This window comes from Phyllostomus hastatus, unplaced genomic scaffold (genome assembly GCF_019186645.2).
Source record: "Phyllostomus hastatus isolate PE091 unplaced genomic scaffold, TTU_PhHast_1.1 phas_scaffold_216, whole genome shotgun sequence".
Classification (NCBI taxonomy): Eukaryota; Metazoa; Chordata; class Mammalia; order Chiroptera; family Phyllostomidae; genus Phyllostomus; species Phyllostomus hastatus.
The window spans coordinates 8,646,913-8,931,498 of NW_025334018.1; the positions used below are offsets into that span (position 1 = coordinate 8,646,913).

At 40.4% G+C, this 284,586-nt stretch overlaps 3 protein-coding genes and 1 pseudogene across 3 annotated transcripts; 3 read left to right on the forward strand and 1 right to left on the reverse strand.

Annotated features, from left to right (window-relative positions):
• Positions 1-62,554: 62,554 nt before the first annotated feature.
• On the forward strand, positions 62,555-221,508 carry NOTCH2 (notch receptor 2). The gene is made up of 34 exons (XM_045817339.1): positions 62,555-62,923; positions 106,997-107,078; positions 132,296-132,555; positions 135,532-135,867; positions 145,480-145,602; positions 162,405-162,638; positions 163,926-164,081; positions 164,526-164,714; positions 165,663-165,776; positions 166,581-166,694; positions 168,329-168,562; positions 172,393-172,503; positions 184,841-185,033; positions 186,306-186,451; positions 188,443-188,556; positions 190,962-191,081; positions 191,481-191,633; positions 194,528-194,756; positions 195,537-195,738; positions 197,125-197,278; positions 199,097-199,281; positions 200,894-201,026; positions 203,562-203,798; positions 206,236-206,348; positions 207,313-207,815; positions 209,161-209,508; positions 210,077-210,219; positions 210,411-210,621; positions 211,055-211,151; positions 213,124-213,289; positions 213,912-214,213; positions 214,938-215,085; positions 215,905-216,002; positions 216,929-221,508. Exons 1-34 carry the CDS (start codon positions 62,851-62,853, stop codon positions 218,315-218,317), a joined length of 7,410 nt encoding a protein of 2,469 aa, XP_045673295.1. The 5' UTR covers positions 62,555-62,850; the 3' UTR covers positions 218,318-221,508.
• LOC123804844 lies at positions 154,661-155,001 on the reverse strand (annotated as a pseudogene).
• Positions 221,509-237,828: 16,320 nt separating the features above from the next.
• ADAM30 (ADAM metallopeptidase domain 30) lies at positions 237,829-240,159 on the forward strand. Its single transcript, XM_045816973.1, has one exon. The coding sequence runs from the start codon at positions 237,829-237,831 to the stop codon at positions 240,157-240,159; it is 2,331 nt and encodes a 776-aa protein (XP_045672929.1).
• Positions 240,160-258,293: 18,134 nt separating this feature from the next.
• Positions 258,294-274,122, forward strand: REG4 (regenerating family member 4). Its single transcript, XM_045816784.1, has 6 exons — positions 258,294-258,430; positions 264,037-264,210; positions 267,112-267,209; positions 269,780-269,917; positions 271,905-272,010; positions 273,933-274,122. Exons 2-6 carry the CDS (start codon positions 264,144-264,146, stop codon positions 274,010-274,012), a joined length of 489 nt encoding a protein of 162 aa, XP_045672740.1. The 5' UTR covers positions 258,294-258,430; positions 264,037-264,143; the 3' UTR covers positions 274,013-274,122.
• The last annotated feature ends 10,464 nt before the right edge of the window (positions 274,123-284,586 follow it).

The following is a 284,586-nucleotide window of genomic DNA, read 5'->3' on the forward strand; positions in this document are numbered from 1 at the left end:
GGTGTATAACATAGCAATTAGCCATTTATATAACTTATGAAGTGATCAGCCAATAAGTCTAGTAGGCATCTGGCCATCCGAAGTTATTACAATATTATCGACCATGTTCCCTATGCTGTACTGTACATCCTCATGACTGTTTTTATAACTGGCAGTTTGTACTTCTTAATCCCTTTCACCTTTACAGAATTTTGATTAACCTTATCTATGATTGAAATCACATTTAGGTCAGTGGTCCAATCAAGACACCGTGGTCTACTACTTTTTAATTGCAGGCAAAACATCCATGGGAATGGGGCCTCTTTGAGAGCTAACTCCGTCCTACATTCCCCTGCTGTCTTCAGTCTCTAGCCACTGGCTTCTTCTCCCCAGCCTAGAAAATGCTCAATAAAACCCCCACCTAAGATAAAAATAAACAAGAAATTCTCCCTTTAGCTGTCAACCCAACTTTCTCTTTTCCTTCATCACAATACTTCTAAAAAGAATACATGCTAACTTCCTTCTTTTCCTTCACTTCCTCACCACATGCTGCTTCTTCACCCTGTGCAATGTAGTTTCCTCTCTGACCTGCTAGCTCATAGGTCAAAGGGCTTTTACTTGCTAAATCCCTTGGTCCTGTTTAGCCCTCATCCTCCACAACCTAAGTCTTTGACTTTTAAAACCTCTCTGAAGGTCTGTCTCTCTGAATTCCCCCCATTCCCCCTATTCCTTGCCCCCACTACAGTCCAGCCACACTCATGTGTCTTTCAGTTCCTCTAATGCACCCAGCTTTTGTTGCCTTAGGCCCTGTTCCCCCTACCTGGGACCCCCTTCCCCATCCCTCCAACCGGCTATTTCCAACTTGACTTTCAGGTTACGGTTAGTTTACTATCACTTCCTCAGAGTGCCCTCCCTAACTGCCTCCTCCCCTCCCTACCCCCATAAAACGAAAACCCCCCACTTTCCATCTTAGGAAAGTAGTTTTTTCCTTCAAATTACTTATACAGTTTATAATTATGGACTTTAGTTGCTTAAACATCTGCCTTTCCAGGGTGTAAGTTCCATGAGGAGAGGAACCTTGTTGGTTTCCTTTAGCACCATGTATTTAGAATTCAGCACAGTTCCAGGAACAGTAGATACCAAATATTTGTTGAATGAATGAAGTGCTTTCTTCATGCCAGGCACTACAGTAAGTACTTTACATGTATCACCTCATTTTTATTTTCGCAGCCACTCTATGAAAAGGTACTATTATCAGGGGAAGAAATTGAAGCTTAGAGAGACTGAATAGTAATGCCCAAGCCCTCGCCAAAAAAAAAAAAAAAAATGAGTGGGAGAGTTAGGATATGAAAATATATTTCTTTGAGTCTCTGTAGGACTTCTTAATTATCATATTATAGTGCTTCACAGCTGACAAATCTTCAATATTCGCCTTCCAAAACTTCCCTCACACTTATCCCCTCATGTCTGTCTGTGTGGTTTCTCCTGCATCTTCCTTCCAGGATCTCTTCCAAGCTAAACAATGGTACGTGGGTGGGGGCCTGGTCACGAAGGAGACTAGGAGGTCCTGGCAGCTTTCCTTTGCTAACACATGTTTCTGAGAAGTCCTCAGAAAGCCTGCGAGGTAGACAACCATGACAACCATCAACATTCTGACAGCGTTCCTGCCCTTCCTATGTGCTCTGCTCATTGCCTGCCTCTCCCCACACACACATCACTTTGGGTGGCTCCTCACTGGGGTGCCCCACTCAGGCCTTCTCTCCCCACCCACAGATGCCCTCAGCACACTCCAGATCCTTTTCCTGACAAAAATATACCTGTCCTGGAAAATGTCCACTACAAAATGGTAAGTGAAGAACAAAAGGTAAGATGAAATATTGTATCAATATTTGCTATGGGGTGAATTGTGCCTCCCCCCATCCCAATTCATATGTTGAAGTCCTAACCTCCAGCACCTCAGAAGGTGCCCTTATTTGAACATACGGTTATCATAAGTGTGATTATTCAAGTTAAGATGAGGTCATACTGAAGTAGGGTGGGTCCCTAATGCAATATGACTGTTGTTTTTATAGAAAGAATCCATATGGAGAGACAGACACGCACAGAGCATGAAGATGAAGACACGGATTGGAATGACACAGAAGTCAAGGAGAAACAAAGATGGCCAGCAAACCAGCAGAAGCAGGGGAGAGGCGTGGAGCGTTGTCTCCCTCACAGACTCAGAAAGACCAGCCCCGCTAATACCTTGCTCTCAGACTTCCAACCTCTAGAACCGTGAGACAATACCTTCTCTTATTTAAGCCACTCAGTTTGTGGTAGGCAGCCCTACTGAACTAAAGAAATAGTATAATCCAAACCCATTTATGTTATGGATTACCCTCCTCTCTCTCTGTCTCTTGCTGTCTCCCTCTCACACACACACAATGAAAAGGAGATACAGCTTATAAATAAGTAGTTCTTTTGGGAGAGTGGATGATTGGTGATGTTGCTTTGTACATTTTTTCTGCACTTCTGGGTATTTTCTGAATTCTCTCACATCTCTACAATATTGTGTATTATTACATAGACAAATCCTGGGCTCCAGGGTCCTCATCTGTAATTTTAGAAGATCCATACCAGTTGTTCAGCATTCTTGCAAGGATTAAAGTGCCTGGCACACAGTAGGTCAGTTGGCGTCCCTAGAGTCAGAAGAGCAGCTCCAAAGAAGTCAAGCAAAGCATTCATCATTCAGGGGTTGCTCAGCTCTTAAACGAAGGCTTCACCATGGCTGCCAAGCACGGCTGAGGCTGCTGCACAGCACTGGCCTCTGTGTGTGGCAGGGCTGAAGGTGGAGAGTGAAATGGCATAAGGGAGCTGGCTAGACATGTTGGGGTTGGGAGGGTCAACAAAGAAAAGCAAGAGATGTTGGATTCAAAGGTTGATTAGAGGAAGACTGGTTGAAGGATGACAACTTAATCCATTTGGGACAGTATGTCTTAGTTTGGGGTGGCTGTCTGGTGGAGCAGCTGAAAAGGTAAGAGGGACCAAGATAAAACACAGTCAGGAAGTGAACAATTCCCTCTAGTATGAAGAATGACCACCCTCCTCATTTCTTGTCTGAAAGCCCTCTGGAAATGGAGTGAGCAACTTAACTTACTTCTAACTTTCACAGCCCACGGGAAGATGTTCTTTCCCAGGGAGGGGCATTTTCCAAACATCCCTCCCCACCTTTTTCTTGGCCATATCTGGGATAAGATGTTCTTTTCTGGAGACTGTTTAGGTAGATGCAACCCAAACATTTAGCCTTGCCTCTGCCTTATCTCAACAGGGAGGGTTGTCTTGAATCTTGATTTTAGCCATTTGTGACTTCAGATTAATCTTTGGTTTTCAAAAATTAGGGGCTGTTTTGCTTTTTTGTATTCAGCTATATCTTCTCTATTCCTATCCTAAATCCTAGCAATTTAGGGAAGATTTAGGTCCCCCCAAATGCCAGTCACAATCTATTCTTTTATTGGAGGTCACTGATGGACTTGCCCAATCCCCTTGCCAAAACATAATTTCCCCTTTCCTTTTATATCTGTAAGATTATGTGGCAACATGAGAAAACATTTAAAATATAATATGAAATAGTGAAAAGAAGAGAATATAAAAGTTGCATGTAAATTATGATTCTGGCTATGTAAAAACAAATAAACAAAAATTGCACACACACATACATACAGCCCAGAAGAAAACAAATTACATAATTAATAATGGTTATGTTAGAAAACTAGGATTGTGGATTTTTTTTCTTATTATCTATTTCCCTAAAATTTTTTATTATAATGGAAAAATAATTTTATAATGAAGAAACAGGCTTACTAAGATAAGGTATGAGGCAGAATGAATAACAAAGTTTGATAAAATAAATACAACAGGAAAACTAGTTGTAGATAAGGTTTTCTGGAAGTAAACATACATGGTTCTCAGCTCAGTGTGTGTGTGAGAGAGAATTATGACCACAGAATTGTTATGGAAGGCATTTAACCCCTTGTCACCCAGCGTACTCTGAGCATGACCAAGAAGAAGAACAGCACAGGACTTCAAACCTGTTGAGCATTTGAGAAGAGCTGAGGATGGGAGCAGCTAGGAGTCCAGGCACATTAGAGGTTTGGGGGCTGTGGAGAGACTGTGTAGATGTTTCTAAATCTGGGGGTTTCCGGGAAGTGTTTCAAGCATGACAGGCTGAGGCTCTGATACTGTTTCTTTTTAGAAGTCCTGTTGAGAGGAGTATCTTTCACCTCTCACTAAGTTAACTGTGCTCCTTGGAACCATGGACATCTTTCTGCTGTAGCAGCAGTAGGATCAAAGCACGTGTTTAGAAAGAGAAGTGAAAAACACCAGATGTGAGCAAAACCACAAGGGGAATTTCAGACAGGCAGCATGCACCAGATTACCCAATTTGGAATGTGGCCCAGGCCCCAGGACAGGCTGACCCTCCAAGGATCGGGCTGGAGGGATGGAGGTTATTGATCCTGATTTAAGCCAAATGCCACTAACTTGACCTATGACCTTGCTCAAACCATTGACCTCCTCTAAGCCACTTTCACTGTCTGTAAAGTGGAAGGACTAGCTTATTTCCTCTGAGGAATATAATGGAAACCATGCTAAATACTAGAGGTAAGAATGAGGTGTGATCTGGAAGATTGATGGTAAATTGTGTTTGAATATATAAACACCCACAACATGTACACATTTTCAAAGTGTAGATACAAGTATTTTGTGGGAAGGATATGTGTGAAAAAAACAAAACAAAACAACCCAGGACTTAAAGACTGTGTCACACAAATCATAAAGTAAATCAGCTCACAGTGTAAATAACCTACATGTTGACAGTTGAAGGGGATGTAACAGGATATGTTTTTTCTGTCACCCACAGCTCTTTCGGTCTCCTGGGGACACCCCAGATCTAGACTAAAGCATACTACCTAGTACATAGATAGTGCTGAATAAGCGTTAGTACACAATAGAGCTCACACTTCCAATTCCAGCTTTCTTTACCACATAGTTGTATGTGGCCTTGGGTAGATTACTCCATACTTTTGTGCCTCAGTTTCCCATTCTGTAAAGTGGGATTGGTATGAATATCTACCTCATAGACTTGTTGTGAAGATTATATAGAGTAGTATACGTAAAGAGCTTAGAAGAGTGCTGGGTGGATAATATTAATTATTGTTATCTTCCTAAACCGTCCATGAGGACTTTAAAGCTCTCTGCATTTCTTTCTTTTGTCTGTTTTCTCATCCATACGTTTCCCACATTGGTGCTCCATTTGAGATGATTTCCTGTCTGTCTTATTCAGTTATGTAGGACACTGCTCCCTCCAGACTTTAAACAAGCCCTACTCACCCCACACCAAACCCATTAATATATTCCTATTCATCCCAACTTGGAGTCAAAGTTGAGCCCACAACCACACATCTATGAAGCATCACTCAATTCACTGTCCTCTCACTGCTGGGATGCTTACATAATGAGATGCCCTCTTAACCAGAGGAGGTGTCCCACTAAAGATTAAAAAGTATGTTTTTCTCCTCTTTCGTAGAAGTTGTTGGTGATGGCAGTCACAGTGTGGAGTCAGGAATAGCCTCGGAATCACTGGGCATGGCAGTCTTTAGGAGGGTAGACAGAGCAAGGAGAGGAGTCATGGCTGTAGTGAAACCCCACCCCCCACCCCTTCGGAGAGACGTTGTCATTGGAGAGGAAGGGGGTTGCAGTACTGGGTTCAGGAGGGAAGACACTGGAATTCATCCTCGGGCGCATGTGCCCAGGAAGTGGCTATGTATAAGAATAGGAGAAAAGGAAAAATAATCTGGCCAGTGAGAACTGTGATATTTGGGACTATTAGGAAATTATGGGAGCAAAACTGAATGGAATGTTGGGGACTACTTTCCCTCAAGTGCCAGTAGGAATGGACTCGCTTTGGCACCCATGGAGCAGCAGAGAGAGGACTCGCACTGCAACCCTTCCCTGGACAGCTTGTGTTGCTGTGCCGCCAGCACGAGCATGCTTCTCCCCAGGAGCAGCCTTGTCTTCCAGCGCTGCCAAGTGTGCTCGTGATCGTTGCTGTCGTCCTTACACTGCCACCATCACATCATTCACCTTCTTTATCCTTCCAACATATCTTCTAGAATGTTTTCACTACACAATCATTGGAATCCCTGAAGATGCTTCAATTCCATAGAAATGGTTGAGCCCCTGTTGTACAGGGCTAAATCCTGGGGAACTCAAAGATGATTTAAAAATATGGTCACCACTCTCAGGTGGATTTAAATGATTTAAATTGGTAGCTTACACTTAATCCAGTGATGGCCTAGGTTCAACTAATCATCTTCTCTATTGGTCTTCCTCATCCTGTTTGTTTATTTACTACATTTATTGAGCACCTACTATGTGTTAGGCACTGCGACAGCTCTAGGATGCAACAACAAAATAAAACAAACATCATCTTTACCTTAGACAGCATAACTACAATGTGAAGGAACTAGGGTCCATGATATACCTGGTTGACGACCAAAGGTAACGTTTAGTATTCCTGTCTTTCCTTCTGGAGAGTGGGGTGCACTCCACTCTACCTGCCCCTTCCAGCCATCATGCAGTGAAGTTACAGTTGAGGCATGTTAAGTTCTTATTTAAGTCCAACTTAAGAGGCATCTGAGAATAAGAGGTGGAGAGGACAAATCTTCATTACAAGAGTGAGTAGCTGAAAACTCCATGTTCTGTGCTCCTCACCAATATTCTCATCTATCCACTATCCAGGAATCAAATACCCTTCATACTAGGGCACTGTGTGGATTGGAATCCCTTAAATATATAAATGTGAAATATTTTTGGTTTGTTATGGAACAGTTTTAATTAATTGAAGGTAAATTCAATTACACAAATATTAAGCTTCCAAAGAAAGATAAGGGAAGGGCTTCCAAGGAAATATTTTTCTTATTGGAAATGCATTTAAGATGAAGGTAGGTATCAAATTTCAATTGATGGTGATGAAACTACTTCTTATAATATTATGGTGTATCATTGACATAAGGTGCTACCCAACAAGGGATGTAGTAAACCTCTTCACAGCCTCTGCACACTCAGGATAAGAGCCTAAGCCATGGAGGAATGACACACTGTAACAAACTCAGCCAACTATTGATTAACTGCATTCACAGAATAGTATATTAGTAGAGTAGGAAGGAATGTTATAGATTATATTGGATTACTAGTACAAAATAAAATTTTGATTCAGCCCTTACTGGTGTGGCTCACTGGATTGAGTGCCATCCTGCAAACCAAAGCATTGCTGGTTTTACTCCCAGTCAGGGCACATGCCTGGGTTGCAACCCCGGTCCCCAGTTGGGAGCATACAAGAAGCAACCACACATTGATGTTTCTCTCCCCCTCTTTTTCCCTCCCTTCCTCTCTGTCTAAAAATAAATAAATAGATAAATAAATAAATAAATAAATAAAATCTTTAAAACAAATTTGGAATCAGATAGCCCCAGGTTCAAATTTCAGCTCAGGTTCCTCTCTGTCACCTGGGCCTGGGGCAATTGACTTAGCTTCTCTGTCCCCCCAGTTTTTTTCTCATTTGTATAAATACAGATTTTAAAAGACTACAGTGATATAACTGAAGGCACATGGCATAAAGCAGGCAGTCGGTGAATACTTTTTTCATATGACAGATAAGGAGCCAAAGCCTGAGGAACTGATTGAACTTGTCTGAGTGCCCACAAGGAACCAATGTCACACCTGGGCTGAAGCCCCTGGCTTCCTGACCTGTAGTCCAGCTGTCTTTCTATTATTTTCCTAACAGGAATTAAGCAAAGATAATTGAAAATACACTTCTCTCTGGTGTTCTAAAGCTTCAGAGGGACAAATAAAAAGAGAGGAGGAGGCTGATGTGGGGAGAGAGGTGAGGAAAGCAGATTTACTTCCCTGGTTTTGCATTACTTTCCGGAGTTTACATTGCATGAGCACACACCCACTAATGGTGGAGGAAAGTGGCAAAGCGTAGCCAAGTGGGACTAAAGATTGTGTAACTTCAATCCACAAAGTAAATAATCTACATGTCCACAGTTGAAGGGTGTTTGACAGGGTGTCTTCTTTTTTCTCACACATAGCTTATTAGGTCTCCTCAGGCCACCCCAGATCTAGACTAATTTTCCAGAAGGTCCTACATAAACATTTGCTTCAGAGCTCTGAGCTTGCTAATGTGTGGATTTGGCAGAGAAGTGCAAATTAAAGAGGTAATGTGTGAAAAATCACTTGTAACCTGAAAATTATTTCAGTGTGGGTTGGGTGCTCCACACGGTTGAGTAGAAAGAGCTCTGGGCCCGAGACAGAATGCCTGGCTGCATCCCCTGGCGCTGCCTGTAAATTAGCTGAGAGAAACCCAGAAGAGGGAGGTGTCTTCTCTGGGCATCTGTGTTGTCACTTGTAAAATACCATCAAGTAGTCATGTGCTAAACATAGAACATAAAACACTCGCCACATTTTATTTTCCTTTGCCCTTACAAGAGCTCCTCGAGGTAGATAGTAGTTTTCCCATATTAGAGGTGAAAAAACAGAGGCGTAGAGATACTGTGACTTGCCCAATATCATTCAGCTAGTAAGTAGCAGAATTTGCTGGAAATGGGATTTGAACCCAGAATGTGCTCTAACCTCTAAGATTGACTACCTCTACTGTGATAGGGGAAATAGGTATTAAAACTGAAAGCACTTTAAAGGAGTTTAAACAAATGTGTGCTACAATCATTTACTGGGGGTATAATCCCTAGGAGGTGTCTGCATTCAGGTGATTTTCAGCTCATTGACTTTCTTATTCATTGCTTATCATTCGATCTGTGAGCCTCAAACCGGTTATCCTCTTTCACCTCCTTTGTTTTTGGTGTCACTTCTCCCTCATTGGCTGCTTTTAGAAGGAACCAGCACCACTCCCTGCCAAGGTGAGGGAGTGTAAGTATAGGAGCCATTCTCACACACACATACCCACACACATGAACACACATGCACACACACACACATTCCTATTAGTTCACTATCTGCATTTTCAGAAATTGACAATTTAAGAATCTGTCATTATTGTCAGTGCATATATCATATACAAATAATTTCCCAGAATTGGGGTTTACAGTGAAAAAGTGCTGTGATTCAGTGGAGAAACTGGAGAGACGTGTACTACGGAGAATATGGAGACACTTAGACCCTTCTGGCTTCATCCCCAACCTTGAATTCTGCTGTAAACTTATGAATTTCTCCCAGCTCATTCAGCCTCCTGAAAGGCCCTTACCCGTGGTGGGCAGTAAGTTTGCTATGACCTCTGTTTCTTCAGGAGCTTATTCTGAGCTTTCACTCTGCTATCTGGGTGTGTGCTCCTGGCAGTAGTGGTCACCAGATGGTAAACTTCAGGGGTCGGGGTCACATCTGTGGAATTCTCCCTTCAGTAATTCAGTCCTACATCCAATTAGCTCTTTGGTGATGACCACATTCTTCATTCTTGCGCCTGCTTTTTGCTTGGCTTGTTTGGGAGGCAGACACAAAAGATTTCGAGCCTCATTTAATTATGCACAGTCCAGAATTGTTGTAGCATTCAATAAATGAATTTAGTCATTACATATGCACTTGTTGAACACTCCAGTAACATTATTTCATTTTTGCATCAACCCTTAATAATGACAAAGTATGTCTGTGATTGTGTCACACTCAGACACCCAAGAATCCTTTGAGAGGGGTAGAAAGGGATAAAAATATTACCTACTTCATGATGTTTGTGAGGATTAAATGCAATGAACTACAATAAGCACTAAGCACTGGGGGATGGCACAGAGTAAACATTATTAAATATTGCTATTAGTCCATTACTAGACCATATTACTAATGAGAAACCACAGCTCAGATAAGCTAAGTCACTGGCTCAGGTTGTATAGTTAGTGGTAGAATTTGGGTAAGAATCAAAGTCTCCAGACTTCAAGCTCCTAAAATACTATCTGTTGAGATTGGAGTTGTAGATGGAAAAAAGCAGAGCCTCAAAGAAAGAGCATACCTGACAGGTTTCATGGTGGGTGAGCAAGCAGAAGTGTGTAGAGACGAGGCACAGCTCAAGGGGGTGGGTGTGGCCCAGGTCATGCACCACAAGCCACTATGCTATTCATTTCGGATTCTGCTAAGGCTCTGTCTTCCCTCAGCAACTTCATGTACATTGCCCCCTGCACCTTCCCACCTCTCCCAACACTTCACCTAACATGTCTTCAAAGAGGTTGTCCTGAGCCCGGCCTGGGTTTGCACGTACCAATATAAGTACCCCAAGCATCTTGTTTTGGAGAATACTTGTCCAATATTTGTCTTCCCGGCTAGACTGCAAACAATGAGAAGTCATCAAGTTTATCTGGCCTCCTGGTTGCAGTATCTCTGGCACCCTTATGGCCTCTGGCCCATTTGTTAAGTGCAGAGCAAGAAAAAAGAGGGAAGACATGGACATAAAGTGCTTTACCATTTTGCCTAAGAGTCTGTCTGAGAGGTGCTATTGGAATTGTGAGGAAATGTAGAGGACTCCAGCACATGGGAAAAATGCAGAGAAGCCAATCACTGTGAAGAATAGCCTAAGTGTTCATCCTCAGGAGCCGTGGCTGGGCCAAGCCTTCTGCAGACAAAAGAAGGGGGGTTGGGAAGGAGCCATTTCTGCCAGACTGCCTCTTGTTTGCTGTCTTTTGCTAGAAAGAGGCTGGACCTCCCTGCTCTTCACAGATGACTAACCAGGAAGCAGTCTACAGAACACAGTGATAAACGGCTGAGGGACGAGGCTAAGAAGGAGTTTCCATTAGGGTGATAGATTTCTGAGTCTGTCGTGTTGACAGCAAAGGTGGCGGGACTTTTGGCAGGAAGCATCCACCTCCGGCGGGAATCAAAAGTGTGCCAGGAGGTAGAGCAACATTGGCACCCCAGAGCCCTAGCTCTTTTCCCTTGCACCCTCAGTGGCCACTGGTGTCTGGATGACTCTTGAGCCTTCTTCTAGGTCAGGGCTGCCAGAGGAAGGAGGTGAGGTTGGAGCTTCAGCAGGGGCCATTTCATTTATGTTCCCAGCCCCTGGCCTTGGGAAGCCCCAAGTTCCCACAGTCACTGAGGCAGGAAGGTCACCACGGACACCTCATCTGTCTGGGTGGCTGACTAACTACAGATAAGCAGCAGCTGCTGCCTCCATGTTGGGGTCACCTCCCAGATCGTCCAGCCTGTGCCCGTGTGCGCACGTGAGGCCTCATGAATAATGTGACCAAGGGAAGAAGAGGTCTTAGGCACGCCTACCCAGCAAAGCTGCGAGAGCAGTACTTTCGGAGCTTATATTTGTTGAGAGCTCTGCTGCACTTTTTTCACATCCCTCTGACCACCAACCATGAAGAACACAGAGCAGGTGTTTTTGTGTCCATTTTGCAGATGAGTAAACAGCCTCAGGATCTGCGAGTGACTGGCCCAATTTCTCACAACTAGTCAGTAGTAAAGGCTGTTTTCTATCTCTGTTCAGTGGGTCTTTCCATTACTCCATGCAGACAACTGGCCAAGTGGACAAGTTCCAGTTTTTTCCCCTGAAAGAGAACTCTTCCTCCCAGGTTTAGGCTGTCTTCACCCAGTCTGGGGTGTGGTGAGAAACGCTTCAGTCCTGGAGTTTGAATGGTGATTCTTCTTCTTGCTGGCCAAGTAATTTAGCAGCTGTGTGATTTGGACTGGATTTCCCTAAATATTTGCTTCCATATATATAAAATGGAGATGACATTGTTTAAGTTGCAGGGTTGTTGTCAAGGTTAAGAATAAGAGTAAACATCTATTGACTGTTTTTCCATACCCTAGGCTCAGTTCTAAACATCTTAGCACCACTGACTCCTTGAATTCTCACAAGTCTATGTTATTTCATATATGCTATGCTATTTCCTTTTATAGATGAGGATGCAAAGGCAGAGAGGTAAAGAAACTTACCCCAGGTCACACAGCAAACAATTAGCAGAGCCAGCATCTAACCCAACCTGTCTGACAACAAAGCCAAATGCTTAATCTCCATATTCTACTTACTATGCAAATTATGTTTGCATAAGAGATCCTCATGTTCCATAAGAGATCCTCAATCAACAGTTATTACTAGGAATGGGGACAGAGTTGGCTTGATTATAGACAAAGTGAAGAGCTAACTATCTGAACTGAGATAAACCAAAAGGCCTGTCCACTCAAAATTATCTTGAGTTTCATGTCTCCCATGGTTTCTCATCTCCCACAACTAGAGGGCAAGAAGACGCCTTCAGGGACATTTGGCAAAAATGTCTGGAGACGTTTTTTGGTTGTCACAAGTATGGGAGTGTTACTGGCATCTAATGGGTAAGGCCAGAGATGCTGCTAAACATCCTACAAAGCACAAGGCAGTTCCCATGAAAAAGAATTATCTAGCCTTACATGTCCATATGCTAGGTTCAGAAATTGCTTTAGTATTAAGTATTGAGTATTTAGCATTGAGTCAAGAATATTTTAGGCTCTTGGAGAGCCTTGTAAATACATGGATCTGCAAAGTAATGTGCTGTTTAACCTCTATTGATTTTAACACAGTTCAGTATACGTGATCATTTGTTACCACCTATTGTTATTGTTACTGTTGTTGCCAAGCAAAGAAATGTGCCCTAGAAATGATCAGACTGATTTGGGCCTTGTGGTGGAGTTAGAAAATTGAAGCTGTTTTTCTTTCACATTATGTTACCACCCCTCAGATTGCTGACATTTCTTCCAATATGTTGATGTAGGTCATAAATAAATTCACAGCAATGCCATTTCCTTTCAGCATGCAACTCTATGAATCATTGGTATCTCTCAGTCTGGTCAGCTTCTGCTCAGAACTGCTCATAACTGGTTAGATATGCTCACATTCAAATGTCAAATATGCTCACATTCCATTGGCCAATGCAAGTTGATTGCAAAGATGATATCAATGGGGCAGAGATGTAGGTATATTTCTCCCAAAGGCCCCATATGCAAGGGCAGTGAGTATTCCTAATCAATAATGTAATCTACCACAGTAGTTTATCTTTGCCTCCAAAGTTATCAACTTCATCAGAGCCAGGGCCTTGACCTTGAATCACTACCTTGTCAAGAGATTTTTATCAATAAACAGGGGAAAAACATAAAGTGAAAGAGTTGAAAAGGCAAAACCATCACATTGTAATGATTGTTTTGCTGAAGAGCAGAGGCAGATACCAAGTGTGTAGGAAAAGGCAGAGTCAAGGAGACTTCTAGGACTCTAGCTTGGGTGACTGATGAATGATAGTACCAAGAATTGAGGTAGAGAATAAAGGAGAGGAGGTTGAGAATGAGAAAGGACCAGTTTTATTTTTGACCCAATGAACATGAGCTGTCTTTGGAACATCCATGTAGAAATATACAGTAGACAGATGCATATATGAGTATGGTTCCCAAGCAAGTTATGAGCTAGAAACAAAGAGATTCATCAGCATATAACAAGTAATAAATAATAGCATTATGATTACGTTTATTGAGCACTTACTATGTCAGGCATTCTGCAAAGCAATTTACATATATTGTTTAATGCTCATAACAGTCCTACAAGCTACTTGGTCTTATTTATCCTCATTGTGTAGATACGGCTATGAAATCTAAAGAAGCTTAAAACAAAAAAAACTTCACCCAAGTCTCACTGAAAATTACAAAAAGACCCAAGTTCTTTGCCTCCACAACCCACATTTCAATCAAACATGCTCTTATTTGGAATCATGACAGCAAAAGAGAACATCCAGGCACCATGGAAAGAGAGAGCAGGTAAAAGCAGGGGGTCAAGGGCAGAACCCTGAGGAATATAAATATATAAGAATCAGGAAGATGAAGAGCCCTTGGAGAAGACAGAAAAAGAGTGGTTAGGAGAAAGCCAGAAGAGTACAAAGCCTCAGAAGCCAAGTGTGCAGAGAGTAACAACAAACAGAGAGTGTCTAACAGAGTCAGAGACAGCAGAATACTGCTGTCTCAAAGAGCAGGGCTGGGAAGTGTCCATTTGTGTTGACAGGTAGGCCTAGTCCCTGACAATTCCTCTAACCTCACAGAAGCATCTGTAACCAGCCATGTTCCCCACTCAGAACCCCAGCGGTAAGAAATGAACCACAGATGGCTAGTCAAGTGCTGACTTGGGAAACATTGACCTGTTGCTGGTTCATTTTCATTGAACTCTGCCTCTTGAGGCCATCTTCATGTTTTGACCTGGTTAGGTAGGTCTTTGTGACCTGGCTTTTGGACTCTACTTGTGTGTGCATGTCTGAGGTTCTGGACTGCTCTCTCAGCTTAGGAAACCCAGTCTTACACCACATCCCTACTGTTTGGTTACCACCTCCTCCTACTTGAGGGAGTGAGGTCAGACACTGTCCCTCAGTCCACAAGACTGTGTCTCCTGCTAATTCTCAGCAACTCAGCTTTCAGAAGGGAAATAAAGAGTGTGGTTTCAAATGGTGGCTGCTGTATCTACTCTGTAGATGTGGCAAATTACTGACAATGGGCTTCTGGCTTTGAGGTCACAAGTTGCTGTTCAGACTTTGCCAAACCTTGCAATGCCTGTGGCCAGAGCAGGATCTCTGTCTTCAGATGGCCCTCCCAGTGGCCATGCTTCTTAATCCAGCCAGCTTAAGCAGTTTATGGAGATATAAGATTTATATTTGGGGATAAGAAGACACTTACGAAGTGGAAACTGTCATATATGGAAAAATAAGAATACTATTGTCCAACTACAGCCTGGAAGGCCACACTGTGGACACCACTGGGACCTTCTTATAGCCACAACTAACTGGCAAGAGCCTTTGATGTCCCTAGAGTAGCCAACTACAGCGTTAGAGTAGGTAAGCATCCAGACCTGCTTCACTCCCAGTGACATGAACTGAACTCTAAGGTGAGGGCATCAGAATCCTCCAGCATCTTTGCTGTTTGCATTCAGCTGGAGGCTGCACATATCTATCACCCTTCCATGATGACACCCCACCCAGCGAGGGTTACCAGATCCATTAAATAAATACACAGGAAAACCCAGTTAAGTTTGAATTTCAGCTAAATAACAAATACTTTTTTAGTATAAGTATGTGCCACACAACATTTGGGATACACTTACACTAAAAAATTTTTCAATGTTCATCTAAAATTCAAATTCAACTAGGTGGCCTGTATTATATCTGGCAACCCCCTTAACCTGAGATAGGAATTCATAGACCTTGGGATCCACTGGGCCTCCGCTTCTCTCAAAAATGCACTGGGACACTTTGTGAAGGAGAAAAGCCAAGAACTTGGGCCTCTGCTAGGACTCCTGGAGTCCTGATCTGTCTGGTCCCCTCATGGTCCTCCTGGGCCAGCTCTGGGTATACATGAAATTAGACCTTCTCAGTTCCTATAACCTTGTTTTCCTTTCATTAGCTGCATTTGGAAGATAAAGAGTAAAAGATCACTTTCTAGAAGTGCCTAGATAATTTTTAGAGACCACGATGCCCTTGTCCTGTTTTTTTTTGCTTCTTGTTTTTTTTTATTTTTTTTTATTTTTAATCATTGTTCAAGTACAGTTTTCTCCCTTTTACTCCCACTCCAGCCCACCCACCCAACCCTCCCCACTTCCCTCCCATTACCACCCTCCCCCTAGTTTTTGTCCATGTGTCCTTTAAATTTGTTCTTGTAAACCTTCCCATTCTTCCCTGAAATTCCCTCTTCTCTCCCCTCTGGTCACTGTCAGCCTGTACTCTATTTCAGTGTCTCTGGTTATATTTTGCTTGTTTTTTTTTGTTTTGTTGTTTATGTTCCTGTTAAAGGTGAGATCATATGGTATTTGTCTTTCACTGCCTGGCTTATTTCTCTTAGCATAATGCTTTCCAGTTCCATCCAAGCTGTTGTAAAGGGTAGGAGCTCCTTCTTTCTTTCTGCTGCATAGAATTCCATTGTGTAAATGTACCACAGTTTTTTGATCCATTCATTTACTGATGGGCTTCTAGGTTGCTTCCAGCACTTAGCTATTGTAAGTTGTGCTGCTATGAACAGCACATAGCTGCTATGTGCTGCTATGAACATTGGGGTGCAAAGGTTCTTTTGTATTGGTGTTTTAGTGTTCTTAGGATATAGTCCCAGCAGCGGAATTGCTGGGTCAAAAGGCAGATCCAGTTTTAGTTTTCTGAGGAAGTTCCATACTGTTTTCCATAGTGGTTGTACCAGTTTGCAGTCCCACCAACAGTGCACTAGGGTTCCCTTTTCTCCACAAGCTCTCCAACACTTGTTTGTTGCTTTGTTTATGATGGCCATTTTGACTGGTGTGAAGTGGTATCTCATTGTGGTTTTAATTTGCATCTCTCTGATAACTAGCGATATTGAACACCGTTTCATGTGTCTTTGGATCCTCTGTATGTCCTCCTTGGAGAAGTGTCTTTTCAAGTCCTTTGCCCACTTTTTAATTGGGTTGCTTGTCTTCTTAGAGTCATGTAAGTTCTTTATATATTTTGGAGATTAAACCCTTGTCTGAGGTATCATTGGCAAATATGTTTTCCCATACAGTTGGTTCTCTTTATATTTTGATACTCTTTTCTTTAGCTGTGCAGAAGCTTTTTCTTTTGATGAGGTCCCATTTGTTTATTCTTTCCTTTATGTCCCTTGCTCTAGGGGACATGTCAGTAAAAAAGTTTCTGCATGAAATATCTGAGATTTTCCTACCTACGTTCTCCTCTAGGACTTTAATGGTGTCACATTTTATATTTAAGTCTTTTATCCACCTTGAATTTATTTTTGTGTATGGTGTAAGTTGGTGCTCTAATTTCATTTTTTTTGCACGTAGCTGTCCAGTTCTCCCCCCACTGTTTGTTGAAGAGGCTATTTTTACTTCATTTTATGTTGCTGGGGGGTTTTTTGCTTCTTTAACCATGTCCTAATATACCTTTAAATATCTCCACACATACTTTGTCCAACTATGCTTCAGGTTATCCTCTAATCCAACAGTCCTGGGTTTCCTGAAGCATAAGTACCTCCAACACAGTCTCCAGAAATGTGTGGCATTTTTGGACCAAGTTCATTGTAGCTGGGTGTCCATAATTCTGGACTGAGAGACCCCATGATCACTTGAGGACACCTAGACATTCCAACATATGCTTGATAGCAATTTGTTATTTTCTGTGGAACTGACCCAGTAATGACCTCCTGACCTCCTAAAAAAGAGAAGGAAGTTGGCTTGATGTGCTGAGGTTGACACCATTTTTCAAGCTACTCAAGACTCCCTTCATTTCTGCTCCATTATAGCATTAGCAGGAACTTACTGCGTGCCAGGCACTCTTTTAAGGGCTTTGTCTATATAACAAATTGAATGCTCGTAATAATACTATGAGATATATGCTGTTATTCTCACTGTTTCATAGATGAGGAAACAGAGAGATAAAGTAATTCCTCTAAATTCACACAGGTGGAAAAGCTTGCTAAGATATACAAGCTGAGAATTGGATGTGGGCAGTCCAGCTCCAGAGTATGTCCTATTAACCTGTTTGCCAACTCTAGGCAGCCTGCACCAAATTAGGTTCAACCCTACATTGTTGGGACTGGTGCTAGCAACACTGGAGGGACCACCCTGACCAAGGAGATCTGCCCTGTCCTCTATTACCCCTATTTAGGAAGGAGAATGGATTGCTGTCAGGATGTCTTCAAGTCCTGGAGAGCCTAAGGCCTGATGGTGAGCTCAGTCTGCAGTGGCCTAGAGCAGCCAGAAAAAACCTGAAAGCTCAACTCATGCTATGAGGTGGCTCACCTGATCTCATTTGCCTCAGTGCCCCATCAGCTACACACCTGGCAGCAGGATCACAGAGCAATGGCCTAGATTGTAAGCCTGGGTACCAGGGGCAGTGGAGAGATTCTTCCCCAGGAGACTTTGACTTGAATACTGTAGTCATCTTCGAGACATCTATATGTGGGCTTCATCCAGATCCAGGATCTCTTGCAAGCAACTCAGAAGGGTGTAAAATACCAGGAAAGCCTTTCTATGAGTAGGGTGGTGGACATCCCACCAGATACAGCATCACCTCAGCCAGTTTTCTGTTCTGCTGCCAAAACACCGTCTGTGACCCTCTTGTAAGTGTTTTGGTACACTCTCATGACACTAGGACCTCAAGCAAAGATGACCTGGGCTTCCTGAAGAGCAGCTATGACTCCTGATCAGCATACACCTTGAGCACTGCATCTATGGGACTTCTGTCTCTGTCTGCCTTCTTGCCCAGTCATGACTGTCCTGGTAGTGACAGCTTCATAAAGATGGCATGCTTCCCTCCCTGCTTCTCTCCTCTATCTATTCCAGTCACTTGCACCCTAATGGATAAATGAGAGTTCCTATTTCCATGGTCTGTCAAAGCACTGCTTTCCAACCAGAGCCTTTGGACCTATCAAGTCCACATCTACCTGCTCACCAGCTCTGGATGGGTGATGAGGGTAGTGCTTAAGGAATACCTGCATTCTTTTACCTCTCCCACACAGCTGGCCTTTCTAGCTAGTGTTGCTGCCATAGACTTTGCTTTCAGAATTTATGTTTCCCATCTTCCAGAACTGCTTTCTTTGCAACAATGGGTCATTTTTTCATCCTTACATTTTCTTGCACCACTTCTTCCCGGCATTATTGATACTTTTGCAGCTAGGTAGTACTTGGGAAGATATGCACCAACTTGAAGGAATTTTGATGAATGTATCTGGTATAGAGAGAAGGTTTGAGTTCACAATGCCATCTAATTGTCCCCCTAGCACAATCAAATATGAAAGCTAGAGGATTGTTGATAATTATACCCCCAGCAACAACAGCTATCATTTATTAGGCACTTGCTATGTGCTAAATGCTTTGCATATATTTTCTCACTTAATCTTACAACAGTGCAATAGGGATACTATTTTACCTTCACATTGTAGCTGAGAAAACTGATTCACCAAAGATCAATAATGAGCAAATAGTAGAGTCAAATTTTGAACCTCAGTTAATTTAAAGCCTGGGCATCCAGCCACTCTACTGCCAGTGTCATACATCAGCTAACTTCCTCTATGTCCAATCTTTTAGCTTTTTCAATCACCACTCCAGTGATGAGTGGGGATAAACACAAATTGTGTTCCCAAGAGAGAGCCGACTCATTATGACACAATGGCTGACCTCACCAATGGGACTATGGGAAGGAGTAAAGTCATATTCTAATTTGAGCCTTTGAAACCAAGACCCTACCCAAATGAACTAGGAATTTGTTATAACTACTTTCCTGTTTTGTTCAGTGATGGATTTCAAACACCTACAAACATGCCTCACTCATTAACAAACATTACCCCAACAAACATTAGCAAGGGAGCCCAGGAAGGTGGGTTTGGCCTGATAAAGAGACAGGAACTATAGCAAATCTGGATGACAGGAAAGTTGCTTTTAGTAGATCCAGATGGCAGAATATTTGTAACAGTGGTATACCATTTCTTAGCTACTCTTTGCAGGTTTGCTTTTTCCAATCCTATTTCCACTAACAAATTCTGTTTACTCTTCATGTATTTTGTCTTCTACATAATTGCTTATTTGTAAATTCTGCTTTCTTATCATACTGCTCTGCTTCCACATGGCTTTAGTTTGTATAACCATGGTGCTCCATGGCCCCTACTCCATTGTACAGCACCTTTTCAACTTTAAATTTTCATGGCAAACTACCTTACTATCTCTATGTCTCTCAGTTCAAATCCCAGAGGAGTGAATCTCATTGACCCCATCTTTTAAATCTGATGGAACCTATCTTTTCCATTTATGCCCTGGTTTTTGGAGGGGCAGCCTTCATGCCAAAGGCCAATCCCTGGTCCAATCAGGAGCCATCCCTGGGTAACGAACAACCTACCTCTGCTTCTCAGAACAGGGGGCTGTGGGTGGGGCAGTTTCATCTTGAAGAGGAAGTTGGGTGTGGCAGGCACTTTGTTGACATATCCAGTATAGGAGTGCTCCTGGGAGCCCATCGCTCATCTCTGAAAAGTGACTTTATAGGTTAGGACTTTTCATCAGACAGCCCCAGGAGAGCCCAGCCAAATGCAGCTGGTAACTTGCTGAGTTTGGAATTCCTCTTGGCCTGCCATCTCCTTGTAGTCTTCCTTCTGGGACTACCTTGAATTGTAAGCTCATGACCTGTTTGAAGTTGGCTTGTTTCTGGATTTCCTCTTCTACTTAGGTGAGTTGACTTCTGATTAGACTGCTTGACTTTTGGACAAGGTGAGTGTTTAGATTCAGCTTTGGTCTTGGATCATGCTTTTAGCTTGGATGAAATGGCCTCCCTTCTTGCCTCCTTGCTTCCTTGCTTCTACTCAATTTACTCTGCTCCAAGTTATCACTTACCTGAGGGTACCTTCCCTTCCCAGACCACCAACATATTCCTGAGGGAATGACATAAGAAATAGTTGGTGACTTCAGTGAGAGCAATTTTAGAGGGATGGTTGGGGCAGAAACCAGATAGAAGCAAGCTGAGGAAGTGGAAAGAGTGAGTATAAGACTACTCTTCTGAGAAGTTTAGATGAAAAGAAGGGGAAGAAAACAGCTACATGTAAAGAGTTGTTTTATTTTTTATTTTAAGAATTTGCTTCTGATTATATGACACATAACTCTTGAAAAATAAAAAAATTAAAGAATTCATAATTTCCCATAATTCAATTACTCATATAATGATGATAGTTGCTAATTTTTGAGCACCTACTCCATAGAAGAATCATGGTGGTCACTTTATAAATAGTGTTACTAGTCACTGTATAAGACAAAGGCCAAGATGAGCCAGAATTAAGACAGATATGTCTGTGACGCAGAACAAGACAATGTCCCTTCCCCTCAAGCAATGATTGACATCTCTTGATTTGCAAGGGGGCTGAGAAGTTTGCCTGAGGGAAACACAAATCCTAGTTTCAGTAGGGTTTTAGTCATGGGTAGATACATCTGGGGAGAGTTATAGAGGTAGGCAGTTTGCTGGTAGGTATAGTGGGACCCCCAGGGAGTACACAACTTGTTGAGGAAGAAGTCTGAGATGGTAAGCTGGACTTTAGTCCTGGAAGGCCATGGCCAGTCTGGCTGTCATGGGTCAGGGCCTTACTCAGCTTCCCTGTATGTGTTTTCCTGGAAGAAGACAAAGAAGAGCCTCTGTGTAATAGAAAGAACCATTTCATGAAGCTCTGCAATGCCCTAGGGCCTGTTGGTGGGTGGGTAACTGGGTGTAGCACCCAGAAAGAGAATTATGCCTTCCATACTTTGAAATAAGATGCTGACAGATATCACAGGAACTATTCAGCTCTAAATTTCCCACAAAACTGGCACCACAGGGCCAGCTGTGGTGGTAGAAAGAGTTTTCATCTAACTTGTAGCAAGGTAATGGTAGATGACATGAGTTCAGTAATACTTTACCTTGAGTATTAATGCTGAAAAAAAAAAATGGACTCTCTTACTTCCTCTTTTTCAAAAGCATTGTTGACTAGGGGAAAAATACAGGACTCTAAACGAGGCACGGGTGTGGGCTTCTAGCTCACTGTGGTGCCGTCAGAGCCAGCATCACGTGTCCAGCTGAGCTAACTGTAACCATGAATGATGGTATAGCTGATTTAAGAACACAGATAAGGTTTTCCTACTGGTGTCTCTGCTCAAACAATACCTTTTCCATAAGACCATCCTGTATAGCATAAAACTGAACACTCTCCCTTCCTTATCCCCAACTTTCTTTCCATAGCACCTTTCGGCATAAGGGCTGTGTCCAGGTCTTTGTGTTTATTGTTGTGTCCACAGAGCCCAGATCAGTGACTGGCACAGAGTATTCAATATTCATTGAGGTCATTCTTTTTGTTGGTTTCTCAAAATATTTGGGAAAGGATGAGAACAACTAATATTTTAAATTAGCATCTTGATGTATAGCCTGGGGGAATCTAGGACATTTGTTAAATTTATCATAACCCTACAAGGCATGTGCTATAATATGCCTATTAGACAGATGAGGAAACTAGGGATTAGAGCAAAAGCAACTTGTTTTAGGCCCCATAGGGCTGGGGCCAGTGTGAACTGGTGTAAGAAGTAAGAAGGCCCTATAGGAGGTATTGCTATAACTGAAGTAAGGGCTAATAAAGCCTTGATTGGTGTGGTAGAAATGGGAACAGAAAGAAAGAAATGGAAAGGAAAGGAACTGTGAAGATTGATTGAAATATGGGAGACAGAATTCAACACGCTGCTAGAAGTAGCCTATAAAAGTCAAATGAAGAGAGGTGGATTTCTTCTAAGAAGGAGGTAACTTCAATTTCTTTCAGAAAGAGAAGATTGGATGGTTGAAAGCCAATAACAAAATAGACCAAGTAAATTCAAGTCTCTGGAGCACTGAGAAAAGCTGTGGTAAAAATACATTAATGTACATTACATACTTGGATTTTAATTGCAAAACAGATGAGAGTAAAATACCTTTGGCAAAAAGAGTCAAAGGTGAGTCATAAGATAGAGAAGATTCTGATGGGAGTGTCCAAGGAATGAATAAGAAAGCAGTGCAAAGCCTTGGGGAGAGGGGATTCTCATATTAGGATTCAGGGTTGTTAATCATGAAGTTACTGGGCAATATAAGAAACCCTGGAAATACTGGCTGGCATAGCTCAGTGGATTGAGCATGGGCTGTGAACCAAAGTGTCGCAGGTTCGATTCCCAGTCAGGGTACATGCCTGGGTTGCAGGCCATGACCCCCAGCAACCACACATTGATGTTTCTCTCTCTCTCTTTCTCCCTCCATTCCCTCTTTAAAAATAAAAATAAATAAAATCTTAAAAAAAAAGAAAATCAGTAAAAAAAGAGGATGTTAAAAAAAAAAGAAACCCTGGAAATGGGCCTTGGCTTAGCAAAAAGGAACTATTGGATCCAAGTAAGAAGGTCTGGCCCACTCGACTTTCCATCTCACTCCAGCTCATCAGCTGGTGTTGCAAACTATCCTGTGACCTTCCCAGAGGTTCTGAAAAGGAAACCAGGTGCAGATGACTGGTTCAGAAGGGCCATCTGGGATGCTCAGCCATACACGGTGAAAGGCAGGTAGGGAAATTGAAGATTAATGCATGTAAGAAGTTTCAAGAGGCTAAACCCATCCCAAGTCACATCAGATACTGTCTATAGGGGTGGCAGCCTATTTGTTTATTGGATCAATATTTACTGAGTATTCTTTATAGGCCAGGCCCTGTGCCAGCACTGGGCTAAGTGCTGTAAATTGAGCTCTGAATAAATTATTTCCTAATTTTTCCACTTTCTTCTGGAGAAAGAATTGGAATGGCATCTGGCTCTCACTGGCACAGAGATTGACCAGAGCTAGGTCTGCAAGAGGCAGACATCAGCTTGGGCAGAGAAATCAGGTTGGGGACAGCATAGCTTGGCTGATACAATACTTATATTGTAACTGAAATTTGTGTTTATTTTCTATGCTCAGCTTGGTATTATTTGTTTATATTTGATAAACAAATGAACTATTTTATATTTTCTTATATGTAACTTCTAGGTATACAGTTTTGATATTTGGGGGAAGGGCTTTTGATTTCCAGTTTTAACAGCAACAGCACGCCTACATTCCTGGGCTTGACAATCATCTAAAACAAGTATACTTCAAATCACTCAGTAGAAGCAGCAGCAAATCAGGGAGAGCGTAGGATCCATCACCTCTTTATTACATGACTAAACCATGAATCACAGTGGGGAAACCCCAGCAAGGTGTAAGTGTTTTAAATCACTACAAGAGCAGAGATTAGTGTACAGATACTCTGGAGAGATGATTCCTAACCGTAACTCTTTGAGACACAACATTTGGTAACCACTTAACTCACAAGGGCAACATGGTAATGAACTTCACGTAGGGTGTGTGCCCTATTTCACTCAGCTTGCAAACAGGCCTACATGATCACTCCTGTTCTCCCAGGCAAGGGAATTTGTCTTAATTAACCAAAGAGAATTGAAGAAGCACAGATGGTATCATCAACAGCCCTAGGCCCTTGACTTATTACACAGAATGGAGATGAGTATTCAAACAATTATTTGCCACTGAGGAATGTGTTTTCCTTAGTAACAATGTTGTACATGATTGTAAGATCACTGTAGTTGTCTGTTTAACTCTGAAACACATATGTGGTTGACACCTACACAGAATCTAGCCCAGTGACTTTACTCTAACTGGAACTCAAAATACATTAATTGAGAAAAATGTTATACCAGTAGAAAAAGGGAAAATAATAGGGGAATAAATAAGAGGAAGAGCCAAAATAAAAGTTCATTTTTTAACTGTATTTAATTTTGGCTATATGTTTATGGGTATAGATTCTAGCTGAAAAGATTTCAATTTCTCCTCTAATGTAAACAAGAATTCTAGGAGACAGAAGATTTTAGGACCCACTTCTTAAAGTTTCTAGATCTGTGGTCTATATTATTTCAGCCTAAGTCCTATGCCCCATTAAAAATTGAAACCATTCTTTGCAAGGCAGAATTTTAATCAGTGTAATTCAATCTTAATGTTGATTAAGTGCTTACTCTGTGCCAGGCACTTTTCTAGTCATTTCACATATATTAACTCATTCAAACTTCACAAAACTCTGAGGTAAGTATTATTGTTTGTATCTTACAAATGAAGTCATTGAGGTACAGAGAGTAAGTAACTTGTTCAAGATCTCATGACTAGAAAGTGATCATCAGGATACACAGCAGACAACGTGGCTCCCGGACCATACTAGCAGTCACCATTTTGCATTGGCTTTGCAGACTTAGTGATCCCAGTACATATCTCCAAGGAAAGGGTTTGTGAAAACAACCCTTAGATGTTTAAACATTTCGTATTTGTTTATTACCCATTGAAATTTGTTAACTTTATTTCTAGAACACAGTGACAAGCTTATTTATAAAATCATCTTTTTCTGCCCTCTTTTTCACAAGGGGTAGTAGTAACCTTTAAAGAAACAAAGTAAGTGTAGAGTTACTTTGGTGAGGACAAATGGTGTAGAGCAATTCTTACGTAAGCTGGGCTGGCCTCCCAGGACCTGCCTTTAAGAGGTATCCCCTGTCAGCAGTGAAAGCAACCTACATACTAACGGAATTAATTTTCAATCAGATCATAATGTTTGTTTGTTTATTTATATGCATTAAAATCTTCCTAGATAGCAAAAGGTAGATTTCATTTTTCTTTCTTTTTTCTACTTTATGCAAAGTTTAATATTCTAATTCCATACATTTTATTTTCTTCAGCTTGAATTAAAATGCTTGAATTTGTCCTGGCTGGTGTGGCTTAGTGGATTGACTGTTGTCCTGTGAACCAAAGGGCTGCAGGTTTGATTTCCAGGTAGGTCACATGCTGGGGTTGCAGGCCAGGTCCTGTCCCCCGTTGGGGGCATGTGAGAGGCAACCAACTGATGTTTCTCTCACACATGGATGTGTCTCTCCCTCTCTTTCTCTTTTCCTCCCCCTCTCTAAAAATAAATTAAAAGAATAAAATAAACTGCATTATCTGATAAAACAGTAAAGTGGGCTAGGAGTATGAAGATCACATGCTTAGTTCCCCTTTTTTCTAACAAGATGTGAATTCTTCATTTATAAAACAAAGTGAAGATCTAAAATGCATATTCTGAAAATATGGCATTGTGATTCCTTTATAGTATATTAGAATGCTATATAAATACTCAGAGCAACAATTATATAATTTTTCATATAACCCCTGTTTAACCAATGATTTATTTGACTGCCTTAGAAAAGTATAAATGGAAACCCAGATCCTAAATCTTATAACCAAATGAGCTTCTCCATATTTATTTATTCAATTTCATTTAATTTGATGGCAGAAGATCTTAATGAAATTGTATTTATTTATTTTTTTAATTACAGTTTATATTCAATATTATTTGGTATCAGTTTCAGGCATATAGTATAGTAGTTAGACAAGCATATACTTTACAAAGTGGTTCCCCCATATTTCTAGTACCCACCTGGCACTGTCCACAGTTATGGTGACATTACTGACTATATTAACTGTGCTATACTTTACATCCCCATGACTGTTGTGTGAATACCAATTTATACTCCTTAATTCCTTCAACTTTTCCACCCAGCTTCCCACTCTGCCTCACCTCTGGCAACCATCAGTCTGATCTCTATCTATGAGTCTGTTTCAATTGTGTCGTTCATTTATTTTGCTCTTTAGAGTTCACATATGAGTGAAATCATATGGTATTTGTCTTTCTCTGTCTAATTTATTTCACTTAGCATAATAACCTCTAGGTTCATCCATGCTGTTGCAAATGGTAAGATATCATTTTTATGACTGAGTAACATTCCATTGTATATATGTATCACAGCTTTTTTATCTGCTTATCTCTTGATGGGCCCTTGGGTTGCTTCCCTATCTAGGCTATGGGCTATTATAAATAATGTTTCAATGAACATAGGAGTGCATATATTCTTTCAAATTAATGTTTTGGGTTTCCTCAAATATATACCCAGAAGTGGAATTGCTAGGTCACAAGGTTGTTTTATTTTTTATTGTTTGAGGAAACTCCATACTGTTTTCCATAATGGCTGTACCAATCTGTATTCCCACCCACAGTGCACAAGAGTTCCCTTTCTCCACATCCTTGCCAACATTTGTTGTTGACTTATTTATGATAGCTATTCTGATATTCTGACAGGTGTGAGGTGATATTTATTAAGGTTTTAATTTGTGTTTTTCTGATGTTTAGTGACATTTTCATATGTCTATTGGCCATCTGTCCTCTCTGGAAAAAGGTCTGTGCAGGTCCTCTGCCCATTTTTTAATGGGATTTTGTGGTGTTGAGTTATATGAGTTCTTCATAGATTTTGGATATTAACCCTTTACTGGATGTATCATTGATGAATAACTTCCCCATATAGTAAGTTGCCTTTTAATTTTTTTAGTAATATGTTTTATATATTTTTAAAAGATTTTATTTATTTATTTTTAGACAGAGGGGAAAGGATGGAGAAAGAGAGGGAGAGAAACATCAATGTGTGGTTGCCTCTCGCATGCGCCACACTGGGGACCTGGCCCGAAATCCAGGCATGTGCCCTGACTGGGAATTGAACGCTTTGGTTCACAGCCTGCACTCAGTCCACAGAGCTACACTAGCCAAGGTTGTCTTTTCATTTTTTTTCATGGTTTTCTTTGCTGTGCAAAAACTTTCTAGTTTGATGTAGTCTCATTTTTAAATTTTTTTCTATTATCCTTGCCCTAAGAGATATATCAGAAAAAAATATTGCTAAGAGCAATGTCAGAGATTTTGATGCCTGTTTTCTTCTAGGAGTTTTATGGCTATGAGACTTACATTCAAGTCTGTAATCCATTTTGAGTTTATTCTTGGGTATGGTATAAGAAGGTAGTTTACTTTCATTTTTTTGCACATCTGTCCAAAATCTGTCCAATTTTCCCAATACCACTTATTGAACAGATTGTCTTTACTCCATTGTATGTTCTTGCCTCCTTGGTCACATATTAACAGACTATAAGGGCGTGGGTTTATTTCCAGGCTCTCCATTTTCTTCCATTGCTCTGTGTCTGTTTTTATTCCAACAGCATGCTGTTTTGATTACTATAACCTTGTAAAATAGTTTGATATCAGGTAGCATGGTACTTCTGACTTTGTTTTTCTCTCTCAAGACTGCTGTGGCTATTTTGAGTTCTTTCATATTTCCATATATATATTTGGAGTATTCGTTCTAATTTTATGAAAAATGTCATTGGTATTTTGACAAGAATTGTGTTGAATCTATAGATTGCTTTGGGTAGTATGAACTTTTTAAGTTCAGGGCAGTTCCCAACAGTTTACCACATTATTTGACTTGCAGATATCATACCAAACTTTCATCTCTGGAATAAATCCAACTTGATCATGGTGTATGATCTTTTTAATGTATTGTTGAATTCAATTTGTAATATTTTGTTCAGGATTTTTGCATCTATGTTCATGAGGGATATTGGCCTATAGTTTTATTCTTTAGTAATATCTTTGTGTGGTTTTGGAATCAGCATAATGGTAGATTTGAAAAATGAGCTTGGGAGACTTCCCTTCTCTCAAATATTTTGGAATAGTTTGAGAAGATAGGTTTAGTTCTTCTTTGAATGGTAAAATTCACCCATGAAGTCATCTGGTCCAGGACTTTTGTTTGTTGGAAGTTTTTGGATTAATGACTCAATTTTGTTCATGGTAATTATTCTGTTCTGATTTTCTTTTTTTCTTTTTTCTTGATTTAGTCTGGAAAGATTGTATGTATCTAGGAATTGGTTCATTTCTTCGAGATTGTCCAATTTGTTGGCATGTAATTATTCAGTGTTTTCTTATAATCCTTTGCATTTCAGTAGTGTCAGTTGTCACTTTTCCTTTTTTCATTTCTGATTTTATTTAATTGGGGCCTCTGTCTTTTTTCTTGATAAGTCTGGCTAAAATTTTATCAATCTTGTTTATCTTTTTTTTTAAGATTTTATTTATTTATTTTTAGAGAGGGAAGGGAGGGAGATAGAGAGAGAGAAATACCAATGTGCGGTTGCTGGGGGTTATGGCCTGCATCCAAGGCATGTACCCTGGCTGGGAATTGAACATGCAACACTTTGGTTTGCAGCCCGTGCTCAATCCACTAGGCTATGCCAGCCAGGGCTTGTTTATCTGTTTAAAAATCTTTTTTGAAAATGATATTTATTGATTTTAGAGAGAGAGAGGAAGGGAGACATAAGGGGGAGAGAAGGAAAGAGAGAGGAGAGAATGAGAAAGAGAGAGAGAGAGAGAGAGAGACATCAATTTATTGTTCCATTTATTTATGCATTCGTTGGTTGCTCCTTGTGTGTGCCCTGACCAGAGATCAAACCTGCAACCTTGGCATACTGTGACAACACTCTAAACAACTGAGCTACCCAGCTAGGGCCTTGTCTATCTTTTCTAAAAACCAGCTCTTGGTTTCTTTGATCCGTTGTATTTTTTTTAGACTTTATTTTGTTTATTTTTACTCTGATCTTTATTATTTCCTTCCTTCTACTCATTTGGTGCTTTGTTTTTCTTTTTCTAGTTCTTTAGGTGTAAGTTTAGATTGTTTATTTGAGCTTTCTCCTGTTCCTTGAGGTAGGCCTGTACTGCTATGAATTTCCCTCTTAGGACCACTTTTTCTGTGTCCTATAGATTTTGAATTGTGTTTTTATTTTCATTTGTCTCAAGGTATCTTTTGATTTTTCTCCATCTCATTGTTATCCCATACATTGTTTAATAGCATGTTATTTAGCCTACATGTATCTATGTGTTTTTCATTTTTTTCTTGTAATTGACTTCTTTTAATGACATGTTTCATATCATTGTGGCTGTAGAAGATGCTTCATATGACATAAATCTTCTTAAATTTATTGAGACTTATTTGTGACCTATTCTGGAAAATATTCCATGTGCACTTGAAAGGAATGTATATTCTGCAGTTTGGGGGTGAAATGCTCTAAAAATATCAGTTAAATCCATCTAGTCTAATGTGTCATTTAAGGCCTCTGCTTTCTTGTTGATTTTATGTTTGGAAGAGCTACCCATTTATATTAATCAGGTGTTAAAGTCCCCTATATTGACTGTATCTCCCTTTATGTCCATCAATATTTACTTTATATATTTAGGTATTCCTATGTTGGGAGTATAAATGTTCACAATGGTTATATCCTCTTGCTGGATTGATTTCTTTATCTTTATGTTATGTCTTTTTTGTGTGTCATACTATATTTTAACATCTATTTTGTCTTATATAAGTATTGATACTATAGCTTTTTTATTTTCTTTTGCATGAAATATCTTTTTCCATCTCTTTACTTTCAGTCTGCATGTGTCTTTTGATCTGAAGTCAGTCTTTTGTAGACAGCATATATAGGGTCTTTTTTTTCTTTTTCATTCAGCTATCCTTTTAATTGGAGCATTTAAGCCATTTACATGTAAAGTGATAGGCACTGTTATTTCTAATTTATACTTACATTTATATTTATATTTGTTTCTTTTTTGCCCTTCTTTCCTAAGGAAGTCCCTTTAATATTTCTTTTATATTATTGGTTTAGTGGTGGTGATCTTCTTTAGGTTGTGTGTGTGTGTGTGTGTGTGTGTGCGCGCGCACGCGTGTGTGTTTCCCCTCAGAAGCTCTTTATCTGTCCTTCCATTTGAAATGACAGCCTTGTTGGATAGACTATTTTTGTTGCTTTCCATCACTTTGAATATTTTGTGCCAGTCCCTTCTGGCCTGAAATATTTCTATTGAGAAATGAGCTGACAGTCTTATAGGAGCTCCCTGGTGAGTAACTGTCTTTTTTATTTTTTGCTGCTTTTAAGATTTTCTGTTTGTTTCTAATCTTTGACATTTTAATTATGATGTGTCTTGGTGTGGGCCTCTTTGGATTCATATTGTTGGGACCATCTTGTTGGGACTCTCTGTGCCTCCTGGACTTCTGTGCCTTTTTCCTTCACTGGGTAAGGGAAGTTTTCTGTCATTATTTCTTCAAATAGGTTCTCTTTCTTCTTCTTCTGGTACTCCTGAAATGGAGATGTTGTTATTCTTCTTGTTGTTCCAAAGGTGCCTTAAAATCTCATTTTTTAAAATTCATTTTTGTTTTTGCTGCCCTGAATGGGTTCTTTCTGCTACCTTGTCTTCCAAATTGCTAATTCAATTCCTCCTTCATTTAGTTTGTTTTTGATTCCTTTTAGTGTATTCTTCATTTTAAGTATAATAATCATTTCTTACTGGCTCTTTTTAGTAATTTATATGTACTTTTTAATGCTTACTATCTCTTTGTTGAGGTTCTCACTAAGTTTCTTTAGCTCATAACCATTGTTTTTTAACTCTATATGGTGGATTGCTTGCCTCCATTTACTGAGTTCTTTTTTCTGAGCATTTTCCCAATTCTCTTATTTGGAGAATGTTTCTTTGTCTCCCCATTTTGGCTGTCTTAGTTTTTTTCTATACATTAGGCACATCTGATATGTCTCCAAGTCTTGGTATGGTGACCTCGTGTAGTAAAAGTCCTATGGGGCTCAGTGGTGCAGACTCTCTGATTATTTGAGCTAGATGATCTACAAATGTCCCTTATGTGGGTTTTGTGAGCCTTTGCTGTTGGCCCATCTGTGGGTGATTTTTGCTCTCAGGCTGGCTGACTGTGAGGATTGATCCCAACCACAGTGTATGAGCTGTTGTGCAGGAGCTGACCCCTAAAAGTAGAATTTGTCCCAGTAGGTTCTGATGCCTACCAAGATCTCTCTTTGGGTTTGCTACTTGTGGTGTTAATCAGGTTGTGCTCTTGTGGATGGAAGCCAGCCACTGGGTTTATTTGTTCTGGTGCCTCTAGAGGGATTCCAGTGCATCAATGCCAGATGCTGCCTATGTTAGGCCTTGTGATACCTGTTAGGAGGTACAAAGCAATCCTCAGTTGGTGGCTGCCTGTTCTGGGCCTAGAGGAACCAAGCTGTCTACTTTGGCAGGTTTCCACCAGACTGAGCTTGGGGCATGTCAGCAAAATGCCCAAAACACCCTGAGATTTTGTTCTACCTGCTAGCTGCCTATTGAACTCAGCCACTGAAAGAGCCTCTGGTTGTACATGAAATGTATGAGGCAGGTTCTGAGTCACCAGGTAAGGGTGTGTGGTGTTCACCAGGTTGATACAGATTCAAACTTGGCACCAGATCTTGGTCTGAGGTAACTTAGCAAAAGTCTCAGGGTACACCAAGGCCAGCCATCACCTGCCTGGGGCCTGTGGATTTTTGCAGTGGGGTGGGGTCTTAGGGAGTTGTACAGGTGGACCCAGTAGAGTTCATCAGGTTAAAAGAGATTAAGATTTGGCCCTGTGGAGGGAGGGCTCTACACAGGAATGACGGCACTGCTTGGGGCACACAGGGAAATGTAGCCCTCACCCAAAAGTCACCAACTCATTCTCTTTCTGTATGTTTCTAATACTTCTGGAGTTTGCCTAGGCCTCCCTGAGAGCCTTCCAAGAAAGTCTGCAACATGGGCCCAGGCTGGCTGCAGGTAGCTGATTCTCCCACAGGGCGTGTGCTTGGCAGGGTGGGGTGATAGGGTGCCAGGAGGGTGGGGCTATTGCATTCCTCCAGGGCGATGCCATATGGAGGCGAGTGCTTGACCCAGGATGGATGGCATCTGTGGGTGGCATGGGAGAGACACTCAGCACAGGGACATTGGTGGCTGTCCCTCCAGCTCTCTCCCCAAAGCCACATAACCCAATCTCTCCTTGTATGACTGCAGACCTCTCTGAGTCTCCATCCCTTCACTAGAGTCCAGGGTGAGTCCCTATGAACTAGATTTCATGTGCTGGTCCTTTAACAGGGCACCTGGACTTTTAGCAATCTCCCATCTCACCCTGGGGGATAAAATCCCCGGATTTTTAGAACCAGATGTTACATGGGCTCCTCTTCCTGGCGCTGGTGCTGGGAGCTGGGGAACCCAGCATGAAGTTGAGACCCCTTGATTGCTCTTCAGGGGGCACCTTTGCAGCCAAGATATCCCTCCAATTCTCACCTACAACATGTGGGTGCAGGGTAAGCCCTTGTCACATCTGTGCCCTTCTTACCAATCTTGGCATGGCTTCTTCTGTAAATCCTTGGTTATAAGACTTCTGTTCAGTTAGTCTTCAGTTGCTTATTCAGGTTGATTGGTCTACAACTAAGTTGTAATTCTGATTTGGTTTTGGGAGGAGGTGAGTGTAACTTCCACATGATCTCCCACCATATTGGATCCCTCCTAAATCTTTTTCACTTTTCTCATCTGCTGTTTTCTAAAGTTAGTATACAGTTCCCTCTCATTTCTCCCAGGTTTGATATAAGGCTAGCCTTTTCATATTTGATAACCTTAGGGAAAAATCAGCAAAAAGAAGTGGATAGGAAAGCATTTAGACTTACTATGTACTAATTTGTGATATTTTAGTATTTCAGTAACTCTTATCACGTATTTTCTCCAGGTTCTACTAGGTCTAGGATGGGGGAGAGAAACTTACCTGGAGTGACAACATTTCTCCTTCCCATAATTATTTCTTGCATAGGATATTTAATTTTTTTTCTATAATCATCTCATTTTGGAGATAAAGGACAAGGAAGTACATCATTTTTATGGGAATTTTCCTCTAGAACATTATTTTGACTTTCTTCATGAGATAAAAGAGATGCTAACATTATATTCTGCTTCAGTTTCAAATGGTGTATTTTGGTTCAAAATTTGCTGTGAATTTTAGAACTTTGTATTGTGTCATAGTGGCCTAGCCAGTGTGTTTTTATTCCTAAGGACTATTAATCTTATACCCCTAAATATATTTCAGATGCAATTCAACAAATGAAAATGAGATTCTGTTAGTGGGTTTAGGGGTAAATAAGCCAATGAGAATAAGCCCCTTAAGAATAACAGCCTCAGGGAGATGGACCAGTCTGGGACAGTCCTGTCTCTTCTCTAGTACAGGAGCATTGTCAGAAGGCCAAGCCTCTCTCTGGAGGTGAAACTGCTACACTATACATCTTGTTTGTTTAGATGACATTGTGAGACCCCAATCTACCCTGTTAGTTCATTCTCTGAGAACAAGCCAAGCAACTGAAAAAGGAATACGTGCTCAGCTAAGTCAAAGCCCAAGGGGATACTAGCATCACAGGTTTCACCTGCCCACCTAGAGCATGAGTGTGTGAGAGAGAATAAGGGAAAGGTGGTGCCACCACTATCTTTTTTTGTGTGTCCACCAAACTACTAAACAACCCTCTTTTCCTCTTCTAAAGTCTTGTTTTAAAGAAGGTACAGCTCGGTTGAATCACTTCCAAGTTACTGTAGCTGATTTAGAGACCACTCTTTGAAGTTATGCCCTGGCACAAATTTATAAGCTATGTCTTACAGTAAAAATGAACCCACAGACATTGTTTAGTGTGAGAATATGGTCAAAGGAAGAATAGATAGTATATTAAGAAATTAGAGAATTTATATATTTGAGCTAAATACTAGATAATGAATGTTATTTCTTAGGAAAAGTCTAATATATTAAAGTTTTAAATAAAATCTCTAATAAATTAGATTTAAAGAGTTATATTCCAATACTAGAAAAAGGTGATGGTAGAAGAATATATGGAAGAAGCTTTTAATTAAAAAAATTAATTTAATTTATTTTTTTTAATTAAAAAAAATAGGAAGTCTAGAAAGCAACCAATCCAGGTTGTAATACGGGAAGGGAAGGCTCCAGGGAGATCTCCTGGGTAAAAAAATACCAAAACTAATGTACTTAATTATGTGAAAAATAGAATCGAGAGGCATATTACAGAGCTACTAAAGTATTTAGAATTAATGATTGCATACATTAAGAAAAAAATTAAAGGGTCAATTAATAACTCCAGGGATATTTTAAAACTTTGAATAAAAAAAGAGCATATTTATGCTATTTTATTCAGCTCAGAAAAAATTCACATAGTCATAATTATGTAAATTCTAAATGTTGACTTACTCAAAAATTATGATATAACTTAGGAAGAAAGGGAATTACTATTAGATTTCTACAACTATGTTCATGAGTTATTTACCTTAATAAAATTTTAAAAAGAAAACACTCTGGATAAAAGATAGTAAAATCGTATCAGCAAAAAGATGTTTTACAAGAGAGTTAGTTGAAAGCTGTAGTCTCGGCATGATAAAGATCAAATAGAATAAAAGCTAAGATGGTTTTTGCTTTGCTTTTTTATTTTTATTTTTTCAGGAGAAATTGGCTCTGTTCCTAGAAATCCTGAATTTTAAATTCTGGTAATCAGGCCAGTGTTCCACTAATGAAGAAGAAATGTGAGAGCATATTCTACTATGTCAAAGATATGTAAGAATTATAGAAAGGACATGGAGAAGTTGATGGAGTTCTGTGTATTCTGCTGAGCTAATAAAGAGGACTAATTTAAGGGGGATAAAACTCAAGTTTCTCTCAAGCTTCTAATGTTTTCAAAATGTATTTGTCATATCACTTAAAGGCTTATAATAATAATAATCTAAGTTCTGTTTATTTTTCTCAAAAAAGGAATAAATATTTGAGGAGACAATTCTGTACCCCTCGAGCAGGAAGAAGCCGTCCTTTTACTGGGTGAATGATTTAACCAGAATCATTGCTCACTATTCAGGGAATGGTTTATATAACCTTTGGGTCAACTTGTGCTTCATAGTGCACTAAGCTTTTGATACTCACCTCTATAATCCAGAGACAGATTTGTTATTTGTAATACAGATATTGACTGCAAACTTTCAAAACAGGAACCTCCCTTATCAGATTACAGAATGTTAGGGCAAAAGAGAACTGACAGATGATCTTGACTAAGCTGCCATTTTATGGACAAAGAAACTGAAGCACAGAGACTTGCTGATGTCTCACCAAGCTGGGACAGAAGGTGGCCTAGAGCTCAGCTCCTGACTCTCAGATCCACGTGCCATCACTAATGTCATGTAGCTTCTCTCTCAATTTTTGGTGAATGAATGTGTTAAGCACTGAGAAGGTAAAAATGAGACATAATACTTGACATCAAGGAGCTCAAAATCTAATAGGGAGAACAGATATATAGACACCCTCTCCAAACCATTATATTGAATTCTGCACACTGTTGCTAGAATGATCCCCCTAAAAATAGAAACTAGAACATTTTATCTGTTCCTGCCTAAAAGCCTACAGTGGCTTCTCATTCTTGTCAGGTAAATCCCCCTCCTTGTTTTCTGACCTCTTGATGTTGATGTTGAAGATCAGCCATAGAAAATCATTTGCTTTTCCCTAAATGTGACATGCTGTTCTATCCTGCAGCACCTATTGCACTTTACAACACTGATCTAAACAATACATAAATGTATTTGCTGTTTACACATATGTATTTCTCTGCTAATTAAAGGTAGGCTCCTTGATGGCAGGGCCATCTTGTTTGTATCCCTAGAACATAGCTGAGTATCTGGTTCATAAAAACTCCATGGAATGAACTGCCCATAGAGGTCCTTACAAAGAGCTGTGGCAATGCAGTGGAAGGAGCCCTGACCTGTACTTGGAGGAGCTGCCCCAAGAGATAAAGTATGTGGGTCACACCTTAAATGATCAGTAGCCCATCAAGGCAGAGGGTGGGTGTTGGTTCACATCTGGTGTCAAGAATAGAATGCACACAGGTGCAGATGCCTGAGAAATGGTAGAAATGGTGGCATGCTTGAGAAATGTTAAGGAAACCTGAGAGGATGGACTGTGGTATAATTGTTAAAGTAGAAGTATCTATAAAAGATAGTCAAGGCCAGTGTGTAAGATTTCTGGTAATTCATGCTAAGAAAGGAGGTTTTTGTTTTTGTTTTTTTCCTCATCCAAGGACACCTTTTAATTGCTTTTAGAGAGAGAGGAAGGGAGAGAAAGAAACAACAATGTGAGAAATCTCATATGTGCCTGGACTGAGGATTGAACCTACAACCTAGGTATGTGCCCCAACCAGGAACTGAATCCTCATCCCTTTGGGGTATGGGATGACGCTCCAACTAACTGAGCCACACTGGCCAGGACAAGAAAGTAGTTCTGATTGTATTACAAGAAGCTAGTAAAAGAGTCGTGAAGGTCAGTATTCCAGACTATGAAAAATTGGATGTGCCTGCCAAGAGATAGGACAATGCAGCAACTGAGCAGAGGCTGCTCTAGAGAGGGCTGGGACTGGCAGTTCTGAGTATGGTGTGACAGTGCTGATCTGAGGGTTCAGAGAACTGAGAATGGTTCTAGTGTGAAGTGATGGGAACCAGCAGCAAGGCAGTGGAGATGGAGAAAAAGAATGATTGGAGAAATACAACAGTGGTGGAGTAATGAGTAGTGACTGGTTAGAGATGAGGAGTGAGGGAGAGAGAGGAGTAAAGAGTGATTCCAGCCCTGGCCAGGTGGCTCAGTTAGTTGGAGCATCATCCCATACCCCAAAGGGATGAGGATTCAGTTCCTGGTTGGGGCACATACCCAGGTTGGGGGTTCAATCCTCGGTCAGGGCACAAACAGGAGGCAACTGGTCAATGTTTCTCACATTGATCTCTCTCTCTCTCCCTTCCTCTCTCTCTCTAAAACCAATAAACATATCCTCAGATGAGGATTAAAAAAAATAAAAAGAATGATTCCAAGCATTTATCCATGCTTGGATAAATGAATGGCAGTGTCCTGATATGGAATGTAGGAAGAAGAGGTTGTTGAAAAATAACATTAAATTGAATTTTGATGCTCGTGAGATACACACATGAAGGTATTGAGAAAGCAGCTGGAACTATGTGTCTCATACCCAGGAAAAAGTGTAGGTTGTGAGTTTACCTACCTTGTAACGGAGTTCCTAGGAGAGGATGAGAGCACCTGGAGCTCATGGGAGTGAGAGAAGAAGCTCTTGGACAAGGCCCTTGGAAATGGAGGAGAGAGAGTAACACAGCCAAGACTAAATTGGAGTAGACAAGTAAAGAAGTAGGAACAGATCCAGCATGGAGTCATGGAAGCCACAGAAAAAGAGAGTTTATTCCACAGGGAAGAAAGAGTTAGTGGTGTTCAAACCAGAGAAAGAATAAGGATGGTGACGACGGGAAACAAAGGTCCTGGAAGAGCTGTAATATAAGGCCACAGACATGCTTGGTGGGGGCTGGAGGAAGTCCAGCATAAGCCAGCCCCAGGGTTGAGCCAGTGAATCAGAAACAAAAGGCTCCTATTTCCTAGTCCCACCCAGTTCGTAGGCTCAAGGTTGAATTAGACTATGATTTATGCTAAAATGGCTTGTCTATTTAGGGCTAGTGAAATTGAGGTGGTTGGACTATTCTGGCAAGAACTTGATAAAGAATTTAGGGGCTTTCCCATTAATTTTATTCTTCATTTGTATGAGTTGGGACTGGATTAAGGAGGTGGCTGACTAAAGAAGAGAAAAACATAAAAGGGAAGGGAAAATAAGTATTTGCTCTTTAAAAAGGTAATGTGCCAAACAGCAGTTCTAGAACTTTTACCCTCCTGTCTCCACAAAGACTAGGGTCTTTTTATAGGAAAACTGTAAGATAACATGATGAACATAAGCTTCAGTGGGCTAGCAAAAAAAATGTAATCACCATATAATTTGTTTCAGATTCCTCAAAACAGTTTTAGTAAGGGACTTAGTAAGTATGGAGATTCAAAGTGTAGACTGTGGACAGTGTTGAAATTAAGAGTACATAAATGGAGAGGAAACACTTGAAAATTGTCAGAGCAAATTAAGAATGCCACGACATACAAGCACTTACTTCATCAGTGGACTCATTGTGAGCAAGGTATGGGTGAGTTTGGGTGTTGTTAAATTCACATAGGGATTCACATGGAGCATGACCTGGGCCCTCGTCATGTGCAAGAAGAACAGGTGTCAGACCCTAGCAGGTTGGAAATTAAAAAACAAATAACAAAACTAAACAACAAACCCACAGATGTTTTGAGGAGCACTGCTTTTAGGTCACAACTCATAAGTTAAACTTCTTATAGTTACCTTGGGACAAGGTAGTTGACAGAGACATTGAGCATGTACTAAAAAATTTAGACATAAAGTGGAAGGAAATTGGAAGTAATTGTAGAAGATGTAAATTAGTGTTGGAAATTTCCAAAATTACCTCCTGAAAAGACTTTCTAGATTAAATGCAAGATAGTTTATTTTTTATATTGTTTTGTTCATTACAATATCCTGCAGGTCTGTAATAGTACTTGGTACATGGTAGGCACTAAATAAATATCTGTTGAATATTTAATTAGTTGTTCTAACTACAATGTAGAGAATAAATTGAGTGGGGAAAAGGCAAGCATTAGAAAAAACAGTTAGGAGAACTTGAAGACATTCTAACTATAGGCTGATGGGACTAGTCAGCCTAGTGAACACTAAAATAAAGAAGATCTAAGAAATACTGAGAGAAATCTCTAGTTTTCCCCATCTCAGTAGGCAGCGTGTCTATCCATTAGGGTCCAGTTTAGAAATCTGGGGTCGTCCTTGACTTTTCCTGTTGTCTTTGCACCCAGTATTCTGGCACTCTTTGAGTCTTGAACAAGACTTCTCCTACTCACTCGACTTTAGTTCAGGCTGTAGCTCCTGTGCCAGCACTTTCACAATGGCTTCCTAAAAGTCTCCCTGACAGACTTTTCCCTGTTAGCCTTTCTTTCAAAATTGAAAATCTGATATTTTTGCTCTGTTGTTTAAAACCATTAAGTGGCTCCCAATTTACCTTCTAAGCTTAAGCAACACCCGAATCCTGTAGTAGCACAGTCCCTTTCAAGGCCATATATCATCTGGTACTTGCCTCACACTCTCCAGCCTTTTCTTCTGCTCCTTACCCGGTGATCCTTGAACCTCAGCAACGTGAAGCTACCTGTAACCCTTGCCCTGAGGGTGTGCATGCTAGTTTGTGTTTCTGGGCTGATGCTATTCCTTTTGTCTGGACTGCCCTCCACCCCCATGCCCTGCCTACTGCTGCATCTATATTCATTTCCTATTGCTGCTGCAACAATTTATCACACACTTAGTGGCTCAAAAATCACATGAACTTATTATCCTCTTACCTTTTTGGAAATCAGAAGTCTGAAATGAGTCTTTTGGAGCTAAAACCAAGTTGTTCACAGGGCTGCATACCTTTACGAGGCTCTAGGAGAGAATCTGTTCTTTGCCTTTTCCAGTCTCTAGAAGCTACCCATATTTTTGGGCTATGGCCACATCATTCCCACCTCTGCTTCCATTGTTGCATCTCCTTTGGCTCTGACACTCCTGCCTGCCTTTCTTATAAGATCTGTGTGATTACATCAGGCCCACCTGGATGACCTATAATCTTTCCCTCTTTCCTGAATGCAATCATGTCTGCAGAGTTCCTGTTGCCACATAAGGCAACATACTCCCCGGGTTAGGAGATGGACATCTTTAGAGAGCCATTATCCTGCCCGCCACACCATACAATGCCCACCAATTTCTTAAAGCTCAGCTCAGTAGCATTTTTCCCTGAATCACCATCTGTTAATCGTTCCACACAGAACCAGTCACTCTCTATTTTGTGTCATATACATGCTGCCATCACTGCATAGATTAGCTTGTATTGCATACCTGAAATTTTTATCTCTCTGCTATACTCTGGGGTCTTGAGGGGGAAGCTTATTTCTCTTTGTATTCCCAGCACCTAGTGCAGTACATGACATGTAGTAAAATGAACAAAATTTATTTTTAGAAAATGAATGTGCCAGGCACTGTGATGAGCCATTTTCATGAGACCTAGAGATGTGGATTTAAATGGTGACCGAAGCTAGTGTGTCCTGACTCTCCAGGGTCATCCCCTAGCACTCCCACCTCCACCCTTCCAGCCTCGTTCTCACATCTACCATCCCTTGAGTCACAAAGACTTTCTGACCCTTCTTTTCCTTGCCTTTCCCATCATCATCTCTCTAACTTCATTGTTCTTCCTCCAACTTTTCTGTTTTGTGAATCTCTATTCATTCTTCAAGGCATAAATACATTTTTTTCTTTTGCAATGCCTTTTATAATCTCCTCAAGAGAGAATTAATCACTTCCTCATTTGGTTTGCCAAGACACATTTTTATACATATCTGTTACATATCTCACATTGTGTTTTGCTTGGTAATGTATAAATCCATTCTTCCACAAGAGTGTCCAAGAACTATATCTTGTTTATAACAGTGCTAGACATATAGCAAGTGATCAATAATATTAAATTAAACTGAGCATGTGCATGCATGAGCATGGAGGGCCATAGGAAGGAATCAAAGATAAAGGATGCCCTTGATAAAAGCTAAGTAGGAAAGAGGAGATGGACATGATACTCAGAGTGTCAAGAGACTCAAGGAAGTGGGGTGTGATGAAGAGCAGAATGAGAGTGGCTGGCTCCTAATAAAGAGGAGAGCACGAGCAGCAGCACCGAAGGCCACTGAGGTGCTGCCCTGGGAAATCAATGAGAAAGGCCATTGGAAGATCCTAATGGTTTTACGAAGCATAGTTTTTAGACTGCTCAGTCAGGGCCCTGGATCTGCTCTATTTTTAGGTTGGGTGAGAAAGGATAATAGAGAAAATAAATGACCTGAGGAAGAGGAAAACCAGATTTCTTATTCCATCCACCTGTTTGAATGCCTGAGGCCATGACACCACAGAACAGCTTCAGGTGGGGCTGGAAGCCTGGGTTCTTTCATCTGTGATAGAAGGTTCAAAGCATGGGGTGATGTGGGTAGTTCTCTGGAAACACAGGAACCAACTTGACGTGTTCCCTTATACTAATCAGATGTTTTCATCAATGGGCAGTCAGCGTAGTTGTCTAGGGGCCCATTCTTAGGATCAAAAGTGAAATGGCTAATCTGGCTTCAGCTCTGAGAGCAATTTCTCTTCCATGGAACTTTCTGGGTATTGGGCTCTCTCTGTATAAGGCATTCTCTGACCCAGTAGAGCAATATTCTCCACACCTCTGCTTGCCTTGAACTTTGCTCTCCTTTCTTCCACCAAAACTACCTTCAGCTGCATTCTCCAACCTATATGTTGCTTAGCTAACCTCTATGGCCAGCTGTCTGGATTTTTTCCCAAATTGATTTCATCTAGCATCTAGTTCTGTGATCTGCTTCTGTTGTGTCTACTCTGGTCTGATAGGTCATGCATTCTCAATGGGAGTGAGAATGGTTTTTGGCAGGATAAAAACCAACTTAATTTTTAAATGTATCCTGTAGATATAGTACCTAAATTGATATAATAATATAATTGTGGTATTAAAATATTATGGGGAACAATTTAAAAATGTCTAAAAAGGCTACTTAGGAGGGCAATATGGTGAGGGGGGAGGTTGAGAAACACTGTGATGGGACCAAAATTTGAGTTACAAGAGGAACATTAGAAGAGTGGATGGTGAGGAAATGGAGGTAGCCAGGGTCAGTTACTTGCCTGAGAAGTAGATTAGGGAGAAGGTTCCATTCTGGCAAACAAATTTTGAGTGTTTATTATGTGCCATGAACTGTGTGAAACCCTTTTGCATTTGTTAGCAGAAAACTTCTCCTTATTTTAATCTCAATGTGCACATTCCTTTTAGGAACAACAGCGACAGTTGCCCTTGAGGTATTAGCCTACCTATCTCCCCTCCGCTTCAGCGGTTTTTATGCTAATCATGCGCTTGGAGGCAACTCCTCATTCACATTTTGCAATATAACAAAATGAAACACACAGCCCAGCTTGTGTTTGTAGAAGTTCCTTTCATGGCAGCCTTTCAAGGGGTTGGGCAATTTAAAAGATGCAATTGTAATCATGACTAACTCATTAAGATGCTTCAGGGAAACCTGAATATCTTTAACCTACTTCTGAAAAGAGAGGCAAGGAAAATACAAGAGTGAGAATAATCCAAGGAAAACAATTTCAACTCTTTGAACAATAGACAGACTCCAGAACCTCCTGAGCTTGAGAGAGGGCAGGACAAGAAAAAGTCTTCCTTAGAGGAAACCTGGCAATCACTTTTGTCTGCTTGTTCTTCTAGAGCATGACCTTTATTTGGTTGTTTGTTTTGACTTTTAAAATGCTCCTCTTTGTTCTCTCATGGCATTCATTAAGTATTTACCAGTAAGTCTTCATATTTATACTATTCAGATCGTCTATGCCACGTATTCATCTCCTGTTATTGACTCCTGAGCTTTCCTTCTGTCCTGCTTTCCTACCTCGTCATGAGTGCTGAAGCAGAGATGATGTTGTTGGGGTGGAAAACTGAGGGGAGAAGATGGATGAGCCACAATGTCCACTTTGAATCTATAGCCAACTCTTGGCAGCTTATCCGTGGTAAATCTTGTTTTCAGCCTCTTGTTGACTTTATCACCCACTCTGTGTGCTTAACTCTCTGATGGATGTTATCATTAGCTCTGTTTATTCATGATGCCAAGAGCACCAGTTGAACAAGGAACTATTCAGGAAACTCTACTCTTTAAGGGTCAAGTTGACCAGAAAAAAAAGAAACATTATTGTTTTGTTAAAATTGGCTTCGTTTTAGAAATAATCATTTACATTTAGTCAAACTAGTTGTGTGTACAATCACAGTCCTGTTCCTTCTTCTTATCATACTTTGCACTCCAGAAGGATGAGAAGACATAAAGGGAAGGTTTTATTTTATTCTATTCTTTTATTCCTCACCCAAGGACATGTTTACTGATTTTGAGAGAGAGAGAGAGGGATCTCAATGTGAGAGAGAAACGTTGATCAGTTGCCTCCTGTATGCACACTGCCCATGGATTGAACATGCAATATAGGTGTGTGCCCTGACCAGAGATGGAACCCTAAACCCTTTGATGTACAGGATGATACTCCAACAAACTGAGCCACCTGGCCAGGGCAAAGGGGAGATTTTAAAACACAGTTTTAGTATATGTGCTGCTGAAGTGAGCACTAAAACACAGTTTTAAAACCCAAGTGCCCATCAGCAGATGAGTGAATAAAAAAGCTGTGGTACCTTTACACAATGGAATACTACTTTGCTGTAAAAAAAAAAAAAAGAAGAGACTCTTACCCTTGTGACAGCATGTACGGACCTAGAGAACATTATGCTAAGTAAAATAAGCCAGTCAAAGATAAGTATCATATAATTTTATGCATTTTTGGAATCTAATGAAAAAAAATGAACTAACAAGCAAAATAGAGACAGACTCATAGAGAATAGGCTGACAGCTGTCGGAGGTGGGCTGGGTGGGGGAGTGGAGGGATTGAGAAAAAAGAAAAAACTCATGGATGTGGACAACAGTGTGGTGATTGCTTGGGGGAGGAAGTGGGGAGAGGTAGAGGAAGGTATAAGAGGGATAAATGGTGATGGACAGAGACTTGACTTGGGGTGGTAAACACGTAATGCAGTGTACAGATAATGTGCTGTAGGATTGTGCACCTGACATCTGCATAATTTTGTTAACCAGTGTCACCCCTATAAATTCAAGAAAAAGGAAAAACAAAACAACAACAAAAAACATGGCTTCGAGTAGGAGTTTGAACCACAGGTAAATGTGTGACCTTAGGGGATAGGGAAACATCTCTGCTTAGGTACATGCAACTGAGAGGATCCACTGACTAGAGGAGAATAGCAACAAGGGACACTGGTGGGTAATTAGGCAGCTTTTCCAGTTCTGGATCATTTTCACATTGTGACCTCAATATATTTTTGTAAGTTTTACAAATTCTTGGAGTATCAGACATACCCACTCAAACAATTCTTTCAATAAAATGAATATTTCTAGGTTGGCCTTGAAATCAGGACACCTTAAGCCCTATAGTGACATTGGTTGACTATAACTTCCACCCTTTTTAGTCCTCCAAGGTGTTATGAATAATGAAAAACATACAGGCTTTGGAATTATTACAACATGGGTTCAAATCCTACCCCTACCACACTTTTTAGTTTGTTGACCTTGGAAAATTCATTTAACTTCTTTGGAGCCTCTCCATTTATCTGTTAAATGGAGGTAAAATTATCTTCCTTGCAGGAATGTTGTAAGGAGCTAATGAGATCATGTATGGAAGCATTTAGTACACAGTAGTCACTAAATAAATAGCTGCTTTCATAGGAATACATGCACAGATGTAGGAAAAGGCTAGGTGACAAAAGGCATGGCTGTCTGAGCTCATTAGCTGCTAGATGCTTTCTTGGCCACATAGAAATTCAGGCGTCTTTTATTTCTGCAGGATCTGGTCACCACAGAAATCAGAATGTAAAAGCAGGAGGAAGACAAAGGGAGAGGGAGAGAGGGAGGGAGAGGGAGAGGATGAGCATGAATAAGGAGGCTGGAAAGGTTCTGTTCTCCCCAGAGGCGGAGAGTGTGTGGTGTTCCTTTAGCAGTAGGACAGAAAGAAGAGGCGAATGGCTGCCTGCTGGCAGCGTGCTCACCAAGCCAAGCAGCCAAAGCACTTCCTGCTTAGTCTGCACAGATGTTGCTCCTTGGCTCTGGATAAGTCCCCCAGAGAGAGGTTTGTCAAAAACAAGAAAGGCAGCTGCATAACTGCCTTGTCCATGGAGCTGACAAACCAGTATGTCATCAAAGAAAGAGGGAGTCATGGGAAACAAAGGCCTGTGGTTCATCCTCTCAGTTAGGGAGTCAGGTAGGTGTGAGGTGGCATCTTTGCTCTTGCTCATTAATGAAGTTTTTCCTTGCATTCTCCTCCCCCCCTTTGCCTGCCTGCCCACTGCTGTGTTCCACTGGGTAGGCAGCCAGTAGTTACTCAAGTCATTAATTATGTATTGCGTGTGTACCCAACATTCATTCAACATACCTACATTGAATATCTTCTATGAGAACAACAAAAATAATAAAATAGATGGGTTGTAAAGTACAGCATAGAGAATATAGTCAATATTATAATAACTATGTACAGTGTCAAGGTCATTAGACTTATTGTGATCATTTCATAAGGTATATAGTTGTCTCACCATTATCACACCATTGTCACACCTGATACTAATATAATATTGTATGTCAACTATAGTTTTAAAGTAAATTAAAAAATATTAAGAATCAGACTGTGCACACAAGTAGGTCTCAGTACAGTAGTCACATGTTCAACTAGTTGTTAAATGGCATATACCACATGCAGGAACCAACTGTAGAGAGGCTCAGGGAAAGGCACAACCAAACTGAGGGAAGCTTCACAAAGGAGATGACCTTTGATCTAGGCCTTGAGCTAGAATCTGACAGGTCATGGAGAAGATGGGGTAGAGGAGGGGCAGGAGTAAGAGCATGCCAGGAAAAAAAAGTACATATGCAGAGATGAAGAGTGTGTGAACTCACAGCATATCTAGGAACTGGCTGGTAGGTAGATGTGCCTGGAACATAGACTCTGCAATAGGGAGCAGCAGCAGGAGAGAGGTAAATGTGGCCAGAATGCCAGTTTGTTTTTTTTCCAAGCCTGTGGAATTTAGGTTCTACCCAGAGGGATTGGGGAGCCACTGGTAGGTTTTAAGTATAAAGTGGTAGGGTTATACTTGTATTTCAGACAATCTTGTGGCCTTCCGTGTAGTGAATGGATTGAAAGAAGGTGAGACCAGAAACTGGAAGATCAGTTAACAAGTCATCAATTGTATCAAAATGCTGCCAGCTGGTCCAGGAGGATGAGGACTGAGGAGTTTATTGGATTTGGCAGTTGAAGATCTTTGGTGACATCTAAAAGTAATTTTACTAGAATAATTCAAGCAGAAGCCAGGTTGCTAAGCCAGTGGTTCTCAAAGTGTGGTCCCCAAAGCTACAGCATTGGTATTACTTGGGAACTTGCTAGAAATGCAAATTACCCAGCCTCACCCTAGACCCCACTCCAAAGCTTTGGAGTGGAATCCAGAGATTTGTATTTTTATATGCTCTTTGGGTGATGCTGATGCATGTTAAAGTTTGAGAACCATGACCTAAACAAATCTAACTCAACTCTTACAGTATCAGAGCTGCCTGATATTCCCTAAGTAATCGTTAATATTATGATTTCTCAGACCTCTGCATAAGATATTTCCTCTGTCAGTCATGTGCTCTCCCCCACTCAATATATATAGTCTCTACCTGGCAAAATTGAATTTATAGTTTGAGGCCTAACTCCTGTCACTCCCACAGAAGTTTTTCCAGTGGCATCTGCAGACAGCCCTTCAAGGGATACTTTTACACATATTTCTATTATGGCATTTGTTTTATTGTGTGTTGTGTTTTTTTGTTTATTTATATTGATCTCTCCACTAGCTAGAAACTCCTTAGGAGTAGGGAGTGCCTGGTTCATATCTATTTCCCCATTGTTTTCACATAGTAGACACTCAATAAATGTAGGGAAAGGAAGCTATCATGGGTTGAGGAGGCAAGAACAGCAGGAGATAAACTACATTTTAAGAAGTCTGGGAGTGAAAAGAAATAGAAATTTGACTGAGACAAATTTCATATGTGTGGTGTGTAATGCATTAAGGCTGAAATTAAATTGTTGGCTGAGGGGATTAAATCAGTAAAGAGATGAATGATGATGACAGTGGGGGCAAAAGGATAATGAATGGCAAAATGGTCTTGTACAAGTTAGAAGTGAGTGAAATCAGTAGCAAAACAGAAGGATTAGCACTGGAATGAAGGAAAGATTTTTCTCTGAGATACAAGGATAGGAGCGAAGATGGGTGCATGAGAGATAAATTGTGAGGCTGAGAGGGAGGGGTTGAGGAAGTTTTTAGATGGCCTCCCACTGTAGAATTGGGAAGGTAAGGGAAGGTTTTACAGGGCAGGTGATATTTGAACTAGGAGATGTCTTTATTGAAGTGGGAAGTGAAGCCTGTTGCTGTGAAGGAAACAGGGAACAGAAAGAGGGAAAGAGGCCCCAGAAGAATGATAAAGTTTTACAAATGCCATGGAGGTAAGTGGGAGGGGATGGTAGGTGAGCTTCAAGAGCAACAGCAGGGGGTTCTTTGGGGCTGATCCATTTCAGTTGCTGAAGGGCCCACCCATTCACCCCACCAGACTTTGGTAATATAAGCAGTATGGGAGGATTGTCTGCAGGGGCTGTCTCAGCAGTAAGCTAGATAACTCTGGACACAGAGCCCAATACTAATATAGAAAGCGTTCTAGCTCTATTTGTCATCAGTGCTGAAACAAAATGCAGAAACTAACTGTGTTGCATATGACCACTATGTAGCAACAATGGAAAAGATTTATGATATATGATTAGCTGATAAAGCAGGACAAACACTGCATATATATCTGCATTATAACTATTTGAAATGTGCATATGAAGGAATAACTAAATAAAATACTCCCAAATGCTATCAGTGGTAGTATTATAGGTGATTTTATTTTAATTTTTAAATAACTTTTTTTTGTTTATAATTGAAACAAAGAAATGGCAATAAATAGAATTTGTTCTTTCCTTACTGGCTTTGTTTTTGATTAGGTACACTAAGAAGAGAGTATTTCAAAACAAAATTATAGTGTGGAATGAACCTGAAAAATGATCTAACTTTCTTTCATCTGAGGGGCAGAAGTAGGGACATGACATCCTGGGAGGCTGACAAGCAAGAGACTGGGTATCACACTGTAGGGGAGCACAAAGGACATATGTGATCAAGCCTTTGTTTGTCTCAAGAAACTTTGGAGACTGGGTTAACAATAAGTGATTACAGGACAACTTATTCTGTGCTCAAGTGGGTCTCTGAGGCAGAGGCAGGTGGGGCGGATACATACCATTCAGAGGTCAATTGTGTGCCACTGGAGGTAGTCAGATGGACCTGGACTGTGCCACTGTTTACAGCTGTGTGCTTTTGGGCAACTTCTCAGGTTTCACTTTGTGAAGCAGGAATAACAATATCTACTCATAAACTGGTTGGAGCTTTACAAACAATAAAGTAGGTGAAGTGCTTAATTCAGTACCCAACACACAGTAAGCATTCCATAAATGTTTACTGCCATGATTATTATTAATGTGATTATTGTTATTATTATGCACAAATATTGATTATGCAGGGACCTGATTTGGACTGGGGGCATTTTGAATTCTTTGGTGTGAATTCAAGGAAGTGTCTGATGATACTGAGTACAGGTCTCTCTCAGCGCTAGAACAATGCTATGGGTTCACCGCAGGCCTTCAGGAGGGAAGAAGGAGATGTGCAAGGAGGAACTCCATGTTGGTTCTTCTTTTGCTAGTGTTTGTGCTGCTTCCCCACTTCTAAACAGGTGCATATTACTTCAGAGCACCCTTTCACCTTCCTCTCCCGCTCTCCTGTTCTGGTTTTCTGTCTTCAACTCTTTTTACTTCCCTTTTCTCCTCAAAACCCCAAGTGGTGGAAGGGTAAGAAACTATACTACCTTTGACATGTTCCAAATTTGCCTTTTTGAAACTTGAAGGTTGTCTCCTAATTCTAGGTATTTACATAAGTCTGTCTGTGTTCATACTATCCATTCCTTCACTTACTTAAAAAATAATTGTATTCTCCCACTTATTAACCTCCTGCCAGAACCAAACAGGAAATACAACTAAATTAAAGAATAATCACCCTGAATCACCAACTAAAGTCCAGCTGAAAAGGAGTCTTATAACTAAGAATTTGTAAAAGAAGCCACCTCAAGACTGGTAGAAGGGACAGAGACACAGAAAGGGCTGGCCCCTCTCCCACAGACAGTGGCTGAGGTTCCAGAGGGATACCTCAGCTGTTGGGGTTTCCACCCTGAGAAGCACAGGGCATGAACCCCAGGCTGGGCTCCCCAGTCCAGAGTGTAAGAGCTAGGAAGAAGAGACCACATAACATTTGGCTATAAAAAGCAGCAAGGTTTCTGTTTCTGAGGGGAGAGAAAATCTTCTGGAGACATAGGAACCCTCTTAAAGGGCCAACACACAAAATTTCATTCACAGCCACTCACCTGGGCTCTGGTGGAGGGAGGGTAGTGAGGATTGGAGTCTCCTGGGAAGAGTGCGGGGTTTGGGGCTCTAGGAAGTAAGCTGGGGGGAGGGCCACTGGGGATCCTGATGCTGACTTAATTCTCTGGTGCCATTGTCGCAGTTGTCATCTTTCTTGGTCAGGATACTTCCCTTCTAGCAGCATCAGCCTGAGGGAAAGCAATTATCCCACCCTCTGGAATCCCTTTGGCTCCATCCTGCAGATTTTAAGCCCTGCTGAAAAGATACCTGCATAGGCCAGGGTGAAGAAGTCTGGACAGACTCAGGGGGTGTCAGTGACTGACTCTGGGGTGGGGCTATTATCCCACTTTCCTGTGAACCTGACTGGCACTTTCCCCCATGGGAGAGCCAACACAACCACCTTCCTGGCTTCTGGTAGACCCAACCTCTGGGATCCAGAGGCCCCGCCCACCTGACCACTAGGGGCTCTGCCAGGTGAAGGTCAGGGCAAAATCCAGGATAGACTCAGTCATGTGGTTCTGGGATAAGGATCAGACCCACTACCTTCCCTGAAGCCTGAACTGCACCTCTCCCTCATGTGATATCCACTAACCCCATCCTGTTGAGTCCATCAAAGACTCTTTCAAGTGACTGAGCCTGAAAAGCAGCTGGCAGGCAGAGGCAGGCAAAGGCAGATTTTTGAGTGCCTTGGGATGTCTGATAACCTGCTCTTGGACCCAGTGCCAGTAAAAACCAGCCTTGGAGTACAGCCTGGTCATACCTGTATGCAGCCACAATCTGTGGATTGCTTGTAGCTTCAACAGATTGCCAAGGGACAGGCACAAATAGTATCTGACATTGGCCTGTACCACAGATCCTCCCAAAAGACCCAGAACCAACACATCAAGTGGCCAGCTTCAAACAACACTGGCGCAGGACCCAATAAGCTTCACAAACAGCATATCCAAAGGGAGATTCTAGCAGGTAGTGAACTCTCCTGAGGAAAAGTCTGCTTTTTTTCTCTTTTCTATTTCTTTATTCCTTTCTTCTTTTTCTTTATTTTGTATTTTGTCTATTAGTATTAGTATTAGTATTTTATTTTTTATTTGCTTTTGATTAGCACCTGCACCGCAGCTCACATGCTATGGTTTGCACTGAGCCTCACAGTCAGCCAGCCTGAGGGTTGATCACACACACAAATGGGACAACAGCAATCAAAACTCAATTACAACAGGAGGGCCTACAAAACCCATATAAGAGACATTCCTAAACGCCCAGCTCAGGAGATCAAGAAGACTGCACCACTGGGTCTCACAGGACACCTACTACATAAGGCCACCCCACAAAGACTGGGAGTCATAGCAGACCTATCTAATACATAGAAACAAACACCAAGAGGCAGCCAAAATGGAGAGACACAGAAATGGGCCCCAAATGAAAGAATAGAAAGAATTTCTAGAAAAGGAGCTAAATGAAATGGAGGCTAGCAATTTATCAGATACAGAATTTAAAGTAATAGTAATAAGGATACTCAAGAAACTTAGTGAGAACTACAAAAATGTGAAAGAGGATATAAAAGCCATGAAAAATAACCAGTCAGAAATGAAAAATACCATAGCTGACATCAAGAATACACTGGAAGGAGTAAGAAATAAGTTAGATGAAGCACAGGATTGAATCATTGACTTGGAAGGGAAGGCAGGAAAACAAACCCCATAAGAGCAATAAAAAGAAAAAGAATGAAAAAGAATAAGGATAGTTTAAGGAAACTTTGGGCCAACATGAAACATAAAAACATCCACATCATAGGGGTACTAAGAGGAGGAGAGAGAGAGCAAGAGATTGAGAACCTGTTTGAAGAAATAATTACAGAAAACTTCCCTAACTTGGTGAAGGGAAAAAAAAAAACCCACAACAATCCAGGAAGCACAGAGAATCTCAAACAAGATCAACCCAAAGAGGCCAACAGCAAGACACATCATAATTAAACTGGCAAAGGTTAAAGACAAAGAGAGAATATTAAAAGCAGAAAAAGTATAGCAGTTAATTACCTACAAGGGAGCTCTCATAGACTATCAGCTGATTTCTCAACAGAAACATTTCAGGCCAGAAGGAATTGGCATGAAATATTCAAAGTGATGAAAGGCAAGGGCATACAACCAAGTCTACTTTACTGAGCAAGGCTATCATTTAAAATTGAGGAAGAAATAAAGAACTTCTTTGAGAAGAAAAAGCTATAGGAGTTTGTTACTACCAAACCAATAACACAAGAAATGGTGAAGGGCCTTCCTGAAGAAGAAGGAAGAGGAGGAGGAAAAGAAGGAAGAGAAGAAGAAGAAACTACAACCAAAAACAGAGGAACAGAGTTAAAAGAATAAAATGGCAATAAACATGTACCTATAAATAATAACTTTAAATGTAAATGGCTTAAATGCTACAATCAAAAGACATAGGGTAGCTGAATGGATAAGAAAGCAAGAGCCATATATATGCTGTTTACAAGAGACCCACCTCAGAATGAAAGATACATACAGACTAAAAGCAAAGCAATAGAAAAAATATTTTATGCAAATGAAAATTTAAAAAGCTGGGATAGCCACACTTATATTTGACTAAATAGACTTTAAAACAAAGGCTATAGTAAGAAAAAAAGAAGAACACTACATAATTATAAAAGGAACAATCCAACAAGAGGATATAACTCTGGTAAACACTCATGTACCCAACATAGGAGCACCTAAATATGTAAAACAAATCTTGATAGACATAAAAGGAAAGATTGACAGTAATACAATAATAGAAGGAGATTTTAACATCCCATTGACATCAATGGATACATCTTCCAGACAGAAAATCAACAAGGAAAGAGTGGCCTTAAGTGGCACACTAGATCAGATGGATTTAACTGATATTATCAGAGCATTTTACCCCAAAGCAATAGAATATACATTATTTTCAAGTGCACATGGAACATTTTCCAGGAGAGGCCACATGTTATGACAGAAAACAAGTCTGAATACATTTAAGAAGATTGAAGTCATATCAAGCATCTTCTCTGACTGTAAATGGTATGAAACTAGCAATCAATCATAAGAAAAAAACTAAAAAACACACAAAATCATGGAGGCTAACTAACATGTTACTAAATAATGAATGGGTTAACAATGAGATCAAGGAAGAAAACAAAAGTTACCTTGAAATAAATGAAAATGAGAACACAACAACCCAAAATTTATGAGATACAGCAAAAGCAGTTATAAAAGGGAAATTCATAGCATTACAGGCCTACCTCAGGAAACAAGAAAAATCTCAAATAAACAACCTATATTTAAAGGTACTGGAAAAAACAACAAAGCCAAAAGTGAGTAGAATGAAGGAAATAATAAGAATCAGCAGAAATAAAGAAAATAGAGTCTAAAAAAATACCAAAAAAATCAATGAAACTAAAGGCTGGTTCTTTGTAAAGATAAATGAAGCTGACAAACCTTTAACCAGACTCATCAAGAAAAAAAGAGACAGGACTCAAATAAATAAAATCAGAAATGAAAGAGGAGAAGTAACAATTGTCACCAAAGAAATACAAAATATTATAAGAACATATTACAAACAACTATATGGCAACAAATTGGAAAATCTGAAACAAATGGATACATTCCTAGAAACATACAATCTTCCAAAATTGAATCAAGAATCATAGAATCTGAATAGACAGATTACAACTAGTGAAACTGAAGCAGTATTTAACCTCCCAATAAATAAAGATATGGACCAGATGGCCTCACAGCTGAATTTTATCAAACCTTCCAAAAAGAACTAATACTTATTCTTCTCAAACTATTCAAAAAAATTCAAGAGAAGGGAAAACTCTCAAGCTCATTTTACAAGGTCAGCATTATCATTTCAAAATCATATAAGGACACTACAAAGAAAGAAAATTATAGGCCAATTTTTCTGATGAACATAGATGCTAAAATCATCAACAAAATATAACCAAACCAGACCCAGCAACACATTTAAAAGGTATTATACCCTGATCAAGTGGGATTTATTCTGGGAATGCAAGGCAGGTAGAATGTCTGCAAATCAATGAACATGATACCTACACAAACAAAAGGAATGATGAAAAACACACTGTCATATCAATAGATGCAGAAAAAGCATTTATAAAATGTATCACCTATTTATTTAAAAAAAAACAACAAACCTCTCAACAAAGTGGGACTAGAGGGAACAACATACCTCAACATAAAGGCCACATGTGACAAACTCACAGCCAACATCACCTCAATGAGCAAAAACTAAAAGCATTTCTCTTAAGATCAAGAAAAAAACAGGGATGTCCATTTTCACTACTCTTATTCAATATAGTACTGGAAGTCCTAGCCAAGCAATCAGACAAGAAGAAGAAGTAAAAGGCATCCAAATTGGAAAGGAGGAAGTAAAACTGTCATTATTCACAGATAACACATTATTGTACATATAAAACCCTAAAGACTCCACCAAAAAGCTACTAGATCTAATAAACTATTTTGGCAAAGCAGAAGAATACAAAATCAATACTATTTAGAAATTGGTGGCATTTCTATATACCAGTAATTCACTATCAGAGAGCAAAACTAAGAAAACAATCCCATTTACTATTGCAACAAAACAAAAACAACATACCTAGGAATAAATTTAACCAAGGAGGTAAAAGACCTGCATTCAGATTAGAGGACATTGAAGAAAGAAACTGAGGAAGATAAAAATAAGTGGAAGCACATACTGTGTACATGGACTGAAGAATTAACATCATTAGAATGTCCATAGTACCCAAAGCAATCTATAGATTCATTGCAATTTCTATTAAAATACCAATGGCATATTTCACAGATCTAGAACAAATATTCCAAAACTTTATATGGAACCAAACAAGAACCCAAATAGCCTAACAATCTTGAGAAAGAAAAAAAAAGTCAGAGGTATCACAATACTTGATATCAAACCATACTACAAGGCCATTATAATAAAAAGACCCTGGTACTGGCATAAGAACAGGCATATAGATCCATGGAACAGAACAGAGAGCCCAGAAATAAACCCATGTCTTTATGGTCAATTAACACTTGACAAAAGAGGCGAGAGTACACAATGGAGTAAAGACAGTGTCTTCAAAAAATGTTGGGAAAACTGGACAGGTACATGCAACAAAATGAAACTAGACAACCAACTTGCACCATACACAAGAATAAATTCAAAATGGATAAAAGACTTACATGTAAGTGTTGAAACCATAAAATCATAGAAGAAAACATGGGGCAGTAAAATCTCGGGCATGTCTCATGGTGACAGTCTTTCTGATATATCTCCTTGGACAAGGGAAACTAAAGAAAAAATAAAGAAATGGGACTACACCAAACTAAAAAGCTTTTGCACAGTAAAGGAAACCCTCAACTAAATGAAGAGACAACTCACTGAATGGGAGAACACATTTGCCAATGATACATCTGATAGGGGGCTAATAACCAAAATTTGTAAAGAATTCATACAACACCAAAAAACCCCAAACAATCCAACTTAAAAAATGGGCAAAGGACCTGAATAAACACTTCTCTAAGGAGGACATACAGATGACTAGTAGATCTATTAAAAGATGCTCAATGTCACTAATCATCAGAGAGATGCAGATAAAACCACGGTGGGATATCACTTCATATATTGATGGCAGAATGGCTACCATCAATATATCAACAACGAGTGCTGGTGAGGATATGGAGAAAAGGGAATCCTAGTGCATTGTTGGTGGGAATGCAGTCTAGTGCAGCCAGGGTGGAAAATAGTATGATTTCTCAAAAAACTAAAAATGGAACTGCCATTTGACCCAGTGATCCCACTTCTGGGAATATATGCTAAGAATCCCCAAACACCAATTGGAAAGAATATATGCACCCCCATGTTAGTAGCAGTGCCATTTCACAAGCCAGGATCTGGGAACAGCCCAAGTGCCCATCAGTGGATAAGTCGATAAAAAAAGCTGTGGTACATTTCCACAATGGAATACTACATGACTATAAAAAGAAGGAACTCTTACCTTTTGCAACAGCATGTGTGGACCTGAAGATTATTATGCTAAGTGAAATAAGCTAGTCAGAGAAAGACAAATACCATATGTCTCACTTATATGTGGAATCTCATGAACAAAATAAACTGATGATCAATAGAAATAGAAGCATAGATACATGGAACAGACTGACAACTGTCAGAGAGGAAGGGGGGACTGGATAAAAAGAAGGTGAAGGGATTAGCCAAAGAACATATATGCATAACCCATAGACACAGACAACAGTGTGGTAATGGCCAGAGAAAGGTGGGGCGAGGCCTTGGTGGAGGTGGGCAAAGGGGGGGGGGCGTGAATGGAAACATGTGTAATAGTGTTCAACAATAAAAATAAAGTAAAATATCAGCTTAAAAATAATAACTGTACCCCTAACTACTGTCTTTAGTAAATACTCTTAAATGATAGTCATCAGTAGAAAGACAAGGATTTAGAATCATAAGAGTTCAATTAAGCAAGGCTCATTAGAGGTAACTATATCTTCAAAAGAAACCAACAGAGGTGTGAACTGTATACATTCTTGACAATAAGGCATGCTTTCCTGGACCCAGATTTAGATCTCAATGTGAGAAGCATTCTCTATCTTGCTAGCATGTGTTCTTGTCTTGCTTAGACTTTTAGTAAGTGTGATAAAAAGGGGAAGGTGTCAAATGTGTGACAGAAAAATGATTAGACTAGAGGTCTGAGCAAGAGAGCAGGGTGGTCATATTACATTATTTTTTGTATTTATTTATTTAACTCACTTTTATATTTAAGTATAGTTGGTATGAGATCTTATGTTGGCTATATTAGTTCCAGGTGTACAATTGTACACCTATATGTTGCAGGTGTACAATACAGTGATTCAACATTTTTATACCTTACAATGGTGATCACCCCACTAATTTTAGCGCAGAAACCAGAAAGATTAAAAACAAAAACAAGCTGGTATTCAGATCAGGTAGAGCTACCACTCACCTGCTGAGTTCCAATTTCACATTCCATTCTACATTGATGAAATGTAATGATGTACCTTCAGCTGTGTTGGAAACCCTATTTGTATATTTACAAGGTCATTATCTTTAGCAAGAGATACCTGCACTGAGCCCAGCAATTACCACCTCTGTCCCTCCACACATTAGCACACACACACACCACAGCCCAGCAATTACCACCTCTGTCCCTGCACACATTAGCACACATACACAACACTGATTTGTACTTTCCTATCAAACTACTCTTTCCCTTTTTAATTAGAATGTTTTCAGAAGCAAACCCTATCGTTAAGGCCATGTATGCTCCCATTATAAATACCAGTTGCCAGCCATTAATTATCTCCTGATGAATTACTTTAGAAGGAGGCTTTATAATGCTTATTTTAAAAATGGAGTTTCTTTTCCTTGCTTTTGGTGCCCCCATCCTCATACTTAGTTAACCATTTTGAATTCCACATAAGAAAAATGTTCCCTTTTCTTCTGCTTCAGGGTATATGATCTGTATTTAGATAGTGTGAAGATTTTTTCCATACTTAAAGGTGGAAACTTTTTGTAGGTCTGGACCTCACTGTTCAGAAATTTCTTGGCTAATCCGTGAGGGAAAGAACATGAGAACGTTGGGTAGAAACAACTGAAGTCTCTGAGAACAAACACCTTAACATTTCACAAATATCCAGTGTTGCATAACCATTGTAGTGACTGAAGCACTGGAACTCATCCAGTAATCCTGTAATTCGATAATTACACAGTTGTGAGTTTATGCTGCTCTTGAGTTGGGGAGACGTCCTTGTGCATACACGTCAACCCTTTTTTTTTTACATCATTATATATAAAATGTATATACTGACTTAGGAATTGAGGTATAATACCTCCCAGCATAAAATACGTAAAAGAAAAATTTAAGTCAGGTAATGCTAAAGTGAGCACTTCTGTACTAACTTCCCTGGTTCATGGACAGTAGAGAATTTTGGATCCTAGGTAAGTTTTATAGGGACCATTCATCATACAAGTACATACACATGAGAAAAGTTAATTGTACAAGGAAAATCTTAAATTTTCCTCTCCTTCATATTAAATTGAAACAACCACATTCCTAAAAGGGCAAAAATATGTCAAGAAACCCAAATTACAATTTCTTACATTGCTTACACCCTTAATCAGAACAGAGACAATTGTGTCTATGTTCATTTAAAGGGTCTGACTGGTTCCTAAATCTAAGAGTAGTTTGAATCTTGAGATTGACTCCTACTTCTGGAACTCCTGTCCTGTTTGGCTGAACCTAGTGGATCTTTCAGAATGTGTATGTACTCTATGCTCTATGCAAGGCAAAGAACCAAAACTGTGGCATTTACAAACATGAACAAGGGATGGTTCTTGTGTCTACACTGTTTAGAGTTCAGTTGTATAGGTCATCTCAGTTCATTCATATCTTGCAGGCTGGAGACTAAACAAAATCAACGTGTCCTTAGAATTAATCACAGTGCTCTCTATTTCCCATAGCCCTGTGCTTTATCTTTGCTCTAGTTATGTTTTTTTGCATGTTTTGAGGCCCCACATCCCCAGTCCCCTCAATCTCCAGCCTCTGTTCTCTGTAATCTCCAGGGAACAGAGGCACAGGCTAATACATGCCTGTATCACTACAGAGACAAGGATGTGCTCGTGGAGGGTAGACTCTCAAAAAAATGCTTTTAAATCAAAGAATGCATTTGCTTATTTAGGCTTTGTAGTTACAGTGGGTCTGCTTGTTCTGTACCAATATGGGAGTGGTAAGAAGCTGGTCAACCTTTGGCCAGAGGTCCCTACACTAAAAATCCTCTTGAATGTACTTCACATCATTGCAGAGAGAAAGAGTGGAATGAGATAATCAGAAGTCAGAAGCTGGGGGTTTTGTCTCAGCTCAGTCACTAATTACTTATTTAACCTTGGGCAGACACAATCACTATCTCAGTTTCTTCATCTGTGAAAGGGGGATAATAATGACTGGCTTAGCTATTTCCCACGATTGCTTTGAGAATCAAATGAGATAAACACATATACTTAAAGGTGTTTTTGAAAAGGCCAAAGCACTGCACAAATTCAAGGCATTATCTTGCAAAGAAACCTTATTTTTAATTCCTGCACCACACATCCTCATTTCCTGGGGTATGTGGTGTGATACATGGAGTAAGTAGCTCAACCTATGCTTGGTATGTACCCCAGAATCTCTTCTGCAACATTTATAGTGTTTCACTGATTCAGCCTGGGATTCTCCAAAACACATAGATTTTCTGTCACTCTTGCATCTCTCTCCAATTCATATAGCTATAGATGCTCCTTACTCAATATTTATTTAAGACATACATTACTGAGCATACGGGTGCACTATCTATCATGCTAGGAACTTGGGCAAAAGAGACAAATAACACAGTATTTCTGCCCTTAAGGGGTTTTATAGCCTTTTGGATCTGAGAGAACAGATATGAAAACAAATGTGCCCAATTCTGCACTTGTTTTGGGAGGCAATTTTACATATAAGTTTTAATTAGTGTATATATATATATATACATTTTTAGTTTTGACTAAAATAAAAACTAGTGATGGCCCTTACCCGTATTTTTCTACTGCTAATGGCCTATAGATTTTAATTTGAGATTGGACAGATTGTTTTTTTAGATGAAAGTTTGCAAGATCCCATTTCTTTGTATCAGTGAAGCTATAAAACTTTGAGGAATAGCAATAGCTATTACTAGTTATAAGATCATCTGAATGTTTTCCTAATAATTTCTCCTATAAAGTAGAATTTTCTTTGTCTAGAAGTACTGTTTTTGGGGAAGATAATTCCCAATCCAGTTGAGCAATTAACTGCTGAGTACATTTGAGGCTAGATCCTTGACTGTCCTTTCCTCTTTCATTGAAGCAATTACTAGTCTTAGGAGCCAATGTCCATCTTTTCTGCCTTCCCACAGCCTCTGCTGAAGTCCTTGTCTTCCTGCTTTAGGGAGCAGGCTGTGGTCTTCATTGTTCAGCTCCCTCTATACTTGTTTCATTGCCTGGAACAGCTTAGATCACTGAACATGAGAAATCTTCTCTTCTTTATCAACTTCTTTAATCTTCTTGTCTTCCAACTTTTAGTCCAGCTGTTGAGATTGTCCTAGAAGCCTTACCTGACCACCCCTGGGCTGGGGTACGATTCAATGTCCCTTAGTTGTCACACTGGATCTTAATTGTTGGCCACTTGTCTCTCTTTATCCCCCTACTCCTCATACAGGATCTGGCCTGTGCTAAATATTCATCAAATACTGGTTGATAGCTTGGACATACTTGTTCTCATCTCTTAGTCTTTGCCAATTCCAGTTTCTTCCCTCGATTTTCAGATCCCTTTTTTGTTTTGTTTTTACCCATTTATATCCATAACTTCTTTCAAAACATGTTTTTAAAGACACCTTTTCAGTCATAGCCTCTACTTCCACACACAACATTTACTCTTTATTCCTCCTGTCATTATGGGAATGTATGTAATAAATTTAACATAACAATTCCTAAAACACTGTATGTTAACATAATAACCACTTTCCTTAAAACAATCACCTTGAGAAATTGTGTACTATTGTCATAGTAATGTCATAGCCACAGTCTTTCTGGAGCCATTCTTCTGAATGTATTTTAAAAAGGATAAATCTAATCTTTGCAAGTGATTTTTAGAATTGTATACAGTCAAATCAGTATGAACTATATTTAGTGAGTAAAGAGAATGACCAAGTTGATAACTCTATACGTTAGCAAAAAGTAATGTTATTATCTTTCTCTGAACATATTTGCACAAGGGAAATTTCAAAACAATTGGATTATGTTATTTTTGAAAAGACTTTCTTGCATCCCAAGGTGACTACTTTTAATAATAGCACTTGCTTATCTATTATAAAGTGCTTATTAAAATCCAGTGGGAATTTTACAGGCCTATGATCATACTTATTTGTATTTGTTTAGTGTTTTTTTTTTATATTGTAGTTCAACTGCTATTATGTGATAGATGCTGGGAATGAATAAGGCCATGGTTCTTGTCCATCAGGATCTCCTAATCTAGTTGAAAAGACAGAAATACAAATAGTCCTGTGTGAAAAATAGATATCAGTGTAAGATAAAGAAGCAGTATAGTGAAGGGACTGTCTGTGAGGGGGAAGAATTTGTTACAGTGTTGCCAAAGCCTTCTCAGGGCTGAAGGATGAATAGTTAGAAGTTCACCAAGAGGAGGAGGGAAGGGGACTGCAAGAGTCATTCCAAGTCAAGGGAATAGAAGGTACAAAGACAGAAACAAGAAGATATGTTTGGGGGAATCTCAAGTCATTCAATACTGTTATTGTGTAAAGTTCACAATAGGGCAGAGAGGACAAGAGGGGGGACCGAGTGAAAAAAAGCCTTGTATTTATCATTTTTAGAAGTATGGACTGTGTCCTGTAGAAGCCAGGGAAAGGCCCTGTGATTAGGATTTCCCTTCCCAACAGGACCATAAACCTCCATATCCAATTAGTCACATAGGGTTGCTTGCCTGCCCCTCCCCAATATACTTTTTTCAAGATTGTCTCAGATACATCCTGTTTTTTCCATTTGATATCTACCTCATTAATTCAGACCTTCATCAACCCATGCCTGCCTGGGCTGTTTCACAAATCCCTGACTGACCCTTGGTGAACAAAAGTTCACTTTTTGTTACTGACAATTTTGCACAGGGTTATCAGAGCAACCTTCCTTTCAATCAAGTTCCCCTCCTGTTCCAAAACCTTCAATGGTTTTCTATGACCTGAGAGTTAACTACCCACCTTCCCTTCCCACTCCTCACTCCCTGCTTTTCAGCTTGTCATTGAAAGTCCTGCATGATTTGGTCCCAACCCTCTATCTCTCCTTGACTCCTGTCACAACTAATAGTGACAGAAGTCATTTACTGCTTCCCTTATCTGTGCCTTCACTTTTATGGTGGTTCTCCCTTGGAATGCTACACCCTCACAACGAGGACATTACTTTTTTAGACAGGAAAGGAGAGGAAGTGAAAGAAAGAAGCATCATTTGGTTGTCTCCCTTATGCCCGGACCAGAGATCGTACAAGCTGGCAACCTAGGTATGTGCCCTGACCGGGAACAGAACTGATGCTTTTTGGCTTCCTGGACGACGTTCCAACCAAGTGAGCCACACTGGCCAGGGCAGCTCATTTTTTACACATAACAAGCCCACTTGTACCCATGCCTGATCATATCTCCCACACTCTTGCTTTGGAATTAACCAATATTCTGGTGCTGTTCTTTTACTATATACTGGGCAGTTATGCATCCATAAGTAATATATGGCAATGTTATGAAAAAGTTTAAATAGAGATATGGTATACTTTATGTGTCCTTCTGCAATTAGTTTTTTCACTATCATCGTAATTTTAAGATTTATCCCTATTGACCTATGTGAATACAGTCTTTTAAATTGGTGTATCGCATTGCATTTTATAAATATACCATACATCACTCATTCGTTCTTCTATGGGTGGGCATTTAGGTTGTTTCTAATTTGGGACTATTATAAACAAAGTTACAATGAATATCCTTAGCTGGTCTCCTTGTCCTTACAAATTTTATTGGCCCATCCCAGTTTCTCCATGAAAAGCCCGCCCCAAATCCCGCAACCAGCGGCTGCAAAATCTCCGTTCTCAAAAGTATCTTGTGCCTCACGCGTCTGTAGTACCATTCCATTGTGCCCAGCAAAGGAACAAATGAGTGAATGAATGAGTAAATGAATGGTGCAGCACAAGCCAGTTGATGGCTCTGTTCTAAGTGGCCTTTGGTCCCCTACCCTCATTTCCTTGACAGCGCTGGTCCTCTACCGCATTCCCCCAGTTAGTCCAGGAGGGTGTGGATGTGTGGGTGGGGGGGAGATACCTAGCTCACCGAGTGAGGGCTGGCTCTCCCCGCAAGTTTGAGATCTCTGCCACTTTAGTGTCTGAAGTTCAGCGTCCCCCTTCAGCAAGGCCGGGCCCAGCTAGGAGCTCCAAAGTCGACGGCGTTAAGGCGCGTCGGAACCCAACGCGGGTAGGGGGAGGCTGGTGGATGTCTGAGGAGTCGTAGTAGATCCCTCCGCGCGCGGCTCGGGCCGGCGCTTCTTCCTGCGGGAAACCCCTGGGTGCCGAAGGCGGACGAGCTCAGCCGCGGCGACAGGGGGCGGGGCTTGAGGTAGGAGGAGGAGGCTGAGGCGGAAGGACACACGAGGCTGCTTTGCTGCACACCCGAGAAAGTTTCTCTCAGAACTTCGGGCGGCGGCTGAGGCGGCGGCCCGGGATCGGCTGATTAGCGGTGGAGGGAGTGAAGGCATTAGCTTGAGTTTTGGGGCGCAGCGCGAGGCCGTGAGCCGCGGATAGGAGGAGGAAGGAGAAAGTAGGGGCTCCTCTGTAGGGACCCCCTCCCCATGTGGATCTGCCCCGGCGGCAGAGGCGGCGGTGGAGGCGACCGAGAAGATGCCCGCCCTGCGCCCGGCTCGGCTGTGGGTGCTGCTGGCGGTCTGGCTGTGCCGCGCGGCCCCCGCGCGTGGTGAGTATCAGGCTGGGGGTGCTGTCCCCGCGCCGCGGTCCTCGCACCGCCGCTCCCGTCGTGGCCGGCCAGCCGAGGTGATCCTCCGCTCCCTTCTTTGCGAGGAGGCCGGGCTCTGCCGTCGGCGCGGAGTGAGGCCACTTGGTTCCCGAAAGTTTGGACATCGTGGGGGCCCCTCCCTGGGTGCGTCCCCTCCCCGGCGCTCCCCGCCGCCGCCTGCTTCCCTAGGCGGGTGGCCCCACACACGCCTCCTCGGCCGGGCAGCGAGGCTCAGAAACTCCCTTTCTCGAGCACAGAGTTCAGGGTGTTGGGCAGTTTTGCCCTTTTGGTTCCGCGTTTCCCGGGGTTGAAGGGGAACCGAGGGCGGGCTGCCCGCGACAAACCATCGCCAGCCGCGGACCGCAGAGGGGCTGAGCAAAGGAATGCCAGGTTCTGGCCTGGAGGAGCGGAGGCAGGGCCTCCCAGCCCAACTGCTTGCACCTTCCCGGCCGGACGGAGTGTGCCAAAGGGGAGGCACACAATCCGGGCGGGTGGGGTAGGTTTGGATGGGACCAGGGTTTCGCGGTGCGCCTGAGCCCTGACACCCGGAATGCGTGGTCCGGGTGAATCCGGCGTGTTATGCTCCATTCTCTGAAAGGTGGAGGCAGGAGTAGTAGCAAAACTGGTGTGGCTGCATGCTGGGCCACATGATTTAAAAATCTCAACTGCTGTTATTCTTTCCGAGGCGCGGAGCTCCGGCGCTGTTTCAGAGTCCGTGTCCAGCCCCAGGAATGTGGTGTGACGATCACCAACTTATCCAACCTAGCAGCCGCGTTTGCTGCTCTTTTGGCAGGTTGGGGGTGGGGCATGGGAGGGTGAGGAAAAGTGGAGACCTTAATTCAAAGTGCTTCCTCAGAAAGCCTCTTTATGGTTGGATATTTGCAGCAGTCCTTCGGAACACGGTTGGGTCAAGGAAAGGAAGTCGAATCATTTTTTACCCATCCCACCCACTGCCTCAGTTTCCAAATTTTTCAGGCTGTTTAGTGGAAAGAGTTTGGGCTTTGGAGCTCTGCTTTGTAATCCTGGGTTCAAATCCGGCTTTGCTATATAAAATCACCAATAAAATGGGAATGAAATTACCCAGCTAATAGGATTAATTAAGAGAATGTATATTGAACCCATGGCAGTCAAAAGGTATTCATAAAGTCCTTTCAGGGCAGAGCTGTTTTTTACTTTTTCTGAACGCTCTGCTTTCGGTGGGATGGTGGCTTGTGTATGGGATGATGGCTTATGTATGTTTGTTGAAAACAGCCTAATCTGAGGGAATCTTTTACCTTGATTAAAAAAAAAAAGGAAAAACCCAACACTTGGTACATGAGCAATGTCTCTTTGCAAAGGAAAGGTAAGGAGATGAGCTTCAGAAAAATTTGCTCTTTGTTCATTGTTAACAGGCAGTCGACATCCTAGTCACAGATGTTGAAAGAGAACAAGGTTATCACCGTGCTGGGTTGTTCAGAACCAACCAGATCCTTTTTGGAAAGTTCAAATTCCACACACCTCTAGGTTTCTAAAAATTTCATGAGTGGATGAGGAGGTTCTGTGATGATGTCAAACCTGTTGTTTCAGGAGCATTTAACAAAACACATACAATGGTAGTTTTGCCTTTCTTCTTTCTTTGAGTGAGAGCTTTAGTATAAGTGTGGATTTAGAACAGAGAGGAATATAAACAATGGGCTAGTCTGAGGGTTACACTCCCTGGTCTGCCATTAACTTGTTTTAGTAAATAACTTCATGTTTATGATCTGTTGTCTTCTCACCTGTGAAATAGAAGAAATAACCTACATTAGAGAATTGGAGGGAATAATAAATATGATTGCAGCGCAATTTTCAAAATTAAATGTTAAATGATAAGATATCAAGAAGAATTATTCTGACAAACAGGACTTCGCTCATTCTAGGACCTCAGTACATAGAAAGTTGTCCTCTTTTTTACTTCTGCATTGATGAGGTATTGCTATTACTAGCAAGCTTTTAGGTAAATGAGTTGAATGTTGGTCAATTAGCTCAAAGGACAAGATTTAGATATTTTGATTTTTAGACAGGTGTTCTCCAGATGCTAAACTGCAACAGAAGAGATTAAAAAAACTATTTCTTGGTACAAATCTTAAATCTTTTCAGAGTTTGGCAGTGTTTTGCCAAGGTACCAATTGTAACATACTCTTCCAAACTTTTGGGTGTTCCTGTATTTGGCCTGTGGCCAATTCTTAATTTAAACATTACTGAGTTCCTAAGGTAAAGGGCTGTCAACCCATCCATTTGATTGTCTACACAGCTACCCAAGACCACCTCTTGCTTCTTATTTTCTTTTGCTTTGCAGTGTGACTGACTCCCTAGTTTTGCTGCCTTCTAGATCATTTATCAGCTGCATTTTTTCTCTTGCTTTTAAAGAAAAAAATCACAAAGAGCAAATTTTTTTTTTCAGGTGGAGCTGAAACTCTTTTTCTTTCTTCCTATTCTTTATTATTATCCTATTTTGGGAGGGGGGAGATGGAATGACAGTAATTATTTCTGGTCTCTTTTTGTTTCCCTCAGTTTTGATTTTTAAAGATATTTACCCACATTTTCTGCACCATTCCCACTCTACTACCTCTTCTGTAGTCTTATGGCACTGAGGAGTAGCTTCTGGTTCACTTGAATTGTATTTGCTGACTTTGAGACCTTTAGAAATGTTTAGATTCAGTGGGATATGCTTGGGTGCTTCAGAGCAGCCTTACAATACATTTTAAAAATATCATACCCACAGAAATTTTATTTTGCCCACAAAATTTGCATTGATTTAGTTCCTACTTTCTGATGCCATTCCTAGTAGTCCTCCTCCTTACTCTGTCCACTGTGATAGAACAAAGCTCCACATCCTGGCTGCATCAAAATCAGCTGGGGTGATTTTGGACTCAATACCCAGGGATTCTGATACAGTAGGTCTGAGAATCTGTATTGCTGAAGGTTTATAGGTGATTCTATATAGTAATTTGATTGGAACCTATTGATAGTTCATTAGTTTGCCTTCAGGTGTGTGTGTATATGGGGTTGTTCTTTCTTAATTTTAATAATTTCTAGAATGAACCTAATCTTAGCTATTCCAGTGTTTAACTCTCTATTTTTATCATAAAAGTTATAGAGTATAATGCCAATTCTTCATCATCTTGGCACAGTAGGTCTTCATTTTCTCCTTAGAAGAGCTTTATATATTTGAATGCTATTATTATAAGCTTCTCACCCCCCTTTTTTCCTCTGTTAATCTGTTTTTCTTCAAGCCTCATTCAAATATGTCATTTTGGACCTTCTATCTATTTGCCCTTAATGGCTTTAGAGTGAAAATTTCTAAGCCATGATTTGGATGACAATATAATAGGAGAGTTTACATATTTGGTTATTGTGTTTACACTCCTTATTTCTTGATATTTTCTACCTGGATGTCACAACTTGATCCTATCATTTTCCCCCCACCTTTTCCTGATTCTCCTTTTCCTGATTCTCCTTTTCCTCTCTTCTTCCCTTTCTCTGCAAATGACTTGAAGTCAAAAGGTTTTATTTTCTTGTACTTCTCTCTCTTTATGTATGTATTTTATAATTATGATATATAAAAATATTTTGGAAATATTTAAAAAATATAAAATATTTTGGAAAGATCACTGGCCTAGGAGCCAGAAGACCAATTTCTCCTCCAGATCTGTTACTAATTATTCTTGTAATTTTGTGGGCAGGGCACTGTTTTGGTCCTTCATTTGCTTAGGTACTTTGTTCATAGTCACTGAGCCAATCACAGAGTTGAGACTAGAATCTTTCTGGCCCTTAGTCAAAGTGACCTTCATGGCCCTTCTTTCTTCTGTCCCTTAGTCCAGTGCCTTATTTGCTCTTCAAACCACTTATATCTCTTGTACAAATGAGGTCGTATACACAAAAACACTCAGAACATCCTCAAGTGCTTATTGTTAATGTGTGCTCCTGGTGGGGAAAAGAATTGTCTTTTCATTTAATTGTCTTTTCATTTATGTTTATTTATAATAAACATTTATGTGTTTATTATAATTCTCTCACCCCTTCCTCTGTACCTATCACAATGCCTTGGCCTCTACTAGGCTGTCAATAAATATTTATTCAATTGGACAACTACTCTTAGTTATTCTCTTATTCTGCACTACTATGGTACTCCAAGACAGTTTTGTGTTTTTTTTTTAAATACGTGTTTGCAAGAATCATTGCTTACCTTACATTTGGGGAAAACCAAATTTTCCCCTTCCCCAAATGTTGTATTTAAACTTACTATTTTGAATTTCTGTCTCTCTCTTTTTTTATCACTTCTGCAATTCATGAAGGTCACTTTGACTTTGGTATTTAGCCTCAAAGGCACTGGCATCCACCACCAGTCTCTCATTTGAGTTGCTTCTACTGCTTCCTGTATTACTATATTACTGGGCCAGCAATTTCTATTATTTTGTTCAGAATTAGGATACCTTGATGTAATTTGATCATTTTAGGGACTGCTGGAATAGTGTTTTTAAATTTTTAAAATTAAAGTTAAGTATATTTAAATGATATTTTGAGACTTTTTTTTCCTTTGGGATCTGGATATTGCAAACTTGTACTTGACTAAGGATATGTACATTTAGTAAAGTTTGTTTTTGTTTTTCCCCCACCAAGAGAGTTCCTAAAAAACCACTACCACTGACAAAACATCTAAAGGTGAGAAAATAAATAAATAAAATTTTGAGAGAACCAGAAAGTTTGTGAGCTATATCCACCACAAGATTTGCTCCTTGATGGCAGGCACTATGTCATAGGCATCCCGTCTCTGGCCTACAAAACCTGTCTGGCGTGTGCCCAACATGCAGAGTCAGCGAGCAGCAGGTTTTGGTCACAGCACCTGTGATTCCTACTCTGTCCTTTCCACCTCTGAGACATTCTGGAGGAGAGGCTGATGAGTCAGGGGTGTGTCTTTATGCTCCTTTCTCCTTTGAAGAGAAAAGATCAGTTGAAAGCTGACCACGCCTACAGACTTTTATGCTATCTCTTTTTATTAATTAATGGGTAGCTTAAATTTTCCTCTTTATTGACTTATGTGTTGGCAGGAACTTTAAATTATTGGGTTGGCCAAAAAGTTTAGTTTTCTACCTATGATGGCTCTAGGAGTGCTTGGTTGTCTTTAACTTCATTCAAAACAATTTGTTAGATTGTATGGTGACTAGTGTCATATCAGCATGCATTTAAAAACAACTTACTAAAATTGGTGAATTTTTGTGTACCCATTTTAATACTGAAGATGGAAGAAAATATACAACATTTTGGGTGTATTATGCTTTATTATTTCAAGAAAGATAAAAATGCAACTGAAATGCAAAAAAAAAAAAAGATTTATGCAGTATATGGAGAAGGCGCTGTGACTCATCAAACATGTCAGAAGTGGTTTGTGGAGTTTCTTGGTTGAAATTTTGGCCAAATAATTCTTTGCTGTGGGCCTGTCTTATGCATTGGAAGATGTTTAGTAGCACCCCTGGCCTCTACCCACTAGAAGTCAATAGCGGGAGATAGCTGACATACTCAAAATAACAAAATCAATAAAGTTACTGGTGAAAATGAAAAATGTGTCTTTTATTTTATGGAAAAAAAATCATACAGACTTTTTGGCTAACCCAAATATGTCTAGTCCTGTCCATCCCATGTTGGATGTGATCCTCTTACAACATCCTGGTCAAGAGGTAGCCTATCTTCTTTCTGCTTGTACACCTTTTGTGATAGTTCCCTGCCTCTAGAGGCAGGTTAGTCCATCTTTAAATAGCTATAATTCTTAAATAGATCTTATATTCATCTGTAATCTGTCTTATTATGACTTGCCTCCATCTTTTCAGGAATTTGCCTCATAAAGTTATGAGCCTTGTGTGGGTGATAGGATCCAAAAGGGGTACCCTTTACCAAACTGACATCTATCCTTTTGTAAAAGGAGTTAAACCTACAGAGGAGCATGAAGATGAGATCCCATCTGGGGAGTTCTCCTGGACATTGGAAAAAAAAGGAGAAGAGTAAAGCTAAGAAAGGGAGATGATAAAAGCCATAGATTGGAGTGAGAAAAGCAAAACAGTTACTGTGTTAACTTAGTACATACTGTGTTACTGTATGTATGTATATGCCTGTAAATGCATGTTTCCATATCATAGTCTGGTATAAGCCCTACCTATTGGCTCTAAGATATATTATCTTTGTAGCTCTCCTAGTGGTATGTTAGGGAGCACTGTGGTGTGTTTTCATTCTTACTTTGTGTGTTTCCCTTAGCATCATGTGGTAGGGAGTATAGGGTATTCTGTTCTGCTAGATGTGTGGGAATCACTGACCAAGTAGAAGATATTCACCCCCTGCTCCCAAGGGGTGAATATCATCATGGAGACAAATGAGCATACAATTAGGAATATGGACTATAGTCATTTAGTCACTTATCTACACTCTCTAAAAGCAGTTTTCTGCTGTCAGGCTAACTGACAACTGTTGGGCCTGGGAGAGGAAACTCCAGGTCTACCAGGGAATAGCGACCCCCAGCTCACCCCTGCTGGGCTTGTGTGCTGTTCTCCTCTTTATCTGTTGTAATTTAGAAATATAAAAACTTCACTTGGGGAAAAGACAAAGACCTCTTTGTCTGGTGAGGGTGTAAATATAAATTTGGCACATATGTCTATTAGTGGGTTTGTGGCAGGAGAGAGGGCTGTGTTCTCAGCCTGGATGCCAAGCCTGATCTAGGACAAGTTAAGGTGGAAGTATCTTCTTTGGAAGATCTAGTTCCCAGTGGCAGTAGCTGAAGGAACTTCTTGTCACAGCCAGGCAATGACTGAGGTGTGGCATGGACACACCCAGAGTTGCTGCCTTAGGTGGGTGGCATTGATTAATCATACTGACATCTCCCTCACCCTCTTGTGCTTGTCTTGGCAAAACCCTGTTCTACCAGCTCCTCAGAGTTTGGGCTTTACTAGGTATGATTGAGCAAACTCTTGGGTGGGGGATGACATTTTACTGTTCTTTGCCACTGTTGAACTGAAGGCCAGTTGCCTTGGTCCAGCTCTGGTGTCCTTGGTCTTCTGGCCAGGCAGTGAGGGGCCTGGATCTCTCTTCCCTTTAGACTGAAGCAACCTCCTGAGAGGTGTGCCCTAGGGTAGTTTCTGGTCTTCAACTCAGTTCCTTTGTGGGATATTGGCAGCTGGGCAGTGGTTCTGGTTCTTTGAATACATCAGCCAAATATCATGCCAGGACGGACTCATTGTCTCACAAAGACAGGTTGGGTGTTGCAGAACCTGTTTCAGGGTTAAGAGTAGCTCTCCCACCCTCATATGTATTTATTCATATGAAAAAAGTGTGTGTGTATTTTGTGAGGTAAGGAAAATACGATGATAACATTTTGATTGGAGTCAGATATTGTCTTCCTAATAATATGTTGTCTTTTAACAAATAATATTGCTTTAAAATACAATTTTGCTTGCTGAATAAAGTGTTGTATGAGAAGCTGTGGTTACATTCTGAAGTATACTACCTTGTTCAGAAGCAGGTGCATTTTTTAAATTGTTTGCTTCTTTTTCATCTCTTTTTACTCCCATCCCTCTTTTGTGAGGAGATTTTAGAAGGCTTTTACGCTTCAAAGATGAAATAGCCTATTTTAGCTAGTACCTGACAGGGAGAGGTTGCTATGTTGGAATACTTAGCCAAGATTCAAATAAGAATAGTTGAATACTGTTTATTCACTGATATATTCTATTGAGTTTTTGAATATGAATAGTTAGAAAACTAGATAGTGCTAATGTATTAACTTCTCAAAATGGTAAGTGTGGTAAGTGGCAAAGAAACTTTTCCTTAATTCTTTGCTTTCACATGCTTTTGTCCAGAAAGTGGGAGATTCATTGAAGTTTGAGGGCACGTACATTTTGATTATTACTTTTTATGTTTTTCCTTTGCTGTGAGCATGCTCTTATTTGCTAGATCTTCTTGAATTGGAAACATTAAAGACATTTACTTTACTGTAACATTTAAAGCACCTTCTAATCTTTATGAAGATTATTAGAGAAAGAAACACATCCTGTGCATTTTTTAAGTCTTTGGCACTATGTTACTTATTAAAGTAAGTTAACAATATATCATGGCTCTTGTGACACATTCTTTCTAAGAGATTTAAGGAAAATGGTTGTAACTACAAACAAACATTGTAACATTTTAAGGTAAGTTGACATAACAACAGAATTATTTGTTAAGTTTATGCATAATTAACTTATCTATATTTTGATGATTTTCTCCGGCACTTATGCAAGATTTTTGGAGGGTGGTCATGGTGGTGGTAGTATTTTACTGTTAATAATTTAGTGTACGACTTTTAGTTTTTTTTCCTACCTTAGTTTTAAAAAGTTGTTGATTCATAAGGTATATTACAGTTTTCTGTTCTGCCTTTCTCTGGTGGTTATATATTTTTTTGACAAGTTGAATTTTAATGGTTAAATAGGATTCTAATAAGTTTACTATATTTTGATCATTCTCCTTTGGTGTGCTTGCATATTTGGTTGGTTTCAACTTTTTTTCTGTATAAATGAAAACTATATTAATCATTTTTTATATAGAGAGAAATTTACCTCTTCAGGATTTTTTTCATTAAGCTAGATTTCCAGAAGAGAAATTAATATGTCAAAGAGAGTGATTTAAAAAGAAATCAGGAAACAGGATTAAAAAAATCAGGAAAACATAGGAGAAAATCAGAATGTCTAATAATACCACCATTTCTAACCACAACACACAGTTAATATTTTGATAGATTCCAGTGTTTTTCTGTGTGCATTATTGTAATTGGGATTTTGCTGTACATATAGTTTTATCATCTGCTTCTGTACCACTTGTGAACGTATGTAAATGTTCTTTAAGAATGTAGTTTTAAAAGCTGCATACTCTTCTACCTTAAGAATCTATTATATTTTATTTAAATTGAAATCTATTTGTAGTTTCCAATTTTTATAATTATAAATAATGTTATGATGAACATTCTTGTTATAAACATCTGTAGGGATATTTATTCCTGAAGTCAAATTATTGTAACAGAGAGTATGGACCTTTCTGTGGCTTTTGATATACACTGACAAGTTCCCTTCCATATAGTTTGAGTTATACTTCCATCAGCAGAATGTCATTGTTCCCAATCATTGTCAACACTAGTTTTATTTTTAAAACTACCAATTTTATAAGTGGTAACTGCTACCATATCTTAATTTTCCTCCCTGACTACAAAGATGGTGAATGTTTTTTTCATACGGTCAGTGGTTATTTGTATTGCCTTTTCTTTATTTACTTATTTTGGTAAGTTGTTTTATCTTAATCCATCAAGGTGTTTATTTTTGGTTACTGGTTTGAAAAAGCTCTTTAAGTATTAAGTGTATTAGTACTTATCTATCTTACCTATGGTGCAACAGGTATGGATGGGTTAAACTAAATAGTATGAAATTGTTACCAAAACTGATATAGAAATTGTTTATTTGATAGGTTAATTTTTTTTATCCTTTGATTTCTAATGAGCTTGGTCAGTTTTCTGAGCATGTGTTCATGGGTATTTTCTGTAGCTAATCTGTAGCTAATTTAAAATTCTAATCTGACTATATCATAAGTCAATAAGCTGTCAGTTGTATATGCCCAGGAAATAAACATTTACTTTAATATTTTATAAAAAGATTCTGGAGGAAAACAGTATATTCTGGAGCCAAATATGTGATTTTGGATGGGTGGAAGTTAATCTTCTTCTGCCTTTCTTCCTACATATTTGAAGTAACATCCCTGAAAGGCAGCATTAATGCACTACTGAATCTGACATTTTGACCTTAATTGATCATTGTACAGTGGTCTAGCCAGTCAGTTTGATCAGACAACATGGTGACTAAGATTCCCTCTCCTCTCCCCTCACCAAATTGATTAGTTGTGGGACAGAACAGACTGAATCAACCTGTTGTTTTGGCACCCTATGGACAGCACCTGTTTTTTCCATTTCTCCTTCCAGCCTCCCACTGCCCTAGTGTAGTGCTGTGTGCACAGTGGGTCGGAGATCAACTTGTTGCTGAAGAATGTTGCCAATAAAAAAGAGTAGATTGTTGTTGTTTTTTTTCCCCACGTTGGTGTGTTCTTAAGACACCCTGCTGCTTTTGGCATGAAGAGCTCCAGCTGAATTGCTTTATGCAGAAGCTCTGCAGGTCTTAAGTGTTTGATTCAGAGTAATTTCTGGCAATATGAATGCTTTCTTAAGTATTATTGGAATTTACTGGGCTGGTGGTTTGCCAGCTATTACCATATTTAGCATGAGGAGACCTGGAGAACAAGGAAATGCACATTTCTAGACATTTCTGACCAACCAAAGAAGGAAACCTCTCTTGAAAGATTAAGACTTTTTAAATGGTGTAGTTAGGAGAATACTGGTTAGAGTGAGATTCCATTATGGTCTAGTGGTCTTTGTATCTGTGCCCAATCCACAAAATTAATTTATGGATGACTAAAGAGATTTGATAGGGAAGCTCTTTCTGACCCAGAAGTACATAGTACTGTTTCTGGGGCGGGGGCGGGGGGGGGGGATTAGAGAATTCTTACGCCTGAACTGTGCAGTGAGAGGCTTAATCAGCAAGTAAAGCTGTTGATTTAAAAACAGGTTGATGGGTGTTATTATCATCTTTCTTCTTGAAGGCTTATTAGTTTTTCGCTTTGTCATGGTCTGAATTTATTTTGGCCCAGCCCTTTTTCTCCATCCTACTTTTAGAACCATCAGCCTTCCCTGTATGGCTTAACATTTCTCTGCCTCAGTTTTTCCATTGTAAAGATGGAAATAGCATTTGGAAGGACCAGTCAAAACAATGAACATAATACAACGTATTTTTATGAAGTAAAACAACCCCAACATTTACATAGCAATGTAGAGTTTACAGAGCACTTTAATCCTCACAAAACCTTGGTGGAAACTGAGCCTCAGAGAGGTTTGTTGGCTTGTGTACCATTGTTTAAACCTAGATAATAAGTGACAGAGCTGGGGCTTAAACTTGTGGTTTGACTTTTAAACCTCAGCTTAAAGGTTTTTTTTGGTCAAATTCTCACTACGTATTTGTCATTCTGTTAGGGGCTTTACATATATTCCTCATTTAATTCACATGGCCATCCTTTAGGATAGACAGTATTTACCTATATAGGCAGATAAGGAAATTGAAACTAAGATTCATAGCTTTGACAATTAGGGTGAATCTTGTGGTTAATGAGGGATGGAGCTAGGATTCAAGTGTCTGTCTGGCTCCAGGGCCAGCAGCCAACACTGGCACTTTGTGAGCATTTATACAGCTGCACATCACAACAACCCTACAAGATGGGGTGTGGGTAAATTGGGGAAACTAAGGCCTACAGAATGCTCAGGAAAATGCAATGAACAAGTGGCAGAGTTGGGATTTAGAGCTAGGTCTATCTGTTTCTGTAACCCTTACTCATTCCTGTACACTGAAGATGCATGTTTTGATAATATGTATAACTAAAAATTAGTTCATATGACTGTCAGTGTTTTGAATGTAGAGACCAGCTGTAGGAATCGTATCTTCTGAATAAATAAGCAATGGGTGGGCATTATTTGACTGATGGACCTTGCCTTCTCTCAGTTGAATTTGGGTTGAGAGGAGGGGAGTTTCCATTAAAGATGAGTTTTAACCCCAAGTGGGCCACAGCTATGAGCCTTTCAGAGTGCCCAGCTCCTGAGGACTCAGTTCACGGACATTCCTGTCTGTATTTCTGGAGACTTCTCTTTGCGAGGGAGTTGTCAGCTAATGGGGAAAGAGGGTGGGATGCATACGAGTCTGGCTGTAAATGTACTATTAGCCCTGTGTCCTTGGGCAAGTTTCTTAAGTTCTCTTTGCCTTAGTTTCATTATTTATAAAATGAAGATAATAGCAGCATGTAATTGTTAGGGTTGTTATAAGGATTAAATAACTTAGGAAGTGTTATATTCATAGTACAGTACCTGGCACAAAGTAAAAGGGCAGTAAATAGTAGTCGTTATTGGTGTTATTTTATGTTGCGGTATAGATTGGCCTTTTGTTGCTTTCACTTTTTCTTTAGTCAAAATGGTGAGAAATAGGAACTTCACCTTTGTAGCATGTAGATTGTTCACTGGTTTCTGGTGACCCTATAAATATTTAGGGGTATTGTATTTGAGTTTGTTCCTTTAATGACGTGTACTTGCAATTAAAAAAAAAGTTTTGCCTATTATAAAAATTGCATTGATAGGTGTTAAATTATTTCCCTGTTATTTATTAACCAGACATCTGTGGTTTTATGTTAATAGAAACTGATATTTCTAAGGTATAGCTTGAGGACAATATCAGGTCTAACACTTTTTCCTCCCTAATTTCCTGTGATATGACAAATATCATGTGTTATCCAATGTCACCATGTGGAATGCTAGCCTAAAGACAAAATATTTAATGTTTTAATTAGCCTTACAGCAATTAATAGACTATCTCTGTTAGACATTTTGAAATAATCAAAATATCTCATGGTCTGTTATTAAAAGTTCAGGGGCTTCTGGAGATTTGGGATCTTAAGCCGGGAACCACCCATGTAGTCCATCCTTGTTTTACAGATGAGAAAACCAAAGCCCAAAGAAGTCAAGTGACAGGTCTGAGGGTCCAAAGCAAGGTTAAGATTGGAGCCAGAATCCAAGCTCTTGGTTTCTAGTCAAGTGATTTTTCCTGTATACCCACTACTCAGATGATGCATCAATATGTTGACCCTCTGTGTTTTGAGATCAGAAAATGGACAGTGAAGGAATAGGGAGGGTGGGGGAGGGGAGAAATATGGCCATATCCAGCATGCCAGAGACAGCAGAGAGAATATTTGCCTGTGAACCCCAGCCTGTCCCTTTGGACGTCTTTGTAGTGTTTAAGACAACCCAGCAGGGGTGTTGTCATTAGTGATTCAGAATTGGATTACCCAGGACTGGTGGAGTTACTGTCTCAGAAAAGGGTTTCATATTTTAACATTTGTTTCCTATGACACTTGGCTTATTCTTAAGTTTTGGCAGCTTTGAGCAAATGGTTGTCAGGTTTTTTGTTTTGTTTTGTTTTAAGACAAAACTCCAAATTTCATTTTGCCAGTTTAGTAAACTGTTTTCTTCCTACCACACCCTTCTGCTCCCTCTATAATTATTTCTAAGACTTCGTTTTTCAGTTGTGGGAATACTATGAAAGGTTTTCTTTTATAGTCTGAGATATGTATAATTATGCATAAGCACACTGTTTACAGAAAATGTAAATGGTGTATATGTTAACTCATATACCCTTAAAACACTTAAAATATTTTCCAATAATTTAAATCTTTCCAAAAGAGCAGCTGAAGCCACTGACAGTAAAAGAGGAGGTATAACACTAAAGATAGCAGTATTTGAATGTAGTTAATAGAGATAAATGTGAGTATCACTTTGGAGGAACTGGGAGTATTTGCATGAAAGCTGACCAGGAGATGCCTGCTTATTAATACAATGTACAAAACAGACAAAAATCTCTGTCCTCATGGATCTTAGAAGTAGTAACAATAGCTTCCATATACTGAAAATTTGTTATATGACAGATGGTTGGGGAAGGAGTACTTTACCTGTTTTTTTTAGTCCTCACAGTAGGTGTTATGATTCCTATTTACTGAAAGGTTAAGGGATGGTCATCCAGCTCACCCAGCTTGTCAGTGGTAGAGAGCAGCAACTGGAGCCCCTCTGTCCTGACTCCAAAGCTCACATGTTTACCCCTCTCCGTAATGACATTGTCTGTAATCCCACAGATAATAATGTGAGTTTGGATTTACTAATATTTTGTGTACTAAACTGACTTCAGTTTTACTCTTCTTAATATCTTTCCTTTGAAAGAACATTTACATAATATGGAAATGACTTAAAATTCAAAATTCCATTTTGAGGAGTTGCAGTTCTTTCTAAATCTTGAAAGAGGAAGAATGGATTTATATTTGTTGTAATGCAAGTGAAGTTATTTAGCTTTTCTTTCTCTAATTTCTTGATCCCAAAAGAAATTCTTTAGATTAACAACAGGAATGAATGTGTAACTTTTTTCTTCTTTTTAATAAAAAACATTTTGAAAGATTGAATCCAGAGTCATATCTGTGCCAGGTTTTTAAGTTACAGATAGCTTTTTCTGGACTGTGCTCTTGTATTCTTATTGTATCACTGAAAGGGATGTGAGAGACCATGTAAAATGATTGGAAGGCCTCAGCATATGAACAATAGACATAGCCAATTACTGATAAAACTGCCCATAGCCAATTACTGATAAAACTACCCAGTACTGACCTGTCTTAGCCTGGGAACCTTGGAATTAACTGTGTGCAGCATTTCTAAACATATCATTATAGAAAAGGCACAAGGATAACCTTGGCTTTTCATTTCTGTAAAGTTTTTCCTTATTATTATCTCCTTTGTTATTGAAAATTGAGGTTGTCTGTATTAATAAATGAGAGAAGTATGTTTGATACCAACAGATAATTCCTTCTGTTTTAAAATACACTCCTACACATGAATGCTCAGACATGTAGGACCTTGCAAACATACTGGATTTTCTCTTTAAGGTTTAGTTGTGTTAGCCAGTTGAATGGTGAAGGAGTGAATGTCCAGTTATATTAAGGATAATGAAAAAGATAAATGACAGTGAAAGTTGATTGTTTATTTTTAATTATCTCTTGGAATGACTTTTAGATACCCTTCCCTACTACATTTTGATTTTTAATTTAGTGTAGCTAGTGAGTTTTGGAACTGGCTAGACCTGGCTCTGATTCTTAGCTAAAAATATTGGGTAAGCCACTTAACTTCTTTAAGTCTCAGTTCCTTTATTTATATAATGAGAATAATAGTAGTAGTACCTAACTTGCAGGATTATTGGTAAATATTGGAAACAACATTTAATTGCATGGTTCTGAGCACAAAATACACACTCAAGTGTGGGAGCCCCTAAAATTTGAACTTCATTAGCCTCATGGTAATTACCCCATTTGGAGGATATAGGCTGGGAATACTTGTCTCTGGACCTCCTTATTTCAATTTTCTTTTAATGATTCCCTTTAGACTCTGCTCCATTGCCGAGGCAAGATTATGGGTCATCTAAAAAAAAAAAAAAAGAAAGAAAGAAAACACTATTTTTTAGCAACTTCAAGTTTATATATTAACTGTGTGAATTAAAACACTTTTGTCTGCTCATAGTTTGTAGCATCTTGCATCTTTCACTTCAGAAGCAATTGATTCATAGAAATAATTATTTAGTAATTCATATCAAAGCTACAGAACTTTTTAAATAAGGAAGATCTACTTGGTTGGCTTATTTGTTCCCATCTTTCATCCCTGAGTCTTCATGGAAATCAGGTTTGAAATGTTAGAAGCAGTTGGTTTTCAGCATTGGGAAAGCTTATCTAATCAGGCATGTGAAGTGGCCTATGTTGGATTTCTGTGCCAGGGAAAGCTAGGGGAGGTTGAGGAGATTATCGCTCTTGCTTGTAATTCCTGAGCATTGTTGAGACTCTAGGAGAGTAATGGAGAAATTTAAAAAAGCTTTTTTTGAAGTTGGTTACACTAACCCAACACACACATCTCCCACCTCCACTTGGGTTGGCCTTATTATGTAGGTATATGTGACCTAATTTGAATTATGTAATTAAGTTTATCATCTGGGCTAGATAATGAGGATTTTTTTTTTTGTTTCACAGACTTTAGGATTTGGGATTTTATATGAAATAATATTTTACATTAAATAGTGCTTTCTGGTTTATAATGATAGTAGTTCATTTCTTTCCTTTTCTTTACAAGTTTATTTTGTATTGACTTGATAAAGAGAAATCAATTTGTTGTTCCACTTGTTTATGCATTTATTGGTTGCTTCTTATATGTGTCCTGACTGAGGATTGAACCTGCAACCTTGACTTATTGAATTAATGCCCTAACCAACTGAGCTACCAGGCCAGGGCTGTTAAGGCAGTAGTTCTTGTTTCATTATACCACATTGCTTCTTCTATAATGTCCCTAAATCTGAATTCTGTGCCCCATGGTATGAAAGGGTTCTCTTCCTTTCTGTTTGATTACCTGTGTCAGAGCATGTCAGCAATGAAGTAGAAGTTGAGGATTCTTTCCTGAGATGGGTCATTAGCTTTTCTTAGCACAATTCTGTGCTGCAGTAACCAGTTGTCCTCCTTACCTAGACAGGATATCAATCCAAAGTAAAAATGTCAGGAGTGTGTGGCTTACTCACCTTAACTGAGTCCCCATCACAACTATTTGTTCTGCCAGTGGGTCCAGCATGTCATGTTCATTGACATGCACTTTACGTGCTCTGATATCTGTTTCCTAGTACTTTTCCTCAGATGTGTTTAATGTCTGAAACCTCAGTTCTTCCTGAGTGGCTTGAAATGACTTTGCTGTTCTTAAATTTTCCCTGAGTTCTCTCAAGAGCACACAGCATGGGCTCCTGCTTAGTGTAATTTCATTTCATAGCTCTTGGCATTTCTCTTCTTAATCATCATAACCTTAAATTTAAACAGAATATAAATTGTGTATGCTGATAGGCATGTCAGTGTCGCACTGTCATTTATGTAAGTGCACTTTAGCATTTCGTCTTTCCTTTAAATCAAAATGAGGAAATAGAAAATGTTTTGTTATGGTAGTTTTACACATACACCCTACAAGGAAATGCCTAGCTTCTGTGGAAACTGTAACTGATACATTTCAGGGAAGAAAATGTATGATGGCTAAAATTTTAACTCTGCCAAATGTTCATGGGGAAAAAAAATAATCAAGCTCACATAATGTACTTCAGTTTAGCTTACTGATCCTAAGGCTTTCAATTTATATGAGTATCTGCCTTGTTTACATCTGTTAGTGTATGAAAGCATGCTTGCCTTTTCACAGAGTGCATTTCACAAGTTGTGCTTTTCATTCAAGGGAGCCATCTTAGCAAACATTCTTTCAGGTGTACAGTGTAGGACAGCTTATTGCAAGTTGAAGGTCTGACACTTTATTATCAACAGAATGCTAAGTGGACCGTTTTGACTCCACCAGCAATCCATCTGGACATTTGGCCAGGCCCTGAAAGCTGAGAACTTCCTTTGAAGGCCATTGCCATCTAGCCAAATCAAGGCCATTCACCTCTCTCACTAGGAAGAATTTGGCACTTGTATATCATGAGAGCTGGGATTCCCCATTCTCCTTCATCCTGAGAGCTTTGATAGCAGGATTGCTCCTGAAGCACATAGGTTATCCAAAATGCATATAAATTTGTTCATAGAAAATTACGAATTGATTACTGTATATATTTTTTATTTATGACAGGTTGAAATTAATAGACTTGTTACATTCACTACAGTAAAGGACTATTTATGGTTTTGATAAAGTTTCAAATTTGATGATATGAATATTTTAATTAAACAAATATCCCTACTGTGTGTATGTGTGTGTGTGCTGGGGGGAATAGACCTTGGCACTGTTTCTAAAAACTTATTTTATAGTAGTGCCTATTTTCAGTTGGCAAAGAAGAACTATGTAGAGTGTTGCTAAGGTCACTAGAGAAGATTTAGGGAAGTTGTAACTAGTTTAATAACCATCTGTGGAGTGACATAGATCGACACACCCAATTACACAAGACCTGTGTCTGAGAACTGTTGATGTGCAATCGTCCCATCAGCATCTGGTCATCATTATCAACAACAATAGTGGCTCCACTGTTTCTTTGGGTCCACATGAAAAGACAGTGTGCCCATAGTAAAGAGTAAGTCAGACCTGACAAAAACGTAGCCTTCCCTAGCCCTTTGTTTCCAAACCTCTCTTTAAATATATCCTCTTGTGAGGTTTTAAAGTAATTCAATCTATTGACTGTTTTTCATAAATTTTCCTTCTTAACTACCATGTCTTTCCAGCTTGAATTTTTGCCAGCTCAAACCAGGAAGTGCCAAAGTACTATGGGTCACTTTCCTAACTTACATCTTTGTCATTTGAGAGACTTCATGCCCTGTGGCTTCCTGCTGCTTTATGTGTAAGAAAGTATTCAGTATTTCTTCTGTTTTACACTTAATGTTACAACTGCTGTCAAACCACTTATGAGCACTTTCTAATGTAAATCATTTTGGTCACTGTGAGTGGGAGGAAAGGAATTGGTTCACAGGAATCGATTTGCATATCGAGAAGATAATATCTAATAGTTTGCAATAGCTAAGCACTTTCATGTGCATTATCTCTTTTACTACACTGTGTGTTCATTTGTGGAGACCGAGGCAGAGACCCTGTCAGACCTAATCAATCCAAAGTCACCCTATACGTACCAGAGCTGGCTAGAAAACCAAAGCCAGGTCTTCTGCCTGTCTCTTGGTGTATAACTGGATGATTATTTTATTGATAGAAATATGTAATCTTTCATGTTTTTAAAGGGTACCCTTTTGCTCTTGGAAGGTATGTTAGCAATTATTTCCAGAGTGGAAAGAAGATAGTTATATTTTCCTGCCTTTTCATAAAAATCACTGTTTTTTCTCTAAAAATCTTGTTGTTTCTAATGAAAGTCTGATGGCACTGAAGGGCTTCTGGCTAAGGAGCCTTTTGGAAAAATAAGATTTTACAGAAATTAGCAAGGTTTTCCATGACATTTTGAAGGAACAGACTCAATCTAGTGATACATGTGTGTTCTTTTATTTGTTAACACATTACAAACTTATTTTGGAGTTTTAATGTTTACCTTCTTTCTGAAGCATATATCTGCTCACAAAGTGGATGCTTAATAGTTCTCGCTGATTTGGCAAGTGGTCAAAGAGTATTGGTAGAGCAGTGCCATATAACTTCAGTGCTAAGGTTGCTGTGTGCAGACTTGCTATGAGACCTAGCTCATCTTTTGAGAAGTGATGTGGTTTCAGGAAGTACCCTGAACCTGTGGTCAGAAGTCCTGGTATGAGACAGTGTGACCCTAGGGATCATGCTTAGCTAAGAGGCCATTTAAGAAATGGATTTTGCATTCCTTTTATAAGTCAGGTCTTGTGCTGAATGTTAGAGTTATTGTTTCAAAGAGCTTTTTTTAAATCTAGTTTAGGCTCTTGTTGGTGAGCTTAGGAAAAGCAGCAGAAGAAAAGCAATTCTTGGAAACTTTCCTTGGAGGTTATAGCTGGCTCTTAAAGAGTCTTGATGGGAATAGATGAGTAACTAGTTCCTGGGACTAATGAACTTTCCGGAGTCCCTTTGGCTGTACATACAGCTCCCTGGGATTGCATATGGTTCCGAGCCATCCTGTTTTGGAATAGTGGTTTTCATACCTGAGTGTACATCAAGTTTTTGAGGGTTTGTTAGAACACAGATTGCTGGGCCCATCCCCAGAAGTTCTTATTCTGTAGGCGTGGAGTGGGGTCTGGTAATTTGCATTTCTGATAAATTCCCAGGTGATGCTGCAGCTGTTTGGGGAACTACACTTTGAGAACTATAGAGTTGGAGCAGTTTTAGGTGTTTGAGTTTTAGGGCAGAGGGAGCTATGCAAGCTTGGCTTGGATTTTTTCACAGCTCTTCTAGGGCACAGAGGAGAGCTTCCAGATGTATTAATTAATTAATTCAACAAATATGTGTGTCCACTATGTGCCAGGCACTGTCACAGTTGTTAGGGGATACTCTACTGTGAGGAAAGTACACAAAAATCCCTTCATTTCTGGAACTTCAGTGAGCATAGGCCAGGATTAACCTGATATTATTTTTGCTAGTTGTTGAAGCTTGCAGATAGATGAGCCTGTTCCTTTTCCTAGCCCCCTTCCACTTATTTTACTGTCTTTTGGAATCTTTGAATTTAGCAATAATGACATTGCTATTATTAATCATCACCAAAATTTTTTATTAAGTGCTTAATTCTGTGTCAGACAGTGTAGCTAAGGGCTTTACATTCATTGCCCATTTAATCTTCAGAAAAACCCTGGTGTTTTATCCTGATCTAAAAGATGAACTTTGAAAGAATTGGTAACTTACCCAAGATTTTGCCACCACGTTATGGAGCTAGGTCTGTCTGCCTGCAAGGCCACACTCTTTACTCTCATGCTTTAGTTAGTCCAGTGTTTTTAGGCTCCAGGCTGTGATCACTAGTAGGTCATGAAACCAATTTGGTAGGTCTCAACCAGCACTTCTTTTTGGCAGGGTGGGGGAGGGGATGGAATGGAATAGAAAATATTACACAGTAAGAACAAGCATTGTTTCTTGAAATTTTTGTTTCCACTGTATATATGTACATGTGAATATTGAGTTCTGACTTAAAGTATATTTCTTACAGTAGACCACAGTAAAAATGTTTGTAAGCTACTGCCTTGATCATAGTTCATTAAATGATTTTTAAAAATATATTAGAAAATTTAGGCCTTAGAAAAGTAAGTAATTTTTCAAGGACACAAAAATAGTGGTTCTACAAAGACAAGGTGTCTGACTTTTAGCCCCTGGCCTGATGCTTTATTTCTTACACCTTACTGCTTCCTTTAAAGTATACCATGTTGCCTGGGAATTGAGTCTTATCTTGCCATGTGTTGGGAAATATGCCACAGAACCTTTAGAGATGTTGACAAAATCTGAAAAGGGAAGTTGAATCCCAGCCTGCTCTGGGTAGGTGAAAATAGGGGCCATGTAGCCCCCAAAGTCTGCAGACAAAGATATAACATTTCTTCTGCTAGTTTTAGTGCCCTTGATGGGATGAAGATAATAACATTAACTAATGGTGCCAGGCTGTAAGCACATTTCATATAGTAACTCATTTAATTAGTAATTATTTTGACAGGATGGCTATGGCTGGGATGTGAACTTGGCTGTTTTGAACGAAAGGGGGCATCCTATCAGCATGAGTTAACACTTCTCTTTGCTGTCCCCAGTTCCTCATTTTGTTCCTGCTGAGTTCAGAGCTATTTTCCTCATGGTCTCAGCTTCATTTTCTTATGCCAGACCTTAAACGTTAATTAGGTGGGTAATTTAGGTTCCTGTAACTTCTTCCCTTAAATTAGTATATTGCTGATTTTCACTGGGGGCATGATCAGGTGAGTATATATGTTGGCCCTCCATGCAGAATGCTGCCCCAGTACTTTATAGGAAGGAGCTCACAATCTATCTAGGAGTAGTAGGGGACATTTGGAAATAACTTGAGAATGCTTATAAACCCTTCCAGCAAGTGCTCTGTAGCATCATACAAATGTTCTGTGGAAGCTGAGTGAATGCGAAGTCAGGGCCTCATCAAGGAGGAAGGCAGGGACCGAGATTGGCGCGGAGGAGAGGCTAATACATTCTAGATAGGAGAATGACATGTAGAACAAGTAAGGATGAGATGAAAACCTGAACTTATGAATCATAAAAACGGAGTGAGAAGGGGCCTTAATGGCCTAAAGAGTGAAGTGATTGGCCTTCAGTTCTCTGGCTAGATGATCAAAAGTCAGTCATAGAACTTTGATCCTCATTCTGTGGTCCTTTCATCCTATGACATGTTCACCAGAGCTGTCTTCCAAAACACCTAGTTACAGAAAAGAGTGACTGTCACTTACCCTAGAGTAAATGAAATACAGACAACACTAACATGTACCAGGTTTATCAGTTTCTTTGTATTTCCCCCCAAATGCTGTATGTGTTCTAGTTGTGAAATGCAGGGATAAAGCAGGAACCACCAAACTTTAAAAAGAAATGTTATGCTCCAAGAAAAAACATTTTTTAAGCATAAACTCTTTCCTCCAAGTAAGTTAATAGATATTTATAAATTATATACAGATACAACTATTAAATCACACATGCATATGTAAACTCTTAGTAAAATGTGATTATATGTTTTTTAGTTGATAAATATGTAAACATTCTAAAAGTTATTCTGGTATGCCAGTGGATGGTCTTGTACCTCCCCCACCTCTGAGATATACATGTCTCATTTTGTAGACCACTGTTTCAGAACGCAAATTGAAGAGTTTAATGTCAAAGTTATTGATTCTTTCATTAGATAATTCTTTTTTTTACTTACAATATTTCTAATGTCCCTCTGAAACATAGTTTTTGAATTGTAGTTTTGAATTTAAAAGCTATCTTTCAAGAGTGGAAGAGGTAAGGATGGAGGATGTATGTGAATTAGGCTGAATCTTTCCTTGAGAAGATTGCTGTTTTTGATCTAAGTAGAATGAACAACTTTCCCTTTCATGGTCTGTGGTTTTATTTTTTAATTTTTTTAACTTTATTGATTTTAGAGTGTGAGAAAGAGAGACAGACAGACATTGATTCATTGTTTCACTTATTTATGCATTCATTGATTGATTCTTGTATGTACCCTGACTGGAGATGGAACCCACAATGTTGGCATATTAGGGTGACGCTCTAACAGATTGAACTACCCAGCCAGGGCTTTCAAGGTCTCTGTTGGTACAAAACTTTTGTTTGATGTCATGAAGCCTTTCCTTCCCACCATTACAGTGATTAACCTGCTTCCTAATCCATATTAGGGCTTGGTAAATGTTTGCTGGTTTAAAAAAAAAGTTCTTTCAGTCTTAACTGGGGAACAAATTAGAAATGACAGAGTATGAAGAAGAGACAAGATTTTTTTAAGGAATACTGTTGAATGGTACTGGTACCATGCAAAGGTTGTTGATTTGTTATAGGTCTTTTGCAGTATTACCTAAAGTTGAGCAAGACTTGTAATCAGAAAGTAAGTTTATTTCATTTCAGAGTTTGGAAGCCCAGGCTTATGGGGATTCATTAAAATAAAGATATATTGAGTAAATGTAGTGAAAGATTATTTTGGTAATTAGAAGAAATTCCATTTTTATAATGAAATAAAAAGAAATAATTTGTGGAGAGACTCTGGAGAGCAAATCAGAGAGAGATATAAAATTCACTTTGGCTACACCATAGAACAAGGCAAACTCAAGGCCATATATTCTATATATGTAGGTATTTCCAAATATTTTTTTCAGTTGTGTGGATGCAAATCATTTCAGTGTTAGAGCAGCTCAGTTCATTGCTGTTACTGGAAAAACGAGTTAAACCAAGCACATGTCCTACTGAGGGTGAGTCAACAGTGTCATTTTAGCATAAGGAGGGACAGAGTACATTAAGTGAGTTATTCCAAGTCCTGTGGTTTTCCTCCAGCTGAGCAAAGACAGCTGTTGTTTCAGAAGTGGGGCTTAGATGCAAAAAAAGAAGTTGCCCATTTCCTTTCTATCTTAATTATAGCTATTTAGTTTTCTTTTTGTGTGAGACTTAAAAAATTCATTTTCTCTTTAGATTTCTATCATCAGATTTCCTGAATTAGCATTTTATTTATTATAGATTACTTGTAGTTTAAAACTTTACTTTGAGTTCATTTACCAATTCATGGACCAGGGTTGGTATACAGCATCGAATATCCTTTAAAAATGTCTTAAGGAAACAGAAAAGTAGTCTATTTTATCATGTCATCATTTTCTACAGTTTTTTAATGGTGTGGACATGAAGTAAGGTAGTATTTTTTCAAACGGTATACCAAACTGTAGTGATGAAATTTATCCTTTGACTTTGGAAGACGAGAGTCTTGTGGAAAAATAATGCTGTGAGCTATCTGAGATTTCCTCAAGGAGCCAATATTATTAAGGGTATGTGTCTGGATAGTTTATTTCTTGGTTTGGGAAGGTGAGTTTTTGTCTTTTTTCCCCTCTCAGTTGATTCCTTTAATTGGGGAGAAGCAGACCAGATGAAGAAAATATTCTATCTCTTTATAGCATTTTTGGTTTACCACATTAGTTATTACCCTCCTTCTCTGAGTAGCAAGCCACACTTTTCCTGTTTAGTGGTTCAGTTTTCACCAGCTTGACTGCAGATATGTTCTTTGAAGGGGTTTGTTTCTGATCAATTAAATTATGGGTAGCTTTATTAAATAGTGATGCTCTTGCTTACCTTTAATAAGATCAGCATTCTTAAGGGTAAAATCTTGTCAAGATAAGTTGTGATCATTCTCATGCTCTGGTTCCATAATTTCCTTTGCTTCTGTGATGCTATTCTATTACTGAGAAGAAATGGTATCTAGTTACAGTTTTACAAAGAACGCATTCTATATACAGTTTCACCCATTCTTTTACCTCACAGTTTGTTTTTGTGTTTTTCAAGAGAAATAATACATAGCAGTAGTTTGAATCCGAGAGTTGGCAAGTTTTCAAAAGTGGAGTTCTTTTGTTTTAGAGGTAGGACTGATACTAAAGAATGGATGTCATTTCTTATTAGGGCATGTTTGTGAAGCATGGTCCTGAAATGCAGCATTGGTGGCCCCTGTCATCCTAGGAACTCTTGTCTCGGGTTTGTTTTTAACAAGCATGGGTCATTAGCTGATCTTTGGCATAAATGTTTTTTATGTACATAGCTAGTATGTGGGTGCTTATCTACATGAGAATGTTATAGTCACAAATGCATATTATGGAGGTTTGAAAGTTTGGGTTGATATTAGGTTTTTCTAACTGCATCTCAACAGATTATTAAGTGAAAGGATGCTGTACTAGTGGGTAAAAGATTTGTGCTTTAGTCCTTGTTTGGCCATCTTGACTTGAATGCCTTTGGGCAAGTCCTTTTTTCTTTGAGTTGTAGCTTCCTCTTCTGTAAGATGGCACCTACATGACTGTCATGGGGATTAGATGAGATTCTGTGAAAATGTCTGTAAATTATGAAGGCACTTTGATCATAGCATTGTCTTTGGCCAGTTGATGTGGGTCCATTCAGCCTTCTCATGGCTGAGAAATCACGTGTTGTGAGCCAACTTTCTGATTTGTTTGGCTAAAGTGTTACCTGGCCTTAGAGTGCTTGTAAGTTTGAGTGGGGAACACAGATGAAGATCCCCTGAAAACTCCTGTCCATTAGAAGCTGGGATGTTAATCCTAAATACATTTTACCAAGTCAACACCAGCTCTATCTTTAGGTAGGGTAGGTGCTTGTCACTCTTATTTTACTGAAAGGACACTGACCAGCCAACTAATTTAGGAAATGACTGACTAATTACCGAATTTCACATCACTAGAGTTGTTCCTTGAGGGTAAGATGTTGTGTCTTTGTAAGGATGCTGGTTTGGGTTATTTTCTGTGGAGAAAGAGAAGTTCACTGTGCTCAGATTTATCAAGTTGTCTTCTCGTTCTAAAGCCAGATGGCATTGAGGGGGAGTATATGTGGTTCACTTGACATTTTTAATATAAAACTTAGAGTATTCGACACTTTCTGTGGTAACTTATACTTAGGCCTGTAGCCAAAGTGATTACAATGCCTTGGCTTTAACATTTTCAATGAGGTAATGTGTGCTTTGGTAGGGAGGAGGAGAAATGTTATTTAATCACTAGCACTGCACTAATAACCACATTCACTAAATCCTTTGTCCCTTTGCTTGCACTGAGGGTTACTTGCTTTAATACTAGTTTTCCAAAGGACTTAATCCTGTTAATGTGATGTGGTGACGGGTGAGAAGGACATTCCCACTGGGCCTGAGTGGTATAACTGGTAAAACTCCCTTTGTAAATCCCTCTTGTTTAACATGAGTGTCACTCCCATGTCCCCAGAGTGAAATGAATTTTTGTTGAGGAGAGAATTTTAAGAGTGATAAAAAAGAAGAGATTAAATGATCTCCTCTGCCAGGTCATTGTGATCTTAGAAAGCTAGAATAAACTATCATTTTGCAGATTTTATTTTCGTTTTCTTTTGTGGGAAATGAAGGATTGTTTATGTTCTCTTGGAGGGAGATAGAAAACTACTAGCCTGTTCCTTCAACAGTTTGGCTTGACAAACATTTTGCAAGCATTACTCTATGCCTGGCTTCATGGTGGGTTGAAGCGAGGTGGAGCAGGCATTGTGGAGGTGCTGTGCAGTCCAGATCTGTCTTTTGCTGGAACTCCCTTGGGCTGCCAGGCAAAAGGAGTGGCAATAAAGCACATGAAATGGGTTGTGGGCCAGGGCATCTGCCTTTTATTTTTTTTAATTCCTCTAGGAATTTATGACTTATTTATGACAGTTGGGGAAGCACTGGGCTCCAGAAAGTCAACTCCTCTTACAGGATTTACCCTCCCAAGTTTTAATATATTGGAGTTTAGGTCATTTCTCTTGCTCTTTCTGAGAACTCTAGACTGAAGCTGGAACCAGAAAAGTCTTTTGGCTTCTTTAGAACCACATCTGCCCCTCTCCCTCAAAAACCCCAAAATCAAAAATCCCCACAACCTGTGTCAAAGGCAATGTGATTTTCGGTTTTCCAAATCAGGTGTTGTTACAAATGGAGAAACCTAGATCTCCCATGTTTGAAGACACAAACATGGAAAACTTAAGTTTCCATATGGTCATTTATTGGTATACACAATTTTTTTTGCCTTTGCTGCCTTTCTTTGCTCATCCAACAACAACTGAGTAAGAATTAACAGGAGCATTTGCAAACTAGATAGTTGACTGTTAGTGTGCTGGGCTGTTTTTTTAAAACTGTTACAGCTCTACAGAAATCTAAGTAGTTTTGGAGATAAATTCTTGCTTACCCTCAGAGTAAAGAAAGAATATGAGTAGTTGAAAGGTTCATGGTATTGGAGGGCTGGGTATTTAAGAGGAATGAATCGAACATTGAAATTATGAGCATTTTATCAATTATCTTTAAGTGTGCATTACTTTTTTCTGTTGGCCATGGTGGCCCAAATTATGTTGGTGTGAGTTGGCATTGATTTGTGTTTGAAGAAACAAAAGAAGAGAGCAATTAAAACAAAACTAAATAAAAATAGAAGTTTGATGCTCATGTTTTTTTCCCCACTCAGTATATAATAAAGATTTGATACTTTCTTATGTCAAGGTTCTTGCCTGAGGCATGTTCTCTGGAAATGGGAAAAGTATGCATTGACCTTTTCCAGATTTAGATATGTTCTTTGCGGTGCTGGTTTCTATACTCATCTGGAGCATTCTGGGTATGAGCCCAGGATTTATACGACCTGTTGAGCTCTTCAGTTCGGACAATTCTCAGACATGCATGCAGGAATTTGGAGTTGAATATTGTCAACAGGTGAATAGGGTTTGTTTTTGACTGAAGGTATAGAACCTCTGTGACTCGTAATAATAGAAATAACCCAAATGTTAGGACCTTATCTTCTGCAAACCATGATTTCAAAACAGCTATACATGTGGTAGGACTTTATGTAGGACTCAGACTCCTGTCAACCATTAGTACAGTGCATTGATTATGGTGTTTGGTTGGTTAAGTTCTTGTGAGGAGCCTTCATTGCTACCAACCAAGGGTTTTTTAAAAAGGCTGTGGGGAAGAATGCCTGTGGGGAAATCTGAGTCTGTTCTCTGGATTTCCCCCATTTGGTTTTGGGAAGTCTCCATGATTTTATATAATAACATATAACAATCTTAGGTTTTCCCATTTTTCATTTTTAACATAATTTTGAAACTTATTCTTTCTTTTGGGGGTCTATTCCAAATTAATAAACAATAGAAATTGTCTTCCATTTAAAAAGCATTCTAAACAACTTAAGCTAAAAGACAACTTTGTTTCTTTTGAGTGGGTAGCAAGAAGATTATATGTATTTATAAAATTCTTTTCCAGCATGGGTACTTAAAAGCATATATTTAAAATTAAGGGCTTTAAAAAATGAAGCTGTATTTAACAAAACAGTCTTTTAAAAGCTTTAAAAAGGGAGCATACTAAAAGCACAGGAAATTGGTGATAGGCAGAATGTGTCTCTGATAACAGAATAGATATAGATTATAAAACAGAACAGATAATAGATATAAGATAAAACAATGGAATAACACCTAGGATTGGCCTTTTCTGATCACTAAGCAGTGCACAAATATATATATAGCTCTTTGTGTACAGAATAACTTAGCATATAGATATGATATAGCTTCTTTCCTTCTGTTGAGTTTTGTTACACCGAGACCCTGAACTTTTTGGACATGTAAGCCCTATAATTATTTTGGTCAGTGTCATTTACAAAAAGGATTAGATACTTAGAGTGAAGAAATCCATTGGGGCCATTTTCGATCAGATTGGTTCATGTTCTGTGGAAGTGTATCGGTGAATCTACTCATGGGGAGAAAACATACCATCTTAGAGTACTATTCAGTTGGAATTTTTATTGCTATGTTTTCTGCATTTGCAGTTTAGATATAAATTATTTTAGCTTCCATTCAACCAATTTTAATCAATTCTTAACACAATACACATGGCCTAAGATTCATGGAGAAGAGTAGGAAAGTGTGTGTCTTCACTTATGAAAATTTTAAGGCAGGAACTTCCAAAATTTTAATGTTTTAATTTTGTGAAGATTAGAAAGGTGTAGTTCCACTCTCAACTTTATATCTTGTTGAAGTCCAGAAAATTTGCATCTATGCACTTTATCTATGGTTTGAAATATAAGTAGAAGTTAGCAAGATGGAGCTAGAAGAAAGAGATGGGCAGTATTTTCCAGGTGGAAGAATGTACATGTATGTAGAGGTGATCATTAACAAATAGGCCATATCTGATTTGTAAGTATATGTGGATTTTTCAAACTTGCATTTCATGTGGAAGAACTAAATCCATTTTCATTCCCCAAACTGAGACATTAAAATCTGGCTCACAAATAAATTAAAATTTTCTGCAGTCTTTAAAAAGACAAAAAAATAAAAGAAAAAGGAAAAAACAATCTATGGTAAACGAGATCTGTCCGGAAAAAGTCCAGCCATTGTTAATATAATTAGTACGATTTGCACGACGTTGATGTAACCTGGCAGCCAAGAAGAGTTGACTGGAATGCACACATGTAAATAGTGATGACTTCACTGTACTAGTCAGTGGGGGCGGTAGATGCTATTGAGTGAGCATGTGTATTGTGTGGTCATGGCATTCAAAATGAGCAAGTAGAGAATGGATCTGCATCAGATTTTGCGTTAAGCTCAAATATTCCTCCATGGAAACTATTCAGATGATTCAGAAGGCCACAGCTATGGGCAACTGGTAATTGGCAGCTTCATCAAAACAACATGCCTATAACATGTATTATGTCTTATGAAGAGTTTTTTTTTTAAAGATTTTATTTATTTATTTTTAGAAAGAGGGGAAGGGAGGGAGAAAGAGAGGAAGAGAAACATCAATGTGTGGTTGCCTCTCACATGGCCCCCCACTGGGAACCTGACCTGCAATCCAGGCATGTGCCCTGACTGGGAACCGAACTAGCGACCCTTTGGTTCACAGCCTGTGCTCCCAATCTGCTGAGCTACACCAGCCAGGGCCTTATGAAGAGTTTTATGGTGAAGCATCAAATCACACAGGTGACTTAGCCTTACTAACAGCCCAGATTTGTCAGTCAGCAACTTCTTGCTTTTCCCAAAACTAAAATCACCTTTGAAAGGAAGAGATTTCAGACCATGGATGATATTCAGGAAATATGACCAGGCAGCTGATGGAAAATGGGAGAACTGTGTGAGATCTCCAGATGCTGGCTTTGCATGGGACTGAAGTGTCTTTGTCCTATGTACAGTGTTTCTTGTATCTTGTATCTTCTTCAATAAATATTTCTCTTTCATATTACAGGGCTGAATACCTTCTGGACAGACTTTGTATGTCAATATAGCACAGCAAATATTGATGGATTTTGTTTCAGTATGATAAAATAGGACAAAATTGGAATTTTTTAAATCAAAGATTATTCTAGATTTCATCAGCTCAATGGGAGAAATTCATTGGGATGAATATAAAACAAAAATTCTATTAGTAATGTCAAAAATACTCATGCTATTCATAACTACACTTTTTGTTGGTTACACTTTCTTAAATCAAGGCATACCTGTTTTTGAAAAGTAGTTTTGATAATATTTTGCCATAAGGCTAAGCTTAACCCTATAGGCTAAGCCTTAATAATCTTAGGTTTGGTATCAGCATCTCTCCAGCAGGAAACACATTTTCTTTTAGATGATATCTGTACAGGGCATAGAAGTCCTTGGAACATTATCAAAAAAATAAAATTACTATCTCCCTTGTTGCATTTATTTGCCTTTTAATCAAGATGAAATTCAAGAGGAAGACAGATGTTTCTCCACTTTGTTTTTATTTAAATGTACCACTTGGGATTTGAAGCTTCTGCACTTCTTCTGTTTGTTTGGATTTTTTTTTTCATGGCTTGATCCCCAAAAAAGGAATAAAAAAATTTAATGAAAACTTTGTTATTTGAAATTGCAGGGTGATAGAAGAATTATTGCAAATCCCTGATGTCTCCCTGTCTGCCCTTAATTCTCCTATTTTTGGTAATAATGAAAGCAGTCATTTTAGAGAACTGTGCTTTGTTCATTTTACTGAGCTTCTTCCAGACACCATGTGCCTGAAGGAACAGCAGCCAGCCACAGCCAAAGTCCTAGGATGTAAACTCAGACTTCATCTTTCTCAAATGCTGCTACTTGAAATTTGCATGAACTTGAAAAGAAAATTAAAAGGGCCCTGTATACCTCCTCTTCACGTATTTTAGGAAGCCCAACCATTCAAGGCATTAACATATCTTTTGAGTGAGCAGTGGATATAAGCACAGACAGATACCATACTGCAGACAGAGGGAGCAGGGTATGAAAAAAATCATGTGAGCTAGACAACAGACCGGCTTATTTGAAGAGGCTACAGAGCAGCAAGTAATGCCAATTTAACATGATTACATGTTAATACAAGTGAAACACATTGAAGGCTGCTCAGATTACACCTGCTGGGGTGCAGACTTACTCATGTTAGAGATTCCTAAAACAAAAGGAGGCTTTTAAACCAGTGATGTGTACCTGGCATGATACTGAAAAGCTCTGGAAAACCTAGGTAAATGCCTAGAGAAAATTTCAGGGATGATTCCATCAAGTTTGGACACCTTGGGCCTATTCCTAAATGAGCAAATTCCTTAGGCACTGGAACTGGTTAAAATCAGCGACAGCTTATTCTGTTGTTTGCAATTGTGTTTCCAGGCAAACCTCAGAGATAGTGTGGGTTTGGTTCCAGACCACTGCAATAAAATAAGCTGTAATCATTTTGCTTGTGGAGGGTCTTGTCTGTATATACAATCAAGGCCTATGAATTTGAATAAATACTAGAACCCTGTCTGGACTGAGTTATACTTAGTGGTTCTTTTTGGAGTTATTCTGAGATTGATATTAAGAGAGGCTACTATATAATAAAAGCTATTTTTATTTTCATACTGGAGTCTTTTGGGTAGGTCACAGTCCCTCTGTACCCACCTCTAACTTCCTTCCATTAGATTGTAAAGACCATGAGGATAAGAATTGCTTTATTCCTGTTTAATTTTTGTGCAGTTCCTAGTAGGGAGATGGTAATGCTCACAGTAGTTGTTCAACAACTGTTAAGAGAACTGTATTAAAATTGAATGACATTCTTGCTCATATATTACTTATTTTACCTTTTAAAAATATTTTATTGATTATGCTATTACAGCTGCACTTATTTTACTTTTAGCAAATCACTTCTTATGCCTGCAGTGCTATGCATGTATATCTTTTTATTTTTAAAAAAGAGTGGTGACCTCTGTTTTTTGTGGGTTTTTTTTTTTTGTAGTACTTCAGCATGTCTTTTATCAGACTGCTACTGATAACAACTGGAAGAATTTATTCCACTTATTAATATCACATCCTAAATTGCCTAGGGCTCTTCTGTTTTTGTAGATTTCTCAGTTTGCTTAAACTGGGGTTTGATTGATATAATAGGTTTTTCTAAAGACACCATTTATCATGCAACCAAGAATTGAAGTACCTGTTATGTGAGCTAGCCTTTTTTGAGCTTCTACTATGCATTGTTTTACACTCTGTAATTTATTAATTCAGTTACTTCTTAGCAGAGCTCTTTGAAAGATTAGAGACGAAGAAATTAAAGCACAAAGAGGATCCAGAGGTAGATGGTAGCAAGTGGTGGAGCTAGAATTCAAATCCAGATCCCGATTTCAGCATCTGTGCTTTCAGCCACTAAACCACATTGCCCCAAATCTACAGAAAAGAAGAATTGTTCTCTATCCTCTAAGTCCTTAAAAGTGAAAAAGCAGAGTGAGTTAGAAGACTGTATAGAATTAAATGCTAAGTTACGCATGTTAAAAGAGTCGAGGTTGGCTTATGAAGACCAGAACTGTCAAGAACAGGCTGTGTGGGTGAGGCAGGGGTGAGCTGGGCCTCAGAGGATTGAGTAGACTTTAGATAATAAAGGGGAAGTAGCAATCAGAGGAAGCTGAGATACAAGTGGAGGCATGGAAATGAGTTCAGTAGTGAGCTGTTCAAGCAAGAGGCTATATTCAGAGTGGTGGGAGTCGTACTGGACCAGAAAGGGAGGCTACCATCTTGTAGGTGAGCATGAGGACTTAGACTAGAAGTAAGAAATGGCTTGTCTCTGGAAGAAAAATATCAAGTTTGGCACTCTGTACAAAGGTATTGCATAGACTTCTCAGCTGGTTCTCCTTAAGCCAAACTGAGCTTGAGGAGTGGACATATGCCTTAACTAAGTTCTGAGAATTTGGAGCTGAAAGTCATTGTAGATCAGAGCAGCAATTTTCAAACTGTGCTGCAAGAATTTTTAAAACATGCAATACCTGACTATTTAGTCAGGGACACTGACCTCTTTTCCCTTAGATTGTCAAATAAAAAAACGACAACAGCCAACACAACTATAGCCATCCAGTGTGAATGAATCAAAATAATACTTCTTTGGTCAGATCGGCAAAAAATATATTTTTTGGTGTGCTGCAGAATTTTAGTAATTAGTTTATGTGTGCCATGGGATGAAAAAGGTTGAAAATCACTGGATCAGAGAGTGGTGGAGTGACACGTTGCAAGTGGTGCTTCTGGGAGGTTAGATGCAATTAGAATAAAATCTTTACTATTTTGGGGGAAGTGGATGTCTTTAGCCTAAGTCTAAAAAGAGATGACTTAAATAAGCTCACATAAGAAAGGAAAAAAACATTGATAACTGGAACTTTGTACAATCTTTTTTTCAAACCTACATCTGATTGTCCTTTTCCTTGCTTAAAGCAGCCCATTTGTTTACCCTCAACTTAGAGCAAAACCTATGATCCTCTCTGCTTGCCTCCCTGGCCTGTCTCCAGTTACTCTCCTCCTTGCTTAATAATCTGTACCCATGTGAATCTGGAATATTAAACTCCTCCTATCTTGGGGCTATATACTTACTGTTTCCTCTTCCTGGGGTTACTCTTTCCCCATATTTTCATGACTCTTGTTCATTTAAATCTTAGCATGAAGATACCTCCTCACACAGCCTTTGTGATTACTTTGTATCCCATAACTGGATTCTGTTTTCAACAGAATCTATCACTTAACCACTGTCTGGAATGATTTTGTTTATTTACTTACTTGTTAGCTGTCTTTCCCTAATAAAGGGACTTTTATTTTGTTAGCCATGGTATCCTGACATCGAGGCCTGCCCCTCACATGGTAGATGCTCTGTATGTTCTGAATATGAGATTAGTTCCCTATATGCTACACAGAAAATGTGTGAAAATTGGAAATTGGATTCTAGATTTTATGTCACATTACCCTGTGATGGAGTGATGAGATTGATATCTGCTCCTTGATTTTGCCTCTTGTGGGGGAGGAGGTGTGTATATGAAAATAGACACACACATGCACACACACTGTATGAAGATTGGTTTCAGCCAGTATTTATTGAGTGACCATCATTTGTGGCTTAAGATGAAAATCTGGGGAAAAGTTACTCTTTTTGTGAATAACTAGTTTCTCCGAGTCTATTAGAACATCAATTTAAGCATCAGTTCTCCAACTATGACATGACTGAGCTTTTTTTTTTTTTGGCCCTACAAAGATATAGCTGCTTTCAATTTCATTGTTAAATTTATATGTTTTACAATGGGAAAAAACTAAGTTGAATTTTGAAATGAGGTCTTTTCCAGTCACTTTCATGGTTATAGCAAATAAGTACAATATTCATTTAGAAAATAGTCCTCAGGCAAAAGTCGTAAGTCTCAAATTTATTTTTTAGTTTATTCAGGCAATGTTATCATACAGATTATGTAAGACCTCCTGTGGATTTTATAATTTTAGGAGAGTCCTTAAAGTGGACACATGCCTTAGTACAGTTGTTGCTCTCAAAGTGTTCCTCAGACAAGTAGCAACAGCATCACCTGTGAACTTGTTAGGAATGCAGATTCTCAGGCCCCCTCTAGACCCTCTGAATCAGAGTCTGTGGGGATGGGGCATGGAAAACCCTCCAGATGATTCTGCTGCAAACTAAAGTTTGAGAACTGTGGCTTAGTAAGTGTTAAAGGTTCAAGGTTGCATGACCCTACAGATTAGCCAATTGACATTAATTATTAGCCCTGTAAGCCCACCTCCTTTTTGGTCACTGAATTTGATTGGTTTACTAAAGGTAGGATGTAAAGTTATTTGTTATTTGGTAGATTGATTGTCACATATTGACTTTGTGTTGTTTGTATTTCTCTGAACCTGTCATGGTATTGATTTGCAAGGACGCCTAATAGGAACAGACTGAGATTTTTTTTCACCTATGGCTATCTGAGCCACTGGGTCCTTATGTTCTTCTGGATAGATTTCTCCAGGTTCCAGGCATGCCATGCATATACTCTTATTGAGGGAGGTGTCACTGCTAGATCACATGGGACCTGGGGGGGTATTTAGTTCACCCTAGTTTGGTTTACAGATAGGGAAATGAGCCTGCATGAGGTTGTGCTTTACATGTAGTAAGAGCACAACTAGTGAGAGGTAGAGGCAGGATTTCAGGTCTCCTGACTCCCTCCATTGCACCAGGATTCCTCCACTGCAGCAGGATTCCTGCAGGACAAAGCTGCAGTTTGCTCTCTGCCTGTGGGACATTTCTTTCCTACTGAGAGGCTTTTTTTATTTAAAGAAAAAAAAAAGCAAATAGTAAAAAGTCAGGAAGTTCTCATTGAAACTAATAAAAGTGTCCAAAGAGAATGAAAAAAAAAAAACCAGTTTGAGAACTTTGGTATGGAGGAAATAACCTGACATTAACTGTTTTAATTATAGTTGTTGCATTGGGCTTATCAGTGTGGGAAGAGGGAGCATTTGAGCCCTACAGGGAAGTGGGATATAGACAACAAGATGACCATTTTCCTGAATCTGTCTGTTCAGGCTGCAGCCTAGTGACTGCTTGTGTGATCTTAACAGCAGTCATGGAGTAGGGGCTGGACTAAATAATAGACCTGGGTCCCAGACCTGGCACTGCCAAAACTAGTGGTGTGGTGCCCTTAGGAGGTCACTGAACCTTCCTGGACTTCACTTTCTAGTCAATTGTTATAATAATGCCTTTCCTGTCCATCCTGAAAATAAAAATGTCGGTTAGTGGGAAGCAGTGGATCATTGTAATTAAGGATACAGACTGTCATGGAACCCAGAGTTCCTAGGTTCAAATTCTGGCTCTTTTTTAAAAAAGTTGATTTGAGAGAGAGAAACATTGATTGGTTGTTCCACTTTATCCATACCTTCATTGATTTCTTCCTGCATGTGCCCCAACCAGGGACTGAACCTGCAACCTTGGCACATCAGGATGATGCTACCAACCAACTGAGCCACCAGGCCAGGGCTCAAATTCTGTCTCTTTAATTCACTGGTGTGATAATAGGCAGGTCACTTATCCTTTCTGTGGAATGGGCATAATGAAATTAACTACTGAATAATGTTACTGGCATTAGGATTCTTGGGTTCCCCAAGATAGAAATTGAAAGCAAACCAGAGAAATTTCCAGATAGATTTTATTAAGCTTATGCTCGAGCACAAGGGCAACAGCATAGAGGAAAGGAAGTCCTTTTAATTGGCTCAGGGGCTGGCTCTGCTTGGCTGCTTTTATAAGCTGAGGACAAAGCGGGCTTGCGTAAAAAGGCGAGCTTTTGAAAAAGGCAGACTTGTGAAGGTTTTGGAGAGTGGAATTTTCTGTGTCAGGGTGGGGTTGCTTCTTCCTCCTGTTGGGTTGCTGGCACCTACATCCCACCTGTGCTGTGGGGGCAAGATGGTGGTATTGCTCATTACCGCCACCCCAGGAAGGTTGAATAGTGGCCAAATCTTGATCAGCTGTGCTTGTGGGTCAGCAGTCTAAGCAGGCAGTTAGGAGGGTGATAAAATCAGCTACCTCTGTGTTTTTGAGTAGAGAGTGAAGGGGTGGTGGCATCCCTGTGTTCCTTCTAGCCACCTGGTCTCATCTCAGCTTCCTGGTCATCTGCTATTTTCTATTCCTTGGCCCAAGTCCCTATGCTGTTTCATCCCCCACCCCCCAGAGATTTTATCCTTCCTATTCTTTTTGTTTTGATTTTTGTTAAGTTTTTAAAGATTTTATTTATTTATTTTAGAGAGATGGGGAAGGGAGGGAGAAAGAGAGGGCATGAAACATCAATGTGTGCTTGCCTCTAGCACACTCCATACTGGGGAATATGGCCTGCAACCCAGGAATGTGCCCTGACTGGGAATCAAACCAGCAATGTTTTGGTTCACAGGCCTGCGCTCAATTCACTGAGCTACACCAGCCAGGGCCTGTTTATTTTTTTATTTTTTTAAGAGAAAGGAAAGAAAGGTGTGAGGGAGGAATGGTTGGGGAAGCGGGGGAGAGAGAGAAACATCAATTTGTTGTTCTACTTACTTGTGCATTCACTGGTTGATTCTTGTATGTGCCCTGACTAGGAATTGAACCCACAACCTTGGCATATGAGAGGATGACACTGTAAGCAGCTGAGCTATCTGGCCAGGGCCCATCCTTCCTATTCTTAAGGGATAGAATTGGAGGTCTCTTCTCCTATAACTACTTTCTGCTGAACATGGTCCCTATACTTGGGAGGAATAAAATTCTCATTCTCTGATCTAAAGAGCAGTAAGAACATGGATCTTTTTTGTCTGGGATGGGCTGGAAGTCTTGCATAACTATCAATTTAATGTGGGACTATTGTAGTCTGGAAGAGACAAACTTTACGAGAAGGTTAAAGAGGCAAGGATCAAATAATAGGAGGAGTAGAAGGGTCACCAGGGCCCCCAGAAAGGGAAGGATCTAGGTAAGTGGGCAGATAAATCTTTAATGGTTTCCCAGACTTGATTTAGGTTGCCAGGGTATACTCCTTTTAACTGGGTAGCCTTTTGTGATGATTTCTCCAAAGTTTACATTACATCATCTAGTTGTAGTCTTTAATTCCAAGGCAAGTTTTAGTTCTCAATAATTCCAAGGCGCAAAGGGTGGGAGAAGAATGAAACAATGGTTCTGGGGACTGTAGCCAAACACTTTCAATAGCAAATCTCAGGATCCAGTCAAGTCCACAGGTGAAAAAATAAAATTTTAAGGATAATTAACCGGACCAGAATCTAATAACTACAATTGTGTATTATGGTATCTTTCGAAACAATTTTCTCTCGAAAATCACCCTCATTTTATTGTAGGTAGCCAATTTAAGACTAATTTATTGTATAAGTCTAGTTTGAATAAATTCGGCCTGTTATTTGCATAAGTACAGCAAGAATAGTAATTGATCATATAGGTTCTATTAAAACTGCTTTGCTGGAATTTCATAAGAAATCTCCAGATTGAACTTTAATTAAGCCTTTCAGGGCTAAGAAGTCAAGCCACATAGTTGCAATCAGCATTTGCCTGCAATATCAAAGATTTGGGTGAATTCCTCAGGTTCTTGAGGTTTTCAAAAATGTCTTGAGGTTCTTTTGCCATGTCCCAGGAAAGCAACCTTTGTTCTTTACCTGCAAAGACTGCTGTGAACCATGTAAGCAAGGTACCAGGCTGCTTTTCCAGGGGGTTTTTATCAGCCTCTAAAGTCAATCTTAATTCCTTAGAGCTTTCTGGTGATATCCAGAGTCTGTGCATATTTCTTTCAAACACGACATTCCAATCAAAGCCACATCAAGAGTTTCCAATTGTGTCCTGTTGTAAAGAGAACAGCTTCCTATTGAATTTTTGTGAACAACCATATTGCCATGAAAATAGTAATACTCCTGCAGTCTCCGGATTTCTGGAGTGATCAAGTAAGGAGAAAAAAAATAAATATTTCAATACTGCTTACAAAGGTACAATTTACCAAACTGCTCTACGTTATAGGTAGTTTAAAAGAAAACAAGTTTTCTTTGATCTGAAAAACAAAAAGATTAAAACGTCAGCAATATTTCCAACAAAGAGTTATAAAAGTAATAATTATCCTCATTTCATTCAGTCCCATATAATTAATTCCTGCCTATCTTGATCTTTTGTCAGTATTTTATGAATCCAGTTATTCCTTAGAGCTTGAAAAATCTTCATCCAATTTAAAGGTATGATCTGAAAGTATATTACCAGAAAAGCTCTTATTTTAGAATAAGAGTCCTTTCCATGGTTCTTTCTGAAGATGAAACATACTTGAAAAAGCATCAGGGTAAAACAATGACTGTATGTAAATGATAAAACTTAAAATGACATGGTTATAGATCTGAATATAATGCAATTGACAAAGAACTTTGCTTTTCTATGACATATTTTAAGATAATTACAAATGAGTATTGTATTAGGACTTTGTAGACTCCTACATATTTTTATGTAATTCTCCAATATGTAATATTCATGTATTTATATACATATATAACCCAAATACTACACAACGATTTCCTTAGTTAACAAAGCTTCCTGTGCAATTCAAGCATATCAAATAGGCCTAATTAGTTCAAAGCCTCTCCCTTATAAGAAAAGAAAACAAATCTTTTGAGGTATTCCAGGGTACTATTGGAACAACCCAAAGCCATTTCTAAGTTAAGGAAAAGTTCTTTTGTTAAAATTTGAACCTGGGAAGTTTGTCAAATGGACTTTCCAAAAAGATCATATATCATTATGAAACAGTATTAATTATTTATTCACCCAAAGTGACAATAAAAAGGTATCAGATACATGTTAGTAAAACTTTAGTTCTTAGGATTTAGAAGATTATTTTCTTAAGTAATCAAGGGTATAATTAAAACAGTATAACACAGAACTTTTAATAAAACAGAATCTGTGCTTTCTAGGCAGAGATTTTATTTGTATAATCTTATCTGGAATAGAACAATAAATACAGGAACAAATCTGTTCTCCACAGAGTGAAAAAGAACCAAGCTCTCACTCCACATTTGCTTATTTTTTATACAAAGATTCATTTACTTGATTAAATTTTAATCTTATTTAGCTTAACCATGTATGAAATTTCCTCAAGACTTTTTGCACAGACCTTCTACAACTTTCCTAGTCCCGCTTAGTTTGTCTGTTTCTACTCATTCAGGAATAACCAACGATATTTTGGGATAAACCTTGTTCTTCTAATTCTTTCAAAAAAATGTATTTTCATACTATATGCTTATTACTAAAAACATACAGTTTCTCTCCATCTTAATTAGAAATCTTAGCTCATAGGAACCTCAGTTTCTAGTGACAACTAAAAAGAAAGCAATTAGTATTGCTTTCATAGATTGATATATTTATGAACACGTTTAATAATTTTCTCAAAAATATATTTTCTCACACACAGTTTTTTAATGTGGCACAGGACATGTTTACTGATGTACTCAAATATCTTTAGTTTCTCCATGATAAGCAAAAAGTAGAGAAACCTATTCATCTACATTTTCAGTAATTAATGTTTTATTATTTTATCTTATTGGATATGTTCTAGACATTCAATGAATATCCATCATTTAATTTAGCTAAGAAAACTTTAAAGTTTCAAGTTACCAAAGAAATTTATAAAATAATTTAATTACATAAATGATTTAATTATTGCTAGTTAACCTAAAAGAAACATTTCACCCCATTTTACACTTATCTTACTTGCTCCTAAGTTTAGATTACTTATGAAAATTTTATTACACCAAGTTATTTTCCTTGCTGACAATTTTGCAACAGAAATAACATGAATTTATTTCATTAATAAACCCAGGTAGAATAAAAGTATTATTTAATGCTGATGATTTTAAAGATATGTCTACTTAGCCAAACCCAACCCAAATCAGCCCAAATCATGTGATCTGAAAAGTATTTGAGTTAGCCTGTTACTAATTTAAGATTTTGCTCGGATGACCAAAGCTTTTGTATGCTGTAAGAATTTCTTTAAAGCCATTTAAAAATTATAACCAATCATAGAATGCATTCTATTTCTCTGAGAGGCCTTGGACCTCTCCTTCAAGGGTACCCCTTAAGGTGGATTTGTCAATAAACACAAACAACAGAAAATAGAGAGCTTAGAAGGTAAAAGAGCAGCTTCAGAATGTCTGAATTTACAGATTTTCCTAGAGGAAGATGGCTGTGGGAGGGAACCTGAGCACAGGATGGTGGCTGCCAAGTGTCTGGAGATGAAAAAGATGGGGGAGGGAAAGAAAAGGCCCCTGTGTGCTTGATCCTCTCAATGGGGGCAAACTGTGAAACCTTTCTGGTTGGTCATAGCAAACAAGTCACGGAATAAACTCTGCCTGGAAACTGAACTGAGGGTGCAACATTAAGAGCACCAAATCCTAACCATTAGAACCAAGGGAGGTGTGGGTTAAACTCTGAACATTTGCCATATGGATTCTTCTCCAGCACTGATAAAGTTCTGATGAGTGAGCCCTGGGACAGACTACCTTTGCCAGCTGCTTTACAAGGTACCATGAAAGCACAGGAAGAGTGTGTGAAGACCCCAGTCCTCTGGGAATAGTTCTAGGGGTGGGTGAAATAGAGCAGTGCCTCTCTACAGGGTTAGAAGGCTTTCGCAAAGGAGTTTACTGTGTCACCAAGAAAGTCAAGTCATTTAAAACAACATCAGCAAGCAACATATCTTACTAACACACATTCATATATTCTCTGCCTTCCCTGCCCCAAACTACAGTACTTTCAGATTTCATTTGTCAGCTCTAGACCAAATTCAAAACCAATTCCAGTTAAAAACAAGGTTCTATGGCTAGATTGAGACACAGCCTTGACAAGTAACAGATATAGTTCCAGTAATCAACTACCTTTTTTCTTACTGTAAAATGAAAGCACTGTTGGTCAGCGATACCTGGTCAGTGGAGAGCACTGCAGTTCTGTCCTTGGAACAATTAGTCAAGGCAGCTCAGACAGAACCTGGAGAGACTGTCACTGGCCAGGGATCACTGAACCACAGGTGGAAAGGCCACTCAAGGCTGTCCCTTCATGGTCGCCACTGTTTTTTGATCCCCAAGAGAATATTGGGGATAGGCTACATTGTAAAAGAAAATTAATTTTTACTTTACTTTTTTAGTGTTGGAGAGAGTAGTCCAACAAGTAGCCAGGATTGTCAGTAAGTCAGTCTCATCAAGTGGAAACAGACACACAAAACAGAAACAGAACGCAAAAGAATGGAACTTCTGCAGTGGGTGGGACTGGAACGCAACCCTGGGACTGACTCAGATCTGAGCCACTGAGGGTGCAAAGGAAGGAAGCAACCCATCTGCCCACTGGCATGACTTCTGTGGCATGGCTAGAACCCAATCTTGGAACATGAACCCAACCTCGGAACGCAAACCTGAGACACTCAGGGCAGGACAGAAGGTAGCAATCTGCTCATCAGTATAACTGTAGTGCAACTCCAACCCAACCTCAGGAACTGCACAGGACTCAAACACACTTTCAGGGACTCAAGGCCAAGATAAAACAATCATATAAGAGGAAAAGACAGACTGGTCAGGAAACAAAATATGTCTGGGCAAGAGGAGAGGGCTGAGAGTATCAGAAACAGACTCACAAATTTCAGTGATGCTGAACCAAAGGTTCAAGGTTTGACCACTTGTCAATCCTGATTCATGACTCTTCTCCCCACTCTGTCCTGATGCTGTAGGGACACAAGAGGTCACACCGGATTGCCACAGAATTTTACCAGCATCAGAGTTCTTGGGTTCTGCAAGTTAGAAATTAAGAGGAAACCCTGGAGACAGATTTTATTAAGCTTATGCTCAGGCACAGGGTGGCAGCACAGAGGAAAGTAAGTCCTCTAAACTGGCACAGGGGCTGACTGCATTTGTGAGCTGGAGACAAAGTAGGCTTGCACAAAAAGGCGGGCTCATGCAAAAAGGTGGGCATGTGAAGGGTTTGGAGAGTGGAATTTTTCATGTCAGGGCAGGGTGACTTTCTGCCCCTTGGGTTGCTTGGCAACTGTCTCCACACCTGAACTATGTGAGCAAGATGGTGGTGTTGCTCATTACTGCTACCCCAGGAAGGTCATGTAGTGGCCAAACCTTGATCAGCTGCACATGTGGGTCAGTAGTTTAAGCAGGACAGTTAGAAAGGAGATAAAATCAGCTACCTCTGTTTTTGAGTAGAGAGTGAAGGGGTGGTGGCATCCCTGTGTTCCTTCTAGCCATCTGGTCTCATCTCAGCTTCCTAGTCTTCTGCTATTTTCTATTCCTGGGTCTAAGTCCTTATACTGTCACAATAGGGTTGTTGGGAATATTGAATTAGTCGAGGACAGTAAGTACCTGGTATTTAGTTGTTGGGAATATTGAATTAGTCGAGGACAGTAAGTACCTGGTATTTAGTTAGTAAGTGCTATGTGTTAGCTGCTGTTGTTATTACTGTTTTTTAGTGTTACTATTTTAAGAGATGAAATTTCTGTAAACATGTTCTCAAATAGTTCCATCACTTGATAATAGTACTGGGCAAATACATGGCTCTTGTGTAGTAATTGTTAACAGAGGGTTTTTTTTCTAACATCCAGCTTGTGCCTGGGCCCTGCTGTGAAAAGAAACTGGTTTTGATGCCCAGGAGGGGCAGGCCTAGAGCCTCTGATATTGCAGTTTATTTAAAGAGTGGTGTGGCTAGAGGAAACTCAAAGTGAAGACTTCTCAATATTGCTTTCAGGTATTTTTATACGTGAACCATCCTAGGAAATGGAAATCTTAATAATCTTCTAGAACATGTTCATGAACTTCAATTTTGATGTTTATTTGACTAGGTCTCTTTCTGTCTTGACTTTTCAGTTGTTATTAGAATTATAATCATTTTGGTGATGAAAATTCTAACTCTAAAAGCTAAACAATCAAGGTATTGTGATTGTATAGCAAGTGAGTGACAGACTTTGGATAGCTTTCCTCCTCTTTTGGCTTAAATCAATGAAACTTTCTACTATTGCTGTTTATTTCTGAGTAGTCTGTTTTTAGAAGGGATTAGGGTGGTGAAGTGCCTTTTCATTGCCTCATAAAGAAATGGGATTTAAGAATTTGAGAATTATTTTATCTGTATGTATAAATGAACTTTTTCATTTTCTTTACTTTGATCCCCCTCATCTACAATCTTTATTCATGGTCTCTTCCCTTTAAAGTTAGAGATTATATTTTATTTATTTCTCTATGTGTTCCATTTTTCCTCTAGATCCTGGTATAATGCTGGTACATACTAGGATCTCATTCTCAGTTTGTTGAATGAATATTGTTGATGTTCTTGATTACTTCTTTAAGTGGCCTTTTCTGAAACCTCACCTGAAGCCTTAAGTAATTAATTAATATCATGGTGATCTAATATCTACCCAAGTCTTCCTTAGTATGCATTGGTGCTCATGGTATTTCATGAGTGTTAGAGCTTGGATTTCCCTATTATCATTGGGAGATAGAGATGTAATAGCTGGGGAGATCAAGGCACAGAGCATCAAAAGCATCATTCAAGATCACAAAACAGTTATTGTGGGAGGAGATACTTGGGATGAGCTTCCATGCTTCTATGACCTGAGAAGCCAAAAGAAAAAAAATGGATTAAAACTCTGAAAGGATTGTATGTACATATATATATATATATAACCCATGGATATGAACTAAGGGGTAGAAGGCTGGAGAGCCTGGGGGGTGCAGGGCAGTGGGGGGGGGGGGTAAAGGGGAGAAAAAATTGGAAAAACTGTAATAGTATAATCAATAAAATATACTTACAAAATAAAAAATAAAATAAATAAAATCTTTTTTTAAAAAGGAAAAAACTCTAAAAGGAAACCCAGATCTTGTTGGATCTAGGAATGAGTGTTGACTTAGAGAGGCTAACATTTCTTTGATGTCTGAGGGTTATGATTAGGGAATTATTTCTAACGTACATTTGTTTTTATTTTTAGCATTGCAGTGTCGGGATGGCTATGAGCCCTGTGTAAATGAAGGAATATGTGTTACCTACCACAATGGCACAGGATACTGCAAGTAAGTTTTTCTTTGTGCTTTCTTTTCTTCATATATTTTATTTTACCTAAGTAGGATACTGGGCAAGGTTCAGTTCTACTATTCTATTTTTAATACTTCTGTGAAATGTTACAGGTTTTCTAACTCCCCTGGTGTAGTTCTTGTGTGCATGAGGAGGGAAGGATGTGGGTGTCAGATAAATAGCTAATAAGAACTCCTCATACCTTATTGTTTTTTTTTCACTATGAAAAGGACTTTCCAGTGAGTATTTTGAAATAACTTTAGCTAGTTTTAATTAACTAGGCTAGTTAATATATATCTTGAGTGCATTCTCTTACATTTTTCAGTTTAAGGCAAATCCTTAGAATCACTCCTCAACATGTTAGTATGATTATGATTTTGTTTTTAAGTCAAACTAAATAGATATTAACTTTTTAATTCTGCCTAATGTACATGAATAATAAATAGATATTAACTTTTTTGTGAAAAGGAAAGGAACTATTTATTCAAAAGACATACAGATTTAGAGTAATGGCGGAATGTCACCATTAAATCTCAGAGTCCCTTTAAAATACCCACAAACACACACAGTCCTTCCTTCCCCCTCTTGCCCAGTCAGGCCAGTCTCAGAACATACCAATCAGAAGTACCATCCTCCAGAAGGAAAAGAAGTCCACAGCTCACTTTTCCCGGTTCCTCTCGGTAATCCGTGCTCCACTGGGCAGGTTTTCCACTGTCCCCAGCACCATCAGATGTGTTGCTGTGATCTACAGTTCTTAATCCAAAACCACATGGCACCTCCTCATGGGCCACCAGCAAGAGTCCTTTCACCCAATATTAACTTTGTAATTCTGCCTAATAGCCTATGAAATTCTTTTTTTTTATTGTAAAAATTCTGAGGGACACTGTGCTGGAGAAAGATGCACATATACCCTAGGGATGAGGTGGGGAGTAGGTGCTGTATGTGAATGACATGATATGGGTTTAAAAGAATAAGGATGAGAACAGACTAGGGAGCATAGGCTAGTTCTCAAGAGTTTTTCTTTTATTTTTTTCAACCATGTAGTTAGCCATATTTTTTGTTTGTTTGAGGAAGCCTGTGAGATAATCTCATAAATAGCTTTTCCAGGTTTTCTGTGACCTTTTTTCCTCTTCTGCCTCAATTGAAAATTTTTGATAAGAACATGTATTCATTCTGTTTGTATCATGGAAAATAAGATTTGATAATATGAATTTTATCTTCTTTAATACTTTTATGGGAGTTTATTCAACACATTTTGTTTTTTCTCTGGATATTTAAGCAAATACCATAAAGATAATAATGACATTTGTTCCCATCAACTATATTCTGACCAGGATCTAGGCACTTTAATGTCATAAACAAGAATTTTTCCAAGTCAGAAAGACTTTTCTTCACTGAAGTGAAAATATTTTAAGCTGTGGTGACAGTGAGGCTTAACAATAGGTTGTTTGCATTGGAATAAAGATAACATTGGAAATGAAATTTTTTATGTAACTGATTATGTACTAAGTAAACGATTATGTACTGTTAACTTAGCTTTTGTACCTGGGAAAAAAACCCATCTCAAATCATGTGATTCATTCTCCTTTTAAGAATGAAACACAGCTGGAGATAACAAGGGAAGAAACTCAAAATTGGCCACTGAAATCTTATTCAGTCCCTTTTTGGCATCTAGTGTCTTAGTTACTTGCTTTATTCTGTTATTCAGCTCTCTTGTGATAGTTAACCCCATTACCTTATGATCATTTGTTGATATATTTGTTTCTCCTACTAGGTTGTGAAGTTCTGGTCTTAGGCATATTTGTATAGTTATAATGCCTGGCATGTAGCTAGTGTTTAGCAATGTGTTTCTTGAACCAAAAAGTGCTCAGAAGATATCATTTGCATTGAAAATATCTATTTGTCTTAAATAAGAAGAAACTGGTCCTTTTCTCTTAAGAATTTTATTTGCTTCACATTGCATCTAGGAAGGTAGTACTATACAGAGAGGCAATTCAGTTTATTTCCAAACTATCTGGAGATAATTCACCTTGATGACTTGTACAGGGAGAATTTCAGATAGGTTCTAAGAGTTGGCCTACATGTTTGTGGTCTGACATGGGGAGAGACAGCTTCTAGAGACTAATTTCTAAGCACTTACCAGGAAAGAACACTAAGAGTCACTTTTGGGAGCAAACAGGTTTGTGGGCTGCTAGACTCCAACTCTCTAACCAGGTGAGAGACAAAGTTGCCCCTGGTTTCTGGAAGAAGCACTGATAGGGAACAGGGGACTCACTTTGTGAATGACATAAATGGAGCTGCCTGAAGTCTTTTCCTGGATACTTGTTAATTGTTGGTGGGGTGAGTTGCTTATTGATACCATTCTGGGTGGATCCCTCAGATGTCCTCCAACCCTGTTGTGAAGGAAATACACTCCCTGAGAAAGACAGAGTAAGAAAAAAAATGGGTGAGGCATCCTTTTGGGAGACCAGTATGGACAACAAAACTTGCGGGGGAAAGTGTGTTTCTCTACCTCAGTAAAAGTAATACTAACATCTTTAGGTGTGGCAATGTCAACGTAAGTGGACATAGGTAACACAAGAACAATATCAGGGAGGCCAAGTCAACCATCCCTACATCCCATGCCAATCTCCATAGGTGTTAAACAAAATTTTAAGCAAAAATAACATCATCTTAGCAGACCTTTCAATCTATTCCTCATCAACTTTGTTTTTTTCCCTGGGGAAAGAAGGTAGGTAATCCAGCTTGCTCAGTAAATATTATTTTCATAGAATGGTAAATGAATATTAGAACACTTAGCAGGTTTATAAGAATTACATCAGACATGCAGGGCATGTGATTAACTTTTTACTCAGGAGATTGCTTAGTGGATTAAGAAAAGAACGTTAAAGCCGAATTCCTTTGAGGGCGGGTGGAAATCATTGGAAAATGTTTTAAAGTAGGAGCTATCTGACTGTTTAGAGAGCGTGATGCTACTGATTCAGCTAAAATATAATGACTGTTTACAGAAATTATAGAAATCCTTGATAAGATCATATTGACAGATGAGGATAAGTACTTGTAAAGGTTAGTTTTGTACACAGCTCAACTTTTTTTTTCCTTTCACTGTTAGGAGCCTAAGTAGTCAATCAGTTTGTGATTATATTGGGATGCCAGGCAAGGAGAGCCTGTGTAATCATGCATAAAACTCAATTATTGCTCCTAAATAGTTGTTGTCAGATCTTAATAAAGCCCTCTCACTACAGAGAGATAAGACATTTCATTCTCTCCCTTGTCCTACTGGGAGGTGTAAGTATATAATTAAGTTTAGCTGTCATTAATCACTTTCAAGTTGTTGGTCTCAGACTTTCAAATACAAACCATTCCAAATCCCACTTTGATTAAAACTCATGTGCAGCTCAGGTTCAATAGAATGCTGGGGGTGGGTGACATATGATTTGTAAAAGTCACAAAGTATGCATTGTTAAAACATGTTTTTCATAATTATTTAAAGGTTCTTGTCTGCCAGTTCCTGCCTTGCTGTTGTAGTTCAGTTGGACCATCATCCTGTAACTGAATAAAAGGTTGCAGGTTCTATCCCCGGTCTGGGCATGGGCTGGGCGCAGTCCCCGGGCTGGCATGTGCAAGAAGCAGCTGATTTGGTGCTTCTCTCTTGCGTTGGTGTTTCTCTCTCTCCCTTTCTCTCACCTTTCCTCTCTCTCTAAAAGCAATGAAAAAATGTTCTTGGGTGAGGATAAAAAATAAAAATAAATAAATAAAGTACTTGTCTGCCAATTCTTAACATCTGGTTTGTCTTTGGGTATGTTTCTATCAACAACTCTTCCTTTTGACTGTTGATACAGTTTCCTTTACTTCATATTTATGGTAGTTTTTATTATTTACTGGACATTGTGGGTGATGCATCTTAAAGTTTATCTTTCGCTAAAGAGTGTTAAGTTTCGTTCTAGCAGGCAAGCTACATTACTGGAAGATCACCTTGATCCTGTGGAAGACTTACTTTTAGGCTTTGCTCTGGTGGGTCTGTTTTGCTCTTAGTCTGATGGTTTAAGTCTTAGCCCTGGGATATGGGTCTTACTCCCAAGGTATGACCACCTGAGGGGGTTCAGTGGAAATGTGACTTGTTTCCCAAACCCTGGGGTGTTTCCTAAGCATCTCTAATTTGACAGGATTTGAATTCAAACCTTCCACTTTCCAGAACCATGCTCCGCTTTTCAGCCTTCCAACTCTTGCTTTCTCTTGGGTTCATAAATGTCATCTTGTTCATGCATAGTCAGGAATCATTTAAGGAGTGGAGTTGTATGCGTACTTTAGGACTTCCCTATTAGGGGTGCTGTCTTTTCTAGGCTCCTCAAATTCCAGCTGTTTTGCCAGTTCCAGACACCTTTTACTGCTCAGCCTGTAAGACTTCCGTTTTCTGCTTGCATTCTCTTCTTCTTCTGCTACGTGGACTGGGAATATTTTCATTGAAAAAGCTGTATAAATGTAGGTTTTATATAGTTTTTTATTTCCCAAGGCTCATATCCCTTTCAGTTTTTGCCTTCTTTTGGTTACTCTTTGGTACCTTTGCTATTTTGTCCAGACTTTATAATTATTAAAAACAGGAGAGTTGGTTTGATATGTCACTCTGCCATTAATTTTAATGATAAAAATTATAGTTATAAAGTAGTCTTTCAAAATTTTCTACATACCCCTTAAGAGATAACTAGCACAATATTTGTTCCACAATGGAAAGTCACCATGAGTTACAAAGATTCCTGTGGATTGATGATTCCATTTGAGAATCTCTACTTTTTGCCAAAGTATTTAACTAAAAACTACATGTTAAAACAAATCATTATAAATATGTTGTAAAATACAACGTTGTGTCACATTTTACCCAAAATTTGTCTACTAGCTATAAGAGACATTAAATATTAAGGAGTAAAGATTATCCTTGCCAGGATTAGGGAGTAACATTGGTGGTCTAGGCCTCCTGAAGCCATCCAAGAAAAGTGGAGCCATTGCTTTTGTCCTCTTGATAAGTTTCTGCATGGTCAGGAGAGACTAGACACTTGGAATCTTCCAGCCTGGCTCATAGCAGAGGATGCATTAGCAATGTTGTGTTGTGAGGTGCTCCCCTAGAAAGACATTTTCAAAAGTCACAGCCATTAACATTTTTCCCTTTTCACTCACCTTGTTAGTGTATTCAGTGCTATTTGGGGCAGTGTCAGATCAGAGAAATACACTGGGAAAAATATCAACTGTTAAATCACTTTCTCTTTCTTCTCTGCTGAAACCCTGCCAGGAAAGTTCCTTCGAGTGGGGTATCGTAGCAGAACATCACACATACAATTTTGCTGCCAGATGCTAGCATGCCTGGCCACTTTTTTGTAATTCTTTTAACTTTACCATAAAATGAAGAAAGCTGCCTTTTGGCTGACTAAATACCTTTCACAGAGTAATATTTGTTGTTTTTTTCTTTAATGTGATGCTGAAGGCATTATTAATTCAGGAATTATTCAGTGCATACTGTTTATGTATACCATATGTAACAATGTAACATAACTCAAGTCTGTGTTAATAATTGATACTGTTACTACATTATTTCACACTTCTTTAGGAAGCTATATAATAATTATCAATTTGTTAACCTGGACTTCTTAAAGAGGTTCAGAATGAGTCTTGCTAGTTTTATAAGATCAGCTGTGAAACAATTGACTGTAATGTGGAACCACCAGTGAATGGGGCTGGGACCAGGGTTAGGTGGCTGAGGCATTTGTCTTGAGCATAAAATTTAGGAGGCTGCCCAAAACTCAGTAATCGAGATAAATAATACTTTTATGTACTAGTTAAACAATCAAAATTAATGCAAAAACAACTATGATAAAATATATCCAGATTTTGAATAAAGAGAAAATCAGTATTACTGATTTTTTTCCTTTTGCCTCAGACTCCAGTATGGTTCATTCTGCCACTGGTGAGTGGATGAAGGCATCTGGAAGAGCCCTGCCTGGTGACATGGATTTTATGTCAGATAGACTCAAATTGAGCCATAATTTATGTTGCCACTCAGCTCTTTGGCAAGTTAAAGAAAGAATATTATGCTAGCTAATATTTATCAAGCACTTATTATGTGCCAGGCTCTGTGCTTAGTTAAGCTCTTTACATGCATTTTAGTTCTCATGTTAAAGTAGTCAATCTTTTTTTTTTTAGAGATCATCTTTTTTATTTAAAAATTTTATTTTATTTATTTTTTTTAGAGAGGGAAGGGGAGAGAGAGAGAGAGAGAGAGGGAGAGAAAGGAAGAGAGAGAGAGAAGCATCAATATGTGGTTGCTGGGGGCCGTGGCCTGCAACCCAGGCATGTGCCCTGACTGGGAATTGAACCTACGATGCCTGGTTCACAGCCCGCGCTCAATCCACTGAGCTATGCCAGCCAGGGCTAAAGTAGTTAGTCTTAATATCCCTGTTTTACCAATGAATATATGAAAACTCAGAAAGGTAAATAGTTTGTCCAAGATCTCATAACGACTAAGGAGCTGACCTCTTAGAAAATTTGCTGTCACTCTGAGTCTCAATTTGCCTATCAGCAAAATGGGACAAAATTACCTATTTTAAAGGGGTAGTTCAGACTGCCCTTTGGAACATTTTGGAATGTGGAACACTTGAAAGTGTATATAAGGTGGCTTTTTAGATAAATATGACTAAAACTCTACTTTAAGTCCTGATTTTAAACTAGACAGTAGCATTAGATAGGTCTAGGCAGCTCAGAGAATGCTGGGGTACTGAACCTGATTGTAGCTTACTTGAGTGTATATGTACCAGGCTTCGCTAATGGTGCATTTCTGGGAAGTGGCCTTTTGACTTGAAATCTCAGTGCAGTTACTGAAGATGAAATATAAGAAGAGGACAGTGAAGGTAGGGACCGAGGATATTGCCAATTAAAATGCTCTTTTGTAGAGAAAACTAAATTGAAAAACTTGAAACTTCTTCCTTCTTTTTCCTAATGGAAGATGAGCAAGTCCAAACAGAATTTATGCAGCTGTGAAATTGAGACAGGCCAAATTCAATGACTTCTGATAAATGTTGCTGCCAGCACAAAGTTACAAGTTGTTGAACATAAGTGCCTTACATTTGCTTAGTGAGTTACAGGTGTATATGGATGTATGTCCTGTGAGGCTTTCCTTGTTGAGGGCTTGGGGTATGGACCTCTAACAGTACCATTCTTAAGTGATTTTCCTAATTAACACATATCCTTGAAACATCTTTTAACAAGTGTGTTAAGTGTTCCTCAGGAATTTTTCATAAAGGAAGTCTTGATTAACAGCTTCTCATCAACATATAACAACAGAATTTTCATATTCTTTTAACTAATCTTCATTCTTTAGGCAGGAACCCTTATAAACTTAAGTGTTAGGTGAAAAAGTAGGAGAAGGTGGTTCTTGGCCTAAGTTTATATCCTTTTGTCTGTCTAAGGGAACTGCCAATAAGTTAAATCAACTAATTTTGGCCTACAAAATTGGCATGAATAGATGTGAGTTTAGTTATACTTCTTTCAGCACAATCCCCAGGTTAACCATAATTCTATATAATGTTTCTTTCTTACTGTTCTGTGGTAGCATGTCAGCACCATTAATTTTATGTAGGAATTCTTTTGCCCCCTTTTGTCTTGTGATTAAGCAGGATGAGAAATATTTCTCTTTCAGGATCTGGAATAGCTTAATTAAATCCTTCATTTAAAATTTTGGCTATCTGTCTTTCATCGAGGCTAGCAAGATTGAATACAAAGGGGCGGAGAATATCAGAATGAGATAAAAATGTAATTATCTAGAAATTTCCAAGTAATGTTTTCTTTGTTAAGCTGCCATAAATGTGTGTGGGTGATGGAGGTTTTCATTAAGCCTCTTCTCAAAATCCTGTACCTAGGAATTTTGTAGCTGAGAATGAACTTTAGTGTCTCCTTCACCCCTACTGTGTGTGTGTGTGTGTGTGTGTTTTATGTGAATGTTTTGTTTTCATATTTGTCTTAGTTATATTTTGCTTTACATCTCAATTTAAGGTATACTACATTTTCTCTGGGTCTTCCTAAAGTTCTCTATATTTAGCCATTTTCAGTAATCTTCACTAGCACTTTGTCCTGTGTCCAAATGTGTATTACAAATTGTTACACTGTTGCCTTCAGCCTTTCATTATTAATGCAATTATATTGTTTAAAATTTTCCTCTCCTAAATAATGTCCTATTGGATCTTTATGAAAAGGACTTTATAAAAGAAAAGTGAAAGCAAAGTATGGTAAAGGCATAATTGCCCTGGCCTGGTGGCTCAATTGGTTGGAGTGTTGTCTCATATACCAAAAGGTAGTAGGTTCGATTCCCGGTGAAGGCACATACCTGGGTTGTGGGTTTGATCCCCTGTGGGGGCAGCCAATTAATGTTTCTCTTTCTCTTTTCCTCCTCCCTCCCCCATCCTCTCTCTCTAAAGGCAGTCAAAAAAAATTTTAAAGGCATTATTTAAATGACAGATGGTATTACTCAGTGAACACAGCTAACTGTAATATTATGCACAATTTTTTTCTTCACCTAAGAATGAGGAGAAGGTAGATAGGTGTTAATGAGAAAATAACCTGGTTAGGACTTATGTGGAACAGTAGCATTTATGGTACTGAGTCTGTATAGATTCAGGCCAATTTCCTAAAGTTAATATATCTATAAACATGTATACTGAGCACTGAAAGTCAGATAGACTCTGAGCACTGTAGGATCCTTACAATTTGTTTTAGTCAGCTCAGGCTGCTATAGCAGACTACCACAAACGGGGTGGGTTAACAACAGACATTTATTTCTTACAGTTCTGGAGGCTGGGAAGTCTAAGATCAAGGTGCTGGCTGATTTGGTTCTCTATGAGGGCCTTCTTTGTGGTTTGCAGATGTCTGCCTTCTCACTATACCCTCACATTGTGGGGAGAGAAAGCTCTGGTCCCTTCACCTACTTATAAGGGCACTAATCCCACAGCGAGTATCCCACCATCATGACTTCATCTACCTAATTACCTCCTAAAGCCCTCATCTCCAAATACATTGGGGAATTGGGTGCAACATGTGAATTTTGCGGAAGGGATACAAACATTCAATTTATAACTCTTCAAAGTTATTTATTGGGTTTTATTGAGCCAGCTGTAATGATTGAGCACATGGTGGATTTTGTGAAGAGACAGAAAAACCCAAGAGGCCTGTGCTGTCTGACTTCTTTATCCTAAGTACACATATCTTGGCAGTGTCTGATGGAGAGTGTTGTGTTTTTTTGGCATATGGCATGGTGGCAGTTCTCTGACATCTTGCCATCTTGTTGGGGAGATGAGGCACCCATGTATGTATAAAGTAATTGTCCAATGTAGCAGCATAGATGTTAAGAACTATGGCGATTCAGACAAGGGAACAACTGTGGGACAGAAGACCAAAATCAGAAGAGTTTTAGTGGTAAGTTAGATTATAAATCTGAAAATATTGACAATGCTTTAGGAGGTGGGTAGGCAAAATGATGGAAGTGGAAGGGCCATTGTTTCCTGGAATAATTGTTACCAATGTTATCATCATTTTTTCCTTAAAGACATGGTTTTAAAACTTCTCTTCATGTTGGTTGCTCTCTTTTGTCTATACTTCAGTTTGTGTGAGGTTATTAAACCAGTATGTGGATAATCTGGTTTCATAGTGACAGAAAAGTGATTTTTAAAAAATCATTTCTTTAGCACATGTTGGCTGGAGTGCTTGAATATTGACTGTCTAGAATGAGGGAGGAAGAGGAGACCTGCTTCCCCCTCAGATCTTTTTTGACTGTTGATTCTTGTGCTGCTTCCAAAGCAGGACAGCCAGAAAGGCTTGTGGATGCCATTGACCATCAGGATTCAGGAATCTTTGAGGCAAGGAGAATGGGCTGGGATAGGAGTGATGGAAAAGCAGCAACACTAAGAACAGGATCAATTTTCATAGACAACACAGTGCATTCTCTTAACTGATAATTCAAGTATCCCAGCTTCAGATCTCTTCTGTCTGCCATATCACTGGCCTGATCCAGTTCAGTTCAGGGGTCCAGAGTGAACAAGCATCTGTTAGCCAAATCGTTGGTTACCCCAAATTAGCTCATGTTCTTTACTGCTTGTTTCCTCTGATTATATAGTACTCATCCAAACCCTCAATTATCCAGAATAAACCAGGGCTGTCTGTTTTGTTTGGAAAACATTTGACAGTGGCTATGATTCTCTTGCCTAAACCATGGTAGAGCCTTAGCCATTTAATCACCTGTCCCTTTAAGATTTTGAAATGCTGGTTCTGATTGTGTAAGCCAGACACATCTCCTTGAGGAATTATTTTACTGGGAAACTAGCCCCTTCAGAAACCTCAGTCATTCCAAAAAGTACCTCAGGAACCTCTTTGACTTTAATTTTTCTGCTTTAGTACTATTTGTATATAATGATTGTGGTGTCTGACTTCTTAAATTTCATACTGTTAAAACTCAGAGCATTGAATTTCTGGGTCACTCTTAAAAAATGGACAGACTTGATTACTAATGAAAAGTTGACTCATTTCCTTCCAGGCAAAGGCTGACATTGACTCTCAGAGTCCATAATTAGTCTCCACAGAACCAAACTGTAGTTATGGGATATCACCTATTCTTTCCTAAATTTTAAGCATTATGAGCTGGAGAAGTGACTAAAATAGGCATTTATGTATTGAGAGGATGTATTAAAATGATACCTGGAAACAGATCCTACATTAACTTAGTTAAGTGGTTGATTCCGTGAAAGTTTAAATTTGGTGCATCTCTTCCCAGACCATTGTTATACACACATACACCAGTCACTTTTAGCCTTATGCATATTATCAGCAGCTCAGATTCCATAAGGAGGCTGCAGTGTCTACCACCATTCTGTGCTGAAGAATACAGGCTCTCATGTTGGCCAGTTGTTTGGGGAAGATGCTGACTTTTCTTCCCTTTTTAGGTTCAGGATTCCTTTTTATCCTCCATATGTTGTTTAAATATATTTTTCTTTTTCCTTTGCATGTTCTTTGCTTCCATATACTTCCTATGAGGGGTTAGTTGAAAGTGTAAGTTTTGTAACAGTTCATTTATACAAGCGTGTATTGAACTGTCTGTGCACTTACAAGGATAATAGCAGGGTGAAGGAGCCCTTGCACAGAGTGTCAGTGGCCAGGAAGAATATAACCATTGACTCCAAGCATTAACATCAGCAAGTATCATTACATCTTTCGGCGGTACTGCTGAGGAATTCAAAAGCCAAAAACTGTAAAGTCATCATATTAGGACGATGAAGGGACTTTGGCGCAAGCATCTTTTCTGCTTATCTTATTTTATAGATGAAGAGCCCCAGTGACTTACCTGTGTTATAGTAACTAATTAGAATGTAGACTGGGACTAAAGGTTGTTTCTCCAACCTCACTAGGTGATCAAAAGATTCAGCACTATTTCTTTTCATTCTTGGTACCAGCCTTCAAGGAACTGATACGGGTGAATGTTTTATTTATATATGTACCTGGGGGGTAGGGGGTGAGGGAAAGAGAATTAAAACAAAAAAAAAGAGCTTTTCTGAGCCAATTTTTCTGAAAGACCAATAATTTTAATTCTTGCTATACATTTTTATTTTTTAGTGTTCCATAAAACAAAACACTGAAATTCTTTTAAGTTCCTTATAAAGGCCTATATTAATATTCAAGGGGCCATGGGGCATACCTAAGTGGAATCTTACAATTTTAGAGCTTAAGGATTAAGTTCTAAAACATTACAGATTATTTGCTCTAGCAAATAATTACAGAGTATTTGCTCTAGCATCTTGTTTTAACACATGAAGCAGTTAAGACCCAGAGCGGTAAAGTGGCTTGTTCAAGGTCTAGTAGCAGAGCCAGGGCTGGTCTAGAGGGAAGGTTTGTTGGGAGCCACTTTATCAAAAAGATATGGGAACCTGTTAAGGTCTTGGGTGAGAGATTTTTATAAAACACTATACTAGTTATCTTTTTCTTCATAAATATATTTGTTCCAATATATCCTAAATACATCTCACCTATTACTAGACTTTTTTTTTTTTAAAGCAGAGTAGTACAGGATAATGTAGCCATGTCAAGTGTGGCTTTGCCCTGACTCAGCTTAGTAAGTGAAGTGCCTCCCCAGAGTTAATGTGAAAACATAGGGTGTGACTTATATTCTGATTCTACTGTAAGATAACTTTTTGTTTAGATTTGGGAGATTTTATTTGGAGCTTCAGTTTGGTTGCTAAGTACAGGTCAGCCTGGGCCATTTCAGGTTTCGCAGTGTCTGCTGTGCTTGTTACCTACATCTTTTTTGGTTTGGGGGTAACTGTACTATATTCTGAGAATGCATTTATCTCCACTTTAAGTAAATTTTAGTGTATTATTTCAGGATGCTTGTTTGATACTATACTCAGTTTCTCTGGTTTGGAAGGGCACAGATCATTGTAACACCTAAGATTTTTTATTTTATTTTAATTTTTAATCTCCTGGGCCATTGTCCAATCATTTAAGGGAAGTGTAGAGGTTTTTCTATTGAAGTAGACACTGTTATTCTTTTTCTGTATGTCCACTATTTTTATCTGTGGTTCTAATTAAGGCCATTAAATGGGATTTTGACATATTTCAGGACATTTTGAAATTATATTTTCCAGTTCCTTGAAGAGTTTTGCATAGCTGCACATGTGATTACTTTGAGAATGATTTATTCAGAATCTACAAAGAAATATTTTTGCCCTCTTAAAATTTGGAGAAATGCAGATTTTTCTTGAGCTTACTTTTATATTCACACTTGGTTTTATATGATTTGGGTACAGTTATTTTGAACTAGGAATCTTTTCAGGTTAAACCATTAGCTTTTGGAACTGTTCTGTTTATAGACATTTTTTTTTTTTTTGAGTTCAGAACTTTGAAGGTAGTCAGTCACCACTCCCATTGGAGAACAGAAAGCAGGCACCACACTCACTTTTCTTCTTTGAAATCTTGTTTAATTTTCACTGCTCAGTCTCTAAAGAATCTAGCAGTTCGTGCTTCCGAGGCAGTAGGATGTTCCGTCACTTAGGGCTCCAGGCTTGGGCGGTTCATGTAGTCAGTTTATTGTCAAAGATTAATAAAAGTGCAAGAGAAAATGAAGACTCTGTGTGTGTGTTGGTTAACTTCATATTTTGGGGGGAAATGTGATTTTAAAAATCTACTTCACATGGTGTTGGCTGGCCCACTTTGAATGATTTAGGGATGAGTGAAAGTTAAGAAGTCCTCTATATATCAGTTGTGTTAATTAGTTTTGATAATCTTTGGGTAAGTATGTCAACCTAGTGGTTTCCAAACTTTGAGTATAAAGGGTCTTTTTAAGGTGTAGATGTAGGTTCAACAGACTCTTGTGTTTTGCCTTTTGGCTCCTGTTAAGAATATGAGCACTGAATAGTTAACTGCCTCCCATATGCCAGTTACTGTATTAGGCACCTGGAATATGGTGCTGAACGATTCTTAATCTGTTAGGAAACATACTCATTATAAAGTATAATAAGAGATATGATATGTTAGGGTTATAAGAATGTACTGAAAGGGTATTGAGCTGATTTCTCCAAGGGAAAAAACATTTAAGCAGAACCTTGAAGGAATTTCAGGGCTTAGCTATGAGAAGAGGGTGGGCAAAAGTGTTTTGGACTAAGTGAACAGCACGTACAAAGGTCTGGCGGTAAGAAGCCTTGTGCTATAGCACGTTCTGGGTCTAGAAGTTGAGCCTAGCAAGACTGTAATGCATAAAGGAGAGATGATCTAAAGATGAAGCCATTTCTCAACCTCTTGTTTAAATACAATGCATAATGTCAAAACCTAAGAGTGCAGTAACCAGTTTATAATACCTTTATATTTTAATAATGAAAACAGCATCTAAAATCCATTTAAATATGGACAGGACATGATTTAGTAGTCTAGAGAGTGCTTTATAAGCATTGCAGGCTCCTTGCCATAGTCATACAATGCATAGCTTGGGAACAACTGACCAAACTCATTCATTTTTGCCTATTGCTGTGAAGGGTGCTTTTTGTAAACTCATATGTTTAGAGTATGTTTGCCATGTTTTAATCAAAAGTAGATATTTGTTCAGGGTTTAGTGCAGTGAAATATGGTAAGGTACTGATTGTATGCTAGAAGACAGAAGAACGACCACCTTCTGTTATAGCAGCAACACATATCTTTCAGCACCGTTTGTATGCCCTTGCCCAATCTTACAGGTGATGATGGAAGAGACTGGGTGCTCAGTTCAGCTTCTGAGTTCTGATAAATGAGCCCAGATTATAAACTGGAAGATAAGGACATTTGCAAATTCTTGTGTAAATAAAGCATGGTTTCCCATTGCAGTGGTTACTGATTTCATAGTCTCTGATGAAGATGAATGAAGATGCTGTGAATTAACAGCTTCACAGCTTGTACCACTGCAGCTTCTCTTGGGTTTGGATTTATTAAAATCAGTGTGTATTTACTGCTTTATTCAGATGGGGGTGGTGGTGGTGAATGAAAACCTGAACCACCAAGTGAGGTGGTATTTCAGATGATTCCCAGCCTTGCAATTCCCTGTGAAATTCTTTTCCTGTGGGAAACTTTTAATTTGGAAGCATTCAGCCTAATGTGGGAACCAAGATTAACATTTTCTGAAATACCTCTACAAGAAAAGCAGAAATGTTCTGTTCCGGAAGCTGAATTTACATATTAGAAAATGGGCTGTCTTGCAGTATTTGGTAGTTTTTATTTATTAGTTGTGATAAAAAGTGTGTGCATGTGCATACACATGCACGTGTATATGAGAGAGAAAGAGAGTGAGAGTGAATTGATTGTATATTTGTTTCCTTTACATCCAACCAGCAAAGCACTGGTAAGTGTGTTTTTCCACAAACCAGCCCAGTACTGGGTCCTGTCTCTACACACGAATACTTTGTTTAGTACTTTTTGTTTTTCCTTCTTGCTGAGTAAGCTATAGTGTGGTGTTTTTTGTTTCTTGTTTTTTGATTTTTTGGAGTGGGGAGGTGAGAGTGGGAGGGGGAATGGCAAGAGGTCAGCATGACAGAGCTTCTTCCCCTTTCTTCCCCTCTCTACCAGGAAGTTCACTAGAAATCTTCATGCGTTGTTTCTTTTCCTTTAAAAAAAAAAAAGGTCAGTAACCCAGTTACCTTTGCACAGAGTTACAGAATTAGCAAGTCGACAGTCTGAAGAGATGTCAAACTGGAGGTACAAGGAGCAGGGGGACCATGCAGTTAGACTGTTAGGTTGGGCCTGTTGAATGCCAACTGTAAAGTTTAGCCTTGATTTTGTAGGCTCTAGGGCATCTAGAAGTTTGTAGCCAGAGCCTTGGGAATTAAATGTTAAACAGAAACTTTCACTGGTTACAGTTAGCCTTGGCTGTTAGCAATTATTTTTATCTACTTTAACAGGGGGAGCAGGGATGGGGGCAGGAAACTAAGCTGGCATTATGGTCAAAGAAAAGAACAGACTGATTTGGGGCTCTTTCAGAATGCAGGCCTTTGTTACTGACCAATGCTTAATTTGGTTTCTGAGTTTTGTTATTTTTTCCCCCTGCCCTTACCTCATTTACCTTAACGACAGCTCCCCCCTCTAGAGCGCAGCTAGGGCAGGCTGCCACTGCGGATTGGGGGGCCAGCCGAGAGGCCCAGAGCAAGAAGAAAGTGGGTTGAAAGCGGAGTTCTGTTTAAAGAATTTTCTGCTGGAAACTAGCCCAGAGGGAGTAAAGAGGAGCTTTAATGAGGAGCAGCTGCAGGGCCGACGCAACCCACATGAGACATTTTTTTCCCCTCCATTCCACATTCTGTATAGTTTTTAAAACATCATGATTTTGAAATAGCTGTTTTGTAAAGCCCGCCTCTCTTTTTCTTCTTGTATGCAGTGGGGTTTTGCTTTGTTGTTTTATTTTTTAATAACCAAATCCCTGCTTAAAAAAAAAAAAAGCTAAAGGCAAAGCTGCAGCAAAGCCCTGGATGCAGTTTGGGCTCACCCTGCTGATACAGAACATTCAGTGGAGAAAACAAGGAGAGAGAACACTGGCTTTTATTTGGAAAAAGGGGCTTATTTCCTGCTCAGACTTCAGTCATCTTGGAGCTGACATGCTGCTACAGTGTTTTCAGCTTTTCTCTAGACGAGTGGCTATTCACTTAGGAAACTTGAAAGAACAAATTTTTCTGTCCTGTATTACTAGGGAGACTGATCCTGAGCTGCAGCCATTGCCAGATAGATTGGAATTGCTATTCAAATTCCAGGGTCGTTGAAATCTGTGTAAAGTGGCTACATGTAAACGAATCCAGGCTGCCCGTGACAAGAGCTGGGGTCTGGTTCTCGTCTGCTCTACTGAGGGGGGCTGTACAGGCATCCTTTCCATTGCAAAGTTTTATTTCCTCCTATTTCCATTAGGAGGAAACCCTTGTTTTTCTCTCTTTTCCCCCCCTCCTTTCTTCCCCTTCACCTTATTCCTCATGTGTGTGTTTGAACAGTGACAGTGAAAGAGTGGACATCTTCATGTCAGAAATGGCAGACTGTTTCAAAAAAGGCAAAGACCTAATAAGTATTCAGATCAGTTTTTGGAATTATTTTACAGGAAAAAAAAAGCCCTCCAAAACTTTCCCTGTATTCACAGTCTTGTCTGTGAACTGTATTCTTTCAGAGTTCCAAAGCTAGAGAAGGGGGACAGAACAGGAGGAAGTCACTGAGAGAACCACTAAAATAACTGCTCACTTCCCTCCAGGAGGGAGGCATTCAAACAGTTTTGGGAACAAAAGGCAGCTGTTAAATTTATTTAGTTAACATTTTAGAATATATTTTACACAGACCTTTATTCAAGAGGTAGGCCATTTTTGAAAATTTACTGAGGTAACTTAATAGAACTGAGACTTGTGAGGGAACTTGGATGATCAGCCAGGATGATTAACCATGTTTCCAGCCTCTAACCAAACTCAGTTCCTGTCATTCCAAGAAGAAAGCTATTTAAGCTCTTGTTTTCAGGCAGAGTCTTAATTCCCACTCAGATCAACAGGTATGAGGGGTACTTGTATTATAGTTGAACAGGAATTTGCAGAGTTGAAAGGCCTCCTGCCTTAGGAAATGTGGGTCTTTTATTTATAGCTTTTTCACCCATTTCTTCTCTTTTTTTCCATGTCCATAATTCTACTGAGCCTCCTGGGGATTGAGGGATAATCTTGTACCTCAGGATGATTCTTAGGGTTAATTTGACCTGTGTTCTTCCATAGGCCAAACCACAGAGTTTGGTACTTTCTTAGTACTTTTTGTGTACTAACACTCTATGTTATTAACACAATGTTTAGTACTTTTTGTGTATTAACACTCTGTGTTCCAACCACAGAGTGGGGTTGGAAGGGGATTTTGCAGCAGATTTGGATTGACTCACTTTATCCATCGTATGAAATTTAACCTGCTTTGAAACCAGTTGCCTAAATGTACATAGGTGCTCATGGTATACAAGACACCTGTTCCAGGTTCTCAAGACATGCTCTTCCTCTCCCCCACACCCACCCCACACAGGAAATCCAATGGGAGCTTGATAGGCACAGGAAAGGCATAGTAATGGCTTAAATGAAGAGCCATACTAATAGAAATAATGTTGTACCTAACATGGCACTGCATCTACTGTTGGAGGGATCAGAGATGGTTTGGAAGAGGCTTAATGGAGGATTTAAGTTTTGAGCAGATCCTTGAAGCAGAGATGGAAGGAACATAAATTAGAGGATAACAGATAGGAAAGCATGATGTTTCTCACTGGAAAGTAGAAAGAAGATTTTTATATAGGGAACATTAGACGACTGCAGAAGTATCCGGAGTGTTTTAGTTATGGACTACTAAACAGTAAGACAGCTGGTAGGAGTAAGGCAGACAAGCAGGTCACAGATTCTAAGGCACTTGGATTTGAAGGGCTGGGCACTAGTTCTAGTTACTGAGCAGAAGTGACAGTCAAAATTATGCTTGTGAAGGGTTTTTCTTTATGTAGGTTGCTTAGTTTCAGCAAGGAATTTCCTGGCTGTCATTACGGAGAGGTATGGGTAGAATGATGGTGCAGTTAAGGTGCTAGAATTGACTGAATAGGTGCCAGTCTTCGGGCAGGATCTACTAAATAGAACACTTTCAGTTAAGTTCTATTTTATCTTTTGATAAAAGATATAGGTAAAGAAAGAGATACAGTTATGAATGATGCAAAACTGGGGGAAATTGCTAAATTTACAAACTTGGGCACAGGTCCATTTAGCTTTGGCATCATTATCAGTGCAAAAGGAGTTCAGACCAGTTGACTTCTGAAGTATCGTGCTTTACTGAAGTTCTGTGATTATATGAGTAATGGGTAAGTTATCTCAATCAAGAAAACTTGGGGTAAAGATTCAGCATGGTGAATTTAAAAGGTACAAATAACAGGTTCAACTATTGGGTTCAAAAACATGTTGTATGAGTACAGAATAGAGAATTATGCTATAAAAGTAGTTCACGTGAGGCCCTGGCTGGGTAGTTCTGTTGGTTCGTGTGTCATCCCAATATGCCAAGGTTGCAGGTGTGATCCGTAGTCAGGGCACATATAAGAATCAACCAATGACTATATAAATAAGGGAAACAACAAATCGATGTTTCTCTCTCTCTCCCCCCTCCTCTTCTCTCTCCCTTACTCTCTTTCTCTAAAAAAAAATCAATAAAAATAAAAAATTTAGAAAGTAATTCATGTGGAGAAAGGAAAGATCTGGGTGTTTTAACTGACCATGTGTTCAGTAGCAGGTAATGGTATTTTGTGGTGTCTAAAAAAAGTGAACACAGCTTTAGGCTGCAATAGTAGAAACATAGTGTCCAGAAGGTGACGATCCAGCTCTGTGCTACTCTAGTAAGAACATATGTGTTATGTTTTTTCTTCTTCTCATTTTGGGCTCCACATCTTAAAGAGGTTTAGATGAACTAGAATCATCCTGGGGGGTGCAGAGCAGGATAGGTTTGATGCCTTTGTTTTCTACTAGCTGTGAAATCTTGATTTTTCTGAGCTTTAAGATCCTCATATACAGAATAGAGATCATAGTACACTGTTATAGGGAGTAATAAAAAAGATAATAGCTGTAAAATGCTTAGCGAATACATAATACACAGTAAATGCTTCAAAAATTTTGGTGACTATTGTTATTACTATTGTTATCTTAAACATAGAAGAACCAGTAAAATACTGAGGAAGTTTGAAAATAATTTTATACTGAGGAATAGGCCAAAGCTCTGAATCCTGGAGAAAGGAAAACAAAGGGTCAATAGAACTGTCTTCAAATTCTTGAAGGGCTTAGTGTAGGAGAGCAGAGCCTTGCTCCTTTTTGTTTTAGAGGACAGGGATAGCCAGTAGGTAGAAATTGTAAGGAGGCAGAATTTTTTTTTAAAAGATACAATTCACATACTACTACATTTACCATTTTAAAGTGTACAATTTACTAGTTTTTAGTATGTTCACAGATCTGTGTAACTATTACTATTATTTAATGTCTAAACATTGTCATTATGCCCTCCCTACCCCAAGAAATGCTCTAGTTCTTAGTAGCCATTCTCCATTTCCCTTTTTTCCTAGCCCCTGGCCATACTGATCTATTTTTTGCAATCTCGGTAGATTTTCCTATTCTGGACATTTCCTAAAAATGAAGTCATATAATATGTGGCCTTTTGTGTCTAAGTAACTTCACTTAGCATGGTATCTTCAAGGTTTATCCAGGTCATAGTATGTATCATATCTTTTTTCCTTTTTATGGACAAATAATATTTCATTGTATGGATATACCACATTTTATTTATCCGTGTACTTAGGAGGGATGCAGAATTTTAAGATATCAGGAAGAAAGAGCTTTTTCACCATTGGATTCACCCACACTGAAGGCCGTTCTCTTGTTGAAGTAGTGAGCCAGTAATTTTATTTTACTTAGTAAATGCATGGTGATTACTGTGTGCTGGACATCACGCTACGTGTTTTACAATTACTTAAAAGCCCTATGAGGTAGGCATTATTATTAAATACATTTTACAACAAGGAGGGTTTAGTAACTTGCTCAAGATCACTCATCGAGTAAATGTGGAAGTGGGATTGGGGATTCTAGAGTCTGTACTCTTAATAGCAGGAACAATAATTTCAACATTTATTAAAGTCTAACTGTTTCTAAGGCACCATGCTTAATTGTTTGCATTCAGGTAGAGCCTTGTAATCATCTTTTAGTGATATTTTAGAAAGAATTATACCGCTAGGTAAAAATTGCCTTAGGGTACCTTGAATCCCAAGGTTCTATTATTCCATGGATGGATGGAAGTAGGGAGCAAGCCAGCAATAAGATGTATATCCTCGGGCATTTAAGACAATCAGAATTTATGAATAATATTATAGGAATTCGGTTAACAAAAGTTGTCAGAACATGGTAAGAAATTATATGTAACCTAAAAAGATTAACCAAAAGTGACTTTTGAGATTGTGAATGGAAGCCTTAGAAAAATGAAAGAATTTGAAGTCTCATGGGAGCATGATGTCACTTTTTAACTGTTTCAATTCAAGTATTGACAGTATATATTAGTGTAAGTAGATGATTTTTAGTGAACTGAACACAATGGAACTGGCGTTGCATATTTGGGAGTCAAATACATGATGGTAGTTGTTTAAAACCAAATGAACAATAGCAATAACAAATACATATGAGAGAACAGAGCAGGGCAGCCCAGACTTAAAGGTGGCCATGATTGATGGGGAAGGAGAAGAGGAATCAGCAACCCAGACTAAACATTTACTGAGCTTTGAGATAGATGGAGGGAGTCATAGAACCCAAATATAAAAAGAGTAAAATGATGGAAGGTATGTCCAGCAATACCTCCTATAGGAGAGAGAATTTCCTTTTGATGAAATCTCAGATGAGACCACTGAACTTGACAAGGGGAAGATTGCTCTTAGAATATATTTCTGGGCAGTAATTTGAAAGTTTTATTAAAAAGGGACAAATAACAAGAAGATAGAAAAGAAAGGAAAAAAACCTGTGAAACTAGGCTACAGTTATAGAAGTTTGGCTGTGAAGGAAGAGGAATTGGGAAAGGAAAATGAAGCTTAGTGAAAAATGTAGGTTAAAAAAGAGTTGTACATGTTTTAAGGTATAGAAAGAGGCTGATGGCTAGTCCTTTAGAACATCTTAAATAATAAATTAAGTCATTATTATACCAACAATAGGCCTAGTTTGGCATAAAAATTAGATGTGGATCTATGCCTGGACTTCAGGAGAGTAAGTCAGTTATACATCAATCATATCTAAATATCTCACTAGAGTAAAACTAAATCCTTCTCACAGGGGCCTGAAGGCCCCTCACAATCCACCTTTCAGTCACAGCTGTCATCTGCTTTCTCCTACTCTTTTTCTTAATTAATCCCTTTGGTAGAACTGCATAGGTCTCGCTAATCCTCAAACATACCAGGGTTGTTCCCTGTTTTAGGGTTTTTGCGTTTGCTGTTGCCTCTGGCCTGAACACACTTCCCCCGGATACATCCATGGGTAGTCCATCACCTCATTCAGGTCTTGACTCAAATATGCCTTTTCAGTGAGGTCTTCTCTGGTTTTCCTATTTAAAGCCCAGAATACCTCACTTTTATCTATCCTTTACTGTCCCTAATTTCATCTTTTCCTATCCTTCTTTCCTGTTTTATTTTTTCATAGCGCTTACCTACACCTCACAAATAATACATTTTACTTATTCATTTTGTTTTTGTTTTCTCTTACTAGAATTTTCAACTCCACAACTTCAAGGATTTTCTTAGCACTAGAACAATGCCTGGAACTTACAAAATGTTTGTTGCATGAATGAATGAGTGTAATATTCTTTGTGGAAACAGATACAAGAACAATCTTTTTCATCATCAAAACATCATTATTAATAAGCATGTAGGATGCTATTTATAGAATTAAGCTTCATGTATTCTTTTACTCAGGAGTTCACAAACTTTTTCTGCATCAGATAGTAAGTAGTTTTGTGGGCCATGTAGTCTCATTGCAGCTGTTCAGCCCTATTATTGTAATGCAGAAGTAGCCACAGATAATTCAGAAATAAATGTATGTGCCTATGTTCCAATAAGACCTTATTTATGGACACTGAAATTTAAATTTTTACATAATTTTCAAATGTTATGAAACATTCTTTTTTTGATTTTTTCCTCCAACCATTTATTTTATTTTTTAGATTTTATTTATTTAATTATTTTTAGAGAGAGAGGGGAGAGAGAAAGAGAGCGAGAGAAACACTGATGTGTAAGAGATACATTGACTGTTTGCCTCTTAACAATGTCCTCAACAGGGGACCTCTCCTGTAATCCGGACATCTGCCCTGACTGGGAATTGAACCAGTGACCTTTTGGTTCCCCAGGCTGGCACTCAATCCACTGTATCAGATCAGCCAGGGCCCTGAACCATTTAAAAATGTAAAATTATTCTTAGCCCAGCAGGCAGTGGGCCAGAGTAGACCCTCAAGATGTAGTTTGTCAGCCTCTGCCTGTACTGGTTTCTTAAGCATAATGTAGTTGAAATTTATTTTTCCATATAGGGAATAGCAATGTAGGTTAAATTCTAGTAACAGATAATTCAGCAATACATACTTTTGTTTGGCTCCAGATTTTTTATAGTATATCATTTTTGTTTTCCTGGGAACCTTATGGTTTCATGATGTATTTATGATGGTGATATTTCAGTGAGTTTACATTCTCTGAGCAGATGCCACATAATAGTGTTGGAGAGGTATTGATAGTGTAATAGGCTAGGAGCAAAGCTGGGCAAAGCCCACCCACATTTAAAAGTTTGCCATTGTTTACAAGGTGAATAATTTTAGTATGGGGGAATCAAGCATTGTCAGCCAGGCTTAACGTCCACAGGACCGGAATCCCTGTGAATGAGAATTGTTTGGTTCAGTCTTTAACATTATCCAGAACAGATTTCTTGAATAAATTGCAAATGCTTTTAATAATACAGCTCAGGGTTAATTTCAGCTATGCTACATTGGCTGTTTTTACTCCCTTACTTAAAAAAATCAGAAAATAACCTATTCTATTATCAAATCAAGCTGTGATTTAAATAATGCATCATATTTTCCTCAGTAAGTACCAAGAGAAAGAAATGTTTTTCATTTGCAAAACTTTCTAATAAAAGGTTTTTCACATACTTGATTTTATTGGATTCTTACACAGCTATTTAAAATCTGAGAAAACTAATAGTCAGTGAGGTTGAAAACCTTGTCCAAGATCTCAGCATTAGGATTCCTATAGGTCTGAGTATACAAGGTGCAGACTCCTTGCTGGAAACTTGAGCCAGTCTTTGGTTTGAGTACTGTACCCTCCGCTCACTACATCTTCATCTCTAGCTTTGCCTTCTCATGAAGGTGCTCGAAGCTCTGATTGCTCCTGACTCTGCTGCACTTACTGTACACAGCTGTGGGGTGAGGAGGCTGTGGTCAGTTATATCACTACCACTGTAGCTACTTACTAGCTCTGTTTCCTCCTCAGCCATTTTAGCTACTGCATAATTTTTCTCGGCATAGTCTGTCTTAGTTCCCTAATGTCTGGTTCTCCTTCCTTTCTTAATAACTATGACCTCTAAAGACTACCTTGACAACCAATAGCTAATTAAAAGTCTTGGATATGATTAGCAAAGGCAGGAAGAAGTAAACCATGATGCCAGTGCTTCAGATCTGGGTGACTGGGAGCATCAGGGCACAATGATTGGGCTAAGGAAGCTGATAGGAGCTGGTCTCCCCTACCCCAGCCAGGTTATTTATTTATTTATTTATTATTTATTACTTTTCAATTACTTTCAATATTATTTTGTATTGGTTTCAGGTAAACAGCCTAGTGGTTAGACATAGTGTTCTCCTCAGTATTTCCAGTACCCAAATGGTACCATACATAGTTACCGGCAACATTATTGACTATATTCCCTGTGCTGTACCTTACATATTTGTGACTGTTCTGTAACTACCAATTTGTACTTCTTAATTCCTTCACCTCTTCCTCCCCAGTCTTCCAATACCGCTCTCAGAGGCTGGTTTTGAGGAGAAAGATTAGGAGCTTAAATGTGTTACCTTTGAGGTAATGGTGGAACAGTGTTGTAAGTTTAGTTTTCTATACTCCAAGAAGTAAAATGGAGAAATATTTTGAACCAAATATCTGGGGGTGTAGCCACGTGGTAAAGTTTATAGTTAGCCTCAAAGTCTTCATGTTCCTTTTCATTGTGAATGGAAACTTTCCATATCTTTTTAATGATGTTTAGAGAAGATTTTCATAAATATTACAGACAATTTGGGATGGTTGTATATGTTATGAATCAATGGGGTGGCATATACAAAAATTCTTCAACATACTATGTGGAAAGTGTCATAGAATGTTATTGAATTGTTTTCCATTCTTCACTTTTGGGTCTATATGGTACCTTAGATATTTTTAATGTCATTTCAGTTATATTTTGTGCTTTTTTAATTTGGTTAAAAAAAGCTGCTACTATTTATATTGTAACAGATTTCAGTTAAAAAGAAAAGCTCCTATGAAGTGTTCCCCATTCCTTTTTGTTTCTTTATCCCTGTCTCAACCTCCTGAACATAACCCAGAAATCTAGACCAATTGATGTTTCAATGGAGCAAAGAAAAGGGGAACTTACTATTCTTTAATGCTTAATTGAGAGAAGACGCATAGTATTTTATGTTTTTAACTGGAGAGGATAGAGGGCCAGTCCATGCATTATCATGTGAATGTCTTAATGCTATCCAGAGGCTTAGTCAAAATGAGAAAGTTAATGAATTTAAACACACAAGTATCAACAGTGCTGCACAAAAAGGTGCTGTTATACTATGCCAGTCTGTATGTACATGAAAAAAAATCTAGGGTTGTATTTTGCCTTTAAATAAAAGTCATGCTGACTGGCTGTGGCAGACCATGCTGGATCACCTGCCTAGTATTCTGTCTCCAGTCTAGATTCACAAGGACACGGGAGTATGAGGTTAATTTCTCTAAACATTTTTGCTCCTAAAGTGTGGCAGTTTACAGTTGTATAAAGTTGTACTTTCAGGCCTGTCAGTTCGCAGTCTAGTGTTTTCTCGACTGGACTGCATTATTTTGTAAGCTTTTGGATTTATAGGAAGTCATGTATTTTCATGGACTTCTCTCTTTTCTACACAGATGTCCAGAGGGCTTCTTGGGAGAATATTGTCAACATCGAGACCCCTGTGAGAAGAACCGCTGCCAGAATGGTGGGACATGTGTGGCCCAGGCCATGCTGGGGAAAGCCACATGCCAGTGTGCCCTGGGGTTCACAGGCGAGGACTGCCAGTACTCCACCACTCACCCCTGCTATGCACGTCCCTCCTGTCAGAATGGAGGCACCTGCCGCGTGCTCAGCCAGGATGACTATGAGTGCATCTGCCAAGTTGGCTTTACAGGTATCAGATGGGACTCAGGCCCATACTTTCCTGTTGTCAGTAAATGTCTATTCAGCTTCTTTTAAATCTTGACATCTGGCTCTTAAGAGTCCCCCAACTCTGGTACATATTTAACATTATGGTAAGGAACTGGAATGTTCCAGACAACTATTTATAGCTTTCTTTTGAGAGTTTTCAGAGAGGAGAAAGAGAAAGAAAAAGAAAAAGGGTCAGATCCTCAGAAGTATTTGCTTAAAGTATACAAGTCAGAATTGGGGATCAGAATCATGTCATTGTCACCAGAAGAAAAGCTGTTCATGCTATTAATTACTTGCTTCTTAAAATCTCCTCTCCCTAGACATTTGGGATATTGGCTGTTTTGACTTTCTGAACTCTGATTAGTCCTTTTGCTTCTGCATTCCCTTGTCCTCATCCATTCTATATTTGTGTTCCTTGGAACTCTGTTTAGAAGCTTCTTTAAAGTCTTATTACAGCTCTCCCAAGGGAATCTCACTAACTGTCCTTGTGTTCCTCAGTTGCTGAGGACTCTGATAGTCATCTTTTTTGCTCTACCCTGACCCTGACATTCAGACTTATATTTCCAACTGTGTATTGCATATTATCTTTGGAGATTGAACAGGTACGACAAACTCAACACGTTGATATAAATAGTGCTACATTCCAAGTACTTCAAATTAGAAACTCCCTGTCACTTGTCCTTACCCGCCTTAGACTCAGTCACCCAACCCACCCTTCGAATTACCTCTCAGCTGTCTGCTTCTCTCCATTTGCTCTCCTACTCTCCAGTTGAGGTCCCTGTCATCTCTCACCTGGACTCCTGCAGTCATTTTCTAACTGGTCTTTATCATCTCTCCATCTTGTTCACCTACCACATTGCCATACCTTTAATTATAAATGTAAATCCTTTCATAAACTCACCAGCTTACAATGCCTGATGACTTCCCGTCATCCACAGGGTAAACTGAAAACTCTTTTCCATGGCTTCCATAGTCCTTCACAGTCCAGACCTTACATCTTTTTAGATCTTCACTTCCCTGGAAGCATCTAGTTCTAGTCATGCCTTCATTCTCATCATTTCCTGAAAGTGTCATACTTCCTGTTGCCTCCATGCTATTGCACACCCCTTTGCCGGGAATGCCCTTTTCTGTAATTGGCAATTGCCCAATGTTTTTTTTAGAACTCTGTCTTACTGGCCCTGTCATGATTCCTTTAGACAGTTAGTCTTTATGCTCTATTATTTTACGCACCACAATCTATTGTAATTAAGTTTTTTACATGTCTCTCATCTGACTAGGTTATGAGTCCTTCAAAGGGAGGTCTGAGCTTTATTCCAAATGAACCGTAAGTCTCTATTAGATGAGAAAAGGAGAACCATTTGTTGTTTTGTCCCCAACTACACCAATAATTCTGTAAATCTAATAAGTGAAAAATGAAAAACATAGTCAGAAAACTAGACTGGATCAGTTAGTTTGGAATTCTTGCTCTTGATTTTTCATTATAGGATATGGTAGGGGTAGATAATTGTTAGGATGATCCATTATCTCCACTATGACTGTGATAGCTTTGATTCTGTGAGTGATTGAAGAGATTTGGTGGTTAAGAGAGTAATTCTTCCATGATTATCAGTTTTGAGTTGTTTTGCTCCACAAGGAAAAGGCAGGCTATGCCTATTTAAAATGGTTTAATTCTGAATGGGCAAAGTGACAGCAATACCTTCTTTATAATTAAAATGATTTCTCTGAAATGATCCCCAAATTAAAACTTCTTCCTTTGCCATTAAAAAGATTTCTTCTTGGTGTTCTGCAGGGTTCTGATCATGTTTGCACATCTGCGACTTTTGTCTGTCACAGGTTAAGTTCACCCTTTTGGTTTTGTGATAGCCTTATGCCCTTCCTAGTCAGACTTTATTAGCTTAAGCTTCACTCTTAGATGAAGAAACATTGTAACATGTAACATTCTTCATTGTAACATTTCTTAGATGAAGAAATGTATGTAACATTTATGGGAAACCAAGTTCAGGGACCTTTCTATTTCAGCTATAGGCAAACGCTCTGATGATACACATGGTTATCTAAAGTAACCATTTTAATCTCCTTCCCACTGTAGGTAGGTACCTCTCATGCAGAAAAAGTAGGAAGAGAAATACCAGTTTTTAAAAAATTTTCTTTCTGCTTCATACCCTGAAATATGTGTTGTGCCCAAACATTTATCATACCTTTCCCCTTTGATCTGACATTTAGTGATGGGCAGAGAGCACTTCTGTGTGCTCATGTGTCACCCTTTCCTCTCTTTTACAAAAGCTGTCATGATTCTCACTTGCTTCCCTATGGGGTATTTACTTTGACAACCACTTAGAGTATTACAAATTCAGCAGATTCTCACATATTTTTACTGTAAAAAAAAAAAAGCTTAAGCTAATGACAACAAAAAGCCACATGAATACCAAATTTATTAGTAGTATAGAAGTGTTTTTTTTTTTCTCTTTCTACCTCTTTCTGCTTTGCTTCCTTGGAGTCATGCCTTGGTATCCAGCATGTGAGAGCCTTCCTGCTTCTTCTGGTACCTTTCTTCCTAAGAGAGTCCATGAAAGTTACCTTCCTAGCCTTTTAGTCTTATGATTGCTTCTAGTTTTGTCTCTTTTTCATATACAAGGAGCCAGAGATTCTTCATCTTCTTCAAACACATCAAGCAATATTTATATCAAGACCACAATTAATAAAATGTTTCCAAGAATATGTGTGTATGTATGTTGTGTTTAAAGGAAAAAGAAGTAGTGTTGACTTGTTTATATCTTCTAAGAGATCTATTTAATAACTATATGTTGTGGAAAATATCATTTTATTTATTCAGAGAGCTTAAGGATTCTCTATGCGGTAACCCCCTGATGTCATCTTTTGGTCGAGAGATGTAGGGGTTGAAGATGGTACCCACTCCCATTTCTGAGGGCAGTACTAAGTTCTGTTATCTTTCTTCCAGGTAAGCTGTGCCAGTGGACTGATGCCTGCCTATCTCATCCCTGTGCAAATGGAAGTACCTGTACCACTGTGGCCAACCAATTCTCCTGCAAATGCCTCGCAGGCTTTACAGGGCAGAAATGTGAGACTGATGTCAATGAGTGTGACATTCCAGGACAATGCCAGCATGGCGGTACCTGTCTCAACCTGCCAGGTTCCTATCAGTGCCAGTGCCCCCAGGGCTTCACAGGCCAGCACTGTGACAGCCCCTATGTGCCCTGCGCTCCCTCCCCCTGTGTCAATGGAGGCACCTGCCGGCAGACTGGTGACTTCACTTTTGAGTGCAACTGCCTTCCAGGTAAGGAGTTCCCCTAGTGTCCTTGGATTGGGAGATACACCTACTACACAGAAGGAAGGTGGTGGATGGGGCTCTCTTGCTCCTTTAGGAAGTATCCTTCCTAGGAGAGGAGAGTAAGGGAGGGCAGAGAGAAAAAGGGGAAGTGAGAATTTTGGGTGAGGTGGGTTACAAGAGAGGGAGGAGTTTTATGGGTCCAGTGTGGTGTATAAACTGAGCAGGGGGTAATTTAACATGTCAGGGTTTATGATGATGAGTGGCTAGGAAATTGTTTAGTATCCTTTTTGGAGAAACAGTAATTACAGAAACAGCTGTGGGAAAGGGATAGATAAGTCTATGGAATAGAAAGGAACACAATTGAGAATTAGACATTGAAAAATAGGCATGACTAATGAAGTGCTTTAAACTGAATTAACAATAATAGGTGAGCAAGTTTCCTATATGCTTTTACCTCTAAAAAAAAACATTTTTCTGTCTACTTAAATGTGTCCACTTACCCTTGTGATTTTTCGCTGGGTTTCTGGGCCTCAAAACCCTTTTCAGTTACTCTGTTTGACTTTGGGATAACCCTGCCTTGACTTGAAGCTAGAGAATTTTGGGACTGGGGTGGAGGTTGGTGCTCTGTTAATCAGTGAGCACTTTATGATGAGCGCTGAGTGATTATATATGGCACAATCATACATAATCCTAAGGTAGAAACACAAAGATGAGCAATGTATGGGAGTGTGGGGCCCAGTGTTCTGCAGAGGTGGAGAAAAGAGTGAGCCTGGCCAATTCACTAAACTCCTTAAAAATGATGAGGATGCTGAAAACTGAGAATTTTGATTGGGAACAGAACACAAGCAGCTGGAGCAGATGAATTACTAAGCAACAAAGATTCTGTTTTTATACAAATATCGTTAGTACAAAAACAAAAGAAGGAAAACTTGAGGGGGAATAATGTGCTAAGTAAGCAGAATTGCCTCAAAAAGAAGTTGTTCTAGCTACCTTTTCAGAATGGGAATCTTTGATTCTGGTGTTGAAGGTATGGTTCCCATACACTGGGATTGTGTATTTTATCTTTTGGGGATTAAAGGTCATGTACTGGTCCCTGGTATAAAACCAAATGGTAATTTATTCATTTCATTCAGTAAAAATTTATTGACTGTCAGCTATGTTCTAGGCACTTATGCTATGGGCCATCCAAGACACTGCCACACAATAGAAGACTTCATACTATTTAACTGAAGCTACAAGAGTAAGCTATTATTGTATCACTTTCAGTTTCTCTTTCAGTGAAGAATAGATAATATTATCATTCTAAACACTAAATAAACTTTTATTGGAATAATATTACTATTGTCTACATTATCTGAAAGAATAACTAAAAGGTATCTTCACTCCTGTTTTCATTTTAAGGATTAAGGAATGAAATAGAAATGTAAACAATTTAATTTTACAATATTCTAATAGTCTAATAGTCTGAAAGTCTACCAGTCTGAGTGGCTAGTAGTAAAAGGTTAGTGTGATTTATTGTTGAAGGCTAATTGTGTTTTTAAGCTTCAAGAGAATTGCTTTTAATAGTTGCCTAGAACAAGAGGTTAATTTGGCAGCAAAATGCTGACGGGAAGTTAGAGAAGTCAATAAAGGAAGTTTTTAGCTAGGAGAGAGTGATTACTCACTCCCATAGTCTTTGCATTGTTATCCATTAGCCACGATAAGAACCTTAGGGAATTCTGAGAGTGTGTGCAGGAAAGGATCTGTCAAACCAGAATAGCATCTCCTCCTTGAGAAAGGAAATAACCAGGGATTCCACAGCTGAGAGGCTGCCAAGGCTAGTGGGATGGAGTGAGGAAAACTTGGCTCTCTCTTACACTCTGCTTGTAGTTTAAAGCAAGACATTTATTTACTCACTGATGAAGTGTGTGTGCATGTGTGTGTTGGGAGTGCGGGGGTGGGGGAGATTTGATGAAGAGAAAAACTAACATACAATGCCTTTTGAGTCAGGCACTATGCCAGAACCTTCTGCATTCATTAGTTCATTTACACAAAACCTTGGGGACAGGTATTAATTTTCAAGTTTTCCCAGGTGAAGTAATTCAAGTTTGGAGATGTCAAGTGATTTACCCGAAGTGGCACAGCTGACATACGGTCAGGCGGAGTCTTTCCCTCAGGCAGATTCTTTCCAAAGCTTTTGCATCTTTCTGTATCACCCTGCACTACTTCTGTATCCCTGAGTGTGCTTTGAATATGTATGAAACTTTGTTAAATGCATTGAGGTGTTTGAGTTAAAAAGAAAAGTACACTCATGTTATAAGAAAAAAGAGATACTTCTAATTATGACTGACCAGCATTCATTACATATCAGCCTATGCATGATATGTTGCAGACATTTAAAAATAGGTAGACTTGTTCTTGCCTTTCAGGATCCCATGATCTATAAACTATATGACATTAGCTTAGACAATGTACAGAAGGAAGCTAAAAAAGAATACAAAACAATAGATAATGTAGTAACACTGTGAATCAATAGATACTTACACAGTTTGTAAGATTTTATGCTCATTGTTTTTTCTTTTGTAAGTGGACTTTGGAAAATATTAACTTTATTTCCACATAGGAAATAGTGTCTGGAAGGTGATTTTCTTTGACAAAGCTTTTTTTGATAAATGCAGTACCTTTCTCCTTGCCCTTTCCTCTATTGCCCTCCACACTATTCTAAATGACTAAAATGTTACTTAAAATAATAATCCATATTGCACTTATAAAACTGGAGAAACCAAGTCAGCAGAGTAGCTTGTGAAAGTAGTCTGTAACTCCCAGATGGCTTCTTCCCACCACATTTCAGGTCTTTGCACTTCGAATTGAGGCCTAGCCTGATCACCCTATTTAAAATTGTAAGCATACTGTAAACCTCCTTAACTACTGGCCCTTATCTACTTTTCTTTTTCTGTGAGATTTATCTTCTTCTTTTTTAAGATTTTATTTATTTATTTTTAGAGAGGGAAGGGAGGGAAAGAGAGAGAGAGAGAAACATCAATGTGCGGTTGCTGGGGGCCGTGGCCTGCAACCCAGGCATGTGCCCTGACTGGGAATCGAACCTGCGATGCTTTGGTTCACAGCCTGTGCTCAATCCACTGGGCTACGCCAGCCAGGGCTAAGACTTATCTTTTTGAAGATTTTATTTATTTACCTTTAGAGAGGGAAGGGAGGGAGATAGAGAGAAAGAGGGAAACATCAATGTGCTGTTGCTGGGGGTCATGGCCTGCAACCCAAGCATGTGCCCTGACTGGGAATTGAACCTGCGACACTTTGGTTCGCAGTCCGAGCTCAATCCACTGAGCTATGCCAGCCAGGGCTAAGATTTATCTTCTTACTGTATAATTTTTACTATATAATTAATTTACTTCATGTATCTATTGTTTGTTGTCTGTCTTTTCCAAATTTCTGCTCCCTCTTCTCCAGAGTGAAAGCTAGGATCTTTGTTTTTGTTAGCAGTATATCCCAAACACCTAAAAAACAGTGTCGGGTACACAACAGGCACACAAATGTTTATTGACTGACCGAGTTTCATATCATCACAGCATTGAGAATGTAACTATGTTTGGTCTTCCCATTTTCTTCCTGGTGTCATGCATCTTAGACTTTGCCTGGCTTTTCCCTTTGTTATATTCTATGATACTGGGTAAGAAGAATTTTGGAGTGCTTTTTAACTCTGAAAGTCAGTGACTCCCACATAAGTTAGTGATTATATTGGAAGAGTTTAGTTATAGTTCTTTTCCTGCAAAGGGCACTATTGTTACAGTGAATTGATTTTAGTATTATTGTAAGGCTCTTGGGAGTGGGGGAAGTGATTAAAACTGCAAAAATGACTCATCTTGTGTGACAAAGAAAGTAAAATTTTTCTATAGTGGGAAGAAAAAACAATATATTCAAGAGGGAACTAATAGACATAAGCCAAGGAACCATATTTCATCTTCTCCTTGGGTCAGCAACTTTTAATAATCTGGACCTTCAAGATCTACCATTAAATAAATTATTTAGCAGATGCCCTGAGGAGGAGCACTCAGCCAGAATCATTTTAACATAAGAACAAACTAGAAAATAAATCATTCAATCATTGACTCCCAGTATTTTTAGGTTAGGGCCAGCTAGTGTGGAGAGAATGAATTAGGCCCATTTTGTGTTTGTGGACATTTAAAAAAGTTTTACAAGTAATCAGAAAACAATGAGGTGTTTGAATCTATTGGCTGTGTGGACTTGTGTTCATAGCTGGATTGAACAGTCCTCAGTGTACTTTCCCTTTTTCTTTTTCTCCCACACCTTTTTATTCCTCTGTGATTTTTAAAAAACTTTATAAAAGGCTGTGTGATCTCGTCCTCTCCAAACAATGAATACTTACCCTTTGTAACCCGGCCCTATACTTCACAAGGTGCTTATGCATAATATTCCCCTTATCATTGAAATAATGCTTCAGGCACATTTTGTGGCTTTTGTGTCTGCTCTGTTGTTGCTGAGCTTAAAAGCTGTTAGAAAGAATTCCTCCTTGCTTTCTCACACACAGGGCATGTAATGTTCTCCTGAGCATTCGAGTAGTCATATCTTGGCAGGTATCTCTGGAGCAGATGCAGAAATCTGCTCATACCGCTTTTCAGTGTACGTTATTTTAGCTTCTTTGACTTGGGCCCCAAGTCCAATTTTACTCAATATTCTTGGAAGTGTTTCCTGTTTTCCCATGCTTGGTAGTTTTGCCTATGCCGTCTCCTCAGCTTTCCACCACCTTCTTCCCCCACCCTTGCCACCTTTTTGTACAGAACTCATTCTTTATGGTGCATCAAAGGCATCTACGTCACTGAGATGCCTTCTATATTCTCCATGCCCTTGGGGGATTAGAGACCCTCTGGGGTCTTTTGGCAACCTGTACACCTCCAGCAGATTGTTCATTTGTTCATCTTTCCCAGTAGACACTCTAGTTTTAACTCCCCCCTCCCTCCCAGTAGCCAACTTAGTGGCTCAAAATTGAGACTCAGTGAATATTTGGCAAATGAATGAATTAAATGTGATAGAGAAGAGAATTCCTATATTATACAATTTTTTTAAATGTACTGAATTTATTTCTTTTGAATACCCTTATTCATTTCTGTGACTTCTTTGGTAATAAAGTTATAAAGGAAGGTGGAGAGCGTTAGCGAGATCCCAGGGAGGCAGGCAGGAGTAGCAGCCTGGGTGGGTGGTGTGGTGGGGGGATACATGGGCTGGTCTTGGGGGTCATTGAGCTCCCCTGGGCTCATTCAGAGGATGGAAGATACATTCCAAGAAAATCAGCTGGACCCAGATAGGACCAGTTGCTTTTTTAAGAGGCTTCTTTTCAGGGGTTGTGGGGAGAAGGCAGTCTTACAGATTTTTACCTTTCTGCCTTTGTCCCCACCATTTCAGGTGTCCCTGTGTTTTTCCTCCCTCTTTCATCACTCTACATGGAAGCCTTTCCTGAGGACTTTCAGCCTTGCCTGGGAGATTCCTGGTTGTGCTTTCTCATCTTCTCCGTTTGCTCTACTCTTTGTGCCTCTCCACCTAGTCTTTCCACCCTCACACCTCCCAGGGTCTGAAAACAGAAAGCTACGATGCTGTCTTGAGAGATGCTGTTCTCTGTGTGGGATGACAAGTTCAAAAGACTCTTTTCTGCTCCCCACCCTCACTGTCATTATTTATCAGTTACATGGCCCATAGTTTTATAACAGCACAGTCTTAAAATGTTCCTTCTAAGTTTAATTTCTCTCCTTGTGACCTTTTAAGGACGTGAATTGGCGTTAAGCAGAGGATTCCTTTTAGTACGGTCATGGGAGCCTCTCTGTAAGTCTGCTACACCCATCCCACACACAGGTCTGGAGACTTGTCTGTTTCCCTTTCCGCTAAAACCTTAAAATATGTTTTAAAGAAATGATTGCACTGTAACTTATTCATATAATCCTTATCCACCCCCTTGCATACACTTTCTTACAAGAATTTGCTGGCTATTTCCAAAAAGAGTTCTGTATCTCTATTTTTAAGGCATAAATCCTGTCTTAACTTTGGAGAACTGATTTGGCTTGAGTTTTTCCCAGACAGGGAACTTTTGACCCAAGGGCAGTTTTTCAGGTTATTGAAAGAGAACGCTGAAGTCCCAGAGGATATACTCATTGAAACTGGGTAAAGTTTCCAGTTCAGTATAGATTCCTACCTACTAGTCAGGTAAATTCAGATTGTGACTCTCAGTATCATCATCTGTCTACATAAAAGGATTAGAGTAGATAATCTGTAAGGGGTGCTTTGATCTCATTGGTTAATAGCATTAGCTAGTATGTCTGTAGGAGAGGAATCACTGAGTGGTAGGGTAACTAACCTTTTCAGGAACTACCAGACTATATTCCAAAGTGGCTGCACAGTTTTACATTCCAATCAACAGTGTATGAGGTTTCCGAGTTTCTCTACATTCTTTTGCCAACAGATGTTACTATCCGTCTTTTTGATGTTACTATCATCTTTTTGATTATCACCATCCTAGTGGACATGAAGTAACATCAAATTGTGGTTTTTATTTGCATTTCCCTGATGGCTGATGTCAAGCATCTTTTCATGTGCTTACCAGTCATTTGTACATTATCTTTGAAGAAATGTCAATTCAGATCTCTTACCCATTTGTAAGTGGGTTGTCTTTTTATTATCATATTATATATATTATATTTTTATTATTGTTTTAAGAGTTCTTTATATATCCTAGAAACAAACCTCTTGTCAGATACATGATTTGCAAATATTTTCTCCTATTTTGTGGTCTTTCACATTCTTGATGGTGTCCTTTGAAGGCCAAATGTTTTTAATTTTGATGAAGTCCAAACTATACTGCTTTTTTCCTTTGTTGCTTGTGCTTTTGGTTATATTTAAGAAAACGTTGCCTGGCTCAAGTCACAGATTTAATCCTGAGTTTTCTTCCAAGAGTTTTATAATTTTGACTCCTACATTTTGAGTTAATTTTGTGCATGGTGTGAGGAAAGGGTCCAACTTTATTCTTTCGTATGTTGATATTTAATTGTTCCAGCACCATTTATTGAATTAAGTGTTTTTTATATCTAATTCATCTAATTTTTTTTTAAGATTTTATTTATTTTTAGAGGGGAAGGGAGGGGGAAAGAGAGGGAGTGAAATATCAATGTGTGGTTGTCTGTCGCATGCCCCCTGCTGGGGACCTGGCCCACAACCGAGGCATATGCCCTGACTGGGAATTGAACCAGCGACCCCGTAGTTCTCAGACCAGTGCTAAATCCACTGAGCCACACCAGCCAGGGCTAATTCATCTAATCTTTACAACAACATTTTGAGGTAGGTCCTATTAATTTCCACAGAGAGGAAATAAGTATCATGTCCATATTCATTCAGGTATTGCATGGAGAGGCTGAGAGTTGGACCTAGGCCATGCTTTACCCATGAACTAACGCTTTCACCTCTCTTCTTCTTAGCTCTCAACCTATTGGCCAGGAAGAACTACTTCAAAAACAGTCAGTCAGTCAGTCATAAAAAGAAAACATTTTATTTCTTATATGTTGTGGTTATGAAGAAATGCTTCTTTCTTAATTTGTCTGTGGTTGGTGAATTCAGTTAGTTGTAGCATTGACTCATATAAATTCAGGGTCGCAGTTTTCAATTTGGTTACAAGGGCTTTATCATCTCCCTGACACCCTAGTCAATAATACGTAGTATTAGTCACCAGAAAGATCAAGTTAGGGGGAGGATGATCATTACCAGTTCTAGAACATCACCAGACCACCCAGGTTCTAACAATGGTGGGCCAGGAGCCCTATGTCCTTCCCACTCTCTAAAACTGAATCTTTGACTTTTCTAAAGATTGTTTCCATTAAGAGCACTGGACTAGGGACCAACCTCCATTCTTGTTCAAGGACTGCTGCTTGTGGTAGATCTGTAGATTTGCCTTCACTTTATCATAATATTTTCTGACTTAGCCCATTCATGGGATTAAACAGATATATGAGTAATAAGACAAGTGTTTTTTTAAAAATCTGAGTCTATAAAATTTTTCATAGTCTTTCTCAAGCTTACTTTGTGATTCATCTGCCTGAATGGCTTGAGTACCAAATACAGGGAGGAACAGAATTCTCTTCAGTCAAGCTTTCACTTATTCCCATCTTCTATGAAGTGATTTCCTTTGGTGTCTGGAAAATTATTTTGGCCATTTGATTTATACTCATTTACATGACTGCCACTGTGTTCAGAGAAACCAGCCATGTTCCAGTGTAACAGAGCAGATGTGGAGAATACCACAGTGGCTTGTGGTAAGGAATGAATAAAGCAAGGTGTGATTGATGTCTTTCCCCACCCACAGGCTGTCAATGCCCTGAAAGCAGGGACTCTGTCTCTTTTACTCATTCTTATTTCCCAGTGCCTTAAGACTCATTAAGTGTTTTGAGTGTGACACAGGAACCTTAAGGGACATTTTGAAGAGGCCAAGTACATAGTCATACTGTATTTCAAATAGGACAATATTTAGTGAACATTCTCTTATTTTGAAACTGGTAGTCTTCTGTCTTAGTAGCTTAGGAATTAGGTAGCAAGGAGAGAGAAAAGGAAAAGCCCAGTATATAAATTACTGTGGGCAGTTAGGGTGAAATTTGATGTGCTAGTTTCATTTTTCATAAAAGGGGAAAATCAAGAGGAAGGAAGCAAAGCTATAAAATGTAGTAGAAAGGTGAAGAATTTGAAGGGTTGAGAAGTTTAGTAATAATACTACCGCATTTTCAGATAGTTTTTTATATTTATATTGCATTTACTTGTGATGTGGCACTTATAACAACCTAGAAAGGCAGGCCAGGCAGGTGGAGTCAACCTCATTTTACAAATAAGGAAGTTGATTCAGAGCACAGGTAGCAAACACAAGGCCCGAGGGCTGAATCCAGTCTTCCACCTTGTTTTATCCAGCCGGCAGCACCACCGAGCTCTCGGTTAACTGTTGAGGAGTAGTTACATTCATACAGTCCTAAAATTACATTCGGCCCTTTGAAGGCAACTGCGAGGCTGATGTGGCCCCTGGTGAAAATGAGTTTGACACCCCTGATTCAGAGTTAGGAATTTACCATGTCTTAAGCAGCTTATAGGTAGTGAGGTTGGAACTTGATTTATATCTTCAGACTTTAATATTTTTCTTATGCCCTTCACCCCCACCTAGTTTTCCCAAACAATAATCCCAAGGGGAAAAAATAAATTTAAATCTAATTAGATAATCTTTTATCTGTTCTCATTAACCTAGCATGGAGCTGAGAGGTAAATTTAATACCTTTGTTAAGAACCAGTGATTTGCTGTCCCAAATAGAAATTTGCTTTCACTGCGTTTTATTTCATGAAATTTGTGAGGTAACTGTGAAAGCATGTCATTGGCATAATGAGTCACTTTAACTGTCTAGCTATGCTTGAGGCAAGAGCACGCGGAAGACTGGGGGATTTTCAATACAGTGAGTACTGGGTTGACCAGCTTCTAGCTACTGAACTAAAATAATGAAGTAGGTTTCTGATGATCATGTCCTGCGGGAGAAGAGAAGATTATTTCTTCTGTATGGAATTCATCATTTTCACATGTTCTTCTCTTACCAGGTTTTGAAGGCAGCACCTGTGAGCGGAATATTGATGACTGCCCTAACCACAGGTGTCAGAATGGAGGGGTTTGTGTGGACGGGGTCAATACCTACAACTGTCGCTGCCCCCCTCAGTGGACAGGTATGTACGGTGTGGCTAAAACCAGGATGAGGGGCAAAGATTGGTAACCAGAAGCAGGCTGTAATTGAAGTAGGCACCTTTCGCAAGGGTCTCTGTGCTAGATCATTGTGCTAACCCTTTAGGTTCTCCTGTGTTCATATAAAGAAAAATGTTCACAGGTATTTATTGGACAGCTGCTCTGAACTCAGCCCTGTGCTAGGTGCTGTGGCAGATGTGAGAAAAGAGCATTATTGACAGACTCTGAGGTTGTCTGGGAAGCACTGCCCATTGCCTGGAATGTGGTAGATGCATAATAAATATTTGAAAGGAAAAGAACATGCTTAAATGCAAAAATATACCACACACATATACAAATGGTAGCTATGTAAGGTAATGGATGTGCTAACTAATTTTATTGTAATTATTTGTAGTATATATGTATATTAAATAATCACATCGTGTACCTTAAACTTACACAATTTTATATGTCAATCATATCTCATTAAAGCTGGAAAAAGGAAACTACAACTTGTCAAGTTTTGGTGTAGTGTCAAAGAATAATCATAATTATAAGAAAAGGCTAATAGAATACTCCTCTTCTAACTTAAAAAAAGTAAAAGTAAATTATAGAGACTTTAAGAGTTCAGAGCTGTTGCTTTTTCACAGACAGAACTCCGTCTCATCTTATTGTTGTGTCCTATAATTATGCAAAGGGCTGAGCAGGTACTCTTGATGACATTTTTATGACACTCATTTATGTTTTTATTTTTCTCTTTTTTGTATCCTTTTGTGCGTAGGACAAAAACAGTTATTTTTGCCTCTGAAAGTAGAAGAGTTGTTTGCTTAATTTTACAACCTCTTGGAAGTTTCTGATATTGTCTTAGGCAGATTTTCTACTTCTGTTTGAAAGTTAAGTTGATCTTATGCAGATGTTTGGATCCAGTTTCTGTTTATTTATCTAACTGAAAGTGGAGACAGTTAAGAACTAATTAAGTGATTAAGAACTAAGCCTTTTTGAGAGAAATTGATTAATTTAATATGGAAACCCAATAAGTTATGTTATAAGGAAGAAACCTCAGTACCAGTGACGGATGGCGCCTAGCAAAGAAGCCTTGATGTTGGATTGCCGCCAACACTACCTGGTGTTTAGTGCTACAAATTGCTCTTCCTCCTCTGTAGCAGCTAATTATTTAGAGTACTTTTTAGAGCTGTAGACTATGAATCAAAAAGATTAAAAGAGTTTAAAACTTCAATAACATGATTTCCTGAAAGGGCACATATTTCTGCTTTTAATCCCTAAACTGTCCTTTTTTAATACTTTCCCACTGGGTTCCCCTGCAACTGGACTTCCCCTAGAATTTCTTCTTGGTGTCTCGATCCTGGGACTTCACTCCCAACCCTCTGCTCTTTCTGCCATGCTCTCTGTACCTTTTGCCATTTCTGGGGTAGGATTTTCAAAAGTCATTTTGTTTTTCAACTTAAAAATTACTGTGAAGTTAATTTTATGACAATAACTGGAAAGATTTGAATTTTTCTTTTTAATGTTTCTCACAGTGGCATTGGGTAGGATGGGATATTTGTTAGAACTTGAGCCCATTCTCATCTCTCTTGCTGTATGGCAGAGTGGCTCCGTGTGGTACTAAGCTTCCGATGCCAATCAAGATTAAGTGATAATGTGATTTCATTGCCAGTTTTTCTTTGATACTACACTCAGTTTCCTGCTTTGATATTAATTAGGAAGGCCCAATCTTGGGGAAAACTTTCCCAGTGAAATGATATTTTACTAAAATTTCTTGCTACAGGATGTCTAATAAATACCTCTTTTCTGTGAAGGTCCTTATAAGATGTTTTCCCCCATATGTTTTTGTATTTCTAGAACTGGCAAAAATGATGAGTAAGTTCAGTGTGGCAATGTTTATTTCTTTTGATCTGCTGTCATTTAAAGTGACCCTCAGCCTTTGGTTTCTCACCACACAAAGTAGTACTTTCCTCTGCTTCTCTCCTGCCAGTTCTTTGATTTCCAGTGACAACCTTGTTTTTTGCTATCCTCATCACCAGTAGGATAAAGTCTAAGGCTCTTCCACTTTGTATGAGTGCAGGAGTCCTTCCTGGCCTCAGCCCTGTCTGCTTCTCCAAGCTTTTCATACATCCAACAGTACTTCATATTCCAGCAATAAAAACTGTTTCCAGTTTCCTGTATCTACCACATCCTGTGTCTCCATTTATACCATTCCTTTTTTTCTAGATTTTCCTTCTCCACTCTTCTCCCTCTTGTCCTCACCATTTTTGTCTGCCTGACTCAGATTAAGTGGTTGCCCCCTTCAGGAAGCCTTCCATGACATTTTTCACATCTCTCCAGGCTGAGCTAAGTGTTCTTTTCTGGGCTTCATCACTGTCCCCTACAGTCCTCTGTGATAACACTCACCACATTAATATTGGCATTGCTATGTGCTAATATTGAGGTGTGGGAAGTACCAAGTTAGAGGGGGGGTCTTTGTTCTCAGTAGCATGTAGCTGAACTTTTACCATCCCAGCCCCCACCTCATTACGAGAAGAATAGAAAGATAATTTTGGGGTGTAGGGTTCCTATTTCTGTTGGCATTAGAGCTGTAAATTCAGGTTAGTATTTTCTACCTTATACAAGTTAAAGAAAGGACTGGGGCTGGGAAGTAACTAATGTTCACTAGCATCCAAATACAGTGCTAATTACCATGTTTATTTTATGTAGTCTTTGCAATAACTGTATTAGGGATAGAGTTTATTAAATACCCTTTTTGCAGATGATAATGAATATCAGAAGGGCTAAACAGTTTACTCAAGACATGTAGCGGTTGGGATAGGGTTTGAACCTAGCCTAATTTTACTCCAAGTTTATACTCAATCTGTGGTCTTTTTCCTATACAAATGTACTCTGTGGGTTTTTTTTTTTAATTTGTATTTTTAAGAACTTTGATTCTTTTTAAGTGATTGAAAGTTCAATTTTTAGTTATATTATTTTAGGGTATGATGATCTACTCTGTTTTTTTTTCCTTTTTAAAAATTTACCTGGTTACTTTGAGATTAGAAGTTAAATTAAGTGAATGCTTTATGTTCAGTATAGTGTTTTTTTCATTATACCAAAAAGCTTTATTACATCTTTGTTCAAAATTCCCTTTAGAATTTCTGGCTATAAAGTTGAAGCATGAACTGTTTGCTCTGGCTTTTGACAAAATAGAAAAAGAGGGGTTGGGTAGGATACTAGGAAAGGGAATGAAGTTGCCAGCTATCTGAAAAAGAATGGATGGGATTCTATAGCTACAAAAATAAGTATCAATTGGAAATAAATGAAGATTTAGGAATTTGCCGTGCTTTTAGTGAGAAGAGCCTTACTATGTTGTATGTACACATGCATAGAAGGCTTGGTCTCTCGTAGCAAATTTTAGACTTCAGGATGACCAGAATTTTTCCAAGTCTATTTATGGTTTGATTTGAGGTAAATGAGTCAGCTTCCTTTTTTTTTTTTTTGGAAGGCTTTATTTGCCATCCATGGAACTAATATTTCTTAGTTACTTTATTGGGGTATTGGGTGAATAAATGGTGCAATAAAAAGCTTTTTGAGTTTTTCATTTACTTAGAAACAATTATCTTGTAAAACATTTTAGATTATCTTGTTTGGTATGGTAGCCACTAGCCACATCTTGATATTCAGCACCTGAAATGTGACTGGTCTGAATTGAGATGTGCTACAATTATAAAATACCTGATTTTGAAGACGTGGTATTAAAAAAAAAGTAAAATGTCTCATTAATAATGTTTTAAAATATTGATTAGATGCTAAAATGATGTTTTAGATATACTGAGTTAAATAAAATAAAATACTAAAGTTAATTTTACTAGCTGCTTTTTTCCTTTTTGAAGTGCTACCAGATAATTTAAAATTACACTTGTGTCTCTTAGATATTTCTATTGGATTCACCACTTTAGAAGCAGAGATGTTCTGTAGGTATTACCATTGCTGCTACCACGTAGGTGTCTCCTGTCTGACCCTGAGTGGTAGAGGGTATATGTGTAGCTCTCTGTAGAGGGGCCTGGAGTTGATTCCAGTAGAGGATAGCATGGTGGCCATGTTCTGGTGTGGTTTCCACATCAGTGGTGGACAGAACTGTTTTCTAGCCCAACACAGAACCATTTTACCTGACATGGGTATCTAGGTTAGTAATAGTATATACCTTCAAAAGCTTCCACTGTTCTGGACAAACTAAAGCCCAGGTAGAAGAATAGAATGGTATTGGGTTTGCACAATGATTTACTTTTCTTACTGGAATCTTGTTATAGAGATGGTTCCTCTACAGAATAGAAGTACTCCTAAGGATCTGATGAAGCCCAAGCACAAATGTTTTTATGATTACTGTGTTTGGCCCCAAGCCATCTGCCGTCTTGTGAAAGAAGTTCTGCTTTGGCAGATATCCACTTAAGAAAAAAAGTTATGAAAGGCCCCCAAATTAACTAAGGCAGTATAGATTAATGTTTTGTCTACGTAGATTGTTATTTGAATTTTCTTTTTAAAGGTTCATTTCCTTCAGAATTAAAGTTGCCTCTAAACTCAACTCACAAATTCCTCTCTGGCAGCTTTTGGTTTTGGGTTCACTCCTAGGGCAGACATGATTTATTTTCCTGTGCTTGTTATTAACCCAGAATTGTAATTTCAGCTTGGGCTTGGAATAGTGCTTTGGGACACTAAGCAGAAGTGAACAATGGAAATTAGGTGGATATAAGTGAAAGAAAACTGACCACATTTTCTCTCAGCTTTCTCTCAAAGGGGTTAAAGTCCCCTTTGCTGTTGGTTGCTCCAATTTCAGTAAAAGTTTTGGACATGAATCAGCAAGGCATATATTGTCAGAGGTGCTCCATGAGCTCCTTGTCTGGAAATGGAGTCTTTTTATGGTGTTACTTAATTTTGAACTAAATGCTCCTATTCCAATTTAGCCTCTAGTTGGTGACAAACTATTCTCTAGGATGAGGCTTTTCTCGCAACCACTTCTCTGCTCTTGTTGGTTCAGAATAGAAATTATTTCATTATAACTGGGACTGTAGAAGTTTCCTTATTTGCATTTTTCATGGGGAATGGGGAAATGCATCTCCCATTTCAGTTTTTTTTTGCTGTCAACTGGGTTGTAAAGTCTTGATAATAAGCCTGTTTTCTGGAATTCTGCTTCCAGCCTCAATTTCAGTTTGCTATCAGTTGGGCAGACTGCCAGAGTGCTAACCTGAAGCATCCTCACCCCAGAGGTCTCAGAGCTGATTAGTGGTTGTACTGGTGGGAACATGGGTGAGTGGTTAGTAGAGCTCCCCACTAAGTGCAGGAGGTGAGACTGAGGGATCTCTTCTGTCCTCATCCATGCATGACTCAGTGTCTGGCTTTGGCTACATTCCAGGCAAGTTCTAGTTTCACTTCATGGGTTTCAAAGCCCCCACAGAATGATTGTAAGATGGCTTCAATAACAGATATTTATTGAATAACTGTTATATTCAGTATACTATGCTGACTGCCATAAAAGGCATGAAGAAATTTGACCCTTCTATCTTTAAAGGAGGGTCAAATTTACCAGAAAGAAATAAGTCTACATAACCACAATAGGAGGTAGACAGTATGAATGGGTGTGAGCTTGAAAGAAGGATAGATAGGAATTGGGAACGATTTAAGTACTTGATTGGATAAGGAAGGAGATCGAGAAGAGTTAACTTCTGTTTTGAATCTGAGTAATGGGAGAACATGGGGACTTTTGACACAAATGGGCTAGAGCTGATGTTAAGTTTTCCAAGTGAAAAACATTTAGCAGTAAGGTCCAGGAAGTCAGAACAGAGGTAGGGGCTAGAGACTCGGAGCTTGAGTTTTGTTTTTGGTTGCCTTGGGAATGTATCAAGTGTGTAAGGGAAAGTGTGTGGAGTGAGAAGAATGGAGGGTAGAACCTGAACTGTGAGGAATTTCTGCACTAAAGAAAATGAATGAGGAAAGGGATCCAAAGGAGGAGGATGAGAAAAGGGGATGTATGAGAGTTGGGAAGCAGCTTACCATTAGAGCATCCCTGAGTCAGGGGTGTGTTTCAAGATTGTGCCCTTAACTCAACTCTACACACCTCTGTTGGTAGTTCCTGTAATATTTTACTGCTCTTACTGGTTTATATGCTTGCTTTGCCTATTAGACTCTTAGCCTCTGGAGGATTGGGAAACTGGTCTTACTTATTTTGGCATTCCCAGGTCCAGTTTTAACAAATGATGATTATTGAATCAATGACAACCAGGAGAATCAAATAAGAATAATTGCACAGAGTTCATCAGAATTTTTTTAAGTCCTCAAAAATCTTCTGAAATGTGGTTTCAATATAAAGGAGAGAAAGAGACCGGATTGCAGGGGTTAAAAAGAAAATGAGTGATGAGGAAGGAGGAAGTGGGGGAGTGGGCATAGTCCCTTACTCAACATTTTGTTCTGCTGGAGAAGGGAGAGAGGGAGATGCAAGGCTGGAGTCATAGGACAGGAACTTCATTTATGTGACCCACCTAGATCCTTGGCTAGACTAAGGATTAAGACAGCTAGAAAGGGGACTGGTTAATGAACTGGGTTATTTAGGAGGGGCTCACTTTTACAAGTTTTATTTGGGGATAAATTAGGTGAAATGGTTGTTGGGAATGGGAAGGGATGAAGATGGGAAGCATAGAGTGTACCAAGTTTGAGATCTCGAAATTGGAACAGTGAATGTTGTATAGTGAGATCCAGAATGTGAGTATGTTTGTGATATGCAGCACATGTGGAGGTCAGTTGAGTTGAGAAAAGTGAGAACTCTTGGCTTAGATGACCTTATTGGTTCTCAAACCAGATACTGATTTCAGAGGAGAAAGGGAGGAAGGAGTGAGAGGAATGTAAGCCGTGTATTTAAGTCATTTGAGGAAGTGGAAATTGGTCCTTGTGGACAACAGATAGAGGTTAGGTGATTTAAATGACAGTATTTAGTGTACTTTTTATTTTTAAAGGTATACATGTTTAGAAAAATTTGGATTTGAATCCATCTATATTTTTAATGTCAAAATTAAACAGTATACTAATTGCCTTTTCTGTAGGATGAGGAATATTGTCTCTTTGCTCTCCAGATTTTGTTTATATGATCTGATATTTAAAAATTTACATTATAGTATAGTTACTATTGAGTTTTAAAATCATATACATATTCTTTAAAAATTATTCTTGATATTTACACTGTTTTATAATCCAATATATAAGGTTTTAGGCTTAGTTCTTTGTGTAACTTGCTTTCTGTTAACTATTAGTACTTTTATATCACAACCTTTTCATTCCTGAGTTATTTATTGATTTATATTTTTCCATCAGATCAGTACATTTTTGAGTATTTTTTTCCAGAAGTTACATGTTGATATGTCTTCAGAACTCTTAGATTTTTGGAAAATACCTTTTGATTTAGTTGCCTTCATATACAAATGGCCTCTTGCCTAGATACTGAATTCTTGGGTCATAAATTAATCCTACCAGGTTCCTAGATGTGAGTATCATAGGGAAGTCCCAGAGAAGTCAGTCTCTGCCTCTGTCTCTCCTCTCTTTCAACTCAAATCTTTAACTATTGGTTAAAGATTTAACTAATTGGTTATAGGTATTTTATCCTAGTACTTTTTGAACCCTTTGGATCTGCAGACATAGTTCTATTCTCACCTCAGAAAATATTGTCTTTTTCATTTGTTTTTGTGTTTTCAGGAACACCTATGACCTTTATATTAGGTTGTGATTCTCCTCTGTGGCTGGAATCTTCTCTCTTCTATTTTTTCTCTTGCTGGTTTTTTCTTTGCATTTTATGAGAACTTGTTACATTTTTCCTTCATAACACTTATCTATGCTTCTTTATTGTTTTGTCCTTTGTAGCTTTCATTGTGATTTTATTTGAACTGTATTTTATATTACTTATATTATTTATAACATTTACTCATTGTACCAGGTTCTTTCTACCTTTCTCTCAGCCTGCTTCCTTTCATCAGAGTCTGGTGTCCTATATTATTTTCCGTTTCTTTTTAGAACCTATATGTACCTAAATTTCTTGAGAATATAGAACCAGTTCTTTCTAAAATGTGTTCAGTTTCTGTAAATGAGTTTTTTCACAAGTATGTTCTTCATCTACATCTTAAATAGTATGTTCCCCATCTTTTAGAATGTTTTCATAGGTCCATGTTGTTTTTTCCATTTTTCCCATCTGCTCATAATAATTGCTCAGAAAAAGAGGATGTTGATTCTCTTTGGAACCCCTACTGCAGTTAGTTTTTTCTCCCAGTGGAGTGAGGGGTTCTTTATGTAAACTGGTATAACAGCCTAGCAGCCCTGGGACGGGGAAAGAACCAGAGCGCAGGACTCCAGGCAGGGGAACTAAAGCTTAGAGCTGCTTTCTTCTGTGTGTCAGGGGTTAGCTTTCTGAATGTCCAGCATTAGTGCAGCATCCATTGCTCACCATACAGCTTCTGAGCCCGGATGCTCTTTGGTGTTACTGCATCTGGAATTTGCCCCAGATGCACCACCGACTTACTTGTTGCTATAATGGCCATGGGAGCCCTGGAACTCCCCAGTGTTTTAAATTGCTGTTGACCTGGAAGGGTGAGATAGAGTTCAGTCCATTCTCCCCAGAGCAGCAGAGTGGACATTCTGAAACACAAACTGGATTGTGTTGTTTCTTTGCTTAAAACACTTCATTGAGTCCTTCTTGTCTTTGGATAGAGTCCTAAGGCTCTGCATATAACTCCCTCTGCAGCCATATCTCCCTGATGCATGCCTTGTAATTGAACCCCACAGATTTTTTTTTATGCCCTCAAATGAGCCATGTTATCTCCTCAAACCTATTCAAACCTATACGCATACACTTCCTTCTGCCTGAAATGCGCTCCACTCATTCCCTTCCTACACAAACTCTCACATACATACAGGCTCTTACACCACCTGGGTAACATATGAAGTCTGTCTGTCTTTCTTGCTCTCGCTGTCTTTCTCTCACTCTCAGTAATTTAAAGTTTATTCAGCTATAATGCAGCTCATTCTGACTTTAAGGTAACATTAGATGGCCTATTTCTGAGTCTGTCCACAAGATATTCTGTTGTATTTATCTCTGTCTGTTTTATAGGTTTGTGTGGTCTCAGGCACTAGGGAGTCATCTAGGTTTGGATTACATAGCAGTAAACAAATGGATAAAAGAACTTTAGAAGTGGTTAAAGCAAGAGCCCACTATGGCCTTAGAATATGGAGCTAAATGCTACCATTACTGTTAATGTTTGTATGATAAATTATTGTTGTTAATGCAAACTTAGGTGGTTTCAAGGAGAATCTCGGAAAATGAATTGTCAAAAAAATACACTGCCTTGACATGGGATGTCATTAGGTCCCATAATTGTAGCTTGCCAATGAACATATTATCCTCAACTGGTCTGGACAATATAGTTCTTCTCTATTCTCCTAGTCTGTGCTCCCGAGGCAACATGTGTCTATTAGAGCAGTTTTTGCCCTATGTTATTGTTTGTTTGGTTGTAAAACTTGTATTTGTCTATGAGTTCTGCAGGGTAAAAGTCACAACTATTTTATTCAACATTATAATCCCAGTGTGTATAGGTCAAGCCTGGTACATAGTATGTTCATATTTGTTGAATAAATGAGTAAATGCGGGCATTACATTTTCCACTCATTTCTGACCTGCCCTCACCCCTCCAAATAGGAGGGCTGTTACTGAGTTCTTTCAGGGTTGCTCTCTTTACCTCCCTGAAATACTTTAGTGTCTTTGTTCAGTGGAGACCAGGCCTCTACATCTGTACTACATCTATAAAGCTGGAGTAATTGTACAAGAGGATTAAATTTGCAATTAAGTGCTTAACACGGTGTCTTGTACCTAGAAATAGCTTAATGAATAAATGTTTACTGTTTGAAGTTAGTATCAGCATTAGGGAATAAAGAAAACATGGATTCTTTACCTACTTACCTTCATGCAGATGGAAGCAATTGGAAGAGGATCTCAGCCAAGATGGTTGACTGGGATATAGTCTTTAGGGAAATCTTAGATTACAGTTGAAGAAGGAAGGTACTCACAATAATGTAGAGTTACCTTTGAGACATCATTGAAGGACTAGGGTCAAAAGACAAGATGAATTTTGTGTAGTATAATTAGATGGAGTTCAGTAACTAAAGAGGGGGTTGGAATGAGAAGTTTTGTGTATTGATTGGTGGATGTAGATAAAGGGATGATGCATAGAATAGAGACAACCTAAAGGTGTGAAGGAGATGAATTGGAAGTTGATTATTATTTTGGGATTAGAATGACTTAAGAGAAAGCAGGAGCAGATAAACATTTGTTTTGCAAATATTTTTGAATACTACTCAAAAATATTATTAGCTGGGCACTGTAGCAAATGTTGGGGATTTACTGATGAAGTAAATAGCTACCACCCATTTCTTCAAGGAACTTACAGTCTGGTAAGAAACAGACATAAATCAAATAATTATTTTAAAACTTTGAACTGTAATAAATGCCTTCAGGAAAAGCAGCAGAGCAGAGCATATTAAAAGGCAGAAACAACTGAGCTTGAGGTTGGTAGGTACTGTCTCTTTGAGAAGGTGACATTTCAGTTGGACAGCGAGTCAGAATTAGTTAGAGAAAGGTGGGGATAGGAGCGTTGCAAGCACAGGGAACAGCACGTACAAAGACCCTGATGAGAGGGGAAAGATTGTGATCATTTTGAGAAATGAAAAAAAGCTAAAGCGATAGACCTAGTAGTGTTTCAAAAGGAGAGACTAGACAGGTAGGCAGAAAACCAGGATAGGATTTAGAATTTTATCTTAAGTATAATGGAAATCATCAAAGGGCTTGAACAAGCAAGTGGCAAAGTCCACTGTACATGTTGATATCATTCTGGTGACTCTTTAGGAAATTTATTGACCAGGATGCAGGGAAAGCAGTCTTTTGAGGAGTCTGGAAAAAAGGTGATGGCATCTGTGAGTAGTGGCAACATTCACATTCACTGCAATTCTTGCATTTATCCATACATGAATTCCCCCACCCATACTCACATTATCCCCTTAGCCACTGTATACCCCAGGCCTTGTATATACATTCGTGCTTGTGCATTTGTGTACATGTGTGGACTCCTGTATTTATACAGGATGTTCAACCAGCTTTCATCCCAGCTGACAGCATAATGGTTAATCTTGCCCTCTGTTCTTTCACTCCATCAGTGGAATGGAAAAATCTGTTTAGAGGAGGAGATTTTGTAGGACAGAAGTTATAAGAATATTCTGATATGAAATGAAAAGATGAAACTCCACCACTCAGGAGCTTGGGTGACTGCTGGTTGGAAGGGTATATTGGAGACTGAATTCTCTTGATTTAACCACAGAAGAGGAGGTAGCAGGGTCAGGGCAAGGGCCAGCCAAACTCTTTTTTTTATATGTTCTCATGTGGTGATTGTTGTTGCAGTAAGAGTTGACCCTTAACAGGGCCATTGATGTGATAAAAGTTTTTCCCACACACTTCACAGTTGAGAGATGACTAGGAAGTAGAGGGCTTCTTCCCAAAGTGCTAAGGCTCAGTGATCATTTCTTTTCTTTTTTCCCCCTCCTCCTCCTACTTCCCAGTCACTTGTAATTCCAAGTCAGATTGATGGTTTGTTTATTGTATCTTGAGGAAGCCACAACGAACTGTTTGTATCCCAGCATATTGCAGCTCACAAATGGTGTCTGTTTAATGGTCCATGGATCACTGGGCTAGAGCTTGATGCTAACGAGGTCTGGGTCATGGTTTTCCATTTCAGTGTAGTCCTCTTGGGCTCACTTTCATAGTTACTGCCACTGCTGTACCCATAATGTACTATACAGTTTCCAGACAATAGGATGGGGCAATAAGAAAGATCACTATGAAGGTGACGCTACTCCTGTAAAACCAGTACAGCATACTTATTTTTCTAAGGGTGAGTTAATAGTGTCATCTTCCTTAGTAGCACTACTGAGGCACTTTGCTCTTCCCTGTGTTTTCAATTCTGCCCTGCCCCTCAACACTCAGCTTAGTGTCCCCTTCCCCATTTTGAACACTAAATTAATCTGCTGTTAGCACCTCACAATTTCTGTTTTTAATTTTGTCTCTTTCGAATTCTCCTTCCAGCTAGCTGTGCAACTGTGGGCAAGTCATTGTACCTCTCTGGTCCTAGTTGCCTCATCTGTAAAAATGAAGTCATGAGATTAGGTCTAAGGTCTATTTTACCACTGATACCAAGTGTCTGGTACAGTGCATGACTTGTTAGCTGAGGTGAATGGCAGACACAGTCCCTGCCTTCATGGATGTGAGTTCAAAGGATGAGAAGTAACTAGCCATATAAATCAAGGGGGGAGAATATCCGAGGTGGAAAGAACAAGATATGCAGAGGCTCTGAGATAGGAAGGAAGTTAATGTAAGGGACCAACAGTAAGCCCTCATGGCTAGAATAAAATACATGAAGGGGAGACATGTGTTTGAGATAATTTATGAGGCAAAACTATCAGTCAGAAAACTATCAGTAGCTACAGAAGGCTCTAAGTGTTTAAGGTGTGAGGAAAGGATTTGGTGGTGTGACATTTCATACCAAGTTAGTCCAGACTCATGGTGGCAATACAGAAGGTAATTTCTAAAAACAAGTGATTTCTTTTTCTTTTACACACAGAAAATGGGAGGGGCCTTAGTTTCAGTGTTAAATGGCAGTAGCCTATAATATCTAGCAGATGAAATTACTAAGAGGGATAATTGATACCCTCAAAAACTTGCCTCACTGAGCTTTGTGCAGTATATTTTGGAGTTCACCAGCAAAGTTTGTGTGTTGAGACAGGTGATGATACATGCTGAGGCTTGTTTGGATTGAAGATTTAGTAGCGTGGTCAGGCATGGAAACAACACAGCTGTCCCTTTTCACCAGAGGCTTTTATGTGCTAGGTCGCTCATAACTTGGTGCTCTCTCCTTCTCTCCCTGTAACTGAAAGCCATTTGTTTTTAGTCCCTCCTGTATTCTACTGGGAGACTAGTCTTTAAAGGCAATTTTGATCCTGTCTTCCCCCAGCCAGGAACCTCTCATAATTCCCTTTGCCTGCTGTATCAAGTTCAGAATTCAGTCTAATTCCAAGCTTCAAATGATCTCCAACCTTTTTCCTTTTAAACTCCAGCCAAAGAATACACTTCAGTCATTTTGATATCTTCAAGTCCTAACCTTACCACCCTCAGTGAGCCCAGGATGTAGTGGGAAAAGTTGAATGAGCAAATTGCACCCAATATCTCTAGATGATCACCAAGAAATTTTCCTGCTTCAATATTCAATATTTAGGGACCTTTATTCATTTCTAACAAGGCTGTTCTTTAATTGTTTCAAGCTTCTGTGCCTTCTCAGTGCTTTAAGACCCTAGGATCAAATCCTGTACACTTAACTATGCTGCAGTAGAAAGTTAGTAAATTTAGAGTCAAAATGATCTGGGTTTGAATGACACTGCTCTCACTTACTGGTTTCTGACCTTGGGAAGCTTCCCTCTCCTTCTTGAGCCTTATTTCTTATTCGTAGGCCTCTCTGCATTGGTTTCCTTCTGTGCCAAGAGGGCAATAACATGAAAGAAGCACAGTGTCTTAGAAGATGTTTCATTGGGAATTTTGGAACAGGCAACTGTAGTGGCCCCCCCTGGGTTACTGTTTTCTACCTTCTGAATTAAAAAACTGGTTGATAGAATTGGAATTAGGAGGGGAAAAAATTCTGGCAGAAGTGAGCTTGGGAAGGAATGTTGTTCTGGAGAAATGTGCCTGTAACTTAGAGAAAAATGATCAATTCTGTAGGAAGTTCTTACAAGCTAGCATGCCCTTGGCTCTGGACTTGATTTCTCTAACACTACCTAAGAGATATACTACCTTAATACTTCAGTAATACTTCAATACAAAAATCAATCTCATTCAAAAAGTTAGTGAACTGTACCTGAAAATACATTTGGTTTTTAGATAGTAATTTGCACTCATAAGTTTTTCCAGTAATCAGATTGTGTGAGTCATGATTCTAATTCCCACTTTCTTTATCCTCTCCACTTCCCCATGCCTTTGTGTGCTTGGGAACTTGAGACACACAGAGATGGTTTTGAAAAGATGAGAATCACATCACAAGTCTTCATTAAGAATTTTAGAATCAGGTAGTTCTGCTCTGCACTCAGGTAGAGCTGGTAGTTCAAATCCCAGCTCTACTTGAGTGCAGAAAAGACACACTGGGCAAGTTATTATACCTCTCTGAGCCCAATTCTTCAACTACAAACGATGTAATTTTTGTTACAGCTCAAGAGCAATGCCTGCTTTATAGTAGGCAATCAGTGACTTCTGGTTTCCTTTCCCAAGTGCCGAATTTGCATTCCAAGTGTTGTTGTTTTTTTTTTACCTAGTCTGTCTTACTACAATATTTAAATGTCTGGGTATTACAATGTATAAAGAATACATGAGATATTTTTAAACGCACAGTGTCTTATACTCAGAACTATCATGGAGCCAGTCAAAAAGAAAAATAACATCCAAATTGCTCACATTCAGCATGTCATTTGCTTTGAGTGTAGCATATATATTTTTTAGTTAGCATAATAGACAGGATTCTCAGTAATTTCTAGGTTACAGCAACTCTTCATCTCCTTGGTCATGTTTTTATTTCTAAATCCCACCTACATCCTAATTATACATCTGTCTCTATCTGAGGTAGCATGTCTGTCAGTGTGGTAAGGGAGCAAAGCTGTCAAAAATGACATTACCTGCCCTGGCAGAAGTCATAGTCAAATGCACACACTCACTTCTGCACTCACTCATGCACTCTGCATTAGTTAATACTGTGGGTTGCAACGGACAGATCCCCATCTGAAATTAGGGAAACCCATTGCAAGGGACATCTCTCAGAATAGCTGTGCCCCTGAAAGGGTTTGGAGCAGTTGGGCTTCAGGAACGACTAGAACCATTAACTTGACTGTGATTCTTTTCTGTGCACTTCTGATTCATCTGTCATCTTCTGTGTAGACTGGCTACTTCATCCTTTTGGTCCATGTGGCAAAGTGTCACTAGTCCAAAAGTTTGGAAAAAGACGTAGCGATATGTAACTTGTCTTAGATGCCCATCCTATATCAGGAGGGCATTATCATGTAAAGACATGGTGGCTTCTTCAAAAATGTATAGAAGAAGTGGGGTGAGAAGAGGAGCACAGGAGTGGGATGCTGAGCACAGAGGTCAGAGATGCACACACACCCATCTTGACATCCTAGGCAGTGGGGTCTTAGCTGGAAATACAAAAAATACTTCTGAACTCAGAGGCTGGGTGCAGCCAAGTGATGGGAGATAGATGTACAATTAAATAAGTGCAATAGAATGATGTTGGTTCCGTAGTAATGGGTATAATGATGAGTGTAAAGAATGGTGTAATAGTGGAAGTAAAGAATAGGTGGTCACTTAGGTTAGATTAGACACAACTAGCTTTGACTAGCCATGATGGCTACACAGATGGGCACATTGCAAAACTACTTGAACCAGTTGAATTACTGCTAGGTATTTTGGGGACTAGAGATAACATTGGCATTTTCTGAGGATAAGTGTCATGTGCTTTTTCATTAAGAGGCCTCTTCAACAGAATACCTTTTTAAATTATTTATTGAGTTCTTTTACAAAGAAAGAATTAAGGAGACCTTGAGGTTTTTTTTTTAGTTTTAGCCACTTGTGTTTTAGAGAATTCAAATGACCTGAATATTAGTTCTCTTTGATAGCTCTCTAAAACTGGTATTAAAAAGACCTCCAATAAGACCAATTCATCAACTTGTTTTACAGTTCAACTGGCCTGACACTACACTGCTGTTAATCACAGATTCCTTGCTTTTAGTTGAAGATACTCTTTTTCTTGTCATGGGTTCCAGGAGCCTTTCCCTAGTCCCCCATCCATTGCTGTCATAGTGACCTGCAGTAGGTCCAGAACTGCTTTCATCTTTATCATCCTCCAGTTTGCTCTTTTTCAGACAGAGCATACTGATCTTTTTTCCATCTTCTGTCACATTGGGTTGACTTTCTGTGTCTTATTCTCCACATTTGCATCCTTGAAGCTTGGATGTCTCGGGCTGAGCACAGTTTCCTCCAATCTCATGATCTTGGTTTGTTTTTTCACATCCATATTTTACCAAGGCTTTTATTGTCTTTAGTCTCTTATATCTACCTTTGCTTGCCCTGGCCTTCATTTTTTTCATTGAGTTTCTTACTTTGAGATCATTGTAATTTCATGTGCACTTAAAGGTATTAATACACTTTACCAAGTCTCCCTCAGTGGTAACATCATCTTGTAATGCTATTGTACAGTATCATAACCAGGTTACTAACATTGATAGGCAAGATACAGAAAAATTACTGTAACATTTTGACTTTTACATTCCTTCTCATTAGTCTTTTCCTTACTCATCCTTTAGACTCTTTTCTCACTCTTCTCAGTTACATGTTCATTGTCCCAGGGATTTAACTGAGTCAAGAAGCCTAAAAAACTTGTCTTCTCTTTAATAGGTTGGCTAAATTCTTGTGGTGTCAGAGTTTCTAGGTATAGCAACTTTCGTTTCTCTCTTTAAGTTATTTGCCTAGAATAAATGTCATTTGGATGGCTCAAGGTGGGCTTAAAATTAATGTGAGAACTTGATCTGCTGTGAGTTCTGCTTGCCTTAATTTCAGGGAAGGCACATTAGGAAGAAGAAGGTGTGGGGGCTGCTATGGTACTGATCCTTTGAGACTGAAGAGTCCTAATCAAAAGTGCTTTCCCCCCCAAAGGACAGTTCTGCACAGAGGATGTGGACGAGTGCCTGCTGCAACCCAATGCCTGTCAGAATGGAGGCACCTGTACCAACCGCAATGGAGGCTATGGCTGTGTGTGCGTTAATGGCTGGAGTGGCGATGACTGCAGTATGAATGTCGATGACTGTGCCTTCGCCTCCTGTACTGCAGGCTCCACTTGCATTGACCGTGTGGCCTCCTTCTCTTGCATGTGCCCAGAAGGAAAGGCAGGTAAGGCCAGCAGGGGGACAGAGCCCACGAGCATTCGGGATTTCTGTCTTCTCTTTCATCTAGTAGCAGTGTCCTTTTAATTACCATCAGTAGGGAGATATTGCTCGAGATTGTTCTGGAAATGTAAATGCTAGCCAAAGTGCTACAAAATTCGTATTTTTCCTTGGCACTTTTGGCTCTCATCTCACCTTGTATACCTTAGTGTTTCATCCTGAAAAATGAAAGTCACTGTTGCCTTGGAAGCATCTGTTGAGCTTAAAATCTTAGGCTGAAAAACACCTCAGAAATTAAGACAGAATTACTAATAAATGGATGAAGGGACTTCATATTAAGAAGAAATAACTTATTTGCTCAGGAGGAGTTGGCAGAAGAGAAGCATTTAAATGCATTTCAGCTCTCAGTGTCTATAGAAATATTCCTCTAAGGGAGGATTGTTACTGACTTAAGAGTTAATGTTGCTGTAGTTTCTCAGTTTAACAGCTTCTGGTTCTAGGAGTAGAGAATGAAGGGAGGAATGTGATGGAAGAAGATAGCTTAGGTGAAAGAACTGTGTGCCCAGCAATTTTGAAATATTCTCATATCTAGGCCTTTCCAAAAACTCCACCTCCAGCTTTGTAGAAGAAGCTTTAGCTACCTGTTCTAAAGCTAATTGCAGAGTGGAAAATCCAGTTCCCATGTGAACTATGCAGAACATGGGGCCTGGTAATATCTTCAAAGTCCTGAGGGCACTTGAGCCAGGAATGTTGACATTATTAAAAGGCTGCCCAAGCATAGGCTGATGATGTTGAACTGGTTTTTTTATTTTTTCTTTCTGAGGCTAGTGAAATGCTGGTGCCCCATAATCACCAGGTAGCATGATTTGGGAAAGTAAGTTGCCAAATAAAATACAGGATGCTTGCAGTATTTTGGACATATACTAGAAAGCTATTTATTGTTTTTTGGAAATTACTATTGAACCAGGCATCCTCAATTTTTGTTTGCTGAATCAGGCAGTGCTACAGGAAAGTAATTGCCCTTTTCCTGTCTCTGTCATCTAACCATCTCACTTTATAGCCTATAGAATACTCTACCCTTGAGGAGAGGTCCAGCCAAGGGTTAGGGTGAGGATACCAGGGTTGTCTGCAGAAGCTCCTTTTTTGGCAGCATGTTCCTCATGTAGGATAGCCAAAGGGAGGTTGCCTCAATCTCCATAGTGGATTTTGATGAGCCAGTATACTGTTTTCCCTCCTCCATAAAAGAGACAACTCTTCCCCAAGTAGGGACATTTTCTCTTTCTTCCTGCCACAGGTCTCTTGTGTCATCTGGATGATGCATGCATCAGCAATCCTTGCCACAAGGGGGCACTGTGTGATACCAACCCCCTGAATGGACAGTATATTTGCACCTGTCCACAAGGCTACAAAGGGGCTGACTGTACGGAAGACGTGGATGAGTGCGCCATGGGTGAGTTTGAGGAAACTTTCCTCTTCCTCATGTGTCTGTTGTGCTTAGCAAGAACTTCAATGGAAGCGCCTTTTACTAGGAGCATGTTTGCCCCAACCTCAGATCTCTTGTTACCTGCCCACTGTTTACAACTAACCTTTCAGTGTAATCATATATTCTATTTTGGGAATTGAAATATATGGATGGTCTGTACTTAACTCTTGATATAAAGCCATATGTTAGTAATGGTTTGGGGAAAAGAGCAGCAGAGACACACAACACTTGAGATTGCCCTAATTTTATTACCTGTTGAACTTATTACAGAGAAAATAGGAAATTGAGAAGCAGACCATTACATGCCTGGCCCTAACGCTCATAACAATCAGACCTGCATCTGTAGTCCACATCTGTGGAAACTCTCCATCAAGTGCTTTGATTCTTGTAATTGGTTCTTGTCTCTTTCAGCCAATAGCAATCCCTGTGAGCACGGGGGAAAATGTGTGAACACGGATGGTGCCTTCCACTGTGAGTGTCTGAAAGGGTATGCGGGGCCCCGTTGTGAGATGGACGTCAATGAGTGCCATTCAGACCCCTGCCAGAATGATGCCACCTGTCTGGATAAGATCGGAGGCTTCACATGTCTGTGCATGCCAGGTACTTGGGCCCGTCTGTGTGTGGTGTTCAGACAGGAGGCACTCACCTGTGCTTCTCTTAGGTGGAACACTCAGGATATGTGGCCATTCTGTGACCTCTGTCATCATCTCCTTCCCAGTAATGATGGGGCTCCCAGCCAAGGGACTTTTAAGGAGTGAGGAAGTGCTAGAATTCTTAGAGCTATGAAGACCCAGTTAAGCAAGCCCATTATGTCAAAACTCAGAAAACTTTAGAAGTGAATGTTTTAATGCAAGTCTTCTTTAATTTAATAAAGCATTTACCATCAGAATCTTTCAAATAGCCAGCTTTCCTGATTCCCTTTGTATTACAAATACCATGCCATATCATTTATAGAAATTAATTTTATCCATAATTATATAGGAACCTGCCATTTACCCAGAGTCATGTATACATGACTAATTAGTTGTATTCTGGAGCTCTTCTGCAGAGACCATTCCTTGAACTCTCAGAGAGCACAGCTAGTCCAGGTCACAAGGGTGGCTGACAGTGGCTGCTTGCCTCATTAATGATGCTAGACGCTCTAGCCTTGAGAGGCCCTCCTGACCTGGACTTACACCCTGAGAGCAGCAATATCTCCACTTCAGCTGGTCTTTAGGAATAAGCAGAGGGGATGCTGTGGGCCTGGCACTGTCCTGAAAGCAAAGCCTGGACTGGTGAGAGAATAATGGCACTGTCTTCATTGGCATGCTAGATCATACCAGTGTCTTTGGAGGTAACTTCTTCCCCCTCTTCACAGTGACAGGGATACCCCAGGGGGTTCCCCTGTGTGATGGAACAGTCACTGTCATGGCACAGTCCCCTTTGTCCTCTGCAGAAGTGTTCATGCTCATAGAGGATGTCATCATCTTTGCAAGTTTGGACTTTCTTGTCTGGACTATGTATGCCTTTCTCTCTCTCTAAGCCACTTGTGTGGTCTGTTTTGTTCAGGTTTCAAAGGTGTGCATTGTGAACTGGAGATAAATGAATGTCAGAGCAACCCTTGTGTGAACAATGGGCAGTGCGTGGATAAAGTCAATCGCTTCCAGTGTCTGTGTCCGCCTGGTAAGTGCCCACACCTGCCCCTGTTGTCCTTGAAAGCACAAAGCTGACTGACCACAGGGAGGGAGAAGGGAGAGAATGTGTGTGGGCTGTACATGAGGAAGTCATTAAAGTGAGCACTTCAGAATAGGAGAGTGTGTGTACAGAAATGGGGAATTTGTTTCAGCTAGTGTGTTTTTCAAATCCTTTGTGACTAGAAGTCCAAGTCTACTCTGAAAGGCCCATGACCTCTCTGTCTGTGTGTATATTTCAGAAAGTTCATATCTCATAGAGGCCTTAGTTTTGGGCTATTCGGGATTTTATTTTTCCCCATGGGTCATAGTCTTGAAGCCCATTGGTGAGATTATTATTTTTAGACATTTCACCTCTGAGTCAGAAACAGACAAAAGTCAATTTTTTTTGAAAGAATGCTCTGCCTCTCCTTTTGCTCCCCAAAGCTATTGTTGAAGACATGCCAAATTTTCTACCATACACTGTAGCATCTCTCACTGTTTTCTGAGAGAAGGTCCCAGTTCCTCTGGTGCTACACTCATTTGTTGGAGTGCTTCACCTGTAACCATTCAATCCCTATTTTAAGTAGAAGGTGAAATATGCAAGGAGAAGAAACAGACATGGAGACTCACGGGTTGATGCCCTGGGCTTCACCCAATCATCCTAGTTAACTGTTGGAGAGAATATTTTTACTTTTGTTAACCCTTTGGTATAAGCCCTGTGAGTAACTTATCCTAACACTTCTTGAGCATCATTTCATAAAAAGGAGGACATCGGATAATCCTTTGTCTTGTGTCATCACTGTCCCCATTTAAGGTTTCACCGGGCCAGTTTGCCAAATTGATATTGATGACTGTTCCAGTACTCCATGTCTGAATGGGGCAAAGTGTATTGATCACCCAAATGGCTATGAATGCCAGTGTGCCACAGGTAAGATTTTTCTCACTTTTATTCCTCTGGTAGGTCCAGCCGAGACTATCCTCTTCCAGTTACTCTTCCAGGCCAGTCCACTGACAGGGCTGCTCTGTGTTGAAATATCTTCTTCCAGCATATTTTTTGTTGCTCTCTCACTGTTTCCTTCTACAACACCTGCCTCCTTCTTCACAATAGTGGTCTGGCCTGGGCATTTCCATTTGGTGTCCATGTCTTTCTGGGACAGATTTTGGCAGCGGTAAGTTTCCAGCTGGCTTGACTTACTCCTTTGGGAAAGGGAAGAATTCCATTTGAAAGCTATTTTTCACTGGGGCTTCTCAACAGGAGGTCTGTCAGTGTGTTTCTTGAGTCAAGTGATTGAACAGAGGCCCAGAAATCTAAGGGCAATTGTGTGCAAGTGCAGAGGTTTTCTGTCTAAAACACAAATCATGTGGTGAGAGTCAGGTGTGTCTCTGGACAGGTGCGAGAGCTCTGTCTGGGGAACTTTGTGTACTCTTTCCTGAATTCTGCTATTAGAGTGTAAAATAATCTGTTTATAAGTGTTCTACATTTCTGATCTGTGGCCACATTTCCCAGTTGGGAGTGATCTGAATGAGCCAAATATCCCCTATTACTCATTTGCTTCTGCACACACCAATATTGTAGAAAAGGAGTAGAAATTATTAGAAAAGGTGATTTTTCAATCTATTTTTTATCCCACTGCTGAGAGAAAGAAATTAGGAATATAATTTAAGACTTTTTTTATTTTAGAAAATAGGTTCTTAAATACTTTTGAACATTATGTGCATTTCTTTCTGGTCACAGAGAAGCAAACTATGTCACAAAAATAAACAATATTTTAGTAGTACTAGAACATTACCACTTAATTATGCCTACTTGGATTAGTCTTAAACTTCCTTCTTTCTTCATGAACTGTTGTCTCTGGCTGGAGAAGTTCCAGGTTATGTCCTCCTCTGGCCAGATACTGCTCAGGGAGAATAACATTCACGAGAGAGAAGTTGAAAAACTTTGAAGTCATGTTTAAAAGGGAGGAGAACCTTACAGGAGTCTTCTAGAAGAGACTTAATGTTGCATGAAGGAGCTTTTATTTGTCCCTTTTTCATTTCAATGTTTATAATTTGTTCATTTTACTCAGCAAGTATTTATTAAAAGCTTAGTACATATGCATAATATTCTGGGAGAAGTTGAGAGGAATAAAGGGGAGTTCTCTGTCCTCTAAAGTCAGAATTGGGAAGATAAGGTTTATGAAACCTTTCTTACATTACGTATATGTTAGGTTTGGGAGGAAAGGAATGTGGAGGTAAATAAATATAGGAAAAATATTGAGAGCTATTCCCCATGAAGCCCAATAAGGAATGAAGATTCAGTTAAAGCATTTCTGCGATGAAAGCATTGATCACTTAGAAAAAGATACTTGGATTCTACACATTCAATTTAAAGAACTTTTTTTTAAGTACAGCTCTCTAGGCCTGCCTTATAAATCAGTGCAAATAGTCAGTTTCAGCTGATCAATCCTGCACTATGAATTAAGGCATGGGAGATACGGGGATAAGTGAATGTAGCTACATTTATGTTCAGGTGTGGAGTATCTGCTTTGGTTTTTAATCCTTCTTGGTAAAATTCCTTCCAAGGATTCACTGGTGTGTTGTGTGAGGAGAACATTGACAACTGTGACCCTGATCCCTGCCACCATGGCCAGTGTCAGGACGGGATTGATTCCTACACCTGCATCTGTAACCCCGGATACATGGGCGCCATCTGCAGTGACCAGATAGATGAATGTTACAGCAGCCCTTGCTTGAATGAGGGCCGTTGCATCGACTTGGTAAATGGCTATCAGTGCAACTGCCAGCCAGGCACCTCAGGTAAACCTTCTCTCTTTATGTTTCCTTTGGAGTTTTCACTGCTTCTCAAAAACAATTTACACAGATCTCACAGACTTTCTTGGCATATGCTTAGATACCCCAAAAAACAATCCCTTTTCTGAGAAGCATAGCGAAAGCCACAGCCAGAAACATCTCAGAAAGAGATGGCTCTAGCCAGGGAAGAAATTAGAGACAACAGCTTTACAAAACGGGTGATTTTATGTATGTGTTCTCCCTAAAAGGAGGCCTACCACTTCAAAAAACTGAAATTATTATTTAAAATTGAAAACCCTCTTGCTTTTGTGGCTTGATTTTATTGTTTTCTTTTTTTATAACCTCTACCACAGACTAATAGTTATTCTCCCCCGTCCCTTTCTTTAACCCTCCCTCCTTTCTTTCCAGTAGTTTTCTCTCTAATTCAGAGTCCAGTATCTTTAGTGTGACACTTTTCTTCTGCCATTTATCTCTGTTGGGCATTGGGCATTTGTGAGGATTGTAAGGGAGAGGAGAGACTTTGCAGCACACCCTGGTCACTGGAAATTAGAATGTGGAACCACCATTCTTGTCCCAAGTTCATTGCTGTTTCCTGACTCCGGCCAAATGACTGTTAGTTGTGAGGGCATGCTCCTCCTTGCTGGGCAAATGTTGATTTTCTCGGGCAGCAGCATTTCACAGGTTCCACTGGATTCTGTTTTACTTACTGGAGCAATAGTCATGGTCACAACTGTGGTTAATGGACAGAGAAGTACTGTGTCTCAGATCAAAGGCAAATGTATTAGTGAAAGATTAACTAGTGTGTACCTTTGTTAGAAGGGAACCTGCCAGAACAACAGAGTGATTTATTGAGAGCTCACTCTCGATTTAAGGAAAAGAGCCTAGGTAGGGGGCAAAGGTGGGGGAGGTGGTTGGCTGCCCTCATTTTATTTTGTTATTTCCAATTGCATTCCTTCAAACTTGTCAAGGGCCCTGGGCTTCATCCAGGACCTCATACATGCCAAGTTTGAAAACAAAGTCCTTTTTGAGTTGTTCAAGCATATGAAAAACATCCCATGCCTTCACAGTTGAAAATGCCTTCCCCCTCCCCACATTTAGATAACTCACTAAAAGGGCTGAATAGATCTTTGTGAAACCTTCCAAAAGCAATTTGCTTCCGGGCTGGTCCCCAGACATGAGAAATTGCAGTACGAAAAGAAATTTGAGAGATTTACAAGCAATTGAATGGATGCCTTTAGAATGGCAGGGCTGTTTTAGACCTTGCTATCATTGCCATTAGAACAAGCATACTGGAACCTGGGTGAGTGGCGGGTTAGCAAGCACTTTGTTTTCTCTGTGATGATATCATTATGGCAGGATGTATCAGGTGTGTTCCCTGGGGAGGCCAACGAAGGCAACCACTGAGAAAGGCAAGAAGTAGATGTGAGTGGTGTGCAGGCAGCATAGAGAGGCAAGGCCCAGAATCTCTTGGAGAACTGCCAAATTCATGGCTGTGGCTGTCAGCAGAATTAAAGCCAAGTTACCCAGGCAACATAAAGAAATCTTGTAATGGGTGGAGAAAGGCCTGGCAGGTAGGGCCCTGGGTGAAAGTATTTGTTCAGTTAATCCTTATGAATAAACTCTTGAGTTCTGGAGTAAAAATCCACGACCCATTCATAACACGGTCCTAGGTTGGTAGGCTGGAGCATGGATGGGTATGTAGATAGAAAGGATACTTCACAATTTGCCGGTTATAGTTGTGGTTTCTCACTCACTGGCACTGGGAGTGGGAGGAGCTACCCAGAATGACTTCTCATGCCTTGTCTCACCTGTGCTTCTATGATGGGATATTGTTTTAAGTAAGTTATTTTTGGTTTGAAGTTACAGAATTCAATTTGACTAGCTTAAAGAATTATGAACAAGCGCACAAACGACAACAAAACAAACAGAAGGAATTTAGTGAAAGCACACAAAGCACCTCATGGGTTTTAGGTGAGTTTGAAACAATAAGGCTTTGCAGAGATTAGCAGGAAGCAGTGCCATTTGCAGGCCATAGGTCGCACAATTTATATTCCTACATTCCAATGAGAAAATCCCATTGGCCCAGCTTGGGGGTGGAGTCACACTAGACCACCTGGCTTTCTGGGGCCTGCTTGGTCAAATGTGGGTTAATGGTGTTGTTAGGTAAGGGTTGGACACATCTCTCAAAAAAATTCACTTGTGTACAAGAGTATGGAAACCCTTGCCTCCTTTGTGGCTAAAGAAGCAGTATAGCCTCATCACTCACAGAATGACCAATATGGTATGGTGAAGAGTGTGTGTCCAGAGACCTGGGTTCACATCCCATTGTGCTACTGTGATTGTATAAATCATGGAAAAGTGAGTGTAGCACAGCTTGGTTTGGTGATTGAGTTAGAAGGTTATGGAATAGTTATGTAAAGTGGGGGCAGAATAGTTTGCACATAATAATGGCTCAATAAATTTTGATGTAATTATTGCTATTAATAAAAATTAATACAAAGTGAATCAAAATTATAGCAATTGTCATGGGAATTTCTTACAATTCTTATTACAAGGCTTTATTTTTTAGATTTTTTAAACTAGTAGAATATTCTTTTATGATACCCAAAAAGCATCACAAAATTCATATTAAATAAATCACGAAATATCAAGAGTATTGTTACCAAATAGTACTAACAACAATGATTAGTATATCTCTACTGTTTAGTTACCCATATTTTTAGTTAAAGCTTTCTTAACATAGCCAAACTCTACAGTTTATTCTGGGAATAGTCCAGGAGGAAGGCAGCATGCTCCAGGAGGAAGTTACCAGACTCTTTAAAATTTATCCTGAACTTTAGCCCAGAATAGAAACTGTCAGTTTGAAGCTGATGGCAGTGGATACAAGTTCCGGAATACTAATTTTCATGTGAAATTTAAAATTTTATCTTTGGACACAACACCATTAGTGGTTTGTTTGTCTATTTGTTTAGAAATGACACATTTACTTCTTTCACTTAATGTGAACTAAACACTTAGGTCCAAACTGCTCTAGTGTGTCAGTAGTTCTTTCAGTGAAAATGGGATTCAAGGAAAAAACAACTGTTTCTGTTCAAAACTGAAACAATCACACAGCTGCTTTTCCTGGAGACAACTCTATACTTTGGCATCCACACAGAGCAGTAAAAGTATAGTCAAGGGTCAAGGGGTAATGAACTGACTGGCCCAGCTGGAGTGGCTCAGTGGGTTGAGTGCTGGCCTGTGAACCAAAGTGTCATTGGTTCGATTCCCACTCAGGACACATGCCTGGGTTGCAGGCCAGGTCCCCAGTAGGGAGTATGTGAAAGGCAACCCCACACTGATGTTTCTCTCCCTCCCTCCCCCATTCTCATAAATAAATAAATAAATCTTTTTAAAAAGATTTAATAAAATGAGAAAGTTAATAATTTTGATTACTTCACCATAGCCATTCTTAAGTGAATCTGTCATTTTGTTTGGTTTTCACTGTGAGTGCCCAGAGGTGAAGAGCACAGTGCCTGCTACTACAGTGTGGTACCACTGCTCTGATTCTTGCTGAAATGCCACATTCCTGCTGAGTCCTGCCACCATTGCTTTTGCACACCTGTGCAAATGCTATCACAGGGGAAAAGTCAAATAGTGGCTTAGTGTGATGAATAAGGTCGACTGGCCCTCATGATCACCCTGATAGAGTCTGGGGGACTGACTGCCTTTTGAGAATTGCTACTTTACCCAGGGTTGGCTGGATATTCTTTGGCTTTCTTAACAGCATCACAAGTAGACATCCTTGGTATTTCTGTAGTAATATTACATGGTTCCTCTTTGGTTTATCCTTACAGGTATTAATTGTGAAATCAATTTTGATGACTGTGCAAGTAACCCTTGTGTCCATGGAGTCTGTATGGATGGAGTTAATCGTTATAGTTGTGTCTGCTCACCAGGATTCACAGGTAATGCTCTTTTTTGTTGAGAGGTTCCACCTCCAGTCCTGTTACTTTGGTAAAAGGGCATCTAAAGGAACATTACTTTTAAAATGTTTCCTATTTCTTTGTCTTTTGGAAGGTCGGATGTTTGTTTCTGTGCTTCTCTGGCCCAGTTTTCTGCTTACACACCTTTCTAAACTGTAACGTGAAACTTTTCATTAGTTAGGGCTTTTAGATCATGTGTTTATAGATACTTGAAAAGAACTTATAGTCAGACTCTGAATTTCTGTCACTTACTGTGCTTGAGTTATATATCTTCCAAAGCCACCTTTCTTTTTCTACACTTAGTAGTGAATGCTTTCTGTACTGGCATAGCCAAGGTAAAATTCTATGAGAACCCTAAATGCTTTTTTCTGAGTACTCCTTATGGGAGCTTGCTGGATGAAGCCAGAACCAAGCTCATTTGGCTAGCACAATTGAGACTTTTTTCTCCCCAAGAGGAACAAAATAAAATGCCCAAAATAAAATAAGCTAGAATCCTTCTTAAATTATAATCACCTAGAGTGTTTACACATGTACACATGTGTGCACACATATCTTCTCTTTTCTCTCTTTTGTTGTTAATCAGATTAACTATCTTTTACTCTCCTGATCAAGAAGTGCTCGAGGCTACTGAGGAAACCTGAGGCCCCTTTCATACCTTGGCAACATCATTAATGGCAACATCAGAGGGCATATACTCTGCCTATCCTATTCTTTCTAGACAGTTCTATATACAAGAAGACACTAACATAAGATGTGACCATTTGATACCACAGGGTCATTTGCAACCAATGTGAGGAACTTCCCTCAGAGCTTTTTAAACTATAATGTCAAAAGGCAATTGGATCCAAGTAAAAGTAAATGTCTGCCTCTCACCTGCTAGAAACTTGCAGTCCTCTGTATCTCACAGTTCTTTTCTCCTGCTTTGTATGATTGTGGATGCTGGAGAGGAATGTTGGTGGTCCGCATGGGTCACCGTAATCCCTGTTCAGTGGGAGATCACTCAGGAGACAGGCATAATGAAAGCTCTCATACTTAGTGCCTGGCACTGCTTATGGTAGCCAGATGTACTTCTCTGTCCTGAAACTTATTACTCCAAGGTTAAGTGACAGCCAACAGAATACACAAAAATTCTGCTGGATAGAATATTAAGTGCATTTTTAAAAATGGATAATAAAACTTTGTTACCATTTATTAAGGACTTATTTTGAGCTAGACATTAAATTAAGTGCCTAATCTCATTTAATTGTCATTGCTATTATCGCTCTGCAGTACTGATGAGAAAACCAGAGCTTAGAGAGGGTGAGTAATATTACCAGTGCACTATAGCTAGGAGTCCACTCAGGGGTCCTACTCTAGAGCCCGTGCTCATTCCCACTTCACTGGGCAGCCCAAGTGGGTGCCTGTGGTGGTTTCTTTTTAAGTATATAAGCCTTAGACTAGATTTCTTCCTCCTACTCCACCTCCTACTCCACCTCCTCTCTACCCTCCTCCTCTTCCTTCTTTTGGAAAAGTCAGTGAATCATAGTTTCTCTCTTTTTAACATTTAGCAAACCAGGAAGGTCAAGGAGGGAGGACATGGACTAAAAATATTCTAAAATAAACTTAAGGTGTAGCATGAGACTACATAACCAAGAAATGGAATGTTTTGGTTACTGGGTGGTACCCTGTTCTTGGAACTGTTTTCTAGTCTTTTGGGAGGTTGTTGTTTTTTTTTTTGTTTTTTTTGGCGGGGGTGAAGTTAAATCAGCTGCTGAAAATATCAGAGACAACTGTGGTATATACTCAGAGCTGTGAATGTGAGGTGCTTTATTCTTTCCTCTGTTTTATTTAATACTTTTTAAACAGATTTAAGAGAATTTTTAAAATTAAATTTATTGGGGTAACATTGATTAATAAAATTATATAGGTTTCAAGTGTACAGTTCTATAATACATAACCTGTGCATTGCATTGTGTTTATCACCCAAAGTCAACTCTCTTTCTGTCACCATATATTTGACACCCTTTACCTCCCCTCACACCCCTTTCCCTCTGGTAACCACCAAACTGTTGTCTGTGTCTATAAGGTTTTATTTGTCTTATTTATATTTGTTGCTTTCCATTTTATATTCCACATATAAGTAAAATAATGTGGTTCTTGACTTTCTGTGAGCTATTTCGCTTAGCATGATATTCTCAAGATCCATCCATGCCATTGCACATGGCAGTATTTTATCTTTTATAGCTGAGTAGTTTTCCATTATATATATGAGGTCCATTTAGAAGGTATCCAGCCATGTAATATAAAAATAGAGAAATTTACTGAAGAAGATACAAGAAACATTGTACATAGGACAATGGTGTCTCAGTCCCCTTCAAAGCAGGCACCTTGGGACCTCACACAGTACTCCTAGTGGCCATCAGAGGCCCCCTCATATTTTTTTGAATCTCTTCAACAGTCTGAAATCTCTTCCCTTTCAAAGGTGATTTTAGTTTTGGGAAAAACCAGAAGTTGGGGGACACCACATCTGGGCTGTGCTGTAGGAGGGCTCGAGTCACCTAGGTGATTTGATGGTTTTGCAAAAAACTCTGCATAAGACATGATGCATGAGCAGGCATGTTGTTGTGATGAAAATACCAATCATCTCTTGCCCATAACTGTGGCCTTCTGAATCATCCAAATAGTTTCCATGGAGGAATGTTCAAGCTTAACACAAAATCTGATGCAGATTCATTGTTCTACTGGCTCAGTCATTTTGAATGTGACAGCCACACAGTACATGTGCTCACTCAATGATGTCTACCACCCCCACTGACTACTACAATGAAGTCATCATTGTTTACACATGCACATTCCTCCTTGGGTGCCAGCTTACATCAATGTAGCGCAGACCCTTCTCGTTATAGTAACAATGGTTGGACTTTTTCCAGACAGACCTTGTATGCACCACATTTTTATCCAATCATCTATTGAGGGACACTTCAGTTGTTTCTATGCCTTGGCTACTGTGAATATGCTGCAATGAATACAGGGTACATATATCTTTATGAATAAATGGGTATTCAAAAGATATATACCCAATAAATGGGTGTCTACTCAAAAAAAATTGAGTAGATACCCAGAAGAGGACTTGCTGGGTCATATGGTAACTCTGGTCTGAATTTTTTGAGGAACCTCCATACTGTTTTCCATAGTGGTGTCCCAATTTACATTCCCACCAGCAGTGAATGATGGTTCCTTTCCACAACCTCTTCAACACTTGTCATTATTTGTCCTGTTGATAATAACCATTCTAACAGGTGTGAGATGGTATCTCATTGCAATTTTGATAGGAATTTTCCTAATAGCTAGTAAAGTTGAGCGACTTTTCACATATCTGTTGGTCATTTGTATATTTTGGGGGGAGAAGTGTCTCCTCAGGTCCTCTGACTATCTTTTAATTGGGTTGTTTTATTGTTGTTGTTGAGTTGTATGAGTTCTTTTGGATATTAACTTCTTATCAGAACTGCTGTTTGCAAATATCTTCTCCTATTAGGTGGGTTGCCTTTTTGTTTTGTTGAAGGTTTCTTTTGCTGTGAAGAAGATTTTTAGTTTGATATAGTCTCATTCAGTTATTTTTGCTTTTACTTCCCTTGGATTTGAGGTCAAATTGATAAAATCTTCTCTAAGACCAAGGTTCATAAGTTTAGAACCTGTGTTTCTTCTGTGTAATCTATTGTTTCAGGTCTTATATTTAGGCCTTTGATCCATTTTGAGTTCATTTTTGTGTATGGCAACAAACAGCAGCCTGTTTCATTCTTTTGCATGTTGCTTTCCAATTTTCCCAGCTCTGTTTATTCAAGGGGCTTTCTTTTTTCCACTGTATGTTTTTATCTTCTTTGTCAAAAATCACTTGTCTGTATACATGTGGGTTTATTTCTGGACTCTCAGTTCTGTTCCATTGGTCTATGTGTCTGTATTTCTGCCAGTGCCATGCTGTTTTAATTATTGTCACTTTGTAGTATAATTTGAAGTCACAATGTGATACCTCCAGATCTGTTCTTTTTGTCAGGATTGCTTTGGTTTTGGCAGGGTCTTTTGTGGTTCCATACAAATCTGATGATTTTTTTATCTATTTCTTTTTTAAAATGTCATTGGAATTTTGATGGGGATTGCATTAAATCTGTATATTGCTTTGGGTAATATGGCCATTTTAACTATGTTCATTTTTTCAGTCCATGAACATGGAATATCTTTCCATTTCTTTGTGTCTTCTTCAGTTTCTTTTAATAATGTCTTACAGTTTCAGAATATAGGTCCTTTGAATCCTTTGTTAAGTTTATTCCTAGGTATTCTTATTGTAGAACTTGCAAAAGGAATGTTTTTTTCATTTCCTTTTCTGAAATGCCATTGTTAGTATATAGTAATGCAGTAGATTTTTTTATCCTGCAACTTTACCATATTTGTTTATTGTTTCTAATAGTTTTTTTTGGGGGGGGTGCAGTCTGTAGGGTTTTCTATATATATAATCATATCATCTGCAAAAGTGACTGTTTTACTTCTTCATTCCCAATTCAGATGCCTTTTATTTCTTTTTCTTGGCTGGTGCTCTGGCTAGGACTTCCAGTACCATGTTGAGTAACAGTGGTGAGAGAGAACATTCTTGTCCCTGATCTTAGAGGAAAAGCTTTCAGTTTTGCACCATTGAGTATGATATTAGCTGAGGATTTATCATATATGGTCTTTATTATATTGAGATACTTTTCTTCTGTACCCATTTTATTGAGTGTTTTAATCATAAATGGGTGGTTTATCTTGGCAGGTGCTTTTTTGCCTCCAGTCATATGATCATATGATTTTTATTTATTTTATTAATTTAGTGTATCACTTTGATTTGTGTATGTTGAACTATCCTTATGCCACTGGAATGAACCCCACTTGATCATGAAGTATATTTTAGTTTGTTGTCGTAATCAATTTGCTAGTATATTCTTTGGGATTCCTGCATCTGTGTTCATCAGAGATATTGGTCTGTAGTTTTTTATGTGTGTGTGTTATCCTTGCCAGGTTTTGGTGTCAGGATAATATTGGCCTTATAAAATGTGTTAGGAAGTATTGTCAGTTCTTCAACTTTTTGGAAGAGTTTGAGAAGAATAAATATTAACTCTTCTTTGATGTTTGATAGAATTTACTAGTGAAGCCATGTGGCCATGCTCTTTTACTTTTGGGGAGGGTTTTGAGGATTGTTTCAATTTCCTCGCTCTTGATCAGTCTATTTAGATTTTCCGGTTCTTTGTGATTCAGTGTAGGAAGGTTATATATCTCTAAGAACATGTCTATGTCTTCTAGGTTATTGAATTTGGAGACATACAGTATTTTAGAGTATTCTTGTATAGTCCTTTGTATATCTGTAGTGTCATTGTGATTTCTCTTTTATTTCTGATTTTGTTTGAGCCTTTTCTCTTTTTTCCTTAGTGAGTTTAGCCAGAGGTTTGTCAATTTTATTAAACTTTTCAAAGAATAAGCTCTTTGTTGCATTAATTTTTGTATGGTGTTTTTGTTTTCCATTTAATGTGAATTGTGCTCTAATTTTATTATCTCCTTCCTCTGCTGTCATTAGGCTGCATTTGTTCTTCTTTTTTAGTTCTTTAAAATATAGTTAGGTTGTTTATTTGGGAATTTTCTTGTTTTTTTTTGAGATAGGCCTGTAATGATACAAACTTCCCTTTTATTATACTTTTGCTGTATCTCAAAAGTTTTGATATGTCATATTGTCATTCTCATTTGTCTCTGTGTGTCTTTTATCTCTCCTTTTATTTGTTTTTACCTATTCATTCTTTAGTAACATGTTGTTTAATATCCACATGTTTGTAAGTCTTTATGCTTTCTTTTTACAGTTGATTTATAGTTTCAAAGCATTATGGTCAAAGAATATGTTCAGTATGATTTCAGTGTTGTTAAATTTGGTGAGGCTAGTTTTGTATACCAGTATATGATCTATCCTCAGAATGTTCCATGTGCACTAGAGAAGAACGTATAATTTGGTGTTGTGGGAGGAAAGGCTCTCTAAATGTTGATTATGTCCACTTGGTCTAGTTTAAGGCTGATATTTCCCTACTGATTTTCTGTAGGATGATCTACCATAGCTGTCAATTTAGTCCCCTGAAGTAATTTTGTATTTTTGTCAGTTTCTCCCTTTAGGTCTGTTAGTAGTTGCTTTATATATTTGGTGCTCCCTGATTGGGGGCGTATATTTTGATAAGGATTATGTTTTCTTGATGTATTGTCCTTTTATCATTATAAAATGTTCATATCTGTCTCTTGTTACTGTTTTTATCTTGAAATCTATTTTGTCAGATCTAAGTACGGCTACACCCGGTTGTCTGAATGCCATTTGCTTGGAAAATCATTTTCCACCCTTTCACCTTGAGTCTGTATTTTTCCTTGCAGCTGAGATGTATCTGTTGATAGTAGCATATGGTTGGTTTTGTTTTTTGTTTTGTTTTGTTTTTTAATCTTATCTGCTACTCTGTCTTTTTTATTGATGAGTTTAGTCCATTTACATTTAGGGTGATTATTGATATATGAGTATTTCCTATAGACATTTTATCTTTTGTTTTCTGATAGCTCTATGTCTCTATTGTTTCTTTTCTCTCCATTTCAGTTTGGTGGTATTCTATGATGTTTTCCCCTTGTTTTTTTTTTTTTATGTTATGTGTCTCAGTTTTGGAATTTTTTTGTGTGATTACCATTAAGTTCATGCAAAAGAAAGTTTCTTATATACAGTAGTCCTTTTTCTTCTGAATGCATCTTTTTTTAAACGATTTTATTTATTTATTTTTAGATAGAGAGGAAGGGAAGGAGAAAGAGAAACAACAATGTGTAGTTGCCTCTCATGCACCCCACACCAGGGATCTGGCCACAACCCGGGCATACGCCCTGACCCAGAATTGAACTAGCGACCCTCTGGTTCACAGGCCCATGCTCAATCCACTGAGTAACACCAGCGAGGGCCTGAATGCATCTTACCAAGGCAGTTCTTTTTAGGCTATGTCTGTTCTTCTCAGAGCTCTTTATACTTACTGATTGAATAGGAAAAACAAGAAATCAGCCCTGGCTGGTGTGGCTCAGTGAATTGAGCTCCAGCCTGCAAACCCAAGGGTTGTTGGCTCAATTCCCAGTCAGGGCACATGCCTGGGTTGCAGGCCAGGTTCCCCAGTGCGGGGCATGCAAGAGGCAACCACACATTGATGTTTTTTCCCCTCTTTCTCCTTCCCTTCCCCTCTCCCTAAAAATTAAATAAATAAATAAATCTTTAAAAAAATAAAGAGAGGAACTTCTTAGCTTAAAAAGAAAAAATCTTGTGGTACTTTTATAAAATACTTTACAGTTTTACAAACTATTTTTTCAGCTTTATCTTCATATTCATCATTTTGCTGGCTTCTCATTATATCCATAAATGAAGATAAGTTGGATAAGAAAGCAGAAGCACATGCAATGATAGCAAAAATAAACAAATGGGACTACATTAGTCTAAAGAGCTTCTTTATAGCAAAGGAAACAATTAGTTTAAGACAACCTACAGAATTGTAGAAAATATTTACAATATATAAAATATATAGTTTATATAAATTTATAAAAATGACATATCTGATAAGGGGTTAATATCCAAAATATATAAAGAACTCATACAACTCAATAGCAAAGAAGCAAATAATCTACTTAAAAATGAGCAAAGAACAACAAAATTGATTTTGTAATTAGCTATGTACGGTGATGCATGTTAACTAGACTTACTGTGGTAATCATTTTGTAATATATGCAAATATCAAATTATTCTGTGTATACCTGAAACTAATATAATGTTTTATTCAGTGATACCTCAGTTATGAAAACACAATCAGCAGGAGTAGCTAAACATAATTTTAGGAAATATTGTTAGAAAATTAGAGGATACTGGAAGTGTTCACACTAATTCTCAGGGCTATGTGATTTAACCACAGACTATGATATTTTAAACTGTAAGTCATTGTTTGTATTTAGAAATCCAGTATCATCTGAAACAGGTGAAGTTTTGAAAGCTTCACAATCTACCAAACCCTAGTGATTTTCAAATAGTATTTGAAAAGTTAATCATGAGTAACAAATCTACCAGTACAGCTAATCCTCATTACAGTACCATTATAAAACTGTGGGAAATTACCAAAATATAATTTAAAAAAACATAGATAGGAGTCTTATAATCTCTCCTCTTTCCAAGTCTCTTACCATAGTTTCTAATCAGTAGTAAAGTGTATAAATCTTTATAAATTATGAACCTATACATGTTGAACATGTAATTTCTTTTTGGTTCTCTGGCTCTTAGCCAACCCAACCATGGCATATCCTGCACAGTTGTAATGATGAGAAAAGAAGTGGGGAGCATTGTCTTGTGTAGAAAATGAGTTCATGCTTTTAAAAAGACTTGAAGTGTAATCAGAAACCCAGACTGCATACATAAGAAAATGATTTAAGGCTGTGGAAGCAAGTATAAACAGTGTATATACATGAAAAAATGCATAAATGATGAAAGAAAATGAATAAATGTTTAGAATTAGGGGGAAAAATGGGCAAAGGACCTGAATACTCAACATCATTAATTATCTAAGAAATGAAAGTCAAAACCACAATGAGATATCACCTCACACCTGATAGGATGGCTGTAATCAAAAAGACAAGAGATAACAAGTGTGGCTAGGATGTGGAGAAAAGGGAACAATTGTGCACTGTTGGTTGGAATATAAAATGATATATTCATTATGGAAAACAGTATGGTGGTTCCTCAAAAAATTCAAAATAGAACTACCATATGATTCAGCAATTCCATTCCTGAATATATGTCCTAAGGAATCAAAAGCAGTATCTCAAAAATATATCTGCACACCTATGTTTATTGTAACATTATTCATAGCAGCCAAGATAGGTATGTGTATGTATTTGTATGTGTGTAATGGAATGTTATTCATTTGTGAGAAAGCAGGAAATCCTGCCATTTGTGATAATATGGGTAGATCTTTAGGGTATTATGCTAAGCGTGATAAGTCAGACAGAGAAAGACAAGTATGTATTATATCAGTTATATGCAGAATATGAAAAAGTTACACTTGTAAAGACAGAGTGGAATGATGGTTCCTGGGGGCTGGGAAAAGGGCTGGGGGAATCAGGAAGATGTTGTTTAAGGATACAAACTGCAGCTAGTAGATCAATAAGTTCTGGAGATATAATGCATCACATAATGACTACAGTCAATAATATTGTATTATAAACATCAAAGCTGCTAAGTGAGTAGATCTTTATTCTCACCACAAGAAAGAAATGATAATCATGAGACATGATAGAGGTGTTACCTAACAATATGGTATGATCATATTGCAACATATAAATGTATCAAACCTTACATTTACACAATCTTACATGTCAATTATATCCCAATAAAAAATTAACAAAACAAAAAGTAAATGGGAAAGTTTTATTATCCTCATTTAGTAAATGAGGCAACTGAGAGATAGAGCTTATGTCCATGTTATCAGCTGCTGAGTCACACAGCTAGGACTGTGAGTTCCTAGAAGGTAGGAACCTTTCTAATCATCTTTTTAGCCTGTGTCTAAGACAATGTTTGAAAACACTCACTGAATGTTGCTGAATGAATGACTAGAACTCAAATATAGGACCTCTAACATCCAACCCCAGACTCTCCAGTCTGAGCTATTCCATGATTTCATTCATTGAACACCAATCAAACATAAGGTAAGAAACATTGGTTAACTTCTCACTCAGTAGCTGCTGAGCCCAATAGGTCCGTAGCCTTGTGCCGGACATTTCTGATGCTGAGAAGAAACTCCTTAAGAGTAAGACTTGGCTATGGAAGCACCTGTCAGTTCACATAGTAGACTGCACAAGGGTACACTTAACTCTCCTGGCTAAAGATGGCTTGGAAATTGATTCTGGAAAGAGTTTTAAAAGCAAATGAAGAAAACTTGGAAGGAGTGACTTCTCAGAAGATGCTTCCAAAAAAAAGACAGAAAATGAAGGCTCTTCCCTCTCATTCTCCACTGCATTGCAGGTTGAGAATAGCCCTGCAGTTGAGTTCTGGTTCACATCTTGGTGCCATTGGCAAACATCTAAAAAAGTCAGTGGTTGAGGCTAAGGAAGTCATATTTTAAAATAAGTTATTAATAAAACACTTAAGAGAGAAACAGTAACCACTACCAGATTATGGGTCTTTACCACAAATACCACCAATCATGGTTTAGAGAGCAATGGAGAGTGAAAAAATGTTAATACCCATACTTTAAAGGGGTGTGTGTCTATTTCATTTGGAATTTCCTGTTCTAAATGCAGGGTTACTCTTTCTTAAATAAAAATGCATGTATTTTTCTGAGTCAGAACATTGTATTCTTTGAAATTTGTAAATTCCTTCATAACATTTCCTAATTGCCACTCATTTACAGAATTATGGGTTATTTTACGTTTCTATATAATTTTGGAATATACAGTTAAATCTCAATTATTAAAAATTTAACAGAGCAGCCCTTGCTGGGTGACTCAGTTGGAGCATTGTCCTGTACACCAAAAGATTGTGGATTCAATTTCCAGTTGGGGCACATGCCTAGGTTGTGGGTTCAGTCCCTGGTCAGGGTGCATACAGGAGGCAATAATCAGTGTTTCTCTCTCTCCCTCCTACCGTCCCTCCCTCTCTCCCCCCTTCTCTTCCTTTTCTCCCTTCTCTCATTTTTTCTCCCCTTTCCAACCCCCACTTCTTTCCTTCTCCCTCCTCCCACCCTCCTTCCCTCCCTTCCTCTTTCTCTCCCAAATCAATAAACATATTCTCAGGTGAGGATTAAAAAAATTTAACAAAGCAAAACTCATGTAACTGGCACACTCTATTCAGTTTAAAGCAATAAATGTTAAAGTTATAGCAGATGTTTTTTCAAAGTGCAATCTTAGGTATGTTTTAGAGAAAGAACATACTTCAGTTTCATATATTCCAAGCAATTACATTATTACTTGATGATAAATTAATAATTGTCTACATAAGAGTTTCTCAAAATGTAATATTTGAACCACTTACATGATTTAAAGTGTGATTTGTTGGACCCTACCCATCATAGTCCATGGTGATAGGCCCTAAGAATCTCCTTTTAAAACAAGTACTTTAAGCAACTCTTGTTTGCACATAAAGTTTGAGAACCACTGGTCTAGATTGAAAGACCCTAAATTGTTTTCTCAGTTGTCAGAGGACAATACAATTATATTGAGAATATTCTTCCTGAGCAGATAATGGATTAATACAAACCTAAAAGTGAAAGCAAAATGGCTTTTCTTTTTAACCAAATTAAACATTAACATTCCATTCACTAAGCATTCCTGTTGAGATTTACTGTATATAGAAATATAAGAGGTTGACTAAGAAAGATGAGTTTTCAGTAAACCAGCTGAGAACAGTGGTAAAATAAGCTTCTTTGAGTGTACTCAGAGCAACGTCAAGCACTTTGGGAGCTTTGATGTTCTCTTTCTAAATCCTTGTGAAGTTTCTCCCTTTCTAAGGTGGAGTGAAGAAGAAATATATGGGATTAGCCAAAAAGCCCATTTAGTTTTTTCCGTAAAATAAGACAGTTTTCATTTTTACCAGTAACTTTATTGATTTGGATATTTTAAATATGTTGGCTGTCTCCCACATGATATGACATTGATTGTCCTCAATGTCTCATTTTGAGACTTCAACTGGTCTACCCAATCCTGGAACATCGTCCAGCAAGAAATCTCCAGCGTGAAACTTTGCAAACCACTTTTGACACAGTCACAGCACCTTCTCCATACACCGCACAAATCTTTTCTTTGCATTTTCACTCCTTTTTTACCTTTTTTGAAATAATAAAGCACAATACGCTGGAAATGTTGCATATTTTCTTCCATCTTCAATATTAGAATGGCTACACAAAAATTCACTAATTTTGATGTTTCTTTTAATGCACGCTAATGTGACAGCTGTCAACAACACAATCTAACAAAATTGTTTCGAATGAAGTTAAAGACAATTAAATGCTACTAGAGCCATCTTATGGAGAAAACCAAACAAACTTTTTGGCCAACCCAATATGTCAAACACTACAGCACCATTCCAGCATTTTGTTAACTCTTCTTCGTTTTCAAGAGACAGTGCTGTTTGCTGCTTTTCCTCATGGCACTAAGTGCTTTTGGGTGTCTTATTCCTTAAGTAAGTGCCATTTGGTATCTGTACAGATGAAGGCATCAAGACAATATATCTCAGTCCTGTATTAAGCATTTTGAATTTGACAAAAACTGTCTCCCTTCTCTGCAGGGCAGAGATGTAACATTGACATTGATGAGTGTGCCTCCAATCCCTGTCGCAAGGGTGCAACGTGCATCAACGATGTGAATGGTTTCCGCTGTATATGCCCTGAGGGACCCCATCACCCCAGCTGCTACTCACAGGTGAACGAGTGCCTGAGCAATCCCTGCATCCACGGGAACTGTACTGGGGGCCTCAGAGGGTGAGTAGCTGCCCTGTAGTAACAGTTTCTTATTGATGTATATCAAGCCAGTTGGGGTTAAGTTCTGGCCATACCCTGCAGAAGTCAGTCAATGACTTCAACTGAGATTTGGCTGAAGAGTTTGGGAGTCTGTATCATAGTCTTCCAAATTGCCCTTTTCCTTACCTTCCATCACTGAGCTGGTGGAAAATAAGGAGGAAAGTCTTCCTCATGTGGGTAGTCAGCACATGGGAGGAGTCTAAGGTTGTTCTGTGAGTCTTTAGCAGTTGTGCTTTGAACACCTATCGCAAGATTAAGTTTTACAGGATGTTCTCTCTGATATTTTTTCTGCTTAAAAAAGCTTAACTTTGTTCTAATGCATTATCACTGTGTGCCTCTGAAGTAGAGTTGGTCTCAGCTAACTTTAGACGTGGCCCAGATAAAAAATGTTTGTAGTTTGCAAGCCCCATGGAGTTACATGATGTGTTGGTAGATAATTTTCTAGAATCATAGAGTGTGACATTAAGTTCCATGAGATAGTCCTGCCCTCTTGCCATGCTTACCAGAGGACAGGGCCATACTCAGTGTATTTAGAGGGGAACGGGAAAGCAAGTCATTTCCAAGATGAATTTCCTCAGTATTCCTGCTTCTGAGTAGGGCAGCCTCCAGAGCATCCCAACCCATCCACATTCTTCCTAAGAATCTCCAGACCACATAGTAAATGCTAATAATGTTCAAATTGTGAGCAATGTCCATGCCTCCATTTTTGGTCCTTTTCCTACTCGGTATCCTAAGTGCTTTCTGGGGCAGGGTTTCAGAACAAAGCATATCTCATAAGTCAGACATTCCAGATCTTCAGAGTGGCTTAGAGTCTCTGATACTAATCTGCTTCCTGGGTGTCTGTTTTCATTTGCCTCAGAAATAAATGATCTTAAGGCTTGCTTTACTTTAGTTTTATATATAAGAAAAAAACTGTGCAGGTTTATCTGTGTTAGTATATCTTTCAGATTGGTCCAATATGTTATATCAACCACTATTTATGTATGGAAGCTCAGTATAATTTATTAATTTCTCCAGCATCTTTGTGAAATAGGGAAGCACCAGGAAGGTCATTTTACTCCAGATGGGCCCATGTGCTTCACACCATGTCCATGGTGATCCATATATAGGTCCCTAGATGAGATTGGCCTACCTTCATCTCCTCTGTGTCTCATGTCTTCACCAAGTCCAGTATTCAGCTCTGACTCAATGGTACCTTCATCTCCCACAGTAAATAATATTATCTTCTTTCAGATACAAGTGCCTTTGTGATGCAGGCTGGGTTGGCACCAACTGTGAAGTGGACAAAAATGAATGTTTTTCTAACCCATGCCAGAATGGAGGAACTTGTGACAATCTGGTGAATGGATACAGGTGTACTTGCAAGAAGGGCTTTAAAGGTGAAGGCAAAAGTGCATATTTCCATCTCCCTGCTCAGCCCTTTTGTTGTTGCGTACCTCTTGGCTTACTTCTTTCTTTCCTGCCTTTTTTTTGTCCATTAATGTAGCAAACATAATTTGAGCAACAAATATTTATAAGGCACATGGGGAATAAAAATGTAAATAGATTATAGATTTTACTTTCTGCCTAGCAGAAAGGTAAGCTATTGAAACACTGCTATTAAAGATGAGCAACTAGGACTCCGTTTACACAACTTTGCACAGGTTTCTTATAAGCTTCTTGGTGCAGGTTTGATTCTATGATAATTCAAAGGAGATATTGGTAGTAGAATAAAAATATTATCTAACTGTAATTTTGGTTGCAGTCATATCATGGAAGGATTCATGTGTTCAAAATCTTCCCACAAATTCTCTCGTGTGGTGAGATATTCTTAGATACATAGTTCCCTATATGGCCTTATGGAAAAATGCATAATAGGGGGATATTGTGTAAAATTATTTTTGAGTTGTCACTGTGGTATTTCTGCCATCAATTTTTTTCTTGGAAACTCATGAGAGAGAAATCTGTGGGTAAATCATTTTTATTTGAACTTTTCTATTTACTTAGTCATTGAATTCCCCACTCAAAAATGTAATAGGCTACTGTGAATCATCAATATGTCTCAAAGTCACTTTATTTCACTGCTTGAAAAATTTTCTGAAACCATATATTAGTTATTAATTTACTAATATATAACATTACATTAGCATAAAAACAAATAGATTTAAAAACACTTTTATTTCTTTATGTCATTGAGACATGCCAATCAATGAACTAAATAAACTTCAGAATATACAATCCATATTTGTATGGCTATTCAATAGCCAGCCCTCTGTAATCCCAGATTATCATTTTTTATGGTACTCTAGTTCCTCTATTTTAAGCCTCTGTGCCAGGCCTTATTGAAGAGCCAAAGGTGTGTAATAGTTGGGCACTGCCCAGTCCTCATTAATGCTCTTTACTTTTTCTTTTTTTCATAATGGGAATAGATTTCATATCTTAGATCAGGGGAAGACAGCTTGTGACTTCAGGAAATACTACCACATTGATGGTAGAGACTGTGCATATGAAATAGGGGGCATAACTCAGAGGCTTTGATCAATGTATTTAAGAATGTATCCCTTAGCCCTGGCTAGTATGGCTCAGTGGATTGAGTGCCACCCTGCGAACCAGAGGGTTGCTGGTTCGATTTCCATTCAAGGCACATGCCTGGGTTGCAGGCCAGGTCCCTAGTTGGGGGCATATGAGAGGTCACCACACATTGATATTTTTCTCTTTCTCCTTCCTTTCCCCTCTCTTTCTCTAAAAAAAAAAAAAAAAGAAAAGAAAAATTATCCCTTGGTAACACATACCCTCGTTTTAAGCCTTGACCAGACACTTTGGATACAGAGAACTTACACAGAGCCTAACACAAATAACACCCCTTTTCATATTACAAAGCCTTTTATTATAAAATCATAAGCACGTAATTCTGTAACATGACAATATCACATTCAAGCACACCATATGACATTTTAGGGGAAGTGTTCAAATTAAAACTATAAACTATTACACTCATATCATTACTCTACCAACCACACTCAAGTAGGTGTTACAACTGCCAGACCCTGTATTTAGATACAGCAACAGATTTTTGCTCTTAGTGAACTTCTTGGTCCAATATTGAGAAATTACTTGTGCTGTATTCAGAGGTGCATTAGACTTTCAGGCTATTAGAATATACTGTTCCCCTATTTATCTTTTTAATTGAGCACCGTCTTTTACAGACTTACTGTATGTCAAGGACTTGCCATTGAAATGAATGAACAGGTGTTCCAGTGGTCTGAAGAAATGAATGCAGTTTCTGAGCTGTTTAGTTTTTACCACTGAGAGAATTGCTTAGTAATTCAGATAATGAAGAGGCTAACAAAAAGTGTCACTGCTTTTGGTTTTTCCCCTATTCGGTCTATAGGCTCCAACTGTCAGGTGAATATCAATGAATGTGCTTCAAATCCGTGCCTGAACCAAGGAACCTGCTTTGATGACATAAGTGGCTACACTTGCCGCTGTGTGCTGCCATACACAGGTGAGCCCTGCAGGTATAGGGACAAAGGGGATGCTGGGCCTCACCTTCTCATTCCAAGCCTCTGAGTCTGAGACAGGATATGTGGGGCAGTGATGCTGCTCTGAGGACTCACCCCTGGCCACCTGTCTTGTCCTCACTGACCGGATCTTGAGCCCTGAGGAAACACTGTGGCCTCCCTAGATGCAAGTACTGAGGAGACTCATTTGCCTTCCTTGTACTTTAGGGTTTGAATTTTTTTTCATCATCTGAGGTCGGAACTGACATGTAGCTGATTATATGAATGGACCCAGTGTCTCCATGACCTGTTCTCTTAGTCTTAGTTTCAATAACACAACCACCACTTACTGCTAATTTACTATGTGCCAGATACTTTATGTACTTTGGATTATTTACTTTAGTGCTCACAATAATTCTGCAAATATAAGTTTATGTCACCATTTTTTTTTCTTTTCTTTCTGTCACCATTTTAGACATGAAAAAGCTGAGGCAAAGAGAGGTTACTTGCTGAAGGTCACAGATAGGTGATAGGTCTAGGATTTGCCCCCAAGGCTCTGAATCCACAGTTTATCCTCTTGACTGCTCCTCTCCTCCTCACATTCAGCACGTCTTTGTCTCATTTAGAGGGGTATTGCCTTGGATGGCGACCACAAGGAGAAGACATGGGTGTGACTTCATTTCATTCCAGGTGTTCTTTGGTTCTGGTGGTATTTTAGGAGTGTGCTTGGACATTTCTGCTTTGTGTTTTCCTGTTACATTACTGCCATCTTGTGATTGGTTGTATTTGTGTGGCTTCTTTACCTCCTCATCATCCATTGTCTTCATTTCTGGGGAACAGATAGAAACATGGATGGTAGCTCTGCATGGTTCTCCAGTGTGCAGCATGCAGTTCTGAGCATGGCCAAATCTTCACTACCTCAGAGTCTTGGGTTGTTCATAGTAGCCATTACTAGTAATTCTAAGCAGTGAAGAGGGGTGAAGTGGCCACAAGCATGACTCTGTGACCTGAAAAACTTGATACTGCATTGTTCCCTTTGGCCCACTTTAGAAGAAGTGTTCTTGTAGGGAAATGGCATTTAGCCAGCTTGGTTGATCAAATCAGAGTTATCAGAAATCCCTAGCTATCCCCAAAGATAGTCTGTATCATGTCATTTTGTAGCAACAGTGCTGACAACACCTGTTGGTAGTGAGAGGATTATAAAGACAGAATTGATGGCTACAGAGAGATGTAAATAGATGTCACTGTACTCAGTCACATCATAAACTTATCTGAGTATGACTTACATGTACAGTTCATCTTGAGATTATATATTTTATCTTCTTGCTATTCAGATACTATAAGAATATTCAGTAATATGTTAGCTGTTGTTTTTCTTCAGATTAGGATATCAATAAAAGAATTTACCATGTGGGATCTTTGAGAAATTATATTAGACTGAAAGCCTATGCAGGTAAAATTTCAGTGCTGATAGCTAAGGGTTCTACAGGTCATTGACTTTGACCAGCATAAAGGGAACTAAGCAACATTGCTTCCCCTTGTGAGCCACTGTTGTGACCAGGCATGTTAAAAGCTGGATGGGGATCAGCAAAAATTTGTGGTTATTTTTTTTCTTTCTGAATACAAAATTTTAGGATAAAATTTTAAATTGAGTTAGTTGTAACCTGAGTTTAAAAACAACCTCATCTCCCTTTTAATAAGGGCATAAGTTTTTTTTCTGGAAGCTTCAGCACACTAAGGCAAAAAATATTGATGGGCAAAAAATGATGTCATGTTGCTGATGTCAATATAAAGAGACTTGTTACTAGGCATCAGAATTACTTTACTATTTCCCACCTCTATGGCCTTCTGGTGAACCTCATTGCCTTCTGGAACAGGCTAGCAGAGGCCTGTGAGAAATAGGAGGCCGTATTGTTGCTTCTTTGCTCACATGAAGGGAGATCTGTGTGGCGAAGCCTCTGGGTAGCTGAATCTTAGCTTTGGAGACACAGGAACCATTGCTCCTGATTGAGGTAGGTGTCCAAATGCTTGTAACTGCTCATGATAATAACGGGAAGATGACAGCAGCCCACCAGTTGTTAAGTACTCACTCTGTGTGCCAGGATCTATGCCAATAAGGACTTTGCAAGCATTTTTTTCATTTAATTTCAAAAAGCTTCTATTAGGTATCATCCTTATTTCCATTTTACTTTAGTGAAAGGCTCAGAGAATGTAAATAACTTGCCCGAGGCCACACAATTAGTAATTGAGTCAGAGCCAAGACTCAGAGGACCGTAAGACTCTCAGATTCCAAAGCTCTCAACCACTACTTTAGACTTGCATTTGGAGAGCATCCTTTGGTTTAGAATTTGGGGAAATTGTAGTTCCTTTGGCTAATTTTCTGTTATAAACCCTGTCATTTGCTTTGCAGGCAAGAACTGTCAGACAGTATTGGCTCCCTGTTCCCCAAACCCTTGTGAGAATGCTGCTGTTTGCAAAGAGGCACCAAATTTTGAGAGTTACACCTGCCTGTGTGCTCCTGGCTGGCAAGGTAACAACATGGGAGTGAAGAAACCAAAAGTTTTTGTAAAGTGGTCAGGTCATCAGAATACATGGAAAGCCCTGGTGTTTGTCACTAACACAGGCCTTGTAGAGGAGCTGCTAACTGCAGTGACTCAGAAACCTTTCCATTTTGCATGTCTGTGGGGTCCCCCAGTGGCTGGAAGACTCCATCTTGAGTCTGAAACCATAATGTGCTACAGGGAATTTTAGCACCTGGGCAGCAGCTTGCCAGGAGCACAGAAGCCTAAAGGGACTTCCCAAAGCAGGAGACTAACCAGAATACCCTTGGAGTAGCCCCATCTACCCCTGCTGCAGCTCAAGTGCCACATAAATTTCTGTGGGAATGAGCTTCCCAAGACTGGACCATTCACTGTCCCTGTGTTTCTAGGTCAGCGGTGTACAATAGACATTGATGAGTGTGTCTCCAAACCCTGCATGAACCATGGTCTCTGCCATAACACGCAGGGCAGCTACATGTGTGAGTGTCCTCCAGGCTTCAGTGGTATGGACTGTGAGGAGGACGTCGACGACTGCCTCGCAAGTGAGTATGCCAGCCAGCTCCTACACCCACCTTGGACAGAGGAGCACACAGGGGCCCGGACTGGAGGCAACCGCCTCTCTATGCTAAGACTGGCCACCCCAATAATTTTTCATGTGTCTCTAATACTAGTATTTTTACAATCTTCTTTTTGAAGCTAGTAGCTTTAGGAGTTAAGACAATGGACTCTGTGTTAATCATTTCCTTACTGATTTACATTGACAAAGTGGGGACAGTGATATGATAGCTCTTTTTTTAAAGCTGATTATTGAGGTATAATTAACATTTAATACACAGCCGATATTTTAAATGTATAGTTCAGTGGGTTTTGATATATGGCAACTGAAACTACCACTCAAGCTAATGAACATATCCATCCTCCTAAAAGCATTCTCCTTTCTTGTAATTTAACCCTTCTTTCCATTTCCTTGTTCCAGGCAATCAGTGATCTACCTCTGTCATTAGAGATTTATTTGCATTTTTTATACTTTTTTTTTAAAGATTTATTTATTGACCTTTAGAGATAGGGGAAAGGAGGGAGAGAAGGAAACATCAATGTGTCTGCCCCTCTCATGCTCCTTACTGGGGACTCGGCCCACAGTCCAGGCATGTGCCCTGACTGGGAATCAAACCAGCAACCCTTTCTTTGATTCATAGGCTGGTACTCAATCCACTGAACCACACCAGCCAGAGCTCCACTTTTATATAAATGTAATCATATAATATAAACTCTTTTGTAGGGAGAGGGAATGTGACTTCTCTTATTCAGCATATTATTTGAGACTCATCCATGTTGTGTGTATTAATAACTCATTCTGTTTAATTGCTGAGTAGTATTCCACTGTTTGAAGATACTACAACTCACTAGTGAGACATCTGGCTTTTTTACAGTTTCGGGGTATTACAAATTAAGCTGCTATGAATGAGTGTGGACATGTGATTTTATTTCTCTTGAGTAAATATCTAGATGACAGATAAATAATTGAATTATGTAGTAGGTATACATTTAACTTTTTTCAAAATTGCCAAAATATTTTCCAAGGTAGTTGTACCATGCTTGTATTCTTATGAGCATTGTATGAGAATGAGAGTTCCAATTAAATCACATCCTCAGGAATGCTTGATATGATTACTCATTTTAATGTTAGCTATTCTAGTGGCTGCATACAGTATTTCACAGTGGTTTTAACTTGCATTTTCCTATTTACTAATGATGTTGAGTTTCTTTCATGTGCTTATTGGTCAGCTGTATATCTTACTTAGTGTGGTATCTATTGAAATCTTCTGCCCAAGTGAAAAATTGAAAGTCTTATTACTGAATTGAAAGAGTTCTTTATGTCCTAGATAAATATTCTGTCATGTATTTGCATTACAACTATTTTCTGCCAATTTATAGCTTTTGTTTTACTTTTTTGAAGAGGAAGAATTTTCTTCAGATAAAATTTAATATACCTATAATTTTCTATTATAGTTCATTTTTCTTGTATCATATTTAATCAATCTTATCTAACCTAAGGTCACTGAGGTTTTATCTTCTTTGATTTATTCTGAAAGTTTCATACTTCTAGCACTGACCTTTAGATCAATGATCTATTTTGAGTTAATTTTTGCACTTACTGTGAGTCTCAAAGGTTTTAAGGACTAATTTTATTTTCTATTTTTGCTAAACTCACTATTAATTCTAGATTAGTTTAGCTACAAGTTTAATTTAGATTTCTAGGATTTTTTTTACAGAAATAATCACGTTACCTCTAAATAAATACAACTACAATATCCTTTATTTCTTTTGAAATCTGTATGCAGTTTAATTTGTTTTCTTGCATTATTGCAATTTACTACGTTGTAGGTATAATTGATGGAGAAATTTAAGGGAGTGGCATCAAACTATTTGGATTCCTTTGTACATAGTATCTCAGTCAAATTTTTCAGTATTTAAAGTCTTTTCTTATTTGAAGTAGGACAGGTAATGTTTATATTTAGTTTAAAATGATTCATTAAATTATGATGAGTTTTTTAAATGATGCTATGGAAATTATAGTAGTTGTGTACTGTGTACTGTGAATTAGAAGAGATAATATGATTTTTACAATTGCTCTAGTAGAGATTACGGATGAGCCTCAGAATGAAAGTATCCTAATAGATGAATAAGTTATATTAAATATTCCCCTTATAAAATAGGGGCTCCATTACCCACTGGGTATTTAGTTTTCTTTTTATGTTTATAGCCTGCCTTTGCAATTATATTTTAAGATCCTTAAGAGCAGGGGCTACATCTTGTTTTTCTTGTTCTGATTTGAGTGCCATCGAAATGCAGAGGATGGTGCCATGGTGGTAGTTCAGTTTGTTGATTAACTGGTGTGAGTGTAAGGTGTTCTAAGACTGAGCTATGTGATATTTAAACCAAAGGTCACATTTGTTTCCTAATTCTACCTAGACCTAAAAAATAAAGACAGAGAAGAAAGGAAGGCAGGGTGAATGGCAAGAGGGGGGGGAAGGAAAGGAAAGAAAGATGGGTCAGCATAGGAGGCTGATTACTATGTATACTGTCCTGTCCCACCCACTCCACTGTCATGTACCACTTTTAAAAATCTTTATTGACTTTCTGAGATTCTGTGTGCTGAGGGCACATATGTGTAGGGACGAATGGACATTTTATGACTAGTAATTTGACAAAACTCTTAGTGGTATATGTGAAGTTCATTCCAATGATCAACTAGGCAAGTGTTATTGCATTCATTTTCATAAATGGGGGAGTTCAGGATGAAGAGATAAGGAAAAGTGCAAGTATAGAAAAGTCAGAATTGTTACTGCTTAGCGTGACTCAGTTCACCTTCATGAGTCTAAGATTAAACTGCTGATGCGGTTCAGAGCTCTAATTCTTGTTTGTAATGGTTTAGATCCTTGCCAGAATGGAGGTTCCTGTGTAGATGGAGTGAATGCTTTCTTTTGCCTGTGCCTTCCGGGCTTCACTGGGGATAAGTGTCAGACAGACATGAATGAGTGTCTGAGTGAACCCTGTAAGAATGGAGGGACCTGCTCCGACTATGTGAACAGTTACACTTGCAAGTGCCAGGCGGGATATGAAGGAGTCCACTGTGAGAACAACATCGACGAGTGCACTGAGAGGTGAGCAACCCTATGCACTTGGGTCCCAATGTCCTATGGGAAAGAAGGAGCACAATAACTGGGATTGTGGGGCAGAGGTAAGGTATCCACTTGGGTCCCAGTCCATAATCATCTCCTGTTGCCCAGTCCTGATTCCTCGTAGATGTGGAGTTAGCAGGTCAAAGGTCAGGGACTGACAAGCTTTGTGGGATGGATCATCATTTATTTCTTACTTAGGAAACAGAAAGAGATACACACATAATTCTGAACAAAAGAAAAACTTTCTTCTTTGTCTTTTGTTCCTGTTAGTCGGCAATTTAAAATTTTCTATTTATTTGCAGATTTTTCATCACTGTTTAAGTAATTTCTGAAAGGTCTGTTTCTTTTTTATTATCATCAACAAATTTGTTGTGTTTCTCTTTCATAAAGAAATCTAGAGTCAGGAACTATCTAATTAGCACTTTTCTTATAAATTAAATTGACTTAAGGATAAAATTAAATATGATGTATGTGGAAGGACTGGGTAGAATCTGGAAAGTTAACTTTCTCTGGGAATCTGCCATTCACTCAGCCTTTTAAATACTTCTCTAAGCTTCTTGGTTTTGGAAAGGAAGCTGGGACTCAAGACTGATTGGCAGCCAGTCTAGTTTGACAAAAGGTAAAATGTACTGGCTGTAGGAATTTGGGATGCTCTGGAGTATTTGCCTCTGTAACATCCTAGATTTCAGGAACCTTGGTTTTTAAACAGCAGGTCAGAGGACCAGATTACATAGTTGACGGTGCTCTCTGCTTGCTTCTTAGCTCCTGTTTCAATGGTGGCACCTGTGTCGATGGGATTAACTCCTTCTCTTGCTTATGTCCCGTGGGCTTCACTGGCCCATTCTGCCTCCATGAGATCAATGAATGCAACTCTCATCCGTGCCGGAATGCAGGAATATGTATTGATGGCCTGGGTTCCTACCGCTGCACCTGCCCCTGGGGCTACACTGGGAAAAACTGTCAGGTAATTAAATTCCAGACCACTCACTCCGCTTCTTCAAAGGAGGAAAGTATTATGCCTGCTTTTTTTCTAGGTGGAATAAGCCCCTCTAAAAGAGAAAATTCCAGGTCTCAAGGATGTCTCTGATATAAATCAAGTTAACTTTTAATAGATAGTAGATTCCAAAATAGTGACAACTGGCAAGATTATACAGATTAACAAATGTAAGATTGTTGTTAACAGGCTGAGAACCACAGAAAAATACATGTAGGAAATAAGCACATAGATATTATTTACATTGTAAATACAGAAAGGGAAAAAACAGTCAAAATTAAATTTTTGAAAGTCAGATATAATATCTAAGGGGATAATAAGTACCGTGTCTTACAATGTTGTACCATTCTCAAAACCAGGCTATTGACATATCATTTAAATTCAAATATATAAATATATATTTTTGTAGACTCTTAGGTTGGAAGGACCCCTCAGAATCAACTAGTTTAGCCTTTCATTTCATGGAAATCCCAGAGGGACAAAGTAACTCTTTTAAGGTTGCACATTAAACAGTATATTTAATTTTATGCCATTTTACCTATTAAAGTAGCCTTATAGTAGTACTTCAGTAAGACTTTGTCTATATCGAACATTCAGATATTACCAGCTCAGCACATTAAACAGTTTGTTGTCAGTTCTGTGGATCAGTAGGACATTCCTCATGGGCTTCTGCTTATTCTCCTGGTGTGAAATTATAAATGCTGGTGGAGCATTTTGTTCTTTCCCCGGTGGCCCCTTCTTTCACAGTCTGTGTTGTGAATTTGCCTTCCTCTCCCCAGAGGCCAAGCCTTCCCCCACATCCCCCCCACATGTAAACTGTGGAGAAAAGTGCCAGTCTGTTTGCACTCTTTGCCTCATGTTTTTCATAAGCCTGATTTTCTCCCCTCAAAATACTCTGTTTGATGGTTCTTAGGTTTATTAATAGGCTTTAAGTACTTTCAGTCATGTTCACCACAGATTTGCTCAGGACCCATGTGGATTTCTCACACAGGATTAGCACAGGGAGTTAGTTACCTGTCCAATAGCTTTGACTCTTGCTTTCCAGCCCTACGGGATGGCCACATATCGAGGCACAATCATGATATAGGGAATAACTTTAACCTATTGGGCTTCCTCAAATTCTTAAATTTTTGTGTTAAGGACTTTTTAAATAGCAGAGGATCTAAGAGGAATTGGACTGTATAAAGTGATTAGGTTACTTGGGAACACTGGATCTAGTTTAAGGCTTGGGTGAGGGCTTTAAAAAAACGAATTAGTGTGTTTTTCCTTGATTTCTTAAAATGCAGTGTAACTTATTTCTTCGTTTCTAGTATGTGGATGTGTGGATGTTGACATGTGTGTATGACCCTTTTTCAGACCCTGGTGAACCTCTGTAGTCGGTCTCCATGTAAAAACAAAGGTACTTGTGTTCAGGAAGAAGCAGAGTCCTGGTGCCTGTGTCCATCTGGATGGACTGGTGCTTACTGTGATGTGCCTAATGTATCCTGTGAGGTGGCGGCCTCCCAAAGAGGTAAGTTAGACCTTCTCAGGCTCCAGGATCATTCCCTGAAGCATTGACTGGCCTGTGTCGTATTAGATGACAGTAGATGTCTTAGATCAGTAGATGTTATTACTGTGGGATGAGAAGGAAGGGCAAACAGTAAGGTGGTGGGCAAGGCTCTGGCAGAAGGGTCTGAGACAGGAGATAAAAGGGCAGAAGCACAGGTTTAGAAAGTCCAAAACAGAAATGTATTTGTATGCCACCTCTTTATCCATTCATCAATCAATGGATGCCTAGGTTGCTTTCTTATCTTGGCTGTTGTAAATAATTCTGTGATGAATATAAGGGTGCATATATCTTTTCAAATTAGTGTTTTCATTTTCTCTGGATAAATCCCCAGAAGTGGAATTGCTGGGTAGTTCTAATTTTTATTTTTTGAGGAAACTCCTTACTGTTTCTCGTAGTGGCGGCACCAGTTTACAATCCTACCACTAGTGCACAACGGTCCCCTTTTCTCCACATCCTCACCAACACTTGTTACTTACTGACTTTTTGGTAATAGCCATTCTAATGGTTGTGAGGTGGTATCTCATTGTGATTTTGATTTGCATTTTCCTTATGTGATGTTGAGCATCTTCTCATATGTCTGTTGGCCATCTCTGCATCTTCTTTGAAGAAAGGTCTATTCAGGTGCTCTTCCCATTTTAAAAATCAAGCTGTTTTTGGTTGTTTTTGATATGATGAGTCTTTATATATTTTAGATATCAATCCTTTATCAGATATATGATTTACAAATATCTTCTTCCATTCAGTGGGTTGTCTTTTCACTCTGTTAATGGCTTGCTTTCCTATGCAAAAGCATTTAAGTTTGATGTAGTCCCATTTGTTCGTTTTTGCTTTTGTTGCCCTTACCAGAGGAGACACATAAAGGAATATATTGTTAAGACTGATGTCAATGAGTTTACTGCCTATGTTTATTTCTAGGAGTTTTATGATCAGGTTTACATTTAAGTCTCTAATCCAATTTGAGTTTATTTTTGTATATGGTATAAGGAAGCAGTAGAGTTTCATTTTTTCCATGTACCTGGTCAGTTTTCCCAACATCATTTATTGAAGAGACTGTCTTTTTCCCATTGCATATTCCATCATACATGAATAGATAAAGAAGGTGTGGTATACATTTGTACAAGGAAATATTACTCAACCATAAAAAAGAGTGCAATCTTGCCATTTGTGACAACATAGATATCTAAAGGGTATTATGCTAAGTGAAATAAGTCAGAGAAAGGCAAATATTGTATGGTCTCATTTATATGTGAAATCTAAAAAAACAAAACAGAAATGGGCTAAAAGATGCAGAGAACAAACTTTTGGTTGCCATAGGGGAAGGGGTGGGGAGATGGGTTAAAAATATGAAGGGGATTAAGGGGTACAGACTTCCAGGAATAAAATAAATGTCCTGGGATGTAATGTGCAGCATAGGGAATATAGTTAATAATATCATAAAAACGTTGTATGGTGACAGATGGTTACTGTACTTATCATGGTAATGATTATTTCATAGGCTGTATAAATGTTGATTTATTATGATGTTGTACACCTAAAATTGATATAATATTGTATGTCAACTACAGTAAGAATAAGAAATGGATTTTAAATGAAATGAAGGCATATTACAATTTCAGGGCTTGTTTATTTTCAATACATATCTGGTGTTAAGTGTCATGAATTAGACAATTAATAAAATTAGATTTGTCTACTGGCCTGATTAGTTTGCTCAGTAGTTGGTCTAAACCTGACATGTCATATGCTTTTCTGTGATGTCTCTTCCTCCACGGCGTTTCCCAGGATTGCCCACTGACCGCTTGTGCCAGCACTCAGGCATCTGTATCAATGCTGGCAACTCGCATCGCTGCCAGTGCCCCTTGGGCTACACTGGGAGCTACTGTGAGGAGCAGCTCAACGAGTGCTCATCCAATCCCTGCCAGCATGGAGCCACATGCCATGACTTCATTGGTGGATACAGATGTGAGGTACGATAAGCTGAGGTCATCAGAGACTTCCCAGAAGATGGTGCAACTGTTGTAAATACTAAGACAATGACTGTAGCTGCTTATGTTTTATTTTTACAAATTTATACACTTTTTTTAACCAATCACCATTACAGTATTTACTCATTGCTGGTTCTTTCAGTCCCCTGTGCAATAAGTTAACATAGCTCTAGTAAGATATTTTCATAAAGTTCTGGAACCATGTCACTTCCAAGGGTTGCCTCCAGGATTCAGAGCCATTATTCACTACCAGAGTGCATTTCACAGGCCCACCAGAGCCCCCTGGCATTTCCCTGAGTAGCAGGTGAGATAGGAGAAGGTACTTCAAAGAGTGTCCTTTGACCCATGCCATCTTTGTATACAGTCATTTACCAACCAACTAGTAATTCTTTCAAAAAATGTTGCTCAGCCTGTTCTGTGTAGCACTATACCGATTGTTGCATGTGTATATTTGAAGAAGTGTGTGTCTTTTAAGGGACATGTCACTGTCTTCTTAATGTCTGGGCTGATAATGGTTTCAAGAAGATGTTAACACAATACCAGAGACATGAATTTGATACCAATTCAGGCCACCAAGCAATATTGAGAATAGCTTTGCTTCTCTGCCTCTCAGAAATGAGCCAAAGATAACTCCTTTATATTTGCCCCCAGGTTATTTCTTCATAGTATCCTGGGACCTGTTAGCTCAAAAGTCAACAGTACTAAACTCAAAATCGTACACATCCATATGTTTTAAACATAGCTGTAATAAACAGATTTTTAGCTATTTTGAGGCTTCCTGCTTTATATGTTCTGCAAAATAGCACCCAGTATCTGCCTAGTCACAGCTAAAATAAGCCCCAGAATATAAAGACCTGAAGCCACTGCTGCCCTTCACAGCTCTCTGACCCAGAGACTCCAGCCTGACCGCTGAGTGACATCATGAAACATGTAGGCCCCTCCCAATTACCCCTTCCCTTGGAGCTCACTTGCCCTCCTCTCCTTATCCTTTCCTTAAGGGATGAACTCCTGCTATGAGGGACTTCCCCCACATTGACACCTGCCACAGCATTGCTCAAATAAAGCCACCTCTTGGTCAATGTCTTTTTTCTTGGTCAGCCCTGAAATCCCTCAAACACCAAGATTTACTCTAGCTTGCTAGCCTACCTCCCTTGCCTTCACCTCTATCTCAGCCAGTCTCTCACACATACGTGTTATTTGCTGAACTTGGAGATGAGTAAATGCAGTGTCCTTACTACGATTCACACAGACATCCTCATCATACACAAAGGAATACATATTTTAAAGATAGCAACCTGCACAGGGGAGGGACAGACGTTTTGCACAGGGGTCGTATCTGAAATATCCTTTGATATTCAGTCCTTGCCTTCCTTTAAAGTAGCTCTTCAAGCTGGTGTAGGTAAATGCTGGTAAGCTGCAGTCAGCCCTGCGCAGGAGGATTATTGGGAGTGTGATGATGCCAGAGAGACAGACGAGAGCTGGGTGGAGCATGGAGGGCAGAGGGTCACAGTAATGCTCCAGGTCTCCTTTGCTCTTATAGTCTGTTTCCAATGATGGTCCAATATTTCTTGTCCTTTTTGTTTGCTCCTGGCAGTGTGTCCCAGGATACCAGGGTGTGAATTGCGAGTATGAAGTGGATGAGTGCCAGAATCAGCCATGCCAGAATGGAGGCACCTGTATTGACCTGGTGAACCATTTCAAGTGCTCCTGCCCTCCAGGCACTCGTGGTATGAAATCAGCCTTACTTGTTCTCCATCCAGGGCATTCTCTAAGTTATAAATCCAATTTTAGTGTTGAGGGTTGTTTTTTTTTTAAGTAAACATTTAGTTCTGAATTCTGGTAATTGAGCCATTCATTCATCTCTTGCCTGGCTCTGAAGTTCTGACTCATGCTGTTAGTGCTGTCTAGGTCTTGTTGACATCTAATATTTCCTGAAACACAGAAAGTGGAAATGATATAATGTTTCAACAGAACTAGCCTGGTTAGCAAGATTTCTTGGAGCTTCAAGGGAAAACACCCAGTGGCCTCGTGAATAAATAATTCACATTTACCAGTTTATGTATTTCTTAAAACTTGCCAAATCTTGCCTCCCTAAGGTAGGGAAATGAATGGATGAAAACATTTGCCTATTTTCATAAGCCCAGGGAGGAGCCTGATGGCTAAGGCTATAACTGAGCCTTGCAGTAAAGCCTGCTAGGGGTTGTGACTTTAAACTGTGAAGCGTGAAGCCATCATTCTGCTCTGGCCCTTGCCTCCTGGAAGGAGCTTAGAGTATTTTTTCTTAGAAGACATGTACCTACCTTCAGAATTTCATTATGCGTATAGAAACCAAGTACAAAGAAATTTTTCCCCCACTGTTTACTCTGAACACAGAATATTAGACACAGTCTTTTGCAGTTGATTTTTTTTCATTTAATTGGAGATGTTCCCATATCAAAATATAGAACTTCTTTAATTGTTTTTATCCTGCAGAATTCCCTTTTATGGGCACGCCATATTTTGCCTAACCAGTGCCCTAGTGATAGAAATTTGGGTCGTCTCACATGTACATAAGTGTATTTATAAAATAAATTTACAAAAATGGAATCTCTGGATTTAGAGAATATGAGATATGTATTTGTAATTTTGGTTGATGTGGCCGAGTTACAGTGTATGAGTATACGGCTTCTCAGTGTGGACAAATGTGCTGTCATTTGGTTTTCCTTTTTCTATGGTTCTCTGTTCATATCTGTATTCTTTTTTTCTATTCTGTGATTGATCTTAATATTTGACAGAGATTAGCTGTCTGTGATACAGAATGTAAATATACATATTATCCACATATATTGATTTTTGTCTCTTGATTTTCTTTATGGTGATTTTTTCATGCAGTTTTTTATTTTAATCAGGTTGAAGTCATCAGTCTTTTTTTGTGGCTCCTGGATTTTGAGTCCTAGTCAGCAACACCTTCTACACTCTACGATTATAAAGGAATTCTCCCATATTTTCTTCAAGTCCTAGAATCCTGGAGCACTTTCTCCCCATGGCTACCAATTTGTCCCAGCACAGTTTACTGAATATTGATCCTTTATACAATGATTTGAGATGGCACCTTATCAAATTATAAATTCCCCTGCATATTTGGGAGTTTTTCTGGACTTTTTTTTTGTTTTTTCCTGTTGTTCTATTATCAGTACTATCCCAGATGTTTTAATTATTATGGATCTTCTTCTCCAGTGTTTTCTAGGCTATGGTTATAGTTTATTTTTTCATGTAACTTTAGAATCAGATCGTCTGTTAAAAATCATATTGCTATATTTATTGGGGTCACATTAAATTATAAATGTGTATAGAGAAAACTGATATCTTTATGATAAGGAGTATTCCTAACCAAATCAGTCTTTCTATGTATTCGTTTCCTTTTGTATCTTTCATGACTATTTTAAAGTTTTCATGTAGGTGTAGTACATTTCTTGTTACAGTTATTCCTAGATATTTTATTTTTTGCTATTGCTATTGAAAATTAGGTCTTCCCTTAGATTTTTTTAATAGTCCATCTTATATTAGTGCATGCTACAGATTCACATGGTAGAAGTACAGAACCATTTTCCTTTCTTTTGTAATTTTTTTAGTTGATCTCGGGATCATTTCTAGACTAGTAATTGATTTCTTTTGTTTCTTAAAGGTATTTACAGATATTTATACTAGATAGCTCTTTTGTATCTATATAGTCAACATTAAATTAGTTCTGTTTCAAATAAAATACCTTTGAGCTCTCAACAGGATATTTTCCCTCTATTCTTAATATAAGAAATAAGTACACATACACTATTTTACAGAAAAATAGTCAATGGGTATTAAACTTTAAAAGTCATTCAAAACTTAGTTTTCAGTTCTTACCAATATTGTCACATACTTGCAGTCTGTGTATTCATTGTTATATTCTCTTTTCAACTATTTTATATTTTAAATCAAGATGAATAAATTAACAAGAAATTGCGAGTCTCTCTTGAGCTCCAGTTTCCTAGTCTCTCAGGTGAGACAGATAACACCAGTTGCTCCATGGGGACTGTGTCGTGAGTGGAAGAATAGGTGTAACTGGCCACCAGGAAAATGATGGGCTGTCTTAGATCAAGAGTGTGTTTTGCCCTGCCTGACCTAAAAGGTCCCACCACAGTGGATCCTGATTAATTTTGGAAGTGCCAGCAAGGGTGGCTCTGCCTTGCTAGAAGCAGTGTTTCAAGAATTGTCACAAGTCTTGATCTCTCCTCTCTTTCCTCCAGGCCTGCTTTGTGAAGAGAACATTGATGACTGTGCCAAGGGACCCCATTGCCTTAATGGTGGTCAGTGTGTGGATAAGATTGGGGGCTACGGTTGTCGCTGCTTGCCTGGCTTTGCCGGGGAGCGGTGTGAGGGGGACATCAACGAGTGCCTGTCAAACCCCTGCAGCTCTGAGGGCAGCCTGGACTGCATCCAGCTCACCAATGACTACCAGTGCGTCTGCCGCAGCGCCTTCACTGGTGAGAGCCTCTCCAGGCTGCCTGCCTGCTCAGCTCGGGGTGCGGGGCCCTGCGTGAGGAGACTGGACTCTGAGTAATACCTCCCAGACCGAAGTGAAGCCTAGTTCTTCCCACAGGAAAAAACTAGACCAGTTTCATTCAAGGGCCCAGGTTTTTTCTTAGGTCTGTATTCCATAGTTACTGTAATCGATCTCTACCTTGAGTTTTTCCTGAGACACATTTTCTTTTTAGCTATACTTTGATTTTATATATGTATATGTATGTATATACACATATATGCTGTATGTACACACATAATATAAATATGTATATGCTACATATATACGCATATAGTATAAATGCATGTATGTTATATATACATAGCATATATAGTATATATGCAATATATATACAAACAATATATAGTATACATACATATATGTAGCAGAAATATAAAAGATAGAATTTGGGGAATAGTTGAGCAAAATAACATTTTTTAATTGTGGTAAAATGCACATAATGTAAAGGTTGCCATTGTAACCATTTTCAAGTGTACAGTTCGGTGATACCAAGTATATTCACATCGTTGTACTACCATCACCAACATCTATGCAAAGAACTCTTCAGGAACCTTACACCTAACTCTGGTTTCATCACTCAGCCTTCATTGGCATGTCATGACCTGAGTAACTGAGTAGTCACTGCCACTGTGCCACTGCCAGGGTACTTAGGGAGAATAGGTCCAACCAGGGTGTGTTTGAGCAAAAGTCAGGTGATAAAGGGTGTGAACTGGAAACCTGCAGTGGTCACAAGGGTGACCTGTAGTCCTAAGACTTTTCTCAAGCTTTTTTTCTCCATCACAGAGCATAAGGATGACCAAAGTCCGGCCTCAGAATAGGTGCTTTATTATAGGCCTTGACTAGTTTCTTCTCTAGAAGGAAAGTTTGGTGACTAAAATAGTTGTTTCTGTCTAAATGTGGCAGTATCATCAGATATTCAATTCAGAAATCTGTCTGGCATTTCTGGGGTCATTTCTAATCTTATGCAGTAGTAGTATTCCTTGAGAGTAAGGTAATAGGCTGTAGTAATCACCTTACTAATAATTTGGCAAGTTGGACTCTGCTACATTCTGAGCCCATCTCTAGACATCCTTCTCTCCAATTTTAAAGATATGTTACCTTTAAGAACTTTGGAGCTTTGTAAAGAATGGGAAAGATTTTGCATTATGAAAAATGCCTGTGTGTAATAGCAAAAGAGAGGCATTCTGTTGTGAATGTCATGCCTATTGAGGTAGCGCTGGATGGAAAGAGCATGAACAATCTGTCTACAGCCTCACAGTAGCCATGATGTGCCTGGAGAACCAGAGAAGCAAAGCTGCCTCCTGTTTTTTTTGTCACCACTGAGGCTTCCTTTATCTGAAACAGTGACAGGCACATACAAAGACAGGTGGAACAGATGAAGGGAGGAATGGAGACCACCTTGAGTTAGGGTTCCACGGCCAGGAAGGGGTGTTCGCGCATTTCCCACACTTGCAGATTGAGCTCAGTGATTGTAATTGTTGTGGGACGCTGTTGATGAGATGAATGTTGAGGGGCCCTTGGTCCCTGAGCCCTGTGCTCATGCTGTGGTTGCTCTTGGTTCGAAGCTGTGGCTGTGATCTGAAGAGACAAACATCTGTATTTCTTAACTCTTAGTTCTGGTTGGCTGAAATTATTACTCTGAATTTCTCTTTTAAAGCTACCTCTTCCCTTCTAAGTGACTGGGGGGCAAAAGGTGCCTGTCTCCTTCTATTTGCCAAGCAGTCCCAGCTGTGTGTCTCTGTCTCCCCCATGACTTCAGTTGTTTAGTTCACTTTATCTCGGAACAATGGGAAAATCAATTCCGGGAAAGTTAAGCTGTGTTTTAAAGCAGTGCCAATCAAGTTATAGAAAGGCTAAGAAATGATTGAAAAGTGATATAACAGATGAAAATTCTCTATAAATTGCCAATCAGCATTTATATGTATTGGCCTGGGGTAGCTTCTCCTATAAAGAAGACGATGTTAACAAAATGTAGTAAACAGTTTGCTAAGTATTTCTTTTGACTTATGAAAGCTAACTGCCTTCAAAAAAAGGCTGTGTCTTTTTGTTGGGGGGTGTTGTGGTGGTTTTAAAGTCATTTTTCATATCCATCCTGTTTTGTGAGTCAGTTGGGAATGCGTGCCATGTTGGGAATTCATGTGGGTAGAGTGTAGACAAGAGAGGCGAGGGTACTGGCCTGAGCCAGGGATGGGTCAATCACCTTGAGATCCAGTGAGTGTTTTCTTCATCGTCTCATGTTCCCTTAGGCTTAGAACTGAACTCTCATACATCTTACTCCATCTCTAATCCTTTGGCTAGCTCACATCCTAGCAGTGTTCTGTTCAGTAACTTGCAGTTACTTCTGCCTTCTAAAGTTCCTTTTCATTTTCTGTTTTGAGGTCGTCATTGTGAAACTTTCATCGATGTGTGTCCCCAAAAGCCTTGCTTGAATGGAGGGACTTGTGCTGTGGCCAGCAACATGCCTGATGGTTTCATTTGTCGTTGTCCCCTGGTAAGTCCGTGTTGCCTACCTATGGAGCATGCTGTCTTCCATGCAGTCTGACAAAGCTGAGCTCAAACCAGGTTTTTCCAAGTTCCATGGGGAGCTTTCTCAGTGGGGAGGTTTCTTAATTTTAGCTCCTTCAGAAGAAAGTGCTCGGGTTTTCATTTAGAGCTGTTAAGATACTCCCAGAAGCAGTGAGCTCCCTAATCTCTGACTGGCGATCTTCAGAAGCACCAAAGGAAACCACAAGAAGTGCTGGAATGTGCCCTGGAAAAAAGGACCGCTGTCTCTAGCTTCTTGGTCCTGTGCTGGAGGGTTGTCTTGCTGCCCAGATTGGGGCAGAGTTGGTTGGAAATGCTGTTTTGTTTGCATTCCTTAGTAGGGACTGTATGAGAGCAAGCTGCTCCTTAATCTAGAAGGAAGCCTAATTTTAGCCATTTGCTGTGCAAACTCTTTTGCCACTGCCAGAGGCTGAATCCTCCCTAAAACACAGATCACTGTGTGTGGGGAGACACCAAAAGGAAGCCTGTGCAGTAAGCTTGACTTGGGCTAAGCAGGGAGTATAAGAATGAACTGATATGGGAAGTTCTTTATTTACCCAGAACTCCTGATATGATTCCTGCGCTCCCATAAAGCCATTATATTATATAAGTAATCTAATGATGGTTAGGCAAGTACTTATGGATACAGTGTCACCTATGTCTAATCCTACCATGACCTGTGGGCTTAATTTGGAAGTGATCTTTTAAACTGATAAAATTTACATCACTCCGTGGAACCTTCAGCCTTGACCTCCAGGTTGACTGAAAGAGGTCTCTTCCTAGAACTTGGTCCAGGAGCCTTCATGGAGAGATCTTAGCCAAGTGTCTCGTCTTTACCTCCCTAGAAGTATGGCAGAGGGGATTGGGAGGGGAAATAGGGCATGCCCTCAAGAATCGACCCATCACCCTCATTTGTTCACTGACCTCCACAGGGATTCTCCGGGGCAAGATGCCAGAGCAGCTGCGGACAAGTGAAGTGCAAGCGAGGGGAGCAGTGTGTGCACACGACTTCAGGACCACGCTGCTTCTGCCCCAACCCCCAGGACTGTGATTCAGGCTGTGCCAGCAGCCCCTGCCAGCACGGGGGAAGCTGCTTGCCTCAGCGCCAGCCTCCATATTATTCTTGCCAGTGCCCTCCGCCATTCTGGGGCAGCCACTGCGAACACACAGCCCCCACCAGCACCCCTCCTGCAACCTGTGACAGCCAGTATTGCACCGACAAAGCTCGGGATAATGTCTGCGATGAGGCCTGCAACAGCCATGCCTGCCAGTGGGATGGGGGTGACTGTTCCCTCACCATAGAGGACCCCTGGGCCAACTGCTCCTCCCCACTTCCCTGCTGGAAATACATCAACAACCAGTGTGATGAGCTGTGCAACACAGCCGAGTGCCTGTTTGACCACTTTGAATGCCAGGGGAATAGCAAGCCATGCAAGTAAGGATCCAGGGTCCCTAGAAGCAGCAGGAGACTGTCACTAACACACCTTGGTTTCTTGTTCTTGCTCCTAACCACTCCAGTGCTTCAGCCCAAGCTGCCTCTGCCCTTCAGACTGGTGCCCTGAGGCCCTCTTCCTGGTGTCAGCCTTGTCCCATCGCACGCTACCCTGTGCTCTCCCTTGCTGACAGAGGTCCAGGAATGTTCATTGCACAACTACCCTCTCTCTGCCTATTTTTGCCTTCTCACCTGCTGCTCTCGTGACCTTCTGGGGAAATAACTTTTGGAAGTGGTGTTACCTACTCTCAGGCAGCCTCTCACATAATCTGCCTGCAGGATGGATGGAAAGGTCTGTACCTCTATCTGTTTACCCCATTCCTTTTTCTAAGACTGGGTTTCCCCAGCTGGATTTATCAGGAAGCATAAGGTAGATTAGGCCACTTAACTCTCCTGGTCTTCACTTCACAGTTATAGGGCGCGTTATCGTTTACATAATAACTTCCCTTTTAGCCCTCCCATTTAATTTGATCCTGATGAATTCTCAACAACCTTGTGAGGCATAGGTATTCTTAGTGGCCTTTCACAGGTGAAGCCTGGAAAGTTAAATTGGTTGCCAAATCACATATAGCACTTCCTGACTCCTCGAGTCTTCATTGAGCTAGCATGGCAAGTTGTATCATATGGTGTAACTACCAAGGGGTGGGAGTGGGGGAGGAGGTGTAGATAAAATGGTTTGTGCATCATTTAGGTTTGGGGACTTGATTTCCTCTTCCCAGTATTTGAAAGAGGCTTTACAAGTTAGATGTGGTATCCTGTGTGGGACACCCACCTCCCCGCCTGCCTTCCATAGCTGAGATTCAATCTTGACTGGGAAAGAAATAGGCCATATTGACATGGTCCTTTGTATAGCAGCTCTTGATGGTTCAGAGCTGTGAATCCTGGCTCTGGAGGCATCTCTGAGAGGCATCTTTTACTTCTGAAAGTGGATGCAAAAATAGAGGAGGTATGAACCAGGTATATTTTCATTTCAGGTATGCAGTTTTATTTATACATCTGACTTAAAAAGATGATGAGCTGCCAGGGGGCCATAAACCCTGATGGCATAGTGAGCACCATACTATCTCTCATTGAGGGAGCACTCACGGATGTCATGTGTCATAGATTCTATGTACTCTAAAGATGGCAGAGGTAGGAAATTCAAGGAAGGCTTTTAATGGGGCATTTGGGGTCTGATCTGGGCCACAGAAGATGGGTAAGAAAAATCCACAGTAGTTCCCCATGGAAATCTAAATAGAGCTCCAGTATCATCTGAGCTCCTTTCCTTCCTCTGCCTCCCCCTGCCTAGGTATGACAAATACTGTGCAGATCACTTCAGAGACAACCGCTGTGACCAAGGATGCAACAGTGAGGAGTGTGGCTGGGATGGGCTGGACTGTGCTGCTGATCGGCCGGAGAACCTGGCAGAGGGTACCCTGGTTATTGTGGTGCTGTTGCCACCTGAACATCTACTCCAGGATGCTCGCAACTTTTTGCGGGCACTGGGCACCCTGCTGCACACCAACCTGCGCATCAAACAGGACTATCAGGGGAACCTCATGGTCTACCCCTATTACGGTGAGAAGTCAGCTGCCATGAAGAAGCAGAGGATGACACGCAGGTCCCTTCCTGATGATCAAGAACAGGAGGTAGTTGGGTAGGTTTTTGCTTTCTGAACTTACAGCTTAATTTTATAAAGCTGAGTACTTCAGTACACAGAAGAAGTCATAAGCGAATCTATAAAAATGCAAAATCAGACAAATAGAACAGCCCACCAAGTAAAACAAATGTATGATCCCAGTATGTATATTTAAGAGTAAAGGTTTGCCTTGATCTTGGGATCCTGAAAGGTGGTCTGGAGTGATCAGGAGGCAGGATGTCAGGAAGCCTCCTCAAGTGCTAGGATTTTAACCTCTTGGCAGGGTTGCCTCAAATCCCTTCAGTAGGACACCTCTTTTGTATTAATCTTTGGCTTCTCAGCTGTGTTGCCTAAGCCGGAAGGCTTGAACTCAGCCAGGCCAAGGAAGGTGAGATATTCTCTAAGTGGGAATTAGGATCTATACTTTAATTTCAGAGATCCTTCTGGAGGAGGCAGCATCGCAAAGGGGAGAGGCCGAAACTGAAGATGACAAAGGAAGGATCATGCGACCCTTTCTAACTCAGCTTGACTGGCACCTTGTGTTCCTCACCATTTCCCTTTCTCCTCTTTTCCTTGGCACCCCCAGCTCTAAGGTATATCTGGAAATTGACAACCGCCAGTGTGTTCAAGATTCAGACCAGTGTTTCAAGAACACAGATGCAGCAGCAGCGCTTCTCGCCTCTCATGCCATCCAGGGCACCCTGTCATACCCTCTCGTCTCCGTTGACAGTGAGTTGCACACTGAAGGGAAAAGTGGGCGGGGGGCATCACCTGGGGCAAAGGGAAAAGGACACACCTTTCAATGTGCAGCTCTGTTTTCCAGGGCTAGGGAGCTCAAAGCTGTCCTCTAGCTAAATTTAAAGCCAGTATTGAGAGGTTCGTATTTTATTCAGCATTTTTCCTGTCGTTTGCAATTTTAGGTGAACCCCCAAGTCCACCACGCACTCAGCTTCTCTATCTACTTGCCGTTGCTGTTGTCATTATTCTGTTTATTCTACTGCTGGGGGTTATCATGGCCAAACGAAAGCGGAAGCATGGCTCTCTCTGGCTGCCTGAAGGTTTCACCCTTCGCCGAGACTCCAGCAATCACAAGCGTCGTGAGCCAGTGGGACAGGATGCCGTGGGGATGAAGTAAGACAGTTTGCCAGCAAGTCACGACTCACAGTTGTACTTAGCAGAGATAAATCAAAAAAGTAGATCTTTTTGAGTCATGATTTTAATTCTAAGCTCTGGCCACGCCACATTATCACACTTGACCATAATTCTGAATGCCTACTGAATAACTGTGCTTCTATTCTATACATATTGAATATTATTACATTGGTGCTCAGCTTCTTTGTTGAGGTACACTCTTGTTGTAAGCTCTTAGTCAGCAGGAAAGGAAGTGATGTTTTACTCAGGTAATAAGATGTAAAATACTGTCCATCCTTTCAGGGCCAAAGCCCCTAAAAATCTAAGTATGGCACTGAGAGTGTGTCATGGTGGAAAAAGCATTAAAATCCACTACATTAGTTGATGACAGACCTCTGCTTTGTTTTTCCCCTTCGTAATCCTGGCATATCAGAAATCTCTCGGCACAAGTCTCAGAGGCCAACCTAATTGGTTCTGGAACAAGTGAACATTGGGTCGATGATGAAGGTCCCCAGCCAAAGAAAGCCAAGGTAAGTTGGCCATCATCAGCCATTATCTGGTCACATTTCAATTTCTGTCTTTGGTAGCTAGATTGTCCCAAATGGGAGTGATAGTGATACAGGGGGACCCAAGAAAAACCGGAATTCTCTTCTGGAGGGCAGGCCCCTTGTAGTACAGGCTTTCCCTGCTAGGTGAGTGTTCTAGGGAACCATCTGTATCAGTGTACCAGCTAGTGGTGTTGTGAGAGGTTGCATTTGGCTCCAGTGAATTTTTTTTGAAGACTCAGTTAATGCCTTTGCTCATTTAGTGATGGGTGATTTACGAGTGCACCTGCCCATACTGCGCGGAGTGTTCAGCAGTTTTTGACCAAAAACAGCATGACCCCAACCCTCCCTATTTACCCAATCTCTCCCCATCCGACTTTTTTTTGTTTCCCTGGATAAAAAAAGTCCTCAGAGGGAAATGATTTACTGGTGTGAAAGGTGAAACAAACACAAAAATGGCAGAAGCACTAAAAGGCATCAAAATTGACAAGTTCAAAAACTGTTCTGAGTAGTAGAAAAAACGTCTCAGTAGGTATGTTGCATCAAACAGAGGATACTTTGAAAGTGGCTGAAGTTTAAACATGTAAGAATGAGTACACAATTTTTTGTAAGTAAATTCCAGTTTTTTGGGGTCCCCCATCATATGTTGCCCAGGCAGTGGCTATCCCAGGTTGTCATGAAAGGCAGGAATCTTTAGGTCATTGATGGCCTTGGGTTACCTATGTGTTTTCAGTAAGAACTCTGAAAATACAAACATGCTTCCTTCCTGAAAAGTGCCATAGGTGGTAGTCAAATAAGGACTGAGGTGTGTAAACAGCAATTTCCTGCATAGCTACATCTCTCCCTTATTCTCTCTGGGCATTTCTCTTCTGGAAGGGAAGGTAAAATTAAACAGTGGAAGAAAGCCTGTGACCATTGGCTTCAGAGGCTCCTCAGCTCGAGCCCGGGACACTAAAACCACTTAACAGTAAGCAATAGATTAGGCTGAGGCTGATGTGAAAAAGGAGACCCCCCCCCCCGCCCCCGCCATCTGTAGCCCTGCATGGCTGGGATGCATGTCCACAGATATTCTAAATCAGCTTAAGGAAATGAATCTTGTAGTACAGGCATGCAGTGCAGCACGATGACCGAAAACATTGTTTTAGTTACCATTGGAATTGGATTCCAGTCCAAACTCTGCTACTTAACAGCTGGCAAATTATTTAACCTCTTTGTACTTAATTATCCTTATCCTTAAAATAAGACTATTAATAGGGATATTAATAATTCTTTATGAGGTATTGTGAGGATTAAATACAGCAATATGTGTAAAGTGATTTATTTATTTTCTGTCACATACTAGATACTCAATAAAGAGTAGCTGCTTTTAAAATTATAATAATGATTATTGCTCAACAAATATTTTCTGAGTGCTTGCTGTGTGCTGATCTCTGTGTTCATACAGGACGGCAGCCTTGAAGCAGTTTTGTCCCCCATGCTCGTGAACTGTACAGTCTGGTGGTAGTCCCCAGTGAGCATTTAACACATGGTCAGTTGAGCAGAAGAGCAAAGTGCTTTTTAGGACCAAGAAGACAAATTAAGGTCTAAATTCATTTGTAGGATAGGTAGGAGTTAAAGAATTGGGAGAAACAATGCCAGACAGGGAACAACATGAGTGAATGCCCAGAAGCAAGAAAACGGTGCTTTGCAGATGTATAAATAGCACATTAGGGAGGTAAGATAGGTTACATATTAAGGCTGCAGCCTACAGTTGGGAGAGTTGTACAGATGGTACAGGACAGGTAAACAGAAGTCACATCACAAGAGCCATGGGAGGCTGGTATGGATACGACCCTGAAGGGTTAGAGTAGGAGTTGGGAGAAAACTGGGTCGGAGATTAGAAGTGGTGGGATTCGCTCCATGTCCACAGTTCCTGGTGGTGGGCCAGGCCGATAGCAAGAGTGCCTTTCCCTGTCAGGGTGAAGATGAGGCTTTACTCTCAGAAGATGACCCCATCGATAGACGCCCATGGACGCAGCAGCACCTTGAAGCCGCAGACATCCGTAGGACACCATCGCTGGCTCTCACTCCTCCACAGGCAGAGCAGGAGGTGGATGTGCTCGACGTGAATGTCCGGGGCCCAGGTCAGCACCCCATCCTCCCCCTCTCATGAGGCCATGCCTGCCCTTGGTTCTAGGTTATCAGTCCTACATTTGTCCTACTTGGTGATATGCCCCCTGTCAGTTCCACAGACTCTAAATTAGCTTGAGGAAACTATAAAATTAGGAACTTATATGAGAACTTATATGTAGAAATTACAAACATACATTAGAACAAAGGGAAGGATTTCACATTCTTCATGTATAGTGTGCTTGAGAACAAATAGGCTGATTATATGGGATAGATTTTAGTACGTTAGAAAAATTTTATCCCAGGCAGAGGGATAGAGAATTAGTTTAGTTGATACCTTAGTGCCTATAATTCTATTAATATTGAATATTTTAAAATGTCATCCGCTTTAAAATAACAAAACACTTAGCAACTTGAGCAGAAAAGCTTATTTAACTCCCCCTTCTTGCTGTCTCATTATTCTTTACAGAAAGGACATCATCAGAGGAAGAGTAGGTGGCCAATTACCACAAGCACCGGGATTTTTTTCCCATAAGAATGACTTTACTCACAGTGAACTCTTCCGACAGTAGGGTTAACTGAATATTAATATCTTTCTCCTCCTTGACTACCCTTTGGGATTTTCCTTTCCTATAGATGGGTGCACCCCACTGATGCTGGCTTCCCTCCGAGGGGGCAACTCCGATATGAGTGACGAAGATGAAGATGCAGAGGACTCTTCTGCCAACATCATCACAGACTTGGTCTACCAGGGTGCCAGCCTCCAGGCCCAGACAGACCGGACCGGTGAGATGGCCCTGCACCTTGCAGCACGCTACTCCAGGGCGGATGCCGCAAAGCGCCTCCTGGATGCAGGGGCGGACGCCAATGCCCAGGACAACATGGGCCGCTGCCCTCTCCATGCTGCAGTGGCAGCTGATGCCCAGGGTGTCTTCCAGGTAAAGAACATGGGAAGAGCTCCTTCCTTATGGGTCTTTAATGTCTTATCTTTGATAAGACATTTAACATCCTATTATACTCATTCAATAATTTTTGCGAAAGTAAAGTAAATGGTAGAGTCACACTTGCTAGACGGGAAAGCAGAAAAAGGAAGGCAGGCAATTTGACCTAATTATCTACAGCCAGATATTAACAGAGCTAACAGCAGATAACACCAGTCTTCTGATTCTTAATCACTGTGTTTTTTTGATGTGCCAAAATGCCTCCCAAATGAGTAGATTAGATGGGAGTGATACCTGTTATAAGGCCTTTGATAGTGTCAGCTTCTGCCTCTGGGCTTATCACATGAATTCACAGTATACTCCAAATGCCCTTTTATTTTACCCTTATGAGGAAGTTGGAAACATTCTCTATACCACAACTGAGGTGGTGATATTTTCCCACATCCCTCTTCTTTCTTTAGAAAGGAGAAGTACTTCACTTTACATGGAGCAGTTGTCTGTTGAGAACATGTTTTTTCATTTGTTCATTCATTCATTCATTCAACAAACATACAAACATTTGTTGATTGACCATGGTAGAAACTTGGGCACAAAAATAAGACATTTCTTGCCCTCCAGGAACTGACATGCAGCTTCAGCTGTGATGCTCTTGTTTCTTCTCTGAGCTTCATTATATTCTCTATCCAGCTGACTCTCTTTTCTGTACTTTCTCCTCTTCTAGATTCTGATCCGCAACCGCGTAACTGATCTAGATGCCAGGATGAATGATGGCACCACACCCCTGATCCTGGCTGCTCGCCTTGCTGTGGAGGGGATGGTGGCAGAACTGATCAACTGCCAAGCGGATGTGAATGCGGTGGATGACCATGGTAGGGATGAAGTGGGAGTTGGGATTCTTACCTGCAAAGCATCCTCCAGGGAGCAGAATTGTTATATGGTCTTTAAAGACCTGTCTCAGATCCAAATCCACTCAAGATTCATTCATTTATTCATTCTTCCTTTTAACATACTGAGCTCAGAGGTCTGTGCCATTGGGAGATTTATAGATGAAGATAGGAAGGGATTGTTAGTGAGGGTTTTTGGACCTCAGAGCGAGTCTGTACCAAGTTTGTCTGTGTAAGTTGCCTGGAGTGCCACTCTTGACATGAGGACTTATGAAAACTGAATGCACTGGGGGTGGGTAGACTGGTAGATGGTCTAAGTATACATTCTGGCAGGTAATACATAAATAGGTCATCGTCATCAGTGTATGAAAGGGTATCTGCCATGGGGAGGGTGGATTACCACAGACAAATGATCCTTATACCTAGATGTCTTCTGAAGGCTAAGCAGCCTGTACTGAAGTGTTTCTAGAATAGAGAACTGACTTCTTGCTGCTCTCTTGAAAGTTCAAGTTCCTTGTACAAGTCATGATGCTTCCTTATGCTAAGAGTAGGACATGTCGCCCTGGCTGGCGTAGCTCAGTGGATTGAGCGCGGGCTGTGAACCAAAGTGTCGCAGGTTCGATTCCCAGTCAGGGCACATGCCTGGGTTGTAGGCCACGGCCCCCAGCAACCGCACATTGATGTTTCTCTCTCTCTCTCTTTCTCCCTCCCTTCCCTCTCTGAAAATAAATAAAATCTTAAAAAAAAAAAGAATAGGATATGTCTTTCTACTCTGTCCGCTTATACGAATGATTTTCTCTGCAGGAAAATCTGCACTTCACTGGGCAGCTGCTGTCAATAATGTGGAGGCAACACTTTTGCTGTTGAAAAATGGGGCCAACCGAGACATGCAGGACAATAAGGTACAGTCTGGGCTCTGAGCTGGAGGACAGGCACAGCAGTGCCCAGAATACAACGTCACTTCCCCCACCTTCCCTCCCATAGCTCCTTGTGATAGGTATAGACAAAGATGGAGGCTGGTTGGACAGAAACTGGGTGCAGAGAGCTTGAGGAAGGGTATCAGGCTTATCCAGGGAAGGGTCGGGGTTGAGCTCCCTGCCTACTCAGCATGCAGTCTGAGCCAGGCCATTCTGTGATAACTTGGGTGTAGCCTTCTAGGCCTTCCTCTTCTTTAACATTCCCCTTTCTGCTGTTCTCTGTTCTGCCTATGCTCACTTCCTTCTCTCTTGATTGTTTTCACTTGTCTTCCTGTTGCTCTTTTTGTGTGTTCTTGGACCCCAGGTGTTTTCCTGTTTGCTTTTCTTCCTGTATTTTATGTCCTGCTTCCCCTCTCTCACTCATCTTCTCCCTTTTATTTTCTCTTTTCCCCTGATTTAGGTCTTGTTCATGATTTTTCCCTGTGTTCTTTTACTTTCTCTTATTTTTTCAGCACTGTACCTGCTTTAGATTCTTCCCCTTCTACCTTCTTTATTTCTAACTCTTCTTCTCTTAGAACTCTTTTCTGATAAGCTCAGTGCTCTTTTAAGTGAGTCCCTGGCTCAGTGGCATGCTTTATTTCACACATTCGCACCTAAGAAGATACTGCCCTCAATGGCAAAATTGGTTCTTGGGGTGCGGGGGTGGGGGGTGAAATAATCTTACTCTTTTTATGTGTAAAGTGCAGATCTCCATTTAGCACAAAGCTAGATATTCAACTTGTTTTTGGTAAAGTTTCATGCAGTGAGGCAGTTTGGAAAAAATGTCTACAGGGGTGATAATGGTAGACTGCAGAAACACTGCTGTATTCTTGAGTGTCATTAATATGTGCTCTCTGTGGGCCTTTCTGTAGGAAGAGACACCTCTGTTTCTTGCTGCTCGGGAGGGGAGCTATGAAGCAGCCAAGATCCTATTAGACCATTTTGCCAATCGCGACATCACAGACCACATGGATCGTCTGCCCCGGGACGTGGCTCGGGAACGCATGCACCATGACATCGTGCGCCTTCTGGACGAGTACAACGTGACCCCAAGCCCTCCAGGCACTGTGCTGACTTCTGCCCTCTCTCCTGTCATCTGTGGGCCCAACAGACCTTTCCTCAGTCTGAAGCACACTCCAGTGGGCAAGAAACCCAGACGACCCAATGCTAAGAGTGCCATGCCCACCAGCCTTCCTAACCTTGCCAAGGAAGCCAAGGATGCCAAGGGGAATAGGAGGAAGAAGTCGCTGAGTGACAAGGGCCAGCTGTCTGAGAGCTCAGTGACTTTATCCCCTGTCGATTCCCTAGAGTCTCCTCACACATATGTTTCTGACACCACATCCTCTCCAATGATTACATCCCCTGGCCTCTTACAGGCCTCACCCAACCCTATGTTGGCCACTGCTGCCCCCCCTGCCCAAGTCCACGCACAGCATGCACTGTCTTTCTCTAACCTTCATGAGATTCAGCCTGTGGCTCACGGGGCTGGCACTGTGCTTCCCTCAGTGAGCCAGCTGCTGTCCCACCACCACATGGTTCCCCCAGGCAGTGGCAGTGCCGGGAGCTTGGGCAGGTTGCATCCGGTCTCTGTACCAGCAGATTGGATGAACTGCATGGAGATGAATGACAGCCAGTACAATGAGATGTTTGGTATGGTACTGGCACCCGCTGAGGGCACCCCTCCTGGCATAGCTCCCCAGAGCAGGCCGCCGGAAGGGAAACATATAACCACCCCTCGGGAGCCCTTGCCTCCCATTGTGACTTTCCAGCTAATCCCCAAAGGCAACATTGCCCAGCCAGCCGGGGCACCCCAGCCTCAATCCAACTGCCCTCCCGCTGTTGCGGGCCCCCTCCCCACCATGTACCAGATTCCAGAAATGGCTCGTTTGTCCAATATGGCCTTCCCCACTGCCATGATGCCCCAGCAGGATGGCCAGGTTACTCAGACCATCCTCCCAACCTATCATCCTTTCCCGGCCTCTGTGGGCAAGTATCCCACACCCCCTTCACAGCATAGCTATGCTTCCTCGAATGCTGCTGAGCGAACGCCCAGTCACAGTGGTCACTTGCAGGGTGAGCATCCCTACCTAACACCGTCCCCAGAGTCTCCTGACCAGTGGTCAAGTTCGTCACCCCATTCTGCTTCTGACTGGTCGGATGTGACCACCAGCCCTACTCCTGGGAGTGCTGGAGCAGGACAGCGGGGACCTGGGACACACATGTCTGAGCCACCACGCAGCAACATGCAGGTTTATGCATGAAAGAGTTTGACTCCAGTGTAGGGACAGAACTGCCTATAGTAAATGCTGCTGTGGAGCAAATGAAGGTCATCCTGGAGAGAAATGAAGAAATCTCTGGAGCCAGCTTTTGGAGGCAAAAGAGGGGAGATGCTCTTACCTTTCCAATAATGCAAGGGAAGCAATTTTATCAGCTTCACTGGATATTTGCAGACTTTTGAGGGAGAGTGACTAGCCTCCTTTTACTCTCTTGCCCATCAAGCCACGTTTGTGGAAATGCAAGATAAATACAAGACTCGGAACCATGTTTACTTTTATTTGGAGACTAGGGTGGATGCCTGTTACTGTAGCCCAGACATTCTTGCAGCTCGGACTACGTGTTAAGCCCTGAGAAGCTCTGCCGTATCCATGAGAAGATTCTACAGTAGGGTCCTATTGGGAATTTTGGCCTGGAATCCTTGCTGAATTGACCTGTCTCATCTCAGCTGTTGAAATTCTTTTGACTTCATTTGGTGCTTTAAGTTTTGCACCTCTCTGTGGTTGTAGCCCTTCCACCAAGTTATAGGCCTTGGCCTTTGTACCTTTAATCATTCCTGCTCTAGGACATAACTTCTGCCTCCTTTGCCCTCCTGCTTTTTACTGTCCCTGGAAGTCACAGGGTTCACTTTGGTCATGGTTCTCAGCATAACCCTCATGTGTTTATTTTGAAAATGGACATACTGCCTTCTCCTACATAATAGCATTCCTAGAAGAGGAGCAAAATATTTTTCTTTGAGCCCAGTTTGGGGACAAGAGATCTCTTCAAGAGGCTGTTCCTGGTTCTCTGGCCTGCATGCAGGGCTTTGTGTAAATCTTATAGGAAGAAGAATAAGAATCAGTTTTTTCATCTGTGGGCCTAGTCAGTGTGATGTTTTATCTTTGGCGGTGTAGGTACTATGAGCTTCTTTAAAAAAACAAAGTTTGGAATGTTGGAGTGACCAGCAGTTAAGCTAACTGATGTAGGAAGTGTCCCCACTGACAGGCCCCTGCCCTTCCTGCAAGCAGTGTGTTGACTCCAGTGGGAAACACGTTTGTTTCAGCTCTGAGAGCCCTCGGGTGCTTCCCTCAGGCATCCAGCAGATAAAGTGGGTCTATATGCTGAGCCTCTCCTTCCGTCAGTCCTCACAGAAAAAAATGTCTCAAACGATATTTCCTTACCTTGTAGCATGGAATTTTCCTTGGCTCGAGAGCCCATCATGGTAGTCTTCCCTTGGCCAGGCGATCAGTCTCTACTTCCTGATTGATTCTCTTTTCTGACCGCAGGCCCATTCACCAGTCTTCCCTCCACGCAGCATGGTCTGAGTTACTGGTGATTCCAATCAGATTCCAATCAGCGAGGTTCTCGCTGAACACAGGGATTTTCAAGTACAGGAAATAAAATGTTGGCCTAATTTTCTAGGGTCAAAGCCAGTCTTATAAGAGGTTTGAAAGGGAGGAACTATGAGACAGCCTTTGCTATTTTTTGGTACCATTTCATTTCCTTTGGCACAGTCATGACATCTCCTTTTAGGTAACTACCAAGAAACGTTTTCCTTTCCTAGAGTCACCTTCTAGGTGATAACAGACAGTTACAGGCTCACTGTCCTTGTCATCCTCACGTTCAGTTTGGAATTGCATCTCACTTAAGTCTGCTCTATTTGTAGTCTTGGCAGTGTTCTTGACCCTTTGGCAAGGGCAGAAGTGTTCTAGTAACACGAGAAATGGGGAGACAACAGTTTTTTCCCCTTCCCCCTGAGTCAGCGAATAATTGGTCCTCTGGCCACACTGTCACATCTACCTGGTGCTGTGGTGTCATGATTCCTGGAAAATTAATTCCACTGGAGTATTTGGTAGATGTTAATAGGTCAATTGCCTACTCTGTTTTGGTTTGAATAACAGCCTTCATTCCTGCCTTGGCTGGCAGTGTTCATCAGTGCTTCCCACTTACCTGACTTGTCTGTCTGTGGCCTGCATGGAAGCCCACAAATGATTTTTCCAGTCCTGCCCAAGTTCACAAATGAACAAAAATAATTAATTCTGCTCTAATATAAGTAGACTATTTGCTCAGTCTGTGTTTTATTCTCTCGTGCACCAACTCTACTAGCCCCATTCATAGTGTGTAACATTTTTTTCATTCGAAATGCTCTCTCTTCTTGGACCCATGTGGTAATTCACAGATGGGAGAACCTATATGCCCGAATCACTCTATGGACCTCACCATACCTGCCCTGCTCTGTCATCCTGTTCCAGCTCCACTTACTGAAATTATTGGCCTCTGATCCAGCAGCTTGGGCCTTTTATAACCTCCTCCTTCTCCAAACACAATGCAGGCCTGACTTGCTTGTTTCTAATTGGAATCTTTCGGGTTTAGGGGAAAGGAACATGAAAGCCACCATTAGAGACAACAGGCTTTGGTGACAAAGAGGAAGATACTACTTTTCCAGGCATTTGTCAGTCACTTAGTTGTTAAGGACCCTTGAGCTGTATCATCTGATCAAAGAAAAGGGAGGATGCAGACTCATTATCTCATTTGGTTCTGGATGGCAGACTTACTTTTAAGGAGATACAACTTTCATGCCATGTATAGGTCAACACCCCATTTTTGGTTTATTTTTATAGATTCTGCCTTTGACTCTTCTGTCATCCTCTGCAAATAGATTTTTTATTTGCTTATCTCCTGTTTTGAGTTAAGCATAATTTTCTGACTTACATGATAGTGAGGGAGGTAGAGGTTTGAGGGCAAGAGAGACTGAAAGTTAAAGATTTTAATGTAAGTAATCAGATATGAAGCTCACATCCATCATATCATCTTCCTATTAAACTTCCTAGTCCATAATTCTTGCACAGAAAAGAACCAAAGGTGTAATGTATTGTTGGCAGGTGGTCTGGGGAATTTGGACTTAACCAATACATTGAATGTGTGATGACTATTTGATAGGACACGTTCTATACCCCGAGGCTCTCATTCCTAACTCTGGTACTACAGCTCCTTCCTCGTGTACATTTCTCTTAAGAATGATATATCTGTTTGTATAGGAAACCTATAACCAGTAAAATGACTGCATATTCCTAACTGTACGTAGTAAGGAAAATGCACGCTTTGTTTTTACTTTTCAAAGTTTCATTCTAAAAGTAGTTAAGATGAAATTTATATGAAAGCATTTTTATCACAAAATAAAAACCGTACATGCCAAGCTCAGTGGTGTGGCAGTTTTTGTTTTCTTTTCCTGCATCCCTGGTCTTGCAGCAATTTACCTCCCAGCATTTGCTTAGACAGAAATACTTTTCATTCTGTGTCCCACAGGGCCTAGCACTGGGCTTCTTTTTTTTTTTTTTCCTTCAGGCAGATCATAAATAAATGCTTTTGAGGAAGAAGCTTCTGTCAAATAGGAAGCATCACAAGATTAAGTCACTTTTCTGTGTACCAGCTGGCGATAGACGATTGCTCAGGGCAAAGTGCCTTCCAGAGGAAATGGGGGTGTTTGCTAAAGGCCGAACGGAGAGTTAGGTTACAAGGAGTAACTAGGATATAACGAATAACATTGATGGTGCTGGTGCCTAAACCATTAGTTTGCAATATTATCCTTCAAATTAAAGTTTGTATACAACTTGATATATGGAATTACAGTATTTTACATGTAAATACATAAGCAAGTTCATTTATTCATATAATTGTCAAGTCAACCAAGTGAATGCTTAAACACAAATACTTGGCATTGGTGATATCTATGGCGTTAGCAGCTTTCCATCAACTTTAGCATCAAGATTTTTTTCCATAGTGGATTTGCAGAAACTGCTGAGTCACACGTACATGATCGCAGTATTGTATTTGAATGACTGACTTGAAGTCAGGCTGTAGTTCAGTTAAGCAGCTGACAGATCCTTTTTTCAGTTCTGCAAAATAATGTTGTAACCCAGCTGCCAACACATAATGGTTACCTCGGGAGTGTTATCATTGTATATAAAATACACTTGAGTCTTCACATTGGATTGTGTAATGATGTGGGAAGAAAATGAATTTGAAAGCTAAGGAATGACTTGCCCAGACTGGTCCTCTGCAGGCTGGCCTCGGAGCTGGAGCTGCCTTTTCAGACTTTGGGAGCTCAAACTGGGTCCATGGGAACCAGTGGATCCGGGCCACTGGCCCCCTTCCACATCCTCCCCCTGCCACCTTAAGCCTAAAATCCTAGCCCTTGATGGTGCAGGGAGAACCCACGGCTTTCCCAGCGATGAAATCCAATGAAGGAGAGCAGGCTGGCAGTCCAGGCTGTCATGTCACATGCCTGGGACAGATTTGGACCAGGCCCTGGACATGCCAGGTAGGGACAGTGCTTCCCTTGGTCATGCAACTAACAAGCCTCCTGGCCCAGGGAGAGGGGGCCGAGGTCCTCTTTCAGAAGGTGATGGATGGGCCAACCATCCTTGATGTCCAGGGTGCAATGGGCAATGGGGGAACTGTGAGCCAGTGACTGCCTCTGCTTCTGTAAGTACATCTGGAAAACACTGCTGCAGGCTGGCTCTCGGAGTGGTCAGGCCATTCACCTCATCTGTCTGACGGCATTTTTAAAGTAAAATAAGGGTCAAGTGCTTGCAAAAGCCCTAAAGAGAGAGAGGGTATATGTGGTGAGCGCATGTGTTTGTGTGTGTGTCTGTGCAGGAATGTGTGTGATACAGAGAGAGTATTCAACTTTTCCTTCTTTTCTCTTAGAGCTTATTAGCAAGACACATTTAAAAGATTTGTACCTGTCAGATCCTGACTGAAAAGTGTGGGCAAGCTCAAAAGAGGATAACACAAAAAGGGCTTATTCTAAACCTTATAAATAAGGGCTTTATGTATAACAGGACTAATTGTGAAGTGTGTATGTAAGGAGTAGGGGACCTTTACCAGGCAGTGCAGAACGTTCTGGCTAGCATCAGCACAGCTATTACTGCTTAGGTCCAAAGGAATGAAGGTTGGGAGAGATGACCGAACCTGGAAGGAGAGAGTCCTGAAGAGCAAGTTACCTCAAGAAGAGCTGTGTGACTCCTGTCGGGGAACACAGTGAGCCCCAGGCTCCCGCACTATGAAGAAGCCAGGTCATAAAAACCCTGGTCTCACTTTCCACCCCGCACTTCCTATTTGCTGAATCCAAGAGGAAGTCTGAAAATACAGGGGCCTGTTGGATTTCATCCACTGATACAGTCAGCTTCCTGGGGCGGAGAGCTTGGTGGGGAAAGGAAGCGAGTGGATCTGATGGTGCAAAAACATCATTATCGAAAACATTCTCCCTCCAACTATAACATTTCTAAGAATCTTCTACTGGCAGCCTTCCGTTGATGTGTCAAGGCAGGGGATGCAAAGGAAAAGGAATGATGTACTGATAATCCGGGTTTAACTTCTTTTCCTGATTAACTTACTAGTGTGTTTCTTCACTACTTTGGCTTGCTTCGAGCACCCAAACTGGAGTCAATCAGCAGCAGAATGGATAAATTATGGTACCTTCATCAAGTGGAATGCTACACAAAAATGAAAAAAAAAAGCAATATGGAAAACTGTCATTGACATAACATTGAGCAAAGTAAGCCAGACACAAAAGAATACACTCGATGATTCCATTATGTAAGTTCAGGAAAAACAAACCAATGGTAAATAGAGATTTGAATAGTGGGTGCTTTCTTGGGGAGAGAGTTCTTGACTGAAAAGAGGGCAAGGAAATATTTCTGAAGTCTGAAGAGATCTTGACCTGGCTGGTGATCTCATGAATGTACACACACGTAGCACTTCCTTAAGGTTTGTGCATTTTATTATTGTAAGTTATACTTCGATAAAATATTGGGTTGGCCAAAAAGTTTGTTGGATTGTTTTCCCTGTGATGGCTCTAGTAGCTCTTAGTTGTCTTTAACTTCATTTGAAACCATTTTGTTAGATTGTATTGTGACAGCTGTCATATCAGCGTGCACTTAAAAAAACATCAAAGTTGGTGAATTTTAGCAATTTTAATGTTGAAGATGGAAGAAAATACACAACATTTTCAGCATATTATGTTTCATTATTTCAAGAAAGATAAAAACACAACTGAAAGGCAAAAGAAAAGATGAGTGCTAATAATTGATCAAATGTGTCAAAAGTGGTTTGTCAAGTTTCATGCTGGAGATTTCTCACTGAATAATGCTCCAGGTTGGGTAGAACAATTGAACTGATAGTGACCAAATCAAGACATTGAGAATAATCAACATTATGCCACATGGGAGATAGCCAACATTCTCTAAATATCTAAATCAATAAAGTTACTGGTGAAAATGAAAAATGTGTCTTTCATTTTATGGAAAAAAAACAGAATGGATGTTTTGTCCAACCCAATATATCTATAATAACTTACAGATGTATAAACACCTAATATTATAAAATAATACATAGTCACATATAATTTGTTACAAAATGTTAATATTTTATCATGTTTGTTTCAGACATTTAAAGATGGTATAATACTTAGAGCTTTCTATCTTTCCCTCTCTAGTTCCATTTTTCTTTCCCAGTTACTTTTCATAAATTTGGTTTTTGGAAATTTTTTATTCTTAACTATGTTATTATGTGCAATATTTACTTACAAAGAAAATACATTCCCAAATTTAATGGTATGACATGTGAGACTGCATAGTTGTGAGATTAACTGAGCAAGGCCAGCCTGTAAACCAGCTGGGTAGGGTTTCTGGAGTCCAGCTGGGTAATCTGTATCTGTCTGGGTCCTGGCTTGCTGTTGGGCCCTTGTCTGCCGCAGCTTAAACATATTTGGAATTGATTCTGGTTTCTGTAATCTAGCTGGATTTGCAAGAACCTCATTGTGAATCATCACCTGCTTTCATATGCCTATTTCAGATAGTTTAGGCCAAGCCAATACTGGGGTGTAGGCGTTCAGTTCCTGCCTCTCTGTAATGGAATTCTCTCACGTCTCCATCGCTCTGCTCCGTGATTTCTTTCCCTTGACTCCGGAAACGTTTTAAGAACATGGACCTGGCAAATGGTGGACACCAACCGCTAATCATGTTACATGAGAATCTGTGTTACTGTGGCCGTTGCAGGGTTTTACATACAAAATGGGAAAGGAGGAAGAGAAGCTGTCTGCATCTGAGGTTACTTAGACTACATACGTGGACGCCCCAAGAAAACTTTCTGAAAAACGACCCTAAACCATTAGGAATTCAGTGAATAAAGTGATGTAAAAGTAATTCATAGAAAAATCTTTGTTATAAACAAAAGCCAATTGGGAGATTCATTGAAGAGAACATCACAAATAGTAAATACACACGCACAACACTACACACACATTTCTCTCCATGCCACCTACACATAGCAATAACCTTTAGAAAAAAATGACTGACTACTGAGAATACTACCAAATATGCCCCACTCCTGAAAATCCGAGTGACTGCTGCTGCGCCTTTACCAGCTCGTTTTAGCTCTGCTCTATTTCCCCCTCCCCATCTGCTAGGTAAAAAGCATGACTGCATCTGATCATGCCCACAGCTTAGACACTCATTCATTGGCCCCATCTCACCATCACCTCACCCATGTCCAATTCCCATGATAAGCCCTTCCTTACTGAGACACGCACATTTCCCCCAGGGTGCAGTTTTCCCGCAGCAGAAAAACATTCATAAACCTGTCCTTGTCTGACTCTGAGGGGTGTTCCTGGCGGTCTTTCACAGACATCCACACAGGCCTGCACTCAAGTCCAAGACAAAAAGATTCCCATTTTGAAAGCTTCTTATATACAGAGAACTGACTGTAACAGTGAGAGTTGATGAATTTATTTCAAAAATACCTACCACATTCACAAAAATGTAGCCTGTAAGAAGCCATGATAAAATCTGAGTTTCAAAGAGTCAGTATCACACAGTTCTCTCTCAACAGAGCACTATCGAATTAGAAGCAAAATGTAACCAGCACTCCTATATGTATGAAAATTTTAAAAACTTAGGTCAGTTATGCAAATATGCTAGAAGATATTTAGAAACTGCACAAAAATATCAACACCGCTATTTTTGAAATGCTAATTATTGAAATTCATGGAAAGCAACTAAAGTTGTAAATGGAGAAACTCTAGCCTAAATACTTAACATCACAGCACAAAGACTGAATTGGTCACCTAAGCATTTTATTCGAGGAGTAAGACAAAGAGCCACAGATGAAATTCAAAGAAATAGAAACTAGAAAATAATCAAAATAAGCAAAAATTAGTAAACTAACTGAAAAAAAATAGTAGTAGAGACAAGTAAATTAACTAAAAGCTTATTCTTTGAAAGACATAAAATAGAATACTCTTGCAAAAATCAACAATAAAATTCTAACAAAAGTACAACTAACAAGTATTAGGGAAATAAAAGTAGGATTTTAGGGCAGACACAGCAAACTAAAAATCATTAATGTAAACAAATTGTAATATATTTTTTAAAAATCAGGCCTAGGTATTATACTAGGTAATTTCTACTGAAGATAGTGCCTATTATAAACCCTCCAGAAAATTAAAAATAAAAAACTCCTCAACTAATGTTGTGACTGTAACATAACTTTGGTAGCCAAATGCTACAAAGGCAATGCAAGTATGAAAAATTAAAGGTCTATCTCACCTATGAACAAAAATTATATATCAGTTACTACCAAACCAAAACTAGCAATGAATATTGTATAAACCCATCACGGCCAAGAAATTTTTCTCTCAGGAAAGAAGGAATAATGTTAGTAAATCAATTAATAGACGTCACCAGTTTAAGGAGAAGGCTCACATTATTATTCAATAGGCTCAACAAAGTATTTGGCAAAATTAAATCTTCATGGTAAAAATTATGAGATGTAGCAGCAAATTAAAAACAGAGAACTTCTAAAACTACTAAGGGTATCTACCACAATCAACAGCAAAGATTACACTTAATGATGAAGTCATAATCTTCTGTAGTGCTAGGTATAGTGCAGATTCCAGCTTTCATATGTTCTGTTCAACTTGGTCTGGAAGTCCTAGTAATAATAGCCAGGGAAGAAAAAAAAGGTATTGCCTACAAACCATCTGAGTATACAGTCGTGTCCCTTAACAATGGGGATAAGTCCTGAGAAGTGCACCTTTAGGCAATTTACTCACTGCGAGAACACTACAGAGCACACTCACACACACCTAGACAGTGTACTTCCTGCACCCCGAGGCTCTGTGGTCCAGCCTGTTACTCCTAGGCTACACACCTGTACCTCACGTTACTGTACTGAATACTGTGGGCAACTGTAACACAATGATAGGTTATTTGTGTATCTAAACACACCTAAACTTAAAAAAGGTACAGTAAAAATAAAAACTGAAAAATGTTGTAGCTCCAAAAATCATTCTTTCTACCTGCTCTGTGAACATGAATCTGGGCTTTTAAATACTTTTGCTTTGCCTAGCGGGCAGTAAGTTAAGCTATCAGTAGAGGGTGCTGGAGAGAGATTGTAGGAGGAAAGGAAAGGTTTTCCTTCTTGGTTGCAGGCTCCCCCTACAGAGTCAGTTGCTTCTCCAGCACCCAGTGTCTGCAGTGGTGGCAGCCAAGGGCACCTGCTTTTCCCTGGGAGGTTTTGTAGTGCAGTATACGAGATACCCCAGTGACATACCTTCCCAAGTGCCCCAGGGTGCCATGAGTTACCTTTCTGGGAACAGCTCTCCCCGGTATCTTAAAGGTTGGGTTTCTGGCAAAACCCACCAGAGTGGGCACCTCAGCCACTTTTCTCTGCCATTCAATGGACAAGGCTGTGCCTCCAAGATCCGACCTCAGCCTGGGAAGGAGGATAGCTCTTTGGATGCCCTATTTCACCCCAGGGTGGCGTCTATGTCACACATCGTATCATGTATCATGTCACATATCATATATCATATCGTATTGCACCTGTTATATTATGTAGTATAACCACTATTCCAATATTCTCCAGAGTTACCTTCACATTTTAACAGCCAGTCTCTAATTATTCTAATCTTTAGTTATAGCTTTATATTACATTTTTCTTCTTCAATTAACATATAGTTTCTGTCTCCTGACTGAACCCAGACTGAGAGATACAAAAGGTAACTTTTGTAGAGAAATAAATTCCATTTTGTGCTTAGTTTTATTCTAATATTAATAAGTCAGAACTATCTTCAATCTATATAATTTTCTTTAATTCTTTTCCAAAAGGGACATAATGAATCAAGATGGACATCTAAAAAATTTAAGCTATTTCTTTTTAACTTTTAAGAGGGGAAATGTAAAAAGGGACAAAATATATTTGTGATATGATTTTTTTACAATGCAAGTAAAAAAATACTAACCACATTTAACCTACTAGTACTGTCCCCCAACAGTATCTTTATAACTCCAAGCTAACCTGTCAACCTCAAGATTAATGATTCCAAATCATATTTAATTGTCTCATCTCAGAAAATAGACCAAAAAATTATATTAAAACTTTCTTTCATTGTAAAATATAACATATACAGAAATAAGCATAACAGTTTTAGAATGGTTTAACAAATATGTATATCAAGAGCTAGTGTTCAAGAAATGTATTACTGGCTGGTGTGGCTCAATGGATTGAGTGCCGTCCTGCAAACCAAAGTGTTGCTGGTTCGATTCCCAGTTGGGGCACATGCCCGGATTGCAGGCCAGGTCTCCAGTGGGGAATGTGCAAAAGACAACCACATATTGATGCTTTTCTCTCTCTCTTTCTCCCTCCACTCTCCTCTCTCTAAAAATAAATAAATAAAATCTTAAAAAAAAGAAATATATTACCAACACCACAGCACCCCAGAACCTACCCCAGCCTCATCTTGCCCCTCCCTCAGTCCTCATGTAGCCTCTTCCATTCTCTCTAGAAGTAACGGCTCTCCTGAGAGTCTGGTAATCATTTCTTGCTTAACCAATTTTAATTCTCACCCAACGGGGTGGGGAGAGAGAGAGAAAGGGAGAAACATCAATGCGAGAGAGAAACATCGATCAGTTGCCTCCCATGTGCGTCCTGACCAAACTCACAACCTAGGTATGTGCCCTGACTGGGAATCAAACCCGCAAACTTCGGTGTAAGAGAGGACTCTCCAACCAACTTAGCCACCTGGCCAGGGTTCTTGATTTATTTTTCTCAACTGTGCATGTAGCCCTAAGAAAGAAGTTTGATTTTGCCCTTTCTATTTATTTGTGGGGGTTTTGTTTGTTTGTGATATTCATCTACATTATTGCATACAACTCCGATTCATTTTCTCCTTTGCTATACTCACTGTAGTTAATGGCAATTAAGATTATTTATGGTTTGGGGAATATTGCTATTTCCAGACCTCTTAGTGTACATATGTACATACTTTTATAAGGGATATACCTAGGAATGGAATTTCTGGATTATAGAGCATATTTTTGAATATATAAGATAATGCTAAACAGGTTTCTAAGGTGGTTTTACTAGATGGCCACTAAAGTGTATGAGAGTTCTTATCATCTATATCTGCACTGTAACTTGGAATTATCGATCTTTTGAGTCATTGCTAACTTGATGGGAGTAGCATCGGTCAATAGTTTTAACTCGCAGTTCCCATTGTGTTTGAGAACTTTTCCACTTGATTATTGCCAACCTGTATTTCTTTTTTGCGATGTGCCTACAGAAGTCTTTTGCTCATTTTTCTATTAGATTATCTGTCTTTTTCTCATCAATATGTGAGAACCATTTATAGTGTCCTTTATAGTCATAAGATTTTTCAATGTTCGATTCAATAATAAGGCAAAATTACTTCATATCTAGCAGAAAGAATTTTATTTCATACAAAGAAAATCACAGATATACTAAAGGAAATTTATTAGGGCACATATTAGGCAGAAATTTATATAATCACGGGAGGAGGGGGGACAGAAGAATGACATGAAGCTAACCCAGAAGCTAGAGGGGCTTAAAGTGCCCCGTGTGTTGAAAGACACTGTAAAACTTAGATGACAAATAAAAGATTGGTGGAAGTGTTTTCAATATATAAATAGCTCCAACAACTCAATAAAAGCAGAGAAAACTATGCAATAGAATAACAGGCAAAGGATCTGAACAGGAAAATTTAAGAATTAGTTAATGAATCATGTATTTGAAAGTACTAAGACAGTAAATCTTAAAAGTCCTCATCATAAGAAAAAAGTGGAATTCCGTGTGGTGGCAAACGTTAAGTGGACTTACTGTGCCGATCATTTGCAATACAGATAGCCAATCAGTATGTCGTGTATCTGAAATTAATAAAATGTTTTATGTCAATTATATCACAATTAAAAATTCTTAAGTTAATTGGCATTAAGCTACTATGAAGCGCTCAATCTCACAAATAATCAAAGGATGCAATTTTAAGTATGAGCTGTCTTTTTCCTAATGTGAGTCCAGATTAAAGAGCTGGATACCAAACATTGCTGGAAAGAAGTGAGAATAGTTCTGCTGTCCAGTCTGGCAGCTGGTAGGCATATGTGGCTATTTAAATTTAAATTAGCTAAAATTAAGTAAAGTTTAAATTCAGTTGCTCAGTCACAATAGCGACATTGCAAAAGATTAATGACTACAGGTGATTTTTAGCTACAGGATTGGACTGTATTAACATTTCTATCATTGCAAAAAGTTTCCTTGAACAGACTAAAGACATCAATGAGCAAGACAGTGGAATAGGAAGCCCTAGACACACCTTCTACCACAACAAACCAACAAAATATCTCTGTGAGAAACCCCGACACCAGATGAAGGGTTCCTGCAACCTAGGTGGGTTATGAAGCCAACCACATGGCAGCTGAATTCAGAATCCGCAACACTTGCCACTTTCTCTTCTCAGAGGTCCTCTCCACAAACACACACACACATACACACACACACAGACACACACGTGCGCATGCGTGCAAAATGCAGCATAATTGGGAGGAAAGTCTTGCTTCTAATAATTTCCTTGGGGAGAAAAAGAAGTAGAATGTAAGTCCAACTGACACCCTGGCAGCTGTAGAAGAGACCAGTGTCCATCCCTCCTGCATTCCTATACTGACAGAAAAAGGGTGCCAGGTTAAGTGGTCTGGGAGAACAGACACAAACTACTCACCAGGGTGTGCAGCACCACAGTCAACAATAGGCTAAGCCTCAGGACAGCAGTTGACTACTCGAGGGAGGCTGTAATATTACACAAAGACACTAGAGGGAGCAGCTAAATAGAAGCTGGCAAGTTCATCAAATTATATGCGCAAGCGCAGAAAGGACACATGCACATTACCACACACACACACACACACACACACACACACAGAAAATACTTGAGAGATATCCAGAATCTCTAGACTGTCTGTGTGGAGAAAGTTTACTTTTTATGAAACACGACAGCAGTCTGGGAGGGTTAGCTTATTCTTTAGAAGACAAAATCCCAAACATTACAATAAAAATAAAAAACAACACAAACAGGCAAGCACATCACGTTCAAATGAACCAATTATATCTCTAGGCCATGTCCAAAGAAATGTAGTTACATAAATTGAAAATAAGGAATTCAAAATTACTTTCATAAGGATGCTCAATGAATTAAAAGACAGAACAGATAAGATAACGAAACAAATTCCAGAAAAAGTGGCATGCACAAGTTAGAATTTCAACAAAGAGAAATGGTGGCAAAGAACCAAACAGCTATTCTGTAAATGAAGATCACAATACCTGAATGGGAAATTTCACTGGCGGGACTAAACAGCCGACTTGACAAGGCAGAACAAAGAGTCAGTAAACTTCTCCAGACTCTATTTGTTCATTTTGCATATGTAACGGGGGGCAGGCAGTTAACCAAAGTTGTCTTATGGGCTTTTTCTTTGGGCACTGTGGTCCTCTTCCCTTTCTTGCTTCTAGGCCTTGGGATGAATGCACAGCCTCAAAGTTTTCCTTTCCCAGCTGGTGGAGATGATGCACACAGACTTTTCAAGGGCCGCCCCCTCCTGCACTATCATAGTTTCACTTGTTGTTTGAGACACCTGTCAGCCTTATCGGACCAGGCTCAGGATTACTGGGGTCAACATGTGAGTTTTTGCTTTTAGCCTTCTGTATTACATTCTTTTTTAGATTGCAATGGTGAGGGCCCTGCCTTTATTTCCCCTCTGGCCACATATTAGGTCACTGTAGGAGACCATTCTGCGTGGTGTGGGCCCAGCTCCCACTCAGATATGCACAGGACCCACACCCATGGAAAGGTTCTCCTGTGGGGAATCAGGCCTGCAATGTGCCTAGGCTGCTTTAAGTCTTGCTTTTGCTAAAAAACTCCCTCACCCTGAATTGAGGACATTTACTGCACAGTAACTTCCTAAAATCCACGCTAAACCTTCCAAGGATGAGTGTAACTGATTCAACCACTTTTGCATTTTTATTTGCAAATATCCCTCTTCTGTGATGTGATTAGCAACATTGGCTCCTTTGTTTTCTGTAAAAGGTAGCCACCTAAAGTGAACCTGTGCATAGTTAATGAGGACCTTCTTGTAACGTGCCGAGAAACCCAACAAAGGCCTGTCACGGCAAGGGCCAAGGCTTTTGCTCCCCTTCAGAGAAAGCCATGCTGTTCCTTTTCCTCCATCGGACTCAGTAGTTCGTGTGAATGTCTCATTTCATCCATAATGATGCAGACACTGTGGGCTGGTGTCTGCATCAGGTCACGAAGTAAGTTTTCACCGATTTAAGAAGATGTAAATTATACAATGTTTCTTCTCCAACCATAATGGAATGAAACTAGAAGTAAATAGAAGTAAAAGAAGGAAGCCCACACACATGTGGAAATAAAACAGCCAATTAGTGGACAAAAAAATCAAAGGGAATTTAGAAAATATTTGAAGACAAATGAAAACAAGACACGATATACCAGATCTTATGAGATGCAACAAAAGCATTTTTTCTCCAAGAGAAGAGAAGAGAGGCGAGCAGTGAAAGTTTACATTGAAAAGGAAGCAGGATCTCAAGCAGCACTTCACCTTTTGGTTCACTCAAGGAACCAAAGGAAAAAAAGAAAAAAACAAAACCGAAGTCAGCAGAAAGAAGGAAACTACAGAGATAAAGCAGAAGTAAATGAAATTTGAAGAAAGAATAGTAGAAAAAAACGTAACCAAGAACAGATTTTGTTGAAAAGATCAACAAAATTGGCAAACTATTAGTTAGGCTAATGCAGACAAGGAGAAGACTCAAGTATCAAAATTAGAGATGAAATAAAACATTGCAATTCATGTCAACTTAAAGAAAAAAATTGTAAGAAACTACTATGAACAATTATAGGGTAACAAATTAAATTCCTGGAAATTCCTGGAAACATACAGCTTACCAAAGGTGAATCACAAAGAAAGACAAGATATAAACAGGCCTGTATCTTATAAGGACATTGAAGCAGTAATCAAAAACTTGCCAACAAATGAAAAGCCCAGGGTTAGATTGCTTCACTGGAGAATTCCGTCACACATTTAAATTAACACCAACCCTTCTGAAACTCTTCCAAAGAACTGAAGAGGAAGAGGCGCTTCTACACTCTTTCTAAGGCCACTATTGCCTTCATACTAAAACCAAACAAAACACAAGGAAACTACAGACAAATATCCCTGATGAACAGTAATACTAAAGTTGTAAATAAAATACTAGCAAAAGAAATTTAATAGCATATTAAAGTATTATTTTATGGCCAGATGGGGTTTATACCTGGACAAAAGAATGGTTCAACATATCAGAATCAACCAATATAGTACACCTTGTTAACAAAACAAAGGACAAGAACATGGTTATCTCAATCCCTGCAGAAAAGGTGTTTTACAAAATTTAATACTTTCATGATAAAAACACTGAATGGACTAGGAACAGAAGTAAACTACTGCAACACAATAAATCCATGTGTAAAAACCTCACAGTTAACATCATACTCATTGGGAGAAGCCTTCCCTTTAAGATCAAGAGCAAGTGGGCAGGGATATCACTTGTGCCACTACTATTCAACACAGTGCTGAAAATTCTAGCCAGAGCAATTAGATATAAAAGAGAACTAAAAGAAATACAGTTGGACAAAAATTAAAATAATCTCTGTTTGCAAATGATATGGTCTTCTACATAAAAAATCCTAAAGTAGCCACCCAAGAAACTATTAGACTTAGTAAACGAATTTGTCAAAGTTGCATATTATAAAATCTACATCAGAACCCAGACATGTTTCTCTGCATTAACAAGGAATGATATGAAATGGAAATTGTTAATGTAAATCCCATTTACTATAGCACCGAAAAGGATAAAAGGCTTAGGAATAAACTTAACCAAGGAGATGAAAGGCTTATACCTTGAAAACTATAATACATTGCTAAAAGAAATCAAAGAAGCTTTTTTCAATCGACAAGCATTTATTGATATTCTACCTTATCCCTTGACCAGTAGAAATGCCATAAGAGTTACATAAATAGAATAGCATACAGCACTCTATATAACTAATGTGGTTAGAAAGCCTGTATTTTTACATATTAATGTTCATATAAATGTGAGGGGTCATAAGATGATTATGCTATTCCAAGCATTTTGAAAACACTTTGTAACATGCAATAATTTTATATAAACATCCTTGACTCTAGGCTTTTAAAAATTTATTTTTCAATTACAATTTACACTTAATATTATTTTATATTAGTTTCACATGTAGAGCATGTGGTTAGACAATCATATACTTTACAAAGTGTTCTCCCAATATATTCAGTAAACACCTGGTACTGTACATATTATAGTTATTACAATATTGTCGACTACGTTTCCTATGCTGTAATCTATATCCCCATGACTATTCTGTAATAACCTATTTGTATTTCTTAATCCTTCACATTTTTCACCCAGTCTCCTAAACCTCCTCCCTTCTGGCAATTATAAGTCTGTTCTCTGTATCTATGAGTCTTTTAATTTTATTTGTTTACTTTGTTCTTTAAATTTCACATGTTAGTGAAGTCATATGGTATTTGTCCTTCTCTGACTTATTTTACTTAGCATACCCCATAGGCCCATCCATGCTGTTGCAAATGGTAAGACTTCACCATTATATGGCTGAGTAGTATTCCATTGTACATACGTGCCACAGCTTTTTTTTAGCCACATGTCTATTGGTGGTCACTTGGGTTGTTTTCATATCTTGGCTATTGTAAATAACGCTGCAATAGACACAGGGGTGCACATATTCTTTCAAGTGAGTGTTGTAGGTTTTTTCCAGATATACACCCAGAAGTGGATTGCTGGGTCATAAGGCAGTTCCACTTTTAAATTTTGAGGACCTACATAATATTCTCCATATTGCACCCCCCATCCTGCATTCCCACCAACAGTACAAGGAGGTTCCTTTTTCTTCACATTCTCACCAACACTTACTTGTTCATTTACTGATGACAGCCATCCAGACAGGGTGAGGGGATGTCTCATTGTGGATTTCACTTGCGCTTCTCTGGTGACTAGTGACTTTGAGCAGCTTTTCATATACCCAGTGGCCATCTGTATGTCTTCTTTTGAGAAATGTCTGTTCAGTTCGCCTTCCCATTTTTCGACTGGATGGTTTGGTTTTTTTGGTGTTCAGTTGTACGAGTTCTTTATAAATTTGGTTACTAACCCTTTATCGGATGTGTCACTCGAATATCTTCACCCATTCAGTGGGTTATCTCTTCATTTTGTTGATGGTTTCCTTTGCTGTACAAAAACTTTTTGTTTGATTGTAGTCCCATTTGTTCATTTTTTGTTTATTTACCTGGTCTGAGAAGATACGTCAGGGAAAATGGTAATAAGAGACATGTCAGAGATTTTACAGCCTATATTTTCTTCTAGGAGTTTTATGGTTTCGGGTCTTATATTTAAGTCTTCAAACCATTTAAATTTATTATTGTATATGATGTAAGGTAGTGATCTAGATTCATTTTATTGCATATTTCTGTCCGCTTCCCAAACTATTAATTGAATAGACTCTTTTTATCCCCAATATATGTTCTTGCCTCATTTTTCATAGATTAATTGACCGTATAGGCATGAGTTTATTTCTGGGCTCGCAGTTAATTTATATTGATTTATCTGTCTGTTTGTTATGCAAGAATAACCTGTTTTGATTACTATGACTATGTGGCATAGTTTGATAACAGGTATGAATATTGTTTTTCACTCTTGACTCTTTCATGCCGGAGAATCCATTCAATCATAGAGTACGGCACGGTCTGCTCTCTTTCATACTTTTTGAAACTGCCCATTTATGTCCTTCCCCAGAAAGATGACAGAGGTGACTGGTACAGGCTCTGGGGTGGAACTGGCTAAATGAGTATAGCGACTGTGTCACAAACATCACCATCTGAGCCAATGACAGTCTCAGTTTTCTCATGTGAAAATCGGAATGACGACAATAGGGTTACTATTATCTGCAAAGTAGGGCTATTGGGAAGAATTCACGGGCTGATTCCTGCAAAGAGCCTAGAACGGTGCCTGGCACACAGTAAGCCTTCCACAGAGCTTGTGTTTCTTAGTAGCCCCAATGCTGTTGTTTCTGGCCCATGGAAAACATCGCTTGTCTGGGTCATTACAAGAGCTTCTTAACTAGCCTTCCTGACTCAAGCTTCATCCTTTGTTAACCTTTCTCTGGAATGCAGCCAGAATGAATCCCCTAAGAACTAACCTGAGAAAGTTCTTGTGACAGAATTCCTCAACAGACCTTATGACCTGGGGATTTATCTTTTCCGTGAACATGTCCCTCGATTGTGCGAGCTGGGGTCTCCTTTCTCACCCATCACCCATACCACAAACGCAAACAACTATTTGCCTTTCTCTGAAACTTGCTGGGCTTTGTGCTTTCTCCGGTACGTTTCTCTTCCTAGATTCTCCCACCAGTGCACAAACACACCAGTGAATCACACTGATCCCTGGCGCCCCGAGGACGCACAGCAGAAAGAACGACCTGGCAGAATGAAGCCCTCTGCTAAAGCTTCTCTTGCCTGAAGCCAGGGGCTTCCTGGGGCAGGGGTGGAGGTGTGGCACCTACACTGACACTCTCAGGCTCTGGTGCTACTCTGGCAGGCTCCGGGCTCCTGCCCTTTGCTGCGAGCGAGTCCATTGGGAAACTGGGAATGGTGGGGTGACTATGTGGGCACAGGGGCTTATAAGACACCCGAATGCAGCCAGTGGAAAACATCAGGGGTGTCCTAGGTCCTGCAGAAACAGACTACAGGGCACAGGAGAAAGGCAGCCTTAACAAGTCCTCTCTTCTGCCTCCTGTTTGTCTGTTCCTTCTCCTTTTCTCTCTGCCTGACACCCTCATTTCTCTTTTATTCTCGCGCCCCTTTCTCGCGTTTCTTCCGCGTGCGCCCAACGGCACCGCCCAGAAAACGAACTAGGCGTCTTGGACAGGACATGCGCCCTGACCCATCCTAGGCCAAGGCCAGCGCTCCACCACACCCACACCCTGCTCGCCTAGCCAGGCACTTCGCGCTCCCGCGCCTCTAGCGACGGCCCCTGGAAGTGCAGGGGCGGCCTCACTGGGCAGCAGAGCTGTGCCATGAGGCCAGTGAGGACTGTCCTCTCCCGAGGCCACTTGCTCCTCGTGCTGGTCCTGGTGCTGCTCCTGGTTGACACCTTTGGCGAGGATTTAATTTTTCACCCGGAGTGGGGGTTTGACTCCTATGAAGTCACCATCCCCAAGAAACTGAGCTTCCGGCGAGGGGAGCAGGGTGTGGAAAAGCACGTGTCCTACCTCCTGCAGGTAAAAGGCAAGAAGCATGTCCTTCACCTGTGGCCCAAGAGGTTTCTGTTGCCCCGACATCTGCCCGTGTTCTCCTACACGGAAGAGGGGGAACTCCTGGAAGACTACCCTTATATACCCAGGGACTGCAACTACATGGGCTTGGTGGAAGGAGTGGAGGATTCCGAAGCTACCTTCAGTACATGCACGGGGGGTCTCCGAGGCGTATTGAAAATTGGAGCCGAGCATTACCAAATCGAGCCCCTTAAGGCCTCTTCCACGTTTGAACATGTCGTGTATCTTCTGAAGAACGAGGAGGAATTTCAAGATCAGATCTGTGGCGTAAGGGAAGAGGGTATGGACGAGCAGATGAACCAGCCTGAGAATATGGCTAGCATAAGGAGTTTTCTTCGACCCTCTATGCACCAAAAGTACCTGGAATTAGCCCTGATCTTTGATCGTGAGAGATATTTGCACTCAGATTCCAATGTTACTTTAGTCACAAATGATGCCGTTCTCCTGACTTCAATTATGGACACTTACTTTCAGGAACTCAATGTGAGAATACAACTGAGCTCAGTTGAAATATGGACAAGTTATGACAGAGCAAATGTTGCTTTTGCAACATTACAGGAAGCTTTAGGCCAATTTTTGATATACCAAAAAAATGTACTGAGTCGTAAGTCTAACATAGATTGGTCACAACTCTATATTAAAAGACGTTATAGCGATGCTCTGGCATGGTCCTGGGGAAAAGTGTGTACTAAGAGATATGCTGGATCTGTAAGTGTTTTTCTAGATGATTCTGTCCTTGGACCTGCCACTTGGGGTGCTCATAACCTGGGCCATAGTATGGGGATGGAACATGACAACAAATACTGCAGATGTAAGGGTCGGCGTAGTTGCATCATGAACTCTGGACGAATTGGGTTTAGTAATTGTAGTGTTGTCCAGTTTTTTAACCACGTACGTAAAGAAGCAAGCTGTCTAGATAATATCCCAGAACAAAAATTTGTGCTTAAGAGATGTGGAAACAAAATTGTGGAAGACGATGAGGAATGTGACTGTGGTTCATTAGAGGACTGTGAAAGAGACCACTGTTGTGAAGCGGGCTGTAGATTCAAACACGGTGCCAACTGCAGCACTGGGCTTTGCTGTCATAACTGTCACTTTCGTCCTTCTGGGTATATGTGTCGGATGGAAGAAAATGAATGTGACCTTGCAGAATACTGCAATGGGGCCTCAGGTGTCTGCCCAAATGACACATATAAGCAGGATGGAACTCCATGCAAGTATGAAGCCCGTTGTTTCAAGAAGGGCTGTCGATCCACATACATGCAGTGCCAACACATTTTTGGACCGGATGCCAGGGAGGCTCCTATCGAGTGCTATGAAGCAGTTAATTTAGTAGGTGATCAATATGGGAACTGTGGCCTCATGGAAACTGGCTCCTATAAAAAATGTACCAAGGCACAGGCAATATGTGGCAGGGTACAGTGTATAAATGTCAGAACCCTCCCTGATTTGCCAGATCTTACTAATGTAATTTCTACTCATCTCAAGGATGAAAATCTCATGTGCTGGGGCACAGGCTACCATCGGTCCTTGGTACCCATGGGGATTCCCGACATAGGTGTAGTATATGATGGGACCTCCTGTGGAACGGACCGGGTATGTTTGAACACAACTTGTATGAATAGTTCAATGCTGGATTTTGACTGTCTGCCTGAGAAGTGCAACTATAGAGGCTTTTGCAACAATAACAAAAACTGCCACTGCAGGTATGGCTGGGCACCGCCCTTCTGCGAGGACGCCGGGTTTGGAGGAAGCGTGGACAGCGGGCCGCCGGGAATGCTGAAAGTGGAGGTGTACGACACCCTCCAAATCGTGTCCCTTATGTCACTGCGCCTTGTTTTGTTATTCGCCTCAATAATTATTGTGTTTTTTAGACAGTCTGTAGGAAATTATTTAAAACCCGAACAAACTGAAGCACCACTAAGTAATACTGGAGTTACAGAAACACCACCGAGTAACGCTGAAGTTAAGAAAACACCACCAAGTAACGCTGAAGTTAAGAAAACACCACCGCCTAAAACTAAGGTTAAAAAACCCAAGGCAAAAGATACTAAAAAAACGAAAAAGAAATAAGGAAATTCGTAATCACTCCATAACACAGAATCATATACTGAACAAGCTTATCATTTATCCGAATGGCTCTTCATTCTTTTCCCAGCTCCTTTTTTTTTTTTACTTAATTTCCCATCATGGTTGGTCAGCAAATAAATGATATTCTTGTTTGGGAAAAAAATCAGTGCCTTTTACTTTCTTCGTGTTTCCTTGCCCCTTAGCTTGTGATAAGGTTTGCGCGTCCTGAGAAGCATGCCCTCCCTGATGGCTTTCCTGAACACTAAAGCTCGGAATGTTGTGAGTGTCATGGAATCACAGCAGCTTTCAGAGTGGACTCCTGTCTCTCAGAATCCTGGCAAATGAAGGGATTATTAATCTGCCTTTCTCTCTGCCTCCCCCCATGTGACCAGTGAGATGTCTGTGCCTGTGTCTCATGCTGTATCATAAATGGTGACTTCACATTTTGTAGATGGTGACACTTTACAAGGGGTGTCCCTCAGATCAGCATTCCCCCTGTGCAATCACTCTATGCATGTGTGGTCTCCGACTGAGTGTTTGGGGTGACCTTAGTTAGTTCAAGGCTCCTCAGTCTATAATTGACTACAAGCCCACCAGTGTCCCGGGGGCAAGGATCTAAGGATGTTCTGTGCTTTGGGATTCTGCTCACAGGGACAGGTCTTGTGTGCCTGTGTGCTGAGGGACAGCTGGCTCTAGGTTTGCCACACCCCTAAGTAGAGCAGAGGAGAGAGTGAGAAGCGCCTTCCACTCCCCTGTACCCCCATGTCTGCCAGCAGAAATTCTCCCCACTTTGTGCGGTGCTTTGGGGCAGGAGAGGAGGACTGAGTGGCCTGCCAGAGGAGTCAGGCTCCACCTCTGCTGCCCAGGGAGGGGCTCATCCTCCCCAGACCTTGTCAGCCCCGCCGTTTTCCGTCTTGCTCTAGTCTGAGCCTTCCTGCTGTTCTCTCACTTTGCCTGGGCCCCTCCTTCCCCAAGCCCCGGCCACAGGCCCACTGTCCCTCACCCTAATGTCCTCTTTTCTTTTTCTTTCTAAAGATTGTATTTATCTATTTTTAGAGACAAGGGAAAGGAGAGAAAAAGAGGGGGAGAGAAACATCAATGTGTGGTTGCCCCTTTCGCGCCCTCTATTGGGGACCTGGCCCACAACCCAGACATGTGCCCTGACTGGGTATCAAACCAACGACCCTTTGTTTCTCAGCCCAGTGCTCAATCCTCTGAGCTACACCAGCCAGGGCCAATGTCCTCTTTTCTTAGCCATATCATGCTTCTAATTACAGAAGCAGTTGGGGATGCCTCACAATTGTGATACCCCCAGACTGTTTGGGGACTCTGGTCACTCAGACAACATCAAGATAACCTCTATTTTCTGGTTATGAAGCTTGGTCATCACTAGAAAATGTCCTTACAAAGCAAGGACATGGACTTACAGCTGCAGTGCTGATGAAGATGGCTGGGACTAACAGTTTGCTGTGCACTGGGTGATGGTGTGAGTGTCTCACGTGTGTTCATGTCCCACTCCTGAAAGTCACTCTCTGAGGTAGGTGTGGCGATTGTCCTGTTTTCCAAAAGAGACATCGAGGCACAATGAGATTAAATGTCTGCTTGAGATTATGTACTTTATAAGTGATGACATTATTCAAGGAAGCATTATATCTCTCTTCAATAGATATTAGGGAAGTGAATTTAGGCAAAGGATTTATTTAAAAACTGTAAGGATATTGATCCATTGGGAAATGTTTTTATGAAAATTTTATTTTTTAAGCTCAAATTAAAATATCAAAGTTTATTGCTTTCATCTTTTTAAAAATTTTTAAATTATATTTTATTGATTATGCCATTACAGTTGTCCTGGTTTTTCCCACTTTGCCCCCCTCCACCCAGCAAGCCCCACTTCCCTCAGGCAATCCCCCCACCGTTGTTCATGTCCATGGGTCATGCATGTAAGTTCTGTTGCTATCTGTGGCTACTCTTTTTCCTATACTGTACTTTACATCCCCGTGGCTATTTTGTAACTACCTATTTATATTTCTTAATCCCCTCACTGTTCACCCACTCTCCCCCTACCCCTCCCATCTGGCAACCTTCCAGAAGCTAACTTCTTTTCTCTTGTTTTTAAGAGTCTCTCTTTATCTTAACCTGTGGCATTTTTTAATCATGATGTGTCTTGGAGTGGGCCTCTTTGCATCCATCATAATTGGGACTCTTTGTGCTTCCTGGACTTGCATGTCTATTCCCTTCACCAAATTAAGGAAGTTTTCTTTTACTATTTTTTCAGATAGAGTTCCAATTTCTTGCTCATTCTCTTCTCCTTCTGGCACATCTGTGAGGTGAATGTTGGACCTTTTAAAATTGTCCCAGAGGTTGTTATACTATCCTGATTTGGGGGGGATTTTTTTTTCTTCTTCTTGTTCTGCATAGTTGTTTGTTTCTATGTATTAGGTAGAATTGCTATGACTCGGTGTCTTGGTAGTATGGCCAAATGTGGTAGGTGTCCTGTAGGATCCTGTAGGATGATCCCTATCATCCAAGCTGGGTACTTGAGGTGCACCCTTCATGTGGACTGAGTACACCTTCCTCTTGTAGTTGAGCCTTGGTTGCTGTTGGTGGATCAGTGGGAGTGATTTACCCAGGCCAGTCAGCTGCAAGGGGACTATCAGCCTCTACCTTCTGTGCAGGATCAGCTGAGCAGGGGCAGGGTGGTCATGCTCCAATGTGATCTGTAGCTGTCCACTGGGTACGTTGGCCCTGGGGTTCCCTGGTGGTGCAGGCCAAGGTCAGCCAACACCTGTGCTTTGCCTGGAGCACCCTGCTGGAGCTGTAAAGCAATCTGAGAAGCCTGCTACTTGTGCTGGGCTTGGAGATTCCCAGGTGAAACCAAGCTGTGACTCTAATCTGGGTGCTGCTAGAGCTGATTGAAGCCAGCCATTGCTTGTTTGATAGGGTTTAGGAGCCCAGACCAACCATTCTTGTGTAAAAGCAGCTTGGGTGGGCCTGTAAGTTGGGTGGTGTAGAGTCCCTGTGGATTTCTGAGGTGGGTCATACAGTGTTAGCCAGACTGATGGACTCTCAGATATGGCACCAGCCTACTGGCTCTGTGGGGGGAGGGCTGAGCCAAGGGACAATGGTCTCTGCTTGCCCAAATGCCAGACACTTCAGTCTCTCCCTATATACCACTAGTACCCTTCAAGCTGCCACCCTGGTGCTGGAGCTCAGGGGAAGCGAGTCTGAGTAGGTGAGTGTGTGTGTGGGTTCCCCCAGAGGAACTGCTTAGGGCTCCAGCAGCCCCCTCCACTGACCTAATCCCCACTGGTTTTTGCAGCCAGAAGTTGTGGGAACTTATCTTCCTGGCCCAGGAATCCTGGGCTGGGGGGCCTTGTGTGGGTCTGGGACACATCACTCCTGAGATATCCCTCCCTGATTATCCATTCAGGTGTGGAACAAGCCCATTTTGCATCTGTGCCCCTCCTACCAGTCTGGATGGATACAGTTTCTTCAGTTCGTAGTTGTCAGGCTTCCATTCAACTTAATTTCTGATATTCCTGAGTGATGGTTGTCCTATATTTTAGTTGTAATTTTGATGATTTTGTGAGAAGAGGCGAGCCATGTCTGCCTATGTCACCATCTTGACCAGAAGCTGAAAGTTTAAATGTGATAAAGTGTTCATAATATTTAGAATCTTACCCACTTTTTCTTCTATTGAAAAATTAATGACAAATATAATTGCATAGCAATAGAGTGTCCAATGTGGTGATTTGATATGCATGTACATTGTGGAATGACCCCCCAGATGAAGGTAATTAAGAGATCTATCACTCACATAGACAATTTGGGCAGGGGAGGTGGTGAGAATGCTTAAGAGAACTCTCAGCAAGTTTCAGGTGTATTATTAACTACAGGAATTATTAACTGCAGTCACCATGCTGTGCATTAGATTCTGAGAACTATATTACTTACAACTGAAAGTTTGTACCCTTTGACCTCCATCGACCCCTTTCCCCTTCCTCCAGCCTCTGTGACCACCATTCTAGTCTCTGTTTCTCTGAAACTAGTGGGGTTTTCATTACATTCCACAGATAAGTATCACCATGTAGAATTTCTATTTGTCTGGCTTCTTTCACTTAGTATAATGCCCTCCAAGTTCTTCCATGTTGTTGCAAATAGCAGGATTTTCTTTTTATGGCTAATTACTATTCCATACACATAATACACACACACATACACATCACTTTTTACTTATTCATTCATCCAGTGAAGGAGATTTAGGTTGTTTCCAAATTTTGGTTATTGTGAATAATGCCACAAGGAGCACTGGAGTACAGCTATCTCTTTGAACTATAGATTTCATTTTCTTTTTATAATAATATATATCAAGGAGTGGGATTGCTGGATTATATGCTGAATCTATTTTTAATTTTTTAAGGAACCACTATACTGTTTTTCACAGTGGCTGTACCAATTTACATCCCCACAAACAGTTTTTAAGTTATCTTTTTTCTGCACCTCCTTGTTAACATTTGTTATCTCTTGTTTTTTTTTTAACAATAACCATCTTATGAGTTATGGGATGATGTCTTATTGTGGTTTTAATTTGCATTTCCCTTATGATTATTGCTGTTGGTTACCTTTTCATATGCTTATTGGCCATTTAAATGTCTTCTTTGGAAAAATATTTGTTGAGATCTTTGCCCATTTTTATTGGATTATTTGCTTTTTTGTTGTTGAGTTTATACATTCTTTATATATTTTGCGTATTAGGCCCTATCAGATATATGGCTTGCAAATATTTTTTTCCATTTTCTAAGATGTATTTTCAATTTATTGTTTTCTTTGCTGTGCAGAGCTTTTTAATGTGATGTGATCCCAGTTGTTTGTTTTAGCTTTTTGTTGCTTCTGCTTTTGATGTCTTATCCAGGAAATCATTTTCAAGACCAGTGCCAAAGAACTTTTCCCATATGTTTTCTCCTAAGAGTTCTACACTTTCAGGATATACCCAAGGATATGTTTATTGATTCCAGATGGAGAGAGGAAAGGGGAGAGGGAGACACACAGAGAAACATTGACATGAGGGAGAAACATCAATGGGTTGCCTCCCATACACGCCTCGACTGAGGATGAACCTGCAGCTAGGCATGTGCCCCGACTGGGAATCAAACCCGCCAGCTTTTAGTGTATGGGACAATGCTCCAAGCAACTGAGACACCTGGCCAGGGCAGCAAGATGCTTCTTTATCATTTCAATAAAACCACTTGAACTTGAGCTTTCTGGAGTACAGTTCTCCTTCATCACAAACAAACATTAACTGTGACAATCTCCGACGAACTGTGATTACGGACATCAGGCCTACCCCCGCTTCAGTTCTACTCTCTCCCTTGTGAGACAGGGGTAGGTGCCTCTAAATCCTCCTCTGTCTTTGACATTCTGTAACTCTGGTTCCTTCCCAACAGCTTTGTATTTGGAAGCACATATGTTAAAGGAGCCCACTGAATACCTTCTGTCTCCAGTGTCCTGGCATTCCTAGGGCTATTTCAGATAAGAGGCTCTCAGACTGCTGTAATCACAACACTGAGCCAACTCTGCGACCATCTGTACTGTGGCCAAATGTTTGTTCATTCAATGTGTGCATAAAGGGAGGAGGCAGAAATCTTGCATGCTATAAATTGTGTCATCTTAAAAAGAAAACAAACACAAGACTGTGCAATAAAACCATAAGGTTTATTAATATTAAGGATGAACCCCATGACGGATGCCCATAAAATGCTTATCTAAAAAAAAATGTTTGGGGAATTGTTAAACAAGGACATTGTCATTCGAAGAGCTATAAAGATGTTTTCTTGGCTAAGCATATGGGCTATATCAGAGAAGAAAATAAACAACAATAACATCTTTTCTCTGGAAAAACAACTGCTGGCTTCTTCCCCAAAACTTGTGTATTTGACTCAGATTTGATGCCCCCATCTGTGTCTTGTCATTAACCCTGCATTCCTTTCTTTTAAATCTTATCAAGACCTGGGTTTCTAGATATGATGTTATTTTTTTTTGACCACTGTTATCTTTGAAGGTTCCAAGAAGGAACAAAAAATTTATTTCCCTGCCCCGTAAGCACAGGTGACTGACTCACCATGAGACACTTCCCTACCGTGGCCTCAGAGCCAGCTCTGCCCTAGTCACTTGAGTGCCCTGTGCCATCTGATGGGAACTCACCCTGGTCCTGGAGTTCCTTGCAGAGTTCGCCTTCTTTCTAAAGCCCAGGGCGAGGATGGTGGTGGAAGTGTCTCTGGATCCCATATTCATGCCCCTGAAGTGATTGGCCATGTCTCTGGTTAGAAGAACACCCACATATAGATGGAAAACCCCTTTGGGAGTAGCAAAATCTCTCTCCCCTCTTGCACAGAATTAGTGGGAGTGTAAATGGTTTAACCACCTTGGGGAAAAGTTTGGCAGGTTCTTACCAAACAAACAACTATCTATTCTATTACTCAGTAATTGGTAGGTTTTTATCCAAGAGAAATTAAAACATGCCCACAAGATGACTTATAGGAGAATGTTCATAGCAGCTTTATTAGTATAGCAAAAACTGGAAAAAATCCAGGTTATCTATCAATAGAATGGATCAATTGTGATGTATTCACTCTGTGGAATACTAAAAGAGAACACAGAGAGAAACAAATTACTGATACACAAAACAACATAAATAAATCTCAGAAACATTGTGTTAAGTGAAAGGAGGCACACATAAAAGAGCATGTACACTTTAATTCCAGTGATAGAAGTTCTGGAATTCAAAACCGTACTTGCCTAGGGATGGGGCAGGAATTGATTGGGAAGGGGCACCGGGAACTTTCTAGGGCGATGGAGATGTCCTGTATCTTCATGGGGGTTTGGTTTACATGTTAGTAGGCATTTGTCAGAATTTTGCAAATGTATACCAGAAATGTGTGCATTGTGTTGTATGTAAATTTTACCTCAAAATAAAAAACTGCAAATAAACATTGAACTTTAGTAAATGATATGTATTTAGAGGAAAGTGTACTGATGTCTCCAATCTACTTTGAAATGCATTTAAAAAAACCCAACGTGGATTTATAGGTGATTAGAAGATAGCAAATGTATCAATGTGTGATATAGCAAGGATAGGGAAATTCTAACGATAGGCTCTAAGTGATGGGCATGTTCGGGAGGACAGACAGTGAACCGAGACGAGGAGTGGGGGAGGGAGGCGTGTCCCACCCGCTGACTCAGCAGGCCTGAGCTTGGTCCCTTAAGATCGCCAGGTGTTCCAAACCTCATAAGAAACACCATGCTAACACAGAAGGAGAGGAGCCCCCGAAACTCTGCATGTATCGTTAACACTCTCTGGGAGAAAGCCTTTGACACTGTGTATTCATCCCAAGGCCTGGAAGGGGGAAGAGGAAGGTGGTCCACAGTGCCCAGAGAAAGAGCCCATGAAATGACTCTGGTTCATTGCCTGCCTCCTGTCACGCATCTGTTTTACATCAAGATGACCAAATGTGGTCTGGAGCAAAGTAAGAATTCAGGGGAAAAGACCCCCACACATGCCTATGTGTAGGTGGTCATGTCCCTCAGGGGAAGCTGGCACCACCTTTACCCACCAATCAGTATGTAAGTCCCTCACCGCATCCTGACAACTAACTGTATCGGTCCTCAGGACAAAGGACCCGATGCTTTCCACCGCCCTTGCCTTGCTTTTGCCTATGCCCTGAGCCTTCCCCCCACACCGTGGCAAGGCCCGTTCTCTTCCACGAGAACGCACCACCAATAAACTTTGCTTGCACGCTAATAGACTTGCTGATCTTTAATTCTTTAACTGCATGGGCAAGAAGAACCGAGTTTTCCCCATAACAGGTCTACAGGTAAAAGTTCACCACCTCTGTAAAGTCTTCCGACTTTGTTTCATGTTTGAAGATGTTTGTGACAATGACGCTCTGCGAGTCTCTGACAGTCCCACAAGGAGGGCGACTACCTTCACCGGGGCAGCCACCCTAAGAACTGGCCAAATTCACGAGAATACCACTTTCTCTCCAAGAACATACTTTTAAAATGTCCATTAAAAAAATCTGATATTAAGTTCTTATTATGTGCCAACAGTTATGCAAAATGCTCCCCCCTCGGGGCCACCTTGGGACCCACAGTTATTAGGACCCAGAATCACACCCAGCAGCCCTCCACCTCCTCCTAGAGGTGTGGCCCTCAGGGGCCCCCAAGCTAGCCTCTCCACAGCAAACAGCCAGGAGGCCCTACTTGGGCCAAAGCAAACAAAACAGACGGAAATGTTCCTTGCTGGAAGGTAGACAGTTCCTCCCAAGCCTGGAGGTTTCTGCCCCAAGTGTGAATCCTCCCCCAGGCTTCCGGCTGCCCAGCTCCACTCAGCCGGCTTCAGCTCCAGGGCTTCCTGGAGCCGGCCCACCCCGCTGTGCCTGGCCGGGCCAGGGGCAGCGGCTGCGAGGTCACAGGGGGCAGCTGGGCCTCGGTGCCTCTCCCACTGCACCCCCCAGGAGTCTAGCTGCAAAGTGAACTCCACGCCCTCAGGCCAGTCGCAGGCCTTGCGGCCTTGGATCTGAGCCACAGTCTGCGGGGAGATGGGCTCAGGCACGGTGCTTCCTGCAGTGGCAGTAAACTTGAGGTTCACTCCAAGGTAGCCCCCACATTCTTGCTTCCGGAACTCAGCTAGGCCAACTTGAGCACTTTGCCCTTGGCCGAGTTCCATGGTTTCCTGGCTTGGGTTGCCATTGCCTTTGCCTTTGCCTTCCGGGCTGCTTCACCACAGCCCCGCTCCACCGGAGCCCCACCTGTCTGGGCCTGGCCCACTGCAGCCTAGGGAAACTCAGGCACCCCCAAAAGGTCTAGCCCCACAAAAGTCCTTGCATTCATGATACCATTCAACATGTAAAACGTTCCTATGGATGATGTACAATTCATATCTCATTTTATTAGTAAGAAAACAGAGTGTTATTGGGGCTAAGTGTCTACTGCAAGCCCCCTACTAATAAGTGGCAGAGCCTGGTGAGAATCTGAGCCCCCGACGCCAAGGCCTGGGCACCCACAGCTACGCTCACCTGCTTCCCTCCAAATCCGCTGTTGGACTTAGGAATGCCTCAGAAATGTTCCACTCCAGGGCCATTGTTTTAGAGGCGATAATGAGGCCCAGATAGGAATAGTGATTCACTCCTATGTGAATCCCCTTTTCATTAAGAAGAGAATTCTTAATTCTCTGGGTCATTTTCTTTGCGTAGTGTTTGACCCCATACTCTGGGGTCAGTTATAGCCCAGGCAATGAGTGCGGGGTCCCGCAGAAGGAAGGCCGGCTCGAGTGTGGTTGGCGGAGTCATAACACGGGCATGATAACTTACAGTTTTAATAGGAACACTTCACCTAAAATGTCATAGGGTGTGCTTGAGTGTGATATTGTCATGCTACAGAATTACATGCTTGTGATTTTGTAATAAAAAACAGGGGCGTTATTTGTGCCGACCCCGTATCTTACTCTTGAACTGAAAGGAAAGCAGTAAAAGGCTGTCAACACCAAGCGGTACCGAGGGTGTGGAGCACCTGGGACTCTCCCTCACTGCTGGGGAGAGTATAAAATGGTTCAAATGCTCTGGAAAACAGTTTGTCACTTTCAAACAAACTCGAACATACACCCATCCCACGACCCAGCAGTCTCCCGCAAGTCATGGAATGAAAACATACGTCCACCAAGAGACTCAGAATGCCCATAGCAGCTTTAGTCAGAGGCTGGAAATAGCCAACATGTCCATCAACCAAGAATGAGTAACTATAATAACAATCGGTGCTATATGCAGGCAATGAAATGCTACTCAGCGTGATAAAAGAATGAATTATTAATACAGGCAGCAACATGGAAGCGTGACAAAGACCTTATGGTCATCTTGACTTGATAGGGCATTGTCCCACACAGCGAAAGGTCGCTGGTTCGATTCTCGGTCAGGGCACAGGCCTAGGTCGTAGGTTTGGGCCCCCGTCGGGGCACATCTGAGAGGCTGCCCATCGATGTTTGCCCCTCACAGCAGTGTTCCCCCCCGCCTCCCTTCCCCTCTCTTAAATCAATCAATCAATGTTTTTTAAAACCTTATGTCAAGTGAGAACAATCCAGACATAACAGAGTACATATTATATGATTTCATTCAAATAAAGATTTTTAAAATTTTTTTTAAAGATTTATTTATTTATTTTTAGAGAGGGAAGGGAGGGAGAAAGAGAGAGAAAGAAACATCAGTGTGAGGTTGCTGGGGGCCGTGGCCTGCAACCCAGGCATGTGCCCTGGCTGGGAATCGAACCTGCGATGCTTTGGTTCGCAGCCCGCGCTCAATCCACTGAGCTATGCCAGCCAGGCAAATAAAGTTTTATAAAAAGGCAAAACTCATCCATGGTGTTAGGAGTCATAACAGTTGTTGCCTTGGTGGGGGGTTGAATGGGGGGCGGGAGGAAACTTTCTGGGATGATGGGAATGTTCCATATCTTGAGCTGGGTTATTGTCACACGGGTGTGTAGATTTGTCAAAATCCTTCAAGCTTATATTTAAGATGTGTGCATTTTATTCAATGTAAATTAAACCTAATAAAGTAATATCATCATAAAAATCTTTTAAAAATGCAAAACAAGAAATACTAGACAAGGACTTTGGCAACAAGGGAAATTACATTTTCATCTAGTCATTTTGAAGGTGTGATATGGTAAGTCCCCCCACTACCCCCCCCCCGCATGAGAAAGAAGTGTACAGTGGAAATAAAGTGACTTAAAGAGTGAGGAAAGGAAGGGAGGGAGCTAGTTAGGTATGGACTCTTCAGTTGCCATCTCTGTGGCATAATTTCCATTGTATGTCTTGAGCAAATCAGCTGATGCTTTCTAGCTGACAGAGCTTTCCACAAAGTAGATAACTGGGTTGTCCAGGATTCGTGGAGAAGGGGTGATTGCGCTATGCCACCTGTCCCCACATCAGGGCTGAGTGAGTGGACATACACTCTACGTCCTCCAGACAAGAGTTCCCCCACGGTTGTAAAAGTTAATGAGCACATCCTCGGTGACTCATTTCCTCTCTCCTGCTGATAGCACTCGTTCCAGGATCCTGGGTTGTTACAGGGTTTGCTTGCGGCAGTGGTCGTGATCAATGTCTTTGTCAAACATGAAAGCACAAAGTCCAAGACTGTAAAGATTTATATCCTGGGGTGATGAGGAGGAATGCTTCCATAGTTTTTTTTTTTTTTCAAATGAGTAGTTTATGCTGTTTTCTCAGGATTTAGAATTTTTTTAAAAGATTTTATTTATTTATTTATTTTTAGAGAGGGAAGAGAGGGAGAGAGAGAAAAACATCAATGTGCGGTTGCTGGAGGTCATGGCCTGCAACCCAGGCATGTACCCTGACTGGGAATCGAACCTGCGACACTTTGAAGGATTTAGAATTTTTAAAAATTTCATGGCTCATCATTCCATTATATAGCCACTTTAGATTTTTTCCCAGATCCCTCTACCAGACTTCATTTCCCACATTTTCCTAAAGCACGTTTCTCACACTGGCCATTCCACTAGGTGCTACCCGCCCCGCTGCCCCTGCCTGGCTGAAGGCCTTTTTGCCTGCCGATCTAGTAGTATTGAAATGTTTAAACATCCAGAAGATAATTGACCCTTTAAAAGACTTCCAATAGGCACCACCAGTAAAATAAGAACTGTTCATTAGTTAAATGAGTACTAAGTGACTTGCTACCACCCAAAGCTGGAGACAACTTATCCTTGACCTCAGATGAAGAAGTTATGGGAAGCACCAGTGTTTGACTCAAAATGAAGTTCACTGGTCATTCGAAGAAGGCCAAGATCACAGTCATCGGAGCTCCCGTCGGGGAAACTGGAGTCAGAAAGTATCCTGCAGACACAACAGATTTCTTCGTGAAATGTGACACGGTGTCCTCCTGGGCATCTAATTAAATGTAACTGAAATTCTAGTTCCACACCTTTCTGCCCCAAACTCCATCAAGTGCTCAGGACTCACTTCTCCAGCTTCCCTCTGTCTCTAAGCTTCCTTGCCAATGGGGACGATTTCTCTTTTCTTTCACATTTTCGTGTTTCTACAAAAAATCAGCTCCCATCTTCTGGGTCTGTCCTGTATGGAAGCCCCTGGCCACGTGGAGCACTGGTCAGTGCCAGCCCGGGCAGGAACCTGGGGAACCAAGGGATCCCCTCTGCCTGCATTAAAGGACAAGGACACCGCACTGCCCACGCGGCACTTCTGGGAGCCACCTCTGTCAATGTGCCCCCTCCCTCTCCCTTGTCCCCTCCCCACTCCCGTTGTTAGTAAACCTCTTCTCTTTTGAACTTGTTTTTTCTGCTCTTGATTTCTGCCCTGAAACGGGGCAAGAACCCCCATCTGTGACATGAGGAGTTGTGCGACACGGAAGGTTTATAGTAACCTGGACAGGACAAGAAGGTTATTAGCAAAAGCAAAGAAAGGATTGTCCCAGGGAAGGCCACCTGTCTTTGGAGGAAGGGACTGGCAGGGGTCTTACCAGGCAGGTGACCTCAGTTGTGTCCATCAGGAAATTCCAGCTTCAAGCTCCACTCCTGAGACTGAGGCAGTGCAGCTGCTGCTAAGTCTTGGTTTGCCGTCCTGGGCACAAGTGGCTGCACCTGGGGCCTGTGGGTCCTTATTTGTTTGTTTGTTTGTTTGTTTATTCATCCATTCATTTATTCATTTATGTATTAATAGAAGCTCACTGAATATTTATGAAAATATCTCAAGGGGCCTTATTTTATTTTCCATCAGAAAATTCACTTCATTGTCAGCACTTTCAACCACCCCCCTCTTTTCAGAAATGCGTCCCCCGTCTATGGAGACATAGCACTGTACGTGTTCGCACTTGCAGGGGTCTTTTCACGAATTCAGGTGGAATCACCACGTAGGCGAAGGTAGGGTGCTTCAAATGAAACCAGTTCAATTGGAGCATGAATTCTGCCAAGAGAGGAGAGAAAACATTCAGAGAGAGGCGAACGTCTTCTCAAAAAGAAAAAGAAGTGAGTGAAGCTTTCTTTTGCGGGCAGGGAAAAAGATACGCAGGAGCTTGCTTGTCCTCTGGAAGGAAACACCTGAGAAGGAAAAGGAACAGGTTTGGAAGCACCCCCTCTTTCTTAGGTTTTGGGTTCGCTTAGCGTTCAAACTTCCTGAGCATAAGGTTATAGAGATGAGGAAGTGGCATAGAGATCTGTTAGGAAGACAGGCAGGAAACAGAACTTACCATATTTTGCCATGTATAATGCGCACCCATGGTTTTGTGTGCATTGTACATGGGATTATCACACCCATTATTACACTCATGGTGTGCAATCAGTATGTATACTCATGGTCTGTACCCATGTATAATGAGCATCCTTATTTTTCCCTCAAATTTTGGGCAAAAGTTGCACATTATACATGGTAAAATGCGGGAAAGTACAAGTGTGCGGTAGGTGCACAGAGGAGGGGCGTCTTTCCGTCAGAGAGTGGGATATGGACAGGCTTCCAAAAGCAGGTTGCCAACCAGACCAAGCTGAGTGACGGAAGCTCCCGCAGGATGGGGACCAGATGGGTCCTCTTTAACTTTTTCTTACCTCTCCTTCTCTTCCCCACCTCACCCACACCCACAGTTCTTGCACTTAAGAGTATTAATGTAAGGATGTCCAAATGTAGAGACTTTCATAAGAATTTATTTGAGTCAAACTGCCAGGAAGGAAGATCTCAAACGTCCCGGAGAATGACAGTTTTACATTTCTTGTTATGCTTTGGAGATTAAGGAGGGAAGGTAAGAAAGATTACATGGGCCCTGGCTGGTGTGGCTCAGTGGACTGAGCTCCGGCCAGTGAACCAAAGGGTTGCCAGTTTGGTTCCCAGTCAGGGCACGTGCCTGAGTTGCAGGCCAGGTTCACAGCAGGGGGCACGCGAGAGGCAACCAACATTGATGTTTCTCTCCCTCTCTTTTTTCCTCCTTTTCCCTCTGTCTGAAAATAAATAAAATATTAAAAAAAAAACAAGAAAGAAAGATTACATGGAAGTGGTAGAAAGCAAGGTGTGGATTGGATTATAGGACAGTTAACATGGTTAAGTGCTCTTGAGGGTGGATAGCTTATTTCAAAGGTGTGTTGACTTATCTGTACAAAAACACCAGGACAGGGCTGGTTTAAGGCAAAGATAAAACTTTTACTGAAGAGGTTATATGCCTTGTGAGTGAGTACCCACCATGACCTGTCCAGTTAAAAATTTATTATCAAATCTCCTTATGAGATCACTTTCCATAGAACCCTGTTTTCATCCACAATAGCATTTAACATTTATTGAATTAGTTAATGAAAAGGTGAATAAACATGACCAATCAAAGAAGAGCACTGCAAAAAGAAGAATGGCACACACACACACAAAAGTCATGGGGACATGACCTTGCATGGGGCATTCCAGGAAATAGCAACATGTGGTGCAGAGGGAGCACAAATCTGAGCGGATGGAGGGTCAGGGCAGGCGGCCAGAGTCCCAGAAGGGGGCTAAGACTGGGGAGGTCTTCCTGCCGTGCGTAAGTTTGGATGGGGGTGGGGCTCCATTTCAGTATTTCATCACAGATGTTACAACATCAAGTTTGCAATATACAAATGGTACTCTGGAAATACATATACTCATTAAATTTTTCTAATGGAATCTAAATTTAATCAGCATCACATGTTAGCACATTTTAACTTTGTTCCAAATTCTCTCCCACTCCAGCAATTATTGTCTGGTATTTTAGTTCTGGCTTATATTTTAAAAATTAAATAAAGTCACTATTCATCTTATTCTAAATATCATTATAATTATTTTTTACAGCCAACACATATTTCTTTATTGTATTACATTCTTTTCTTCAATGGTCATTTTAATTTTTGCTAAAGGATATGTTTGAGCTGTAATTTCAATAAGTGTCTGTGGACAATAACTTTTCTAAGTCTTTACAATGTTAATGTGTGTTTATTTCATGCTTACCCTTAGTGATTGGCTGAATATAGAATTCTAGGTTGAAAAATCTGGTTCCCTTCATACTACCTAGAAAAAAACAACCCACTAATGAAACCAAGAGCAGCTTCTTTGAAACTAAGCAAAATTGATGAATCTTTAACCAGATTCCCCAAGAAAAAAGAGGACCCAAATAAATCAAACCAGAAATGAAAGAGGAGAATTAACAACTGATACCACAGAAATAACAAAGGAGTGTAAGAAAGTAGTATGAACAATTATATGTCAACAAATTAGACAATCTGGAACAAATGGTAAATTTCCAAAGATATATAATCTCCCAAGACTAAACCAAGACAAAACAAAAAATCTGAACAAACCACTACTAACAAAATCAAGTAAATGATTAAAAAACTCCCAACAAAAGTCTTGGAAAAGAAAAAGTTGTTTCCCTTTACATTTTAAAGATAGTTTAAAGTTGCCTGAGTTCCATTTTTTAAAAAGATTTTATATATTCATTTTTTAGAGAGAGGAGAAGGGAGGGAGAAAGAAAGGGAGAGAAACATCGGTCGGCTGCCTCCCCTACGTGCCCCAACTGGAGAACAAACCTGCAGCCCAGGGGTTTGCCCTGACCGGGAATCGAACCAGTGGCCTTTTGCTTTGTGGAACAACACCCAACCAAGTGAGCCACGCTGGGCAGGGCCTGAGTTCCATCTTTATTTCTCCAGTGCAGTGTGCTACTCTGCTCCTTGTGGTTTTGTAGGTAATTGTGTTGATTTTGTGATTTTAGGATTCTTTCTAAATTTCATGTAGAAATTATTTTAATAATTCCACTCAGTATTCGGTGGGCCTTTTCAATTCAGATATTTCTCCAATTAGCTATAGCCTTGCGTCCCAAACTTTGATGTGAGTTCTATCAATGCCCACCTCTGGTGCAAACCAGTGGGGATGTGACCCAAACGCAGGTCCGGCGGCCTGCCACTGCGAAAGCCAGTACTGGAGAGGCAGGTGCTGACGTAAGGGAACGTGGTGTATTTGCAGATGCCGGTCATGTAGAAAGAAGGTGGGGGACTCAGATCTCAAAGCCCATCTCCGCCTCTCAGTGGAGGCAGAGGCTTTTATCAGGAGGCAGAGGGGAACAGACAAGGAGATCAAGGGAGGGGGTGGAAAAGTTCTCTACGTGCAGACAAGCACAGTCCATTACGATAAGGCGAGTGATGGTCCAGTGTGCCACATCCTGGTTTAGCATCCTGGTTTAGTCGTCCCGGCTTCGCGCCGTCCTGACTTCAGTCACGTCATCCTGGCCCCGCGAATGGATGCAGGTCAGCCAGTCTCCCAGAGCTGGGCTGCTCAACAGTCAGAGCCTGTAATTTCTGAAGTTAGTTCCTAGGAGTCTTACACAAACATGTTGTTCACCCACAGGCCACATATTAGAGTCTGCACTTACAGAAACAATTCAAAAGAATGGTGGGGTGGGTTATAATTTCCCACCGTTACAATTCCCCGCTGTTACAGGGATTCACTAAAAGACCTCTTAAAGTCTTATGAGCATCTACTTCTCTTATCTAATGTCCTTTTTCCTCTCTCAACCCTAGACTTAAAATATTTATATAGTGGCCTGGAGATAGCAGAGTGAGAGTTAGGGGAGGGGGAGATTTATCTACATATTTGACCACATATTTGGTCAAAACTTTTCTCTCTTACATCTGGACTAGTGCTTTTGAACTGAAAAGCCTTGGAGCTCATATCTTTGTACTGTGCTGGGCTGTGAAGTAATGATGATTCTCACTCAGCCACCCAAAGGGGAAGGGGCTTGCATTTAATTGGCAGCAGAAGAAATAAAACTAGTCCAGTAATATCAAACACACACAGGAGTTAGGAAACTGAGGCTCAGAGAGGTTCGGGCGCATGCCCAATGTTACACAGTGAGTGGGTAAGAGCATTAGCACCTGAACCAAGACCCACTGGAAGCCAACCCCAGTGGTCTTTCTCCAGAGCATCACCAGAGTGGCAGAAGCTCTCTAAAACATCCTTTGTAAACCGTGGAAACATTACTTTCTCCTGTCCTGCCATGGATTTATACACAGGCTGCAGAAATCCAATGACAGCGGCTGAGGACACTGGGCTGGAAGTCAGGAAGCCTGACTTCTGAAGCCACGAGCCTGACTGCCTGTGCACTGAACCAGTCGTGGGGCTCCTCTGCGCCTCAGGGTCCTCGTAAGTAGAGCAAGTGGGACTTGATCACCAACACTGTTATCCTTTCCAGACTTGAAGTTCCAGTCTGTTGAGGTTCTAGTCTAGTTGAGGTTTGAATAACCTCTGATACCTACAACATAGTTAATCCTTTGCTTTCTTCACAAGAGAAGGGAATCTTGCTCCCCTTTCCAAATAAGCTATTTTTTAATAAGGCTGTGATTCTGCAAAGAGCGAGCTGGATTTAGAGTCAGACAGCCTGGGGTCAGCGACCAGCTCCACCAGGGACCAGCAACACGAGCCTGGGCAGGCTTGCTAATGCTCTCAGTATCGGGTTTCTTGGATGCGAACGAGGATGCGTGTCCTGCATTGCTCCCAGGGGTTCTGTTAAGATCTCATTTGATGACTTCGGTGAAAACACTTTGTTGTAAAACATTGTGTGTCAGTGTGAGCTATTTAGACACGATTGCCCCGTGTTAGGACAAGATTCAGGGCAGAACCGGGGGCATGCTGAGAAGGGTGGGGTGGTGCTGCAGAGAGAAAGTCTGTATGTCCTCCTCAGACTCACCACTCCATACATAGCTGACACCCTGCCCTGATGGCAAATCCTTTCTGCAGTGGTCCCCAGAGTTGAGGTGGGGCATCTTTCTAGAAAGGAAGGAGAAATAAAAGAAATCAACAAAGAGAAGGGGTAAAAGGAGAGACCAAAGGAAAAGTGAGTGAGTGGAGCAGCTGTAACCGATGACAGGGTATTGCCAGTTTTGTAACCTGGGGAGGGGAGGGGAGGGGAGGGGAGGGAGGGGAGGGGAGGGAGGGGGGGAGGGAGGGGAGGGAGGGGAGGGGAGGGGAGGGGGTGAAAAGCTTCTGTGTGTGAACAGGGAGAGGTTTGCATCTGTTGTCAGGTCATCTCTCATACGGTCTGCTCTGACTGTAGATAAGGTTTTATGGATGGGTTATTATTTGTACACAATGTTATTGCTCTATAATTTAAAAAAGGTCATACAATTTCTGAGGGAAGAAGATATAAGAACTCCGGAAACGGCCTGGGGTCTCTCTGGAGGCTGGAGAAGGCAGGACGCCAGAGCCTTGGATACCAACGAGGTAATCCTCCCTGCGGGTGAGGGCAGAGGGCTTTCTTTGAGTATCTGCTTTCCTTAGCTCTTAACTGGGCCAGACACAATATGCTGCAGCTCTAGTGATGGTAGGCACGCTTTGTGTCGCTGTTCTGTTTGGTTTGAATGACTGGTTTTCTCTCTTCCCTGATTCTAAAAAGCATCGGTCGCTTTGGTGTCAAATGGTGTTGGTTTGAATCCTGGCTCTGCTACACAGCAGCTGTGGAACTTTAGGAAAGTTACTTAATCTCAATGAACTTCAGTGTCATTGCGAGTGAAACAAGTTAACGATACCTGCCATGCAGCCCAGCTGTGAGAATTAAATTAGATGAGATAGGAGCGTTCAGTGGACACCAGTCCTGTAACATTCGTTGACAGACGATTCGAAGAGATGCTGTAACTCCCGCCCCGCAGACAGTTGGCTTGACAGAGAAATTCTGACTGTTTGTGTTTTGAGAGGGTTTCAGGACACTGAAGATTCCTCCATCGCTCTTGGAGGCGAAGTTTGTCAGAGGAGTGCAGGGTTAATGCAGCGGTTCAGAACGGGTGGAGGTCATCACCGCCCCCCATGCTCTTCACCCTTTTGTTTCTTCATTAACACTGTCCAGATGTTCACAGGGACAGGAATATGGAACCAATCTTTAATTTTTTCAGGAAAGTTTCCATTTCAATATGTATATGTTCCATCATTCCCTTTAAGCACTCTATTATTTGAGAGTTAGAATGTGCATCCTGATTTTTGGATCACAAAAAAAATGCTTAAATGAGATTCAATGAATTTCCCATCTTAATAATTATTTGGGGAAAGATCTTGGACCCAACCCCATGCTTACACTAAAATAAATGCCAAGTGGAAAAAAATAAAGGAGAATGTGGGTGGATATGTGGGTGGTGATGGCCAGTTTTTTTCCTGATAAAAATTTCAAAACGTATAAAGGAGAAAATAGATATGACAATATATGAAATGTTCAGCATAGCAAAAAAAAAAGATAAATAGGAGAAAAGCAAACTGGGAAATATTCGTAGTAATATACAAATGACAATAAATGTTCAAAGGAAGTCTTCACAAATTCCTAAGGAAAAAATAAACAATCAAACAGAATACCACACAAAGCTGCAAGCAAAAGTTTACAAAAGAAACATTAAAAGGTAGGCATTATATAAAGACATGTTCAACTTCATTAGCATTTTTAAATGCTAACAAAAACCATGAGGTTTTTCTCTAGTAGACCAAAATTAGGAAGAAAAATGGGCAAATTAGGCATGCATTGATGGTTTGGGGAAGCGGCGTTCCTGGGCGCCGTTACTGGCACAGGCACCGCAGCCCAGCGGGAGGGCATCTGAGCCGCGGGGAACCACGTGGCAGTGACCGAGCTCCGTGAAGTTGAAACCCTGTGTGTGTGAGTTTGCACTCAAGAAAGAATCACAACTACGTAAAAATTATGTGAGTGAAAAAGTCTTCTTACAATCAATGTGTTTCTGAGAAAGAAAACCAGGTTACAGGACTATATGACTCCAGTTATGTAAAATCACACCCCCCCCCACCCCACACACACAAGTATGTATAGAAAGATGTCTTTAAGCAAGTCACTGAATTATTTCTCTCTGGGAGATGGGGTTCACTTCCTGTTTTCTGGTTTTTCATTGGTCATTTAATAATTCACATACTGTCTGACGATGGAAAAAGATAACAGTTATTTTCTTTGTTATTATTACTATAAAATTAAGTTTTATTGTTAAGATAAATGGTAAATCATGATTGCTCAAGTTTCCATATTTTTTGTGTTTTATCTGGAATAAATAATTGCCATGTTTATTAATTTTGTTCATTTTAAGTACATATAATCCCCAGATGCCCTAACAGTTTTGTAAAATAATCTGCATTATTGTTTTATACACAGTCAAATGCGCTAGACCACCCATAAAGTGCAAATGTAACGGCTTAGTACCCAGCATTGTTGGTTGTGTAGCCGTAACCCTTCCTCACTTTCCCTGTTATTAGTGCAAGCCTGGTGTTCATTCGGTGCAACAAAATGTAGCTTTAAAAATGTATTTACTAGTCTTCCTTGCAGCAACAAAATACTAGCAAGCCAATTTCATTAACATATTACAAAGATTATACACCATAACCAGAAGGACTTTATTATTAGAATGTAAGGGTGGCTCATTAAGTGAAAACTGATTAATATAATGCAACACATTAAAAATGAAGGAAAAAATATGATTATTTCACTTGATGCAGGAGAAGCATTTGACAAGATCTAACACCCTTGTTATAGTAAAAAACTAGGATAGAAGGGTACTATCTCAACATAATAAAAGCCATAAATAGGAGCTTCTGGCCAAGACGGAGGCGTAGGTAGAAATACTTCTCTTCCTCGCACAACCAAAAGAAGGATAACAACCAATTTAAAAGCAAAAAACTACCAGAACTTCTAGAAAACTGAATTGTATGGAAGTCTGACAACCAAGGAATTAAAGAAGAAACATTCATCCAGACTGTAGGAGGGGTGGAGAGGACGTGTGGCAAGGCGGCTGGTGGACCAGGAGGGTGAGGCAGTGTCTAGTGGACATGGAAGTCCCACATTCGTGTGCAGATAAACTGGGAGGAACAACTGGGGAGTGAGACAGACTGCTCAACCCAGGGCTCCTGCATAAGAAAATAAACCTTCAAAAGCTCTGGCTGTAAAAATTTGTGGAGGTTTTGGCAGGGGTAGAAATGCCCAGCCTCACAGAAGAGTTTGTTGGAGAGGCCCACGGGGTCCTAGAATGTACACACACCCACCCACTCAGGAATCAGCACCAGAAGACCACAGTTTGCTTGTGGATAGCAGGGGAAGTGACTGAAAGCTAGGTGAGTACCAAGCAAGCAGCAATGTTCCCTTTCTGACCCCTTCCCCACAGACAGTGCCACAATGCAGTGAAGTGGGTTGCCCCACCCTGGCAAATTCCTAAGGTTCTGCCCCTTACAACATAACAAGTGCACCAAGAAAAGAAATATGACCCAAATGAAAGAACAGATCAAAACTCCAGAAAAAGAACTAAGCAACGAGGAGCTAGCCAACCTATCAGATGCAGAGTTCAAAACACTGGTAATCAGGATGCTCACAAAAATGATTGAGTACAGATTCAAAATAGAGGAAGAAATGAAGGCATGAAAAGTGAAATAAAGAAAAATATACAGGGAACCAACAATGAAAGGAAGGAAACCAGGACTCAGATCAACAACTTGGAACAAAAGGATGAAATAAACATTTGACCAGAACAGAATGAAAAAACAAGAATTCAAGAAAATGAGGAGAGGGTTAAGAACCTCTGGGAGAACTTTAAATGTCTCAACATCTGAACCACAGGTGTGCCAGAAGGAGAAGAGAAAGATCAAGAAATTGAAAACTTACTTGAAAAAATAATGAAAGAAAACTTCCCCAATCTGGTGAAGGAACTAGACATACAAGTTCAGGAAGCTCAGAGAATCCCAAAGAAGTTGGACCCAAAGAGGAGCACACCAAGACACATCATAATTAAATTACCCAAGAATAAAAATAAGGAAAAATCTTAAAGCAGCAAGAGAAAAAGAGACAGTTACCTACAAAGACAATCAGCTGATTTCTCCAAAGAAACCTCACAGGCAAGAAGGGGCCGGAAAAAAGTATTCAAAGTCATTAAAGGCAAGGACCTAGGTCCAAGATTACTCTATCCAGCAAAGTTATCATTTAGATTGGAAGGGCAGATAAAGTGCTTCCCAGATAAGGTCAAGTTAAAGGAGTTCATCATCACCAAGCCCTTATTATATGAAATATTAAAGAGAATTATCTAAGAAAAAGAAGAAGATCGAAACTATGAACAGTAAAATGACAACAAACTCACAACTACCAACAACTGAACCTAAAACAAAAACAAAAATAAACTAAGAAAACAACTAGAACAGGGACAGAATCACAGAAATGAAGATCACATGGAGGGTTATCAGTGGGGAGGGGGGGGAGAATGGAGGGAAAGGTACAGGGAATAAGGAACATAAATGGTACATACAAAATAGACAGGGGGAGGTTAAGAATAGTATGGGAAATGGAGAAGCCAAAAGAAATTAATGTACGACCCATGGACATGAACTAAGGGGGGTGGGAATGCTGGAGGGAAGGGGTGTACTGGCAAGGCAGAGGGGAATAAGGAGAGAAAGAAATGGGACAACTGTAACAGCATGATCAATAAAGTATACTTAAAAAAATAAAAGCTGTAAATAAAAACCCACAAGTGAACATCATACTCAATTGTGAAACACTGAAAGCTTTTCTTCTAAGATTAGAAACAAAGCAAAAATGTCTGTTTTTACCATTTCTATTTAACATGGAACTTGAAGTTCTAGCTGGAGCAATGAGAGGGGGATCAAATGCAATCAAATTGGAAGAGAAAAAGTAAAATTATCTCTGCTGTCAGGTCATATACTTTTATATGTAGAAAATTCTAAAGACTACACACACACAGAGAAAAGAAAACTATTAAACTAGTAAATGAAATCACCAAAGTAGCAGGATACAAAATCAACCAGAAAAAGCATTGCATTTCTTTACACTACCAATGACAAGTCTATTTACAATAGCATAATGAAAAGAATAAAATACTTAGGATTTAATTTTTTTTAAACAAATCTTTTTTAAAATATTTTATTTATTTATTTTTAGGGAGGGAAGGGAGGGAGTGGGGGAGAGAGAGAGAGACAGAGAGAGAGAGAGATATCAATGTGCAGTTGCTGGGGGCTATGGCCTGCAACCCAGGAATATACCCTGGCTGGGAATCAAACCTGGGACACTTTGGTTCCCAGCCCGCGCTCAATCCACTGAGCTATGCCAGCCAGGGCTTAGGGTTTAATTTAACCAAGGAGGTAGAAGACTTGTACAGCAAAAACTACAAACCATTGCTGAAAGGAAGGCCTTCTTCTTTATATCTTTATGGAGGGGTTATATCTTTAACAGGAAACAAACTTTCCCCCTAATTCCCAGTAGACACCTGTTTATATCTCCTTGGGCAGACTGTTCATGGACAGTATTTGCTGCAAATTATTTTCTTTTTTAAAAAATGTGGTTATCATTTAAGTATAAAAGGATTGAGCTGAAGTCAGAAAATCTGGTTGTAGCTGCGTGATAATGAGCAAATGACTTCAGATCCATCAACCTCAGGTTTTCTCCTCTGTAAAATGTGAGTATTAGACCACATATTCACTTTTGAATCTAACATCAAATAATTCACTGTTGGGACTGACGCGATTGACTTGGCTAAAGGAAGCCCATTGCCGCCTCATCTGTGAGAAATCTTGCCTCTGACGCCCTCTGCCGGCCCTTCTGAGAATGGCAGGGGCCAGCTTTCCACAACATACCAAATGCCACCATTTGGTCACTTTTAAACCATTCAGACTTACAGTTAGGTCCTGAACACTGGCCCAGAGACCTTGCAGGTGAGAACACCTCATAACTTAAAATGCCCAATCTCCTAAATACTGAGTTTGAGATTCCCTTCCTTGGTTAAGCCAGAAAAATATTTTTTTCTCCCCTTGGCATCTAAATTCCTGGTTTGTCTCACCAGTGCAAATGTGTTCAGATTGCAGATCTAGGTGAATCCAGGAGCTTCAAGCAAACGCTGACGAGGGCTCTGAGATCCTCTCAGAGACGTTTCTGAAGCACGCCTGTCCCCAGGGCAAGAGGAAGATGGCCGCCAAAAGCGCGTGGCTGCTCCTACTGCTCAGCTGTGCAGCCAGCACCCGAGTCCTGGGGGGTGAGTACCAGCCACTCAGCTGGAACTGAGCCCACAGCCAGTGTTCGTGCAACTCGCACGGCGCAGCGAGCCTCCCTCGCCCCGAGTACTTAGGCACTTCAGGAAATAGGTGTTAGAGGCAGGAATGAAAGACAACGTGACACGGTTATTTTTTAAAAAGCCAGAAATTTCGAATCAAACAATTCCAACTTCGTATGTTTGTGAGCCATAGTTGAATCATCAACTACATGTAGATTATAATGATCATTTTAGTTTATTGTGAAAGGTAGAGATAATGTGTTTACAGTACCTGACACCTCGCTGTCAGTAAATGAGAGCTATAATCAGAACTACCAGTGTTTATACATTGTTTTCCTATGTGGACATACAGGGGATTTTGGTTGGAAAAATAGCTCCTACACAGGTGTAGACCCAGCACCACACATAACGTAACATGTTAACAAAGTGGGGAGAACCCTAGAATCCACCAGGGCAGAAAACAGGAAGAAAACTGCGTGAGTGAGCTAAATCTAATTATCAGCGAATACCTGAAGTGGGAGGAAATGAAATGTGGGCTCATCTGGTGTAACTCCACTGTCCTCTTGATGAGGGGGGTAGAGACCTGCCCCAGGTCACTCTGTAAGACTATGGGGTGCTCTGGCTGCTGGTCCTGGGTGCCTCGGCGTCTCCAGTGGCCTCGCTGGGCATTGCCCGTGGAGGGTAAGTGAGGAAACCGAGGCCGAGCCGCACTTCTGTGGAGAAGAGGGCCTCCTGAGGGTGTGCAGTGCTGTACGTGGCCTGGCACCTCCCCCAGAGGGGGGTCGATTGGAAGGGAACACAAAGACAAGCAGGGCTCTTTGGGCATCATGTGGGTGGCTGTGAAGTCTGTGGTCCAGCCCCCAGCTCTCTCAACCGTCTACAGCTGCTCGGGACCTGGACCCTCCGACACCTCCTCTGAGCCTGCTGGAGTGTGAGAGACTCTGGCCGGCTCCTCCTGCAAGCTGCTTTCCACTGGTCAAGTAGTTCCTGTTGTCCTGCTTCTGGCTTCCCTAAGGCAGCTAGAAATGTGCCTGAGCTGCATCCTGGGGCGTGAGCTACAAGCCCCCTCCCCAACTCAGGGATTTCACCCAACTTCTCCAGTTTCTCTCCTGGAGAAGGTGAAGCCAGACCCCTGGTCCATCCATCCATCCCTTTTTTACAGATCTTCCTGCCAGCTGCACGAAGACTTTCTTCTTATTCTTACTGTCTTGGGAGAAACTCTCGTGACACATCCTGTGTATTCCTTGCGTTGTGGCTTATGGGAAAGTCTAATCTTGCCTTTAAGGGGAGTGTGGGGAACTGAGAAGTACACTTTCTCTGCCCCCGAGACTCGACAGTCAAGACCAGTACCCTGTTGTCTTGGCAGTGATTTCTTTGTCCTGGTCCTCAGCAGCCCTCGCCTAAAACAACTCACTCAGTGTGTGGACAGAGGAAGAACAATGATTTGTGGACAATAAAACACACCATCCAGTGACCATCTGCAAACATATTACACTGACTATGATGATGATATGATTATTTTAATAGCTACAATTGGTTAAATAGCTATTTATTGAATAATTACTACACACCAGCTCTATGCTAATCACTGTCCGTGCGTTATCCCATTTAATCCTCCCAAAAATCCCGCAAGGAAGGTATATATTGTCAGTCCACTGTGCAAACAAGAAAACTAAAGGTAGAAGAGGTTAACTCATGTCCCCAAGGACACATCCAGAAGCGGTGGAGTAAACAGACTGTTAGCAGTCCAGGCAGTGTGCTAGCAGCCGAAGGCTCAACCCTGCATGCAGCGGCAGGAGCTCTAGCCCCACGAGAGGTGGGGCCGGGGCCCTAGGCTGCTGGAGGAACGCTAGCTCGCTCCCAGGTCCCACCTCCCCTCCCTCTAAGTGACCTCTGCAGGTCCCTTCGCCTCTTTGAAACGGCTTTCTTATCTGTGTGCAGAAGGGATGTACCAGTGCATCTCCATCTCTCAGGAAGGTTCTGGTCATTGGACAAGGCAATCCGAATGACTCAGTGACGTGGCCCTGTCACCAATCGCATTGCAGAAGAGCTTCGCTGCCCCCACCCCACCCCGCCCCAGTCATGCTGCCTTGGGCTAGACACTGACTCTCCTTCCCTTTCACCACACTTGCCTGGCAGATACCCTCCACTCCAGGCGAGCGAGTGCGTGTTCTTCCTGCGCCCACCTTGCACATTCCTGCCTCTATCCCTCTGCTCAGCCGCCCCCTTTGCCTGGCGCGTCCCCCTCCTGGGGACTGACTCAGAGCCCACCTGTTCTCAAGCATCAGCCAAGTTGCTGTTTCACCTGTCCTGTGTCTTCCTGGACAAAACAAAACAAAACAAAAAACAACACTCCCTTTGTGTGATGCCTAAAACTACCAGTGTATGCACCTCACACATCTTGTGATGCCTGGAGTGATAGCTGTTTGATCCAAAACCAGTGTGGGGTTGTGCCTGTTGCTGAGCAGGTCCGTTCAATTCTGCATTCCCCGAGTGGGGGAATGACCGCAGGGTGGGCGTGGGACCCACCGGGCCCACTGTGAGGTAGGCCTGAGCCAAAACCCCACTGGTCAGCCCATCACTGCAAGCCCCTGCTCCAACACTCCTGGCATTAGAATCTATTCAGAGCCAGTGCCCAGAAACCCCCAACGGATGGTGGTGTTTTCCTGGTGCATGGTTACCCTGGTAAAAGGCCATAGTTTCCTCCCAGAAAGGCTAGGATACACACATCCAGTATGACGTGTTTGTGGCATTGGAGGGTCCTGTCTCAAGGACGCCCAGCCTCCCCTTCAGCCAAGGGATCCCGGCCTGTAAACTGGACCAAGTGCGGAAATGAATTGTTTTCACCGTCATAACTTGTCATTGCCTTCGGTTTATGTGCAGATGTCATCCTGCTGCACAACTGTCCTACTGGGTGGTTTTACCACAAACTCAGTTGCTACGGATACTTCCAGAAGCTGAGGAACTGGTCTGATGCTGAGGTAAGAAATGTGGCCTGTGAGTGGCCTGGCTTCTCCAAAGCAAGGGGCCGCCCTGAGCTCTGGGTCGAGTTTGACTCAGAATCAAGGACCCTGCTTGGCACCCTGAGAAGTCATCCAGATGGGGAAACAGAGAGAAGAGGGTTGAGTGTTCTGGTCACTCATTTTTTTTTGAGCATTGATGGAGCTCTGTGCCCAGACCCTTGATGGGCTGCAAAGATGTAAGGATGAACAAGAAGCAGCCCCTACCCTCCAGGAGATCACTGTCAGTAAGAAAGACAGACAGGCGTCGATCTGCAGAGGATGAGAAGCTGAGGAGCTTACAGAAAGAATAACTGGATTGTAGCAGGAGGTTCACCTGAAAGACAGCCAGGGCGTGGCCAGGCCTGGAGCACCCACTTCAGAGCCCTGACGGAAAGTGAGGCAGGAAGAGGCAGAGCTTTGTAGTCTGCACAGCCCAACGGTACTGGTGCACCATTGTTGTTTCCCCCCACCGAGCCTCGGTCTAAAAGATACCCAAAGAGCCAGGCTAACTGAGTCACCTGTGAGGCACATGGGGAATCCGTGCTGCTGCCTCTCTGGATTGTGGCTGCTTAACAGAAGTGACTGTGGGGGCGCCTCATGGGGAAAATATGGGGTGATCTGGGTCCAGAGTGGCCCCAGAACCCCTGGTATAAGCAACTCAGCAATGATGAAACCCTTACGGTGAGATGGCCACTGAGGATACAAGATTTCTCTGGCCTTAAAAAGCACAGAATGAATGCAAGATTGTGACATTTAAACAGAAAATTCCAGTGCAGTGTGAGCATATGTGACCTCCCAGGATTCCAGTAAGAGTAACTAGCAAACCCAGGGAAGTCAGCCTGAACCCAGCACTTTCCTGAGCTGATGTGAACTAAACTAACAAGGTCCAGTGAAAGAAAAAGAGCTCACAGAGAGGGATGGACTTTCTCCTCCTCAGTGTGTGGGAAGCAACTTGAGGAAATACATCTTGGGCGGGCATGTGTATGTAAGCCTGTCCCTGGAGATTCCGGCACTAATTCTGCCAAAACAAGGAGGAAGCTCTCTGGGGACGTGGGAGTCCCGTAGACCCGAGTTTAAGTCACAGCTGATGCCCATTAGTCACAGATGTACCACACCTCACAGGATTTCTTGCCGTGAAATGGGACAACACTGCCCTGGCCGCTGTGGCTCTGTAGGTGGGGCATCATCCAGAAGGTTGCAAGTTCAATCCCAGGTTGGGGAGTATGGAAGGCAACTGATTGATGTTTCTCTGTCAATTGATTTTTTTTCCTCTCTCTCTCAAAAAGCAATGAAAAAAAATGTCCTCAGGTGAGGATTAAAAAAATGGGATAACACTTTTACCCCTTGGGGTTGTCAGGGGGATTTATTAAAATAACTTGCCAAAAGTCTATGGCATATGGTAGATGCTTAATTCAGGTTTTTGAGGGGAAAAAAAAACAAAGGTCCCCAGAATTGATACCAAGCTTTGGCAGAGTTAACCATACAGGACCAGAGGACAGAGAAGGTTCTGGACACCGTGTTGCTGCAGCTCCTTGACTCCTTGCCATTGTTGATGGCTGATCTTAGTTCTTGAGACTCCTGGGACCTGACCAAGAAGCCAGTGAGAAGGTTATAGGTAGACCTGATCTCGGACTCCAGAGGCGGAGGTCTAAGTCCTGTTCCAGCTTCGTCACGACCAAGTGTGAACTTGGAGGGAAAATATCACTTCAACGCTTCGAGCCCATTTCCTCTTCCGTCCCAGGAATTTCTGTGCCGGGTGCACACCTGAATGCCGACTGGTAGTCCGGCTTCCACGTCTCACATACTTGAAAGTCAGATGAAATTCCCAGTAGGAAGGCATTTTGGAATTGTAAAGTGGTGGCAAGGTGAGCACTGAATTGTCATCCAACAGTAACCACAGCTAGTCCCAAGCACGATCCTAAAGGCACGCATTGGAGTAGCAACCACAGCCAATCCGTGTCATTATTAAAGTTTTACCACATCAGCAGATCCCATAACACAACTCCGAAAGAGCATAAAATAAAGCGTGTATCTCTATAAAATACATATCTACAAAATGTTTCATTGGACAGTAAGTTTCTGGTTAGAGAATAGCACATTTTACAATCAGTGATTTCTTAGATTTATTTGAAATGCAGTATTATAATGCGTAACTATAACCACAGTATCCTCCTAACAACCCCTGTGCGGCGGCCATTATTATTTTCTCCACTTACAGTCGAGGAAACCGGGCCGCAGGGAGGTGGGGCGACTTACCAAGGTCACACGCAGTAAGGAGGGGCAAGACCAGGAGCCCGGGCATCTCCGTGGACCCTAAAGCTCACGCCCTTGCCTGGAGGTGCCTCTGCCTCTGAGACAGGACGCTGGTGACAGTGTGTGCACTCCCGTGGTGACAGGAAGGACAGGAAGTCTCCCGTGGGGTTAGGTCCCTACTTCCGGCGGAGGCGGGGCTCTGTGCGTGCAGGAGGCCAGGCACACCCGGGTCCTCGGGTGAGGGCTGTGCTCCCACGCCTCCAGGCATCCCTACGGCCACTTCTCCTTGCCCACAGCTCGAGTGCCAGTCCTTCGGAAGCGGAGCCCACCTGGCGTCCATACAGGATTCGAGGGAAGCCGAAGTCATAGCAAAGGTCATACGCAGCTACCAAAGGAACCTGCCCGTGTGGATCGGCCTGCACGACCCACAGAAGGTAAACCCAGGCTCGGTTCAGCAGTGCCCCCTGGGGGCAGCCCGAGACACAGCCCCTCCCTGGGCACTGGCCGCCTCGCCTCCTGACCCGGGGCACACGTAGCGGGTCTTCTTCGGTTGCCTGCCTCCCACTGAGAGAGAGGGCAAGGCCTCAAGGTCAAGTCCAGCTCTGGCTCTCAGTGGAGAATACAACATCCAGTGGCATCATTTAGTAGGGCTTTTATCTAATTCAAGTCCTCCCAAATCTTAGAGCACAAAACTGTCGGTTTTATAGAGTCTTCAATAAAACGTGTGTGTTAAGTATGCACGGGTACATACGTACATATTAACACACACGCAGGCCTGTTATGGGACCTAGCCTAATGAAGTCTCCGTTAGAGCTTGGCTTACAGTTGAAAACTTCCAGCTAAGCTTTTTCCTAGATGCTGTTATGTTTCTGGCGCTATCCTTAACTTTTCGCATACACCCTCATTTTCCTCTCCGCCAGCACCCCTCCGGAAGGCGTGGCGCGTGAGGCCTTGGGCTGGTTGCCGAGGTCTCTGAGGGTCTGCAGTGCCCGGGTGCTCGGCGGGGCTTCTGCAGCTGCCCCAGACAAACACGCGGCGCACAGGACGGCACACCGGGCTGCTTCTTGATCGACCTCTGCCACAGATGTCACAAATATTTTTTACAATTAAGTTTCCATTTTTATGTATTTATACTACTATCAACCAGAGCTCTCCCATTCAGAGACCAAATAAATGTTTACACTCTTTCCACTGGGTAGTTTTTGTAATTTAATTTTTTAAATTAAATTACAAAATTTAAATTATGACTCCCATTTATATTTATGACTGAGGAAAGTAAGTGACAAATAAGCATTCTAAAAAATGTTACAATGGCCCTGGCCAATGTGGCTCAGTTAGTTTGAGTATGGTCCCGTAAACCAAGTGGTGGCAGGTTCTATTCCAGGTCAAGGCACATACCCAGGTTGCGGGTTCAATCCCCAGTCAGAGTGCATACAAACGGCAACCAATCAATATTTTTCTCTCTCATCAGCGTTTCTCTCTCTCTCTCTTTTTCTCTACCCTCCTGTCTCTCTAATAGCAATTAAAAAAATGTCATTGAGCCCTGGCTGATGTGGCTCACTAGATTGAGTGCTAGCCTGTGAACCAAAAAGTCACCAGTTTGATCCCCAGTCAGGGCACATGCCTGGGTTGCAGGCCAGGTCCACACTTTGGGGCATGAAAGAGTCAACCACACATTGATGTTTCTCTCCCTTTCTTTCTCCCTCCCTTCCCCTCACTGTAAAAAGAAAGAAAATCTTTAAAAAATAATGTCCTCAGGTGAGGATTTTAAAAAGTGTGCAATGTCTCTAGTTGTAACAGAAATGCAAATTAGCAGGACATAATGTGACCTATGTTATCAAACTCTTGCTTTGTCTTAATAAATAATATTTTTAAGGCTATGGAGAAATTGCGCAGCAGGTGGGGATGTAAATCCCTCCACATGAGCTGTTTTGGAAGGCAGTCTGGTAACGCACATCAATACCTCCAGCTATTCACGCCCTGTGACCATTCATTCTATTTCTGGGATCCTATCCTAGGAAAATAATTTTAGGTACAGAAACAACTTTATGAACAAAGTTGTGTATAGCACTACTATTGGTAATAATTGTAAGTTGAAAACTATATAAACATCAATCCGTAGGGAAATTATTAAGGTAAATTATGGTACATCCTTACTATTAAAAAATGTTTAAGAAGCAAGGTACAAAGTTGAATATATATTTTAAAGATCACCACATTTTTAGTACAATAAAAGTATTGTGAGAGACAGAAATGTTTACACCAGAAATAAATGCATCAAGAGATTAGTAGTGTTTACAGAGTGACTTTCTATTTTTCCTTCTCACACGTTCCTGTGCTTTCCCAGTTTTTACAATCAAAAGTAGGTTGAAAAGGGGCTCAGGTGGGGTGGCTGACCCTGGCGTGTCCTCTGTCTTGCAGAATCAGCAGTGGCGGTGGGCCGATGGCACCGAATTTTCATTCAAAACCTGGTCTGGCAAGTCCGGGGGTGCGAGCAAGCACTGTGCGGAAATAAGCTCCAAAGACGGTGAGTCCGAAGGCAGCACCCTCACCTCTGCCCTTTTGCTGTCAGGCACAAAAACGGACACTTGTCCCCCACCCCCCATTTCACACAAGCAATTCTTCTGTCCTACAGGACAGTGGCCTTGTCACAAACACTGTACACCATCCTCTGTTGTTTGTGACCATTTCACAATCTGCCACTGTATCCGCTGTTCAGTTATTTACTTAACATTTTCTTCATATCCACTCACTTTAATTCCTAAATACATTTATTTTAAAATCCTATTTAATACCATGGTGCCGGGGTGGGGTGAGATGTGTCACACTGCAGGAAACCCAGGCTACAGGGAGCACATATGGGTGACTCTTCTCTGGCTTCTTTATGGTGAGGGTCCCCAGGAGCCCAGAAACCTCATCCTGGCCTGGGTTCTTCCCTCTCATTGGTTTCCCTGAGCTCCACCTCCAGAACCCAGTGCCCAGAGCCTCAGCTGCAGGCTGCATGCGGCACTGGAGCCTCCTCATTTCCCTTGCGTGCCTTTCCTTCATTCTTGGCTTTGTGTGCTGATACACTAGAGTTTTTGACCTTGGCACTAGGACATTTGGACATAGTACTATTTGTCCCCTACACGGTAGGTTTAGTGTACCCTGACTTCATTTGGTGGATGCCAGAAGCACCCGCATGTGCACACACACACACACAAACAGGTTGTTACAATTGGAAAGGTCTCCAGACATTGCTAAGTGTCCCCTTGGGGAACAAAATCACTCCCACTTGAGAAACACAGCCAGTAAGCAATATGTAAGGTCTCAGATGTAAAACAAGAACACAGAAGAGCAAAGATGAAAAGGAGACTTGATGCCAAAGAGCACATCCCAGTGGGGAGACATGCTGTTACAGCCTCACCAGGACTCCCCTCCGAGGCAAAGAGCGGGCCTGGGATGGCCTGGGCTGAGGACTGGAGGACTGGGGCTCAGGTAGAAAGGGACGTGGAGCAGGGTTAACTTGCGTCTGAGGAATAAAATGCACAAAAAAGAGCGAGGAAGCTTTCTAACAGCAAAGGATGAATGGTGGACGTGAAAAAACAAACTCCGATACCAGATCCTGGAAGATCCTCAGACATAAGAGCGCTTTATCACAGAAGAAGGAAGGACTTGCACAGACTGATGAGCTCTGGTTAAAGTCACAGGGCAGCTCAGATGAAAGGAAACAAGCAAGACCTGTAGGTAGAAGCTACCCAAATGTGGATTTTTAAAATCTGAACTAAGGGGGGAAAATTGAACAATAAGCACTGTTCAAAATGTAACAGGCTACCCCAGGGAGTAGTGAGACACTTGTCACTGGAGTTAACCAAGCAAAAGTGAACATTGTAGTTGCTACTACAGTTGCAGCCTTAGAAGTGTGAGAAGAGAGGCCCAATGGCACACAAGAATCTACTGGGGAACATTTTAAAAATATAAATTCCAGGGATCACTGGGCCTACAACATCAGAATCTCTAGGGCGGGAGGCCAGACCAGCTGGAGGGAAGTAGTGGACCAGATGCCTCCCGCAGTCCCTCCTGGGAATCCGACATTTCAGCTGGACAAAGTTCTCAGGCAAAGGTCTTTCCCATCAACCCATGTTCACAGTCAAGTGCCTGTTGTCCTCCAGAGTAAACCAGGTCTTCCCTTCCAGATTCCTTCACTGATTGGATGATTTTCCACATTATAGTGGTTAATGGGCTGTACTCAAAGTCTACTGATTGAAATGCTACTCACATTTTTAAAAATACCTTCACGGCAACATCTAGACTGGTATTTGAGCAAATCATGGCACCATGTCCTAGCCAAGTCAACACGAAAAATTCACCATCCCACCTTACTTCTGCTTTCAAGCAAAACACCCAGAAAATGCTGCTAAGCTCAGTATAGAATCGATGCATCAAAATGTTTGTTTCTTTTCTTAACAGATTTCTTAACTTGGGATAGCAATGAATGCAACCAGCACCAACACTTCCTGTGCAAGTATCAACCCACGTACCAACTGTAGAGCAAGAATGGAGATTCCCACCAGCCCTTTGCACAAGCCCCTTTCTCTCCCTTCTCGGCCAAACTGGCCATGTCTGATCATTGGCTCAGAGAGTAAACGCAGTACCTAAGGCTGGTGAGGTTCTTACTGCGCTGACTTTGTCAGGCTCAGAGGCAGAGACCTCAACACTGATGCAGGAGTGAGTTCTAGCTCCCCATGTTCACCCCACAATTGCTGTCCTTTATATTCTTCTTTCCCCCTCCCCACTTCCATTTGGCTCGAGCAGACTAGGAGCGCACATCCGCCCTGGTGAAAGAGTTGGGTGTTTGGCCATCAAGGATACAGGTTTGAAGAAGAGAGGAAGAAACCAGGCAAAGGCCTCTAGCCCCCTCTGCTTCTACACCCCGCTGTCCTCTCTCTGTTGCCCACATCCTCCTCAGCCACGCGTCTATTTTTCCTTCGGCCACGGGCCCACCCACCAGTAGGGTCCCTACTAGGCTGGTGTGGACCATAAATTCCAGGGCCATCTTCTTAAAAATCCTCAACTGAAGACTTGCTTATTGATTTTAGGGCAAGGGGAAGGGAGGGAGAGAGAAAGGGAGAAAAACATTGATGTGAGAGAGAAACATCGATTGGTTGCCTCTCACACACCCCCTGACCAGGCACCAAGCCCGCAGCCTAGATGTATGCCCTGACTGGGAATAGAAACTGCGACTTTTAGGTCTATGGGACTGCGCTCCAACCAACTGAGCCACTCCAGCCGGGGCTTCCAGGGCCATCTTTTAACAGATAGCTGCACGCACAGAAGGTTGCTCTGGTCCAGTTCAGTGGTGATGGAAGAGAAAAGGTGAAATGAGACTGAGAAACTACATCCAAGCGTTTCTTCATCTCCTTCCTCCTGGTCTCTGCTTCCCATCTCCTCAGAATAGCTCCTCCTCTGGAGCAGCCCTGACTTTGATAGAGGAGAGATTGGGGTAAGCAGGGACATGCCCGCCCAACCTCTGAGCAGGAGTGAGTGGCTGGGGGTCATTTAACTCTGCAGCCTGCAGCCTATGAGGGGCGATGACTGTGTCAGGGCAGGTGGAGCTGACCTGGCCCTTGGGTGCTCATCTCTTCCCTGCTACTAACAGCCCGTGTGGCCTTGCTCAAGTCTCTGCCTGTGAGCTTTAAGATTCCTTATTGAGGCAGTCACTCCAACACTGAGGAGGCAATTTTGCCCTCATGAAGATTCATGGCTCCCTAGGTCAGGGACCTACTTGGCAATGCAAGAAAAAATAATATGGACTTGACAATTATGGAAAGCGTGGCTTTGGTATGATCACGTTTGCATTCCTCACAGGGAAACACCACCAGAGAGGAGAGGACACGTGGCTGGGCCATGTGGGGAAGGCCACTTGCTTCACCCATGCTGCCCTGCCAGCCAGTAAACACACAGCATCACACCCTGACCCGAGAACGCTCCAATCCCCTTAGCGAGTGCTGGCTGGGAGGAAGGTATACCGTGGAGGGAAATGAAACAGACGGAGCATCGACCCTCCCAACACCCCCTTCTCCTCTCCTTCCCTGTCTTCTTCCTTCCTCCCATCACACCCTGGTCACTCCTCAATTGTCAGAGAGGAAAATATCAGAAACAATGCATTTCTCCCCACCAAGCGTTAGGAAACTGGCTAACCCAAAGGAAAATCTCTTCCTAGTGAGAGCTCAGACCAGATGACAGGGAGATGGAAAGGGACCATTCTTGTGAAGCATATAGTTACTTCAGCAAGAGCCACCACCACCTCCTGTGAGGGTTGTGGGCAAGTCAAGGTCAGAGAAATGCAGAATAGTATCAGATGCCATGATAGAGATGGTAGGTAAACGGGGTGTACTAGGCAGATATGAGGGGGAAAAAAAAGACCCCTGTTGGATCAGTGCTAGATTCTGTGTCATTACAATTTAAAAAAATGTAAAAGAAATTTGGATGGCAATATCCCAAAAGGTAGAAATTCTCAGGATTTTCTGATGACAGCACATATGAGAGAAAAAAAGACATCTTGACCCACCTAATTTAGTTCCATCTCCAGAGGAAAAATACGCCACTATAACAAAAACGTAGAGATGAACAAAATAAAAATACGATAAGTAACAAATAGCACATACACCAATGCACAACTAAGTAAAATCTAACAGTCATTCTACAAACATTAAAATATTTAAAATATATTTTAAAACAGTTCTAACTGAGAAGCATCACCAGCTTCAAACAGTCTTGGCAATGTCACAACAGCTAAGGGCCCTCCCTGCACTTGCTGAACGAGCTGCAGTTTGCATGTGTGTGCGCACGCGCAGTGTGAGTCTGTAGCTCTCCTGAATGGGGACGTGCAGTCCCTTGTCTAATTAGAAGGCTGGTCCTCTGCTAACTCTAGAACTGTGCTGGTTTTCATTTATGCACGTGGACTTTTAGTAATTCCTAACAATCCACTGAGGAGGTAGAGTACTCAACAAAATTTTATTGAATGCCTGCCATGTGCTAAGAACTCATTTCAGGAACTAGAAATCCATTCATGAACAAAAGGAATAAAATTCCTGACCATTATATGTATACTTTAGTGAGGGTGAGGAGTGGAGGTAGAAAAACAATGAAACACATAAGGAAATAATGTAGTACAAGGTGACAGGTGTTACGATGAAAATATAAGGCAAAGAAGGGGTACGTGGAGCAGGCATGTGGGGGTGTGGACAGAAGAGTTAGTGTGCTTTTGGTCACAACTGACGGCCAGACTGTCTCAAGCAAAAAAGAAAAGGCATTGGTTCCTGTTCCCACACAGTCCTCAAGTAGATTTGAGCTTCAGGTGTCACTTGACCACGGGCTCAACAAAGTCATCAGGGTAGGGCTTTCTCCCTGGGTGTTCTGGCCTTTTTTTGCTGGTAATTAACTTCATTGTGCAGCCCCGCTGAGTTGCAAGGCAGCTAGAGCAGCTCTGATGCTCCCCTCATCGGGACAGAGAGCTGCAGCCCTCAAACAAGAGCCTCCAAAGTATGGCTCATGGCCAGGAATCTCGCATTACATGCTCGCTCTTTCAGCAGTCACTGTGGCTTCCAGCAGTCACTGTGGCCGGAGGAAGGAAGGTGATGCCTACCTAGCTCTCTCTCTAGCTCTCTCTCGTATCCCATGCAACTGCCTTCGGGCCCAGGGCTTCAGTTGGCTTCACTTCAGGGACAGGGCCTCTGCTGCAGATATGGTGCCTTTGTACACAGGATGTCCCCTGGGAAGACACAGCCCCAGGGACCCACAGGACCAAAGCAGCCTGGACTTCGACCCCTACTCACCCTCTTAGCTGTGTGCTTTTGGGCTGTGCTCACGCCGCACGGAACTCCTCTGCGGCCCTGCTGACGACACACACGGCTGGGAGTGGGTGAGGTGGCTCCCTTGGGGGAGCCAAGGGCCAAGGGCCACCCTTTGTGAAGCTCTGTCCTAAGGACCCACCGCAGGATTTAGAACCAAGCATCTGAACTGAGACTGGAGAAGCACCTGATGCCCAAAAGGGAAAAATCAGGGAGATGTTCTTTCCCAGGGTGTGCTCACTTACGTGAACTCCAGCCACAGCCTAGGCAGTTTATCATACTGGGAAGAGCAAAGGGTTTGGAATTAGGCCGCCCGGATTGCGTGACTGCCTCCAACTGGCTGTGTGACGTGCAGCCTGAAGTCTCTGAGCCTTTGTCTTCTCTCTCGGGGATCTGAGGGTCAAATTTCTTAAAATAGGTAAAGAGCCTGTAATGGGGCCCAGCATAAGTGCTTAACAAATGTAATTGTCCTCTACGGAAGTCACACGAGCTGTCGTAATTAGCTGCTGACTGCTGAGACGCAGGCTGACACCCTCTGCTGGGACACAGGAGGACAGCAACACAGGAGAAAGCTGGATTCCAGAAAACCCCGCGGACATGTCTGCCTGGCTGTGCACAAGCACATAGGAGGCCGTACAGACATGCGATAGTTTGGGGGTTTTTTTGAAGAGCTAAGATACAATTTCTATTATTATTATTAACTTTTAGAAAGAGAGGAGGGATGGGAGGAAGAGAGGGACAGAAGCATCAATGTGCGTTTTCCTTTCTCGTGTCCCTACTAAGGACCTGGCCCACAACCCTGGCATGTACCCTGACTGGGAATCAAACCCTGACTCACAGGCCCGTGCTCAATCTGCTGAGCTACACCATCAGGCAGACATGGGACAGTGAAGGAGGCACATGCTGAACATCAGTTCAAACATGTAGCACTCAGTTCCATCAGACACGTGACGTCTGCATAGCCACTGTGTGGGTAACGGCAAAGGGGAGTGATGTGAGGGCATAAAGATTAAGTCAGAAACCATTTATTTTAAGGTTACATAGAGATGCAAATCTTTGTGTTCTTGGGTTAGGTGCCTTAGGACATAGAAAGCAAAAACTATGGAAAAAAATAATGAATTTTATTTCAAAATTAAAAACTCTTGCTTTTAAAATATACTGCCAAAAAGCTCAAAGACATACCATGAAATGGGAGAAAATATTTGTACAAAATACATCTGAGAAAGGACTTGCTATCCATAAGAAGACAAGCAACACATTTTTTAAATGGGCAAAAGAAGCAAATACTTCACTAAAGAATGTATACAAATAGCCAGCAAGCAAGCACATGAGTAGATATTGGACACTACTGGGCCTGAGAGCCCTGCAGATTAAAACCAAATGTAGTTATCCCAGGAATGCATGATTCAACTCAAGAAAATCAATCAATCTGTGTAATATGTAGCATTAATAAAATGAAGGAAAAGCCTCACATGGTTATTTCCGTTGTTTTTTTAAAGCATTTGTCAAAGTCTATTGTTCTTTTGTAACTAAAAATCCCAGGAACTAGGAATAGAAAGGAACTTATTTAACACAATAAAAGCCATTTGTGAAAAGCCTGCAGGTCGCCTCATACTCAAGGCTGAAAGGCTGAACACTTTCTCCCCAGGTCAGGCAGCAGACAGCGTGCCTGCTTTCACTTCTGCTAGCCAGCATTGTCCTGGAAGTTCCAGCTGGAGCAGTTAGACAAGAAAAAGAAGTAAATTCCTTTGGATCCAAATTGCAAAAGAAGAAGTAAAACTCTATTTATCAATGATGTAATCCTATTGCTGAATGATTTACCACATACTGATTTCTACAAGCAGACATTGGATTTGTATCTGTTGACCCAATCAAGGGTGAATGAAAGTTTCTGATACAATAAGAAGAGTTTCTAACCATCTCCCTGAAACAGAAGATGGTGTCCATGATGCCTGTCACCACCAGAACCAATAAATGGAGATAAGGATGAATCTTTATGGGTGCTTTGTTCAGATGGCCAGCCATCTGAGATGTTGGGTTAATGACCCTCAAAAACTGTTTTAACATCTCATTTCAAGCCTACATTTTATAAGGAGAAGAAAGCGTAGGTAAGGGGTTTGGAAAAAAAGTTAACTGGATAAGAGTTGTAATCCAGCAGATTTTCCTAGTACTGCTTTATCTGTTGATCGACAATTCTTTTCAGACCTGGCTGTTCCTTCCCTGGGACACAACGGCTCAGATGCCACCTCCATCCCTTGCAGGCCCCCTGGGACACAAAGGTTGAATTGGTTGTTGACCTCCTGGAGCCACATGGTCACATATTCCAGTTCCTGGAATAACAACTTTCCACATGCATTAGTGATGTAAGCCTGTCAACTCTAACTACAGCTAAAATCTTTAATTCTTGAGTTCCCTTTCCACACTCCATCCTGAGCAGCAGGACACGAGACAGGAGGGAGACAGCACTGTTTGAAGAGCTGTCACTTGGAGTCTGGGATTTGTAAAGTGGGACTAAGGGCTACAGAGGAACACGGCTGTGTCTAGAATAGTCAGTTCCGGACATCTAGACGTGAGCTGTGGGGGATGGTCTGGACAGTGTCTAGTGAGGATATGTCAGCCGCTAGAGGATGGGTGGCCTTGCAGAGCTGAGAGATGTAGGGAGACCGTTTCTTCAGGAACCACAGCAGGAACAATATAGTGTAAACAGCGTGTAAGCAGAAAGTGGAGAAAAAGAGCGACTTCTAAATTAGACTTAAGGAAAACCAGCATGGGATGGGGACATTTGGGGTACATTTGCTCACTAGTATCAGCTGTAGGTGCTGCAAGTGTTCTCTGTCAAAGTTATGTTTGTTCACCTTTAACACATCTGATCGGAAACCACCCACAAGGACACACGTGAAGGTGTTGATCGTGGTTGTGATGGCCTCTGGCATGTTTTCTGTTCGCTTATTTGCATTTTTCTGAAATGAGTTTTGTCTTCCTATTGAGAAGAAAATCAAGGAAACATCCTTCGTGGGGGGAAAATTTACATTTGCTGTCCAGATGTTTTTTTCACTAAGAATTCCAGACATTTAACAGTAATTGCAGGCACCAGGATTTTGACAGAAGTGTAAGTCCAAAGTCCTTGCACCGCGAGAGCGAAGCGTCCTGGTCTTCTGATTGTGTTTACTCTGTAGAATAGTTTTATTTCCTGACTTTTCCTCTAGATCCTGCTGCCCAATAAACAAACAAAAACAGCTTTCAAAAAAGTTTCCCAATGGGTACAAGAGGATATTTATTCCATCTCTGATCTGAGCCGAAGCCAGACCATCGCAGTTCACCATTCAGAGAAAAACCCTTTCACCAAGTTACAACCAAAGATGATCTGCACCTTACGATGGTGGTGGTTTGATGTCCGAGGCCCTGAAGCCAGCAAAAGCGCAAGTTGCCAAGTTCCTTCCTTCACACCCACATGATTCTTTTTCTTGTCTCATGAAAGGCTGACGACATTCACACAACAGACCATCCCTTTGTTTCCCAAGGTCCAACTCGCACTCATCGAATTCGAGGCATGGGTTCTTCGGTCGAGGACACGGGCAGTGGGCGGTGAGAGGGAGCTTCGGGACTTTCTACAGGACAGTCCTCTCCAGCCTGTGGGTAGTGGCTCTTCTTCTCATCCCCTCCCCGGTGCACAAGGATGAGAATGACAGCATTCACTTGCTGAGCACTCACTGTGTTCAAGGCGCTCTGCTCAGTGCCTTGTAAGCATCATCCCACTTAACCATCTCCACAACCCAGTGATGCAGGAACTGTTATTCTCCACACGAAATAGCAAAGAAGTGGACTCTAAGAAATTTTAAGTGATTATTTCAGTTTACCCCAGTACTGTAAGTCTTGTAGTTATGAATATAAAGTTGTTTTCTATTATTATTTTTTCTTCCACTCTAGCTCCATCCCTCACCCTACCTTGACAACAATTCCCACTTGTGGCTGTTTTAGTAAAATATGCATTTTGCTTTGTGAGTATTTACTTTAAACTTACATGAAGGTTACTTGGCCCCACTTCTGCAGCGCTGCTGTGGGTGCTCTGCATGCACTAACCATCTCATGGCCCTGGGCATCGTGCCTCTCCCATGGTGGAGTACCAAAGTACCTTCGACTCCCCATTTGAGTTCAGTTTTATATTTCTTTACAAAGTTTATGTCTATTAAAGTATCTATTCCCCCCCCCCAACTTAGTTTGTGATGCACTATGTATCACGAAAATGTCTGTGTAGACCCAAGCCTGGTCCTCAGTGCCCCGGTCTACCCCACGGCCCATTCCTGCACTGCAACCACGCTGTGTTCGTCACTAGGTGTTCACGCGCCCGGGAGAAGTCTCCTTCCTCATTCTTAGTTTTTAAGTGTCACTTGGTCATTTCTGAAAATTTTTTAAGTGTATGTTTCAGAAAAATAATCAAGTTCCTCAAAAAGTCCAACTGGAATTTTTATTGGGTTTCCATGAATTTGTGGATGAATTGTGGAAGAATAAATATCTTTATAATATTAAATTGTACATGGAATGTTCCTCTATTTTTTCAAATTACCTTCTGTGTTGTTTATAGTTTTAAAATTTTTTCCATAGAGATATTACACAGTCTTTGTTAAATTAATTTCTAGACATGATATAGTTTTTGTTGCTATTGTTAATTGGATTTACAAAAAATTGGATTTTTTTATAGTTCTAAGTCAGTTAATACTAACATAGAGAAATCTTATTGATTTTTTAAAATTGATGTTGCCTCTGACTTTGTTGAATACTTTCTTTAATTCAAATATTTTATTAATTTTATTTTTTAAAATTAATATTATTAATTTATTTTTAGTTGAGTTTTCTAAAAAAATCAACATATCACCTACAAATAAGAATAATTTTATATCTTGTCTTCAATTCTTTCAACTACCATTTCTCTTGTTTTCTTTTAAATTTTAATTTATTTTAATTATTAATGCCATTAGAGTTGTTCCCATTTCCTCTCCCTCTCTCCACCTCCACCCAGGCCCGCCCACTCCCCTCCCTAAGTCAATCCCCACATTGCTGTCGGGTCGTGGATTGTGCAGAAATGTTCTTTGGTTAATCCCTTCACCATCTTTCATCAGGTCCCCCCTCCTTTCTGACAGCTGCCAGTCTGTTTCATGTGTCTAAGCTTCTGTTACTATTTTATTTGTTAGTTTATTGTGTTCATTAGATTCCACATGTAAGTGAGATCATGTCTCTATTATAGTGTTGTAAACAATAGTGGTCATCCTTGTCTTACTGCTGATCTTTTTAAAAAAGATTTTATTTATTATTTAGAGAGAGGGTAAAAGAAGAGAAAGAGAGGGAAAGAAACTGCCATCAGAAACATCAGTTGGTTGCTTCTCACATGCCTCCAACTGGGGACCTGGCCTGAAACCCAGGCATGTGCTCTGACTGGGAATCTAACAGGTGACCTTTCGGTTTGCAGGCCAGCTCCACTGAGCCACACCAGCCAGGGCTTATTCCTGGTCCTAAATTAATGTTTCTCCTTTAAGTACTTATAGATTTTTTTAATGTAACATTTACAAGTTCTTTCCTAGCCGTAGTTTGCTGACTTTTTATCAAAGATAGGAGGTGAATTTTGTCAGATACTTTTTCTACAAGAAGACCTTCCTTTTGTCTTTAGCTGAAGCTGGTACTTAAGGTGGTGGCGTGGGCCATTTGGGGGGTTTTATTCAACTTTCTGGGGTCTCTCCCATGTGTACAGGAGGTATACATGTTATTAAACTTGTTTGTTTTCCTCTTGTTACTCTGTGTTTTACTGCAGGGAGGGAGGTCCCAGCCAAGAACCTAGAGGGGTCAGTGGAAAATCATTTTTCCTCCCCTACAGTTTCTTATTAGTGCCCGATGGTATGAAATCTTCCTTTTCTTTCTTCAGCACACAGGCTGTTTATTTTATCTTCTCAGTCCCAAAACTCTGTTTCCAGTGGTATGTGTCATTCAGCGTGCTGTCCTTCTTTTACACTGTTCAGAGGACTGTTCTTTTGGCCTTCACGTTCTCTGGTTAACGGCCACTCTGTGGGGCCAGGTGTTGGGAAGCACTGAAGGCCTGGCCCTAGCATGTGTGTGCACAGGGTGAGGGGTGGGGACAAGCCCTCAGCAGAGAGCCCCAGCCATTGCATAACGACCATTGATAACCCCTGTTTGCTGCCAGGTCACCAGCAGACACCCCTGAACAAGGTTACAGGCATCAACAGAGTATGATTGGTCAATCTGCAAGTCTTTGCATGAACCAGGGCGGGCTTTTACAATGTCCCTCCCCCCACTGCCCACTCCAGCCGCCCTCCACCCCAGCTTCAGCTCCCTTTCCAACCTCATCCCCACCTCCACCCCCACCCTTCAGACTTCTCAGGGATTTCTCACAGCTTTTTTACTTATTTCCTTTGTAAAAGTCCTCACCTGACGTTATGTTCATTGATTTTTAGAGAAAGAGGAAGAGCGAGAGAGCGAGAGCAAGAGAGAGAGAGAGAGAGAGAGAGAAACATCAATGTGAGAGAGAAATATTGATTGGTTGCCTCCCATTCGCACCCCAGCTGGGCACTGAACCCACAAACTTTTGGTGTTTGGGATGATGCTCCAACTAACCAAGCCACCTGGCCGGGACTCTTACAGTTTTTATAAAAAACTGCTTTTCCAATTCACACTTTACTTACTTTTCTAGTGCTTTTTGGGTTGGTTTGGAAAGGAGCAGTCAACAGCCACGCTGCCAAGTGGAAAAATCTTCCCATGATCTGATGCTGCGCCAGTTACCTGTCGGCACAATTCTGAGCCCTCAAAACAAGCAAAGGAGATCAATTACATAAATTGGTTACTTTGTGACATATTGTTTGCTATTGGCATAAAGTGACTGTGAGCAAGCAATCTTTTTCAAACCGTTTAAATGCCTGTGAAGGTGACAGCTGACAATAAATGCCAGAGAAGGAATGACGTGCGACGCCAGGGTTTGCTCACCGAGGATCACGGTGACTGTGCTGTTACTACACTGTGTCTCCCTTGTGTAAATATTGAATCTTCCCTCCTGGGACTGCGTGTCACCCTGCTGGCTGTGTCCCCTGGGTCACCATAGAGATCACCTGGATGGGGAAAGTCGAGAAACAGTAAAGCGCCAGGTGCTCAATAATTGTCTACTGAGAAATTCCATCAGACTCCACAGCCTTCCCCCCCACCTTTTCTCAGGACCTCTCACCTAATTAGACAAAAACGTGTTCACATTACCCGTGAGCCTCAGCACTCCT

What these genes read in the sequence shown, in the direction of transcription:
- NOTCH2 (XM_045817339.1), top strand. Translation starts at nt 62,851, where the DNA reads ATGCCCGCCCTGCGCCCGGCTCGGCTGTGGGTGCTGCTGGCGGTCTGG. An exon ending in CTGCCGCAGCGCCTTCACTG is followed by an intron (nt 203,799 to 206,235) that starts GTGAGAGCCTCT and finishes TTCTGTTTTGAG; the next exon opens with GTCGTCATTGTGAAACTTTC. An exon ending in CCCTCTCGTCTCCGTTGACA is followed by an intron (nt 210,220 to 210,410) that starts GTGAGTTGCACA and finishes TTGCAATTTTAG; the next exon opens with GTGAACCCCCAAGTCCACCA.
- ADAM30 (XM_045816973.1), top strand. Translation starts at nt 237,829, where the DNA reads ATGAGGCCAGTGAGGACTGTCCTCTCCCGAGGCCACTTGCTCCTCGTG.
- REG4 (XM_045816784.1), top strand. Translation starts at nt 264,144, where the DNA reads ATGGCCGCCAAAAGCGCGTGGCTGCTCCTACTGCTCAGCTGTGCAGCC. An exon ending in GGAACTGGTCTGATGCTGAG is followed by an intron (nt 267,210 to 269,779) that starts GTAAGAAATGTG and finishes CCTTGCCCACAG; the next exon opens with CTCGAGTGCCAGTCCTTCGG. An exon ending in GCCTGCACGACCCACAGAAG is followed by an intron (nt 269,918 to 271,904) that starts GTAAACCCAGGC and finishes TCTGTCTTGCAG; the next exon opens with AATCAGCAGTGGCGGTGGGC.